We start from the raw sequence: 234046 nt of genomic DNA on the forward strand, positions 1-234046 counted from the left end.
TAAATGGTTACTGTCCAGACTTTGACTCATCTCTCTAGTCCCTCAACTCAACTATAATGAAACATAAGTGCATTTACCAACTATTTCAGCAGTTGTTGAATTGGCAGTTGAATTGCAGTTGTTTTTTAGCTTATATATGAAGGGGTCCAGGAAACACGGCCAAGAATAACCCCACATCTGACATAACTTCTAAGAGTTGCCATGGCAATGAGACACTGTTAATTTAGGCCACCATTTCAGGTGGAGGTTCACATGAAAGGATATTTCTCTCAGATATATTTCTGCTCAAAAGAAAAATGCTAGGAATTCTAAGATTTCTGCTTTTATTCTTTGTAATAATTAAATAAAAATAAAATGTTCCTGAGGTAGTTACAAACTAGTCAGTTTGCCTTATTTTTTCTATAAAGCAAACCTACTCAAGACAAGCACTCATTTCAAGGTACATGGCACAGAGAAGTGTAAAACTATTCTAAGTTGTGAGAATTCACAATGAAATACCTGGATTTCCTTTGGAATTTATATCCCTGAGGAAGTCTAGGAAGTAATTTTACAAGTTTCAAATCCCTCAAGCAGAGATGAAAATTAGTACTATTCACCCTTTCAACTTCATTAGCCACATTTCGGATGATGCAGACAGCCTGTCCCGTGCCCGGTCAAATGAGCTGTCCTAAGTTTGGAAGTCTCAGACAGGCTTCCTCAGGTATCCTAAGTGGGAGAATACTTACACCTTTGAGTAAAGCTGTCCATGGTACCAACCTGACCTTCATCCATGTTATGCCGCAGATCAAGGAAGGGTAGCCATTCTCTTGATATAAGTGAGAAATTGGCGGTGATTAAAACAGCAATCCCATAAGGGACTTTTGAGAAGTTGATGGGGAATTCTAAGAGTTGAAGTCCATATATTTTCAGGCTGCCAAGATTGTGAAACAGTACTTTAGAGTACCAAACTCTTCGTGGACAGAGGTATCCAAAACAGCTTCTAATCAACCTCAGATATAATTCCATCACATGAGGTAATTACTTGCATGTAATGAAGGCTTACCAGCAAAGAAACTTATCACATTACAATCTGATGTAAGCAACTCAGGCTCAGTTGTGGCTCCTGAAACATAATTCACATATTAAGTTTCAAATTTGCAAAATGGGCAAGTCAAGGACTATCATTTTCCAATTCCCATTCTAAATTATCTTTTAGAAAAGTACTCCATCCCTTTTCTAGCTTGATGCTCTCATGATACGTGGGTCTATCATTAATCCAATCAGCACAGAAAAGTCTGTTCTACGCATCTGCTCCCAATCCTTGCCCAACTCCCCATCCCAGAAATGGCAGAAACACATGTGTAATGTAACAATGTCAAAATATTTTAATACGTGTCACACACGCTGTTACATTTCCATACAAAACACAACCAGAGAAAAGAGCTCACTCTACAAAACACCCATTAAGACCCACTTTTCCTTCAAGGGCCTTTGTATAACAAAGACCAGGAGCAATAGAAGTCCCGGAGAAACTCCCAACCATAGATTTGTTCACAGGTCTCAACACCACCCCTCATCAAGACAGCCCTTACAGCTCTCCCCTTGGGGTCCCAAATATCGTTTGAAGACTTGCAACTCACAGAACATGCTTGGCACGGTAGGATGACAAGTGGTCTATTCTAACCTTCCCAAAAGCTTGGAGATGGAGGGATAGAGAAAGAGGGAGAAAGGGAAGTTCTGGGCAGGTGGAAACAAGCTGAAATACTTTCATGCAGAGTGAGACACTGGGGCCAGCCAAGGGCGTCCAGACAAGAAATGGGAAGGGCAGCTGAGGGGGTTTGCTCTAATTGAGTCCCATCACCACGTCCCCGGCCTCCAGCCTCTCCTTAAGGAGAACAGAGCCTGGGACGACGAGTCCCCCATTCCTATCCGATTGGGGCTCCAGACGCCTGAATCCAAGCTGTCCCATATTGTGTCGCCGCGATCAGTTTGAGGAGGAAGGAGAAGTTCAGAAAGCCACAATCGCCGTACTCCAAGGGTTGAGGTTCCGCAGCACCGATTCATCGCAACAGATCTGCCCGGGCTCTGCATCAGCCCCTCCGGCCGCCGCCGCCGCCTCTTTCTCTTGCCGTCTTCCCCGCTGATTGCTGCCCTCCCTCTCGCCCCCGCAGGGCTTTTTGCTGAGTAGTCCCGAGAAACTGGAGCCGAAGATGCTGACGAGGTTGGCCACATTGCCCGTCTCCATCTCCTCCTCCTCCTCCTCTTCTTCTTCCTCCTCCTCCTCCCTGCAGACCTTTTTCAGAGGAGGGCTGCCCGGAGACGTTTCTGCCTCTGTCCCGCCATCGGGATGCACAGCAGCGGTCCGCTTTCTGGAACAGTAAAGGGCAGGAGGAGCCTCGGCCGGCCGTTTGCAAGCTTCGCTCACGAAAGAGCAGCAGCAGCAGCAGCGTGGCAACCGCGGGACTTCCCAGTCCGACGACGGGAGCTTCCGACACCACGGAGAAGTCCGGGGATCCGACGGCGGCATCATCGCCCGGGCCGGCGGCAGAAAGGCGCGAGGAGGAGGAGAGGAGAAGAAGGGCAGCGGCGGGCGCCCTCCTTCCTCCCCACCGTCCCGGAGGGGGTTCAGCGCAGCGGCTGCCGGCGAGGGAGCAGCAGCGAGAGGCGTCGCAAGGGAGCCATCGAGTTCACTCAGGCAGACTTGCCGGGCGCTGCGCAGGACGAGCGACACCAGAAGATTTTTGTGCAATTTCACGCCGCCGCGTTGCCCTCGCGCGCTGTACATCTTGCCGAGCGAGATGCTGACGATACGGTGAGCTTCCAGCTTGCACTCCATGCCGATTTTTCTGCCCGGGGGTGCGTGGCAGGCAACTTTCCCGCGGGAAATCGCCCGCCGGCGGACACCCACTTTTCAACGGACAGGCGAAGGAAGCCTTCCTTAAAAAACAAAAAACACCCCGTCGTGCTCGTGCATACACGCACGAAACTCGGGAGGTGTTTAAATTAGCTGGAGCAAATCACGGCGACATCGCGGCACAGAACCAAACCCGCCTGCGTTCCGCCGCCGAATGCAAGCCTGTTCGGGACGCGCGCTTTTTATAGCGCCCCTCTGCGTTCCGACCAATCAGAACCCCCGGACGTACCCGCCGCGCTTGAATCGTCTTTCCGCCAACCCCAAGCGAACCGCCGGCGCGCGCCTCCTTTTTGCGCGCGCCTATCCCCGACCCTCGGCCAATGAGGAAGGTTGTCAAAGGAGCGCTTGTTGTGGCTGCCTTTAAAAGAGCAACGCTCAAAACCCTCGTGGGTTCTTGAGGGGGCTTTCCGGTTCGCTTCCCTGAGGAATGGTGGCGAAGCCGGGGTTTATCTGGACACGAGGGTTGGGTTCCGACCTTTATTTTGGCGACAAAGCCCAAAATATGCGTAAATCCCGAGGCCGTCAGCCTTATAGTTCTCTAATTGAGATTTGAGGCATTGATTTGCACGTGTCTTTTTCAATTAGGCGTAAGCACGCTGACCGTGATCCAGAGTTTGTTTACCAATAAAGCGGCATGGACGGACAAGTTTAGGACAAAACTGTGATAATTGCAGAATGACTATTGAAGGGTTTGCTATGAAGCTGGCGGAATATTCCTTTATTTCAGATACGCAGCGCTGGTTACTTCTTTTTCTTGTTAGTCCAACCGTCAACGGCTTCCCTCGCCTCTCCCAAGTTTTCGCTCTAAAGCCGCCTTGTGAATATGGAAGTGGCAAGTTAACCCTTTACTCTCACTAACACAAGAATAAAAATGCCTTTCCACAGAAATTATTCAGAGGAGTAATACTGGTTTGGCATCATTCTAGGAAGGGCTTATTTAAAAAGATTTGAGCGGATTTTGTTACCTAGTTAGGGTAATGAAACCTGCAAGAAAACAAGCTCAGAGAGCACCAAGGAGCCCTCATTTGTAATAATTGGACAAGCAAAATATGAATAATACATACAGTTGGTTATATTTAACAATACATTCTCAATACATCTACTAAAGGGTCAAGAATATTTGGAAATCAATAGATTCCTGATTACTTCTTGCTTGGTTTCTTTTTGGATTGCCTCACTTAAGCTTGGGAGGTTCTAGAATGCTTGTCCCACTACTAGAAGCTTAGTAGCAGAGCACACTGGATGACCATTTTCTTCCTAATGCTATTCTAATTTCTATGGAGCCTCTAAAACAGATTTGGACCACTTTGTGATGATAATACAGATAGTCCTCGACTTACAACAGTTCAGTGACTGTTCAAAATTAGAACAGCACTGAAGAAAATGGCATGACCATTTTTCACACTTATGACCCATGCAGCATTCCCATAGTTACGTGAACAAAATTCAGATACTTCGCAACTGACACATGAGATGTCCTGGGATCATGTGATCATCACCTTTTGCAATCTTCTGACAAGCAAAGTCAATGGGGAAGCCAGATTCACCTGAAGCCATGTTACTAACTCTACAACTGCAGTGATTCACTTAACAACTGTGGCAATAAAGGTCGTAAGATGAGGAAAAACTCATTAACTGTCTCGCTTAGCAACAGAAATTTTGGGCTCAATTGTGGTCATAAGTCAAGGACTACCTGTACTGTGCCCAATCTTTTCCAGTACATTTAGGAAAAGTTGTGCACTCCTAGACTAGTTTCTGAATGCAGTTGCAAGGGGTGGGCCTGTAGGATGTTAGTTCCAAGGACCAAGAAATCAGAGCTTTAACTTGTATTTGACTGCAATCCTCTTTAAAAGAGAAGCGTGGAATTTGAAGATTATTGTCCCTAAAGAACCAAGTGCCATAGTGATAAAGAACATACTTTACTAGGTTCAGCTGAATCACTAAGACAAGAATAGCTTAACTCAAGGATCCTAGACAGTGATAACATCATGCCTCTATTATTGTGTATACTGTATGATGCTATCCTTATATTTGGTCTGCAAAGCAGTTAGTGCAAAATGCAGCATCAATATACTGAAGCAATATGATGAAACTGAATTTCATATCAATTTTTTATATTGTCCAGGGATGTACTTCATGATCAAATTATACACACATACTCAAACAACATTGATAAAGTTTTCCTGTTTCAGTAATAAAGCAAATAATTTGCCAATGACTTAATGGACTTTACACCCAAACTGCCTCACAAAAGCCAGATCTTAATCTGTTTTTAAAAAGTGGTCTTAAGCAGAATGGAGCTGTGTTCCATTGAAATCATACAACTATTTTTTTCTTATTAAATATTTCAATGCCATCTATAAAGTGCAGCCTAACTACTTGCTATCCAGATAATTCATTGCAAAAACCTATATGTATTTACCCAGAGGTTCAGTGGCAATTAAATCCAAATATGTGAACAGAGAATTACATTCTAAATGGATTTTAGTATTTGTCTTGCTGACCAATACCACATTTCCTCACACATCTTGGTTTTTTAGCCACAACATTGATTTATTTTTCTAGGCAGATTTTATTTCTGATTTGACAAATGTACATAAACAATAGTAGTGAAGCTGGACATAACTTGAAAATAAGAACATAACTGAACTTACTTCTGAGAAGAAATGTCACCTTAAGTTATTTATAAAAATAATACAGTTTCATTTTAAAGCTTTTATTTAAATCCCTTCAGTAACTCACGCTCAGAAGAAGAAGAATAAAAGGATACCAGGCCAGAAAGCAGGAGACTGTAAGTTCTGGTAATGAAAGCTGGCTGAGTGAATCCTGCCAGGGGTGGGATTCAACCAGCGTTTACTACCGTTCGGTGATTACATTATTATAAATCACATATATTGATTTTAGCAAATGTAGATATTCTGATTAGCAAAATAGTTAAGTCCAGTAGGTTGATTTGCATGTCTAGGTGAGTTTAGAACTGATTGGAAATTCATATTCAAAGACAAAAGTGGAGTGATATGCCACAGGGTTTGGTTGTGGGCCCAGTGTACATCAACATTTTTATCCATGACTTGGATGAAGAACTATAGGCAATGTTTATCAGATCAGCAGATGAAATGAAACTGTGAAGGATACCAAATATTCTACAAAACAAAAGCACCATTTAAAATAACATTGACAAAAGCACAATTTGAAATACCGGTAACATTGACAGATTTAGAGAATAAGCTAGAACTAACAGACAAATATAAACGTTCTTCATTCAGGTAAAGCAAATAAAAAGCTCAGATATAGCCTAACTGATAATAGTATATGACAAAATGAATGTTGGGACTGAAGTTGATCACAACCAGAATATAATTTAGCAATAATGAACCTGCCAAAAAGGACATGCAATTTCAAGCTGTATTGCTCTAACTAAAATAATTCAATCATGGGAAGTAATATTTCACTTAATTATGTAGTGGTCAGAGTGCATCACAGGTGTTGTGTCTGGTAAGGAGCTCCATATTCTAATAAAGGAGTCAGACAAATTTGAATAGGTGCAAAGAATGACAGTGAAGATGATTAGGGGATTAAAAATGTTTTGCAAGAAGACAGTGAGTTAAGTTGTTAACTTTAGCTTTGAGAAAAGACAGCTCTCACAAGACCTATGATAACTCTTTCAAAGTGCCTGAAAGAATCTGATACAGATGGTGGTCAACATCTGTTCTCTTTCATTCCATTGTGCAGGACTCAAAATAATGGTCTTTAAGTTATAGAAGATGGATATGCTGGTTGAATATTAGGAGCGCTTCTAATTAACAAGAACAGCTAAACAGTCAGTCCAATTACTGAAAAGACAGGTGAGTTCACTGGTTATATTCAAATAGAGAATAGAAAAACATCTGTCAGGGATACTTTAATTTGGATTCCAGTATGCACCAAGATTTAGACAAAAAGACCCAATTACTATGCTCTTCCAGCTTTGCTGTTCTTTTCTTCTCAATAAATATGCCTAAGACTGCATTACAATATAGGGGAGAAATGTTAGTAGTGGAATCCAAAAGTCAAAAACAAAGCAAAATCCAAGAAGTCTGTTGTGATATTATACAATATGCTAGTATATGCAAAGTTCACTAAATCCTATAGAAAGGCTTGGCTGCTTTAAGGAATTACATGCAGGTACTCCCGCAGTCCCCACATATGCAAGTTTCTGCTTCTTGTTCATCCTGTCATTGTAACAGTCAGCCTTTTTTTTTCTAAGACTAAGGGACAATAGGCAAAGAATGATGATGTATGCCAATGCAGCACCTTTCCGATGTGTTAGAACTGAAATTCCCTCTGGAAGGAACTATGCTAAATATCTGACAGACATTAAGTGCTCTGAACAGCCAGGGTTGGAGAAAGCAATAAAAAGAGAAGATAAATATTGCAGAAAACAGGCAGTGACATTACCCTTTTAAGAAGACAAATGTTTTTGTTCTAGATCCTCTCCCTTGTGACTTCATCCTCCTCCTTCCTCCTGCCCCCACCTTCTCAGACTGATGTAATTCTTTAGTAAATTTCAAACAGAGGCAGTCAGCCACATGGCTGCTTGTGAGGCCAACATTAGGTGGCTGCACTGCCTTCCTGCTTTCTTGTCGCTGCTGCATGAGAGAGACAACCTGCTTTGATTTCCAGGGTGTGCATGAAAGGGTTGTGGTTGCAGGCACACATGTGCCAGTGTTGCTCTTACACAGTGGCTATGAATGGTTGTTGGCTATTTTTGTCTCTGTAACATGATTGCTTATGATGGTTTACCACACCGAGACCCTCAGGGGAATGTTGGAGACGAGTAACCAGGCTGCTAATGTTTCTCTTCCTGATTGCTCTTTTTTAATTCTATGGGCTCTCTGGATTTCTGTATTTTCCCATAAAAATGACTCCCACTGCCCTTGCTCAGGTGGGGTCACAGAGGGACATGGGTAGGGGGACTGGCTGTAAGAAAAGATGTATGTGTGTGCTAATCTTGCTGGTCTGGAAAGATTTGAGAAACAATTCTCTCCAGCAGCTCATTTCAAAGACAGCTGCTTGGCAGAGGGAGGAAGACAAATCAAAGCTGACTTAAGAAGTGGCTTTTATATATTCATATATATTCAATTCCATTTGATTGTGGTGGGGGTGACTGCAGAACAGGTGATGATGGAGAAGGGAAAACCTTTTCACAGATAGGCTACATCAAATCTGCAGAGAGCTGTTCCCTGCTAGGAAGGGGAAACAGACAAGCCATGCAAAAAAAACAGGGAACAGGAAACAGCTTGTGAAAGTCATTTACAATTGTCAAAGGTGTGCCTGCTGCTGCATGATTTGCATGAATGATTTGTTGTTCTGAGTTTATATTTATCAGACACTGGGAAAGCTCTGAATGTAACTATTAGGGAGTGGATATGGCTTGGTAGGACTGTGCAGGATCATATCCTGGCTGCTCAATAGCTAATGTTCACGGATAAAGCCTGTGGACAAATGCAAATGGGTAGATGCACACTATAATTCAAAATGGGCAGTTCTAATCAGCAATCTGTTGAGTGCTTTATATACAAAGTGTCCACAATAGCATACCTACACTATTAGGACTAGGTTTAAATTCCCTCACTGATGAGGCCCAACAACACACTGCTCCATCTTACTTACAAATCAAACTTCCGGGTTTATGAAGGTCAAGTTTCTGAGTTGAGGTGGTTGCTTTGGCCATGTAGCTCTCTTGGCAACAAAACATAAATGATTTCACATATCTTCTGGGATATCTAGGCAGGGGGTTGGACTAGAACAGGGGTCACCAATCGGTGGGCCGGGGACCACTGGTGGTCTATGAGAAAATGTTGGTGGTCTGCAGAGAAATGTCACCCCCAAAGCAATTAATCCAGGCTGCACGGGAACACAAGGCTGCACCGCCCACATGGCCTGCGGGAACACAAGGCTTTCATCGCTTGCATTGCGAACAACACGTGGTAGTGAGGGGAGGGGGGGAAGGGCGGGGGGGGGACACTTGCCCCACCGGTCTCACCTGGCCACCGGGCTGCTGCTTTCTGTTTCTTTCTTCTTTGGCTTTTGGCTGCACGCAAGGAAAGCAGCAAAAGTCTTTCTTTCTCTCCCCCAAACTCCACCAGAAATGAGTCTTTGGGACCCTGCTAGGCATCCTGCTCCAAGAGGCTGTGCCGGCGTGACAATCTCACAAAGACTCATTTCTGGCAGAGTTTGGGGGAGAGAAAGAAAGACTTCTGCTGCTTTCCTTGCATGCAGCCAAAACTCTCTCTCTCTCTCCCTCCCCTTGAGAACAGAGCTGGAGACAGTATCCTGCAATCCCAAATAAAGAACGATAGATCGGTAGGAAAATGGGATGGGGAATTTTCCTGCAGACTTTTTTTTTTAATTTTCTCAGGGTCTCGGGTCCGCAGGATTTAAAATGATGAGTTTGGTGGTCCCTGAGGTCCAAAAGGTTGGTGAACCCTGAAGATCTCGAAGAATCTGTTTTTCTATTCTATTTTATTATCTCTTTCCAATTTCTCTGTCTAGCTCATAATGTTGGTATTTCTTAGTATTTCTCTCTCTTTCACAGGTCCTTTTACCTATATTCAATTTAGTGGGCTCAAGGTTGGCCATGTCCTGGGCAACCTGCTCTCTCATACTTTTCAGATTAGACCCTAATCCATCTTGATCAATCAAAGTTGGCTAAGTGCTGCCATGAAGATAAAAAAGGGTGATTATAAGAGTCTTATAAGAACAATTTTTAAGTAACCCTCCCAATGAGAGTGAGGGTAGAGAAGAGGACTATCACTGGCCAAAATAGATTAGAATCCTAGGGTCTTGCATGGAACTTCCTTAATCTTGCATGGAGGGCTGTTTCCTTAATCTAAATTGGCCCCTCCCAAATATTTCTTCCTTTGCAGACATACATGCATATATCTGTCATCGGAAAGTCCCAGTTACTTATTCATTTCTACTTAAATGGAGTCAAGTAAATGTTTTGCAATATCAACAATGCTCTGCCTACAGTTTAAAAAGCAGCTTTGGGATGGATAAAATGCAGCTCCATTGTATCCAGTCTTTTTGAATGTGGTTGAATGATTTTCGGTGGGCCCACGGGTATTTTGGGATGCAGATGTCCTCATTCTCATTTGTCTGAATTTTAAACCTTTGTGTTGTGGCTACCAATGCCACACATCTAGGAAAAGCTTGTTTGCAGACAGGACAAAGCCCTAGCACATCAAAGACAGTTGGCTGGACTTATGAATGCGCAGTATGATTTGGGATGGTCCAATATTAATTATGAGACATCTCAGATACAGCACTTCATCTATACAGAAAACAAAGTAATATGATCTTCCACAAGATACAGTGTGAAACTCATTGTTAATGTAAGTTGCTTTTCAAAATGGATTAGTTTGGATTTGCCATAGTTATTTTGCATGGATGAATGTCAGATTTCCATGTATTCTTAAATCCATTTCACCTTGTTTCCACCTCGATCTTCAAAGTTTCATTTTTAAAAAAGATACTCAAAGAAGTCTGCATTAAAATACAAAACATAGGACATATTTTATACTAAAACCAATGTTTTTTATGATGGTGATCCTTAAACATGGATTTTTGTATTCCATTTTGCATTCTCTTCCATATATCAGCCAAAGAAACACAAATCAGATCAATCTACTTAACAATGAGTCCTAAATGAATTATTGAAATTTTGCGCTCATAATAGCAACATGGAACATGGAAAGAACAGTATTCTTTCACTGTTTACTAAAGCTGGGAGCAACATCGATTCTTGCTTTTTTGCATTTTTCAGAGGCCTCTTCTTGGCTGCTGTTGATGACAGAATATTATACTAGAGCACCTAACAGTTGAGCACAATGAAAATTTTATATCTGCAGGGGTTCACTCTTGCACTAAGGCATCATGTTCTATCAGGACTAGCGCTACAACTGAAATATTGTATCTAAGGGGTGTCAGTGATGTATTGATGCCCACAAGGCCCAGAACAAAATCTTCTTATCAATCTTCCCTCAAGGCTTGCATCACAGGTTTTATGGTTATTTGGTCAGTGGTTTTGAAGTTTCAATTTATTGATGTTGCTGCAAAAATAGATCCCCCATTTCTCCCTATAAAAGCCACTAGAATCAACCAGAAATTAAACATGTCTTAAAAGCAGCATGAACTGCATAACACCACAGTGTTAGTAGTCTAGATCTATTGAATTTCAATTCCTGTAATTGCTGTCCTACAGACTTGTGGTTATTAAAAAATGAACCATGATTTATTGTATTTGTTGTTGATATGTTGAGCTAATGTGGATCAAGTCGAAATTTTGAGCATTTGGAATCTTAACAAAAGTCTCAGGGGAGCTATCAACAAATGGTTCTCTTAGGAGCTGATTTCACAAATTCACTGTTGCAAACCCCAAAGCCTGCATTCACTTCTCTGAGCCCATGGTTCTTTTTCCTCTTACATGCAAAGCACACAAGACTTGTTCAAAAAGATTGCTGGTAGTTAAAATCCTTGTCAATCTGAGGAACTTTGGTCTACCTAAAAAAATAATAATGAATCCCTAGTTTCCACGGCTAGGTAGGAAGCGTTTAGAAGCACCTGACCTAATCCTGATTTATTAACTTCCTTATTCTGCAACTGGCATAGTGACTCTGATGCTGCCCTAGTGTTATTAATATTAATTTTTCTCCATTTTGTCTCTGATAGTAATAAACTCTGGGTTTGTAAATAGAAGGGCAGAATCAGCATGAAAGGCACCCATCAGCAAAGTAGTATGATAAATATGGGCAAGGTGAAATCTTTATCCCTATGCTGGGACAATTCTCTTTTTCCAGAAAGGCAAAGAAAATATTTGCTGCCTGAAGCAACCTTGCAAAGAGAAGAGTCTGCCCCAGGGCTCAATGCAAAAAAATCTATGCCCAACCAGTTTTATTCAGCTGATAGAAGCTATTGCTTTGCAGGTCAAAAGCCTTCTAACAAGCATCTTTGGTTGATCAAGTCTGATTGCATGAGCTTGTGTGGTCTCCCATGGTGTTTGTACATCTGTGAGAAGATGAAAGAATTATCTCTGGCAATATGTCAACAACCAAGATCCTTCCTACCAAGTCCTTTCTGTAATGGAAAAAAAAAAGTTTTAGAACCAGATCAGAGCAGCGAACCCCATGCTCTTCTTGAACTGCTGCTGGGTTTTGTTGTCACTCTCTCTCTCTCTCTCTCATGAATGAGAAGAATCCTATCGCTCTGCAGTTTTACAGTCTTGTCATCCCTTGAAAATGTATTGCAGTAATAAGCAGAAGCCCAAACAGAAGAGACGGTTTTTGGAAGATAAAGAGAGGAAGGAGGCAAATAGTCCCACTCTCTTTCAACTTCACTTGGGAGGAAAAAGCCTTAGTAACAGATTTTCTACTGCTAATAACTTACTCCTGGGTGATAATGGAATACCTGAGGGAAAGGACAGTGGGGCCCAAGCCTTGGGAATTCCGCTTCAATTCACACCAAAAGCAAATAGGTCAGGCAAAAATGTAACAAAAGAAGCTAACAGAATAGACAGTGCCCTGTAAAACGGAGGAAGGTCCAGCAAATTTTTGACCATTTTTGCTTTTGTTTTTTTAAAAAAAGGCACAAAGAGACCATTTTTGTTTTATGTCTCAAAATGCAATGACAGTGTAGCCTCCTAGTAAAACTAGGAACCTCATTCAAAAATCCAAGCTGCTTAATGGGGGGGTGGCGACAGAACAGAGAAGAAAGTGAGAGAGGGGATCTTGGGAACTTCTCCTTGGTATTAACAAGAAACTGGGGCAGCCTTGGTGCTGCATGGTGGAACTGCTCCCTGTTGCAAGTTTAATGAATGAACAGTGCCTCTGATATCAAGAGACAGTATATCTGTGCATTGGTAAAAGATGGACATACAATCCAGGTTGTATACTGACCTCCTTGATGAATGAAAGTAACAACATCTAGCAAGATACGTCCCACTGTGTAACAGTTTGGTCCTCAGTTTTTATTGATAAGAGAGATTGTAATATTAATTTTAACAGACTAGATGTATTTTGTCAGTGGAAAAGAGATACGAAGCCTGAGGCAGATTGCATTGTGCCACTGGGTTGGAGTGGATTCAGTATGGAGATACAATCAGATAAGGCAGATTTTTATAATTTTATAGGGAGAGCAGTCGATCTTCCTTTTTCTTGAAGTGCATTTTATTTAGAGAGCAAGTCTGGTATACTGGTAAAGGCACCAGGCTAGAAATCAGGAGACACTGAGTTCTACTCCAATCAACTACAAAATCAGCTAAAAGACCTTGGGCCGGTCACTCTTTCTCAGCCCTGGGAAGAAGGCAATGGTAAGCCACTTCTGAAATGTTGCCAAGAAAACTGCAGGAATGAGCCATCAACAGAAGCTGAAAACAGACTCAAAAGTGTGTGTGTGGACACACACACACACACACACACACACGGAATTAGGATGGCTTACCATGAAGAGTGAACTGTAGTATCTTGATGGTATGAACTAGCTCAAGAGGCATTATTGATAAGATGAATGTAGGAAATGGTTGTCTGATTCTGAATTGGCTCCACCCTTGGCTCCAAAAAGCAATAGAGATGGTTCAGCTTGGAGGTTTCCTGGTCTTCATTTTTGTCTCAATGTCCAAGTAGCATTGGAGTGCATTTGGCTAGCTGTAATTTGCCTGCTACCTCTCTAGGGTAAGATTGAACAGGCTAAAAAAAAATCCATGTTCTGGTTCATTCAATTGCTGCAGTTGCTGCAATGTGCTCTGTATTTGTTCCTAAATAAAAGGAATTACCTTAGCCTTACTTTAAATAGCTCTTTGGATAGTTTACCTACTTGGACCTTTTAAACCACAGATAATACCACATAAATGTTGGTGTTAATATGATACTAATATGTCCTTTAGCAGTTCTTTGACCTGGCACCCTCCACCTATTTTCACTATTCTCAGTATAGTTATGCTGGTTGATGATGATTAGCATAATGGTCAACCATCTCTGGAGGGTGCCAGATTGGAGAAAGTTTGTGTATATAGACCTAGAGACTGCGCTTGTATCTTCTAACTGTTGCTCACACCAGTTTATACCAGAATCTCTCCAGGATGAGGTTCTGGAATAGCTGAGGAATTTTTGAAGAACAGATAATCTCCCAGCAACTGTGTTGCAGTTCATAAGTAAAGATTACACAGATTGTACTATTAATCTTCAAATAGTGAATTGAGAAGAGCCGTAACCAGCACATATTAGGGACATCCCTGTGGGGGCTTCCTAAAATTAAAATGGCAGTCACAGTTGTGTGAGTGAAGCCCTATCCTAGTAATGTATTGCATGAAGGGGCAAGACATAAATTATATGGACACCATCCTGACTTTTGGAATCCAGCCTCCTAATGTTTCAATCCAAATCCTAACACTATCCAGTGCACCACACCAGATGAACAAAAAACTTTTTTTTTTTTGTATCTGAGGCCCAGCAAGTATTATTAAATTTGTCTCCCAAGAGACTGAAATATTTGTATAGATGCATTTGGACATATTTTTCATCTGTTTAACACTTGCACATTTCACAATCTGAATTTGCTCGTAGACTTATGCTTTTATCTGCAGAGTAATATGCAACTATTCAGCAGGCTGTCCTCTTTGCTTAGCCTACAGCAAGGAAAATGTCGTTTATAATAGCCAGGTTCACATGTTGTGCCAGGTTTAATATAGCTTAGTTGGGCTTATTATAATGTTGAACCAGACCACTATATTTCTAAACCATAATTTATAACTTCATATGTTAAGCGAATCCATCCAATTTAGCAAACCTTTGCTAAACAAACCACAGCTTAGTGAAACAAACATGTAGAAACAATGTATGATCAAAATAGGAAATTCTTCGTTAATATTAGAACAAAATTTGAAGCCAGAATAGCTGCTGAGGAAGTAAAATATAAATGGGGAGAAGCATTCTGTTGCAATGATAAAAGGCTTTTTAAAATGCAGGGACAGGAAAATATTCACAAATAAAATTATAATTATTAGATGAAATCAAAAGGAGGGAGGGATTGCTCATTTTGTTATTTTGATCTCTGTATATTTTCTTAGTTCTCATTTAATGGTCCACAAATGCAGCTAAGTATGAGAAACACCTATCCTTTTTCTCAGAAGCATCATCCTTAGTGGGTAAATATCCAATACATATATCCTCTGGTTGGATGAGAGGTGATAATGACACAGCTCTTTAAAAAACAGCAGTTGGGGATGATATATTGGCTAAGTTTGCATAATATTCTAAGTCAAAATATGTTGGAGTGTATCATGTGAGCTTGGCCATTGCAGTTTGTAAAGTGAAGTTTATTGTTTAATAGTATGAATCAGCTGGTTGTGATTTATTCAATAAACCATACTTACATATACCATGGCTTTATCTATCAGAAAAGAGAGACATTATAGTACAAAGGATAAAACTTGCAAGAAACCCCCCCCACAAAAAAAAAAGATTATTAAAATGCCTATAAAGATACCATATCTGAGCAACAAAAATGAAAAGAGACACTTTTAAGTCCCTGCTGTCAACTAGTATTTCAGAATTTTGCAAGTACAGTATGGTAGCCTTATGGTAGGGCTTGCCAATTAACTTTCCGTTTTGCGATACAGTTTTGTATTTGGCTAGGACACAGGAAACCCAGATTCAAACTCACATGTAGTCATGGAAACTCACTAGGTGATTCTTAGTCCATACAAGGATGTTGTCCTTCTGACCATAAAACTGGAATAAATGTTTTATTAAATTATAAGAGAAATAGTACTTGCGTGCATTCCCACAACAACTGGAACATCACTTGAACACCATCAGTCAACTGCAGAAGGCGGCTTTCCTTGAAACAGCTTCCATCCTGCAACAATATCTGTAACACTGTCAAACATCCAGATCTGCCTATCCCAGGTCCTTGGTAAGGACTCAATAGGTAGACAAAAATGCCAAACCCAGTCTAAACATCTGGCTGACGATGATGATGATGATGAAGTATCATCATCTGTTTTATTCATTAAACATGAAACTCAGTCTGGTCTCCTGGTAGAGCAATATCAATAAATTGTACAATTCGATTTTCAACAACCATAATATCTGGCGTATTGTGTTCCAAATGGCGATCCGTCTGTATTCAAAAGTCCCACAAGATCTTCACCATCTCATTTTTAACAACTTTTCAAATATGTTCCCATGACTTTTCGGATACAGGTAGGGTGTATTTTTTACGTAATGACCAGTGGATTAATTTAGCAACTTGGTCATGTCTAGCTTTGTAATCAGTTTGGGCAATTTTGCCGCAGTCACATATTAAATGTGAAACAGTTTCAACTTTGTCATTGCAAAGTTGGCACTTTGGATTGTCAGTGGTTTTTTGTATGCTCACTTTCATGCCATTAAGTTTGTTAGTGCTTGTTTTTGAGCAGCAAGTATTAAACCTTCCGCTTCTTTCTTGATGGTTCCCATGCCCATGTCAAGTTATCATATTTTCTTTCAATATTTTTCAAGTGCTGTCCATGCAAAGCTTTGGTTTTCCAGCCATTTACTCTGTTGTCCAGCTTATAGTCTGCCTTTTTTCCTGTTGTTTTTATAATGTTCTCCATTTTCACTATTATTACTGTTATTGTTGTTATTATTGTTGTTGTGGGTGGTGGTTAATCTTTGATTAGATTTATAGCCTTTGGGGCTGGTTGGTAGCTCAACAGCTTGAGTCCTAACCAAGGACCTAGGAACTGTTAAGGTTAGCATTGGAAGATATAAACTGTTCCAAGTAGGGTGGGTTTTTTTGTAGAATCAGGGTATTCAAATCTGATAAATTCAGAATTTCCAAATACCGAGGTAGTCCTTTAGGTATTGCACCAAGGGCTCCAATTACAATTGGGATAACACACGATTTATTTTTCCAAAGTCACTTAACTTCAATTTGTAAGTCCCGGTACTTTGTGATTTTTTCTTGCTGCTTGTCTTCAATTCGTGCATCACGAGATACTGCAGTGTCAATGAACCAAACCTTATTATTGTTGTTGTTATCAGAGTCAACCAGTTGTTCAGACTTGATTTGGCATTTTCGTGTACCTATCGAGTCCTTACCAAGGACCTGGGATAGGCAGATCTCGATGTTCGATTGTTTATTATTCGGCTTTGAGCACCTAAACATTCTTTTGGAAAGAAAACTTTCAAAAGCCTGTCTTCGTGCCACAGAAACCCCATAAATTGAGATTAAAGCAAACACTCCTTCTCCTCATTGACAAAGCCCCTCCCTTCCCAGGCGCATTTGATTCGGCCGCACGCTCAGGGAGGAAGGCGGGGCCTCCCGTGTTACCTCGTCACGTGGGGCAAAGTGGACGTCCTTCTGCTCCAATGGGGAGTGTCGCTTTTCCCTTCTCACGTGAAGGGGGGCTCCTCCGGCCAAGGGCGCTGAAACCCGCTGAGTGGAGAGAAGAGCGAGCGGGGCGAAGAGGCGTTGTTGGTGCCGCTGCCGCCGCCGTTGCTTCAGCCCCGTAGGGGGAAGGAAAGGGCGAGCGGAGGGTTGCAAGCCTCGGAAGCAAACGGGCGGCCCAGCCTGGGAAGCTCTCGGCACGGCGTGGGGGACCAACTTGGAGCCCAGCCCGCACGGCGACGGGCGCCAGGCGTCATGTCCATGGAGGACCCCTTCTTTGTGGTGAAAGGGTGGGTGGACAGCCCGCAAGGAGGAGGTGGCGGTGAAGGAGGAGGAGGAAGAGGAGGCCTTGCCAGGGTGTGGGTGGTATTCCCGGCCTAGTCCTCCGTGAGATGGTCAGCCCGTCTCTGGGTCGAAGAAAGACCGGTCCTCTCCTTTGAAAGGGTGCCGCTTTGGGACCTGAACCCATTGTCTTTATTTCTCGGAAGGTTTTCCTTCTTTCCCCTCCCTGCTCGTTCTTGAACGGGATAATCTTCCTTGTTGTGTGCTGGGGTTTCTTCCCCCCACCTTTCCATTGTTGCAGTGTAATGTGCGGTTGGTTGAAAGGGGTAGGGGAAATGTTGCAAAAATGGCACACGCTGAGGTTGTGAGGTGGCGCTTTCCCTTCGGTGGATCCGCTTCCCTAGCAGAAGCAAATCTTGGTCCTGTCTAAGCCAACTTTCCCTGCCTACCTGGCAAACACCTTGGTAAAGTTAACAGGCACAAACTTGTCTGCAGCAGTGGTAGCTGAAATCCTAAGGGGAGCTGGAGGGGAGGGGGTTGGCTCTGTTTTCCTTGAGTGTTTAGTCTGCATATGTGAAGCGTGGAGGTGTGTGTACAGGTACTCCCTTAATGTGAGATTTAAACAATAAAAAAGGGTGGAAACTGGGGGAGGGGGAATCTTAAGTGGGTGAGTTCTCTCAGTTAAACTGGATAATATTGTTGATTCAGGATATACCAAGTTGTTTTATTCGATTTGATGTAGCAGTTTATTTTCCTAAAGAAAGCAGCTGGATGTATGCAAGAAAGTTTTAGCAAATATCTATTGGGGTAATAGTTACATGACCGTGCTATACCTGGAGACAATATTTCAGAATGCCACACTATGGAATAGGGTGGTGCCAGGACTTGGCCCTCTTACTCCCTATGCCCTCTTACTCCCTATTTTGTACCACTCAGCCTTCTCCTTAAGGTTGCCAAAAATTAAACAATTTCCTAACATTATGATGTGTAATATATATAAATATAATGTAACTCCCAAATTGATTTAAGGGGATTAAAAACAGCCATTACACCTCCCAAATCTCCCTTAACTCTGTATCATCATTCCACTAATGACTCTTGTTCTCATCCTACAACATTGTTTGGCTTCTGTTCATTGTTACTGTTCATTGTGCTACAAATAGTGTCTAGGCCAGGATTATGAGCTTTCCACGATCATTTTCAATAGTATGTATATAAACAACTTTAAAGCATATATATTTAAATATACATCTAAATATTTTTGCCTTAGAATGCTGTTATAGCTGAAGCGTTCATACAAGCTACTGTAAGAAAGAAATATAAGTATATTTAGAATGCCTTAAATAGAGAAGTACAATATGTGCACACGTGGGTAGACAGGAAGATTGCATATTGTTCAGTTTTAATCAACCTTTCAAATATTCCTGTTTTCTGTTACTATATTAAGCTTTCTTGACCTGATCCTCCAGATGTGTTGGATAGCAGCCATCACCATCCCCAGCCAACATTAGGGTGTTAGTTGGAAATAATAAACATTATAATCTCACACGTCTGAAAGACATTAAGTTGAGGGAAAACTAATCAAAAGCTTATGTGCAAGAATATATTAAGAGAAATAACAATATTTGGTAGCATGATTGTCATGTGTCTTCTAAGTACCACGATCTGCCCTCTCATGAAGTAAAGCAGCTATTGTGCCGAAGTAGAGGATGTGCTTCACATATAGGTTGACATGCAGCACGTTCTTTGAAATTAAAATAGTCATAAATATACAGTTAAAATGTTTTTAATTGCCTCTTCAAATTAAAGTTAGCAAATGCTACTTTCTCTGTCCATATTTTGAAATGACGTATTGATTTTCAATAGAATAATATTTTTTTCAGATGGAACTTTCTATGGTATAGTAGAATATAGTAATTAGTGATTTGTTTGTGTGTTCAGTTTGTATCTTTTGCTCAAGTTATAATTGGTTGTGAAATTTCCCACACTGAATGCACTATTATTTTGTTGCTAAAAGATACTGTATTTTGTTTACTTATTTTACATGCTGAATTCATTACAGTATGTGCATAGCAGCCATAGCCTACTGTGTAAGTGGCATTCTCGGAACATTTTGCTAATTTTGAATGAGTCCTTGTGGAACTAAAGGCCCTGTGTTTGAAGAAGCCTTTTTTCTAATTTGTTACCAAGGTCTCTAGTCAAAGATATAAAGAAGGGGGGTGGGGGGATAAGAAAAGTCTATTATGTTGATTGGGGGGGGGGGAGACCTCCTTTACTGTTACTTTCTTTTTCCTGCAACCAAGATAATTGAGACTGATGAGAGTATTTAACAGTGCCAATGAGCCCTCTCTTGGGTCTTCCTTGTCAGAATTTCTTCCATAGGATTGGATTGATGTAAAAGTCCTTTCTTGGCATTCCTCTAGATTGTTGCATTATTTCTAAGAAGGGACTTCCGTCAGACCCCTCCAACATACTGATGGCGACTGAAAAAGTATAAGATTTAAGTTTTTAAAGGTGTTCAGTGAAATCTTACACAAAAAATGTTCAACAAAATCTTATACAATAAAACAAGTACTGGAAATTTTCACCATGTAAAGTTTTGCTTCTGTAGATAAACCATCACTTAGAAGATCAATGAAAATGAATCATTACTTGCAGAACAGGGTTGGATATTTTTTGAAAGATACCTCAAAAGTTTAAGACAGATTCAATTGAACATTTTTCAATAAATGAACACTTAATACAGTAGATGTCATTAAATGCTGGAACTAGATGAGATGGCAAAATTGACTGCTTTCCTTAAAGACAATAACCTGACTAAATTGCTTGTTACTGGGAGACCACTGTTAAATTTCATATAACATGAGAAAAATCAACTTTGGGGTTTGAGGATTACATCTGATTTGACTAGATGAAGTGTTTTTTTAAAAAATATATGGTTATTCCTATTTATTATGCATTAGATCAAAATTAAGAGGATATGATCTGAATATTGATTTTTAGAGTGTTTATTATTTAAAACAGTTTAAATATTGTTTAAATTCCAGTTGTTGAATTGTATTATCTGTGTACTAAAATAAGTTAGAGGTCACTTTTGTTATATATTTGGGGGGGAGGGGTGTCATTTTTTAATGTGTCCTGTTAGTCTCCTCTCTTTTTTACTCTTTTTGTTATTTCCTATTTTAATGTTTGTTTTTTAAACTTAATAAAGATGTTTGTAAATAAAAAAAGAAAGGAGGTGAATGGGAAATTCATCATATAGAGGAATGGGTATAATTAAAGCATCCTCTGAAGCGCCCCTTTCCCTTTCTTTGCCCTTTCTGGAGAAGTGAAGAAATGGAATTTGCCCTAAATCCAGTTTGGATGCTTCAGCTGCTGTGTTATGGAAATTTAACAGGGTACAGTCTGATTTAACTGCATAAAACACTGTGCACCATTTGAGTTTTCTGACACAAATTTGTCTAAAATTGGCCCTTACAGTATTGAATCACCAACTTGTCAGATCAATCTTTATTACTGTCAGAGATCAGCATAATTACCAACATGTTATTTGCAATCAGAAATGTTCAGTGTGCTCCTTGGACTGCCATAGCTTAGTTTACCTGATATCAATGCATTCCTAACCCCTCCACCCCATCCCTTCCTTACAACAGATATTTAAGTTACTACTGATCTGGTTTTCAAACAATATTTTTAAAGCCACTTTAGAAACTTCAGTAGCATTATAGGAGTTTAAAATAGTGAATGATAAATTCTTCAAATCATTTCCATCCACCAAAAAGATCATGGGGATAATTTGTACCCACTCAGCATTATCTTGTCTAGTAGAAAGACAGAAGAGTAAAATATCAATCCTCTCTTATTCTGTGATTTAATCTCACCCTTCATACATAGGAAAAAATATATACAAATTGAACCTGGAAATTCACCATTATATAGATTGAGCTTTTGTAACTCCCATGTATATTATGTATAAGACAAACCGCTTTATGCATGCATTTCACTTTCAGGCTGAATGATGAGGGGTTTTTTGAGAGATATGCTAGTCTATAAGGTGAACTTTCAGTAGAGACATATAGTCCCATACTTACAGTTTATATGACGATAACTTCTATGTGAATACTCATGAGGATTTCCTCCTCCTTTCACTTCCAGGGAAGTTCAGAAGGCAGTGAACACTGCTCAGGGACTGTTCCAGAGATGGACGGAACTCCTACAAGATCCATCAACAGCTACAAGAGAAGAAATCGACTGGACCACAAATGAGCTAAGGAACAACTTAAGGAGTATTGAATGGGATCTTGAAGATCTGGATGAAACAATCAATATCCTTTTTGTTCCTGAGACGAACAGTTAAATAAACTCACATAGTATTTAGGCAAGTAACCAAATGGTTTTTCCATAAAATTATTCAATATAATAAATAAAAGTTCTCAACCAACATATTTTGGAGCAGTTGATGAATCCAGAAATATATAAATACTGTCCTTTATAAAAGTATCAGACATACACTCTATAACTGGACAGCTTTGTACATTTACAGCGTAGAAAGTTGTTATATACATGTTTGCTTTCCTTTACACAGTCTGTAGTCACAAATGGAACATTGTTATGTGTAACTCCTAATAGCGTAACTCCTAAGAAGCACTTAGCCAGCAAAAGACAATCGGAATTGAATTCTGTAGCATTAATAATGGTTTTAGCTCTGGATCTCAAAAAACAGGAAACAAGAAAGCAAGTCATAAGAGCATAGCAGTTCTAAAAATGCTGATAGAATAGTTTTTCCTTGTGTATTAGCTTTAAAAGTTTCATGAAAATATATAAGTAAAAATTGCATTTGAAATGTAATCCCTTAACTAATTATTTTCAACGCATTGTTGAAGCAAATCCTCGGAAATTCAACCTTGATGCCACAGAACTAGGTGTGAGAAAAGCCTTCATCACAAGCACTCGGCAAGTGGTCAGGGTAAGACGTTTGAGTTTTTTGAGGAGGCAAGACTATGATATAGCTCAAGAAATTTTACCTATTTATTTGAGCAGGGGTGTCAAACTCGTGGCCCATGGGCTGGATGCATCACATGCTGGCCACGCCTACCCCCGTTTTAACAAAGGGGGGGGGAAGTCACAATATGTCACGTTACAGTGAGATGATGCAAGTCTGACACTGCTGTATTAGATCATAAACAGTTTCTAATTCACCATGAAATTAAGCAGAAAAAGAAGATACCTCAACATTGCTATTCATGAACAAAAACATAATTCTGGTCATGCAGTGCAATGTTGCTAAAGAAAAGTCATAAAAATACCTTACAATACTTATCTCTATTTTAATAAAACAGAGGATTTTGTTTTACTAGTGTAGAAATATAGAAAATTGTAGAAAATTGATTTTCTACAATTTGACACTGATGTGCAGTGCATTCCAAGTTACCAATTCCTACATTGTCAGTATTCAGTCTTAACTTTGCTCTGACAGTATCAAGTTTAGTTTGACTATAAACCTGGCAACATTTCATAAGCCAGTGATATACATATCTTTGCAGCATCAAACTTATTGGCACATCAGCAACTTGGCATTCTTTCAGCTTTAATCCAGCCACATCATAAACCCTGGCGTTCCATGAACTTATCCTCTGCTGGTCTGCAGTGCTTGTTAAGCAGTTTCCTAGCTGAAGGGCCCATCTTCCAATATCATGTTGACACTGTCCAGTTTGTGATTGTCCATTTGGTTTTCTTGGCAAAATAGTGGGATTGCATCACCATTTCCTTTTTCAGTGGATTATTTTTAGTCTGACTCATGAAATAAATATGCATATGAATATCTGCTTTGTGGCCCTTACAAGGTTTTTGTTACTGAAGCATTCCAAAGAAAACAAAGCAAGAAAAAGCCAATGGAGTTGGGTTATATTTTGTCATATAAATTATTTTATGGTAAATGAACTACTATATCAGTCAATTATGCTAACTTTTTTTAATAGGATATGAAGGATCAAATGTCAAATACTTCTGTTCAAGCACTGGCTGAAAAGAAAAACAGGCAGGTCAGTATTACCTTGTATCTTGGATGCCAACTTGGTCAGTTATGACTAGAGTGTTTGTATTAAGTGTTTAGTTATAACATTAGCCACTCACCTAAAAGGGAACTTCCCTTAGTTCAGGAAGCATACCAGACTTGGTTCAGGCTTTCCCCCTAAATTAATGGAAATGATGGAACTATTGTTATGCTCACATTGATAATCCATCAGGAAGTGAATGTTGGGATGCTGAAGACAGAAACCCTGAATTTCCAAATATAAACACAGCTTTGGTGGAAGATGAACGTGTGGGGAAGCAACACCTTTGTCTTGCTATGGAGAAGAGATTCTGGTAAGCCAGTCAGTTCCCCGAGCCTCTCCTGGACATGTTTAGAGCTCAAGGCTTACTGGACTTCAAGTGAACAGACAACTATTTGTGTGCCCTTTAAAGAGTACACGATACTGTTCTTAAGTATTGCCTGTTCAGGTTAAACTGTGCAGACACAAGCTTTTCTGAAAATTAATAGCTAAATCTTGCAGGTTCATATTGTTCTGTGTCTGACATAGCTGTGATAAAGCAAAGTTAAGATCTAAATGTAGATTAAAATAAGCAGAGCTTTCTTTTTGGTTATTTGTCATCACTATAGTTCAGTTTCTCTTTAACTACTTAGTTTCAAACTAGTACATTTTTTTTCTGTTGACACTGTTCCTTTTATATAGGAAGAAGGAGATTGTTCCTTAATAACTTGCTTGGAAACTGAGCTGCAGCAGCAGCATTGAAAATGGAAAATTACTGAATCTTAAAAATCTGATTTTGGAAATGTGATGAGATCAGTCTGAGTCATGAGATTTATATGTTGTATTTGTCCATTTGCTTTACAGTTCTTGCATGTCACCATAATCAAGTATACATTCTGGAGGTTTCTGAATTAAAAATCATACAATCAAAATAGCTAATAAACAATTTACAATACAGTGGGTTTGTTTATTGGTTTGTTTACAGCATTAATAGTCCATGCCCCTTAGAAGAGCTGAATGGAATACAACAGTAAAACAACAACAAAACACCCCACACAATTGGGGAATGATTAAAAAGTGACAGTAAACCAGCAAACAGCACTCCCCACTGATACCCAGTGCCACTGATACCCAGATACCCAGTCATAAGCCAAAATTTCTGTTAAACAATGTTGTTTTAATGGCTTTCTAAAAGAAAGCTAGGTGGATGCCAACTAAGTATTTTCTGGAAAATGTTATTCCAAAGGAAAGGGACCGCACAGAGAAATACTGTTTCTGTTTCCACAGTCTCTTCCCCCTTCTCCCACCCCAATTTCTTAGATGGGGAGAACGTTAAAAATTCCTTCTTGGAATATGTGGATGATATTCCTTGAAGGAGAAACTCCTATAGATACCAGAGAGGTATATTATGTTTTATGTTATGCTTCATGTTATTAGAAGCAGCACTTTGAATTATACCAAGAAGCCAATTGAAAGCCAGCGCAGTTTCTGTTCTGCAGCTATAGTAGGTATTATTCTCACTTGCCAATATGTGGGCCACCACTTTTTGCACCAGTTGCAGATTATATATAGATACTATTCAAAAGCATCCCCATTAAAACATGTTGCAGTATAACCTAGAGGTGGTGAGAGCATGAATTACTGTCGCCAAGACCTCCCACTCAAGATTAGATTGCAACCAGCACATCAGTCAAAACCAAGCAAAGATCCCCTCACTTTAGTCTCTTCCTGCAAATCCAGCAGTAGCTGTGAATTCAGGAGAACCCTCAAATATCACATCCATTCAAGCAAGTATCAGCCCATCTAGAATCAAACCAGGAGATGACAAAACAGCATCTACATCTTGCAAGGGTTCCATTTCAACAACATGCAATAACTGACCATGTATTTCCTATTCTTATGCAGGTGCTTCTGGGAGAAAGTGGAACTCACAGCTGGAGCTCCAGGGCGGATAAATACAGCCGCTTGGATCGAGAACTGCAGTCTGCAAATTCACACTTCATTGAAGATCAGCAGGCACAGCAGCAGGTAGTCTGGATCTGTCTGTGCAAAGATTCCAACTAGCCACTAATAGAATGGGATTTCTAGATGAGGCTTTCACCCACAAATCTCACAGACTCTTAATATAATAGGTGAGATTCATATGCAACCTCAGGATACATTCACATTTGTATTTCAGATTGGGGGATTCAGGAGGCGACAGTGAGCATCATGCCTCCAAGGTGATGAGCATTTCTTTCTCAAAGAGTGTCTGGGAGTGGCCAATTTTTTATTCATCCCACATTCATAACCTGACACAGTACCCAAATGAAGAACAAGAGAAATCCAGGGAGACGCATATATTTGGTATCGATAGCAAGTATGAATGAACCTTTTCTACTTTATACTAAGACCCAGAAATCGGGATGCTCCTCTCCCACACATAGATACACATTCTCAGAATTAAAGATACTCATGAATCAGGCTTTGAGTCAAGGAAGCCCCTTCTCTAAATGTTGGCACGTCATTCTCCAGTTCATCAATAACTCATACCCACTTAAATTAAAAAGTATTGAGAGTCTAGCTAGACAAATCATGGTTGAAGGAATTCAGTTTTCCTTTTCGGATCTGGGCAGGCATATAAGCTGGAATTTTTTTCTTTAGAAAAAAAGAAGAGTTTCAGAGGGGGGATTTATGGATAACTTTTGTTTTGTTTTAATGGCAAGATGAACTTTTTCTTCAAAGCAATTTCTGGATCTCAAGAAGCTAAAACATTTTGCAGTCCGTTGTCAATGGTCTTTTCAATGCATAATTTGAACTATAGAATTCTTTCATCTCTTCCTGTCCCCTCATCCAACTCTATTCTGTGCTCTAGTTAATCATTGATCAGCAAGATGAACAGTTGGAGCTGGTCTCTGGCAGCATTGGAGTACTAAAGAATATGTCCCAACGCATTGGAGGGGAATTGGATGAACAAGCTGTGTGAGTATTAAGCAAATTGAATCTCTGTGCATAATATAAACTTATTAGTAGTAGCTTTCTTGGCAGCTAAATCCCACTACCATATTGACTTCTTCATGAACAATCATCCCTAGGATGTGTAAGAGTCAGAAAGTTACTGAGTATGTGCATGATAGTATCTTTGGTGCAATTTATAAATATTATTTTTTCACCCAGCAGCAAAAATACTTGGTCTAGCTTAACTTGGCTTGGTTTGGTTTTGCTTGGTTCAGCAATGGTTGAAGGAGTGAAATGGAGTTTGAGCTAAAAAAAAATTGCCTCAGAAATGGTTAGCTTCCTTATCTAAAATGGAATGCTACAAATTATTTGGCACTTTCTAGAAATGCTAAGTATTTAATCTCATTTACTTTGTGGGTTTATGAAATGGAAACACCAGCATTCATCCTCATCTGTACAAACCAAAAAATAAAAGCAAAGTCATTTTGGCTTAACTTTCATCAATAAAACACATTTTGGAATGAACAAATAGAACTCAAAGAAACTATTTGTTCATTGTGGTGGGCATTGACAGAAAAGTAGTAATTCAGACAAAGGGGGAATTTACTAATAGAATCTTCCATTTAGACTGATAAATTATTTGAAAAGAGGACTTCCGGTGACGAGATATGGACGAATGGAGGTGCTGAAGCTCACTCTGCGTTTCACACTATCTCCTCTTGCTGTTGGAGTGACCCTTGGTGCACGCATCTTGTAGAGAAGCATGCCGGTGTGGGGAGACTCGAGTCGCGGTGTGGAGAAGGTGATTCTCATCGCAACGCATAGAGACCCTGTAGAGACCGAAATCAACAGACCGTCAGTAATGGCGGTCCTGAAGTCTGGATCGTTACATACAAGAGGAAGCGAGTGAGTGACAGACTGTGGTGAACGAAGAGTGTGAGTGAAAGAATTTGCAATCCTGATTGAGCGTTGACTATTGGAGAACCTTAGAGCGAAGCCTGAAAACAGCAGCCAAAGCAGATACGAGTGAAAGTGAAAGGGCTCATAAGACAAAAGAGGGTAAGGACGCGAGCAATCGGATGGAGAAGATAAGAGAATCGGAGTGACTGACAATAATTGGGGAAAAAAGAAAGAACGAGTTTAATTTAAGGGAACTTCGAGAGATTTGAACTGTGGATTTTGGGAAAATTGGAAGGACGACCTTGAGATCGGGGGAGATCTGAAGTAAGGCATTAAATAGCCTTATTACAACTTTAAATATTCCACGGAGGAAACTGAATAATTTACTGGACTCTTTTTGGATTATTGGACTGGAGCTGTAGTAGGTGGAGGAGATTTATTAAAGGAAGAGACTATATGAATTTAAAGATTAACTTACAAGACTTTTAAACGAAAGGAGAAATGGCCACAGCGGAAAGTGCGGTGAGACGGTGAAACCGGAGACATTACTCAGCAAGTTTGTGCTTCCGGTGCGCTTGGTGAAGGAATTTTGATTTAGAGACGAAGAACTGAACAACTACATTAAGACACTTTAAGCCAGGCTTGTCCAACCCGCGGCCCACGGGCCGCATGCGGCCCAGGTCGCCTCGTAATGCGGCCCAATGCCCACCCCAACCATCGTGCCACAGCCAGCGAGAAGGAGGAGGAGAGGCAGGCGCGAGGCGGGGCGAGGCGAGCGCCAGGCCAAGCAGCAAGAGAAAAGGCGGGCAGCGTCAGAGCACCACCTCCTGCTGTAACCGCCGCCACTTCTGCCCCTGCCACCGCTGTTACTTCTGCCCCCGCCGCCGCTGCTGCCCCCGCCGCTGCCGCTTCTTCTCCCGCCGTTACCCCCACCACTTCTGCCCCGCCGCCACCCCTGCTGCTTCTGCCCCCACCGCTGCTGCTGCCCCCGCCGCTTCTTCTCCCGCCGCCACCGCTTCTTCTCCCGCCACCGCTGCTGCTTCTGCCCCCACCGCTGCTGCTGCCCCCGCCGCTTCTTCTCCCGCCGCCACCGCTTCTTCTCCCGCCACCGCTGCTGCTTCTGCCCCCGCCGCCGCTGCCCCCGCCACGGGGGAAGAAGCGGCGGCAGCGGGGGTGGTGGCCGGGGCAGAAACGGCGGTGGCAGAAGCAGCAACGGTGGCGGGGGAAGAAGCGGCGGCGGCGGGGTGGTGGGGGGGCGCGGCAAGCAGCAGCGGGGCGGGAAGAGCGGCGGGGTGGTGCTGGGCAGAAAGCGGCGGCAGAAGCAGCAGCAGTGGCGGGGAAGAAGCGGCGGTGGGGGTGGTGGCCGGGCAGAAACGGCGGCGGCAGAAGCAGCAGCGGGGCGGGGAAGAAGCGGGGGGGCAGGGCGGCGGGGGCGGGGGAAAAGGCAGCGGCGGGGTGGTGGAGGGGGCAGAAACGGCGGCGGCAGAAGCAGCAGCGGCGGCGGGGGCAGAAGCCTTCCCCCGCTGCTGCTTCTGCCCCGCCGCTGCTGCTGCTGCTTCTGCCTTCCAGTCCTGCCTCATCCAGCCGGGCTATTTGCAGGAGGAGGTAGGCGTGAGGCAGGCGAGCTTTGCCCCCCGCCCCAAAATTTGGCCAGAAAATAAACTGATAAAAAAACTGTGATAAAAAACCGTGATAAAAATAAATAATTTTAAATAAATAATAAATAATAAAAACATCTCACTAACTTTATTTCCAAATAAATTTAATATGTTAACTATGTTTTCTATGGTTTTTTGGGATGATCGGGTATCGTTACTGTTATTTTATTTTATGTGCGGCCCAAATCAGATTTTCATCTTCTAATGTGGCCCAGGGAAGGTGAAAGGTTGGACACCCCTGCTTTAAGCCTTTAAACTTTGCTGATTGTAATAATTATTTCTTGACACCAACTCAACTGATTTTCAAATGTGGTAAATGTGATTTATATATGATTTAATTGATACATTAGTAAATATTGAAATTTATATTTGGTTATAGCACCAAAAAAAGGAGATGATAATTAATTATTTAGGTATTGATATTTGATTATATTGAATTAAATAATTAATTGTGACTAATTGTGATTACTACAAATTAACTAATTATTGTATAGCAAGGTTGGTATATTTTCATTTAGATTTGTAAGTATTTGAAATATTATAACACTGTTTTAAGATTAGGGATTTTATAGCATTCATAGATAAACAGATTAATAGTACTTAAATTTAGAGGAATTTGATATATTATTAAGATCTATAAATCCAGGTATATGATTTAGAAAATAGCTCTAAAATTGTTCTGGAGAATATATATTTTGACAAGAGAGGTTAACACTGTAACATATCATATTAATTAGAGTAGCTGATATATAGCTGATACTTCTCAATAGCGAATGCTAATTTGGGACAACATATTAAGTATAATACAAAAACAAAAACAAATTTTACAGGAAATGACCTCTATGACTAACACAACATTTAAAACTGGGAGGAAGACTTCTTCAATACAAACAACTGCGATGCCATCGCCCTCAGTGATGGGACAAAAGACAATTGAAGAAACTCTACCTGGAGAGAAACAACCTGTCATCACAAATGCTAATATCCAATCAACCCTTCTCGCTTTACAAGAATCCATGCTGAAACTTCAGGAAATAATGGTGAAAAATCATACAGAAACAAGAGCTGACATAAATGAATTAAAAGAGATGGAGAACTTAAAGGCAGAAATGAAATTAAACATCTTAAAGCTGGATCAAAAAATTGAAACAATACAGCAAGCACTAGAAAGGAATGAATCAACAATAAAGGAGGTTGAGAAAAAGACAGAACAAATGGAAAATAAGCTGGAAATGGCTGGTGAGCAATTAAGAAACATGATTAAAGAAATGGACGATTCCTTGGTATATCTGGAAATGGAGAAGGCCGCAGCATATTTTAGATTCAAAAACATAAAGGAATCTAAAGAAGAGGATTTGGAACAAGTGATGGCAGGAATATTAGCAGACCTGTTGGAAAAAGATAAGGATGATATCCTGAAAGAGCTAGACGAAGTATACAGAGTGAGCACAAATTACACAAGATGACATAAATATCCAAAAGAGGTCCACGTGAGATTTGCCAGAAGAAAAGTTCGGGATGTTATATATAAAATTTCTGGAGAAGAAACAATTACATATAAAGGAAAAGAAATCTTGGTGCTTAAACAAATCCCAAGAAGAGTGAGAGAGCAGAGGCGCGATTATAAATTCTTGGTGAACCAATTAAACCCAAAAGGCATCATATTCAGATGGCTAATTCCAGAGGGAATGCTAATCACATGGGAAGAAAGGAAAATGAAAGTAGACTCTGTGGAAAAAGCCCAAGAATTCTATGAACGATTGGTAGGCGCTGAAGAATCGAGTAGTAGAGACGAATTAGAAACAAATTCACAAGACGATCAAGACTATCAAAAGAATAGAGATGGGAATTATAGGAACTCAAAAAAAATATACAACATCAAGAGAGAGAAGAACCGAAGACGCACAATCAGCCACAAAGAGAGACAGGAGTAACTACAAGACTAAGAGCAAGAGTCAATTAGATGATGGACGAAGAAAAGAAAATATTATCAATTAACATAAATGGTCTAAACTCTAGGATAAAAAGGGAAAGAATACTAACCAAACTAATTAAACAAAATGCAGACATAATACTTTTTTGTTGTTGTTTTTTTAAGTCTTAATTTCTCCTTTCTCTTTCCCCTCTTTTCCTTTTCTTCCCCAATTAGAATTGCTTGTTCATTAAAGATGGCTTCTTCTTCATCCCAATCTCTTTGTTCTTGAAGTTTCTGATAGGTAGAAATCGCCATTTCTAAGAAATAAAAAACAGATCCAGAAGAGCCCTTCCCTTCTTGTTCCTCTTCTTTTAGCTTTTTAAATTCCATTTTCAAATCATCAACAAGTAATACCATTGTGAAAAAATTTTAAAACAACCCAAATGTTTTTAGTCTTTCAAATAATAATTTCCAAAGTCCCAAAGTCACCAAGCAATCCAAATACACTCAAACTGTTTCATTTAAACACTTTCCATCTGCTATCACCGTAAGGAAGGAGAGTGAGAAAAAACAAACTTTCCCTTTTACTTTCATTCACCGCTTTTTCCATCTTCTTTGGGAGTGATGTATCTTTAGTAAAATTTAAATTCCAGGGTATTTAGAAGTTCCTTATTGTCCCGGGTCAGCCAGTAACTTTCACTTCAAACTTCCTCCTGCACAATTCTTATCCGGCTGAAGGCTTCTTTGTGGTGGTCATTGCTGACCGCCGCTCCACCGCCTTCGGAGAAGGGAGTTAAGCCGGCTGAGGAGGGGGGTTGCGATTCCCCCGGACCCCTGCCTGGTTCTCCCCTATCTTCAGCTACCCCTACAGGGCAACTATAGCCTCCAAATCCGACTGGATCGAGAGCACTCCAGCAGCAAGTGCGGCAGAAACCACGCACGATCGCGGATTCCTGTCGCCGCCGAAGCCTTGCAAACCGGAAGTCAGACAGATATTCTTTGAACAGGCCAATAAACCAGGAAGGTGGTTGGCCTATAAACTTAAAAAAGAAAAACAAAAAAGATTGATCTACCAACTAATAGATGAAAACGGGGATGCCCAACAAGGAATAGAACAGAAAAAAGAAATTGCATGTAAATTTTTTGAAGATCTTTATAAAAAGAAGGAGGTAAACGAGGACATGATAAGAAACTATTTGGGTACTACTATAAATAAAATAATCGAGGAGGAGATGAAGGAAATGTTAACCAGAGACATTACGTGGCCTGAGTTAAAAACAGCAATAGAAAACCAAAAGAACAATAAAACCCCAGGACCTGATGGGATACCAGGGGAACTGTATAAGAAAATAGGAGAACAAATAGGACCTCTCATGGTGGAAGTATATAATGAGGTCCTACTTGCAGCAAGAATGCCGGATTCATGGAAGGAGACACTGATATCGTTGATCCCGAAAGAAGATTCAGAGTTACGACTTATACAAAATTACAGACCAATTTCCCCATTAAATACTGATTATAAAATTTTTACCACAACTATAGCAAATAGATTTAAAAAATATTGAATGAATATATACATAAAGATCAAAACGGATTCCTTCCCAATAGACAAATTAGGAATAATTTAAGAATAGTGCTAAATGTTTTGGAATACTACAAAGTCCATCCGGAAAAACAAATAGCCCTTGATTCTTAGATGCACAGAAGGCCTTTGACAACCTAAATTGGCAATTCCTAATCCAACAAATTTACAATATGAATTTAGGCACTAAATTTGAAAACATTGTGACTACAATTTACGATTCACAAAAGGCGAATATTATAATTAATGGAGAGTACACGCGCTCAATAAAAATAAAGGAGTTAGGCAGGGATGTCCACTATCTCCCCTTCATATTTATCGTTGGAAACATTGCTTACACGAATTAGACCGAACCCAGGAATAAAAGGACTAAAAATTAAGAAAGAAGAATATAAACTCCAGTCATTTGCGGTTGATATGGTTTTTTTCATAGAGGAACCAATTGAAACAGGTCAAGAACTATTGAAAGAGTTAGATCAATTTGGGAAAGTTGCAGGACTTAAAATTAATAGGCAAAAAATGAAATTAATAACTAAAAATTTAACAGAAAAACAGAAATTAAAATTGGAAAGGATAAAGGGATTACAAATAGTAAAAAAAGTTAAATACTTAGGAATTTGGTTGACGGCTCAATGCAAAACCCTAATGGAAAATAATTATAATAAACTATTACAGCAAGTCAAAAAAGATTTAGAGATATGGGTCAAATTGCAAATCTCCTTACTAGGGAGGATTGTCACTATAAAAATGAACATTCTGCCCAAATTTATTTACTTATTCCAAACAATACCAATAAAAATACATAAAAATTACTTTGTGGAACTTAACAAGATAACCACCAAATTTATTTGGCCAGGGAAAAAACCGAGGATAAACCTAAAGGCAATGTAAGATATGAAGAGCAGGAGAGGTATGACACTCCCAAATTGGGAAATATACTATAGTGCAGCTTCCTTACTTTGGCTGAAAGAGTGGGTAAACCTGTCAAATAAAAGAATCTTATTTCGAGAAGGCCACAACTTTCAGAGGGGGTGGCACGCATTTTTATGGGACACTGGAAAAATCAAACATAATTATTTCCACAGACATGTAATTAGAGACTCCTTATTGGCTAATTGGAATAAAAAAAAACACTATTTAAAAATCCCAATCTGGATCTCAATGATGGAGGCGATGATACATCCAAATAATTTAGATCTTAACAAAATGATAAAATGCAAAGACCTTCTTGATGTGCGAGGAACTTTAAAATCATGGCAAGATCTCCAAGAACACGGGCTACAAGCAGACTGGTGGGCTTACCTGCAAATTCAAAATAGATATAGTCAGGATAAGAAATAATTTTGAATTTATGCTAAGCCACAACAATTAGATAAAATCCTATTAGGCCCAGATAAAAAAATATATAACTAAATTTTATAATTATTTATTAGAGATAGAATTAGAAGAAGAAGTAGTCAAAGGCAACATGATAGCTTGGAGTAGAAACATAGGACGTAGCATTACATTATTAGAATGGGAAAAGGTCTGGACAAGGAATAATAAAATTACAAAATCAGCAACATATAAAGAAAATGCCTATAAAATGTTTTAGAGATGGCACCTCCTGCCCTCGAGAATAGCGAAGATGTCTCCTAACATGAATCCGAATTGCTGGAAATGTAAAAAGAAACACAGAACATTCTTTCACATGTGGTGGTCCTGCACTGAAGCCCAAAGATACTGACACAGAATTTAAAAATGGTTAGAGGAAATAACGGCAGAGCAAATTGAATTAAAACCAGAATTCTTCTTACTGGGGATATTTAATAGACAAATTTCTAAAAAAGTCAAATATATAATACTGCACATTCTTACTGCAGCCAGAAGAACCTTTGCACAGTGTTGGAAACAAGCAGATATTCCAACAGAGGAAATGGTCATTCAGAAAATAACAGCCTGTGCAGAGATGGATAAATTAACCTTAGCACTTAAGAAAAAAGAAACATCAGAATATTATAGAAGCTAGGAATGCTGGTATGACTGGATAGAACAAAAATAGAAAATATATTAGTAAACACCGTAAAATGTAAAAGAGGTAGTAATTATATACTCACAATAAGATGTATTTGTAAATATGTCACCAATATTGATAACAAACAAGGAACCATAGACTGTTAATAGAATTGCTAGTTTTTTAATCGTTTTTTTTCTTTTTCTTTCTGTGTGTTGTGTATGTGTTTATTTGACATTTTAGTTGTATAATCAATAAAGTTTATTTTTTAAAAAAAAAGAATGATAAATTATTTTATTTCTGAGATACTGTTTCTCACAAATACACTCAAGCAATCAGCTTGTTTGCTTCTTAAAGGATTTCAATAGTTCATTATTGCGATTCCCCAATGCTGTCCAGTTAACTTTAAGCTTAAAAAACAAGATTGCTGCTTTTCTATTTCATCTGAAAAAATGTTTGAAAACTAACATTTATACTACTCCTCAATTTGTATCTTTGTAATGCCAGTTATTTTCCAAATTAGGTATTAAGTATATAAAGCATTTTTAGAAAATAAAAATAGTTATGGGATAGGATGATGCCAGTATAAACTAAGAAATTATTTCCAATCTGAAATTATCCCTACCCTGTTGCTCTTTTATTCATTAGGAAGACAGAATATTTCTGAACACAGCTTACCACACAGTAATGAACAGATAGATGGCTGAAATCCTTACCATTACTAATACTGTTAGGAGACAATGACAAATGTCTTGTGTAACTTCTAGTTAGGCCTTTTTGAAATAATTGATTTGGAAGGCTGTGGTATAAGAAAATTTATAAGTAAGTGAAAGATTGTATGAGCTTTGTGTGAGAGAAATAAAATGAAAAAATGAAAAAGGGAAAATTGTGGGGAAGGTAATGACTGAAAGAGAGAAAAGAGAAATGATAGCTACAACCAAGCCTCATGAGGAAGTAGACTCCAAGACTCTTCCAAACTATACCTACTTCTCTGTTAGGTAAAACTTTTTGTGACAAATTCTTGCCTAACTTTTCTTATGTGAAATTTCAACGCATAGGGCATTGCATCATAGGGACCTTAGAGTCAGTCCGTGTTTATGCTGCTATATCAGTAACAGTATTACACAGGAACAGTGTTAGGCGATGCTATAAAATGCTAGTGAAGAAAAACAATCGTCCAGAGCATAATCAATGCCCTGTTCCTATGCTTGCAGCATGTTGGACGACTTTTCTCATGAAGTGGACAGCACCCAGTCCCGACTAGATAATGTTATGAAGAAACTTGCAAAAGTATCCCATATGACTAGTGGTAAGTAGCCTGAAATCTAACAAAAATGTAACAAAATATCTTTTTTTTTTCCTCATGAAAGCAAGACAGTCTTCAGCAGCTGTAGCCTCTGCATCAGTAGACTGTCTCAGACCTCTTGTTTCAGGTCTGCTAGGTCTGCACTGTTTGAGAAAACAAAAGTGCAAATTCTTAAAGTCAGAAGATAGAAAATTAGAATAATAATAAAAAGATTAATTTGGCACACGACACTTTTGCAAAGCATGGAAGACCTGTATATCCTTCAGAGCACAGGGGTCCTAGGTTTAGGTGGTCCAACCCTTGCCTGTTGACTTTAGATTTATTCTTGATATCCATTAGAAGTTTTTAGGTTTTGTCGATAATGTTTTTATTGTTTTTAATGTGTTGACAGCTGCCCAGTTGCATTTGTGAGATGGGTGGCCATATGAAATATGTAATAAAGTACAATTAATAAAATGCTGGTAAAAAAATAATATGCTGTCACTGATTCAGGGAATTGAACTGATACGTCAAGGAGTGAGTTGCTTGTGGTGCATACCATATTGATTGATGTGCCCCAATATCTAAGTGAATTGTTCTGTAAAAGGTCTCCCTTAACACCATGGTTTTTCTTATTGCTGTCTCCCCCCCAACCCCCATCCCTGACTTAACTCTAGCATTGTTCTCAGTGAAAACAGCGAGCATCTCTGGAAAGTATACAGCTAATTTCTCTTCCTCTTGATTTTGTTTTTACTGGCAGATCGAAGACAGTGGTGTGCAATTATCATCCTCCTTGTTATCCTTGTGGTGGTGCTTATTCTGTTTTTTGTGCTGTGATAATTTGGGGCTCGGATTCTTTTATGGACTTCTTTTGTGCAGACATCTTAGCACTGTTCCTGTCCACCAGAGAAAACTGTTATGGAACATACCTAGGAGATTTTGATCCTGTGTTCTGTGGATGGCTATCAGTGACATAACTCTCTGTCCTCATGGTTCTTCTTCTCATGATCCTCATTATCTTGCTCAAGGAAGAAATGGACCATTCGTATGCACAAATCCTGCTGACACTGGAAGTTGTTCCCCTGGGCTGAAACATTGGAGTCTGCCAATGCTCTACTATGGGTCAGGTGGTTTAGACTGGAAGAAACCACTGTATGATCATTTCCATCGTGTCTCAGATATGAGCCACCAGATGCCTTTGTTGGCCTATCATAACAGTACTCTTGCCAATGTTAAAAACAAGCATACATATATATGTGGATTCACACACAAGCAGATTTTGCAGAAATTATTCCATCACCCACAAGATTCCTTTCACAGGTCTTTTACACAGCCAGGCCTGCCTAATGATCATGGATCTTTAAGGGAGGAAAACAGCCAGTAAGAGCTGCCACTGAATTCACAGTTTGAATATTTGTTTTCCTCCAGAACAGAATTGTGCACTTGAAAATGTCAAGGGTACGTAGTTCTGTACCCACTGTTGTAAAGCCTAACTAATGTTCAATAGAACAATAGGACACTACATAGAGAAAGCTGCAGGCCTGAATCTAAACTAAAGTCAGTCTCAGTGCTCCTGAAAGTAGGGAGAATGGCAGATAGAGTCCTAGCAAGTCTGGGCATTGGACTGGAATTCAGTTTTGCTTCAGGGAAGCAGACTGGCCCTAGCAAGCTAATACAGGCCATAAGTAAAATAGGTGCATGTTTGTGTTGTACATCAGCCAGCTATAGTGGCTCTACTTTTCAGACTTGTAATCTTAGGTTTACTGCAGTGTAGACAAAGCCAGTAGGCATACTGTGGTTGCTAAAATCTTGTGATTTTATGGCTTTGATTATCGGTTTTCTGAAAAGAGAAGCTTATATTTGAGTTCTGCTAATTTAAGAGATGCTTCTGCTGGATAGATGTCAAGATACACATGCAGCAATGGGGGGAAATGGCAATCTGCCTCTTCCTTCTGTCTTGGACTCCCCAAGAGGCACAAGCACTCAAGGAAACAAAATTGCACAACTCCTTTAATGTTTTCAGAACTTAAAAATGTGTAGCAAAATGCACTCCAAAAGATTATGGAAGCATTCCAGTCCTTTTATTATAAAATATGTTTGCCATTATTTTACTATTTTGATAGTTTGGTGGAATTAACTGCAAACTAATAAATAGATAGGCTCATGATTGCTCCTGGATCTTAACATCTGCACATGTCCCCACTAAGGCCTGGTAACAGAGGAAGCTGCATTTCCCTTGATTCAAAAGGTGGTTTACTTGAAGTCTACAAGATAATCACTTTCTTTCTAAAATGTACCTGGTATGAAATTTGGGATGTTCTGTCTAGACATCATGGTGACAGAAAAGGGAATATTTTGGACGGTAATGTGTATTTGCTAACGTCGTACTTATTCTGCTGGGAGTAGAGATTTTGGATTTCCACCAAAGTTTCTTTAAGCGTTCTTTGATATCTCATTTGGACTCCTTTGCCATTAAGTAGCCCATTAAGGCCCAGCACAATGATTTGCTGTCAGAAGCTCAGTATCATTTGCACCCAGTTCCCTACCACCAATGAGATTCAGATATTGCATTTCTATTATTACATCTGTAAAATCTTAATCATTTGAAGATTTTTATCAGAGCACATAGATCCTGCAGGCTCTTGTTTTTCTGTTCTGATCTGTTGTTGTGTTAGGCTAATTACGATGTTTTGCTGATTACATTTCTAACAGAACTTCAGTATTGCGATTGCTAAACTGACTTTGGGTGGGGATACGTGGATTGAAAATATGTTTCTTCCAGCATGTGAGTGGGAGAGGTGTCTGATCTCCTATGTATTTCACAATATGAAAGCCTTCAAATCATGATGTACGTTGGTTTTCAGCATTGTAGGCCCCGTTTTCCATCTGTTATTGACCTGCTGTTCAGAAGCATGTGAAGAAGTCCAGCATCTGTGAAGTTTAGTTAATGTACATATTCTGATGAGATAATTGGGGCTAATCTCAGAGTAGCTGCCTCATCTTCTCTGCTCCTAGAAAATGATTAGTAAAAACAACAAAACGTTCTGAGCAGAGAGTTCAAATCATTGTTTCTCAACTTTACCAGTTTTAAGGCATGAATTCAGTTCACAGAATTCAAGTTCATTGGGGAGTTATGTCTTAAGATTGCTAATGTTGAAAAGCATTGTTTTAATCTCTAGCCAGATGAGATAGCATTTTCAGCTTGAAAAAACAAAACAAAATAATTTGAAAGCCAATTGAGACATTTAAATGCAAAGTTCTCTTATCAATAGAGAAATAAAATCAAAGAGTATCTATGATACTGTTCAATGCTCTGTATGCTCCAGAATCTTTTGGCAGCATGTTGAAAGAGTATACTATAGCTGGATACAAAAACCCAAATTAAGTGATGGCAACAGTTGAAAAAAATCCCCCTTCATTGCCAACTGAGAATCATATGGATTCTTGCAGGACCAAAGTAGCACACCTATTGTCAGGCTTCCCTAACAGCCATGGAGAGTTTTCCCATTTAAGGAAACTTTTTAGAGAGAGCTTCCTAAAGAGAGGAAGTCTGAGATTTTATTTATGTTCCATAATTTCCCCTTCACTCACGTCATTTTATTTCCTTACTCTGTGTTGCAGTAAACCTGTCTGGAAAATGATGCTTTTAGACATGATCTCTTGTCTAAGGGATTGGTGTAAAATCCAAGAGTACTTTCTTAACCATTACTTAAAGATGTACAGCTAGTCCTCGACTTACAGCCACAATTGGGACCAGAATTTTGGTCGTAAGCCATTGCAACCATAAGTCGACACACCAAATTGGCAAAAAAAAACCCAAAACACCCATTTCAAATTGTGATCACATGACCATGGCATTCTGCAACTGGTGGCAAATGTGAACCAGTTGCCAAGTGTCCAAAATGTGGTCATGTGACCACAGGGAGGCATTGCACCATTTCATGATGGCCGGAAATTCTTGACAAGCTGTTTGACATCGTTTCCAAGGCCATTGTAACCTTGAACGGTTGTTACGTGACTGGCCATATGTTGAGGACTATCTGTGTGTTTACACACTCGCTTTTAGTCAGTATAAGAATTGAACCTGGTTCAAAACTCTGTCTTTAACATTCTGCAGCATGTGTCATCAGAATATCTTAATGCTTTTTAAAAAAAAAAAAAACCTGTAATGCGTAAGTTCTTAATATTTCCCGGGGAGTGCTGACACTCCATCATTCTGCAATGCTGTGTTTGTGTGAATTATGTGGGTTTTGACTTGAAATCATGCTTGTACTTAATCTCTCTTCTTCCCCACTCCCTTACAATTCTCTAAAGAGGGAAAGCATTGAGCTAACAAAAGTCTCTGTGAATGTCCTCCTTTGAATGGCTACGCTACCTTTTCAGTATCGCCATAACAAAGGATATCTTTGTAAATCTGGACAATTCTGGCGGCGGCTGCTACTTCAGAACAAGCTGGGTTTTTGTTTTGAACTAAATTCCATGAAATGACTATTTTGAGATATGAGACTAGAAGTGCTGCCTTGAGGAATAAAAAGAAGCGTCTTCACCCCATGCCACCTCTACAGGCGGACAAAGCTTCCTTGCTCCAGGTACTTCCAGGCAGGGGATGCAACTGGTCATCCAGTCTAAAAGATGACAGTATACATGGACCCACTCCGAAGAAAGCGATTGTTTTAATTTTCTATGTTTGGAGTTGAACAATGGATTCTACAGGGGAAAAAGACAATGTGCTTCAAAAAGAAGTACTCATTTCCAGGTTGTGTGCCAGGTCATTTAAAGATAACTTGCAATAAGCACTACTAAATTGGAAGAATGACATCATTCCAGGCTTTGTGTGTGTGCTGGCCTCTTTCATATCGACTCCCTAGTGACAGATTTTTCAGGATTTTTACTCCAGGTGTGATTGTATCATTCAGCTCTTTTCATTGCAGAGATGTTGCAGACTATTTGCAAAGGTAGCTGCCATCTTCATACCTGCTGAAGGATCTGCTAGGGAAATGCCCTTTTCTATTAAAAATAAGCCATATGAGTGGCCTCTAACCCTGAAATGGTGACTGCTTGATAGCTTAAACATGTGAATCCTTAAGAGTTATATCATGCAATAGAACTTAGGGACAAGCAGGAACATCCCAACGGCTTAATAAAGGTTTTCCAAAAATGGTATGGCACATTTGGTGTATTAAGCAGTCACTGGATGAGTGGTTGCTTATTTATATTGTTTTCCACCCTCCCCTTTTCCATGCTCTCATTCATTTAGAACATTGCACCATTGTTTCATTTATATGTCAAAGGACTCTACTAGCAGTAGTAGACAGCAGCTGCTCATTCTTGTGTGCGAGGCCTTTATGCGATATTCTTGATTATAACAAGAAGCTTGTCCCTAGTGCTATAAGGTTGAATTGTGACTATGGGGTCCTCTTGCAAGGTGAAAGGTGTACAAAGCTGCTTAAACATATTTACTATCCTGTTTGACTTTAATTGGTAATTATGGTAAGCAAATTCATTACTGCCTTTGAGGATCCCACAGAGGAGAGCAGATTTTCCTTCTCATTCAGTTGGATTCAAGAAAAATTGACTAGATGCCAGGAACAGCTATAGAAGTGATGGGGATGTCTTTTCTCTCAGTTGCCATGTGCTAGGTGTCTCTCCACCTGGCTGGATGGAAGATGTAAATAGAGCAGAGAAAAGATCTCATGAAATGTTCAAGAATTGTTGACAAGTGTGATTCCTTCAGTTTGCCATATGGGAAACAGAGCCCTGACAAAATTACCTTAAGAGCTGGTGAAGCACAGCAGGTAAAAGTTTGAAATGCCAGTTGGTCAAGTGTGCAATCAGATAAGGGTTGCGAGCTGTTCCTAAAAGTAAAAGTCAAGATTAAGTTTATTTGCCAGTGTCTTCTTCCAAGATGTTTGCAACCATTCAGATTGTCCTGCAACCCTGGTATTTCTTCCCATCCAAGTATTTTAACAAGCTTTTCCTTGGAGGGGAGGATAGGTCAAGGGTGACAAGGGTAATACGACTTGTATAAGAGGCTGTCAGCAAAAAAAAGCCACCCCTTTCTTTTATATACATACACCTCCCTGACAAAAATCAGTTCAATGGGTCCTCAAAAGTTACCTAGATTGACCCCATGCTTAGCACAAGATATATTAAAAACATTTTGAACAGATGGCTGTCTAGGCTCTGAATACCTCTAGTGAATAGCATATCACTTCATTAGGCACTCTGTTCTACTGACTGGTCACTCTTGGTATTCAGGAAATTCTTCCTAGATGTCTTAATCTGAATCCTCTGTTGTTCTAGCACATCAAGTCTTACCCTCCCCGCAAGAGTATTAGGAGAATAAGTCCCCTGGTTCTGTATGAAAATCATTTATATAACCCTAACACAGCTATTGCATCTCTTCTGCAGCTCCTCCATTTTGGGGGAATTGGTTTTAGCTCCTTCACCATCTTCACGGCCTTCCTCTAAACTTGCTCTAATTTGTCCATGTCCTGCAGTACTCAGACCTGGACTTAGTATTCTAAATTGGCCCTGGTTAAAGAGGAGAAGAAAGAGACGTGTGACTTGAGTACCATGCTCCTCTTCGTACTACAGGTAGTCTTTGACTTATGATCACAACTGGGATGGAATTACTCCAGGTTTCCTGGAATTTTCACAGATGATAGCTATCCTAAGATCTCCTACACTACTTTTTTGATGAACTCAAATGGAAGGTGGGTCGGATTCATCTGGTCTTGGGAGACCCTAATTTAAACTAGTGAAGTATTTTTTTTTTCATCTAGTCAGAATTGAAGCTCCTTTCTTTCACAAGTGACACACTGATGGCCGGCTGGAATTTTGTTTCCTGAGAGAAGATCAATGTAAAATGCAAGATGAGATATTCTGCTTTCTCATTATCACTCACTTCTAGTTCACCCCATTGACTTTACAAAAACCTATAGCCTGAATGCCTTTTGTTTCTGAGCATCTGAAAACGTCTGTTACTTTTATCAATGGCATTTCTCACAAGCTTAGCTTAGATTCAGTTTCAGCTTTTCTAGCTCAATCCCTGTAGTTTGCTTCTGTTCCTTTATGCAACTGCCTTATATCGTCTTTAGGTTACATGCCCCTCTTCTACTTTCCTATACAAATCCCCTTTTCTTTCAGCATGTTAGAAAACATTATGTGACCTCACTGGTTTTCCACTTTTCCTTCTTGTAGGAATTGTGCATGATTGCATTTTCCATAGCTTGTTTTTCAGAATTTCCCATCTTTTCTGGACACTTCTCTTTCAGGATTTCCAACCATTTAGTCCGACCCACCTTCCATCTGAGTTCATCAAAATCTGCTTTTCTGAAATCCAATACACGGAACTGACTTTACCACTCCTTCCCTTGTAATTGTGAAACTCAATGAAACATTCTTCCAAAGTTTCATTTACTTTCCTTCCTGTTGGTTACATGCATGAATACATACATTTATTTTTAATTTTTGATGCCATCAATCTCCAACTCTGTTCTTTGTTTTCACAATGAGGTTGTTGCCAAAAAGAGGATAGGAATTTGTTGGACATAATTCATGACATGGATTTCTAGCAAGTCCACCTGAACTCTATCATTCCTATGCCTCTTTGAAAATTTTATCAACTGGCTCAGAAAACCTTTATCCATATCTTCTGGTTTTCTATCTGGATAGTTTACAATAAGCTATTCATTTGTAATTTTTACAACCCACCTTAATCCAAAGACACTGGGTTGAAACAGCATACAAATATAAACCAACCCCGCTGGCCACAAAAAAACACCAAGGAATCAACTTAAAGAAGGCTCAGTGAAATAATTCTGGCATGGCAGTGCTTGAACTAGCCTGTTGCCATGCTATTTAAAGCTTTGTAAGTTGTATTCAGCCCTTTTATTTGGGCCCAAAGCTGATTGGTAATCAAATCAGTAACTTCAAAAAGAAGTTACAGCAATTTCATCACTGTTCTGGACCAATCAAGGTACATTCAAAAATTGTTCCACGTACAGTATACAATAATAATGCAACCAAGCTGTGATGAAAGCATGAATTATTACTGTCAAAGGTCAAAATTGGCACTCCAATCAAAGCTTAGCAAAAGCTACTTGGGCCACAAGCTGCACCTTGAGTTTAACTCTTTTTTTTCTTCTTATTCAAACATTCTCAACAGGATTTCTATATTTTGGTTCATGGATTTCTGTGCTTCCTATGTATTGAGCCTGTTCCTTTTGAATAAGTTGTCTTTTTCCAGATTCTTCCAATCACATGACATCCCATCAAGTTTCACCATTCCATACCAGCTTCACATTTGTAGTTTCCTGCCAATTTCTAAGTCTCCCGCTCCAGTCTTACACTTTTTCCTTCCTCTCCTGTGGTTGTTGGCCATGGATGTAACAGTATAGTAGCTTCTGGGTTGCTTCCATCCTCTTCCATTTGCTGTTATTTAACACCCATATGGTGCCTGTTGAATACATCCTTGTCAGTCTTTATGAGATGAAACCTGATCTTGTCAGAAGTCTGTGATCTAATAGCACCATCTGTGGTCATGGAACCCAAACTCAGTCATATTACCTATGTAGCCAGTTGTTCAAAGCAAGATCCTGTTTTTCTTTTTACATCTTGATCTTCAACCGGAGGAATTCACAAAAACACTTATCTGCTCCCAGTCTTCTTTTTTTTAATTTTTTTATTGGTTTTTAAAAACAAACATAAACAAACAAAACATAAAAACATCAAGCTATCTTCCATATGTGTACATACAGTGTGCCGGTTGGTTTACAAATTGTTTTGTGCTTCCATTTTGTAGTCTTCAATTACAATTACATTGTATATGATCTCATATTTTCAATCAAAAATTAAATACCTTAGTACCATTATTAATCAATCATTTGACTATACTTTTATTCATTCATGTTTTACAAGATAATCATAATTTACTTAGTTTATTTTATCCCAAATCTATCCTAAAATCATTTTGTAGATATAATAAGAAAGAAGTACATCTTTATATATTTATTATTTTCTAAAAGTCTACATATTTCATTACTGTATTTTATTGTCTAACCATTGATAGAAAAGATCCCAAATTTTATAAAATTGTTTATCCTCTTGTTCTCTAATTTCAAATATCAATCTACTCATTTCAGCACATTCCAATATTTTCTGAATGATTTCCTCCTGTGATGGTATTTTCTCGTTTTTCCAGTTTTTATCAAATACAATCCTAGCCGCTGTTAATACATTTACAATCAGGTATTTCAAGTCTTTACTATATATTTCAGGTAAAATTCTCAATAAAAATATCTCTGGTTTCAAGTCTATATGTTTTTTTGTCATTTTTTCCAACCACATGTGGATTTTAGTCCAGCATTTTTTAGCATCCGCACAAGTCCACCACATATGGTAATATGAGCCAGGTGTCTGATGACATTTCCAACATTTTTTGGATTTATTCTTGAACATTCTTGCTATTCATGTCGGGGGGAAATGCCACCTGTAAAACATCTTATACAAATTTTCTTTATATGCTGTTGACATTGTCATTTTATAATTTTGAGACCACAATTTTTGCCATTTCTCTAAATCAATCCCATATCCAAAATTCTTCCTCCAAGCAATCATAGTTTCTTTAACTTGTTCTTCTTCTAGTTTAATTTCTAATAAATATCCATACAATTTTTTAATCACCTTTTCATCAGTACCTGTCAAAATCTTATCTAAGTCAGTCAGTTTATCATAGAAACCTTCCATTTTAGAATCTTTATCATACCTTGAATGTATTTGCGCATATGAACACCAATTCATCTTTATACCTTGTTCCTCTAGTTTTTGTATAGATTTGAGTTCACCCTTTTCATTCACTATTTCACCATATCTGTTTGTTCCTTTTTGTATATTATAAGAAAATGCTTCAATAGTCGATAACCAGACTGGAATTTTCAAATAACATTGTCTTTTAATCTTCTCCCAATTTAATCCCAGAGACGCCTGTATATAATGTCTTCTAAAATAGCCCTGTGTTTTAGTTCCTTTATACCATAAAAAAGCATGCCACCCCAACAACAGATCATGTCCTTCTTGTGTCAACAATCTAGTATTTCTTAGTGTTATCCATTCCTTAACCCACATCAGATTTGTAGCTTGACGGTACAACTCCCAATTAGGCAAACCAAATCTTCCTTTAATTCTAGCATCTTGCAAAAGTTTTAACTTTATTCTCGCTTTCTTACCTTGCCATATATATTTCAACACAATTTTATTTAAATCTTCAAGCCTAATTGGAATTGTTTGAAACAAATATAAAATTCTGGGTAATATATTCATCTTGATTGTTGAAATTCTCCCTATAGTGACAGTTGTAAATTTTCCCATTTCGCCAGATCTAGCGCTATCTGCTGTTTAAGTTTGATATAATTATTCTCTTTTAATGTACTACAACTTGCTGTAAAATATATCCCCAAGTACTTGATCTTATTCGTGACCTGAATTTTCAATAGGTCTGCCAGTTCTTCCTTTTGTCTTAATAGCATATTCTTTGTCAAGATCTTTGTCTTATCTTTATTTATTCTCAAACCAGCCACCTTTCCATATGTCTCTATCTTTTCTATCAATTTTGATGCTGTTTCCAAAGGGTCTTCTAAGATGAAAACCAGATCATCTGCAAATGCTTGCAGCTTAAATTCTTCCTTTTTCATTTTCATTCCTTTTATATTCTTTTCATCTCTAATATTTCTGTTTAGCATTTCCAAAGTTAACACAAGCAACAAAGGTGATAGTGGGCACCCTTGTCTTGTTCCTTTTCTTATGTCAATAGAGTCTGTCAGTTCTCCCTCTATCATTACCTTTGCCGTTTGCTTATAGTATATGGCTTCTATTGCTTGAATAAATTTTCTAGCAAAACTCATCTGTTCCAACAGTAGTAACATGAATCACCAGTTCACCTTATCAAATGCCTTCTGTGCATCTAGAAATATCAGAGCCATTTGTTTTTCAGGATGTGCCTCATAATTTTCCAAGGTGTCCAAGATTACTCTCATATTGTCTTTAATTTGTCTCTGGCAGAAATCCATTTTGATCAGGATGAATAAAATTATTTAAATATTTTTTAAATCTTTCTGCCAATATTGAAGCAAAGATTTTATAATCTGCATTTAGTAGAGAAATGGGTCTATAGTTCTTAATTTGTAATGGATCGGCCTCCTCTTTTGGAATAAGTGTAATATAGGCTTCTGACTATGATTTAGGTATCTTCTTTAACATAACTTCATTCATAACTTCTAGCAATGGAAGATTCAACGATTCTTGTAATGTTTTGTAAAATTCTGCCGGAAGTCCATCTGGGCCTGGTGCCTTTGCATTATTTTGCTTCTTGAGTGCTTCAGTTAACTCCATCATCGTTATATTGCTTTCTAACATTGTTTCAGTCTCTTTAGGTATCTGAGGTAAATTAGCATTCTGTAAGTACTGTTTAACTCTTTCCTCATCAATATTCTCTTGCTTATATAATTTCCCATAAAAATCTCGAATGATTTCCTTCTTCTCTTTACTGCCATGGCAAACTTGGCCTTGATCATCTATTAACTGCAATATTTTCCTTGATTCTTTCTCCTTTCTCAATTTGTATGCTAACCATCTACCTGGTTTGTTTGCGTCTTCAAAGTAGTTCTGTTTAGCACCTCTAATTTTCCATGCTAATTCTTCTTTTTCTATTTGACCCATTTTATGTTTAATTATATCCATTTTTAGCTTGAGGTCCTTTTTCTGTGGCATTTTCTGTAGCTCTTTTTCAAGTCTTTTATGCTCATCCTCTAAGGCCTTAGAGGCTAGTCTTTTCATAGTATTCCTTTTCCTTGTATAGTCTATTATCAAGCCTCTAACATATGCCTTCATTGTATCCCATACATTCTGAATTGATGTATCTTCTTTTTTGTTTTCTCTAAAGAAAAAAGCCAATTCTTTCTCCATCCACTGTGTGAAGTCTTTTTCCTTTAAAATAGTATTATTTAACGTCCATCTAGATCTTCTTTTTTGTCCTTTCCATTTAACTCTTATTGGATTGTGATCTGTCCAAGTACTTGTTTCAATATTTATTTCTTGAATATTAGTTATTAATTCCGTTGACATCCATATCATATCTATTCTGGACCATGATTGTTAGGGATATACCCCTAGCAAGATCTGCAGGGCAGTCAGGCAGGCAGGCAAAATATGTGAGATAAGTGTTTTGTAGCTTACACACAGTAAAACAGAGGGCACAGTGCTAATTAAATAGTTTTATTCCGGCAAGAGTTAAAGCATAGTCAAAACAGTCCATATTTCATTCACTTAGTTCAGTCCGTCCAGGGATTATTCAGTTGCAAATTCCAGTGTCGAAAAAGAGAGGTCAGTACACTTACAAATGTCAGTCCGGTGATATATCTTCTCGCAGAGAGAGATATGCAAAAACTCAGAAACTCCTCTCTTCTTATCAGCAAACTCAGCAGTAGAGAAACACGAAGCTACCAAACATCAACGTAATCCAATCCAGTAATTGTCAGTAATTGCCAGCAATCAATCAGGTCCTCTTGCTGCCTCTTATGGTGGTTTCACACCACACCCAAAATTACATGTTTTGCAGTTAAAGTGACACACACTTAAACTAACAATCATAGCTTATATATATTATTTTACCCAAACTAGTTAGGTGACCTATGTTATACCTAACATTCTCCCCTTTGGGATAATATAATAATATATATCTATTTACAACCTTAACCCATAGTTATCACAACTCTCTTTGTGTTTGACTGCGCCTTGGGCTTTTGTGAACTGATCAGCAATATTTTGCTCAGTCATACAATATTCCAATCTTATTAAACCATCCTTTACAGATTGTCTTACATTCAGATATCTAAGATCTGTATGCTTAGATCTCGTTTTTACAGCAATATTTGTAGCCATCTGTATGGCTGCTTGATTGTCCTCATACACAACAATGGAATTATTAACAGTTAATCCCATATCCAACAACAGCTGTTTATACAGAATTAAATCAGTACATAATAAAGATAGACATGAAAATTCTGCTTCCATTGTGGACATACTTATGCGTTGCTGTCTAATTGACCTCCAACCAATCAATGCTTTTCCTAGTAATATAGCCATTCCTGAAGTTGATTTCCTAGTGTTTATATCTGTTGCAAAACTTGCATCAGCATATGCACTTAAAATCAAATCATCTATAAAAGAGAGAAAAACAAAAAACAAAAAAACAAAGAGACGGAAGAAAAAAGAAAATACGTTAAAACCAGACAAATATTCTTTTTGACAGTCTACAAGATCCAATTCTCCTACCTTACTTTAAATATACACATCTTATCGCTATTTATGGATATTTATGCTTATTTATGCTCATTAAACAGTTTATCTCTGATATAACCAATTATACCATGCATTCCAATTATTATCAAATGCTGAAGACTCTTTATTTTTAAGAGCTATGGTTAAATTGTCCATTTCTGCGCAGTCACATATTTTCTGAATGACCAATTGATCTGTAGGTAAACGGGATGATTTCCAGCACTGGGCAAATGCTAATCTGGCCGCAGTTAGAATATGAATTATTATGTATTTCGTCTTTTTAGGAAAATGTTTATCAGAGATCCCTAGTAGGAAGAACTCTGGTTTGTATTCAATTTGATCTTTGGTTATCTCCTCCAGCCATTTTCTAATTTTTTGCCAGTATTTCTGGGCTTCTTTACAGGTCCACCACATATGAAAGTAGGTTCCTCTATGTTTTTACATTTCCAACATTTTGGACTAGAGTTTGGGTTCATTTTCGCTAACCTCGAAGGGGTAAGTGCCATCTATATAACATTTTATACATATTTTCTTTTGTATGCCGCAGATTTCGTAATCTTAATGATTCTATTCCAGATCTTTTCCCATTCTGTTAATGTAATGCTTCTTCCAATATTCCTACTCCACATTATCATGTTCCCTTTCACTATCTCTTGCTCTAATTCTACCTCCAATAAATATTTATAAAATTTAGAAATATTCTTTTTATTTGATCCTAATAAGATTTTATCTAAGTGTTGTAATTTGCTATAAATTCCAAACTCTTTGATATCTTGTTTGTATCTACTATGGATTTGTATATATAACCACTGATCAATTTTAAATCCCTGTTCCTGTAAGTCCTGTCGAGTTCTTAGTTTCCTAAAGGATCTAATAAATCTTTATATTTAGTCATTTTTGTTATATCCAAATTGTTGGGATGAACCATTGCCTCCATTGTTGAAAGCCAAATCGAATTTTTAAATAATGTTTTTACATATTTTTTTCCAATTAGTTAATAGTGAATCTCTAATAAGATGTCTATGAAAGTACGCCTGTTTAGTTTTCCCACATCCCATAGAAATGCGTGCCATCCTCTCTGAAGGTCGTGCCCTTCCAAGGCTAGAGTTCTTTTATTCCGTAAATTGACCCAGTCTTTTAACCATAGTAAGTTGGCTGCCCAATAATATAATTCCCAGTTTGGAAGCGCTAGCCCACCTCTACTTTTGCATCTTGTAAGGCCTTAATACTGATTCTAGCTTTTTTCCCTTGCCAAATAAATTTAAGAGTTACCTTATTTATATCATCAAAAAAATTTTTGGTAATTTTATTGGGATTGTCTGGAATAAGTAAAGGAGTTTTGGTAAAATGTTCATTTTGATTGTGGCAATCCTGCCCAGTAAAGAAAGCTGCAACTTATTCCAGGATTCTAGATCTTTCTTAATTTGCTGTAACAGTTTATCATAATTATTCTCTTTGAGTGATTTACTATGTGGTGTTAACCATATGCCTAAATATTTGACCTTTTTTGTTACCTGTATCCCCATGGTTTTTTCTAACTTGCATCAGCATATGCACTTAAAATCAAATCATCTTTTGGCTCCAAATACAATGCATAGTGCATTGTTCTTTTAAGATATCTTAAGATACGTTTTGCTGCTTGCCAGTGTCGTTCAGCGGGTTCAGCGTTGAATCGAGCCAATTGATTAACGCCATAGGCAATATCTGGCCTTGACCAATTACTAATGTACGATAGACTGCCAATTAACGACTGATAGATAGTCTTATCGAATTTTGAACTCTGAGCATCAGTCCGGCAAAATTCCTGACTCATTGGAGTTTTTGCTGGTTTACAAAGTTCCATCTTATATGTTTTTAGTAATTGATAAATCTTATCCTCTTGAGATATCTTATAGCCATCACTGGTTTTATTTATTGTCAATCCTAGATACTGTTTTATCTCTCCTAATTGCTTTAATTTTATCCTCTTACCTAATAATAATATTATTTCAGTAGCTTCATTATTAGTTTTTGTAATTAAAGCAATATCATCTGTAAACAACAATAATAATGACACTATTCCATTTGTCTCTCTTTTAAATAAACATGGATCAGCTAAACCTGCTTTAAACCCTATATTGTTTAACTCCTTAACAATATATTGGTTCCATTCATAACCAGATTGTTTTAATCCATAGAGACTCTTTTTAAGTTTCCAACAGTCATTATTAGTTTTATCATCCTTAATCCCTACAGGTTTCTTTAGGTATATAGTGTGCTGCAATGGCGCATGCAGATAGGCAGTTTCTACATCTAAATGATTTATTATATAGTTTTTCTTAGCTGCCCACACTAAAGCTGCTCTCAAGGTTGTTGCTTTTAGACTTGGTGCAAACACTTCATCATAATCACATGCAGTTTGATTAAATCCTTGAGCTACCAACCTAGCCTTGTGGGTAACAGTCCCATTTGTACCTGTTTTTAATTTAAATATCCATTTACAGCCAATGGACTTTTCCCCTGGAGGTAATCTAGCATTCTCATAGACTCCCATCTGTTTTAATGAATTCAGTTCCTTTTGCATTGCTGTATGCCAGTTCTCCTGATCCTTCGCAGGATACAATTTTAGTTCTTCCACAGTGGCTGGAATTTTACTAATCTGGCACACCACACTTGCCTGATACCTATCAGGTGGTCTACTCTCTCGTGTTGACCGTCTAGGTAGAACAGGACTCACAGGTGGACTCTTATCTATCACCTGTTCCTGGTTATCTATTTCTTCTTCACTTATTTCTTCTTTAATTGGTTCTATTTTCACTTCCTTTACTTTCTCTTTAATTGGACTTTTCTTATTACTAGTATGGTGGCTCGGGCCCCTGTAGGTTTCTATAATTACACTTTTATTCGAATCTTGTTCCAGTTTGTGCCATCCTACATGTTCCAGGAATTGAGCACTAGCACTACAATAAATTTTAGTTGTGCCCTCTTCCCAGAACCTGTAAGATCTATGGTTAGATTCGTAACCTACAAAATACAATCTTTTAGCCCTATGCTGTCCCTTATGTCTCTGTTGTGTGGGAATATGCACCCATGCTGGTGCTCCAAATGTGTGCATGTAGCTTAGGTCAGGTTTTCTACCATGCCACCGTGTGAATGGTAATTCACCTGTTGTTGAGTTAACAACATTATTCAATATATGATTGCCACACATTGTTGCTTCTCCCCACAAATTATCAGGTAATCCTGAAACTGACAACATAGTACGAGCCATTGCCTGCAGTGTTTGGCCTCGTCTTTCTATAAAGGAATTATGTTGTGGCCTATATGGTGCAGACCTTTTATGTTCTACACCTGCCATCTTCAGTCTATTTTGGAATTTATTATTTATAAATTCCGTACCATTATCAGTTACAAGAGTTACTAGTTTCCTTTTAGTTTTCCTCTCTGCAAACTTCAACCAATTAAAGAAATTTTGATATGTTTCCGTTTTACTCTTCATTAAATAACAGAAACCATATCTAGAATAATGATCCATTATACTTAATATATAACGAGCACCTCCCACACTTGGTTTTTTAGGACCTATAATATCAGCAAATACGACCTCTAGAGGCTCCTTAGTCTTAAATCCATTAATTCTATTTGCTGGTATTACCTTGCTTTTTTCTTGACTGCAAGCATTGCAGTGCAAATACTTACTGCAAGGCTTCAGTTTTATACCTTTAGATAGTTCAACTGTTTGCTTGAGCATTTTAAAATTTATATGCCCTAAACGTCTGTGTAACAAATGTATGCATTCATCATGAGGTTTAACGTTATTATACACTGTGTTAGCCACCTCTAATTGATTATCATTTAACACATACAATTCACCTTTTAAAGTTGCAGTCACTTTTTTACCTTCCTTTTCTATTATGCAGTTTTCTCCCCTAAAGGTAACTACATAACCTAGTTTAATCAAAACTCTAACCGAAAGCAAATTAAACTTAAGTTGTGGTACATATAACATTTTTACATTTTCTTTTATGCAAGAACAATATGCTGTACCTTCAGCTTTTGCTTTCAGTTTCCAACCATTAGGTAATGATATCTGCTGTGAACTCGTGGACATCTTAATAAATCTTTTCTTATCTTTTGTTATGCAGTGCGATGCTCCACTATCTACCACCCAAAAATTATTATTGTTCACAGTTTGGTTGCTATACATGGCTAACTCTAAGCATTTTTTATCCTTTTGATGCCTTTTAGCATTCTGGCTGGCATTTTGGCGTTTTTCTTTCTTGCAGAATCTGGCCAAATGTCCTTTTCTTCCACAATTAAAACATTTTCTAATTGTGTAGGCTGACGAAGATAATTCCTCTTCTTGTGGTTGTTCCCTTCTGAGTTGATCCCTTTCAAGCCTTCTCCTGGCTTCTTCAATTAATCTGCCAGTAATGTCAGTTAATGTGAGGTTATCCTTTGGCAGCACTTCCAATGAAGTTACATAATCGTCATAGCTCTGATCTAATGAAGACAAAATTATATAAACTTGATGCAGTTCAGTGAAGATAAGCTCTTTTTCATGCAGCTCCTGAAAAATCCTCTTCATAGTGTTTATATGAGTTAACATGTCTCCATTCTTTTGAAGATGTGTTCTGAACAGCTTCCGTGTAAGATTTATATGAGCTCCTACACTGTCTCGAACATAAATCTTCTTTAAATTCTCCCAGCACTTAGCAGCTGTTTCTTCTCCACGAATATGGACAAGCTGCTGGTCACAGAGTGTCAGTCCTATTATACAGAGAGCTTGTTCATTTTTTAGTTTATATTCTTGTATTTTCTGGGCATCATTTTCATCCTCTGGATCCCAAACATCTACCTCTGGTGGGTTTTGAATTATATTCCACAGACCTTCTCTGCATAGAAGTAGGCTGCATTTCATAGACCATGAAACATAGTTTGTTCCATCCAGTTTGGATATTAGAGACAAACTTGATAAATTGACTTGTGCCATCTTTCTCTGGATATTAAACTATAATTAATAAAACACAGCTGTCTGTTTACAGTATTGTGTAACTACACTAACTCTCACTTTATATAAGCCTGTTATATCCTGGTTAGACTGACTGTGCAGCTGGGCCCATAACCAGTGTTAGGGATATACCCCTAGCAAGATCTGCAGGGCAGTCAGGCAGGCAGGCAAAATATGTGAGATAAGTGTTTTGTAGCTTACACACAGTAAAACAGAGGGCACAGTGCTAATTAAATAGTTTTATTCCGGCAAGAGTTAAAGCATAGTCAAAACAGTCCATATTTCATTCACTTAGTTCAGTCCGTCCAGGGATTATTCAGTTGCAAATTCCAGTGTCGAAAAAGAGAGTTCAGTACACTTACAAATGTCAGTCCGGTGATATATCTTCTCGCAGAGAGAGATATGCAAAAACTCAGAAACTCCTCTCTTCTTATCAGCAAACTCAGCAGTAGAGAAACACGAAGCTACCAAACATCAACGTAATCCAATCCAGTAATTGTCAGTAATTGCCAGCAATCAATCAGGGTCTCGTCAGCAATCAATCAGGTCCTCTTGCTGCCTCTTATGGTGGTTTCACACCACACCCAAAATTACATGTTTTGCAGTTAAAGTGACACACACTTAAACTAACAATCATAGCTTATGTATATTATTTTACCCAAACTAGTTAGGTGACCTATGTTATACCTAACAATGATAAGTGTCGATTTGAATAGAAGGTGTATTGTTTAGTTTTAGCATTTCTTTCTCTCCATGTATCTTTTAAGTTTATTTCATCTACCATTTAAAAAAAAGATTTAAGGAGAGTCTTTCTGTTTTGCTTTATTGTTTTCTGTGCTGTATAGTCCAATTTATTGTCTACAATTCCATTAAAATCTCCCATCATAACTATATTAGCATAGTCCAGTTCAATTATTTTCATATGTAATTTTTTGTAGAAATCTTCTTGTTTGTCATTCGGAGCATAGATTGCAATCAGGTGTGTTTTCGTATTATTGCCCATTATTTCCACCATTAGTATTTTTCCATCATCATCGATATAAATCAATTTTGCTGGGGTGGTCTCTTTAATATATAAAACCACTCCTCTTTTCTTACATTGTGTCAAGGAAGTAAATATTTTCCCTAATTTTGGCTGTATCAACAATTGTTCCTATTGTTTTTTAATATGTACTTCTTGTAGACAAATTATATCAAATTTTAATTTCTCTAATTTATGAAAGGTTTTCCTTCTTTTAACGACTGAGTTAAGTCCATTTATATTAATTGTAATCAATTTTTTCTCTTTCATGGTTATATTTTGTAGTTAAATTCAGCAGCTCTCGTAGATCTTAGTTCATGTTGTTCTTTGGCTTCCACCTTTCCACCTACTGCACCTTCTTCTTTTTCAGTCGCCATTTGGCAGTCCTCTTGGAATTCAATTAGTGAGATCTCTTTTTCTGCCTCTTCCTCTTTCCCTCCAAAAAATTCTGTATAAAATAATTCCGCTTTCTCAATTGAATCAATTCTGTGTCTGTTCTTGCCATGTGAACATTAAACCTTCTGGAATCAGCCATCTATAATTCACTTCTTTTTTAAGTAGAATTTTAGTCAGGAACCGGTATTCTCTTCTCATCTCTCTCACTCTTCTGGGTATTTGTTTCAAGACAACAATCTCCTTGTCTTTATAGTTCAATGTTTTCTCTTTTGCCACTTGCAATATTTGCATTTTAATGGCTTTCTTTGTAAATCTAATGTGAACTTCTCTTGGTAAGCTACTTCTCATCACATATCTTGTGAAAACTCGTTAAACCTCATCTATTCCATCCATCATCTTCTCTTGAGTTATTTCCAAAGCTTCAGCCAGTATTTCTATCATTATCTCAGCTAAGTTTTGTCCTTTTTCTTCCTCTACGTTTTGGAATCTAAGATAGAATTCTGATCTATCCATCTCCCATCTCAACATACCACTTTTATCTTGTTCAACCACTGTTAATCTATTATCAACATCTCCAATCTTCTTGTCTCTTTGTTTATCTTCTTCAATTTTTTGGAATCTCTCATCATACTTCAACATCATTTGTTGGATGTTCTCCACTTTTTCATCAGTTTTCCCTGTTCTTTGTTCAATGTTCTCTGTTCTTTGTTCAATGGTCTCTGTTCTTTGTTCAATGGTCTCTGTTCTTTGTTCAATGTTATCTATTCTCTTTTCAATATTCTCTGATCTTGCTTGAATATTTTGAATTCCTTGCATAATCATCTGCAGAATCACTTTTTCTTGTTCTTTTTCTTGCTTTAACATTGTCTGTATTGAACGTTGTCCTCCAGATGGTGGAGAGGAAGAAGTAGAAGTTGAAGAACCAGGAGCTGTAAATTTCCTACTCATTTTAAGCAATTCAAAATCTTCAGATTCTTCTAAACCTTAATCCAACTGTGAAGTAACCAATTATAGTTCAAAATAAAAATAGTAGAAAAAAGAAGCGCAATAATAATGATTTTAAAAAAGAAAAAAAGGGAGGACAAAATTTCTTCAGGTTCTTGTATACCTTAATCCAATCAATAGTTAGATGAAGAAAAAGGCTTGAAAAAAAAGGGAAGAAAAGGAAAAAGAAAAATTCTTCAGGTTCTTCAACACCTTAATCCAATTGAAAGGTCTCAAATAGAAAAGAGTGCATAAGAATAAACCAGAAAGGTAGATGAAAAAACAAAATACCAGGAAAGGGGTGGGCGGTGGGGAAGCTATTCCCTTAAAAAAAAAAACATTAATACTTAAAGGCTTTCCCTTTAAAATAAAAAGCAAACGTAGAGATTGGACTTCCAAAGAAAAAAAGAAAAACAAAGACAAGCTCCAACAAAGCCAAAAACCCAAATAGTTATTACAAGAAAAAAAAAAGATAAAATAAAAACTAAAGCTGGTGAGGAGGGATAGCACAACTTAGAAAAAGTAAAAAGAGCACACTGCACTTTGTTTAATCATCCAAGGCTCTTATTATAGCTCTCTTCTCCAAAAACTTATCACCCCTTTTTCCCCTAGGTTTCAACCAGTCTTTCTTCTTTTTTTTTAAACAAATTTTATTAATTTTTAAAGACATACAAAAGCACAAAACATAGAAACATAAAAACCTCTTTTCTGAAGGTTGCTTAGTCCCGGGTTAAAACTCTTCGTACAGACACAAATTCAAATTCATATTCATTTTATATACCATTCCATATATTATTAACATTTTCAATTTTCTATATAGCTTCTCCTCTCTTTTAAATTTTCTTTATTTTATTTTATTTATTTATCTCATCTCAGTTCGAATCATAATATTATTCTTTGTCCGTCCTACTTCCAGCTATCCATTTATCTTTCTTCTTTAAAGAAAACTTCTCCTGTACACTAATTGGAGTATGACACCTTTATCTCTTTCCCCTACATTTATGATATTTAATATAGAATACATAGCTTACATTGGGATTCCGTTTGGTACATTCTAAAATTATACAATATTATCAATACCAATACAAATCTATTCATTAATATTAAGGTTCATTTATATCTTAAACACTTAGCACATTACTTTTCAATTAAATCACATACTTTTATGGGAGCACCTACTTTCCAAAATTATTCCCACCCCACATCACATATTTTGAATCATTATTTCATTAGGATGTTCCCCCTTCTCCTACTCCAAATCTCTCATTTCAAAACAAATTCCACTAGAACAACATAGTCTAATCATTAATATTAACAATCTTAAACATTTTACCCATTTCAGTTAAATATCATGCCTTTATGGGAACACTTATGCTTTCCATGATTATTTCCCCTCCATATCACATATCTTAAGTCATTGTTTCATTAAAGTGTTCCCCTTTTCTTGACAAAAAATTCACTAAGTTATACTAAATATATCATCACATTTTAAATTGCATATTATTTCCAATTTTCTATAATTATTTCTAAGTACAAATATGAAAATACAATAATACAATCTTGTGTACCTTTCCAGAATCCCTTTTTCAGTAAATTTTACCCATTATCTCTAAAAAACTTTTGTTTCTTTGCATCTTGCTCCCCTCCATTGAGGCTTCTCATCCCTTCCTTCCTCCCTTGCTTATTCTTCTCCTCGTCCTCTTTACCCCCTTGTCTCTCCACCTCCCTTTTATTCTGCTTTCCTCTTTTCTGTTGTTTTCCAACATAGTGTCCCCTTTTCATCTTATTCTTCTCTTTTTTGGTTATTTTTCCAAGTCTTAAAGTCTTCTTTTCCTTTTTCTCTTTCTTCTTTCCTTCCCCAGCCAAAGTCACTTGTTCATCAAAAATGGCTTCTTCTTTGTCCCAGTCATCCTGTTGCACATTCAGCTTTACATAAATACAAACCGCCATTTCTAAAAATTGAAAGAGAGTGCCCAAAGAATCCTTCCCTTGTTGCTTTTCTTTTTCATATTTTTGATATACAAGTTTCAGTCCATCCACAAGTGATGCCAGTATAAAGAGAAAAAGTTTTTCCAAACAACAACCCAAGAGCTTTAATCAGAGGTCATTCTCAGAAGTTCCAAAGTCACCAAACAATCCAAACAAGCTGTTTCTTTTAAATACTTTCTCCTTCACTTTCTCTTTCTGGGGTTAAAGTTTAATCACAAAGTTCCATTTAAGGTATATCTTTTAGAAGTCTTATTAATATTTAATAACTCTTTAAAGTTATAGGCAATCTCCTTATTTTCAAATTCTGCTCCAATTTTTTTCCCCTCCCTTCCCACTCACAGCAAAAAAGATTATTTTTTAAACGTTCAGAAATCCTTATCCCTTCAGCCTTTAAATACCTCCAATGCAGGTTTTCTGATTTCTTTTATAGTTCCATCCGCTGTCACGTTAGGAAGGAGAGTGAAAAGAAAAAAAAAAATCTTTCCCTTTTAGAGTTCCATTTGCTGCTTGTAACTCTCTCTGGAAACAATGTATTTTTAGCAACTTTCAAAATTCCAGGGTACTTTCTCTTGCTTTGCTCTGTCCTGGTCAAAAACAACTTTCACAGCTCTTCCAACTTTCTCCCTCCTGCACAATCTTGTCTGGCTGTAAGTTTCTTCGTGGCGGCCATTACAAACCGCCGCTCCTCCACCTTGGGAAAAGGGGGTTTTGCCGGCTGGGGAGGGGGTCTGTGACACTCCCAAACCCCTATCCGGATCCCCCCTGTCTTCAGTTGCCTCTACAGGGCAGCTATATCCCCCAGATCCAAATGGATCGGGGGAACCTTGGCGGCGAGCGCAGCAGGGATTGCGCAGTATTGCGAATCCCTGCCACTGCCGAAGCCTTGCAAACCGGAAAAAAAACAAAGAAAAAGAAAAACAAAGACAAGCTCCAACAAAGCCAAAAACCCAAATAGTTATTACAAGAAAAAAAAAAGATAAAATAAAAACTAAAGCTGGTGAGGAGGGATAGCACAACTTAGAAAAAGTAAAAAGAGCACACTGCACTTTGTTTAATTATCCAAGGCTCTTATTATAGCTCTCTTCTCCAAAAACTTATCACCCTTTTTTCCCCTAGGTTTCAACCAGTCTTTCTTCTTAATGCCCATAAAATCATAGCCTCTGGAAATTGATACAAGATCTCTTCTGACGGGGTCATTTATCCCCCATCCCAAGGATCGTAAAAAAGGGATAGTTATCCATGGCTTGAGTTTCACCAGCCTATCGCATCATGAATACAGGCACTTGGAAGACAATACACATCAGCCTGAGCTATCTTAAATTCCTTGTAAAGAAGATGAAGTTAGCTAAAATTTGGGACTGAAATCTTCCTTCCTCCCTTTCAAATTGATCGATATGTTTGTGATCGCATTGCGATCTTCCGCTGCGTGCTCTTTGCTGGAAGTATTATAGATCACACTGTTGTATCTATTCGTTATAAGGCAAGCTAATCAGGTATGCTGATTATGGCTTTGATGGTGCAACTTGCAGCATGTGTTGACTCGTATATATTAGCTTGAATTTGCTTTACCACACAGGGAACACATTTGTTCTTTTAATTTCTACTTAAGATTCACCCAAAAGAAATTGAATTGTCCGCTTTACATTCTAAATTTCTTAGTAGTGAATTCAAACATGGCAGAAGAAATATTTGCAGAGTTAAACTGTAGCCAACATTTCCAGTGGGAAAAACTGGGTGAGAGATAATTGCACACTGCCTGGTTATCTTTGGTGAAGACGGAATACAGCATAGTTTCACCTGATTTTTTAGGTGAAAGCATCCTGACACGAAGGCAAAGAAGCTGCTCCATAAATAGCACAATTCTGAAAGGTCAAAGCCTGATTCCTAGCCTCCCTGCGTAGTAGGGTCATGGCTGTATTAAAACCAAAAAAATGTTGTTCCAGCATTTAAATTATTGATTGACTTCTTGTGATTTCAACTGGCAGGTGTGTTGCAGCTGGTTGGAAAATATGCTAGGGGCAGGTTTGCTCTTTTCATTTGCGCCAAGCACTTCAGGGGATGGACAATAAATAATAATAAATCCTGACATTGTCACATCATTTCAGAAATTAATATGGCTCTGTATTATTACTTTTAGAGGACTGGCCATCAATTTCATGTTTCAAAAAATATTCTTGACTCCCATGGGATGAGTTTCTGTGCCTCTTCATCATCTAATAAGGATTTGAATCTTCAGTTTACCAGGATATTTATTATACCATGAAATGGATTCTCTTCAGATCTGGTCCCAAATGCAATTTATGCCAACCAACATCCACTCATTTGACACAAGGCGATATATTAGTTACCTGAAAGAATTACAGTCCTAAATTCAAGATAGCCACCTGCCCAAAGCAGACAAGAAAAACAATGCAAACAAAAATTGTGGGCAACATTCCACCTTCCCCTTCTTGTCAATTTTGGGTTGTTAGCTACAAAGAAAATCAATCCCAGGGGCTTCCTCACAATCAAAGGTGTGTGTGTAGGACACATTTTTAATGTGTACCCATATACTTGTCAGGGATCCCATTCCAAAAGCATGTACAGCCAGGCCAAAATTTAAAAAGCATTACTGATTAAAATTGATTCCTGAAAAATAAAGTACATGGCAGAAATACAGAAAAGAGCTGGGCAGCTGCCCTGCGAAGAGAACATAAAATGCGGAGCAAAAGTGAATGGAGATGAGAAAAGAATAACTGGATTAGGAAGGGGGGAAAGGGGACTGTATTTGTGTCTTACAGAAAGGCTGAACATTCAACATCAAGTCAAAGTCAACCACCCAAAGTTCCCAGGCTTTTCGGAAGCAGAGTCTGCATTCATTTGGCCTTCCCGCCTATTTGTCATTTTTCCTCAGGAGTCCCTACCCTCACCATTCATATGTAATTATTTTGTGGTAAAATAACCAAATAAAGCCACCTTTCCCAAAGTTCCATTGTATTGTTTTCATTGTTCATTTGTGTTGTTTTGATTTTTAAGGAGGTGTATTCAATGGGGAGAGCGATGACAAAAAGCTCAGGAACTACTTCCCTAAATGGACCAATCTGGCCTTTGTGCCAGTTCACCACCATCATCCATGGATCTAAACCTTATAAATAATTTCATTTACATATTCACCCTCCAAAGAAACAAGACAACAAAAAGGTTTTATTAAACTTGTCTAACTAGCAAAAAAAGAAAATCTAGGTGCAACATGCAGGGCAACATCTGGCCATGGCTGATCTCAAAGAAACATAAGCAACATTAGATGGGAATGGGCCAACTCACCACAGCCAACTTGTGGTGGGCGAACTTGCCATGGCCAACTCGTTGCAGGACAATTTAACAATTCTATTTATTTAAAATAAAAACTATTTCAATTTTTGCCATTCACACTTGATTCTGTCCCTCCTTTTGCTTCCTTTCTTTCATGATTCTATTCCACCATTTCTTTGATATTAGCGTAACTCTTGTCCCTCAGCAAGTTGTCCTGTAGCAAGTTGGCTGTGGCAAGTTGACCATGGCAGGCTGGTCATGGCGAGCTGGCTGCAGCGAATTGTCATAGACCCACATTAGACTGGGTTCCTACTTTGATGCGACACCACCAGGGATTCCAGTCTGTAAAGTAGACTGAAAAATTGAACAACCCAGCTTACTGATGGCAGTGGCAATCTGATTCCACATTGCCAAAAGACCCGCATGACTACAAGTGAAGGGCTCTAGAATGTGTGGGGAAACCAAAACAGGTCTATCACTTTTGATTGGGTCCAGTGGTGGGAATTCAAAAAAATTTGCTACCGGTTCTGTGGGCGTGGCTTGGTGGGCATGGCGTGGCTTGATGGGCGTGGCAGGGGAAGGATACTGTAAACTCTCCAGTCAGAGGTGGTATTTGCCAGTTGTCCGAACTACTCAAAATTTCCGCTACCGGTTCTCCAGAACTGGTCAGAACCTGCTGAATCCCACCTCTGATTGGGTCACAGGCCAGAAGACAAAAATCCCCTTTGCTGGCATCACCCACTGAAAGATGACAATCATGTGCTTTGCAAATTAGCAAAGTGAGCGGAACGTTGCTTGGGCTGCTGAGTTGTTTCCATAACGCAAATGATCTAGCAGGGACCTGTGGAGAAATCTCAAGGGGAACGCCCACCCAGAAACAAAAGAGCCATTGTAAAAAGAGCAACGTTGGAAAGATTGTTGTGAGGAGATCAGGCAGGGGGAGTGGGTGAGACGACAGTTTTTGTGGACAGGAAGAAATTATACTGGGAAAAAAATATTTTGAAACTCATCAGATTATAGACTAATGTGGGGGGGAGCATGTGTCTCAAAAGACCCTCAACCATTCATTTTGCAGTTCTTATTTCTTTTTCTGCCTCACATTTCCTAAGTCCCCTGCATGTCTGAGCAACCCGTGCAAAGCATCTGAAGGAGGTGCTTCACAAAAATGCGAGGAGAACAGTGCTTCTCGTTTTAAATAAAACAGACCAGTTCTGGAAGGCTCGCGTGTCTGGAACTGCGAGCAAAGCCCTCGAGGAGAGCCAAAACTGTCTTTGAAACAGCCAAACAGGTTTTCAAAGGTCAGGGCTGTTTTATTGATTCAAGGAGAACTGCTTCTCTTCTCATGCACACAAGTACTTTGCAAAGCTTTCTTTCAAATTACTTGCACAGCCTTAATCTATATTTACGGAGGTCTCTGCAAAGTTAAGGGGCTTTTCAAAAAACACTCTTGTCGCTGCTGAATTTTGGTAGTGTGATCTTGGAGCCCTTTGGAGGGCCATGGATGCGAGGCACAAGGCAACATGAAGTCCACTCCACAGGATAACCAGCCTATCCTGAATAGGTGATAAAGGGGAACATTACTGTATTTGCATTGATCCAGGGTCTTCCTAGCAAAACCTGGCTTACTTTTGCTTTTGTTGTTCAACGCCAACAGATCTGAAATGCTAGACAAAGAGGCAGGGCATCTCATTTGAGATGGCATGCATTTTCCTCTCTCCCTAGGTGTCCGTATGAGTCAGTCAATCCTCCCCTTTCTATCTGTTCATCCAAGAAGAAAGAGAATTTGAGGGGGAGACGGCTGCTGGAGAGCGAGGGAGAAATAACCCATCTTTTGTGAAATTAGCAATCGCTGGAAAGGAAACCGGGTTTTTAAGAGCAGTTCGGGATTGGGGATTTTGTTTCTCACCTTCGCCTGACCCATCAAGTCTTTGGACAAGTTATTTAGCCTTCAGCCTGCCAATGTACCTTCTCTGAGGTGGAAATAGGATAGCCAAGTCCGCCACAGTAGCCTCTAATACAATCTAAAATGGCAACCCTGCCCCCAGCCCACTCTTTCTTCAAAGGTAGTTACAGGGCTTCAGTTCTATGCCCTCCCGAGGGCTTTGCTTGGCAAAAGCCAAATGTCATTCAAGGGAAAAGTGGGAAGCAATTATGTGCCACTTCACAAGCTCTGCTCCGAGAAGAAAAGCTCCACGAGAAGCCAGAGGCGGTCCCGCGCAGAGCTTCCCCTCCACGCACTTTGCAGGCAATCGGTCCAGACACACCGAAGTAATTAGCATTGGAGGAACAAAAGCTAAAGTTACTCGTCCAGGGAACAGGAACCTTACTGATGGGCTGGTGGGGGGGGTGAGGCAGCTGGAAGAACTAAAGCACAACTGGGGCTGGGCAGGTGGCTTCTTGGCTTGGCTGCCAGCCCAGAATTCTTGGCTGCGTCACAACTCTCGTTTGTATTATTGGAAGCCTCTGGCAATTGCAGCAAGATGCTCGCCTGCCGTTGGGCCCTGCTGGGTGATGGAAGAGCTTTGAAAACAGCCAGCCAAACTAAGCAAGGTGGGGGCAAGAAGAGAGAGAAGACGTACGCAAGAAACGGCAGCTCAAATGGTGCTGCCGGAGGGGGCAATGAGAGAGGGGGGAAGGGAGGGAGGGAGAGAGGACACTATCTAAGGATCTTCCTAGCTAGTGGGGTGAGACTGTAGAATCCAGAGATCCCCTGCAGGCATTGGGTACAATTCATTCACAAGGGAAGTCATCAGGCCATCTCAGAAGCTGTTGCCAAGACAGCGCCACAATCAATGCAAAGAGAAGTGTTGCAACAAGTTTCTCCAGAAATGCTGGGGAAAATGGAGAAGATGCTCCAACAGGTTCCAAGAGGTGATAGGATGTGTAGCATACTTAATCAGCACTGACTGAGATCTGATCACTTTTTGGGAACCCTGAATAGCATTAAATGTACTATAAAAGACTATGGACAGAATACAAAATAGGAACCCTTTATATTTCAATTTGTAAAAAAAGAAAAAACCTATTCAAGCAGCTTTTTGTACTGGTACTTCTAGTACATTTCATTTTGCCTGGTATACCTTAAAGGCAATTGTATATGTGCCTTTGAGTCAATGTTGACTCCTAAAAATGAACTTTGAGAGCAAGGAAGCTTGTTGCAGTCTTTGCTGTGATAGTAAAAAACTTTGGTTTGAACAGGGTGGATATATGAGATTCAATGGACCTCACATTGCATCAGGGGTGGGGTTCTACCAGTTCACACCTATTCACTAGAACCAGTTGTTAACATTCTAAGCAGTTTGGAGAACCGGTTGTTAGAAGAAATTACTGGCCTAATCCTGTAAGGAAGGCAGGAAGGAAAATTCTGGTGTTGCTTACAGAAACTGCCTCTCCATTAACCCTTATTACATTCTTGGCAGGACTAGACTTCCTGTCTCAGGAAGTTCTCTGGAGTTTTTTCCCCTCCTTTGCTGGTACTTTTCTTGTATGGAGTGACCATTCGAAGTTACAATGGCACTGTAAAAAGTGATTTATGACCATTTTTCACGCTTATGACTGTTGCAGCATCCCCACAGTCATGAGAGGCCAGGTAAGGAGATGTGTGCCTCAATGTGAGTGATACTGAGTTGGCCACATCCACCCAGTCACATGACCACCAAGCCATGCCCAACAACTAAGCCATGCCCACAGAACCGGTTGATAAAAAATTTGAATCCCACCCATGATGTCCACCCTTTAAACCTTCCCCATGCAAGGTTTAAAGCCATGGTGGGGCACTACCCCTTTCCATCATCCCTTCCTCCTGGATGGGGCTTGCCCTCTTGCTGGACCTTCTTCCAGTCCTTGTTGGTGCTGGTTATGCCTCAGTCACCTGGGGAGACGCACAACCTGCTCTTTGTCCCAAGATACTGGCCCGACCAGCCGCTAACATGAGGGCTGGCAGGGTGGGAATGGAATCAGGAGGAGGGGATGATGAAAAGGGACAGGTCCACAGCACCCAGCTGTGGCTTTAAATCTTGCACGGGGGACTTCCCCACCTGGAGGATGCTTTTCAAGGAAAACCGCTGGTGGCACCACTCCATTGGAGAAGTAAAGAAGCTCAGGGCAGCGGGAAAAGGGGGTTGGCCCTGGCAAACCTTGCGCATACACCCCAGGGATCAAGCTTAGAGATAGAGTGCCCTCGCCAAAGACGCTCACACATCAGCCGGTCAATCTGCCCATTCTGTGTGCCTTCGCTGCACTTTGGGGCCAAGCCTGGCTGCTTGCTTGAGGAGGGTATCCTTGCTCGTGCCCACCCTCATGGCCACACAACAGCTGGCCAGGGGGGCACATAAGAAGCAGGAGGAGGGTTGTCTTCAGGGAAGCCACCGCTGTGGCTCATGCTTGCTCCTCAACTGTGGGCCTTCCCCCTTTCTGTCATTCCCACCTCACAGATCTCATTCCCACTCCACCATCCCTCGTGTTGGCAAGGTTGGCATCAGCCTGGCTGGGTTTGGACAGTGCCTTGGGGCAGAGAGCATGTCTCATGACCTGGTTGGCAGGGAGCCACAGGAGAGGGATCAAAATACTGCATGCGGCTCCAGAGCCATGGGTGGCTGACACCTAGTTTAACCTGACATTTCTGCAAATTCTGCTAATGCCATCCTAAGACATATTGCTGAATTGCTGGAATTTGAAAAAGGAAATATATTGTCTGTAAGTGTATTCTTAATAAATGCTAAGCAGCTAAGAACTCGTCTTTTGTAGCTATTGAGGGGCTATTGACTTGAGGTTTCAACATGCTTCGGATGGCCTAGATGCGTAATGGTGAACTATGGCATGGGTGCCACAGATGGCACACAGAGCCATTTGTGCAGGTATGTGAGCACCAGCCAAACTTACCTGCACTGCGCATGTGCACGTCTCCCAGCTGATTTTTGGCCAGTTTGAGGCCTTTTTCGGAAATACTGGAAGTGATGAAACAGGCCTGTTTTTCAGCCTCCAAAGGCTGCAGAGGCTTCACTCAGGAGGGCAAAAACGGCCTCTCCAGGCTCCCAGAGGCCCTCCGGAGGCTGAAAACGGGCACTTCTGGTATTTCCGGAAGACCCGTTTTTCAGCCTCCCAAAGCTGCAGAGGCTTCCCTCAAGCCTCAGGGAGGCCGAAAAAGGCCTCAAACAGACCGAAAATCAGCTGGGAGGCGTGCACATGCACAGTGCAGGTAAGGGGGTGGGGGATGTTGTGTGAGCATGTTCAGAGAGCGGGGCACATTGCCTTCTGGGTGCTGGCACGCGAACATGCGCACATGAGCGCGCACACAGTTTTCGGCATGGGAGCCCCAAAAGGTTAGCCACCACTGCCCTAGACCTCTCCAGATTGACTACCGGATAGTGGTTATATTTCTCCATTAAAAGAAAAGTATTTTCTTAGGAAAATATCAGATGAAAGGCAATGAAATATTGTTCTGGTTGGAAAGGTAGATATAGTTGACAGAATCTAACAGATTTCAGGAGGAAAAAAAATCTGGCTTTAAAGCACAACCCCTCTTTTAGAAACTTTCCTTCTCATTCCAGGAAGTATCATCAGCTAAGTGTTAGAAGTATAACATAAAGATTGTTCCTTCCTTCTTGATAAAATGAAAAATTACAGGTACACTTAAAAATCACACTCTCTATCGAAGAATTCTTCACTATGACCTCTTACTACAGACCCTGTCTTTGCCTGTTTAAATGCATAAATAATATTTCAGGTCCAGGACATGTTTATGCAATGTTCCTGTTTGCCAGGCCCCCAAATTGTGATAACATCAGAATGAAAAGATCCAACAGAGGGAAAGGTCATAATTATCAAGAATTCACAATTATGTAGCTGCAGTAGCATCTCTGATGATCCCATTAATTACCTACTCAGGTAATTAAGTGAAACATTTTGGTGATTTAGACCACTCACTGTCTCAGTGTTTATACCAAGTTGCTCAACATTGAGTGAGTTCAACAGTAAATTGAACAATTTCACTAATATGCCCATTTTCTATTTATCCCCCTGAGTTATATTGGATATGACAAGGACTGTATTCTTGTTCAAAAGAATCCCTAGTGTTAGATCTGGGAGGATGGTTCAAGAACGGAGGCAAGACTCAGATAACAACAACAGCTCTTTATTAGTGACTTCAGATCTGAGCAAAGAATCCCAACCGCAGCAGCCCCTTATATAGGGCTGGCTGCAGCTAGGCAGCCAATGAAGGCGATTTGAGTTTGCCGCTCTTGGCTGGGCCAATTGCGGCAGCCCGTTTACTAGCCAATCGGATCAGTCTGCGGTGACCAATCACGATCTGCTATTCGCGGGCCAATCAGAGGCTTTTGAGCCTGCTAGTCCGGAACACCTAGTCAACTCACAATAGAGCAAGAGCTGTAATATAATTAACAGCATCAGTACTTGGCTTTTTTTATAGTTGTAAGGTTAATCACCCCACACAATTTGAAAAACTGAACTATTTCTACTGACTATAAAAGTTAGAATGAATCTGTAATTTTAAAATAAACATACAATCTCACTGAACTTGATGAAATCTGCATAAGAGTAAACCCTTCTGAAAGGACAATCTTGGCAAATTTCAGGTAAATGTACATGCAGGGCTCCTTTCTTTGTAACTATTTATTGTCAACTGTTAGAATTGGATAAAATCTGCATCGTTGATGGCTATAGAATAAAGATTGTAAGTACTCCTCTACAAACAAGAGCTAGGTTTATAGTTTAGGGATGGCTAAAAAAAAAGGTTAACAAATCCCTCCCTCTAGTGTTTGAAGAATAATTTCTGTCAAAGCCCTGTACATTTTATTCACCAAATCACAAGGGGAGTGCAGAGCTTTAGAGTTAGGCATGTAAGTTGGTTTTGCGGCAGGAAGCCAAAAAAGGACTTAATGTTCATTCACATCACTTTGTTCTGTAATGGAGGGCGTGCAGCCAGGTTGCGTGACAACGTGGAACTTGAGACAGTTGAACAAATACCAGTAGGAATAAACTTCTAGAAAACAAATTAAGAAGGGCCGTGAATGAATGGACTAGAACAGAAAAGGAAGTTAGGGAAAGGATTGGTGGGAACAGGGTAGTAATAATTTAGGGCTTAAGAGTTGTACTGCTGTGTAGCACTCCCAGAAGTAAATGGGCAGGCTCAGAACTAAACAACAATTCAGTCGTAGTGGATTGATTACGTGCCATCAAGTTGTTGACAACTCTTAGCAACAACACAGATTTTCTCCATGAAGATCTTAAAGAATCTTTTATTTCAAGTCTCTCCACCACTGCAACTGAGTCCACCTGTCTTGCTTCTGGTCATCCTCTTCTCTTTCCTTCCACCTTTCCCAGCATTGGAGCTTTTCCCAGTCTTTTTCCAGCATACTGTGTCCAAAAGTGTCTGAATTGCAATGGATTAAATATCTGAATAAATATTTATATTGACTCTTATCATGACTACCCAGGAGCCTTCCAAAAGATCCTGAAGGACATAAAAGTCCTTGCAGACAGCATAGGTTACCGACAGTATGTACATATGTATGTATGTGCATACACAATGCACAACATGGCTTATACTATCCAAGAATTGAAGGTGCACTGTTCAGAAATACACATACAAGATTTTGGGAGGGGCACTTGAAAGGCAAGAGAGATCTGATTTAAAATTCATGCTGTCTTGTAATTATCACTTTTGAAACCTAGCTCCAAATATTATATTTTTCGCTAACAAATTAAGAGAGTTCTTAATTTAATTTAAAGCTGGGGGAGGACTTTTTAAAGGAGAGAATATACGATGCATATCTCCTTACCCATTTAGATGACTATTATAAAAATGTCTTGTGCGACATGCATATGATGGATAAGTCCGTACATTCCCTTCCCCTTTCTCCCATTGTTATAGGATCACCAAGAGAGATAGAAGTGATCGGGACCTTTCCATGTTGTACAGAGACAGGTCATTAGCTGCTGCTGTGTGGGATATCTTTCATAATCAGCATTGTTCTTCTTTGGATTAGCCAGTCTGGGTAAAAGCCTGCAGCTAGTCTCAAAGGTGCTTTTTTTTTTTCCTTTAAAAGGCAGCTGGAGTTTTTTTTTCCTTGAGGAAGTAAAAACAGTCCAGTTTTTGCCAGTAGCTGATTCATCTGTGGCACTGGTGTTCAAGTTCTGCCGTTAATATTTTTTAGCCAATAGGTATGGATCATGTCCTTACCAAGTGCTGTCCAGATTTTCATGTTTTTGACCTGCTGGTCTGCTATAGATGGTCTGCTACAGAGAGTCCTTACTTTATAACCAGTGATTTTACAACCATTTGAAGCTATCATGGCCTGGAAAGGGTATGAAGGCCTTCTGTCTAGGAATCTGTGTGATGGTTGTAACCCTCAGGGAGCCAAGCATACCCAATATTGGGGTGCTACTATACTTCAAGATTTGTAATCAACAGTCTTCCCACTATGACCACAGTGTTTCAATTCTTTTTCAGTGAGTTTGATTTTGTTCCCACTGAAGTTTGCTTTATTGGAAATACATATAGGAAGAATATTTTAAAAATGTGTTTTTTAGGTTTTCTGCTCAAACACAATATTTTGAGTTTGCCTGCCCATCAGCAATTCCTTCTTATTCCTTCCTTCCTTTTCTTGGCTAATACTGTAGAAAAGGCCATGGTTGAAAGTTCTTATCCCCCTTGGGAAGAATACAGAAATACCCTGGTTTCCTTTAAATTGTGCTGAAGACCATGTGATGTGAATTAATCTGACGGGGAAGACACGTCCTAGGTGGACATGAAGTAAGCAATGGGCTGAGGCCAAAGCTAAATGGATTAAGCCACCACCTGATTGTTTACAGGGCACTCTTGAAATTAGTTGGGGTGGAAACCACCTAAAATCACACCATCCTGTTTTTATATAACCTTACATGATTCAATCACTTCAAAAGTCAGCTACCCCATCATAGATTCAAGCCAAGAGTCCATAACTCTTTTTAATAAATAATTTAATCAGAGAAATACAGTGAAACAAGGTAGAGAGGCTTTCCAGTGTTGTCAAAAGCAGCCCAGGGTTGTGGGTTGGGGCTGAATACAAATAGTCATCAAAAAGAGAAGCCTCTCCGGTCACAATCATATTTTGGGTACAAAGCTCATAAGATAACCTGGTCTTTGCTCCTATAGAGACTAGCAGATGGCGCTAAGAGAGACACAAAAGATGATCAGTGGTGACAAACCTGGCTGTGAACTACCATTTTAGATTGCAACTAGAAATTGATTAACCAAATATTCCTACAAAGAACCAAAACAAAGATCATTTCATCTTGTGACCTCCACGTGCATTCTACAGTGGTACATTCCAGGCCCATGATTACCACTTCATGAGAAACAAGTTTTGAAAAGAACTGAACATTAGAGATACAGGAATATGAAGTTCAGACTGACTTGTAAAACTGCAAATTGGAGGGTTTCTCTGGTAGAAACAGAGAAAACTTTCTCCAAAGATTCAGTTCAGTATTTTTAAGAAGCTATGGGAATCTGCAAACATCAGGAATTCTCAGCTCTGGCCTGCTGAAAGAGCAAAAACTCCAAGGTCAAATAGCTTTCACGGCAAACATAAAACACCTAAATAGAATGATTAGACAGAATTGTCTACTAACACTGTGGCATGAGTGAGTTTGGCCATATATACTGTAGCACATAAACTGATCCAGAATGGATATTTTTGTGGATGCCTGTAAAGACTCTTTAGGTTTGTAAAGGAACTGTAGATTTTCTGGTAAAGAAATCTAACTTCTTTAAAGACTCCCAAATCATAGAATATTTCCTTATAAATAAAGGGTGTGGGAGGGGGAGAGATAAGATTTCCACAGTAGGGAGCACTTAATGCTTTAGCATCTCTCCAATGTAGTAAACAACCTCCGCATTTCTAGAAAAAGTATTAGCTGGAATGTTTTAATGAAATTTATGAACAAACCCAACTTGTTATGGGTATTTTAATACAAATTAAAGAATTTAAGATGATCCAGCACCCTCCAATTTTTAGATAACAATTTGTGGGGATGTTGCTGGTCAAAAGATAAGTCTTTATCCACAAATTGTTACCTGATGCTTCCTTCCCTCTCTCTCCCCCACCCCCCAATTATTTGTACAGGGAGGTGCCAGATAACTAATTCCTATTCCTTGATGATGGACAGAGTCCACATTGCATGACTAATCTTTGCATAAATTAAATATTCAGTAGATACAAGCTTCCATTACAGAATAACCCATGGGGTTGGTTTGTGCCTCCATCCACATCCAAGTCATAAAAACACTGAGACAAGGATGCAAACTCCAAGTCTCAAGTCGGCTTAATAAGCACCAGAACTGCTTTGCCCTGTTCATAGGGCAAAGCTGCCCATTCAGGTTTCCCTCACAACGATCTCCTCTTCTGCTACTGCCGGACAGGTCTCTGCTTCAGCACTCGAAGGGAGAGTGTCTCTGCCCACAAGAGCAGCTCATTGATCCGGGCTAGGCCCAGCCCAGCAACCTTGGCACCATTTACTTCAAGTATCTCATCCCCAACTTCTAGCAGTCCAGCATAGAGTTTAGCTGTACTAGTGTCTGCCATCTCCTGGACATAGATACCTGTTAAAGAAAGAAAATAAGGTACAATTACATTTAGTGTTTTATTGAAATGTTGCCGCTATGGAATGGGGAAAATGTTCCTCCTGCAAAATCAGAAAAGAGTTTGGGGAAAAACATATCACGCTTCTTCACTGAACCTAAGCTTATTAGACCTTCATTAATCATTCAGAACTTGTTATAAAAAGACACAGGTCTCCTGCTTTGTATGAATCCACTTTTATGCATTTGAGCCTTTTCATTCAAGAATCTGCTGGATTTCGTTGCAACAAAAAACCCCAAAACTGCCGCTAAGTTTGTGTCAGCATAATCAACTTGTGCCAAAAATCTGGAAGCATGCCAAAACTTTTTGCCATCAAAACCACTTGGATGTTTTTCCATCAAAATCTTTTCTGCCTTCATGCATTTATCATTGTACTGTGCAATTACTGTTACTATTTCTATTGCCATGATGTATTCCACCCTGTGCATTAGAAATTCAACAATAGGAAAAAAAATGGAAAAAATGATTTCACCATACACTCACATACAAAATTCACATAAAAAAACATGTTGGAATAATGTATTGCTTAACAAATAAACCTCTAAATTAGCACATTTCACATACTGCATCCTGCAATTCTCCATTTTTATCCACTGGTTCAATGCCTCACCTTATATGAGGTTTTTGAAGAATATAAACCCAGTTTAAAACAAGGGGAACCTGTATATTATGCTAGTACTGACCAAATCTACTGTGTGTTTTTTCATACTGTTGCCACATTAAATGGGTTTTTCAAAGGCAAAATTTCAAATCCCATTCATGCTAAAAGGTCAAATGATGCACACTAACCATAATGCTATGGATTCTATAAACATCAGCCAAAACTGGGATTACTTATATATATTTCATCTGAAAAACTGTACACTTCTGTATCTTTATTCAGAAATATTTTTCATTTTACTTTCAAGGTGCCCAGACTTCAATTTGGATTAAAATTCCTCGAAGTCTGGAGGTTCCCATTATAGAAGATGGACAGAAATACATACCTTTTAAATAAATAAATAAAAATACTTCTGCAATGATGAGCCCTTTTTTTAATAATGCAGGATTGTCCACAGTATTTTAACTTAGGAATTCAAAAAAGTTTATAACTCTAGATCTAAAATACAGCAGAACATAAAGGAATTATATTTTGCTCTCTTAACATGGAAATTTCCAAGTTATTAAAATCAGCTCCACATTTGTCAGTACATCAATATACATCTTATGTTTTTATTTGTGCTGAAAGCTATTTTATAGCTAGTTACAGGCAATTTGTAAATGAGGACTCAAGTGTACTAGCGCAAGCAAAAAGAAAAAAAAATCCACCCAGAAAAGCAGCACAATGACTACGAAAAAAATCATCTAAATCAATTTGTTAAATCTAGTTATTAGTTATTCAAGGCTTCCTGGGAAGGGATACCTCAGAACAAGAAATGGTTTAATTGAGATGGATCTGAATTTATTTTGAAATATTTTTACGGTGGAAGTGTAATGGAAACAATGCATTCCTTGAATCAGAGTGTTTAACGCTAGGACAAACATCTGTCAACCCTATCACAAACAATGCAACATTCCCAGGAGCTTGCCTGGGGAAAAAACCCCTAAGAACACATGTTCCAAATTATTCCTGCCATTTGACCTACTTTAAACAGCCCTTCTCTTAAAAAAATAAAATAAAAAAAACAGAAAACATAAAAAACACCACAATGAGATTCTACCACAATCAAATATTTGGTTGTGATTCGGAGCCTATTTTCAACTAGTACTGTACAGCAGAATATCAAAGTATGTTTGTAGCCTAATGGAGGAGCACATATGTGGCTGAATATTTCAAATGTATTTCTTCAGAAGCAAAGAATAGCAGGGAAATGATTGCGGTGAAGAAAGCAATAACATACATGCACCAAACAGTATAACTCAGTGGTCATCGACTGGTGGTCCATGGACCCCTTCGGGGCCACGATGTCATTACAGGAGATCCACAAAGCCTTGAAGAAAAGTTATGATTTAAATCTTGAGTTAAGTCTTGGGAGGTCCATGCCCAAGGTCCAGACCACAAAAGATATTTAAAGGGGGTCCATGTTGAAGAAAAGGTTGAGAATCACTGGTATAACTGAAACAAGCAACCCTGGTTTTGAACAACAGGGCTGCTTTTACCTTCCATTTGTGTAGCATTCCTACTTTTTGATATGGCTGTAGGGCTCCCTGAGCATACATATGGTTTGTCAATTTCTATATTACACCAAATCATAATAAGCAAGGATTGCAGCCATGTCAGTGCAGATGATGCCACTTTAACAAATGATATGTTTTTGAGAGGGTGCTTTTCGATGTTCTGGAATTTAAAAAAAAAAGAATTAGGTTTGCTGAGTGTTGTGGCACATCTGTTTTATTTGAAAGAGCTGTGTTTTGTTGCTGTAACTCAGACAAATTATCTAAGGATAATCTGGGCATTACAAAAACAGTGCTTGGGTGCAGATATCCCGTGGCTAGCTTGTGATGAGGAAGTTACCATCCTTGGCTTTGAGGGCAAAGCATTTGTAAAAGAAGCAACAATATCATAATTGGCATAAGACCTAGCTGGAGAAGTCCATGAGCAAAATGAAATAACTTCCAGGTCCAGAAGAAAGTTTTAAGTCTAAATTAACTTAGGATGTACAGATCAGTGAAGAGGCCAGATAGAAACTGGTTATTTAAGAATGCTTCTGAGAAATGTCCCTTCTTGTTTATCTATTTGTAATATAAAAATGAAGAAGGCAAGGCAAAAGGCAAGAGAATCTATCACAAGGAGGAGCAGCCCTTTTCTGCTCAGAAACCTGAGAAAATCGCCCTCTGGAAGATGTTATAGGGAGCAGGGAATGATATATAGGACCTGCTTTAGCAAATGAGCTTCCAGAGACAATTGACAGTCCTTGTAGATTGGTTCTTTGGCTTGTAGTTATGATGAGACATAGAATTCCTCTTTCAAAGACCTATATTCAGGACGTGGAAGAAAAATAGGCAATTCTTACTCTGTGGGGTCATAACATGTTCACAAATGTCATGAGAATATGCCAGAGAAGAGGAGTTAAAGTCATGCAGAAGAATTTCAGTAACGCCTTATAATTCCAAGAATGCACTTTCATAATGACATTCACTGGCATTTATGATTTAGGAATCATAGCATCTCTGAACCTGTCAGGGTATATATAAAGAACTTTTTGTGATGTTATTACACCCCTACAGTTTCTCTGTTGCATCCCATAGGCTTTCCTTCTCTCAAATCATGACTTTGTTTTGCATGTGTGAATGGCTGTAATGCCATTGGCTTTATCTTTTACAGCAAGGGGTTCTATAATAGGAATAGGTAATGCCTGATGAATCTTCTTTATCTATCCCCAAACTTTCTTTCATCTCTTGTTCTACCTCCACATGAACTTTTCCTTGCATTTCCTATTTATATAATTGGACAGAATCATGCACTAGTACTTTTGTGTACAACTTTAAGAATAAAAAGGAAAGAATGAGTTTTTAATACAGTAAACATACATAGCAGGTCTACCAATGTTGTGCTAATATGCTTTTATGATACAATTAAGATACAATATATTTTCAGGAGTTATTTTATATGTGACCTGCAATTATAATTTCATTCCTAATTGATTGTAGATTGTCAAAATGTCGAGGACAATAAATACTAATGTGGAAGAATAAGAGTTCCCTTCTATCATGCAAACCAGCTGAAAGCCAAATATAGATGAAGTATTATATAGCTGCTTCCTTTCCTTTATCTGGAAAGCTACAGTGGATAAAGACAAAATATTTTGACTATTCCTACAGTTAAATATATGTACTCTTTATACTAAAAATATATAAAGCTAGTTTTTAAGTTCGTAATGTTAAGTCTGTTTTTGTTTCTCAACTGAAAAATTAAGGGTACAAATTGTAAAATAAAGCAAATGTAAGCTAGCATTCTCCCGCCTCCCCCAGCAAAGAAAAAAGTATACAATGTTAAAAACCATAGAGATATTCCAAGATCGTAATTTTAAAAAGTTAAGTCGGGGGTCCACTTATTCAAGATTTCAGGCCATTGGTTACCAAACTCGTACCTGTATCAGGACGACCATTCCCTGAAGAAACACGAAACCCAAAGTTTCCTTGCTGGGACCGCTGCAATTCTAATTGACTAGTTCCATCTGGAAAAACTGCTACCACCCGCCCAACGTTTCTCGCTAAATTAGGAGACCCAATGTCTTCCACACTGAGGGATCTTCTATGCTGAGTCCTTGTATCCCTAAGAATAGGGAAAATATCGTCATATTCAGAAAGACATATAATCAAAGAACAGGGTGGTTGTTTCATTTATTGTCTAACCTAACTTTGTTATAACATCTTGGCTTTTAGTGAATAGATTTACAGCTGACATTATTATGGGAACTTTGTGAAAAAGTGAAGCTGACTCTTACAAGCATAAAGTAGTTTGGAGACTATCTTACTTGGCTTTGGAGACCAAGCCTATGCTTCTCCCATTTGTACAAGGAAACTTTATACAAAGGAAACATGCTAACTTTACAGCATTATTCATTAGTAACTTTTCAACTCTGCAAATATACTTTTTGCTAATCCTTCATTTAAAAATTCTGAGCACATCATCCACCTATATCAGGACATTTTTTAATTGCTTAAAGTCAATTCTAGAAGCATTTGATTGCAAAAAGCAAAATATGTATGTTGTTCTAGCAATTGTGTTTTCTGCTGAAGGATCTCTGAGAGTCCATCTTTTTGAATTCTCAATATAATTTCATTTCAGTTGCATAACCAGGAACAGCAAGCAAATCAGACCTTAATTACCAGGCTTCACATTCTCCAATACTCTGATACATATTTCAAGAATGAGAAAATGTATATTAAAACAACCTTTTCAGACATATTTGTATGTATTTGTTTAGACCAGGGGTGGGCAAACTTTTTGGCTCGGGGGCCTCATTGACTTTTAAAATTTGACAGACGGGCTGCCACCTGGTGTCGAAATGCCTGTCATTACAAGTCAAAATCAAATGAATGCAATCATTCAATCATTCACATCAAACCTTAATTCTGTACCAATCGTCGGCGGGCCGGATTAAAAAGACCAACGGGCCGGATGTGGCCCGCGGGCCGCAGTTTGCCCACCCCTGGTTTAGACATACAGTGGGGGGGGGAGTATTTGATCCCCTGCTGATTTTGTATGTTTGCCCACTGACAAAGAAATAATCAGCCTGTAATTTCAATGGTAGGTTTATTTTAACAGTGAGAGACAGAATAACAACAACAAAAATCCAGAAAAATGCATTTCAAAAAAGTTATAAATTGATTTGCATTTTAATGAGCGAAATAAGTATTTGATCCCCTATCAATCAGCAAAATTTCTGGCTCCCAGGAGTCTTTTATACAGGTAAAGAGTGCAGATTAGGAGCACTTTCTTAAAGGGGGTGCTCCTAATCTCAGCTTGTATTAAGACACCTGTCCACAGAAGCAAACAAGCAATCAGATTCCAAAGTCTCCATCATGGCTAAGACCAAAGAGCTGTCCAAGGATGTCATGGACAAGACTGTAGACCTACACAAGGCTGGAATGGGCTACAAGACTATCACCAAGCAGCTTGGTGAGAAGGTGACAACAGCTGGTGCAGGGTGGGATTCAAAAATTTTTTTCTGTGGGCATGGCTTTTTTTTTTTTTTTGCAGCACCCCCAATCCATCTTTTGGGCCTTCCTGGCCTCAGGGGAGCCTCTGGGGTGGGCGTTTTTGCTCCCAGAAGGCTGCCCTGGGACTCAGAAAGAAAAAGAACGGAGCAAAGGAGGGGTGAAGCTCCATTTGGGGGGCTGCCTGGCCTCAGGAGAGCCTCCTGAGCACAGGAGAGCAATCTCATAGGAACAGCTGATTGTTGGGAGGTGAAAAAGAAATACCTTAAGGAGTGACTGGGCAGCGAGCATTGGGCGGATGAGGTGAGCGGGCATTAGGCACCAGGCGGGTGGGACAAGCGAGCGAGTAATGACCAGGCAACCAGGTTGGGGGCGTGGCCAGCCAGAAGTTACTATCGGTTTGGCGACCCACATCAAATCCTTGTTTGAACCGGTGAGAACCGACTGAATATCACAACTGAGCTGGTGCAATTCCATATGGAAGAAACACAAAATAACTGTCAATCTCCCTCGGTCTCAGGTTCCATGCAAGATCTCACCTCATGGAGGTTCAATGATCATGAGAATGTTGAGGAATCAGCCCAGAACTACATGGGAGGATCTTGTCAATGCTCTCAAGGCAGCTGGGACCATAGTTACCAAGAAAACAATTGGTAACACACTACACCTTGAAAGACTGAAATCCTGCAGCACCCACAAGGTCCTCTTGCTCAAGAAAGCATATGCACAGGCCCATCTGTACAGACGTTCAAATGTTCATTTGCCAATGAACATCTAAATGATTCAGAGGAGAACTGGGTGAAAGTCTTGTGGTCAGGTGTGACCATAATCGAGCTCTTTGGCATCAACTCAACTTGCCGTGTTTGGAGGAGGAGGAGGAATGCTGGCTATGACCCCAAGAACACCATCTCCACCATCAAACATGGAGGTGGAAACATTATGCTTTGCGAGTGTTTTTCTACTAAGGGGATAGGACAAATTCACCGCATCAAAGGGACGATGGATGGGGCCATGTATCATCATACCTTGGGTGAGAACCTCCTTCCATCAGCCAGGGCATTGAAAATGGGTTTTTATTATAGAGAATGAGATAAATGGTTAATTGGAAAAGAATGGACAAAAGATAGAAGATGAAATAAATAAAATAGAATTAAGAAGAGTGAAAAGCGGGGAGAAGTTATATAGAAGATATAGAATGGTAAATAAGATAGGTAACGGTATATAAGATGAGCAAGAATTTAATTGAAGTCCGTACAAAGAGAGGTAATCTGGGGCCAAGCCACTTTCTAAAAAGAAGTTTTATGTTTTTGTGTTTTGTGTGTTTATGTTTGATTGAGAATTAATAAAACCTTGGAGGAATGTCAGATGAGAATAATTGCAAACAAGTCAGAGGGAAACATAAATATGATGATTATAAAATAGATAAATATAGAAAAGAAATGTAATTGAATAAGGGTAAAGAGAAATAATGAGATATTTGTTAAAAGATATTCATGTGTCCATATGGAAATGGGATAAATTAGAATTATGCGGTATAAAATAATGTTTTATCTGCCCTGTAAAGATTTATAATGGAAAGAGGTTTTATGTTTTCAGTGTTTAATGATGTTTTGTTTGTCTTTAAAATCAATAAAATTTGTTTCAAAAAAAAGAAAGAAAGAAAATGGGTCATGGGTGGGTATTCCAGCATGTCAATGACCCACAACACACGGCCAAAGCAACAAACAAAGGAGTGTCTCAACAAGAAGCACATTAAGGTCCTGGAGTGGCATGGCCCGTCTCCAGACCTTAATCCCACAGAAAATCTGTGGAGGGAGCTGCAGGTTCGAGCTGCCAAAAGTCAGCTGCAAAACCTTCGTGACTTGGAGAGCATCTGCAAAGAGGACTGGGACAAAATCCCTCCTGAGATGTGTGCAAACCTGGTGGCCAACTACAAGAAATGTCTGGGCTTCCGTGATTGCCAACAAGGGTTTTGCCACCAAATTCTAAGTCATGTTTTTGCAAAGGGGTCAAATACTTATTTCCCTCATTAAAATGCACATCAATTTATAATGTTTTTGAAATGCGTTTTTCTGGATTTCTTTTGTTGTTATTCTGTCTCTCACTGTTAAAATAAACCTACCATTAAAATTACAGACTGATCATTTCATCAGTCTGTATCAGTGGGCATACATACAAAATCAGCAGGGGATCAAATACATCCCCCACCCCCCACTGCACTGTATGTTCACATTGAATTACGTTGGCATTATACCTTTTCTTCTTCCCAGGAAGGTATCATGAAGCAATCTTAATGTCTGATGTGGTTGCTATAATTATGACAGAGCAAAATAAAGCAATTTCATCTGTTTATGAAAACAGATGATTTCCTATAAATCAAAACTGGTATTAATAATTCAAGGTTCACTTTGAATTCACAAAGTTACTATTAAATAGCACAATATTACTATTAAAATGTCAGATTTAGATGTAACTCTAAATGTGACCTTGAACTTGAAAACTAAACAGCTTCCATAACCTATTTGTATCTGCATCGGAATACTCTATGCATAGAACACTAGACCATAGGTTAGCATTATAGCTGAACCTGGAAAATACAAGTGTCCATGTATGGATTAGTTCTGTGCATTAAGTGAAAACAAGATGAAGCTGACTTTATGACAAATCACATACAACAGAAACATGGGGGAAAAAACAGAATGATGCAACTGTAGCTATTTAACTATTGTATTTAAAAACTCTGTATTTCTCCTGAGAAACAGCAGTTAGGGACAGGATTGGATCTGGATTTGTGTCTCCTGCAGAAAAGCTAGCCACTCTTCAGGATACTGTGAATTGAATATATGAAGATTCTGCAGGATGCAGACAGAGGTGTGTTGCTGCAATCAGTGTCTAAAAACAGACTGATTATCCACCATCCATCCAGCACATAAAAAGAACCATTTAGGATATGGTCACAATAGTCACCTAAAATATCCCAACTCTCACCTGTTAGAAGAAGCTTCCTCATCCTTAGGTTCCCCCACCAGGTAAACATTGGACCGATTATTCTTGCCCAAAAAAGAATGCAGATTTTGAACAGATGAGGCTTTTCTCGGTTGGCAGAAAGGTGACACCTAGTGGGAGGAAATACTGCAAATCAGAAAGAATATTGAAGAATCAAACTGCAGATATCTTGAACAAAGTGGAATAAAGTTTTCTGACTGCAAGCTTAAATTATCTTGATCCTTCTGAAAACCAGAAGAAATAAAAACAAAACAAAAAAGAGCGGGGCAATGCTACTGGATTAGCTTTCATTAAGATGGTTCAAGAATATTGCATTGTCACAACTTCCCCCTTTGTGCCAGCATATACAAACAATTTTAGCAACTTATCAACATCTCTTAAAATAGAACCCTGTTTTCATCCCATATCTCACCTCATTCTTTATAAACAAATCTTTAAAACTTCATTACCCATCCTAATCAGCAAATATCTATTGAGGGTTACCAAAAATAATATTATATCTATTATACACTTAACAGTGGGATTCAAAAATTTTAACAACTGGTTCTGTGGGCGTGGCTTAAGTGGTGGCCGTGGCTTGGTGGTCATGTGACTGGGTGGACATGGCTTGGTGGTCATGTTATTGGCTGGGCGTGGCCAACTCAATATCACTCACATCGAGGCATGCATCTCCTTGCCTGGCCTCTCATGACTGTGGGGATGCTGCAACAGTCGTAAGTCACTTTTTTCAGTGCCATTGTAACTTTTTTTTTAATATAAAAATTTTATTTGGGTTTTCTTAACATAATACAAGTAAAATTTCTTTTTTTGAGAATAGCATGGTCCCGGATTATCACTTCTCCATACAGACGCAAATTCAATTTCATATTCATCTTTGTGTTCTATTCTTATTACTATTTTAACATATTCTCAATAATTTTTCCCCTCCCTTAGTTTTCTCAATCTCACTTTTAATTATCTCATTCCTTTCTAAATTCAATTATATATATCTTTTTCTAAGTTTCAATACCTTTCTAGTCATCATATTTATACTTTTGTCTGTCCTGTTTCAATTTCATATTTTCTTTTCTCATTCAACAAAATTTTTCCCTGTAGTTACTAATTGGAGTATGACACCTTTGTATCTTTTAATTTTTATCCATTCAACTCTTATTTAAACTTCAGTTTATGCCTTTACAATTATAACATTCAATATAACACATAACTTCCAGTCGAATTCTGCTTGGTTCTTAAAATAAGCACTAAGTTCTTAAAGAGAAAATATATATATAACAATAATAAATAAAATACTTATTCTATTACAATTCAGCACTATCATTAAAGTTAGTTATAATCTTTGACATCTTTAACATTCCTTTTCAATAGGATATGATACTTCTAGGAACACTTATAATATTTCCATAATTTTTTCATGTTTCTTTCATATTCCTCTTTACTTAACTTTTTATAACACATTTATAATAATTAAAATGTTCCCCTCCTTTCCTAATTTCATTCTCTCATTCTATTTATTTCATTTATTTATTAAACATTCCATTACATTACAATGAGTATTTTATCTTTCATTTTAAACACACTTGTTTCATATTTTCAAAGTTCATTTCTATTTCTAATATAACAATACTACCTTATGTACCCTTGCAGAATCCCCCTTTCAATTAAGTTTTCACCCATTATCTCTGTGACTTGTACGTTTTCCCTGTTTCTCTATGTCCTGATTCTTTCCTTTATAATTTCTTTTCCTTTCCCTATTCTCCCTCTTCTTCTCCCTTCCCTTTTTGACCCCTTCTCTCTCTAATTCTGATTCCCTCTTCTGTAATCCTCTCTTCTGTTTCTTCCTAATGTTATAATTACTTTTCAAACTATTCTTTTTGGGGTTTTTTTGTGGATCTTAAAATTTTTCACTCTCTTTCTCCCCTTTCCTTTCTGTTCCCCACATAGAAATACTTGGTCATTGAAGATGGCTTCTTCTTTGTCCCGCCCTTCTTGTTCTACAGGCATTTCTTGTTGTTTCTCATAGTTCAGGATCTCCATTTCTAAAAATTGAAATACGAAGCCAAAAACACCTCTTCCTTCTTGTGCATCTTCTTTCTGTTTTTTAAGTTCCATTCTCAGTTCTTCCAAGAATGATACCATTTTTAAAAAATTTAAACAATCACCCAATTAATCCAATAGCCAAAAATCTAGATCCAATAGGCAAAAATCCAAAAATCACCAAGTAATCCAAATAATCCAAAATTGTTTCTTCTTGCTTCTTTTTTCCACTTTCTCTTCCTGGGGTTCTCTTATCTTGTTACAAAGTTTCAGTTAAAATGTATCTTTTAGGAATCTTGTTAAAGTTTCACTGTTAATTCCTTTCACTTCCAGGTGGTCTCCTCCCTTTTCCCAGATCCCACCCTTTTGTTTTTTTCCCTTCTTTTAAAAGTTTTTGAGAATCCAGAAATCTTTATTATCCCTTTGACATTTTTAGTTTAAATATCTGTTACTGTCAAAGTGGATTTTTGCCGATTTCTTGCTTAAATCTCTTAGTTGTCAATATAGGGAAGAAAAGAAAAAAAAACCCAAACCTTTCCCTTCCCTCTCTTATTCGCAGCTTCAAAGTCTTCTTTGGGAACAATGTTGTTCTTTATAATTCAAATTCCAGGGTACCTTGTATTGTTGTTTTTCCAGTTCGACCCGGTCAGCCAAAAGCTTTCTCTTCTTATCTTCCTCCTGCACATTCTTTTCCGGTCGAGTTCTTCTTTGAGGTGGCGGTTTCTGACCACTGCTGCAACCACCTTCGGGAAAGGGAATAATGGCCAGCTGGGGAGGAGAGATGCGGCTCTCAACGACCCTGCTGGCAGTCTCCCCCCTGTTCACCACCTCTACGGGGTGGCTTAGCCCCAAAAACAGCCGGCTCAGGGTGCTCCAGCGGCAAGCACAGATCGAAACTGCGCACAATCGCAGATTTCGGTCTGTCACTGAAGAAGCTCAAACCGGATCTCCAGTGCCATTGTAACTTTGAATGGTCACTCCACAGAAGCAACGTACCAACAAAGGAGGGGAAAAAAACTCCAGAGACGTTTCTGAGACAGGAAGTCTAGTCCTGCCAAGAATGTAATAAGGGTTAATGGAAAGGCAGTTTCTGTAAGCAACACCAGAATGTTTCCTTCCTGACTTCCTTACAGGATTAGGCCAGTAATTTCTTCTAACAACTGGTTCTCTGAACTGCTTAGAATGTTAACAACCGGTTCTAGCGAATAGGTGTGAACTGGTAGAATCCCACCCCTGACACTTAATCAAATAAATCTTCTTGAACTTCATCCTTTTAAAGTATATCTCATTTTCTATAATAATTCAAATCCCCCAATCTCATTATTCAAATCTAGAACACACTAAAGGTACTAGAATAACACAACTGTTTTAATCTTACTCAGATATATTTAAAATACATCCAATAATATTTTCCATATAACTTTTAATTATAAACAAAACCTTAAAATATCATTATGCAGTCCTGGTCAGAAAATAAAATTCCATTAAAATTTCCAGAAATAGCAACCAATCTATTTTAAACTTGGTCAGATAAACTAGTTTTATATTTTACAGTGCGGCTAGAACATCCTAACAAATTACATCAGTGTCATCCAGAAAACAACCATATATTTGTTTGTTCTTCCCTTCTCATTTGCCAACTGAGGAAAAGTATGTCCCCCCCCCCCCACTCTTGGAAACTCTGAGTATTATTATCACTGTTTTGATATACAAAACTTCAGCAGCACTTTCATAATCCTTAGAAATGATCTTGTAAAAACTTGTCTATGGAGTGGATTTTTGCTGTGCCTTATATTCATTCATGGAAAGCTAGGCTTGGAAAATGGAATGAGCTTGTTTTCTGTAAAATTCCTTTGATTTGTTAGAAAAAAATAATTGAATCCCTGTGTTTGAAATTTGAAAAGCAGGAACTACAGAAAAGTAGAAAACTAGGACTGTTGGACTTTGTCACTGTCTCAAAGAACTGGGAGCATTACAAACTAAGATGGTCTAAGATGGATTTCAATGCCGTCATTATATTGTAAAACATGAAACAGATTTCTCGATGCACACTGGGCTTACAGGTGGAGTTCAGGGCTTAAACTGTTTAAACATTCGTGATGCTGTTTAATGTAAAATGCATTGGATATCAAAAAATGTTTTATTGATAATATGTCATCATTGTAAGGCTAATATTTCTCTGGAAAATAATTTTAAAATTGTACCACAAAAACTAAGCTAGTTTACTGCAACCTTCTCATAAAACAGGAATGGGCAATTAATTTTCCCAGGGAGTCACATGCAAAACTGAGATTGCTGTGGATGACCACCACCTCCAGCACCCTGCCCTCCACTGAAGCCACCCTGCCCCCTCCAGTGACGCTGCCCAAAGCACCAACCCCTACCACCAATGTACTGCCACTGATGCTGCCAATGCCAAGGGCTGGATTGGGACCACTCGCAGGCTGGATGTGGCCCGTGAGCTGTAAAATACCCAGGTCTATCATAAAAATCTAATAAAAACACAATTTCAACATAGGACGTAAAATACCCAGATCTGTCATAAAATTTAATAAAAACACAATTTCAACTCACCCTCTGCAAGGATTGCAAGGAAGGTACTTTCTTCATTTTTGGAGAACAAATGGTATCTGGACCAGCTTCCAAATTGGGCTTGGCAGCTCCTGATTCTAGCATAGAAATCTGTTCCATGCTATAACATCGGAATCTGCCCAATCGTTGTTTGGTGCTCTGACTCAGAGTGGTGAAGAATTTTTTTAAACCTGATGTAGAAGAGACTTCTTTCTTGCTGGATTGCTGTTTCTTTGGCTGAGGGTAGACTTCTAAGTGTTTGCTGGAGGGCAAAACAAACCAGCCAAGAAAATTACAAACTAAAAAGCAAGAAAGTACCTTCGACTTTATTTACAATTTGGAGTGCCCCAATGAACCTCTTTGGTGTAGTGGTTAGTAGGCATCACCCTAGAAACGAGGAGAGATTTTGAAGTTGCAGCTCTGCCTTAGGAGCCTTTGGTCCAGTCACTCTCCTCAGCCTTAGGAAGAAGGCAACTGCCAATAACTGCCAAAAATCTTGCCTGACTTGAAGGCGCACAAAAAAAACCGAGGACAGTAAATGGTAAAAGGATTTTAAAAGGATTTACAAATATTAAATAAACAATGGACAAAGTCAACACATTTACCTATACTTTCAAATTAACCCCATTAATATCCAAGAAACAGGAACTATTATTACTATTGTTATATATTGCAGAATTCTAACCTAAAAAAACCCCTTTCTCAGCTAATATTAATTTATTTTTATTTATGCACAACTTTTGCTTTGTGTTTGTGTTAAAAACCATAGAGAAAAATTCTATAAATGGAGAAGAGTAGCTTATTTTTCTATGAAGTTCATTCTTTGCATAATTAAGTTTTTCATTTTACTATGACTAGGATTTTTCCATTTCAAACTGCAGACCTAGAATTGCATATATGAGGTATTGAAAAGTATAAGAGGATTGGCCTCTAATCTTATCACTATTTTGACTAAGTAAAAGAGAGCAGCTGTACTCTACTGTATCTCTAGTAAACATGCTTCATAGACAGCTATAAATGGCGTGGTTATTGTCGAAGAGGGTGCTGTCAAAAAAGGGAATACTAAAAATATATTGCAGTAAGTGGGCTTTTGATCAGAACATTGCTTAACAAAATCAGCCTTTTTGACTAGGAATTATGGGAAATGAAATCCAACACTGTTGTGAACACTAGGTTGGGAAAGGTTGACATATATCACGTAGTATCATAAATATGTAGGAAATCTCACATTGGTCAAATCTCACATTGGGGTAGAGGTGTACCCCAAAGAGCATATAAATAGCTTGAAAATGGGAGGAAGACAAAGGAAGGAAGAAAACAAGGCATTATCAGTAGGAATACATTCATATGCCTCAGTCAGAAATTTAAAAATAGAGAGACAGAAAAAGGGGTTACAACATTTAACTGGGGCTCTTTCTTATACAAGCGGTTTACCATTTATTCCGGTACATCACTGTAATTTTTTAAGTAGGAAGGGAAGCCCACTTGGCCAAGGAAGGTTAGGCTTTGTGAGCTTTAATGTGCTGTTCTTTCCATTTGCTTCTATTATAGCAATCTGCCCCCTTTCTTATAATTCAGTGTCGTGTTTAATTCAATTAGAGCCGAAAACTGAGTAGAGCCAAAACTGAGTAGAGCCAGTGGCAGTAGCCATGTGCCACTGCTACATGGAGCTGTTAGTTGCACAAGAAATGACTTGCAAATGCAACAAATAAATGAATAAATAATAATAAATGCATGTCTTTACATCACCCTGCCTGAGTTGTGTTTCTTTAACTCTTGGAAACCAAGACTTGATAACTCCCCTCTATGTACATTTCTCAGATCTGTAAATCAGTCCTTACAAAAGATTTCCTAAATAGATACTTCTATCAAGGCAGGTGACACTATGTCATGGATGAACAGAGCAACACTGTCCCCAAGGGCAACAGTTTATTCTCTTGAGCTCTGTAAGACCAAATTATAGACATTTAGCCGCCAGAATGACAACACTTAAGAGTTATCACTAGAGTAAGAGATGCCATTGCAAATCAAACTTCACCCTTTCATCCCTGGTATTAAAGAAATAACTGTTCAACCAAATAGTACAAACGCTGGCCAGAAAGAAATAAGTGCATTATATTAAATTATGCTTTTTAATTAAAAGTATAGAATGTTATGCCCTTTGTGTACAAAATAATTTCTGTCAGGCACAAAGCCATCTGGAACTTGTCAGGCAATTGCCAGGAGTTAATCCTGACTTGAAGGCTCTCTTTCTTTCACATAGAGAGAGAGAGAGAGAGAGAGAGAGAGAGAGAGAGAGAGAGAGGGAGGGAGAGAGGGAGGGAGAGAGGGAGGGAGAATCTGAAACAAAAAAGGCTTTTAAAGTCAAGAGTTCTTACTTTCCTTATTTGTACTTTCCAAATGTATCTCCTGCCTACTTTCTTCAGCCCCATCCCTTTCAAATGCGTTCTGAGAATCATCTCAGCTTGAGTATCTCTATTCTCAACCTATTTTTCTCTACCAAGCTTGTGCTGGCTTAGATTAATTTGTTACTGACAATGCTGCACAGAATTTCCTCAGACCAAATTATTTTATTTATCTGGTTAACTTATCAGATAGCAGTGGAATCCACATTAAACACATTGTTGATATTGCTGAACAATGCAGCTGGATTTTAGATGCATTGAAGAAACCAATAATATGCCATTTTAGCATTTTAGATATAATTCCTGGATTAGAAAGAAGAGGCTTAATTTCTGCGAACTGAGGTATCTAGCCATAAGAAGAATTTTCTGGGGATTGGGACAGGAAGGGAGAAGTAGGTCAAAGCAGATTTCAGCGCTAAGAGGGAGGGGAAAACAGCAGGGGAGGCAACAGGGGCTCTAAGCCTGCTGGCAGCACCAACAAGGCAGTACTTGCCTGCTGTGAGAGTGAAAAGCCAAGCCTCAAAAAGCAGAAAGCACCCCTGGGGAGAACTGCAGCAGACCTCAGGGGAGTTCAGCAGAGGAAAGATTATATCACCGAGAGGTGCAAGTAGACACGCAGGAAGCATTTGTTGCTAACAAACTGAAAGAGATATTCAGTCTGTGCTGCCTGCTTTCCCTGGGAGAAAAAGGGCTTTAAGAAGAGACTGGATTGCCATTTGTCCAGAATGATATCGGGTCTCCTGCTTGTGCAGGGTTGGACTAGAAGACCTCCAAGGTCCCTTCCAACTCTGTTATTCTGTTAAAACTAACACAATGAATTATGGGACACAGCTTGGGAGCCTTACCTGAGTGAACTTGAGGTTCACTCTTACTGACCACATAAATAGATCTTCTCCAGGAAAATGTGTCCCCAAAAGAGCCCTTCAATGATGCATCCATCACCCTTGTAATCAACTTTATCCATCTTGACACTGATAACTCTTCCCTTTCTTTCAATTTTTCTCCTCCCACCAAATGGGACAGCATAGCAGAATACAGGGAGGTTCAACTCTACCAGTTAACGGAAAATGTCCAGATTCTTTTAGACGGCAAATGTGTATCCTGCATATATCTTTCACAAATAACGTTCAGATTCTATGTGGTCTTAGAGAAGTACCTCACATCCTAAATCTACTTTGCAAAATTGTTCCAAAGATAAAAACTGGGAAAACACAAATTAAAAAGCATTTGGTTAAGCTTGCTAGCCACACCAAATATTAGAATTACTTTCCTCCTGGCAACCTTTTCCACTTCCAACTGGTTGGTACTCTGGAGGCCTTTCCTTTACAAAATACAAGATACTATGAGGATGAGATGAGTTGAGAAGCTGTAAATTAATTAGCTGCTCCTTATTTTCTTTAGTATATTTCTTATATATTTCCTCAGTTTAATTGTGTCTGATTCTTGAAGTCCGCATGGAGAAATCCCTCCAGTTTTCTTAGCAAGTTTTTTCGTAAGTGGTTTGCTGTTGTTTTCTTCCTAGGGCTGAGATTGATTCACCATGATCACCCAGCCAGCTTTCTGCCTAATGCAGGATTAGAACTCACAGTCCCCTGGTGTCTTAATCATTATGGCAATCTGGCTCTTCTTTAGTATATGCCCATGATCGTGAACCTACGGCATGCGTGCGGGAAATGGCACACAGAGCCACTTCTACCGGCAACGCGAGAGGTCACCCGGAAGAGCCTCACTGCACATGTGTGCACACCTCCCGCCTGACAGCTGATTGTCGGGTATCTGGCGCATATGTGCAGGGGGGCACAGAAGATGCGCATGCATGCGTAGACGCATGGGGGGCAGGCGCATTGCCTTCTGGGTGTTGTCACATGAGCACGAGCACAATTTTCGGCACAGGAGCCGAAAAAGGTTAGCCACCACTGGTCTATGCCATTGCAAAGAAAGAGCTCATGGTAGGAAAAAAGCAAAAACATTTTTACTTAAACTGTGTCTTGGTCATCAAAAACCAGTTTTGGTTAACCTTCAACAGAAGAAAAGATTAAATGGCAGTAACAACTCCCACATTTGCTGGACTGGTGAGGGATTATGGGAAATGAAGTTCAGTTAATTTAGAGAATATCAAGTTAGGAAGGCTGATGGACAGGGTCTCTCAGTAGCAGATCATCTGGCCATGCTGGTTGAGAAGTTCCAACATGTGAAGAGGGATTAATTTGGGAATTAATTGATTTGCTTTAGCTTTAGAAAAATGAGGTTACAAACAGCCCTGCTCTATGACATCCCCACCTCAACTTCCTAACAACATGATATATTTCTACTCACCACTGAATAATATTTGCTTGCCCAGGTTTTATCTTCTGCATATCTGCTACTGGAGCTTCTCTGCTGATTGACTGAGTGGAGTTTGTCAAGTTGGTCTCTTCAGTTGTCAGGGAGAGGTTAATAGCAGTGGAACTGATGATATTGGGAGCAACAGGGGGAACATCACATGTGGAGGATGATGGACCTACTGCAACGATACAGATACGTCCAATTGCTGTTCTTAGAACACCTTTGGGGTGGACTTCCACCTTCAGCTAGTATGACAGGACATAACAAGTAATTGTGGCTTAGCACATAATGTCTGATATACATCCTTTTATCAAAGAAAATGTTAACATATATCAGATGCCACCCTGTACAGTGGCACAATCCAAATTGGAGAATCATAGGAGAGATCTTACATACTGTATCTCTTTCCCCCAATACAAAATAATGCTATGAAATAAGAGTTCTTTGAAGATACTGAGAATTTCATTAGATCTTTCTGAATTCTCTACAATCTTTAGAAATATAGTAATAATTCATCCAATTTGACAATAATATAGGCATAGCATTAAATTGTCACAAAAACTTTCTGGCTTTTTGATTTCCAGATTGCTCTAGAAACAAGCTTAAAATGGACTTGTTATATAGAAGGCCAGAAGAAGTAAAATAAGTCAGAGTGGGCTGGTACTGATGACATTACTTCATTTGATAATGACATCTGCAAGAAAACAGCCAAGGTCAGAGAGCACTAAGGACCCCACAGTTCAATCCTGAGCTATAAATATTGTCTTCTACTGGTAAAAGAAGTCATTTTATTGTAACATATTCTTAATTTTCACCAACAGCTCCCACTTTTAAGACATAATGCTAGTTTTCATATCTGAAGACAGCAACTTAACTAGGGTATTACAAGAGTTTAAAAACTCTTCTGCTTATAACTACATAACCAGCAGTATCATCACAATACACATAACGCATTGTGACTTTCAGGATGATAACACAAATAACCTACAGCTTGTAGAGAAATTCTTGACAGCTAATTCTAAGTATTCTCTTCCATGCAATAGAGGAGTAATAAGCCTGAAGAAAAAGTACTGGTACTTGCCAAAAGAAATCCCATAAAAATGTTTTCAGCTGAAGTTTCTTTTAAAAATTCTTTGAAAAAGTTGAGAAATAAATAAGTCCATCCTGATTCAAGATTGCAGATTGAGGGTTGCACAAATGCAAGAAATTTATGACTGAAGCAAATTGGACAATTAATTTTACAATTTGGCAAGTGTAAAAAATTATATAAAAAATATTAGTATACAAAATTTCATTGATTTCTTTAAAAAATGAGATTATGTTCTGCATCTGTTTAGCATAAGGAGAAGAATGGGGAAGTCCCATTACCATTTGTGGGGCCTCATATACTATCCTGGGGGCTGGTGTTCTGTGGGATCTTTTCTCTTGAATTAGAAGTCAGATAATCCAATTTTGAATATATGTGTAATTCCTACACACTTATGTAGAAAAGGTTTTGCTTTGCAAAAATTCAACCCAAACAAATGGAATAAGCAGAAATAGCAGGATGGCTTATTGATTGATTCAATTTCCATCTACATCTAGTGACACTGGGCAGCAAAGAATAATAAAACTGATAAATTAAACATGGATTGAACTGAAACATAATTAAATGTAGGCATGGGAAGTAAATACAAGCAGTCTCAATTTATGACCACAATTGGGTCTGGAATTTTGGTTCTAATCATTGGGGATAAGCGAGATGCCCAGGTGAGAGCTTCACAATCCTGGCTCTCTTAGTTGCAGTCATTAAGTGGGTAGAACAAAGGAGCTACCTGCCCAAAAGGCACAGAAGGGAATTCTTGCACCGAACTGTAGAAAAGAAGCTCAGATCTTTGTGATCTAAATTTTGTTTCTCCAATCCAGTGCTGAATTTTCTGTCCTTTCTATGCACAGAAGGGAATTCCAGCACTGGCCTGGAAAAAAGAAAGTTGGGTCTTTTTGTTGGAAAGTTGGACTTTTCCTCTGTGTGCAGAAAGGACCTGCTCCACTGGGCTGGAGAAAGGAAGCTCAGATCTTCAGAAGCCAAGCTTCCTTTCTCTGACCCGCTCCAGGGGTCCCCCTCTCCTCTGTGTGCTATGCCCTTCAAAAATATCACTTTCGTTCATTTTCTAGCTGGAAAGCTAGGAAGGCAATGTTTCGAAGGATAGAAAGGCTTTTCTAGGCTTCACAAAAATTGTGTTCATTGGCTGTTTTGTTAGCAGATGCACAAAAAGGCAAAGGTATGAGGACCTGGGCATGACTGGGGCATGGAGAAGGCCAGGGCCTTCCAAATGTGGTGGGATAGAGAGAAATAGACAAGGGGGCAGGCTGAAACCTCCAGGGTGGCAGCAACTTTGTGTGTGCTGGTGGCCCAGGTGGGTAGCTGAGATGTGGGACAGAGATGGGTAGGGAAGAGTTAAGGCACCCCTAAGTCATAAGGACCACCATGCTGCCAAGCACCCAAATCTTGATCATGTGGCTGCAGGAGAATTGCAATGGCTGTAATTTCGGTCAGGGGTCATACTTCTCTTTGTTCAATGCTGTCATAATTTTGAATGGTCGCTGAACGAATAGTCATAAATTGAGGACTACTGGTATTTGAATATTTCTATTATTTTTCATTTTGAGGAAAACATAACATTGATTGAATTATTGCATAACTGCAAATTAGGGTTATTGCTTTGTGGTGGTGGTGGTGGTGGTGGTGGAGAGAGAGGGGGGGAGGGAGGGAGGCCATAGGTAAGAAGGTAAGATAAGATCAACATAATATTTATTTACTTACTTACTTACTTTACTTACTTATTTTTAGCCAGTGCCTTCCCTTTTATTTTTGCCTAAGATTATCAATTCTTTCCCTTCAGCAAATAATTTTCCTAAGCAATTTCAATCATGGCATTGTGAAGATCTTTCCACTGGATTGGGACTGACTTAGCTTATCAGTGATTTGCTGTTCCTTAATGGTTCCAGTCTTACATTTTCCATGATACATTTTCATTTAAGTAAAGAATCTTTGCTATCAACTCTTCCCTTCATTTGACGGTGTTTTTCATGGTTCAGTTTGTATAATTTGTCACTAGGTTTTTTTTGTCTTTTTTCTCAATAACTAAAAATAATTATCATATGTATTCCAATAATAACTAAGTGTATTGTTCTGCTCCAGTCCAGGATGATGCGTGATAGTTTTCCCTCTACAACTGCTTTACTCAGATTTCCAGATGGACATATTCCTCCAGTCTTAAATTACATTTTGAGAAAACCAAACTATTGGTTTTCTTCCCAATTGACATTCTTTTTCTTTTCCTCCTTTTTTTATTTTCAGAATTGTCAATTGTAGACACCTTCTGTGGGAAAATACCTGGAAGTTCTTGTTAATGGGAAACTTAAAGTTGATAAAACTACAAAGGTTCTTTTTTTATGTACAGCTTCTGAATTCATTTATTTCTTACTATTGAAAAGGCTGAGAATACTGAAGTACATAGCTTTTTGACAGCTGTTCATGAAGTTGCTCCACATCCTCTGGATGGGTCTGGAATAGTCCGTATAGTTTATGGACCTCTCTTAAGTGTAGCTGGTTAGACTGGCTAGGACCTCAGAAACACTATCAGTTTAAATTGCTTAGATTGACAAGAACATCCAATTCTTGAATAACCTAATATGAAATAATGATTCTGTGTGTTCAGTTCACACATGTAATCAAGGCTGTTCAATTATTCTCTGCCTTAGAATAACTGTCTCATGTTTCTGAGCTTTTTCCCATCTAGCTCCTCCTACTTGGAAGTTATTCCCCCTTGAACTACATTAGGATCTGATTTTTCAGGGCTTACAAATACTTCAAAAAAATTTCAGGACCTTTATGAAATTGAAAGAACTTTCCAATATTAATACATGTTATCAATTAAAGTATGATAGTGTTGGGATTCTATGTTTTAAATTGATTACATTGTTTTGTTGTTTACATTATAAAGCATTGCAAACTATACCCTTCTTTGTACTATGCTAAATACCATTACTACCATTTGCATTTATAATCCATGGAAAGATAATCTTTTATTAGATTAATAATCAGTTAATCTTTAAGGACCTACAATATTCTTTCTTTTTGCTACATGAGACTGATGCTACTAACTTCTCCTCTCAAAATTTAATTATCTTCCATAGTCTGAAAGATATGCAATTTGTATGTTAGCTCTTATTCTTTGATTAGTGATGATCAGCTTTCTAATAATTTTGATTGTAATAGTAAAATTGGAAAACTATCAAGATACATATTAAAACTGCATTGTTTAATGTACTTGCATAGCGCATAATAGAGTATGCTGTGATAAGAGTTAGCAAATTGCACAAATTAGTGGAGGAGATGACTATACAATAGTCATTGTAATATCTTTAGAATCCAGCTGCATGCCTCAGCATCTTGGAAATCAACAGAAAGAAATAGTTACGGCCCTCACGTCTTCCTTTGGACATTCTTTAGCTTTTGTTTATTTACTTTGGAAAGTCGATGCTAATGAAATATGGGTTTACATTCTTTTAGATATTCTTCCAACTACTCTAAATATGTCCTCTTAACTTTGTTTTCTCACTGTTGCTTACCTCTTATATACCCTCACTATTTCTTCTTATTCAAATTTGTGTAAATATCCCAAATATTCATGTTCAGACCAAATAGCTATCTTTCAATAAAACAATGTTAACTGGGCACACATTTTTAATATCCTTATTGGAGAGATTCTCTTTTTTACAGCCAAGTCAACATGATTTCTTACCTTGATTTTTTCTCATCTTCTCACTCTCCTCAAGTTGCTCATCTCTGCCCGTTATTATGGTTTGGGGCTCTGGCTTGGTAGATATGTTGCTGTGATTATTGGAGGACAAAGCCAAGTGTTTGGAGAACATCCCTGGATTCTGCTGGCCATTATGCTCCTCTAGCCCAGATACACCCACATCCTGGAAATCAGAATAGGCGGCTGAAACTGATAGTTCGTTAGTTTTATTTATATGCCCAGGATCCTGTTTGATCAATTTGTGGCTACCCGTTAAAACAGCTCTCCTGTAAGACATTGGGGAGGAGTGAACTTTCCCAGTAGCAGGGGGTGCTGGTATTAGATTCATTAAACTGTTGGTCGTGGCCACCTGCTTTGTATGCTGCTTGGTTTGGCATAAATGTTTGACTGGTCTATTCACAGGAACTTTAATACCATCTTGAAAAACTAACTGCTGAGAATAGATGGGAGATATGGGTTCTCTCAGTTGGGCACCAGGTACCTTTGTTTGTGCTTTGTCTTTGTCTTCCTTCTCTATTTGACACAGATTCATTTGCTGTTTGTTTCCTGGAATGGCTACCTGAGCATCCTGATCTTTTACCTCAGAGCCTCCTTGCAAGCTACAAATTTGTGCTTCATCAGTACCTGACCCAATTTCCGATCTGCTTACGTTAGGAATGTTACACCGGGTAATTTCTTTACTAGTTTTGCAGCTGCCGTTTCCCCATTTCCCGTCCCTGGTAACAGTGTTGGCTTTCTTCTCTGAAGAACACAATGATCTAGGGACACCATGACAGTTTTTGATTGCAAATTGCAGACTGTTGATGCCAGCTTCTTCACTGTCTGTCCTGTAGCTGTCTGATGTGTCAGTGGTGCTGCCTAAAGCTGAGTCCATATCTTCACTGCTAGTAACTTCGCCAATATACGTCTCCCTGGTGCATTCTGCAAAAACACGCTGCCGAGAAGGAAGGATCCACAATGGAGTCCTTTTGGGACCTAGAGGCTTTGTCCGTGAGTTCTCCTGGAAAGCACCAAGCTCCTTGTTTCCATTAGTGTGAACAGTATCACTACCTCCAGGAAGGACATTGGCAATTTCAGGTTTGCCATTCCCAGTTTGGTTGACTCTAGTGTCTGCTGAATTGTTGATATAAGATCCACAGGCATTACACTTGCTTTCTTTATTGAATTGAGGAGGCTTCCCTTTTTCAGAGCTTCCTTCATTGCTTTGGTGAATATGCATTTTGGCTCCTTGTCCCACGCTTTGATGTTCCCAGCTAGGTTTGTTGATGCTACTCTCTTTACGCTGGAGGTCGCCATTTATATAGTCAGCAAGATATGGTTTGGAGAGCAGAGGGCCCTGGCCAAGAGATAACAGAATTGAATCTAAGGGCCGTTTCTGACGTTGCTGTAGACGTTCCAAATAGCGAACTTCAGCATCCCTTGCAGATTCATCCTCAAAACGCACCCGAGAAGAAGATGGTCCTTGCTTCCTCTGCTGCCCATAGCTGGAGTCACCACTAGAAGAATCACTCTGGTTTCCACTGATGTGGCTGTTTCCATCCTTCAAAACAAAGTCTTTTGTGTCTGCAACAGAAGATCTACAGGTACCCCTATGAACCAAAGAAAAGATTATTTTTATTACTTGGTGAAACTATCCACTTTGATACTCATTTCATCTATCTACAAACCTTTAGCAGAAGGGACTGTTTGTCTTAATGTCTTAATGGCTACCTATTACAGCCTAATGAAGAACCAAGCCTTCTAGTATTCCTCAAGTCTTTGCTACCTAACCTCATTTTGTCAATGAGTAAAAATAAAACGTAATATGTGTCTAGCTCCTTGTACAATCATCAGATCAACAAGAGATCTAGCATTTTGTTACAGTCCTAGCATACAACGAATCAGCAAGCTGAATGTATACTTCTAAATGAAGAATAACTTAGGACTGGAAAATGGCTGGGATATGCTGTGGAAAGTTGAAATTGCTTGGAATAATATACGATATAATACAAGACATAATCAGATAATATCTGAAGACAAAAATTAGTTTCAAGTAGGGCTCACATTCAACTGCAAACCAAATTCAGACCTATTTACTTTTATAGGCAAAAGTAAATAATTATCAGACTCTGGTTATATATATGTTACATGTTACAATGGTGAAAGGGCAATGCTTGTGAATGCATTTAAAGAAGCGTACTTTACAACTATATGTTGATTTATTTTTCACAATTAGCTGTGCTCCAAAATATTTCTTCCAGGAATTGAAGTGTTCTATTTTTAAAGAAGGGGAAAAGGGAAAAAACCATTGAACTATTTTTTTCACTAGCTGCCTTGTCATTGTAGAATATACTATCTCCTGAAATCCATATAGTCTCCCCCTTCTGTAAATGTTTTTAAGAATTAGCATTTGGAGTTGTTAAAATATGCAACAAGGATTATCTCTAATATTTGTTTTTGCCAATTCCTTATCTTTATATTATTGCCATAATTATGTCACAATGTTTATTTTATGAGATTACTTGGATATTTATGAGATTACTTGGATATTAGCTCCCCAGAGTCTCTGGAACTGAATGAGATATAAGTATTAGCAAATAAATATTTATTTTGTTTGTGTTTATAATAATTTTTGATGCATTTGGTATATGAAAAAGTTTGTGCAGAAAGAAAATTGAAGCACTAAAGATGCGATTCACAATAGAAATAGCAATTTTTATAAAGTTTAAACTGTCCACTATTTTTGAAAAACTGCATTTTATAAAATTACTGTGATGTCAGAAAACATTTAAGTCTTATGCATCCTCATAATTAATATTTTATTGCAAAGGACAGCTAGACACATGACAAATAATTTGAATCTCAAATTATCAATCTCAATAATTTGAATCTCATTTGAATCTCATTCTTTTACATAGCATTATTTGAATAAAATGTTTATGTTTACTTTCATGGTTTCCTTCAGGTAGATAATATTTAGGCTCTGAATCAACATACATACATTTATTTAATCTATCATTTTTATTCTTGTACAGCATTTTATTTGTAAGATGAAAACTTTAAATGATTACAGATGTGAACAACAGAGAGCCTGGAAAGCAACTACAACTGAATGGCATATACTGGAAAAATAACCCACAGAGTCTTCTTGACTAGAGTTCCTCCCTTCTCATGCCAATCCAGTCCAGATCCTCAAGGCTACCAAATGGAAATGACCAAGCTTACCTCTTGTCTGCGGGGGCAGTAAGCAGGATGTTATGGCTAGCTCGGAGCGGGTTTGTCCTGGCCTTCATGCGAGCTCTCTGTAGCAGCTGCTTGGCCTGTTCATGCCTGGGGCTCAGCTCCAGCTTTTGGTTAGGAACAAAGACCCTGCAGGCAAGGCAACAGAGAACAAACAATGGTGGATTAGTGAGGAGGGGGTGGGGAATACAGATTAAGAGTGGTTTAGGGTGGCAGTATAGTGGAGAGACACCGTAGTTGTAGAGGTTGAATTGAGGCTTCCACTGTAGTCTGACTTAAAACAGAGGGTATTTTTCATGGCCAATCTATTCTCAAGCAGACTAATGATCAGACATCAGGCTAGCCAGAATATCAACAGTAAGAAGACAGTAGCAATGCTAAAGTGTTCAAGAAAGATATACGCTTAACATTTATAAAATACATGTAAAGGCAGGCATTTGTTCATGTAAGAGTAAAAGGATGCATGATAGTAAAGAGCTATTTACAGTGTTCTATGTAAAATAAAGTAGAGGTAAAGATGGCCTAAACTTGGCTTTGATTCCTTGTGGAAGCTTTGGTTCAGCTTTCCTGGCACTGGTTGCAGGCATGGTCTGGCTTCTTCCCCATCCCCCCCACACTTTTCTTTTTCAATCCCAGTTCTCCCACCCAAAGACAAATCACACTAGCCTGCTTTTCCCCTGAAATCAGGCAGAAGCAAGGAGAATAATCAGGCTGTACCAATTTTTGTGAAGATGGGACTTCCAGAATTCAGCTAATGGAGTATGATTATACACTGCTTCAGATTTTTATGAGAAATATCACACACACACACACACACACTCCTTGACTTATAATCAGTCATTTAGTGACTATTTGTAGTAACCACAGGATCCAAAAATGAGTTATGACCCAGTTTCAAAGTTCCAATATTTGGGCTCCTCTTGAAGTCATGTGCACTTGGCCTGCATTTATATTTATGGCTGTTTACAGCCCCCACAGCAATGTGACTGCAATTTACAACATATTTACTGGAAACCACTGTTTACTTCCAGTTTCCTGCAAAAATTGTCACATAGCAAACAATGGATTAGTTTAAAAGCTGTGGTGTTAAGGCCACAAAAAGACCTTAAAACCAGTCTGGTCACATGGTGAGCCACTTTATGGCAGTCACGACTTACGACCATTATTGCAGGCTCAATTATGCATAGAAATATTTTTAGCAGGTATTTTGCAGATAATACTATAAATGCCCCACAACAGTCAGACAACAAAAAGAATATGCAATTTTTAGATCTCTTAAGAAAATAAATATAAAATAGTGGATACAATTGAAAAACAAATGATTTTCTCAGAGATAAAATATAAAAGAGAAGATCTGAATATTGACCATTTGTACATTTTGAAATGTATGGTTTGTCTAACAAGCAAAATACTGTATAAGCAACATAGTACACTGTTTTCATTTAGACAAATTACAATGTCTTTTTATAATTATAAATTTATTATATTATCCTTCTTTCTTCAGGGAATTAATTCCTCCCCTATTAATATTACCTCAGCTTTTCATTATTCCTAAAACATATAGAAGCTGATATTGCTGCTTCTTTAAACATTTGCCATATTGCGGTTTGCCATCTTATCATGTGACCCATTTTCTCCCCTACAGAGCTTACCAACACACTCAGACATTTCCTATTTGTCTTGATCATAATCTTTACAATTACTTTAATCAGCTTAGTGAGTCACTTTGGCTGACCCAAGTTTAACTCTTTCAGCCTAGAATGTGATTGCACATAGAGGCTAGTAATAAGCATACAACTTGTTTTCACAGGTCTCTTTCAGACATGAAGAGATAAAGCATGTCTCCAATGATGTTTGACGACCTATTTGAAATATCATACTTCCTTTAAAATTTTTCAGACACTGATTTAAAGAAACCCCTCCAATGAGATACATTATGCTTCCAGGAGCGCCTGCTTATCTATGTATATTTATTTAATATTTAGCCTTTCATTAAGCAGCTCAAGGTAGAATAGATACATCTCCTAGGATATAGGTCATGTTGAGGGAAAGAATGGCCCAAAGACATGTAATGCTGTCGGTGGGAGCCTTATCATCCCAAATAACACTATTCTGATAAAGTAAATTCTTTAGAAAATAAAACATATGACACATTTTCTGCAAAACACTTTGTTTCAAGCGCCTGTATCTCTCTCTCTCTCACACACACACACACACATAGAAACAAAAAAAGTATACAGTACAAGAGGCTTCAGATCATATTATGACTTGATTTCTAGCCTCATTTGTATTTGTGTTCCAGTCTGTCAAGCTCCATCTGGATTTTGAGCCTATCTTTTGGGTGTTGGCTATTCCTGCCAGTTAGTATCATCTGCAAATTTGGTAAGTTCCCCTTCTATTCCCTCATCTAAGTCATTTATGAAGATATTGAAGAGTACTGGGTCTACGAGAGAACCTTGTGGTACCCCAATGCTTACTTCCCTCCATATAGATGTAGTACCATCAAGGACTACTCATTGAGTACGATTTGTCAGCCAGTTACAAATCCATCTGATGGTGATACTATCTATCCCACTTTTTTCTAGCTTACCAAAAAGGTGATTTACTTATGCTAGTCACCAGGAGGCAGCACATGACAACTGTTGTCCTTATTTGGGACTCCTCAGGCATATGTAGCCATGGATATATCTCTGCCAGGAATTGAACTCATGGTGCACTGTAGATAACCATATTTTTCAGAGTAGATGCTCCGAAGTATAAGATGCACCTAGCTTTGGGGTGAGGAAAACAAGAAAAAAATTCTGCCTCTGCCTTCCAGCAATTTGCATACTTGCAGCACACAGCAAAAAGCTTGGTCAGCTTCATCACAGCCTGATTAGCACAAGCAGCTGATTGTCGGTTGGATCGGCCTCCTGACGATCAGGTGTTTCAGGCCCCCATTTTCAGCTTCCGCACACCCCATTTTCCACCCATTCCAATACCCTTCACTCAGAATGGGCCCAAAATGGGGTGCACGGAGGCCAAAAACGGTATGTACAGAGGCTGAAAATGGGATGCTGAGGCCGAAAATGGGGTGCGCGGAGGCGACACTAGGCCATGGCAATCCCTGCAACCTGAAACAGCTGATCGTCGGGAGGCCGATCCAACCGACGATCAGAAGCTGACCAGGCTGTTTGCAGCAAGGAGGCAAATTGCTGGGAGGCAGAGACTGAAGGGTGGGAGCCGGCAGGTGGGTGGGGCTTTGGCAACATTCACTGTATAAGACCACACAGACATTTCCATCCACTTTTGGAGGGGAGTGCATCTTACACATTGAAAAATATGATACTTCCTTGTAGGGAATCACAAAGAGAAGAAACAAACAAACATCTCTCAAAAGAGGCACCCAATCTCTTCAGTATTGCACTGTTGCTATGTATGCCCTATTAACTTTGAGTTAGGTGTTTGGTTTAGAGATAAGAGGAGGAACAAGCAATTTAATCAAATGTTTGGAATTGTTCTCTATATGAAATTAATCTCCAGGCCTCTTTTCCCTCTCCTTCTTTTAAAAATATATTTAGATATTATTTTATTAGCTCTGCTTCTCTCTCTTTATTTGGTTTGGCACAATAAAATTCTTTTCAAAGTTTATATCTACTAAGCATCTGGTACATGCCTTTGAGTCAGCATTGACTCCTGACAATTGCCTGATCTAATCCTTGCTGTTTACTTGGTTTTCTTTTTTTCAGCAGTGGTTTGCCATTGTCTGCTTCCTAGGGCTGAGAGAAAATGACTGGCTTAAGGCTCACTTCATACGTAAGCAGGAACAGAACTCAGTTTCTCAATTTCTAACCTGTTGCCTTAACCAGTACACCAAACTAATCCCGATTAAACATTTAGGATGAACTTAACATAAATCAAATTTCAGAAATATTTTCGAGCTGATCTTTCTGCTTTTTAAGTTGGACATTTTCATTTTTTTCAAATGCCCTATTTGATGACAAGTATAAAGTTTGATTTGTATTTTGAATATATATTGCAGTTTCAATTATATGTAATACTTACATTACATACATTAATATATGGAAACATGCTGATCTCTGTACCAAGAATTTTATGCATTTTTCTGGATGATTTGGGAGCATCAAAAATAATTAATGTTTATGTTTATTATAATTTTCGAATTCTACTCTTTGCCTTAATGTTTTTCCCTTCTACCCCAGCTCTGCCCTGGTAATTTTTGAATAGGGCCTATGGCATGCTATGCAAAATAGAACACAACCAGTGACTAGTGATCACAGAATGTGACTATCATTAGCATTACAGGAATGGGGCAAGTGATTAAATCTATTCTGCAATGTTACAACACAAGTGCAAAAGGGCGAAGCTTGAGTTGTAATAACATGACAAAGATCTTGTTATTCCGGCATCATTGTGTTTACGAATAGACAACTATGCATGACTCTTCACACAAAAAAATTGCTTCCTTTAGACCTACGAAATGATTTATCTTTAGAGTTGATGGAGCATAATAATTCAAGAAGTCTTGATTGAAATTTTGCTTTGGCCATAAACCAGCTATTGTGGCATTTGGCAAACCACTGCTTCTAGCCTCAGCTCTCCACAGCAATAAATGCTGACCTAGAGCGATATACAATATTACATACTGAAAAGATCTGCACCAGCAAACTTACATGATTATCAGAGGCGATTTAAAGACTAAAATGGGCCTCTCAAATGAGGTCATTTATGCATTTTCAAACTTGGTCCGCAGAGCTGGAACACGAAATAGATCTGTGTAAAGGTCCTCCTAGCTACAACTGCCAGTTGGTCTGAACTGATCCAGAAATTTAGGAAAACTTCCAAATTGTGCACAAGCGCTACTATCTGGGGTAGTCAGCCTATACAAAATTAATTGGGGAAATCTTTGGAGCTGGGCAGCGTCCAAAACCATACCACTTGATCTTCTTTGAATTGAATTTAAGCCAATTCATCCCCATTTAGACCTTAGTATAAGATGATAGAACACTGATGGCATCACCTGATCAACCCAGAGTTGAGATGTAAACTGGGTATCATCAACATACTGATAATACCTAACCCTGTGTCTTCAGATTATCTTACCTAACAGCTTCATATAGATGTTAATAGAACTGGAGAGAGAAGATTAAACTCAGAGTATCAGTACACTGCAAGGATTTAGGGATGGATCCCTTCCCCTCACCATGATCAGGCTGAAGAGGGAGAAGAATCACCTCAACCATTGTGCCTCTCCCCTCAAAATTCCTTGAGCTGGTCCAGAAGGACACCATGATCAATAGTTATGAAAGCTACCAAAAGATAAAGAACTGCATGTAAAATGTGCCATGTAAAATTACATAAAACATGATAAAATCTAAGACCACACTTCTATGTTGAAGGAACTTGGCACAGCAGATTCCATGCTCTGTAATAAAATATTTCTATCAGGAGCATCTGGACAAAGGTCAAGTGTGAATGACCAGGATATCTGATGATTAAAGGGAGGATAAATCTGGTACACATGTCTCTGTAAAAGGAGCAATGAGGAAGAACATGTTAAGTGGCTTCCACCCTTGCAGAATCACAGGAACAAAGCCTTTTAGCTCTGCATTAAAATACAGAGTTTTGCTATCCACCCCCACTATGATTAGGTAAACCATCAAAAGCAACAAGGAGGAGTGGAACATTAGAAAACAATTAAATTGTGTCCTTTGGACCAACAATTGTTCTGTTTTTCAGAATCCCTAATATGGCCTGAACGAAGTTAAACATTTTTTTCCTGCATGTATTTTGATAAATGTATATTTAGAGCAGATGCCAAACTGAAAGAGTTTTAAGATATTGCAGGATTCAATCTGGGTCAGTCACCTGGATCAGAGGTTTAGTCTTCTGAGCTTTCAGACTCCTGGTGACCACACATCCTGGTGAGATTGAAGTTCCCGAAGGATTGGATTGGATCCTGTAATATTATCCTGGGATACATATATTTGCCTTCACTCATGAGTTTTAACATATGTTGTAGTAATGGCCATTGTCATTTAGAAGGACTCTTTTTTCCCCTTAACAGAGGACTGAAAACCCCATAACACCCTAGCTTAGTTGGAAGTTGGACTTTGAAGAAGCAGGACAGAAAGAACATTGATGCTTTTGAACGTTGTATTGGAAAAGGCTCCTGAGAATATTGTGGACAGCCAAAAACAAAACAAAAGGCCAAATAAATTGATCATTGAACACATCAAGCCAGATTTCTCACTCAAGACATAAATGTCCAGGATCAAATTATCCTACTCTGGCTATATTATGTAAAGACTGGAAAAGGATATAATGCTGGGGAAGGTGGAAGAAACAAAACAAAAAGGGTAATCAGCAGTAGGAAGGAGACTTAATTACAAAGGCAATAGATGCACTATTGCAGAGATGTCAAACTTGCAGGGTCATGTTGTCATCATGTGATGTTTTGTGAGTTTTTTCCCTTTGCAGAGCTGGGGTGAGTGTGGCCTGCACATGATGCATCCAGTCCGCAGGCTGCCATTTTGGCACTCCTGCTTATTGGAAGACCTGAAAGACCATGTTAGATACAGATCTTCATAGAAAAAATTTACATGGTCAGTAGGAGTCAAAAATGACTTGATGGCATATAATCAAACAAACAACATTAGTTTAGTAGCTCTGTAATCTTACCGATAGCCTTCAGAATCCTGTAAGGAGACATTACAATCCCAGGCTCCATCATTTGGCATAATCTCTGTAACATGTGATAAAAGAAGTATTTAAGTAATTTTGTTCATTTTAGTCCCAAGAAACAGAAGTACATTAAAATGATACCCTTTCAGTGCTGATTTTATCCATTTTTTCATGTAAATGTGGACCTAGTGATCTTTTTGGTCATCCACGCTCAATAATTTCCCTACAAAGGAGGTATTTGCCACCAGCAATAATTATTTAAACCATTTACTTATTTACATTAAGATTTTTAAAGATGAGAAAAAAGTGGGGGAGAAAAATGTACAAAGTAGACAAACAGGGAATGTCTACACTTCCTAGGATTAGGTTATCCATGTCCATATTTCATTAATTAAAGTTGTTAAAATGAGATACTATAAGAATACCAATAGTATAATCAATATAATACAAATGCAAAATGCAAGAGTCATTTTTTTCTGAAAAAAAGATTTTAGGATAAAGACAAATTTAAATTTCATGTGTTCAAACTGATATATAACATTATAACCCAAATATATGTTCAATTTTAGTTAAAGTCTATATCAGATTTACTTCTGAAATACAAATTATTTTAAATATTGAAGGATACTCCCACAGCTTAATTAGTCATTCTTCTGCAGTAGGAATTTAGCATACTTTCCAGTAATAAGAGTACTCTTATAGCACTTACCATATACAGAGCTAATTCAGTATACTTTGTGGGAATGTCAGATTTAGTAATATGCAATAGAAAAACAGAAGATTTGAAATTCAGCTTTTAAAATGTGTGTCAATCTATTATAAATAATTTTCTAAAGATTGTTGAACATTACCATATTGCTATCAAATTGGGGAAAATTATCTAACCCATGCATTACCACTATAAAAATATTTAAAGAACAAAATGTCAATTTCAGCAACCCATGCTGAAGTAACATTACCACCAGTAAAACATCTTGAATCAGTTCTTATTACCTTAGTATAATATTGTATGAGGATTTAGTATTCTTTTTCCACTATGATATCTATTGTGACACATAAGTTACTATACCTAAATTCTGCTCCCATTTAATCATATACTCTAAGAGCCACTGTGGCGCAGTGGTTAGAATGCAGTACTGCAGGCTACTTCTGCTGATCACCCACTGCCAGCAGTTTGGCAGTTCGGGTCTCACCAGCTCAAGGTTGACTCAGCCTTCTGTCCTTCCAAGGTTGAGGACCAGACTGATGGGAGCAAAATGCTGACTCTGTAAACCGCTTAGAGAGGGCTGTAAAGCACTGTGAAGTGGTATATAAATCTAAGTGCTACTGCTATCTTGTACAGTTCACTGCATCAAATGCACAGTGATATCTTTTAATTTAATGAATTATAAAATGAGGTACAGAAAATGATCTGTCCATTAAATGAGAATAGCTATATCTTTCGTTTATCTTTTTTTTTCTTTTTGCAATCCCGTAATCCCTTTCTTCAAGGTGGAGTCAGGGCAACTGAATGGAGAAGAGCATTAACTGGCTGGATGCCCTTCCTGACACCTACGCAGAGTTTGCAGCAGATATTTTCTTTGTGCCCTGATTTGTGCCGATTATGACTCTCAATCTTCTAAGAGTCTTCACCTCTAGGCTACCATGCCACTTAGCTTTAGACTACAAATATGCCCATGGAAATTGTTATTGGAGCTGTTGATACTTCAAAAATTATTCAGAAATGCTTCAGATCTTTCAGAATTTTCACTGTAATATTTAAAGCAGATCATTTAATTTTTTAGGCTACTGTATGCTTTCTTTAAGTCTTGCATCCTGGAAAATATTGGGCTGTTTGAATGAATAGGAGATGCTGTTCTCATGCTTGGACATGGGCAGAAACAATTATTTTGATTAATTTTTGAAAAGTGCACAGTGTTAAATGGTATAAAGTGTCATGCAAGTATCAAATTAAATAGATTATATGTTAGTTGTCAAGCCAATAAATCAAAACTTAAATTGTACTTTACACTTTTATTCACCTGTTTTCAATATCTGATGTAAAAGTTTTACTCAAATTATTTCAACTAACTTCACAGTTATACTTCCTTATCTCATCATCCTATTTGAAGGATGTTAAAAACTCTCTCACATACTTACATATACATATGACACCATGTCCATTAGAAAGAACAGAAATGTACTATTGTCAACATTTCCAAGTATTCCCTAAATAACATGAGAAAAACTCACAGGGAAATATCAGGATACAAGTTCATAATGTGTATATGTTGCTCTTTCCTTTCCCTACCTATTGATTTTAAAACCAATCATTTTTTCATTTTGAGTCTCTTTTTTAAATGGAGGGATTGATCAGAACCACAATTAAAATGTAATTAGTTTCACATTTTCTTCTTTGTTACAATCACACAAGAAAATCAATGACCATTATTAATAGATGTAAGGATTGAATATAAAACACACAAGAAAAGATCAAATCCAAAGTAAAATGAATTTTGGATTTATCATCAGATTTTACTTCTGTTGGAGATCCAGGCAAAGAGGTTAAAAAAATACAAGTTTAGATCAAAGCCCAATGGTGGGATAACCTAAAAGATGAACTATGCAAAATAAATGGAGAAGGAGCTACAGAAATCTGGTTGTGTTACAGATTCTCTAACGTAATAGTTTCTGAGACATTTTATCACCTATCCAAATTGCAAAGATATTTCAATTTTGATGACCCAGTTTTCATCACATCAACCTACCATTATTAGGCCCAAGTTGTTGGATTTCCTTCTGGTAAGTATCCAAAGTATGCGGTTCATGCGAATAACTTCTGTTCAACTGTGATGTGCTCAGCATCTCTTGCAACTTAGTCCGGTTTCTTTCCACTCTCTCTGCTAAAGACAAAGTACTGACATTGCTGCTGCTACTGCCAAGACTGTCCCAGCTCTCCGTTCTCCAAATCCTCCCAATTGATGCCATCTCAGAGGTGTCATTCTTTTTCATAGAATTGCTGTCAAACTCCTTAGGCCAAGTTAGATGGTCTTCTCTACCATTTGTTTCTTCAAAAGATGTTGGGATAAAGGAAAGGTCCTTTAAAGAGCCAGTTCCAGAGATGGCACTTAAGGGTACCTTTTTCGTGGAGCTTCCTAAAGAATTATTTTTATCTGGTATGTTTCTTCCTGGGAGCCTCCTGAATTCCTTTGGTGGGCTTATGCCTGTGGACTCTCCTGTTACCATAGATTGTGTTTCAAAATCATTGATGTATGGATCTGGAAGGCTTGTTTCCTGAAATTCCTTCTGCATCTGATGTGGATACTCAGTGCTATCCAGCAGCACATCTGTCAAGTAAGTGCGGATTTGAGCTTGTGGCTCCACTACTGCATTCTGAAGAACAGGGTCTCTTGGTGGTTTTCCCTTCCATTCTTTAAGCTTCCTTAGAGAAGCCTCTTCCTGGGATGTTGCTTCAGTTCGCTTGTTTATGAGGTTCCTTTTCTCTTTAAGAGCTTTAACCTTGGACTGCAAAACAGAGGTGGACTTACTTACAGACCCTTTCTGTCCCACTGGAATCCAAGTTGGTCCACTAAGAGAAAAATTATTTACATGTTCAAAGCACTTGTCAGGCTGCTTGGGTCTAGAAGTATTTTTAGCACACTGCTTTATGCTGCCTATACTTTTTTCAGTAGAGAAATTTTCCTCCATGGTCTCGTGTTCAGCTGGTAACAAACCTTCTGGGGGAAAACAAAAATTGTTTGAGCAAATCTGCTTGCTTAGCTCGGGAACATTTTCCAAAGTTAATATCTTCTAGAATGGGCTGACACCTTCTGTCTGGGGAAGGACCTTTGTACAGAGCTACATACTAAAAATACTAGTACTCCATAAAGTATGCAAAATTCTGTACAATATAATCTGACCTCCAGCAAATTCACACATTCCATTATTTATGTAGACTGTATTCTAATTTCCTTAGAGGGAAAAAATTCTGGTGCACTAGAGCCCTTTCTCATTACTGCTGACAACAAAGCTTCTATTACATGCTAAAATATTTAAATAACTACATTAACATTACACTATATTTTTGCCAAGAAAATCTGAACTGTATAACCTATACAGCTTATACAAATTAAATTTTTCCAATTTTGTATGTTTATTTTGTATACTAAGATTTTACTTAGTCTGCTCTGGTTCTGCTAATCATTTGGAAAACCAAGAGAGCCCTCTTATTTTTCAGGGCCCTAAACTTTTCCCTTATTCAGTTCCTACACTCCACAACCCAGCAGGCAGGCATGGTTCTAAGTATATATACTTATTGAAACAAATGTGTATCTGAAGTTATTACATCACAAAAGCTTGCTTCTGGCCATTGGACACAATGCCCTGGGCCACTATATTATGAGGTTACTATAAGGTAATTAAAAATAGATTCCTTCAAAGGTAGAGTGGCTTGGAAGTCAGACATTTGAGATATCTTGGAATGAAACATATTTTACCAGCTTAACAAGGGATGTTACTGGAAAAAACGTTAAACGAAGTGTGCTGTCAAGCATATTTTTAGGAGCAAGTTGTTAAAAGTGAGGAATTGAAGCTGAGGAGCAATGCAAAACAGAGGACCATTCTACCTCCTGATTAGAATTAAGGGCCAAACTCTTGTAAATATTGGACATGGTCCAGTAATAATTTCAGCAACTCTGTCTCTGGGGCCAGAGACATTATAGAGAAAATTTGCCTACACCCCAAAGTAAGCAAGATGTTAACTCCCTAGCACTAGAAAGACTTCCTCTTCTATAGAGGACTGCAAAAATTCTTGCTTTAACACTCAACACCTTTTGATTAGGGACCTCACTGAACTCAAATCCTCAAATTTATAAAACCTACGGGGCATTCTCCTTCCAATCCTTGCCCAGATTGTAAACTAAGGGAAAACTTTTTCCATGCACTTAGCAAAAAAAGAGAGCAGCAGATAAAAAGTTTCCGCGGAAGAGCAACAACGTTGCCATCTCCTAAGGAGACCGACCAACAGGGATACTCACCCAGCTTTGGGAAGTTCCTTCTTGGGAGGGGAAGGGGAAGGAGAAGGGAGGACATCAGTACCTGTTCCTAAAACTCACCTTCTTGAGAAGACGTTTCTCCTAAGTCCATCCAAGCCATAAGGATTTGTGAGAATGGCAGCCCATTTCTCAGAGAACCGGCTACCGAAGAAAGGAGGCACTAAATTAACTCTTCAAAAAACGAAAAGAAAAAAAAAAGCTTGTTCTTTCCGGTTCTCCGTGGTGGGGATAATCTTTTCAAATGAATATTGCCGATGTTTTCTCCTCCTTTCTGACGGCCCAAGCTCGGGCTGTTCATTAGGGTGGGAGAAAGGGCTTATTAGGACCCTGGCAAGAGGCCTCAGAGCGGCATTTGGAGCCGAGAACAAGCGAGAGAGCAGAGCAGCTTAAGGCTCCACTCCTCCTCGGTTATTTGGGGGGTTGGGGTGGTATATCTACGGCTCTGCTAAAGTTCAGCTGAAGTGAACCAGGAGAGCCCCCTTAGGCCTCAGCCCGTCTGGAGGAGCAGAAAGGCCGCTTCCGGCGGGGGCTTTCGGCGCCTCACCTCCCTCAAGGCAAGCGAGATGCGAAGACAGGCGAAGGAGTGGGGGGGAGGACCGCCTCCTCGGCTGGAGTTGGAGTAACTCTTCTCAGCAGCGCTATGACCTCTCCTCCCGCTCTCTCCCCCCCCCTCCTCCTCCTCCTCCTGCACGCCCCCCCTCTGCTTCTTCCAGCCAGCCAGCTGCGTACGAGAAAAGCCTTCGCCTTGGGAGCCAGGACGGGCTTTTTTGGCTGCTGGAAGCTGCATACCAGGGAATCCAACCAACAATCATTCCCGCTAACCGCAAGAACGGGCTGCTCCCAAAGCCTTGCCTGTTTAGCAGGGCTCTTGAGTTGCCATGGCGACGGCTCAGTGGAGCCGTCCAGCGGGAGGAGGGCCGGGCGGCGTGGAGAAAGGTGCCCAATGTGGCCCAGGGAATTTCATTCAAATATTATTCCCCTTGACGGGCCAAAGACTGTTCTTAACACATTTACAATCTGTAACTCTACACTTCAAGGCCAGATCTTTTTCCTTAAGTCTACTGAAGAGCATTTTGAGGCAGCAGACAGGAGGAGGGTGAGGGGAAGTTAGGCCATTTCTGGGTGCTATTCAGGAATGTCCTTTAATTTAGCTTCCTTATTATTCTTTTTTACCTGGGTAGAATTTTAAATTTTTCAAAATTCAAAGATTTAGAAAAACAACAAGACATAGAGGCAGTTTTGCAGGGAAGAAAGTGAATCTAATATATATAAGTCACCTAATACATTTGTTTAATTAATATGCGATATATATCTTGAGACATAGTACGGTATATGAGAAGTAGAAGAAATTGAAATAAAAATTGCTGAGAGAAATCCAGATATGCCGAAGAAAAGAACCTCTTCTGGAAGGTAAAAGAATAGAGGCAAAAGCCAGTCTGTTCATTAACATAAATAAATATCTAAGGCAATGTCAATAGGCAATGCCAACCCAGTATAAATGGGAGTAGTAGTTGAAGTGGTAACACATTTATTTGTTGAGGCCCAAAGGTTCCGGTTTGCCAGGCTTCGGTGACAGCAGGGATTTGCATTTCTCCGCGATCCCTGCTGTGCTAGCCGTCTTGGTGCCTCCGATCCTGACGGATCTGGAGGATAAGGCTGCCCTGTTGGGGTAGCTGAAGATAGGGGGGATCCGGACAGGGGTTGAGGGGTATCGCAGACCCCCTCCCCAGCCGGCAATAACCCCCTTTTCTCAAGGCGGTGGAGCGGCGGTCTTAATGGCCTCCACGAAGAAGCCGGCAAGTGGATTAAGAATGTGCAGGAGGAAGAAGAAGGAAGTTTTAAAATGAAAGTTTTTCTTGGCTGAACCGGGACTTTACGGACATATCTAATACCTGGAAAATTACTATTCTTTTTGGACGCTACAATGTTCCCAATGGAGGTTTTCAGCGGCGAAGGAAAGTGTTGAAAGGGAAAGTTACTCTCCCTCCCTTATGGAACTAACAAATGGACATGGAAAATCTGCTGTCTAACAGAAGGTAAAAACTTAAAGCCCTTTGTTACAAGTGGGAAGGGAGAGGCTTGGGAAAAAAAATTATTTTAAGACTTTGTTGGAGGAGATGCTTTGAAGATAAAGAGATTAGAAGCTAACTGCAAAAAAGATTTAAAATACAGATTGGGTTTTTCTCCCTAATTGACTTTACCCCAGGAAGAGAAACTATAAAAGGAAGAAGTTTGTGCTTTGCCTGGACTGTTTGATGACTTTGGGACTGTGGGGAATTGTTTTAAGTTTGGAAATATTTGATTGGCTTAATAACAAGAAGAGGATACAGAAAAAGAAGAAGAAAAAGCTTATAATGGCTCTGTCTCTCGATGAACTAAAAGAACAATATCTAAAAATAAGGAAAGAAGGCAAGGACGCTATGGGAGAAGCCCTTTGTTCTCTAGATATGGCGCTTGCTATGTGTCAGCAAATTAAACAACAGTTGGAAGAAGCGGAGGAAGAAGAAGCCATTTTTAATGAATTAAATAGTGTGATTAAGAAAGAAAGGAGAAAGAGAGGAGGGAAAAGGAAGGACTTAAGACAAAAAAAAAATCTATGAAAGAGAAAAATAACATGCAAAAACAATATAATGCCAGAAAGCAAAAGGAAAGAAGAATGCAACAAAAAGGGGAAGCCAAGAAGGCAGAGGTTTGGAGAGGAGTGGGTAAAAAGTCTAGGTGGGCCAAGAAAGAAAGGGAAAAGGGGGAAAAAAGTTATAAAGGTATAAAACAAGATGGGAAAAAGAAAATCTTTTTTAGGGACAAAGGGTAATGTATGATTTTTTTTAAAAAAAAAAGGGATTCTGCAAAGTACACATGATAGTATTGTAGCAGTTGTATTTGTATTAAAAATAGAAAATTAGAATTTTATAAGATTTAATAAAAGATTAAAATATTAAGGTACAATGTTAAAATGTTTAATAATGAATGATTTTAAGTTTTAATAAAATATTAAAGGAAATGTTTAAAATATTAGTTTAATTATAGAGTTTAATGGGCTAATGTGTTGATTATTATAGATTTATTATTGTAATATTTGTTTTTGAAATAGTAGAATGTACTAAGCAGAATCAGACTGGGACTTAGGTGTTATTTCAAACTTCAATTTAGGGGAATGATAGAAAGGCATCATACTCTGATTAGTGATTTCAGGAGAAATTATCCTTTTTTTATATTGGGAATGAGATAGATGTAAATGGAAAAATGGACAAAAGATATAAAAATATTGTCTTAAAGCAAGATGAAATATATAAAATAGAATTAAGAAGAGGGAAAAGTCGGGAGGAGTTATATAGAAGATATAGAATGGTAAACAAGATAGGTAATGGTATATAAGAAGAGCATGAATTTAATTGAAGTCCATACAAAAAGAGGTAATCTGGGGCCAAGTTACTTTCTAAAAGGAAGTTTTATGTTTTTTGTGTTTTATGTGTGTGTGTTTAATTGAGAATTAATAAAATCTCGGAGGAAGGCCAGATGAGAACAATTGTAAACAAGCCAGAGGAAAATATAAATGTGATGATTGAATAGCAGATAAATTAGAAAAGAAATGTGATTGAATAAGAGTAAAGAGAAATAATGTGAAATTTGTTAAAGGGAATTTACGTGTCTACATGGAAAGGGGATAAATTAGAAGTATGTGATATAAAATAATGTGTTACCTGCCTTGTAAAGATTTATAATGGAAAGAGGTTTTATGTTTTTAATGTCTAATGATGTTTTGTTTTGTTTGTTTGTTTTTAAAATCAATAAAATTTGCTTTAAAAAAAAGGTTCACAGGGATGATGACTCTGGTCAGAAAATGAATGAATGTCTATTATTTGTGAACATAGCTATGGCAGGTCTAGACAAATATCTACATGGAAGGAAGTTTGCACTGGAGTCCCCCAAGGCTCTGTCTTAGGCCCGGTGCTCTTCAATATCTTCATCAATGATTTAGATGAGAGGATAGAAGGGGAACTCATCAAATTTGCAGATGACACCAAGCTGGCAGGAATAGCCAACATTCCAGAAGATAGGCTCAAGATATAGAAGGCTCTTGACAAACTTGAACATTGGGCACTATCTAACAAAATGAAACTCAGTGGTGAAAAAAAATAAGGTTCTACATTTAGGCAAAAAAAACCAAATGCACAAGTATAGTATAGGTGATACCTGGCTCAATAATAGTAATTGTGAGAGGGACCTTGGAGTCCTAGTGGACAATCCCTTAAATATGACTGTGCTGCAACTGCCAAAAATGTCAACACAGTCCTAGGCTGCATTAACAGAGGGATAGAATCAAGATCACGTGAAGTGTTAATACCATTTTATAATGCCTCGGTAAGGCCACACTTGGAATATTGCATCCAGTTTTGGTCACCACTAAAAAAAAAAGTTGAGACTAAAAAAAAATGTAGAGAAGAGCAACAAATATGATTAGGTGACTGGAGGCTAAAGCATACGAAGAATGGTTACAGGAATTGGATGTGTCTAGTTTAATGAAACGAAGGTCTAGATGTGGCATGATAGCAGTGTTCCAATATTTGAGGAGCTGCCACAAAGAAGAGGGAGTCAAGCTATTCTCCAGCACAGGCAGGACAGGAAGCAATGGAGGGAAACTAAGGAGAACAAGGAGAACACAATCTAGAACTAAGGAGGAATTCCCTGACAGAACAATCAGTGGAATGACTTGCCTCCAGAGGTTGTGGATGCTCCAACACTGGACAACGATTTATCTGAAATGGTAAAAGGTTCCCTGCTTGAACATAGAGTTGCACTAGAAAACCTCCAACACCCTTTCAACTCTGCTCTTCTGTTATTCTGTTAAGTATAAAGTGCAGAAATATCACAGCAACAAAGATACATAAGATGGTCCTTGACTTACAACCAGTAGCTTAGTGACCAAACGTATGACAGATCCCCCCCCCCCCCGAAAGCTACTTACGACCTGGTTTCAAAGATATGGCCACTTTCTTGAAGTCTTGGTTGAAGTGATTTGGATCTGTTGGGAGAGGAGGCATGGTGGTGGTTTCTCCCCACAGTGCACTGTCTTTATTTCTCACCTTGGGGAATGACACTTACTTGCAGAAGAACCTGTTTCTGCCCAAACCATTGTTGGAACCTTTATGGACACAAATTTGTATATTTCCTTTGATAATCATTTTAAAAATTGCTTGTTAATTGATTTTCAGATATTGGGAATCTTCAGAAAGGTAAGTTTCTTAAAATATCAGATGAGTTCCTTTTCATCCTTAGTGAAAGAAGATTTAAAGACAAATTTAAAGACTAAAAAAAATCATATTTAGAATAAACAGCAAATAATGATAAGAACTTTGATTTTGGAAAAGATTTTGGTTGTTTTGATTTCCTGAAAAGGTAATAGAATGGGACTTTGAAGGTTGGATAGTAACAGGAACCAAAAGAAACTAAATATTACATTTAAAGAAGTACACTTATATTTGACTTACTAATACAGAATGGAGCAAAACATTTTCATGTTGGAAGATACTTGTAAACAATGGACTTAGCAGTTAATTTTAAGAATCTCTGCCAATGTAGGAAGATTGTGTTTTAAAAATTATACGGAAGAAGAGCAAGTTTTACCAGTCAAGACAGAGACTGATTTTAATGTGGATTTAAAAATAATAGCCAACAAGAATGATATGGAAAAAATGCTGCACAGGATATGCAAATAAAACTGGCTGTTGTTTTCATAATAAGGGATATACAAATAACAAACCAAAAGAGTGACCTGAATAACTTTGCCATACTGGATTTACAGGGGTATGAAGATAGTTCACCTCCTCTTAGTGCACCCTGGATACAGGGACATCCAGAACTGAACAAACCAGCAACTGCTGGCAGCCAGATTACTCTATAGGCTTGGCTTTCAAAATACATGGCAACAAAAGCCATATACTAAATAACCTGGATTTACAATATTTGTTAAAAAAAACCTTATTAAAGTTTTGAAAAATTTTGTAAGAAGGAACAAAAACATGAAAGTAAATCAACTTCTAGGGAATCATCGGAAGGGATTTGTCAGCATAAGGAATCAGGACCATCCATGTAGATCATAGCATAAGCAATTTATTGAAGCCTATACACAAATATCTGGCCAACTAATGGTCATCACTAAATTGCGCTAGAAAAGGGTCAATGGAATTCAAAGGGGGACTGGACTTGGATCTGTTTTAGCAACACAAGAACTCTAAACTGATGAAGCGTTTTACTCTGGCCCCCAACTCTGCCTGCTCTTCTCTTACAGGATTAAAAATTAAGATTGTTAAAAGGTAAAGGAAGGAATATACAGTAAATTTGGTTTATTTGATCAAGGTTAAAATTGAGGTGTTATCTTTGCCAAGCCTTATTGGACTTTTGCAGACTAGGATTAAATAATGGGGCTTTATAGTTTATAGATAAAATATGAGATGGGGAAGAAGAGGTCATTTTTTTATATTTTAAGAGAAGGTGATAAGTTACCAAACTGTTCACACTTGTGTGATGTACAGTATATATAACCATATTCTTATTTTTTAGTTTCTTTTACTTTTTTGCATTTTCTATTTAGGTTTTTTTCAGTTTGTAGTAGTTTTAATCTTTTTAATCTTTAATACAATTTTCTATAAAAAAAAGAGAATGATGAAAAAGTGGTACTTAAAACAATTTTTTTTGACAAATACCATGTGCTGCAAGAAGGACAAATCATTTAGTACTAGTGATACGGTATTAAAACAGATTTCTCCAAAGATGCACTTCTAAATGAAGCTAAAGCTCTGACATCTGCAATGCAAATACAAGAGAAGATTTTGATCTGGGGAAAATAGAGGGCAATTGAAAGTGTCTGACAGAAGAAAAGGTTTCTAGGCTCTACATTTGATGACATAAGCATAAACTTAGAAAATTTCAGAAAGTTACTAACAGAAAATTCTGATGAAATTATTTCCATATTGGGTCCTGAAAAAATAGGAAGAAACTAAATGACAATACACACAACTCTGAGACTTTGTTTCAAATTAAAAATGTTGTAACAACTAAGGCTTGTTTATATAATACAAAATCTTAAGTAACTGCATTTTTCTAAAACAAATAAAGGAGCAGGCATTTATAACATTTTTTTTTTTGGTTTCTCTTAGCAAAGAAAACCTGTTAAGAACTGTTTATTTTGAGAGCAATATGGTTGTTACGCAAATGACTTCTAGTGAAACCACAACAGAGATAAGATTCAGACCAAGTCTTTATGATTGATACTGAGCTTCTTCTCCATGTCTAGATATATAAAATAAATAGATGAACAAAATATTAGTCTGAGTTGAGTGTGTGTGTGTGTGCCTCAGAAAGAATAAGGTAAGTTTGAGAGCGCTCCTTGAGAATCCACTATCTGTGGATAGGAAGGTAGCAGTTACAGCAAGGGATGCATTTGCATAAACTGTAACCCTTCTTCAATGAGTCAGACTCAGCAATAGGCACCCATGCCTTGGTTGCAAGCTATCTTGACTACAGCACTATACCTTACTTTGGTCTATCCTTGAAAGGAGTCTAGAAATTGTATTTGGTACAAACTGCAGTAAGAGCACAGAGCTAACAGTTGCCTTCACTGAAAGATCTCTGCTGGCTATTGCTTGCTTGTAAGATGCCTGTGTTAATTTTCAAAACACAAATAATTTAGGGCTTAATGTCTAGATTATTCCTAACAAGTATATTTATATAGCCCTCATGTTTTGATAAATTACTTATTATTTAGACTTGGTATATAAATATTTTGCTTGTATCAGTGGGTTCTTAAGCTTTGACATAACGGATAACCTGACATAAAAAAAATCACTCTTCATGGAATGGTTTAGGGGATTTCCTAAATACAAAATGCAAAACAATTCTGCAAGCAACATTCATTCCTTGCCTTAGCTTTGTTGTAAGCAGAACAATGTAATAATTTAAAGAAATGTCTTACCTGGATATCATCAGCTATCTCAATTAAATCCAGCAACCCTCAAACTGTTATGAATTCAAAAGAAGATTCTCACTAAATAAAATGAAAAGTAGCTTTTCATTCTTGCCCTACTGGTAGCTTTGTCTCCTGCACTCATCACTACAAGGCATATGTCCCAAGAGGATGGTTTAAGCTGTGGCTTTTGATATTCATGATTGGTTTCATAATCCTGATAAAAAAGAAAATCACTAGGATTATGAAATTGTTTTAATCCACTCCTGACCCTTCCATGACTGTTGACTTTAGTGTGTAGGGAATGCTACAATAAATGCTTTAAATCAGTTTTGCTTTCTAAAAACAGGCCTGCCTGATAACCTGTTAAATTGTGCTAAATGTGAGCTCTTTTCTCCCATTCATTAATTCTAAAAAAATGTTTCAATTCCCAGTATTATCCCCATTTCCAAATATTATCAACTCTAAGTGGGGATGAAATAGCATCAATTGCAGAGTTTTGTCCACATGCTTATAATGTTGGACATTTGTGACAGAATAGGAGAATTTATAATATTGTTTTGAATTTCTAATATATAAAGATGGCAGAAGAAATGCATACTTTGTCATCCAGTGTGTACCTGTTTATAAGATAAAATATTCATTTCTGACTGCAAAGTTTTTAATATGAATTTTTGCAACTATCATTTTTACTGAATGAAAAGAAGTTTCACCATAGTCTGTATCCTTTCAAGTTCTTGAAATTTCTGCCTTTAGGGAAAAAACCCCCCAATATAGGTAGTCTTTGACTTACAACCACCACTGGAACCAGAATTTCCATTGCTAAGCAAGGCAGTTGTTAAATGAGTCAAATCCAATTTTATGACTGTTGCCATGGTAGTTAAACAAACCCGCTATATGTTAACTGAATCATGCAGTCATTAAACAAATCTGGGTTCCCCCACTGACTCTGCTGTTTGAAGCCTGCTGAAAAGGTTGAAAATAGTAATCATATTACCCCAGGACACTACAACTATAATAAATATATACCTGTTGCCAAATTTTGATCATGTGATACCATGGAGATACTGTAATGTTCATAAGTGTGAGGACTAGTTGTAAAATACTTTTTTCAGTGCCGTTATAACTTCAAATGTCACTGAATGAGTGGTTGTAAATCGAGGACTATCTGTACAAATAATCAGTTTAAACAATTTAAATTCTGGCCAAAGAGATTATTTAACAGACTGAACAAATGTTTTTAAAGAGGGAGGTGCAAAGATAATGGTTAAAACGACAAAGTCGATGGCTGAGGCTAATTTAGTTTCTGGACCCTTTTGTAGTTGGCATGAAACTAGATTACCTCCAAAGAATGCAAATTTTAAGGTAAAAAGGCTGTCCAGACTTACATGTACAGCTATGTGTGTATTTCATTGTGTACAGTGTCCAAATGCTAAATGATATAGTGTTTTATACTTTAAAACAAACAAGTGACTACATTTCTCCTCTATGAATTAGATTGATCAAAACATGTTTTCCTCTGCTGCTCCAATCTCAGTTGATGGTGCCAGAAACACTACAATAATGGGGCAACAAAAAAAGATATTAATCAATATTACGGTGACAGTATAAGATACAACTGGAGCGCAGTTAAGATGCTGGGCTTGTTGACTTGAAGTTTGGCAGTTCAAGACTCAAGAACTGCATGATGGGGTGAGCTCCCATTGTTGCACTGCTCCCTAAAGTTGGGCACGAATGAACAGGGGAAACCTTTATCTTTTTATAGGAGACAATCCTGAGCCATCACACCTTGATTATTGTTATTTCAATTGAGATTTTGAAACAAAATGGCCATATTGTTCTATTTGGAGGTGAACCGTACTCAATGCCCACTCCATCTGATGGATAGATTAAAAATATAATGAACTCCATTATAACTACAGAAATGCATGAGAATGACCTATATGAATTAGATATGCCATATGCACTCTCTAGTGTGAATATATTGCTGATCTGTCCCTTTATGCTAATCATAAAATTTTACATATTTAACACTGTATAGATGCATGTGTTTTGTTCTTAATGCTTGATACTATTTACCCTTGGTCTATATGCGTCAGTATATTAACAATTAAAAAGTGAGGAAGCCTAATTCCCTTAATTTGGAAAACAAGCATTATATCCCAGCATAGAAATCATTGGATTTAACTAATCTTCCACTTCCTGACTTGCCGTCATTGTCCAAACAGTGCTAAATGCTTTTCATAAATAAAAGCTACTGTATCTGAAAACTACATTTCTTCCTTAGCTTTTGGAAAGACTGTTTTAGATCTGTGTTATACATTAGGTCTGTAAAGCACTTTGGAATTGATTCAGAAAAGGTTCTTTGGAGTGTGTGAAAATACAAACATAGCACCATATATCTTTAAGGTAACCCAGGATTTTTTTTTCTTGTTTTTGCTGCAAAAAAATAACATGGCTACTATCCTTTGGGAAAGTTGAATTTCATGGATGATACACTTGGACAACACTAATATGGGATTTTTTTCTGCAATAGCTGAGGTTCAAATGATATGAGAATTACACAGATGACCTACTGGGGAGCATCAATTATATTACTCAGCTAGTGAAAAACAATATTTGCTGTCTAAAGTTCAATCTCATCAGCTTTTTTTTTTGTTTAAAAAGAAAAGAAACATGGTCTGCATTGATGAAATGTATCCTAATCACAATTATGTACAATTCTGTCCTAAAGGCAGAATAGAAATTTAATCTGTAAGTAATAAATGTGTAAAAGTAGTCTTGTGGATGTCTAGCCAGTTACATAAGCTTGCACAGGTGCGATCTGTGTGCCTGATGTGATCAACATCAAAGTGTAAGAATAAAATCAACCATTAAAGACACATACAACATACAAAACCAAGCAGGCAAGTAGTCATTGGAAAACAAAGCTTGTAATAATGAAAAAGACAGATTAATAAATCAATCACTTATTCCTTTTAAAGCACAAACCACATTAACTCTTTTTATACAACCATCTAAGAACTATGAAACAGTACCACATTGTGCATTTTTTAAACCTACTTATCAAGAAAGTTAATCCCACACTTCAGAAAAGTCTTATATCCATGGGAGGAGAGTAGGGGAGGGAGAAGGAGACAGCTAAAAGCGCAATCACATAAAACATCATTATGAGTCCAAGCAAGCGGCAAGTCTTTTCTTCACCTTTTCCACTGAACCAAAAGAGGAGTGGAGAAGGGGATAGAGAAGGAAGAAAGTAAAGAGAAAAGCACCCACAAGAGGACTATATCACATTCCATAGTTACTTTTGACACCTACAGCTCGGGGCTTTGTAATATATAATTATTATTTAGACCAACACACCAATAAGGTGAAAAATGGGAATGAGATATATCTCAATATAGCAGCAGGGCAAAGTTGGATCTCAAAAGGCAAGTTTGTTGCCATCTCCAATCGCTTTCTGAAGAATTCTTAACAGTATAAGGCTGAAGGCTTAAACATGGTGGAGATAATTTAAAGTTTAGCATGGTAAATGGACTAATCTATTGGCATATACAGATACAAAGACTGCAGTTCATAGCCTAGTTATCAACCTATAGCCCCTTTACCTACTACAGCAGTGTAAAGAAAGGAAAAAATTGATTTTTCGACATCGAGTTAATAAAGATTTGAAAGCAAGATATATCCAAATGCACACCTTCCAATCAGAACTAACAGAACTATTTTGGCAACTTTGTTGGTGTCTCGGGTTAAGTTACATATTGATATAAAGAGCAGAAAAAATATATAGGGGAAGGTATTAAAAGCATAAAAATGGCTACCCTCTCAAAGAAAACTTTCTTCCTTTTTAATAACAAGTTTTCAAAACAAAACAAAAAAAACCACCACCATACCAAGTCAGAACAATTTCTTCTAACACAACTGATTTGCAGAAAGATTTCACAAAAATAATATAGGAGACTAATGTAATTGCCCAACTCAGCATGGTGATTAGAAAAGGAAATAGCTTTGTCTTACCTGACAACTGTATCAGTAAAATTGCATGATTCTGGATCTAACTATAGTAATAGGTTCTAAAATCTAGAATTTGAACTTATGCCTTCTGGCTTTTTTTATGACCCTTAGAGAAAAGTAGGATAGTCAAGAGATCAAATTTGTTATATATTAATAGGAAATCTTCCTAGCCAAGTTACATTTTTCTTCTCTGCTCTTTGCAGATTTGTGATTCTATAAGATTAGAGGCCTTATCAATAATGCTTCCTTGAAAACGAAAATATGAGAACACAATCATGGATTAAAATTTTTCACATGCATCTCTTGAAGAAGCTTAGAAATATCTAGAAGCTGAAGGCATTGCTTAATTTAGACACAGCATTTCTCCACAGAAAATAAATACACTGGACACATTTTTGTCCAATGAAGGGTTTTTTTTGTGGGTAGGGGGAAAGACGGACTTCCTTAATGATGAAATTGTCTTGATGTTTTTAAAACATTTTAAAATAAAATGATCTATACAAAGCTGCTTCTACTACTACTTCCCTATAGGCTTGTGATCAATTTCAAGCCAAAGTCCAGAATAACACAATGGAATTTGCTACAGGAATGATAGCACAGCATTTCCTCCTTAGACACCAGAATTATATACTTTTTCCAGAACACATTTCAACTTCCAATATGTGAACTTTTGTTTGTTTTCCTACAAAGCACACTTGCTTGTGTCAATCAAAAAGATAAAGAAATCAGGTAATAAAAAGCAAAGCATGAAAACAAAGGAGGGTTTTTTTAAATGCTCAGAATAAAGCCTGACTCCATCATTGCAAGATTCCTACTCTCCACAATTCTGTAACCTTTATAGAAAATGGACAAAGAGCAGGGGAGTTATTTTAATTCAAATATAACAAATTCATCTTCTCCTTTGAAAGAGGAAACCAAAAAGTAGCAAAGTGCTTCTGCATATCCTCACAAAGATGCTTCTACAGTCTTCTTGGCAGTGTCAATTCCATTCCATTTCCAAAACAACTAACCGCTTAAGGAAGCCATTAATTCCCATGAGGTTCATATAGCTTTCTCTTATCCCCCTGTCAAAGAAAACCTAACCATTATGTAACGCAACATTAAATCTATTTGCCAGACATGGAAAAGGCTGAGTGCAAAAGTTAAAAGCATCAACCCTTCTTTCAGGTCTTTAACTCACTGAGGAAAAAAAAATCTGAATATTTGTTGAGAGTCACATTTCTCTACACTCCAGGAAAATTGAAATGGTATCCTAACTATCCCAATATTCCATTTTAGTTATTCTAAAAGTTTTCTACATAAGAAATTCAGATAGACTGGTTTTAATAAACAATTCTGCACTAACTACCCACAGGAAAATAGAGTGAACTCTGGAGATGAATCTCCACATTAGGAAGAGGCAGATCTCAATTTCTTAAGTTAGGCTACCAAGCACGAATTCTTCAGGACACACATTTCTTCCAAATATACAATTCAATTCAATGTAGGGCTTTTTGATGACAGAACCCGGTGGGGAGGGGCTTAGTTAATTAACTTGGCTAATCATTACAGATTCAAAAAAAAACCAAACCTCAACATACAATTTATGAAGGTTAGTCAAGTACTCTAAATATAAATTTAAATCTGGAACTTCACTTAATACTTCCATGTAAAATGTTGTGTTATGCACAAGGCAGTGATCTTTTTCAGTCAGATGATGGTGGTATGAAAAAAATTGTTCATTATGGCATATATAATCTTCCTAATCTCATAGGCAAATTATTTCAAATTGCTGGTATTTCTAAATTTCTACCATCAGGTTACTCCTTCTGCTTCATCCTTAAATGTCAGTATCCTTCGGTATATCCTGAATAAATCTTTCCCTGTTATGTGTCTTTGGCAGGAAGAATTTAGGGGACCCATGATTTATTCAGATTAACATTCCTTAGGTAGAATGAACTCTCATATTTGTTTAACTGAATGTATAAGTAGTTGCCATTATTCACATAAAGTTCGGTAGTAGTCTATTATTATAATATGTAAAAAAAACCACCTCTCATTGAATTGCAGACTCATCTTGTTACAAAACAGCTTAGTTGGGACTCCAAATCCAACTTTTCTACTAGAACAGCCTGGTACTAGAATACCAAGCAATAACTGCTACACAGCAGAAGCACAAATAATGTACAACTCCAAAATCTACTTGCATTACGACCACAATGTCCTAAATTTTCTACCAAGTTAAAGCACAATAAAAAATAACTGTGATTTAAAGTTTCATTCTACAGCGCTCTTGCCTGTCAAGGAGTCCTGATTTTGTAGTTAATTTGTTTTGCCAGAAATTTGTTTTCTAATTCCTTATGGCTACAGCACATTATGCATACTATTTTTAAGTCACAGTTGCTTTACAAAGTAAGTCTTGTGAATGGCTTGAAAGATAAAATAAGGAAATAAATTATTATAGACAAGGTTATTAACTAAGGAAAAAAAGGATAAAAGAGGAATCCTCTTTGCTTAAAAGTATGCTTTCAAACCAAAGGAGATTGTACAGGAGAAAGGAACTAACACCATCTAAAAACCTAAACAAGAACAACACAGTCTTTGCTGTGAAATCCTATATCAATATCAGACTTAAGAAAATCTGAAATAGCTTCTCCCATCATAGGGTGGTGATCTCACAAATGCACACATTGTGTAACAGAGCACAATAAGCTTTCATTTGCTAATATGAAGTACAAATGCTTGGCATACACAACACAGGCTTTCTACTACAAGGAGAGGGAGTGGTCATCTTAAGCATTCATGCTGCTCTATCCTATGGATGCTGGAGGCCAATATGGAATTAAAAGAAATAATCAACTGATAACTTTTTTTAAAGAATTTACTAAAGTGTATGACCATCTACCATAAGTCCAATTAGCAGTGCTACTCATAATGCTTGTAAAAGTTTAGCCTAGCACCACATTGGAAATCTAGGACTTGGGGCAGGTAGGTTTAAAAAATGAAACAAAAGTTAACCTGAGGATGTTCTTGGACAGTGATTGTCAGACAAGTTTTTGCCAAAGTATGGCAAAATATTTTATTTATTGAAAAAAATTAAAGAGCCCTTTCTATAGCAATACCAACTTTCTCAATACAGACTACGCAACCTCTGGATGACATAAATGACAAGCTGTTGAGTGTCTGCCTGAATCCAGTATATACTGCTGAATGAGTAGTCCTATATCCACAAGACAGACCTTTGTCTCAATCAGTTTTATTTTTCTCTATTTTTTAAGCTGGAATGAATGAATCATACAAACAGGAACTCCCTATTTAAAAATGGGATGATGTCCTGGAGACTCAGCTCACTAAAATGAAAACCATTCTTAAATGTATAAACTAAGGCTTTCTTGCATGGATATCTGACGGACTACATCTAGCTCTAGATTCTTTTTTCCAACAGAAATTTGGAGATCATGTTATTATTTCTGTGGAGGCACATGTACAAAGAAGATCCAGCTAAGGAAGGTGACAAGATTTCTGCGGGACCAGCAGCAGCAAGTAAAATTCAACAGAGCAACTTTGGCTTAAAATCAATCAGTCAATAATAAGGAGAAAAATAATCAGGTTAAGCTGGTGCAAGTTCTCTCAAAGAGGTATTTTAAAGGGCTTAACCTTGCAGCAAGAGAGATCAAGGATCTACATCCCCTTCTCCCCAACCACTTGCCTTTTTTTCCTTTTTTAAAAGAGTTACCAACTTCATTGCACAGGACTCAAAAACCATTCTCATAAGGTTAACTATCATAAATAATATGAAAACTATGTGCAACAAATACATCATATTTCAAAAAAAAAAGAAAAAAGAAAGTTACACCAAATTAAAAAGTAGCTTCGTGAATGAAGGTACTGCTCTAAGTGCACTTTCCCGGCAAGTGCAGCTAGTGCCTTGGCGCTGGATATGAAAGAAAACACCAAAAATCAGAGCGCGAGCCAGAGTTAAAAACGCTGGTCCAGTTTCAACCAGTCAAAACTGGACTGAGCAGAGACCGAATGATTTTTCAGTAAAGTCCCATTAGGGAGTCCAAATGATGCTTCTTCATCCAGATTGTATGTCCTTGAAGAGATTGTAAACAATCTTTAAGACTGCTCCTTCCTTAAATGTCCCTCTGATTGGCAAAACAAAGTTAGATTTATATTTCATAAACAAGAAATCAAATTAAAACCAGAAGAAAAGAAAAGAAAACACAGTGAGCTTGTTGGAGTCCATAGGAACCGGTCCGGAAGAGCTCAAAAATGTGTTCAGATTTTTCTCCTGTTTTTAGCTGGAACTATACCAGAGGATAGACTGGGTGGCAGTTGGGGTTGGGAAGGTAATAAAGCAAGAGAACATGAGGGACGTGGAACTCGACTCTGTGGGCATTTCATGTGTTTGCTTCATCATCTGTGTCTTCTATTAATACTTTGGTGTCATGAATCTTTGACCTGAGAAAACAGGAAATTAAACTTTCATTAACAATTTGTCAATCTATCAATTAATCAATCTTTATTTGGTCATAGATCAACAGTTAAGACACAAAAGTCACAATTAGGACAAAAGAGGAAAAATATAATTGCTCTAAAATATCTAAAAAGGATTAATCTAATTTTGTTTCTTTGACCACAGCTAAGTACTGTTGTGCAATTTGTACAATATGCCCTAGTATTTCCATTAAACCCTTTTAGGTATTTTAGAACAATTAAATTTTAATTATTTATTTATCCTAGCAACATAAACGATTAACCCCACTGACTATTATTATTAGCAGAGTTCATCTACCCCCCTGACCCAAACATCTGGGGAAATAGCTTTCTATGCATTTAAAACACAATCTAGGCAGAAGAACGTTGGTTAGACATATTAATGTTCATTGAACTAAATAAATATTATATATCAACAGCTCCCTCTGCTGAGTACTTGCTAGTATGAAAGGAACTTAGAAGAAAAAGCATTTCTACTGAAATGGGCATTCATTGTAATCATTGTTGGCACAGAATAAGCAGTGATGCTCTATGATCAGAATATTTTTTGCTCCTGTTGCAAACTTCTTGCCATTAATATCTTTATTCTGTAAACAATTCAGATCAAAGGAGGCTTGCATGAGTTGAGCTCTGCATGTGTGTATGCCAGCCCAGTTGAAAATAAGTCACAGTCTGGTAGTGGGCCGTGGCCCAAAGGTTGGGGACCCCTGTGCTAAATAGAATCAAAATGGCAGGCTCCTAAAGTTCATCTTTCCCTATTATCATGAAGAATGAATGAACATACATACATACATACATACATACATACATGTATATGCATATATATATTCTTCATGATGATACACACACATATACATATACAAACACACACACATATATATGCAAATTTGAAAAAATAAAATGGCATTTTGCTTTTGTTGTGTTCACGTGAGAGCATTTAAATCTACGTGTTAATTGGGATCCAAAATCAGGAAATGACGGGGATTTTAAATGTAGCCTCAAAACTCCCTCCCCCAATCGGCATCCTCAATATTCAAGCTCACATGAGCATTTGCTAGCACAATGAACATATCTTCTAGTTGTGATATGCATTAGGTAGAATGTTGCCCTGCAAAGTAATCTTTACATTCTAGAATCTGGTTAGATTCTAAGTTTGTATACAAAAGCGGTAGGTTCAGGTTAATTCTAATCTGGAAAGGAAAAAAACTACTCGAAGGAGAAAAAAACTGCTAGAAGGAGAAAAAAAATCTGTTACATGTTATGAGCACATGAGCTTGAACAAAGTGCAAAATAACTGAAAAAGTTATAAGCCTTTAGAGACCCAAGAAAGAATGAGAATGGTGACTTGAGAATAGCTACTAAGAAAGAAGTCTGTTATTAATGTTTTATAGCAATGGCATGAATATAAATATAAAACCAAGACTGTTTATGATGAAAGATTGACAGGAAACAATTAGTGAAGGGTACAAGATGAAAAGTTTTGAATGTGAGACAGACCATTTTTTAAAACTATCAAAAATGGATCGGGGGAGGAGGGGAATGGACAAGGAAGAGCAGGAAAAAAGTGAAATGCCTGAAACGAGAATGACTTCGGGAAGATACAAGTTCGTTATGAAAAAATAATTAAAAATGTATTAATAGAAGGAATTAAAGAGGATGGGGAACCTTCATGGAAGAGAGTAAAAACAATTGTTACAAATTGCTATATAAATATGAAGGCAAATAGGGGAGTACAAAAAAGTAAGCTTGTTGAAATAATAAAGTGTAGGAGTATGAGAAAATTTATATAAAATGATTGCTGTGAAAAATGAGAATACCCAAACCCAGAGACAAACATATAAAATCAGTAAATAAGAAGAATTTCAAAGAATAAAAATTAAAAGTGACAGAGAACATGAACAATGTTTTGATGGAAATAAAAAAAGTTCTAGAAGTAGAAGAGGGCGAGTCAAGTAACAGAGCTCTTAAATATACCAAGCTCAGGTCCAGATACACAGCCAAGTTTTGAAAGCTTTGGAAAAGGCCAATAGGGTTGGGGCCATTCCAATCTCTGAGGGGAGAATATTTCATAAGGAAGGGAGAGAAAGCTTATCTTTTAGTTCTTGCCAGTCAACACTCTTTGGCTGATGAGATCTGCAGCAGGCCCAATCAATTGGATCAATTTGAATGGGAAACTCTTGGGAAAATTTGATCCCTCTCAAGTAACCTGGTCCCAAGCCACGTAGGTGACATAAAGGTGACAACCAGCACCTTGAATTGGACCCAGAAACATACTAGCAGCCTGTACAGCTCACAGAGCAGTGTTGTTACATTGTAGTGTAGCCAGCACCATTTATTAGCCATGCAGCTCAATTTTGCACCAACTGAAGTTTCTGAATGCTTTTCAATGGCAGCCCAATGTAGAGTGGTTGCAGTAATCTAAGTGAGAGGTAACAAGGGCATGGGTATAGGGTTAAAAATAATCAAACAATGTAAGTAGTTCTGGATTTTTGACAATTCCGACCGGAACTTCCATTGCTTAATATGCAATTGTTAAGTGAGTCATCACATAACCACATCTGAATTTATGACCTTTTCAGCCACAGTCATTAAGCAAATCATAAAGTGGTTAAGTGCATCGTCTATTGACTTTGCTTGTTGGAAACTTGAGTGTGAAGGTCACAATTAGCAATCACGGGATCCTGGGATGCTGCAACTGTTGTAATTATATGCTGGCTGCCAATACCAGAATTGCAATCACGTGATCGTGGGGCTGCTGTGATCACTGTAAATTAGTTTTTTCAGTTTTGTCATAACTTTGGTTGCTAAATGAATGATCATAAGTCAAGCACAACTTAAAAATAAAACATAGCCAACCACTAGAACTAAAACCAACATTAAAAGATAATAAAACAGGAAGATGAAAAATTTGAGCAATAAATCACAGCAAACTAAAGAGCAAGAAAAAAATCATTTTTTTTTATACATTTTGAATTTTGAATTTCAGATGAGCTTTAAACAAATTAGACAAGATGATTTGCTGCAGCATAATTATATGACAAGTGCTCTGTATTCCGTTACATTTCATAAATTAAGCTATGCTAGATTGGGAGGTTAAGATAATTTATAATTTGAGAACAAGGAAAGTTAGATACTGGCTGGAATTTAAAGCCAAAAGTTGTTCATTGTTTTCTCAAATAATTATTTCAATCAATAATCAATTAAAAGCTAATAACAAAATAAATGAATTTAAACATCTCTTTGGGAAATATGTGATAAAATTACACTACAAGAAGGGGTATCAAAAGCTAAATCTCCAGAGGGTAGAGGATACAATAACAAGCATTATTCTAAAAAGGTTTGGACAGGACGGCAGCAAATGTAGCACTAATGGAGTCTGAGAAGGGAAAACAGATAATAAGGAAGGATGGCAAAATTCTTCATGCCTGTATGTCACAGTTTCACAAAGAATGATTGCATTATTTTCCTTGCCTAAGCACACATGATTAAAAAGAGTGGCAACTTCCATATTTTCTAACAGGATAATGTTGTTGTGAATGAAATGCATAATAGAAAAACTATTATCCATTCTCTTACCCACCTGCTGTAATTCAAGCAAACTGAGAGATATTATGTGGCTCCCAAGTTACCATGGCTATGACAAAAATTATATTAAATTTAATACTGTAAACTGCCTTTGATGTATGAGAATAAAAAGATTTTTTTATTGAGGTGATTTCAAATTATTCCTGGATGGGTTTTAAAAGATGACTGCATTTGATCTTTACTGAAATGCAGAAATCAATTTACGGCTGTAGGAATATAAGGTTATAACACGAAATCATCTGGTCCTAACACATGGCCATTCAATTACTCTCAAGGTGAAATTATGTTGTATACAACTTCTCTGAGAGAACGGGGAGGCGGAAATGATTAAGAATTGCAACTTAAATGCAACAAAAATATAATGTAATCCTTTCAAATTTCCTCCCTAAATCATGTTGTGTTGATACTGGCGCTATTGAAAAATATACTTGTAAGAGCTGTTTCTGCTACAAAATAATTTAAATTTTTTAGCATCACCATATTTTCTTTCTATTTGCACTATTTTTACTTATTCTTTTATTTCTATTGTTTATTTTCACTCCATATAATTTTATGTTTACTTTTTACTTATGTGAAAATCTTTAATAGAAAGTATGTATGTATGTATGTATGTAAACTTTAACATCACCATAAAGAGAAAAGCAACAAAAACACCAAATAAAAATGGATCAATATGGGGACAGGTCAAGGTCCCTACAGATAAAAAGGAGGTATGACAATCCAGTACTAAATGGGGAAAGAAGGGAAAACTCAATGATGAACATGACACGAGTATAGCTTGCCTAAAATGAAATACACATTCATTTAGGGGAGGAGCTGTCCCTACCTTTTATAAATCTGACAGTACATCCAATTGGTATTTGTGTATAAATGATAACAATCCTATAACTAAAACCAAATAATATGCTTTCATCCACAAGACAGCAAGCTATTGGAGGACATGACTGAAAATCATTTGGGGAATATCTTTTAGCTGGCTTGATATTTAGTCAGTATGCCCAGGTTACCAGTGATGGCAGTAGGAACAATGGAAGATGGTAGCTTCAATAGATTGTCAGAAGACCGAGTTACACTTTGAATCTATGCAATAGGCTATGATCTCAACCAAAAGACTTATGCAAGAAACCAGTGAAGGTGCTTTGTTATAAGAGTTATAGCCCTGAGGGAACTGGAATCACAGCAACTGTTTAATACTTCCCCTGGGTATTACTGAGCTAGATTCATTACTTATTAGTAGTGAGTCACACCAACTGTTATGCATGTAAAATTATGCAGATTTGGTGTACAGGCTTCAGCTCAATATACTTAGAAATATTAAAACAATCTTAATTACATGCTATATACAGTATAAGTGCTATATGTATACGTAGAAAATCTGTGTGCAACTGAGCAGGGCAATAGATTTAAACTAGAATTGGGTTTGGACAAAAAATGGATAAATACTGCATATAATTTGATAAATTATATTAATCTCTTTGTGCTAGACATCTTAATAGTTGAATTTAATTAGATACTCAATGATCACAAAAATATAAGAATACAAGAACTATGGCACATCCTTATCATAAATTCTAGCCTTCCCACAGTTAGGAAAGCTAGGTACATTCTGCTCTTGCCAATAGGCAGTGACTTAGCAGTATCTAATATAATGTCAACTTTACATAGTATCTTAATGTAACTCTAAGTATTTTTATACCAACCACAGATTTCTTCTCCTAGAAAGAATGCCTTCTGCCCTGAATGAAAAAAGCTGCCCATGAACAAAGTTCAATCTACCAAAAATTCTCAATTTCCTGGAACTTGTAGGGCTCCAAGAAAAATGGGGCCTTCTGAGTCGGTAATCTAGGACACAACTACTTCAAAGAACAGATAGCACCTTGACATACTGCATTCTCAAGGTTAATTTTCCCCATCTTCCCAAATGCTGACTTTCTCCTGGCAAATACCGCACAGAGGGTGAGAATGATCTATCCCAACAAAAGAATAGCATCTTGTGAGGAGATGAAAGATTTATAGGCACTACACAAGATTTAGAGAAAAAGATTTAGGACTCTCTGAAACACCAACATCTAATGCTTGCCAACAACCCTCTGGGTAAGGGGATGCATACATGAGAGAAAATCCAGTTTATCAGTTTTATTTCCACTAACTTCTGGCTACATGAAGAGTGTATGCATTAATTAAATTAAATATTACATATATTAATTAAAATGCATTAAGAATTCGTAACCTTAGGAAAGTTGGGTATCAGAAAGCAATGTAAACTGGCTTCTTATGGGATGGAAATCAATAGAAAAAAATGGCCAGCTTTCTTTTACTTCTCCCTTATTAGATTTATTTATTAAATCTAATTTGGCCTGTTCCAATTGTATGCCCTTCAGAAATTTCAGCACTCTTTTTGGTCATTTCAGCTGTGATTTCTGCAAATTGCAGTCCCAAGAATATTGAAGGGAAACACATGGAGAAAAAGGTCTTCTAATCAAATAAGAAACTCATTGGGCTATTGTGTAACACGTACTGTGAAGCAAGACGTGGTCTGGGCAAGGACACACTCTGGCTACGCTTCCAAGCTCTGTTTTTCTGGCGGTTTCGGACACCATCCTCCTGGTCCATCATCTGTTCAAGCAGGGTCTGATCGTCTGCATTCAGAGGTGCCACTGAAATATCGCGGACAGCTCGGAACTCACCACAGTTATTCAGATGTTCATTCTCTAATCGGAAGAAATTCCACACAAACCGCCTGAAAAGTGGAAGATAAGAAGCAACTACAAGATTTGAAGATATTAACATATGCATAAATATACTATATTTTATAAGGAAAATCAATTTTCCACTTTTCCCCAAAGGAATGACAAAGAAGAAAACTAAAGCCAGAGCATTTGCATTAATTTTCCAATTGACTAATCAATACATGTAAATTGATTGACAGTCTTTTTCAAAATTATTATTATTATTAAATTTATTTGCCATCTAGCTCACCATGGGGCTACACTAGGCAGTTCACAAAGAAATAAAAAGGAAGTGTAAACAAAGTGAAAGTAAAATAATAGAATAAATAAGGAAAAAATCCAAGAAATACATTGATATGACTACCAAAAAGTAAATAATATTATCATAACAGGTCAAATACTGGAGGGAAAAAAAGATCAAAATTTCAGTTTAATGAGTTGATGCGAGCATATGCTAAACTTGGATACCGAAGCCTAGTCCCCTTACTCAAACGTTAAATCTAGGTTTGATTCCCAACAGATAAACCCAAATACTCAAACTGTGATAAAATGTAAATCACGCTTTCATAGATATTTTATAATCCCTCTTAAAAATAATATGAAATTGTATTAATTAGCTTCTGGGATATTTCTAATAGTTATAAAAGTAGATGTTTCAAATCCTGAATGTTAGAGACCATATCCAAGGTCTCTTTTGATTTGTGGTTTCTGTCTGCATTTTTAAATGCTACATAATACTGTTTTTTAATGGTGCAAGTATTGTTTGTTTGAGTGGGCTGATTTAGAGCTGTAGAGAGAGAATAAAATATTTTTAATTACAGAAGATAAATGCACTCATAATTATTTACAAATAGGCCCTCCAAAGCTCAGTAACTATGCTGTTAGTACAGTGCATCTTACCGGAAAACCTCTAGTGGTGCAAATACAGTCGCAATGATGTCACCAGCAAAAGGGTGAATTTCCATGGTAGTCAGAGAAATCTGGATAGTCCATGCAAAACGGAGAATCACATCCTCTACAATGGCACAGTAGTAATAGGCCTGTTAAACAGATAAAATAGGCAGTTGTAGTATCAAGGAATAATATCCACCAAATAAACCTCCAAATAAAGATATATATAAGTAGAGATATCCAGTTCTTCATTTGCAGACTCTACCTTTGCAATCATTTTTATGGTTATAAGTACAGTATCATCAGAGGTGAGCTAAATTTCTAGCTATCAACTTGCTGAAAGACAAATATTACATATCTAAAAGGGCGGCAACAGTTTTGTTTCTGATAGTAAATGAATTTTATATTGTTTTCTAAACATAGGTAGTCTTTGACTTACAACCACAACTAAGCCCCAAATTTCCATTGCTCAGCAAGATAATGGTTAAGTGAGTTTTGCCCCATTTTATGACCTTTCTTGCCATAGCTGTTATGTGAATCACTGCAAGTTGTTAAGCTAGTAATATGACTATTAAGTGAATCTGGCTTTCCCACTGACTCTGCTTGTCAAAAGGTTGCAAAAGGTAACCATATGACCCGAGGTCAATGGAACCATCATGAGTATGAGTCAGTTGCCAAATGTCCAAATTTTGATCTCATGACTGTGGGGATGCTGCAATGGCCGTAAATGTGAAATACAATGATAAGTTACTTTTTAAAATACTGTTGTAACTTCAAATGGTCACTAAATGAATGGCTGTAAGTCAAGGACTATTTATATTCTGTTGTCAAGGAACTACAGATCTTTCAAACCATAACATACCATACTTTACTTGTACTTTACAATCTATTACTACAGTACTCACAATAAAAATCTATTAACCAAAAACAACAATAATTTTCGGTTTTTGGTTCTATTGTGTGTTCTTCTGCTAGACAGTAATATAACTGCAAGAAATATAGCATACTTTCATGTTATGTTGGTGCCTGACATAAACATCTTGATGCCTTGAAAGACTTGCTGTCTCTTGCACGTAAGAACTTCTGCATAGTATACATCATTTTTTTTCTTTTTCTTTTTGGCCAAACTACAACTTAACCTATTATTAAATTCCAGACATGCTCCCATCAGTTCAAACAAACCTAGGGTCATCTGTGGTAGCACAGTGGTTAGAATGCAGTACTGCAGGTTACTTTTGTTGACTGCTGGTTGCCTGCAATTTGGCAGTTCAAATCTCACCAGGCTTATTGTTGACTCAGCCTTCCATCATTCTGAGGTTGGTAGAATGAGACCCAGATTGTTGGGAGCAATATGCTGACTCTGTAAACCACTTAGAGAGGGCTGTAAAGCACTGTAAAGCGGTATATAAGTTTAAGTGCTATTGCTATCTCTAGAGCACTTGGTTATTGCTTTATACCAGTAAGATGTGGGGATGGGAGATGAGACCAGGGAAAATGTATGGATGCTTGAGAAACAGAAACAGAGAAAATGAAAGAAAAAATAATTAGCTGCTAAGGTGATGGAAGAAAAACTGAAAGAAATATTTTGCTCTTTCTGAACTAATTCTTCATGTGAATACCTACTTATTTTTGATCCTTCAACTATGTTTCAGCTTAATCAGTTCTCTCTTTCAAAACACATTTTTAAAGATAGTATCTATCTACAATCAAGATAATGCTCAGTTTAAACAGAAATTAATAGAAGAAGCCCTCTTCAGCATGCATACTGATAAGCATTTCCAAATAAACACTGTCTATATACACACTTTTTGTGGGTATACAATCTCTTCCCGGAGGAAAGTATTTTCACCGGCGTTCTTGTCAAAAAGACCCCAGTCCATCTTCAAGTCCCAGATAAGAGTATAACAGGAACTAATGAAGTAGAAGACAATCCACAAATAGAAGAATACTTGGTAATCATTGTGTTTTTGAACTGCAAGAAAGAAAAACAGTAATGTTAAATAAGACTATATAGTACAGACTTCACTACATAAAATGGAATTCAGTTAAACATATCTCAGATTCCTTTTGGCAGTGGATGGTATTTAATATAAGTAGGATCCCATGTAACGCTGCATTTAAAGAAATACTAGTATCTGCTTTCCACTTCTATAAAAAGACTTGATTATTCACATCTGAATAACCACTTAGAATCTTATGAAAATATAATTGGTTAAAAGGAAGTTACCTTTACCTGCTACAGGGGAGGATTACCAATGCCATTCTGCACCCCACCCCACAAAGGTGATAAACACTCATCTTTGTACAGTGTAAGGATATATGTTTATTTTTCTTTAAAGGATTGAGGTTACTAAGAGTTTGAGTATAGCTCTGCAATTCAGTGTTGTGTTCAACAGGCTGCAATGTGTGTGTGTTTCATGATAACAAGATGGTGGGGTTATATATGCGAGTATCTGATTACAACTGTAGAGCATAAGCAAGTTTGTATTGTAATGAATCAGTATAGCAATGAGTACATAAGGACCAATTAAGAGTTTAAAATTACATGCAGATCATATTTTTAAGGTGGCAAGAAGAAAGGCAGTACTCTCCAAAAAATGAACTTTATTGCCTATCTACACTTTGAGAAAGATCACATGAATAAGCCAAAAGGTTATTGGAAGAGTGGATGGCTGAGACTAAAATAGCACTTTTGATCCTGAGTAAACAAAAAATATGTTATGTTTGGGGAAAGCTATTCCAGTAAAAGAACCTTATTCCAATTCCATCTGTGAAATGTGGTGATGGTGACTTGCTTTACTATCTCTGGACCAGGACAGCTTGCCATCATTAATGGAACTATGTATTTTGAATTTTGCTAGCAAATTGTACAGATTTTTTTTAGAGTATCTGCTTGTAAATTGAAGCTAAAGAGAAAGTAGGCCACAACTCAAAAAACACAAGTCCTATGACCAAAGTACAGTTAAAACAGGAGAAAATGTTTTAAAACAGCCAAGTCAAAATCCTGATATAAATTTTAAGAAATGTTGTGAAAGGAGAAGTGGGATAATTCAAGGAAGCTCAACCAACCTCCCTCAGTTGATGTTTGATTTTTAAAGAGGAATGGGTTAAAATTCCCCCAAGCTGGTATGTAGGAGTGATCAACAGATACCAGAAACATTTAATGACATCATGAAAGTTAATGAAAGCAAAGGTTCACATACTTTCAAGGAGTGATCAACAGATACCAGAAACATTTAATGACATCATGAAAGTTAATGAAAGCAAAGGTTCACATACTGTCAAATATATGAAAATATTTAGCTGTTCAAATCTATGTGTTTTTAAAAAACATTTTTAAAAATGTGTGTTTGACATGTTTATTTTTTAATATATTTTTTGCTCCACATTGCCCAGACTCACTTCTTATGAGATGGGCAGCTACATAAATGTGATTAAATAAATGAATGAATAAATGAATGAATGAATGAATGAATGAATATTCTTTTGTTCTTTCATTTTATGGAGTAGGCCAAGGAAAAAATAACCCCAAGAGGAATATTGGAAACAACAAAAGGAAAACAAAATATAAATAATCCCATAAATTATTTTGTAAAAATATTCCATAAGGATATATTTAAAAGGAAAATATGTAAGATTTCACATGCAACATAGAGATGCAAGCTCTGATTTTTAGAATGAAGCACTTAGGTAAAATCTAGCATGACTTTTGAATTGTTTGGTAAACCTATGAAACAATATTTGTTTGTTTGTTTAGTTTATTTGCCGGTTATGTTGCCGTGGGGCTACCCTAAGTGGCTTACAATAATAAAAAGAAAATGAAAGACATGTAAACTGTATACAATGAGAATACATCAATACGATATCCAAAAAGATGAACAGGTGAAGAGCAGAGCAAAGGGGGGGGGGAGGGGGTGTCTGCCATCAATCCAACAGTCACTTGTAGCATGGACCTCCCCCATTTGATCCCTAAGCCAACCAGCAGAACTTCAGGCTCTTGCAGAAGGATAGGAGGCTTGTGATCGGTCTTATCTTAGAGAGTAAAATGTATGGGAAACCTGATTTCATACCCTTAGTGTGAAATAATTTATCTGACAAAAGAGTATTTATCTGAGACAGCCAGATACTTTCCAAGAATATCTTGATAAGAAGAAATTTGTATGTGAAATAGTTAAGCTCTTAGAGAAACTATTGCATAAATGCAGATTGCTTTTGTTATTGTAACCAATAAGGATGCCATTCAAATTTTCTCCAGTAGATGGAAATGAATGCTTCTGCATACAAAACATGGAACTTAATGTTTCATGCAAAAAATTCAATTAAATAATAAGAATGTCATCATTCCACTCCACAGCTATCTACCAGGATATTTTACAACAAAGAGTGAATAGAGATGCTATCCCTGGGGAAAAAGGGGAGCTTGATCCATTTTTTTAAAAAAAAGAATAAATTCATGAAAATCATTCAGACTTAGTCAGGATTACTTAAATTCTACATATAGTGTACTAAACAAATACGGTATACTTTTTACACTAAAATATATATTAAATCTGGATACAATATTGTTTCATCTAATTTTACATATGCATTTACATTTTATACACTAAACTCTCCTCTATAATGGATTTTGGGTACATGTTTTCATATAATTAGATAAAACTGAATAGAGTTGCTTGACCATGAGATAAGTGGCAGATGTATGTATGTATGTATGTATGTATGTATGTATGTATGTATGTATGTATGTAAATAAACAACCTCAAATTATACGTACTGATTAACTAAGTTTGTAAACTCAGGACCAAGTCTAGGGTGGTTAAAAGGTTCTTTACTCTAGTCAAAGGGAGAAACAGCAGTCACTTTTTAAAAATAGGTGATAGTTAAGTTGGTAAAGATGCACAAGACTATGTCAACAAAGGCATTCAAATATTGCTGAAATAGGGAGATCTAATGCAAAAATTTATATAGGTAGAAAATAGCAAGTTTTTCTCAAGCTTCAATTGCTAGGCTCTTCACAAAAATTCTGCCACACAAATGCCAGTCTTTAAACACATTATTCCCTTTTTGTGAACATTTAAACACTGAATAAATGAATATTCAAGTGCATTTTGTAGAACATGTAGGATAAATATTTATAATTCAGTTGATATCAACTGAAAAAAAAAATCATTATTTTGCATCAATTGTTTTTGTGATTACAATAAAGTCCAGTTAAAACAGGGTCTGCAATTTTATACAATCCAGGACAGATTTAGTTTCTGAGTAGAATGCACAGGATTGTACATGAAAAAGGATAAAGAATAAGGATAAAGAAATGTGCCAGGACAAAAACTAAATGTATTTAATCCTCCCCACATATTAAAACAATATCTTTCTAATTCATTCAGAATTACTTTTCAGTATCAACTTTTGGAAGTGTTCTGATGACTACAGGTTGTCTAATCCTAAAGCAAAATTACCCATAATAATAATTGGGGACTTATGATAGAATTTTATGTGTAAAATATATTTGTTTTTGATTTTGTAATCATAAATTTCAAGTAACAAATGTGCCTGTTCCATTGAAACAGACCAAGATACTGTATTAAATCTTGCAGCATTTTTCATAAATTGGCATATTTACTGTCTTGATAATTTATAATAATTTATTCATTATTTATCTGCTCAACATGTAAGTTTTACTACCAGAATGTTTCTAGCCATAATGTAACAACCTTAAACTTTAAAGATGAATGCTAATAGCTGCAATCACACTTAATGATCAACTATAATATATGGTTATGTGCTCAATGGAGTGATCCAATGCAGAGTGCCAGAATTTCAAAATAGCTTTTCTTCTCTATATGTATATACAGAGCAATAAAAGCTTCACTGAAATATATTGTTTTTTAAAAAGCAGTCAGAAGCTAGTTTAAAATAAAACTAGCTTTGCTAAACCACTAAAACAATGCTAGCATGAAGTAGAATTATTTAGAAACTATCTAAAACTAATTTTAAGCCACAATATCTGGTTTATACATTATGCTAAACCATCATACAGTGTGTCTATTCTGAAAGGGGCAGAACATAATTAGCATGGAACACACCCACTATTACCTACCACTATTATGAATATAAACATAATTATACTTATTCCTGCTTTATTGCTATTATTGGCTGTATTTTTTTTCTTTCAGAGAAGAAAATTGAAGGGTGGATGCTTGCACTGCATACATTCTTGGTCATACAGCTAAATTTAAAATATAGCTTACGTTTATATGCAAGCCCTGCACACATCTTTTCATTTTCTTCCTTTGAAGGTGACAAAATATAGATCAATTATAAAAGAATAGTTTAGCAGTAATGAACAGATTTAATTAGATGCAACTAGAAACTAAAACAAAGCAAACTAATTTGTCCTATGGATCTTAGACCCTGTCTTTTGGGGAAATGTCAAAAATGAAAGCTGAAAAATAAGGTGAGCTTCACTTGGTCACTGTATTACATATTTAATATTGGGTTTCCATTCTAGAACTCTTATGTAAAAGTAAATAATTCTGGAACCATGTGCTGTAAGAAAGAATCTGTATCGATCACTGATAATACCCTAGTCCTCATGGAATGCAACCTATTTGCCTTACAATCAAATGTGTCTGAAGTGCTCACAGGAAAATTTGTCAAATATAGAACGAAGCATCTAAAAAGGGATTTAATAAGAAGAGCTAGACAAATATGAACTTAAAGGCAAGATCATAGGAGCACTCCTTGTAACTTTTACAAAATACGTTTATAAATGTTATCACAAATTTTGTCGATTTCCCAGAGAGCCAACATTTTTCTGTCTTCCAAAAACTTTTGAATGTGTAAAGGATCCATTCTCCACACATATTTAAATTATTTTCAAAAATGAGTAAGTTACATTGAGAAAGAATAAGGAGACACAGCGGTTTAATTATTCTGGCAGAATCAACATTTTATTCTACTGGATCCTTAGGCCACAACTATCTTCAGTAGCGATTAGAAGATTCCCAAGAAAAATCTTATAAAAGGTATCCATTCCTGAACCATTTAGCCTCACCTTCTGAATGTTTGCCTACTATACCCTTAACCCCTCTCAATATTCATGTTTCTAGGATTCAGTTATCACCTTTATTCCCTATTGTTTTTTCTCATTGGTATTCAGGAGATGTACCAAAATGATGTTGCTTTAGGCAAGCAATTATATCTCAATTTCTACTAGCAAATCCTAACACTTCTTTTCAATGCTGTTCAGAAAATCAGAACATTGGTATTCCAAATAGAACCCTCAAGCACTACAATTCTTTTTTATTGGTTGAAATAAGTCATGGTACATGCACTTTTTATGTCTGTATTAAAAAAAAAACCAGAATTTCTACTTGAAGACTTCCATGTACAAAGACATTTGAAATTAAATCAACATTCTGAATAAAATACAGTAGATGTAGGAAAAGCTGTTACGTTTAATTCCCGTCAACCAGTTTAAAATGCCACAAGATAAGGAATTTTTAAAATGCCACAGGATAAGGAATCTTATCTATGGGATTTCTGTATGAAATTTGGGGGATTTCATTCTATTCCAATGGTATAATAAATTTTTACTGAAATGTTTCTAGCTATGATTTGCATATTTAATTCATTTTATATGGTTATTATTCATGTTTCACAAAATATTTTAAATAAAAGAAGATAAAATTGTTTGACATTTTAAAAATGTGTTCTTAACAACTTTGTGTGCTGCAATGGGCTAGTTTAATGGACTAGTTTTGTCTGCTGCAATGGACCTGAAAACTAATAACGTAATATTTAGTAATTAAACAAGTAACTGATATAATAGAGATGCCCTGCGATTAGAATTCTGGGAACCAGAGGTAGTCCTTGAGTTACAACTGTAATGGAGCCTGCCCATTATGGTTGTATGTCATAATGACTATAATTTTCATTGTTTTTTGTAATGGTTGTTTTAACAACCTTAGCAATTGTTAGACAAATGTTGCAGTTGTTAAGCAAACCATTGGTGGCTATGGGTGTGATTTTGCCAAACACTGGAAGTAACTATTGGTTTTTAGAAACAGTTGTAAAATCTGGTCACCCAACCTTAGGACACAGCCAATAGCCATAAATGCAACTGTGTTGCTGTGCTGTTTTCTTCTTGTTATCTTACTTGCTAATGGTTTTAATGGTAGTAGAAATAAGGAAAGATTTCTTTACTGAACACAGGATTTAGCAGCCATATCAGGAGTTGACATTCCCTGAGAAGGCAGTAGAGATGTTTGCATACATTTATGCTTCCTTTAATTCCTTCATCTTTTTTATGGTAGAAATGGGATCATTTCCATGAAGAAAAATCTTCAACTTTCTTTTCTCATTCTTCCCTTCCTTTCTATTGGAACTTGAATTTTTATTTTTGCAGCATTTTTGCCTTCCTTCCTAGGTAATTCTCCCAAATTAGGCAGAAATCTTTGTATATTAACAAATGGTTAACTGATATTAACTTCATGAAAATGAGAAACAGTTTTATAGGAAATTGCATCTGAGTGTACTTTTTTGTACAGGTTTATATGCTGCCATTGCTTAGCAATTATTTTGGAGGACTGGATTTGTCAGAAGGTTGTTGCAATAAAAATTTCACTCTTCTATACTGAACAATCACACAAAATGTGTTAATTTTCTGAAATATGTAAAAGACAAAAAAGATGCAAAAATGGAGGTATTCCTCAAGCTAACAATTGTCTCTCAAGTGTAATAGAATACATGTATAGTTTACATTGGCTATTTTAACATGGTAAAAAGGTAGCACAAGTCAGCATCACAAATTCTAATGTTCCCTCTACAAAGTATAACGTGATTTTTTCTTCTAATTCTCATCATAAGTAGACCTTGCTTACCAACAACTGCCTTGTTTGGTGGCCATTTGAAGTTATTATCTCATATTTATGACCATACAGTATCCCCACCATCATGTGATTGCCATTCGGACACTTCACCAACAGGAATTTACAGCCATTGCAGCATCCCATAGTTGTTTGATTGCCATTTGTATGCTACACAATGGGCTCATACCAAACAGAATCAATTGGAGAAGGCAGCAGTGAAATTCCGAAGTTACGGCCATGTGATATCTTGCATTGCAACCATGCCTGATTTGCTTACAACCCATGGCAGAAGTGAGGTCATAAACCTATTGTGGTCATGTGATGTTTCAGTTGTACGATTTAGTGATAGAACTGTCAGTCCCAATTGTGGTCATTAAGCAAAGACTACCTTATACACATTGTATAAAATAGCTTCAATGCATAGAGAATCATTTCTATACTACATACTGTTAACATTGGATTTACTGCCAATGAATGTTTACTGTTAAATTATCTAGGAAAGGCAAACAATATATTCTGCTCAGTGTAACTGAGAGGAAAATAATCAATGCTGTGTGCTATCAAAAACTGGCACAGAACACAATGGCTATGATAAGCTTTCTGGGAGGGTCAGCCACTGTGGTTTCTGTTAAATGTTGAACCATGATAAGTGAGACCAAGAAACTGAGAGGTTATCAAAACTTGCCTTAATTTTAAAATTAAGTGCTACAGGTTGCCCGAATCAACAATTATACTGTAGAAACTGTCACCTACAAGTCAGAAACTTTATATATCCAAGATATATCCAATTTAATTTCAGATTAGGCTATCATATTCTCAGAGTTAAACTGGGAAGTAAAGCATGCATAAAAGATCTAAGAACAGGAATGGTAGAGCTGTCAATTTTGACTCACTCATAAAGAAATAGGCAAAAATTTGGTAAATTCTTATTGAAAATGAAAGGAAAGTCATTCTTATCTATTTCTGTTTTGGGAACCCTGGATTAACGCAGGTGGAGTATGGATTATTTCTTTATTTCATCCCACAGATTTCCACACCTACTTAATTGCTGGCTCTCTTTGTCCCCTAGGGATTCTGTCTTTGGAATACAGCAAGAAATTTCAACATTAAAAAATCAATGAAGGAAAACAAACCCATTAAAAAAGTTGGAATATGTTGAAGCAGCATCCACACAAAGTAGTATTCATTTCCAGAGTCTAAGCTTAGTGCCCTCACTTCTTCCTGAAATCAGCAACTGGCATATAAGAGCCTAGGAGAGGCAAGGCCAGTAATGGGGATTGTTTTAAAAAATAATGAATACTTCAGTTACCATGACAACCATGACACCTCTCTACTTTGGCAGAATTCCGACAGTAAGTGAACTGCTTCCTCCCCCATCCCCATCCCTCTTTGCCTTCCAGTGAATATCCTGCAGAAACACACCTCAATTCTAAATTCCAAAGAAGTAGCATCCTGTCATTTTATGCTCCCCTCCACCCCCCGTTATTTATATATCAATGCCTTGGAATATTTGTTTAATCTGGCATGTTTTAATCTCTAAACTAGTTTTAACATTTAAGTTTTGCTTAAACAAAAGACGAAAAATAAAAATAAAATTAAAACTCATTTTTGAAAGATGCGTTTTAAGAAAAAGAATTTCAGTTATAACAAAATCAAATTGTTCCTTAACAGATAGCAATAGTCATTCCTAAAGAAGAAAGTTTCCTAAGATTTAATACTATCTGACAGGGATTTAATCCTTTTGAGTTGTAACTGATTCCAAATCTATTTAAATTGTAAGCTTAACCTCACAATGAATAGAAAGAAACATAAATGATATAATCTCCTGATTACTATAATATTGTTCACATATAGCCACATGCTTAACTAATTCTCATAACATCTTTGGGTATGCTGATTTTACACCAAGCCTTTTATACAAGTTTTTTGAAAGCCCAAATTAAAAATTACAGAGTGGAAGCTAAAATTTACAAAAGACTTTATCAAACTAATTGTGTTCGTTTTAGGCAATAATTCAAATATTTTTTTAATAAAAAGCAGCCTTGGTGATATTGCAATGGTGAGGAAATGGCAATGTAAAGATCCAAAATATCAGCCAAACTCACCACAATGCAGTAATAAGAGAAATGCACAAGCACTATTTTTTAGCCAGAATAATAAAAAAATAAAGAATTATGAGTTACCAGGTTACATAAAATGGGAATGTACCAGGCCTTCTCTGAGGCAGCATGTCAACTAATGAGATATGCCTCCTTTGCTGCTGTCATTGCCCTTTGAAATGAGTCTCCCTCCCACAATTCTGTTGAGATGTCCCGACTCGATTAGCCTTTCATAGAGGCATGAAGACTTGACTTTCCTTCTGAGCATTGAGATAATTGAGAATTCTGCTGAGAAAATGTCTATCATGCTCAACTATGTGGATATGTATAATCATGTTTTGATTTCTATTAGTGTTGACTCTGACTTATGGATGCAACCAAGAGTCATCTGATCAGTTGGGTGTTCTTCAAATTTCTTTAAATAAATGAATTCTGATACCATAATTATTTACCACTTATATTTGTTTTATATTGGAATATAAATATTTCTTTTGAAGATGATGTAGACTATAATAGAGAAATGTGGCCATCTAGAAAAATCAGACTACTTATTTTCTTGAGCTCTGATAACATCCAAGCATATGAAGAGTAAATATTGGGCACTTGCTTGTACAAAGAGAAGTGAAAATTCTATTTCACAGAAAAAATATTTCACATGCTGTATCCTTGCCATTTATTATCGTATGTTAAACAATTTCTAATTCATGTTCACTTTTGCTGACTATAATTTTATCATGTCTTGAAAACATTTCCTCTATTTCTTTTTATTAGAATGTTCAAGTATTATATAACCATTTATACAACTCTGGAATTAGATTTCTTTGCTCTGGGTTGTCTCCAGAAGTCCAAATAATTCTAACTATATAAAATCTTCTCAGGATCTCATAAACAGGCCAGGCAAAGAAAGAAAAAAGCAAAGAAGGTGATGCAGATATTTGAAACTGTATTCTTTATCTAATCATATAATTTTTTCTAATCATTTTTCATGCTTTACTTTGGTATTTATTTACCCCCAAAGTAAAGTTTTACTAAAACAAATGAAACTTACTTCTGTGTAGGCCTCTATAAAAATGTATTGCCTATGAATTTGATAGAAGATGGCCGAAAATAGTTTTTTTAAAGTCTCAAATACTATTCAATAATAATCTGCAATACCAGAAATCACTCTTTCTCTATTGACATACTATACATATTATTTTAATTGATACAAACTCTTTCCCTACATTTCTCCAATAATCTTTCTGAAGACCAGGGTTCTTCTGAGTGTGCTGCATTAGGCACCAGTATTTTATGTTTCTGGAAGTAAGGAAAAAGTAGGGTATTTCCTCTTAAAACTTCATATATGCCTTCAAGCAGCGGCATCCACCATTTCCTTTCACCCTGGCTTTTCCTGAAGGAAAACGTCTTTTCAATATTGTTAATTTTGATGCAAATGTAATACTAATACCCTCAAACTTGCATGCAAACATTTGGATTTTACTATGATTTTTCAAGTGTTGATTCTTCTTCATTACCATCAAATTGGGAGGAAGATCTAGGGTTCCATATGAAGCCTGTTGTTTATCTTAAAAATTATAAAAAATATAAATCAACTGAAGAAAATTAGTTTACTGGGGGGAATAATTTTCCTATTATTTAATAGAAAAATAGATTTTTTTTCTATTCTTACATATAAATGAAACATGTGCAAAAGTGAATAAATCAGCATATATTTTAGAATAGTATTAAACCTCTTGACTGGCATAACAGTTGAAACAGGTGGGGTGGGGGGAAGATAACGATGCTGTAACTGCCTAAAGGACTAAGTGCTTTATTCTTCTGTAAAAGGAAATCACTGTGGTTTCCACATAGATGTGGGAACACAATGATTCAGATATCTCAATCTGTAGATTAATAATTTAAAAGCAATTTCCTATCATTTTGCATATATTTCTTTTTCGGGCTCTGTGTGTTTGTGTGCCTGTGTATGTGTGATCAATAGGTACTTTTCTAGAACTGGTTGTTTTTCTTCACGTTCATCAGACAATGATATATTTCAGTTTCATGCAGCAGGTTAGTGTACTGGTATCAGAAGGGTAGTAATTACTACATACTTCTTGAAATATTACAGATTCTATGAACTAAACTGTCTTTGTTTATAATAAAAATACATTTGCATAAATCTTAAGAGGCATTAAAAATGGCACTGACTGCATAAACAGAGCAATTGATTTAATTGGAAACAATTAGAATCAATTTACAGGCCTAACAGATTTAAAACAAATTTTATAACTCCTCTTGTATGTATATTTATGGTACTTGCATTCTTATTTCACATTATGGAACCAAGGATGCATGTCTTCTCTGTCACATTCCTGTCCTCTGAAATAGCATCTACTCCATGACAGGTATGGCACTCACTCTCTTAGGATTCCAGAAGGCTCTTTAAAACCTGGCTCTGTTCCTAAGACTGGGATTTGATTGTTTGTGAAGTTCCTATTGTGTTCTTCTATTCTTGTAGCTGGGTTGTTTTTGGTCCAAGCTCTCACTCTGTTAAACAAATAATTCCCTCAACACTGTTCAACTATTTACAAAGTCTGCACTACTATTACTGTTAATCTTCTCATCACTCCTTATCACCCATCCCCTCCCACTTGTGACTGTATGATTGTAACTTTGTCACTTGTATCCTTACAATTTATATTGACTGTTTCCTAGTGTGATTTGATTGCTTATTGTACCCTATGACTATTATTAAGTGTTGTACATTATGATTCTTGACGAATGTATCTTTTCTTTTATGCGTACTGAGAGCATATGCACCAAAGACAAATTTGTTATGTGTCCAATCACACTTGGCCAATAAAGAATTCTATTCTATTCTATTATGTTTGAAGTTCTGTTTTTAACTGTTTTAATTTTGATATGTTATAAGCCACCCAGATTCTTTTGGACTAAGCAAACAATAAATTTAATAAATGAAGTAGATGATGATGATGATGATATCCTTCCTATCATTACAAATTTGGCAAACTCCTGTGGGAATAGAAATGTGCCTTTTTATGTGTGTGGATGTATTAGTGCATGTGCATGTTTATGCATATGCACTGATAAGTACTATACAAAACTTATGCACTAATCTGGAAGATAGGAACTGAAATGATATGATTGCCTAGAATTATAACAAAAATACAATTGTTTTAATACCCGAGAACAGAGGATTCACTTATTTCTGCTGCTCAGTTCATTAAGTTCCATAGCAGAATGGGAAAAAAAATAACTAAATTTTTTTTACTCAATTTATTCAGTAGAAATTCACCATAAATATCTTAGATAGTTCTCAGCCAATGACTATTTGTTCAGCAATACTTTGAAGTTACAATAGAGCTGAACAAGTAGACTTACTACCAATCTTAGAAGCTGCATTCCTTACAGTACCCCTGTGGTCACATGATCATAATTAGGGGGCTCACAATTATGATGGTCACAGCATCTCACAATTACTGGATCACCATTTGTGTCCTCCACTATCAGCTTCTGACAAGCAGTCATTGGGAAAGCCAGCAGGAAATCACAAATGGCAATCACATGATGTTTTGCCTAACAACCAAAACTGAAACTGCTGGAACTGCTGTCATAAGTTGGTGTAGTCATTTAGCCTTGCTGAGCAATGGAGTTCACGATTCCAACTGCTATCATTAACCAAGGAGTACTTGAGACTCATAAACACACTGTCAACAATTCTTTGAAATTTTGTGCTGGATAATGACCCCAATAAAGTTAAGTAAGTAATTCTGAGAAATCTCAAATAAGCTGGCACTTAAAAACAGAGACCCTGAACTTATCAGCAAAGACTCCAAAATAATACCTTTGTGGGTGCTGTAAAGGGCTGCAAATGTCACCATAAAAAATGTGGTGGAGTATTTCCCAGCATTAACCAGATGGGGAAAGGCCCGTTTAGTATCACGGTATCGGCGCAGGCACTGGACAAATCTCAGCCAAGCAGGAATGCACTGAACAACCGCACGCACACCGTAAGCATAGGTGTTGCAAATATGAAGGCCTATAAAAAAAAACTTTCAAAAGGTAAGAAATCTCTAGGAAAATGATATTGTGAATTACAAATAAACAATTCCAGTTAACATTCAACAATACCTTAAAGTACACAGGCACATATAACATATATGTGTTCAGAGATAAGAGAATATTGGAAAATGAAAACTTAGCAAACAAATTCTTTATTTCCATCCTATTCCATCCCCAGTAAAAGAGATATTGAATATCTATATACTAAATATTACTAAAACTCTCTTGACATGATCTTTAACTAAGTAAAAGAGAGTATCATAAATTAACCATTTTTTAACTAAGATACCTCAAAAATAGGTTAATTTACAGAATCCATAATCCAGGATCCATTACTCCGAAGGGAATGAAATATGGGAAAGTTACGTTGCTGAAGGTTGCTTCAGTGGTACTGGCTGTTGCTGCACCACTGGACTGCTACTGAGGTCACATAATTTTCATTTCCAATGTTTTGTGGCAATTTTCTAGCTAATCTCAAAATCCCCCATTCCCTCCCTCATTGAGGAGCAGGAGAGAAAAGGAGAGACGAAAGAAGAATTCTGATGCTCCCTGCCTGATTCCCATAAGGAAACTCAGTGGGGAAACTGGCAGGAACTCAGAAGTCATTCCTGCTCCCACTACATTGTTGCCAGCCCTGGATCATTCTGTTTCTCCATTTAGGTAAGGAAATATATCTAAAACAATTCATTATACACTAGACTAGACAATGGTTGCATGTGACTGTATGGTTGCATTGGAAAAATAAAGCTCAATTTTGCCTCAAACACACAGTACACAACAATTTATATAGCAGCTGCCAAATTTCTTCTCATTGACATACCTGGATCTTCCAGCAATGCATCTTTAGCTTTCCACTGGAGCTCAAAACTATAGAAACAGATCATGTATTCAAGGTCCATAAGTATTACAGCTAGACTATTAAGCTGGTCAGCGAGCCAAAAATCTGCAAAGCCCACCTTATGGAAGGGAGCAGTAAATACCCGGAACTACAAAAAAAAAAAAAAATCAAATATAACATTGTAAAACTCAGACCACAAACGTTGAAACATTTTCTCTTAAATGGCACAACTGCATTACAGAAATTATTCTATCATTTAATTTTACAAGGCAGATGTAGAACCTAAAGGACTTCTCAGTGCAATAGAATGTAAATAGAATGTCTAATTATTATGACCTCGGTTTGTCCTAATGCACAGAATGAAACAATCCGATGTCCTAGCTTTTTGAATGTAAAATTCCCCCTGGTTTAATATGTATGACCAAAGACAGTGGACTAAGGGAAGTGATGTATCTAACTTTTAAAGTGCTTTGGTCATCTTGACTAATTTACTATTTAAAAAAAACAACAGAAAGTTTGAAGATAATATTGGAATGGGAATTTGTATTCTAATCTTCTTTTACATTCATTATAATAGGCATTCAAATTAAAACTGTATTATAATTGAGAGTTTTGTAATTAATTTCAATAGGGAAACAGTTTAGTAATACTACAGTATTAATTGACATTAACAATTTTATAGAATTCTTTAATGGATTATAAAATACTTTTAAGTTATCTCCAAACATCAAGCTTAGGAAAACTATTAAAGATGACAGCGGTGGAAATGTTTGCTTTCGCACACTATTGCAAATGTGGAAGAAATAGTAAAAACAGATGTTTTTACATCGCAGTCCATTCTGCCTTCAGCTATGTGTTTCTCAAACTAAGCCATTTCATGCTCCATTTATCTTAGATTATAATTCTTCCTGCATGTTTAGTTAGAACATCAACAGCTAAAATGGCAACACCAAGATCTACACAATACAAACAAGCAGAGGATAGATGATTATTTATTGGATTTTTATCCTACCTCTTTACTTTGTAAGCAACTCAAGGTAACAAAAATACATTATTTCTTCCTCCTATTTTTTCCACAACAACCCTGTGAGGTGGGTTGGGTTGACAGAGAGTGACTAGCCCAAAGTCACCCAGCCAGTTTTCATGTCTGAAGTGGGATTTGCTGCTGATATTTTAGATACCTCACATATCTTTTAGATTCCTCCAGTCATAAACTACACATTTTGCCAAAACATAATTACAATGAATTTTATTCAGAAACTCTGGCATTTATGCTATTTGGTAGCAATCATTCTTTTCAAAGTATATACAGGTTTAACAACTATGGAAATATTATAGAAAGAACAGAGAGTTGATTTACATATAAACCACATAAAATGAGGCAACAACAGTATAAAATAGCCTAATGCGTGGATTGTGCTATCAAACATAGTTGTGGGACTTCAGTCCCAAATTTTCTAACTCTGTCAACTTACCCTTTGCTGTTCATAATAAAGATATCACTGACTAAATTTAATGTACAAATTACCTATAGATAAGCAATGGAGCCAGGCCATTTAACAAAATCTGAGAATATTTAATTGTAATATTTTTGATAGGAAGAGTGGTGGGGTTGTCATTTGCTGATGGATTTTAGCTAGATCTTGACTTACCAAGAGTTTAAGCAGCCAAAATCGAGACTTGTAGTAAAAGGTTTTTGTAGGATTGATAAGGAACAGCAGCATAAATCCATACAAGATAAGTGGGTTTGCATGCATAGGAAATACAGTGCTATCTCCATATATGCATGCTAGCAGACTCAGACACCATAGCATTCCAAGGAATCCAGCAATCTAGAAAGATTATATTGTTAAAAAATGCAAATTTAGCAATTACGTGCAGATAAGGCAGGACACAATATATATGAGGACAATATTACTTCAGTATTACATATTAATTTATTTCAGCTCCAACTCAAATTCTAAGTTTAAGTTTTAAACTCTTATATCATTTAGAGCCAAATTATATTTATTTATTTTATTTATTAAATGTATATGTTGCCCATCTCACTGTTGCTACCTATCTCACCTCTACAGTTGGTTCTCGACTTATAACTGATCTTTTAGTGACTGTTCAAAGTTACAGCAAGCATCTCCAGAATTACTTACAACATGGTTTTGAAGTTCCAATGGTTCTTCCCCCGCACCCTCCAAGCCACAGTCCCATGATCAAATATTGGACACTTGGCAACTGCTCACATTTATGACCCTTTGTAGTGTACCACAATTTTCAGAATTTTTTGCCAGAAAGTGATGTTTAATTCTGGTTTCTGGCAAAAAAAAAAAAACCTTCTGGCTAAAATGGGTTTATTTAACAAGCATAGGGTTTGCTTAATGGCCACTACAAAAAAGTTTGTAAAATTGGGCACTCACATGGAGACTCATTTAATGACTGCCATGATTTACTACCATAATTTCAGGCTCAATTACAGTGGTAAATTGAGGACTACCTGCGTATAGAAAATATTAATACAACACTTCGTATAACAATTCTCACTCTTCCATTTAAATTTCAGTAAATTAGTGCAGGATATTTTAGATTATAATAGTAAGTGTACCTATAGAATGCCTTTTCAGTTAAAGTATTAGCTCATTTCACTTCTGCTGATATAAAGCCTTTTTTAAAAAAGAATTTTAATGGGAATCCATTAAAATATTTAATACTTCCAAAACAGAAAGGGAGGACAGTAATAACATTTCTATTATTATTATACTGTAAGCCATCCAATGTCATTGGATATGATATGGCCAACAAATAAATTTTAACATATCAGTAAATAAATAATTTTAAGTCATAGCCAATATTTAAATTATAGCATTATCTAACACAAAAACTTCTATGGGTAGAATTTTGTGGTCAGATGCTGAATTATCTAGTCAGTAAGGCCACTGATGTGAGATGTTTTCATTTTAAAGAAAAAACTTAGAAAAAAAATTCCAATAATTAAAACAATATACGTATTTAGCTATTATCTGTACAATTGAATTTATGAAGCCCTGCTGTTCAAAATAATACAGGAACATGTAAAACTCCTTGAATTATAGACCTTACCTCAAAAAGATGCTGATGGGACAAATTACTACGTGGATTGAGCTCAAAGATGAGAACATGATTCACTCCAGCTTGCCTCCAACCATATGTGTTAATGCCAAGGAGAAAAAGGAATTCTATCAGAAGAAAACCCCCTCGATAGATTCTTATCAGTGGCCACACGTTTGATCCTTTCATTTTAAACACACCTATCAAGTAAAAGATGAAACTCAAACATATACAAAACGAACAACTTAGTAGAGTTAACTAAGCAACTTTTCTTTATAATAAAAGACGTATCATTTTCTCTGTATTTAAAATTCTGCAATAAATTACATTTAAAAGGCACACTTGCTTAATTTCAGCAATTATGTTCCCTTAATGATCAGGACAGAGAGTCAGCTGACTCTCCATATTTGCTGAACTACACTTCCCAGCAGGCTGACCCAACCTGTGAAACTGTGATGAATGCTGGGAATTGTTTTTCAGTAATATATGGAAAGTTTCAGCAGGTAGAAACACTTGGCTGATCTTGTCTGAATTTAGAAGGTAAAGAGGAGCATCACCAGGGAACATCAGGGTAACAGTAATAGGAAACAATTCCCATATTGTTGGAAAAAAATGGCATAGTTGTGTCCGTGATTGTGCTTGAAGTCCTATTTATCTTGTGATGCAAAGACCACAGCTTCTTTACCTAGGTGTACATAGAGCAAGTATCATTACCCTGATAGAAACTTAGAGACTCAGACATGACTCTTCCTTTTTTCCATTTTACTACAAAATATATATAGTACTCCTAGCTGCCATGCATAAACAAAATGCTTTATATGGGCATTTCAATGTAACTGCAAGCACCAGCACAAGGATATAAAAGTTCTTTCCCTTTGATGTTCCCTCGCAGTTGATACTGAGAAGCATGCAACTTTTGAAGACATACATTCCATACAATCCACATCATTAGTTGCTATGGATATAGTCTATCCACTTTTCAAGCCAATCATGATAATTCCTATTACTATCATATGACAGTAAATCAAAGCTTGTTTATTTATATTCCACCTTTATTATTTTTATAAATAACTCAAGGCAGCAAACATACCTAATACTCATTCCTCCTCCCATTTTCCTCACAACAACAAACCTGTGAGGTAGATTAGGCTGAGTGACTGGTCCGAAATCATCCCGCTGACTGTCATGCCTAAGGTGGGACTAGAATTCACAGTCTCCCAGGATCTAACCCAGGATATAACTTTAAGACCTGTGGACTTCAACTCCCAGAATTGCCTAGCCAGCATGACTAGCTGAGGAATTCTGGGAGTTGAAGTCCACAAATCCTAAACTTGCCAAGTTTGGAGACCCCTGATCTAACCTGATATCTTAACCAGTAAACCAAATTGGCTCTCATTATGCATTTCTATCTAATCACCTCTTTTCTTTGATGACTTCAAGTTGAGGCATTATGAGAGAGAAAACTGTTTGTTCCCTTTCTTCATACCATTTATGTATTTACTTATTTATCTATCACCACATCCTATATGGACTCATTGCCATCAATAACAGCAACTACATTATTTAAAAATAATACACATGTTGAGGTTCATATCTAAATGTCCCTAATTTATTTAATTAACATATCAATAATTTAATTACAAAACGTATACCATACAAAGTGATGGCATATGTTTTCAAAGTTTTCAAAGAAGCAGCACATAGCTTAGCAAGTAAAAGAAGGCAAAATATTTGGGATAATAGTTAAACATGCTATGCTGGTGAGAGAATGTTCTGCTTTTGTCAGCTGGCAAATAAAGCTACTATTGGAACTTTGTTTTTTTAATGTATTTAAACTCTAATTATTCTACATCAGGGGTGTCAAACTTGTGGCCCGCAGCCAGATGTGTCATGCACTGGCCACGCCCACCCGCATTTTAGCAAGGAGGGAAAAAGTCATGATACGTCACGTAACAATGGGATGCTGCAAGTTTGACACCCCGTTCTAGATTCATTTAAACTATTTTATTTTCCTTTTTCTATCTCCTCTTTGTAATAGAGCTTATCCAAAACTTACTTCTGAACAAGCACTCACATCATTGCTATCTAAATGGTAAGAACCGCAGAGATTTTGTTCAGAACTAAATCATGCAAGACAACTTCCCGTATTTCCTTATTTGGTTTCCAAGAGGAAGTAGAAGAAAGTCTTCTGTTATTTCTCTTTATAAGCTTTTATTTCTCTACGAGCCCCTGAAAAACAGTCTTTATACGCTTCTCAGTTTTTAAAAAGCAGGTATAAGTGAGAAGATTGCTAAACAGCTGAATTAATTAATGGCATTGTAGATTTCTCATGACTGGCATAAGCTATCCCTTGAACCATTTATTACTACTGGTACTTCAGTCAGAAAAAGTTAACAGTAGTAAAAAATAACTGATCTTCTATATATTTTTAGATCTACATTGCCAACTAAATTAAGACTCCATGAAAGGTAAATAAACATAATTCCAGCCTTGGAAAGGTAAGGAATATTTAGAATATGCAGCAAGGGCATTGAACGTATGGTGATGATTATAAATTAGAAAAAACAAAAGAGCTGAGAACACTTCAAATTCTCTTCTAATCACTCTCTTCCAGCTTTTCAAATACAGTGGCAGACATAAGTAGAATTTGGCAGTAGAAATACACTATCTTCTTTCAATTCTACCAAAATATGGAAGGTAATCTTATGATAGAAAAATAAATCAAGAGGCTAAAAAAGGCAAAGTATAAAATAGGTAATTTCAAATATTTTTAAATGAGTGCCAAGTTGTGGCACAGACTAAATTCTTATATATCTTATGTGATTATGATTTAGAACAGATGATCAAAAATAAAAAGGAAAGCAATTCTGTCCCAAATCCTACATGGTGACATCAAAATCTAATGCCAAGTACAAATATTCTTAAAATGAATGGAAACAAATGACCACACACAAAAGAAATGGGAAACAAAGGGGAAATTTCCAAAGATACATAACATAGTCACATTTGATTTCAAAATGGGAACAAAATTCCTATGAGATTAATAATGAGGCAGTCAAATAAAGCCAAATGATTTGTATTCATTTGAAACTGTTAGAATGTGCATCACTGTAATGGGGTGGGTGGGTGGGGGTGGGGAATCAGTCCCAGAGGAGCCAGCATACTTAATAAGCAGAACCAAAAAAGCTATAAAGACCCAGAAGTATTGTTTTGTAAAATGACATCTTTCTAAAATGAAGAGAGAGAAGTGGAATGTATTATCCAGTCAATAACAAAACAAGACGTGAATAAAGGAAAAGAATATGCATGTTTCAAAAATGATTCAGAAGAAATGCTTCAAGATTTTAGGCAATCTATTATTCATTAAAACATCCCATTTCCAGGTTTCTGCATTAGCTTGGGAAAAAAGTTGTGATTTTTTTAAGATATTAATTTTAATGAGTAGATCCCTTAAAGGAGTAGCATCTTATCAACCCCTGAATAACAGAGAAGTCATGGGTTTACCAATGATTCGAAATACTTCTCCAGAAACATTTTCAAGGCATGCATAACCCTTGAAAAGTTTTTGCTAAATATCAGATGCAGGAAACTAGCAACTACTTTGACAAGTTAAAGAATGAAAATCTATTGTAGAGAACATGTTTCAGATGGGTTCAGCAGATTTTAAACCAGAACAAATAACCTATAATAACTCCTCCCACCCACCCAACAGATCTATCCACTTCTCTTTTATCATTGCCTTGGCCCCTCTATGCCCCAGATACCAAAACAGTACTTAAAACATACAGTATTTGGGGTCATAGTAAACATTAATGATTTTAAACCATCCAGCCCATTCTGGATTTATAGGCAATTTGTAGATAAAAATCAGGAGGCAGAAACAAGAACCAGAACAGCCTTTGCTAAGCATTGGCTGATACAGTAGCTTTGCCCTGTTCTGGATTATGAAATTGACATATATACTCTTTTCTATCTTTTGGGTAGTTTCAAACTAATGGGACTGCCCTAAAAAAGTATTTGCTGAAAAATGCAGTTGATCACTTGCTAATCAACAAGATCAGTTATAGCTGGATAACACATATAGTACATTGAGGGATATCTCCATTGGTCTTCAAGTTCAATTCAAGATCTGGTTATTACCTATAATAACCTTTATTGGTTGGCCCTTGCTACTTCTGGGACCTTCTGTTTAAAGCCAAATCTGCCTGTTCAATATACTGTAGGTTGATCAAGGAAAGCATGTTGTGAATCCTTCCATGAGAAATTAAGGGGTGTAGAGGCAAGTAATGTCAGCTCCCAAGGACAGGAGAGTTCCCACCTGGTTAGCATCAAGAAAGATGGTCGTTTGTAGAGAAGTGGGTGCCCTATAATTGGGAGTAGCTGTCTAGGACAAGTACCAGGTGGTGGTCTATTCGCAATCAGGATGTGTGAGCAGTAGGCTGGCACCCACGCAACTGCATGCGCAGCCATATTTGTGCGAGGGGTGGGCACATGCATTTGTCACTCACACAAATAAAGGTGTGTGCACACTCGTTCCTTCCCCTCACACAAAACCATCTTCTCTTCCCCCCTCTTGCCCATGCCCTGCCAGCCCAGAAAGGTTGGGACATGCTGGTCCAGTTTTAACACCGTTCATGAACGAGTGATGATTTTATACTTTCCTAATGCTATATGTGGATACTAAATTTTAATATATTGTTTTAGCTTTGTTTTAAGTTTTTATTGTTTTTTTTATAAGCTATCTACAGTATGTCAGAAAGTGTCATATAAATAGATTTATTATGGGGTATCTTTTAGGTGAAAAATCTCAAGGACTGGAGTCTTTTCTGATGAATTCATTACTTTATAATTTTATAAGCAGGGTAAAATCAATAGTATTTTAGGAGGGAAAGTCTTTTCCATTTCTAACTACCTTCCGTCTCCTATTCGTTTGTTACTAAGGTTTATATTCCAGGAAGTCTTACAAATAAGTCCTAACAACAGTTTCCAATTAGATGATAAGATTCCTGGCTGTTTGCCAAATTCAGTCTGCTGGAGAAAGACAGGACAGTCTTCCCCTCCTCTCAATTCAGAGAAACATTTACATTTTTCCTTTGCCTGCCTATTTTTGTTCTCTGTTAAAGATGAGTTTGCTCACTTTTCACTGAAACTCTGTTAAAGGTAACTCAACTTAGCTTACACTTCTTCAATGGATCCTTACAAATTCTTTTCATTATCGGGATGAACTATTTAAAAGTGAGCCCAGTCAGATTGGTCTAAGTGCTTCCCTCCTCACTGCTTTCTATCACCCTCTGTTATTGCTAGGCACTTTTTTTGAAAATACTAGTTTGTCCACAGAAATGCTACTATTTCCATCTGTGAAATTTTATATAGTACATCAAAACAATAAAATAACAGAGAAATATCTTAAGAACTGTAGGCTGTCCTGTTATCTACTTTGATTTGCAAAGTTGCTAAAGTAAATGCTTTCACAGTATGAATTCAAACATCTGAATGCAAATATTCTCCTTCGGTTAACAATGTTAGCGTCTAAGATATTGCTGAAGATCTGATTCAGGGAGATTCACATTACTGAAGGAACGTTTTATTCCATTGCTTCATAACTAAGTTTTGTAAAAAAATTATATATCGATGTCTCCTGGATTTGGAGACATATGAAAAACGGATAATTGTGGAATCTTACATAAATTATGTCCATTTATTTCAATACTAGTTTTTTTGTTTTGTGTTGTTTTTATAATAAGTCTATGACTGTAGCCTTGATTTTGTGGATCTTAGCCCTATAGATTTTAAATAGAACAAACAAAATTTGGCAACAGACTTTACCCCCAGCTTTAGCTTAGTGTTTGGCAAATCTGTGTGGATAACGTTCACTAACTTTACACATATTGTCTATATATAACATATTTTACATGCATTTTATATATGGCCAAAATATCAATCATATTTTAACATTATTTGATCCTAATCAATATTACTCTCCACCTTTATTCCATTGAATTGAGAGTTTACTGTACCATTACACTGGATTGACCCAAAGCCCACTCCCAATGCACTATTTACAACCAAATTTTACAAAGCTGTTTACGAATGAGATTGTGCTACAACATTGCAACCCTCATTTATACTACAATATGCTTTCAGCCATCAAAAGACTTGTGTTTTTCCACTTTCAAATTAGCAATTGAATACAAACACACAGATGGTTCTAACGACATCCAGAATTGAAATAAGCAAATGATGCAAGTTTGAAAAGATAAATTAAAAAACATTTTAAAAGCCCATTTGCAGAGAGGAAATTGAAGATCTGGTATTCGAAAAACTGAATTATTACTTTAGGAAAACTATACTGAACATCCAATTCCTTTACTTTTTTGAATATTAGTTTTTTAATTATTCTATAATGCTAAAAATTTTATATACTGCATTAAAAACTATTCCACAATTCAATGGCATCAGAAAACTTTACCCCTCGTATTTTTGAGAGAAAAAAATTCTTTTTTTATACAATTCAATTTAATACTTTGCATAAGTGATTGATAGTGGCAGGAATTTCTTACTCTACAGGAAAAAAAATACTCATATACTCTTTCTTTTTTCCTTTTTCCTTGCCTGTTCCTTCTTCTCTCCTTATGGCAGAGAAATACACGATTTCTGTATTGATTCCTTTATCTGCATCCTTTACACAGGACTGCTGCTAACCTGGGCAAAAAGTGTTCTGCCCCCTCTCAGCAGCCCTGACTCCTCTATTGCCTGGGCTATATAGCCTGTGCAGGAGGCCCTATCCACCATTCCATCTTTTTTGCTGCCTCTTAATGATGTCAAAGAAGATATTGCAAAGCATGTGGAAAACCTAGGAAGGGGCAGAGGAACATGGGTTACTCTTTTGTCATCTCTTCCCCCCCACCCCCGCAAAGTTGTGGTTTCCAGCCTATTTCTACTCAGGAAGTACAAGTTGAATTAATCCGCTTCCCGCCTCCTCTTTTCATTAATATAACTTCTACAACATCTATCTGTCACCCACCTGTCATGTCTTTGGCAATGCACAAGTTACACACCTGCTTGGAGTGGCCCTGCCTATATCCTATCTCTTCCCCTGTTTGTTTCTGCCTCCTTTACCTCTGTGACTGCTTTCTTAGGAGGCTTGCCAGTTTAATGTAAAAATAATGACACTTCCAGAGGGCATTTTTAAAAGCACATTATGTTTTCTTTTCAAAGGAGAAGTAATCATGCCTGGAGGGTGCTAGACTTCTATGCAAAGCTCTAACCATCTGACATGATGAAGAGAGGTAATGGGAAGGGAGAATGAGTGCTGATTTATTTTATTGTGGCTGCCATAGGAGAAACAGCACCAAAAGCAACCTTCAGTCTGCAGTGTTTTGCATGCTCTTTGCTGTAGCATTTAAGAACATTGAAGAAAAGCTGATTTTAAAGCAAGGATAACTTTTTCTGTCCCCCCACCCCCAACTCTAGTAAATAAAAACAGCTATCTTCAAAATAAAATAAACAGATATTTCAGGAATTCTGCAAAAATCAATTCATATGAAAAACTATGATTTTAAAGTTGTTATACATTTATAAATTTATAAGGTGGTTTAAATTGACATATTATTTAATTATTAATTGTTACAACTACATTCTATATTTATTTTCTAAATGCAACCCTAATCCCAACGATAGCATTTACTTTAGTCATGGAGGGTTGTGACATTCACTGTAAAAAGTTACAATATTGCAAGTTTTGAGATTTCCTGGCTTAAGACTAGTTTACATTTGAGGTTTTAAAAGCTGCTGAATGTTATAATAGGACTCAGTTTCATTGTTTCTACAGGATCAATAATTCTGACCGAAAAAAGGGTAATTCAAAATATCATTGTGAGTTTAATACCTTTATTTAGATTTTATTTGAAGTGACTTAAAACTCATCCTATGGTACCGTTAAAACTATACATACATACACACACACACACACACACACACACATACACACACACACTATCCTGAAACCAAGTAAAGTTTACTTATTGAAAACTAACCTGAAAGTATGAGGGTGATATTCAGCACAATAAATATTCCACAGAACAACCCGACCCTGAAAGTAGTCCATGCTGGTGCAGGCTGTAGGGAGAACAGAACAGTTTTTATTTTAAATATCTAAGATCTTAAAAGACTGTGCTGATATTATCGAACTTACTGATATATCAGGTTGCAGGCAAACCAATGATTCCTTTCTGCCAACTGAATTCATTTATATACCTGCTGTGCTTATTAATGAAAGTTAATCTTAGACCTAAACTATGTATGGTGAAGACATGTGACTAAATCTCCTGAATCTTACTTTTACTCAAAAGGATGACTATCCTGCTGGCAAAGCAATATTGAGGAATAAGATGTAAGAGGTTAATGCTTTCCTTCCACTGTAATTTTCTCTAAGGTTTGTATCTGAGCTGATGCTTGTCCCAGTGAGAAAAAAATGCAATTATCGAAACAAATGGCAACATTTTTATGGATGAAAATAAGTCCAATTTATGGAGACGTACTGAAGCCTTACAAATACTTTTTACCTTTTTATACTTTTAGAGCAAACTGTTTACTTGCTCTAGAATTACAAATAAATTTTGAGAAGATTGAGTTATAATTTTGCTTTTACTGCACAACTGTTATAAATTGTAAAATAGTGCACAACTATTATACATGGACATAAGCAACAATACATTAAAAGTGGTCAAAAGGGTTTTTTTAAAACACCAGGGAGGGAATTAAATAGTTCAAGACATTGCCAGGTTATGTGGGCCTTAGCACAGTATTAGTTACACCCCAATTTTACTAATAATAAGAATATAATTACTGCTCATTCCTAGTTATTTATATCCTGCCTTTACCTTTTTAAATAAATAACTTATGGTGGCAAACATATCTAATACTCCATCCACCTCCTACTTTAGGGTACAATAACACTATGAAGTGACTTGGGCTGAGAAAGAGTGACAGGCCCAAAGTCACCCAGTCAGGTTTCATTTCTAAGATGGGACTAGAACTCACAGCCTCCGGGTTTTTAGCCTGGTTCCTTAATCTACTAGACCAGGGGTGTCAAACTGGCGGCCCGTGGACCAGATGCGCCATGCGCAGGCCACACTCACCCCAGCTTCGCGAAGGGGGGAAATGTTGCGCTACATCACATGATGGTAATGTGATGCCTCGAGTTTGACATATGTGCACGAGACCAAGTGGGGAAACTGTAATCAACAGTCATTTCTTCTGTGGCGAGCTTATCCACCGAATCTGTGTTGAATGGAATAAGCATTAAGTAATTGCTCAGTTCTGATTGGCTTGAGGCAGGTATTATTATTTTTTTAGTTCAGACACTGCTGTACACAGCATTTGATGCCAAGTATTGGTGATGATAAAGTATGACAACGATATAATGTCAAGAAACTATTTAGCTCTCATGACATGATTGTGTCAATGCTACTACTGAAAAGGCTTTCTGGAATGGAGAAGCTGTCTTGCAGCTGTAAAGCTGCTAGGGCCAGGGTCTAATCAAAATCAAAGCAGCAATTAGGTGATTAAGACAATGCTGACTGGAAAAAGGAAGCAGTGTTGGAAAGGGAATGACAGTCAATTGGCCTCAGCAGTCAAAAAAAAAAAAAAAGATCCCTGGACTAAAAGAATATTTTGCTTCAAATGAATGACTAAAATCTCTAAGAATGACAGCTACATCAAACCTTCTGTTTTTCTCTTACTGTTGCTGTTTTACAGAGCTCTTTGCCTATGACTTTTCATAGGAATAAACAGCAGAGGAAATCAACAAAATAATTAATTGGAAGTACACATGAACTTTTTTATTCTAGCATCCTTTCAATTCTGCCATTACATATTAACGCACTGTCTACTTCCAAGATTTTTGAAGTGAAAATCCCAAAGAAAAAAGCAAAAGATAACTCAAGACGTGAACTTGATGCCAACTCTTAAATGATGTCCATTTATCCAAGGAAATATAATGAAGTTCTTCGATTTCCATCACCTGTGCTGCTCCTAGTGGTGGGACACGTAATCGTTTCATGGCTTTCTGTCGGTCTCCATCTTCCAATTCATTGGTTACCACTGTCTAAAAAAAAAATAGATAAAAAGTTATAACTAATAAGTTTTTTTTAAAAAAAAAATGAAATAGATACTAAAAGTTCAACTGCTTGTTTTAAAATATACAGGCAGTCTTTGACATACAATCATAGCTGGGATTGGAATTTCCTTCACTAAGGTAAAGTGCAATGTCACATGACATGGGCTGCCTAGCTCCACATACACAGGGCAGGAAGCAGTGTTCCCAAATAAAGAGTATGGGGGTTGTCACAAGGGTAGGGGAGACATTAAAAGGTCTGGCATAGGCCACACACATGTTGGAGAGTGATTTCTGCAATGTGTTGCAAGCTCAGGAGGCCAGGGATAGACGGTACAGATTACATGCATGCATATGTAGGAATGCTGGGGAAAGAATATACTGGAGCTCAGAGGCTTTTTCGCATGCACCACAGCTCTGGGCTTGCAAGAAGCCCAGCTACAGCCCAGTCCAACTGTGTGGTTCAAATGGGTTTCTTACTGTTCTGCAGCTCTGGGGTTGGAAGAAGGCCAGGCCACAGTGCAGCATGAAACCCAGCTTCAGTCCAATCATGCAAAAGGGTTTTGTGGGGTCCTCCGACCCTGGGGCTGCAAGAAGCACAAAGCCCAGTTCCACCAGCATAGCACAAAGGGTCTCTTGTCCCAGGAAAGTTGCAGCCATCCTAGCCCAGTCTCAGTAACTGACAACCTCCCCCATTACCCTGCGCTCCAATGCCCTAGCTTATCTTTTGGCCATGGAGGCCAAAAACAAGCCACATTGGGGCCACGCGGACGCTCCGTGTGACCCATTTTCAGCTGGGAGAGGCCATGGAAGCCAAAAATGGGCTGGGGAGCTGCCTGCAGCCCCCCTGTGGCCCATTTTGGCCAGCAGAGGCTCCGCAGGCTGGTCCTTTGATATTTCCAGGCAGGCCCTGTGGACCAAATCTAAGCAACCCCCCCCCCCCCCAGGCTGGATCTGGCCCATAGGCCTTGAGTTTGACATCCCTGCCTTACATAGTAACTATACCTCTGTTTCAGAGATGAGCTGGTTAATTTTCTTGCAAGTATAGAAAGGAGCCACTTCAACATGAGCCACTCTCCAATCAGCACCTCGTGGTGTCTCCAGGATCTTATCATGTTTCTTCAAAATCTTACGGAACCCTGTGAAATTTAGATTCTAAAGATAAAGATAAAACACAACCGTGTTATTTGCTTAGTTTCTGCACATATTACCCTTTCATTTGATATCAGGGAATTGGGAAGGGAAATAAACCACTTGAAGGAAGAAACTATAAAATCCTTTCTGTCTTTAAAAGAAACATATTTTACATTTTTTTATTCATAAATAAAGCTAATCTTTTTTTTCTTTAAAATTAACAAAAGAATTAACAAAGCCAGCTTTGAAAAATCATATATTCCCTCATAAAATATTGCTGCTACAGGAGTAACCTTTTGTAAATTGCATGTTTAAATTAAAATGCCAGAGCTGAAGTCTGCTTGTAATCCACATTGTTGTCCTTTAGTTTTATACATAATAATGCATAAAATTGATTGTAATCACTAATAGCAACTCCATACTTCATACAGACAAAACTGGAGGATTAGAAACAAGTCAACATTCCCAATTCACTGACTGCTGAACACATTTTTGAACACCTGGTATATAAACTGTTTACTGAAAATAATAGAATATTTAAAGAAGTTGTTGGGTTATCAAAAAAAGCAAATAAAGAATTAAAAATTAAGGATATGGAAATCTTCACTTGTTTTTAACACATTGTACCTTGTACATGGGACTTAAGTAAAACACTTGCTATTTTAAGCCTATGGTGCATTATATTACATTTAATAATGAGGTACACAAAAAAGTGTGATTTATTTTAAAGGTGTAACTTATTTTAAAGATAACACTGAGTATATGTATGTGTATTGATATTTATTTAATTTTAAAAAACAGTGCAATTGAATTTAAGAAAAACTCAATAGTTTGAGGCATTATATATAATAACAGTAAAACTATATCACTATATCATTATTATAGGCTAATGTATAAGTTGAAAAAGAAACCTAACCTGTTACAGAAACAAAATTACATAGTAAAGTAAAATATATATTCAAAATCAACCTAGTTCTTTTAAAAAAGAAAAAGGGGAAAATCATATAAAATAAGAGGGAAAAATTTCCTTATAAACTAAACATCCAAAAGATAATATTATTTGGAAAATGATCTCATTTAGGCTAGGTTTCATTTTCAAATCTGAAACAAAACAAAGAACAGAACCGAAATATAGTGCCCATGGGAAGAGTTACAGCAGCTCTACTGAAATTATTTTCAATTAAATCATGCCTGGAGTGATTTCATAATGGAGCTCAGTAGGATAGAAAAGCAAGGAAACAATCTGAAGATGGGAAGAGGAAACTAATATATTAATGATATATATTATCTTTAATAAGAAATTTTAATTATTTTCTCTTGAAGAAACCCAGCAATCTCCCTTGAGAGCTATACCTTGTTCACAAGCTAAATGAAAAAAAAAAGAAGTCACAATTTCAGGCTTAAGTTCTTATTTCTGGGTTGAATAACTTTGATTGCTCTGGGAATAATTACAACTTCTGACAAATCTCAGTGACACGAAGTGTTTGACAACTCTAATACCACATCACACTGTTAAATTCTTGCCAGAATCTTTCTATTCCAGCTGCATATTTTGAGCAATAAAGAGTTAATAATAAAGGATATTAAACTATAGGAAGTCAGTGAGAAGTGAAATGAAAAAGGCAACTGCTTCCCAAACATTCCATGTGGTATGGAATATTACCAGAAATAAAAGATCACAGAGCTCCTCAACCCTCTGTCTCCCCAGAATATTTATTTGGACACTGATGATTTCTCCTCCACCCTTTTGTCAAATAAAGATGTGGCAACTAACTATAGGCAGTCCTCAATTTACGACCACAACTGAGCCCCAAATTTCTGTTGCTAAATGAAACATTTGTTAAGTAAATTTTGCCTCTTTTTACAACCTATCTTGACACAGTTGTTAAGTGAATTGCTGCAGTTGTTAAATTAGTATTATGGTTGTTAAGTGAATCTGGCTTCCCCATTGACTTTCCTTGTCAGAAGGTCATAAAAGGTGATCACATGACCCCAGGACAGTGTGGGGCACTGAAAATATCATAAATATGAACCAGTTGTCAAGCGTCTGAATTTTGATCATATGATCAAGGGATGCTGCAATGGTCGTAAGTGTGAAAAATGGTCATAAGCCACTTTTTTCAGTGCCATTGTAACTTCAAATGGTCACTGAATGAACTGTTGTAAGTCAAGGACTATCTGTAGTGCTAGAGAATAAAGGACAAATTAACTAGTTATATAAATGATGATCTATTGAGAGCAAGCCAATCTTTTTAGTTCAAAGAAATGTTTAGCATGCACTAGGGACCATATGTACCATGGATAGGAAGAGGTATTCCATTTTCTGCAAGATGATAATTTTCATATGCATTATAACCCAGCTCAATATTTTTGTGTCAATGCAGATGTTTCTGTATCTACACCAGAATGTGGCAACCTGTGGCCAATAAGATGCATCTACTCTTAACAAGTTTCATATTACTCCAGTTATCAACTGCAAATTTAGCCTAATACCTTCCCACGAACATTTTCAAATGTTTGTGGGAAGCAAGAAGATTTTGCTTGTCATAGGTAAATTTAAACAGAAAAGTGAAAATGTTTCTGAACTGATATAAAGGGTGAAATGGTATCTTGGAAATTAATTGTGGACCCAAGCACTTCATATAAAACTGTATCTCATTCATAACCATACAAGTCATATAAGTATCTACACTAATTGAATCTTAATCAATAGCTATATGATGAACTGGATAAAAGGCAATCTGGTTGCAAAAATTCCAGCAAACCTCACTTTAATCAAGATTAATCCCATCTGAATCACCGGAAACATTCTTTAATGATATGATCAATACCTGATAATTCTGCAGTAAGATGAGGCTGAGGTAGAACTCACTGAAGGCCAGTTTCAGGTCTTTGATGTTCCTATGATGAACACGTTCCTCATGAGACAGATGGAAGACTGGCTTTTTACGTTGCCGCAGGGTAGTAACACCACTGGTTTCCTTTTGTGCATCCAAAGTTGATTGCAATTCATTCTGTAGTGTAGCAAATCTGCGCTGCGCCTCTGCCAGTTTTTCTATGGAATTAAAATACAGAATATGTTTATATATTATATTAAATAACACAGATCATGTTGCTCTTCCCCCAAAGGAGCAAGTCAACAGACAGTATTTTATAGCACAGATGGATGCTGAAATAAAGAAAATCCAGTTGTCATTTGAGGGGTTTTTTTTTCCCTACAAGAGGATGTTTGTGGGGGGGGGCAGTGTGGTTCATCTGACTACAATGGGGATGGGGATAATTAATGCATAATGAATAATGCAAGTGTGTCCAGTTAAAATTTTTGTAAACATACAACTTTAAATGATGATATAATTAAAATGTGTCTGTCTGATACTTCAATAACTCCTGATTATTTGACGTTTCTCTTTGAAAAGGGTTGAGAAAATAAAAAATCACTTTCACCCCTTATCATCCAAAGCCTAGTTCACAGAAGAAATTTATTTTCCTGATAGTGAAATATAACACTGCAATCCATATATAAGCATTTCTTTATATCAAAACCCTGCCAACTGACTGCTATATGCACTTAAGATTTTTTTCCCCATCAATAAAAGTTAACTTTTTATGATCTACAACTAAGCCCTATGAAATAAATTAACAAAATTAACAGGATAACAGAACTTCTAGACTTCTAGATAAGAGACTTCTAGTCCAACGGCCTGCTTAAGCAGAACATCCTATACCATTGCAGACAAGTGGCTGTCCAGTCTCTTCTTAAAAGCCTCCTGTGACAGAGCACCCCAACTTCTGAAGGCAAGCCATTCCATTGGTTAATTGTTTTCACTGTTAGGAAATTTCTCTTTAGTTCTAGGTTTCTTCTCTTCTTGACTGGTTTCCATCCATTGTTTCTTGTTTTGCCTTCCTTCTCTTGCTTTGGGGAATAGTTTGACTCCCTCTTCTTTGTGGCAGCCCCACAAATATTGGAATACTGCTATCATGTCACCCCTAGTTCTTCTTTTCACTAGACTAAACATACCCAGTTCCAGGAAGCATTCTTCATATGTTTTAGCCTCCAGCCCCCAATCATCTTTGTTGCTCTTTTCTGCGCTTCCAGAGTTTCAGTAGACTACAAATAAATCTGACCTACAATTCATTCCAGACAATGAAAATTGTTTTTTATAAAAGCTGGATGATAGATTCCTATGTCCTTAACAGGTAATTCCCAAACTATTACAGCTATTTGCAAAGAGAAAACCCAGAGGTACATACTGTAGTTACAAGATACTAACTTTTGGTCTATATTTCTTTTTTAACAAAACTGTGTCATGACTTAATAACGTTATGTGCAAACTCAGGAATGCATACACTTTTTAAACTGTTATATGAAGTGGAGGGATTCAATTTTTTTTACTACCGGTTCTGTGGGCGTGGCTTGGTGGGTGTGGCAAGGGAAGGATACTGTGAAATCTCCAGTCAGAGGTGGTATTTGCCAGTTTTCCTAACTATTCAATTTTTCTGCTACCGGTTCTGGTCAGAACCTGCTGAATACCACCTCTGGTTATATGCCATTGTTTATTAATGCACCAACAATGGTCTACTGCAATTCTTCATTAACAAATAGATCATAAAAAACATCAGAAACAGCACTGCTGAAAAATTATTTCCCCATTTAGTCAAAAGTGCTAATATCTGAGGCCTCAGAGCTATAGTTTATTGAGAGTTTCAATGCTGTCTTTTGACCATTGGGTTAAACAAGGTTTATTATATGTAAGAATATATTATTTATTATATGTAAGAATAATATCACTATATTTTTCCATTTCCTTTGATTTCATTGTTTATATTTACACCATCTCATCATCCTGAATGACTGTAACTTAATCACGACTGTAACTTAAGGGAAACTTTATGACTTTGAGTCAGTCACTGTCTCTCAGCCCAACTCACAGGATTGTTGCTGTGAGGAAAATAGGAGGAGGAAGAAGATATGCTCTCCACCTTGAATAATTTATAAAAATAATAAAAGAAGGATAGAGAGAGAGAGAGAGAGAGAGAAACAGACAGATCATTCTGACAGACAGAACTGATAAAAAGGATTGTAATTCAATATTGTGTTTGCCATAAAAATAACTTTAGGCACATTATAATTATTTCACATAATGGGCATCCAGTAGTACTCAGTATAGCATCTTTTAAGATATAACAAAAACAATTTAGGATAAGAAACATAATCCTTGAGGTTCACATCCATTCCTCATCCTCTTTTTACAGTGCTGACAGCTAATCAGAAATTCAGTTTTATACTAAAAACATTATAATATTCCACTTTAGGAAAATTCTGGCTAATTTAAAATCTGCTTTGGTTAAATAAGTTAGGATTAGGAGCTTAGTTTCTTCTACTGACCAAAGCTATATATTCTTGTCTTATTCCTGGCAGAGTAAAAGGAGCTTTCTAAATAGGGTAAGATAAGAACTACTGAAGAACATGGTATAGCCTTGATATGGCAATTGCCCCTTAGGAATCTGATGGAACAAAAGATGCCTTACCTGAATAAAATGTGTTGATTTTGGCAAGCTCTTTCTCACAAGTTTGGAAAAACTTTTCTTCAAACTTGGCAAAATATCTCTTTACAGTATCTTCATCTGTGACTGAGGAAATAAAGATAAAATAACAAAATTTGTAAAAAGATTCTTTAAATCCATTCTGATATTAATCTTAGTTTTCTCAATTAATATCTATATAATCTTTTATCTGAAGGTAAGCCATTTCTTGGAGTCAGCAACATCGTCAAGAAAATAAAATCATTAGACTCCTTGAAGAAGAAAAAAATCCCTTGAAATTTTAATGGGTATTTCTTTTAGTTTTTTTAAATTACAATCATTTAACAGTACCCATTATAAATCCAGGACCTGGAAATAAATTACTGAAGGAGAATTTTCTCCTTTATTTGTTTTAATAATAAAGACCAGAATATCTGTCAATAGAGAAACAAATTACAATTTATAACTGAGATAACCACACTAATGGATGAACACTGTATTCCTTTTCTTTTTATCCTACAAATTATTCAAGGTTTTTTCTATTATCATAACTATACAATTCCAAACTATGGCAGACTCAATAAGCATATCTTCTTGTTTAAACTTACAAAGCCTTCATCGTTTAAACATTTTTTACAGGGTTATTTCCATATCAATGCATAATATAACACACACACACACACACACACAGATGTATGTATATCTGTATGTATACACAGAGAGAGAGAGAGAGATTTCAAGGCTATGTTAAACTACTTAGGATGTGTTTATACAATGTATTTTTTGAGGAAAACTTAAAAACTACACAAATCTGATCAAGTTATTGCAAAGATCTCATACAGCAGGAAACAAGATGTGGTCAAGCTAAGTTTATATCATTTTTGTGATAGAGGTGTAAAATGTATTCACAGAAGAAAAACAAACTTGATATATATTGAAATGCCTTAGACATTTTGATAAAATGGATACTATACTACCGTGTTTCTCATATAATAAGGCCAGGTCTTATTTTTTTTTGAACCCTGAAAAAATGGCTAGGCCGTCTTTTCAGGGGTGACTTAATTTCCCCTCCCCCTTGCATCTTCAGGTGGGCAGGCGGTGACAGTTTGGATGTTGACCTCGGCATTGGTGGAGCACTTCGTATCGGGGTCAATGCAGGCAGCACCATATCCGGGTGTGCAACAAAAGTACTTCTTAACGGCAAGCCCCCCCACCATTCCCTCCCATTTTGCATGTTTTAATATAGGCCTTAATTTAGGGGGAGGGGCTTAATTTCATTTCATATCTATAAAACATGCTGGGACTTCCGTATTGTTGGAGAAACAGGGTATTTAAAATTTAACTAGGACACCTTAACTAGCAAGATACAAATTTTCCTTTCTTGTAATTGAAAACAAATCTCTAAACCATGACCTCTGATTTATTGCTACTGGATCTGCCACTGGAGCAATTTACAATTTACCTAATATGATTGATGTCTACTCAGGAGTACATTCTACTGAATTTAAAGGAACCTATTCCCAGACAAATAGTTTATAATGCTGCTGCCTAATGAATGCATAAACAATATTTCAAGGAACGATTATGCTTCCTTCTCAAGAAAATGCAGAGTATTTCAATTAATCATAAAACATAATAGACACCGTCAATTTATGTCATATTATACATACCTTTAAAAGATAACAGTAAAAATTATCAGAGCAATTAGTAAGAAGCACTGTGAAATAAATAGGTAAATGTATATCTGAAATTTTCAAAGCAACAGCTCTTTAATTTTGAGTGGAGAAGGCAGTCTATGACTATAAAACAGCCTTGCAAATCTCTCTTTATCAATGGGTCAAAGGGCAGGACTTCATGTATTAATTATAAAGCCAAGGCTGACTCTAATGGATGCAGGCAATCCTTCTGATAAACTAGTCTCAAAACATTCAGGGTCTAAAGGTCAATACCCACACCAGCTTTCCCCCAAACCAGAAAGAATGGACTTCAAAGGTCAGAATTGCTAGCCACCATACTGATTGCTGGGAAGCGTAAGAAATTTCTATAGGCACCCTGATTGTGGAAACACTGATGGATAGTTTAAATTACACTAAGAAAAAGACAAGGGGAGTAACATAAACAGAAAATGAACAGTATTTCCATATATAAAATCTCTAACATTGTTCCTGGTGTAATATTCTGCATCATCTGAAGTACTTTAACCCATCTTTAAATTTCCCTTAAACATTTAATTTTTTTCCTGCATTATCATTAATGAAAAAGGGGAGATGCATAGTATATAATTCTTTTTAAAAGATCCATTAGCATTTGCAACACCACAAATGATTTCACAGAAAGAAAGCTAAAAACAGGAAGACATATGGGCAATTTCTGTAATTTTAAAATTAAACAAACTACCTGTAGGCAAGAACCCTAAACTAGTCCTTCAAGAATTTATGGAAATGGAAGCTTTTGTTCAAAGAGCGAAGGATGGAGGAACAGGATGGTAACAAATAATTGATAAAAGTTGAGGAAAGGAAAAAAGAAACCTTGCCCTTTAAGGAATAGGCAAAGTTCTTTCCTTTTGTGGATTCAAATTTCTAGGCTGGGAGAAATGCAAAATGATTTGGTCAGCTGCGCTGAAAGTCAGAATCAGTTTATTAATATAGGAAGGCAGGTAAGAAATCTCACAGCGTTCCTAGGATTAATCTAGTAAGTGAGTAGAAAAACCTCTCTTTTATACACTTCAGCTTCTTTGATTTGTAGGTGTGAATCTTTGAAGACTTTGATTTGTGTGTGTTGAATTCCTATCTCTTTGGGATCTCTTCCTGGGATCTTGGTTTTATGGTCCTGATCCTTTGTAGTTGCTTGTTTGCTATCATGTTTCCTTCCTGCCATGCCTTTTGGTTTGCTTTTCACAAGTTTTTATAACTTGCCATCTATTTGATTTCTATGGGAAAGGATCTTAGCTAGTTTGTAGGGTTTTTTTTCCTCTGTATCTCATGCCTGTAAATTTCTCCTTCCTTTGTTGTGAAAAGAAAGCTGGCTCCAACTATTTTAATAGCCCTACTTGATAAAGGATGGGGGCTGTTTCCCTAGAAGAGGAGGGTAACTTCCAACAAGTAACAAAACTGGTATCCAAGAATAATCTCCAAACTATCAAAATAAAACAGAACATTTATACCAAATATCTATAAAGTCCAGTTGCCTTTTGAAAAGGCACCTTTCAGACATTTATGATTTAGATTCCTAATTTGTTTTACTTGTCATCTATGGTTCCCAACTAAAGCTACTGAACTATACCATCACTGAGCTACAATTCATTCCAAACAGTAACTGTCTCTCATAAAATCTGGATGACAGATCCCTATATTTTTAACAGATCGTTCCCAAACTATTACAGCTATTTACAAAACAAAAACAAAAAAAACCCTGCATAAAAATAATGGACACTAGCAAACTCCCTTGCAGCTTCCGATTCTCAGTTAAGCTCTGAAATGCAACTGGGCAAATCTAAAGGATCTTCCAATTCCAAAAGATGAGGAAAGACTGTTGTTTTAAGACATCTGGGATAATATCACCCTGGATAAAGCTGATCTGTTCTAACCTGAGTTTTGGAGGGTACTCCTGGTTAATTGGCCAACAAAATCTATCCATTTGTTTTTAATGATCATGCAAAATTATAACACAGAATTAAACAGGAGCTTGCAGATAATTTTTTGAGGGGTGAGCCCGCCAGATTCTCCAGCATTTTATTAAAATGGCCTTATCCAACAGATGTTAAAGGACAAAGCAAGGCAAAACTGGACAGCAACATAGAAAGAATAAGTCACTTTTAAAAACAGAACTATCTGGAGTTTCTGCATGTCCTGAATTATAGCTACAACCATGTTATGACTCAATTAATTCTAAAAGAATTCTAACATTTTTAAATGAAGGCTCCATGGAGCCATAAAATTACATAAATACATAGATCAAGATGTGTGTGTGTGTGTGTGTGTGTAAAATTACATAAATACATAGGTGTGTGTGTGTGTGTGTGTGTGTGTAAAATCCATTCATGAGTCAGAGATAAGAGATAAACTGTTATCTGCCAGTTGGCTAAGAAACAAGTCTTTCTCAATCCAAAAACTACTATTAGACCATGTTTCAGATGTTCGCTGATCACAAATAGTTCCACATTCCAGGAGCCTGGCTGAAGAAACAAGACTTTTTAGAAAATCAGGAATCCCACACTTGGAGCACTGCCAGAGTACATTTTGTACCATTTTTGTTCTGGCTGGAACCAAAGTTCATATAAATGGTTCTCACTATACTGATTGGGGTGGGGATGTGTGGGCAGGAAATAACAATGGTGCAGAAGCCAACTCTAAATGGAATGGCATGTGATCTGTCATGAGGTAGTACTTCAGACGGTTATACTTGAATAGATCATAGACTACTAAATCAATGGAATTCACAACAACATTTTGGGATATATTAAGAAACACCATTCTTTCCCTGGCAATGGTCTTGTATACATGTCTACTGGTATCACCTGCCAGCTTCCATCTAGTTTGAATCTGAAACCTCTCTTTCCACTTATCTGTGAACTGGGAATACTGCCTCTGCTCCCATGCTACAACCGGCAAGAAGACAGCATATGAGCCTTTGGTGTAGAAGAGTTTCACCAATTCATATAGTCTAATGTGGATCAAAGGAAAACTCATCTCAGGCCCAGCCACTGAGCATCTATCAAAGTCTTGAGCCCTCTTCTTATCACCATATTTGCTTGAACCCTAACCCTTACTTGTGCTATATCAAAAAGGGAAGCAAATAAGATCACAATTCATAGGGCAAACAAACTCCTTCACAGGAATGTGCTGACAACACAAGGGAAAGGTTACAAATATTTTTACCCTTGCTCCAGTGCCACCCTTCCAAATAACAAACTCTGGGGAAACTGTGAGAAAATGAATTAGCTCAGTCATAAAACAATTTTTTTTGTTTCACATTATATTTGGTTTGTGCATAACCACACTATGGGAAGTATACGCTTACTATACTTTACTTGTTAAATCTTTACTTTTCTATTGTATATATCTTACATCTATTTCTGTTGCTATCAAAATTCATAATAATCCTACTAAAATTAAAAAATACTAAAATATATCAAGAGAAATAAAGAAGGCATGTCACAGCACAGTCACGTATAGATCAACTTCTCAATATCCCACAGTATGCTGTTACTTTCTACCATTAATTCTAGTTTGTCTGCTAAACTGACTCATTCAAATTTGCATAATAAGGTAATATTCTACCACATCAAGCCTTTTAGTGGCTTATTATGCATGTTGAATAACATTATGCATGTCCTAATAGCTAGGCAAGAAAAAAGATAACCAAGTTATCTTAGTGGTACTTTAACAGAGCTTTTAGTTGCATATTCCTGTTTACAAGTAATTGTATTACTATATAATCAATTATTTAATGACACCCTACAAAAGCATGCAAAACAAGTAAACAGCAAGCATGATGCAGTAATGTCTTATGTCAATTCTTCAAATTTCATGAGAGTCAAGTATATGACAAAACTTGAAACTGTTCTCTTAGTCGATAATGCTAAACGCCTCACTGAAATTTGATGTAGCCCATTTGCATTTAACCCAATTGCTATTAAGAAAACTGTATGACAGAGTTTTGGTAAAATCTGTTTTCTCAAATATTCATCAATCATTTCTAGGGAGACTTCCTGTCTTTTATACAAAGTTGAATAAAAATCCAAAACCTCAGAAACAAATAACGAATAGCCCCATAATAACTTTTGAATATCAGAATCTATAAAAACATTAAATTAGGGAATGCACCATGTCCTGATAGACTACCAAGTTCATATTGTAAGCATTTTAAAAACCAACTTTTGCAATGACTTAAAATGTGATGAACATCCATTCTAAAGGAACTGCAATGCCAAATTCCTGGAAAGAGGCCAATATTGCCTTATTAGAAAGGATGGACAAGACTCAAGCTCTACTAAATTATAGACCAATTTCTCTGTTGAATAGTGATTATGAAATATTTACATCAATATTGGTTGATAGACTAAAGAAGATTCTATAGGACCTTATCTAAATGTGGGTTTTACATAAAAGATGACTAAGAGACAACATGAGAATTGTATTGTATATAGTAGTAGGGTGTGTCAAATTTTTCGATGTTCAATTTCCAAACATTAGGGGTACTCAAAAATGGTGACATGCCTTGGGGATTGTAAAAATATTTTGGTTACTTTAGTATAATTTAGATGTGCTTTGGTAAATAACTACATAAATATTATTACTTTTCAGACCAGCAATTCCCCAGAAAACAATTCAGACCAGCAATTCCCCAGTACCATCAAAGAAGTACATTATTCTGTGTGCAATGAGTTGGGTGGAACATATCTTTATCATTCACTCCAGAGAAAGGCTCAAAAACAGGAAAACCTGCTCAAGTGTTTACAGATAAATTGGTGTATTTCATGAAGAAGAAAGGCATTGACAAAAGCTTGAAGACCATTGGAGGAGATTCTACAAATGTTAATACAAGCTGTGAAGGTGATGCCATGCACTGGGTAGAGGTCAAGCCAGATCATCCACTCTGTTACAGATAATTGACTGATCTGAAGAAGTTGTATATGTGTTGTGGTCCGCTGGTGGCTGGCAGAGCTGGCAGCAGAGTCGGACAGTAGAGAGGAGGTTGGGGAGGAACCTGGACCAGGTCTGGAGGCTGAGGAAGATCTGGAGGAGGGCGCTGAATCAGGGGCAGAAATGGGGCCAGGGCAGGCTGGCCGTCAAAAACTGCCTTCAGACTCAGATGGCAGTGATGCGGGGGAACTTATGGAACCAGTTCCCAGCCTGCGCATGCGCAGAGCTAGCAGAAGACAAAAACAATTGAGAAAGCAGGGTTGACTCAGGAGTAAGGCCACACCTCGGAGATGATGGCCCCTCCCATAGGACATAAAAGAGGAGTGAATGGGAGGTGAGCTTTTGCAGTAAGCAATTAATTTGTTTGCTCAGAAAACCAGCTTTGAAAAATCCTGTTTGACTCTATGTCTCAAGTTTGGCTTTGCCCTGCGTTACGCATTCCAAGTGTGATAAGGTGGGTGTTGATCAACATTCTCCTGAAAGACTGTTCCTGAAAGACTGTTTTTGAAGCCTGGCCAGCTGTGAATGAATGTAATTCACAGCTGTGGAAATAAAAGAGGTTTTGCCGAGATTAAGATTGTGTGCTATGCTTTTTAAGGAACTCTAGATCAGAACAATATGAGCCACCTTTGACGTGCAAACTGACTACAGCAGATGAACCAATGCAAATACCAGTATCACAGTAGCCCTGTCATGCCCAATCAATAGAGAGATGTGTCAAACAGGTCAGTCAGAGGCAGCAAGTGGAGTGTATACATATGAGAAATGTGAAATTTATATCAGAGGCCAAGAAGCAAGTTGGTGGCTAATGTCGAAGAATGAATCAAAACAAGACTTGATGAAACTCGCTTAAACATTTTTGAAACTCTTAGTTTATGAGTGCATGAATTAGTTTTTGCTTAGCTAGATAAGATTCATGCAGAAAAAAACTTTTTGTAGTACAAGGTGTAATTTTGAGAAAATAAAGTTAACAGTATTTGTGGGGTATACGATCAGACATGTATTTACCATACCAAACTAAACGTTGTGCAATTGCAAAAATAATAGATTTGAATTCTTGGTGTAAAAACACATATTTTTAGAACCCCTCACTGAAAAAAATTGCAAAAAGGGCATTGGTACTTACCTGATACACCCGTTCTCTGTGAGCTGTGAAGAGCATCCAGAAGTGGGAGGTGCTTCAGTCTCTTCTGGAAAGGCTGGGCTTAAAACTCCGGGATGCTCCTCCTCCTCCACGGGATACCTCCTCAGCGTCCCGCAGTTTTGCGAAGACTGAGTGCCAAAGTCCAGGACTCATCACCTAATCTAGATCCCTGACCGGAACAGAACCCCACCAGATGGAAAGAAATGGGTGGGGCTGGATGCTCTTAAACAGCTCACAGAGAACAGGCATATCAGATAAGTACCAACGCCCTTTCTCCCATGAGCTGTTCAGAGCATCCAGAAGTGGGACATACCAAAGCTTGGCCTGTCCTGTGGGAGGGACTCCCTCTGGATTGAAATCCACTCCTAAACTCTATGGACTCTCTGTAGGACTCTTCTGCCAAATGAAGCGTCCGCTGAGGTGTAGACATTAATTTTATAATTTCTGACAAAGGGCGATGGTGAAGCCCAAGTCGCTGCTCTGCAGATTTTGTCTATGGAAGTCCGAGTGGCCGATGCTGCTGATCTTGCCGCACTCCTTGTCGAGTGGGCTGTAATGCCCTTAGGAACTGACATGGACAGGCATTCATAACTTTTAGCTATGGTGGCTCTCAACCATCTACCAATGGTCATTGATGACACCGTGTCCTAAAGTGGATGGGTTGAAGGATAGGAATAGAGCCTCAGATTTTCGAAATGCCGCCGTGCGGTCTAGATAGATGCTTAATGCCCTTCGAACGTCAAGTCGATGCCATTGATGCTCCAGTCTATGAGATGGTTTCGGACAAAAATTTGGAAGCACCAACTCCTGCGCTCTGTGGAAGGCTGAATTTACTTTAGGGATGAACGATGGATCCAATCTGAGAACCACTCTGTCTGCATGAAACATGCACAGGTCCTTTCTCATCAACAATGCTGCCAACTCGGAAATCCTCCTTGCTGATGTGATCGCAATTAAGAAGACCACCTTATATGTCAGGAATTTGAGACTAGCGGTTCTTAAAGGCTTGAACAGGCCAGTTTTAAGTGCAGTTAACTACCTTGTTGAGCTCCCAAGTGTGATAGCAGTGAATTACAGGAGGTCGTAAGTTTGCAGCACCCTTAAGAAAGCTGCGGATATGTGGATGGTGCGCTATGGAACGAAGGTCACCCCAGGATATCACCGAGGCTAAGGCTGCCACCTGTCTGCGTAAAGTATTTGGAGATAGGCCCTTGGTCAACCCCTCCTGTAAAAAGTCCAATAATTGTCCTATTGATGGGGCCGTTGGGTCAATCTTAGGCCCCCAGCACCAGCGACAGAAAGCGGACCACGTGGCCTTGTATATATGATTTGTAGGGGACCGTCTGGATGCTTGTATGATGGCAATGGCATCCTCTGAAATCTGTTGGGTCCTTAAATGGCCCTTGCAAGAGGGAAACCCTTGACGGTGGAATTTTCCAAGGTTGTTCTCTCGACAGGTCCTGTAAGTCCACGGACCACGTTCACCTGGGCCAGTAAGGGGCGACCAATATCAGTTCTGCTCATTCCTCCAATAACTTCTGGATCAACCTGGGTATTACAGGGAGTGGAGGAAACGCATATAGAAGTCCGGGAGGCCACTGACATCGCAGAGTGTTGACGGCCTCTGCCCCCTGAGTCAAGTACCTTGAAATATAGCGGGGCAATTGGGCATTGCGGGGAGAGAAAAATAGATCGATCACCGGTTGCCCAAACCTCCACACTGCTTCCTGGAAGAGAGACGGGTGTAGGCGCCACTCTGCCTGATCTATCGAGGCCCTGCTGAGCCGGTCCGCTTGTGTGTTTAAGGCCCCTGCTATGTGCTCTGCCTTGAGCAACAACAGATTGGCCTCGGCCCACTTGAACAACCTGGCCGTCTCCCGCATCAGAAGTTTGGAGTGGGTACCCTGTCTGTTTACATGGGCCTTGGTTGTGATATTGTCTGTCAAGACCAGAACGTGACGTGATTGGAAAAGGAGTAGAAAACTGTGTAACGCCAGATGAACTGCTCGCAGCTCCAACAGGTTGATGCTTTGTAATTTTTCGGAAATAGTCCAAATTCCCTGTGCAGTGTGGGATTGGAAGTAAGTTCCCCATCCTACCAGCCTGGCGTCAGTTGTGATCGTTGCCCTGCAAGGTTCCTTGAAAGGACACCCGTTGTTTATCGTGTTTTCCAACCACCAGCAGAGTGATCGGAGAACATTGTGCGGTACCTTTATCCGGACATTGGAAGTGGCTCTTCCAGATCGCTGGAAAGGTAGGAGGAGCCATTGCAGATCTCTAGAATGGAATCGAGCCCAAGGCACAATGGAAATACAAGAAATCAGTTTCCCTAACAGTTGAGACAGAACTGCCAGGGAAACCCTCTTTAAGACTCTGATCTCTCTGGCCAAAGACTGGATACTATTCAACCTGTCCTGAGAGAGAAAAACCTTGCCCTCCACGGTATCTATCACTGCCGCTAAATGAACTAATCTAGTTGAAGGGATCAAATGGCTTTTATCCCAATTTATGGAAAAGCCGTGACCTTGAAGGGTCTCCAGAGTAAACTTGGTATCCAAATTTGCTTGCTGTCTAGAAGATGACAAAATTAAAATAGCATCCAGATAACATTGTAAATGAATAGATTTGATCCTGAGGGAGGCAGCCAAAGCCACTAGGACCTTGGTAAAAGTCCTAGGGGCCGAAGCCAGACCGAATGGTAGGGCGATATATTCATAATGCCAATCACAATAGCAAAATCCAAGGTATTTGTAGTGAGCAGATCTAATTGGTATATGTAGATAAGCCTCTGTCAGATCTATAGAGGTCAAGGACATCATTCTCTCTGATGCTGAACAGAATGAATTGGAGAGTCATTTTGAATTTTCGATAAACCAATGATCTCTTCAGACGTTTGAGGTCCAGAATTGCCCTCCAGCCCCCCAAACTCTTTGGGACCACAAACAATAGAGTAACAGCCTTGACCCCATTTTTCAGATGGGACCTCTCTAATGGCCAGAATATGCAGAAGATGATTGATAGCCTCCTGCATCAACGCTCTCTTAATGGGGTCCGTGAACCTAGGGCTCCTAATGAAAAAGTTCAGAGAGGAGGATTGAAACTCTAGCACCAAACCAAACCTAACAGAGTCCCTGACCCACGCATCAGAGGTGGAGCTGTCCCATTGATCAGCAAACAATTTTAGCCGCCCTCCAATGGGAGCTGCTATCAAGGACTCACTTGGGGCAACGAAAAAATCGGCCTCCAGTACCTCTGGGGTTTCTTCTGTTTTGGCCTCCCCACTGACCTCTGTTGGAAGATTCCGACCTATCCTGTCTAAAACTGGGTCTGTAGCCTGATGTTCTTTGTGATCTGGGAACGTATGGGCCTTGATAGTAGGTCCGAAAGGAACCCCTTCGAAACAACTGGGATGTTCTGTTTTCAGACCTCTGAAAAAGAGGGGGAAGCACTTCTTTCTTGTTTCTATTCTCAATAAGCAAGGGCTCCAAGACACTGCCAAATAATTTATCCCCCGATATTGGGGCTGATGCCAGCTTGCATTTATGCTTGGTATCCGCCTGCCAATGTCTGAGCCATACCAGTCTCCGTGCTGATACGTGAGATGCTATGGCTTTAGATGAGAATTTGACTGCATTAAATATGGCGTCGGCGGAAAATTCTGCCGCTGCAATAATCTTAGCAATGTCCTGGTGGGCTCTGACATTTGACACCAGCAATATATCCCTCAAGTGGAAGAGCCATCGTAGGGAGGACCGTGTAAAAAAGGGCGCAGCTGTAGCTGCCCTAATGGCCTAGGCATCAGAAACATGCGCCCTACGGAGTGCCAACTCTGCTTTCTTTTCCTCCGGTCTCAGGGCTTCCTCGGCCTCATTGGGAAAGGTTGAAGAAGAGGCCAGTGCCACAATCCACCTCCGGCGTTTTGAGAAAATTTGAAAACTCTGGTACCAAATTATAATATCATTTATTGTACCCTGTTGGGGCTGGGTAGGATGCTGCTGATGCCCATTGATTTTGTACTAATTCAGAAAACATACAAAGGACAGGAATAGTTTCTGCCTCATTAGCCGGTTGTGAGAATATTGGATCCTCGGATTCGTCCTGAGACCCTGTTGACAATGGATGAGGGCTTGATGTGCCTAGTTTAGCGGTGTTCTTTGCTTTGAACAGTAAAGATTTAAAGAGGTGCAGATGAAAAAGGCCAGAAAAGGTACGTTGGTCCGGAATGAGGCCTTCGTCATCCAACATTCCTCGTTCTAGTGGGTCAGCCTCTGACAACCTGATGGATCGACCCTACCTCCATGGGAACATCCTGGTCATCTAATTTCACCTCCTCCCGAAGACCCTGGGCTGGTATGTCAGGGATATTGGGAAATACCTGAATGTGATGATGTCCCATATGCGCAAAGGATCGAGCAGACAGGGATCCTGCTTCCGAAGTAGCCGAAAAGTGTCTGGTCCGGATGGATTGCTGAACTCCAGGCACAATGCCCTTTTGTATGGCCATCTCCATCCATTGCCTCATTTCGATGGGAATAGTCTCAGGTAATCCCTTCTCCTGTCTTAAACCGGCGGCCATAGGGGTGAAGGTTGCCTCTGGGATTTTCCGGGCAGTGCTCATTGGAGGAGATATGCCTATTGGAGGCTGTCCAGAAATAGCCTCTCTGGGCTGGGTGGATAAGTCCAAGGGCCCCAACAATGTACTTGGGCCCTGATCCGATTGTTGTGTCATAGCCATCTTGTCCGCCTCCCTGGCCCATTTCTGCCACTGCCTTTCCAAGGCTTGATGCCATCTATGGGCATCCTTATCCGCTGCCTTAGAGGCCTTTTGGGGGCCCACTAACTTATCTCGGGACTTATTTGTCTTGGAACGGAAGACGTTGTCACCTTCCACTGTGGAGGACTGAATCTTGTGTCTCTAACTTTAATTTAATTTTTTAAATAATAATAATAATAATAATGATAATTATTATTAATATTATTATTATTTGTACTTAGGGGTGGTGCCTACCCCTGTGGTTGAAAGTAGGGCGCTTCTCCAGGAGTGTAAGTCTATATATATATATCTGTATACAAACACACATATATATACATATGCCTATATCTATATGTAAGCCTGTATATATGGGAGACAGTGTCTAAGCGTCCCCAGCAAGGGAAACCCCCCAAGCGCTCCAAGCAAGAAATATTCAGGATCCCTGGGCCCCAACAAGGGAAATCAGCTATACAGGTCCTGGATGGATCCTTTCCTGTCAAAAACGTCCCACTGTTTGAAACGGCACTTGAGGCTTTGCTCCAATGTAATGATCCAAAAGCAATTGCGAGAGGGGAAAAAAAGAAAAAAATCCTGCTTAAGGACTAGCCTGCTTATCCAACGCCACCAGGCTAAGAGAGAAATAATCCCAGGAAAGTGGAGTGGGAAAGTACTTGCCCTGGTCCCCAAGAAGGGAAACCAGCAGGGAATGGCACCTGTAATATTTAGGTGTGAACTTGAAGCCAGCCATTTAAAAAGGTGGGAAGGCAGAAACTCCGATGTTAAATGCCTAAGCAGTTTAACGAGCCGCTGCTGCTGACTCTCCAAAATGTCAGACAAATGATCCTGTAAGGAGAAGTGAGCCGCGGCTTTAAGCGTTCCAGCAAGATCGCAAAGATAAGACGATCGGAGAATTAGATAGGTTAATTGCCTGAAGCGGCCGTCTCAGACTGCCTGCGAAGTGGCAGGCTCTGCCAGTCACAAAGAGCTGCTCTCAACTGATCAGGGTGATAACCTAATAGAGTCATAAGCCTTGAAATCGCCAGATTAATAGGGGGAAAAATTTGCAAGCCGAATTAACCCAAGAGCAAACCTGAATCTTGACTAGCTGAATCAGAAACTGTTCCAGTCAGGGAGTGCACAACCTCTTACCACGAAGGCTGAGCTAAAACTTGGGGACGCTGAGGAGGTGTCCCGTGGAGGAGGAGGAGCGTCCCGGAGTTTTAAGCCGAGCCTTTCCAGAAGAGACTGAAGCACCTCCCACTTCTGGATGCTCTGAACAGCTCATGGGAGAAATTAATTTTCACCCAGTTAAATGGCAGCCCTAATATAGTAGAGTACTTACAACAAAATAATGAAAAGTAAGCTGTATTGATTTTGTTGGATGCAGGGAAAGCTTTTGACAATTTGAATTGGTCATTTGTGTTTAAAGTTTTGGAATATGTAGATTTCGGAAGAATTTTATTCCAGGGATTAAGTCAATATATACAATTCAGAAGGCACATATTATTGTTAATGGTGATTTAATTAAAGCATGTCAGATACAAAAAGGAACAAGAAAAGGATGTCCTTTGTCACCATTGCTTTTATCCTGGTGTCAGAACAAAATATTAGACAGGGTGAGAAAATCATGAGATCGGAAATTAAAAGCAGAGGCTTATGAATTGAGGGCTTTTGCTAATAGTTTATTTTTGATTTTACAAGAGCCTCAGAAAGGCACTGAACACTTAATGAAGAAATCAAAGGACTTTCAAACACTAGCTGGTTTTAAAGTAAATCAACAAAAAACAAAAATGTTGGTTTGATTAAGAGACTGATAAAAAAGACAGTTTTTAAAACCGAGAAGTTAAATATTTAGGGGTTATAATGACTAATATGAATCACATGCTGTTTCAGAATAAATATAGTAAATTATGCAATCGCATCAAAAAAGATTTATTGAAGTGGGACAAATTACAACTACTGTCTTTGTGTAAAACTTTATAATGAAGATGAATATTTTATCTAGGTTGTTATTTCAGTATTTCAGGGAAATACTGCCGTCCCCTTCTTCTTTTGCCCTCAATCTTTCCCAGCATTAGGCTCTTCTCCAATGAGTCCTTCAGGTGGCCATTTAACCATTTAAATGTACCATTTAAACAGTGGCAAAAAGATATTTCCAAGTTTATATGGCAAGGTAAAAAGCCAAGAATTAAAAATAAGAATTAAATATAAATTTAATTTAATATAATTTAATTGTCACAATATTAAATAATAGAATAAAACAAGCAAACCAAACTCATACCACCACCACATATTTCAAGTACAGTGCCACAACATCACATGACTCCCATACTCTTACATTTGCTGGATTCACTTCTAGCCTAGCTCGAAGTCTAGAGAAAGAGCCAGATCTTCACAGTTCTCTGAAAGGTTAATAGGGTGGGGGCCCTCTTGAGAAGGCTGTGCCATATTTTACAGTATACATAGTAAGATCTGATGACTTCACTGTGTTAAAAATACCAAGTCCTTATCCCAAGAAACTAACTATCAAAAGAGATGGGGTTTCCATTTAATTATCTAGATAGAATTTCTTCTTGTGACCAGCTGCTACTGTTTATATTATTCCAATGTTAACATATTTTTTTAAAAAAATCAAATACTGTTCTGGAGCTCTTAAGAAGAAAAAGTTCAAGTATTTCATTTGTGTTTTAGACAAAAAAAAAATCTTTAGTATTCCTTCCCTTTTCCATAATATAGCAGAAAACATCTTTTCCAAGTCGAGTATAAGCCTTCACATCATTCAAAAATAAGGAATGCTGATCTTTGCGCTCTCTCTCCCTCTGAGTGTGTGTATTTTTGTGTGTGCACGCACACACATGGGCATGAGAAAGAGATAATGCTATAGGTATACAGCACTGTATATTCATAGCACTAAAATCACACCTTTCCTATTTTTATCTCACCTTGGTATTAGGTTCATACTACTCAGCATGCAAAATATGTACTGTGTGCAATAAGTACATATGTAAATGGTGTTATAGTCAGATGTAATATTGTGAACCCTTTTCATATCCTGTTAAACAATTCAAATGTTATTTCATATTTTTTAAACATTAACTTAAAGTCAGAGTTTTGAGATTTTGCTTCAGGAGACTGCTAAACATATTTGTACAACTCTTTCACCTAGTAGAAATCTTGTATTATTTTATTCAATGCAAGTTATGTGACAATTAAATAATCTCTCTAAGATGTTAAGTATTAAGATACAGATTAAGTAGACAGTGAAAATATATTAAAATATAATTAAGAAGTAAATTATAAAGCTTAAATTAGTTAATTGTTAAGATGGCATATTTCTGTAACCAAAGTGATATTTACTCTTACAATAAAGTTAAGCCTATTTAACCACTAAATTATTATAATATGTAACTGACTTTTTCAAATCATAATTGTGTTAAAACAGGGCATGGTACAAATTATTTGCTTAAGCTCTTGTCTATCACTGTATCTCATAAGACATGTCAAGATAGATACAACTGTGTGCAACCTGTCCCAATAAAACTTCAGACTTGTGCAATGTTCCACAGCATACTTAGAATCTGAGGGGGTTTCTTTTTCTTTTTTTTAACAGGTGAATCCCAGCCAGAGGCACTATTATGGGCAACAGTAAAAAAAGTAAGATCAGAAAGACAGAGCACAGTACAGAGACTTGTTGATCTTAACAATGAAACTTTTATATTAAAACTTGTTTAGACACTTGATAAATTATTAGAGACTTCTGCATTTGGACTTATTCTACAACATTTTTCAGAAACAACTCAGTTTACAGCAAAGAAGTCTAATAACTTATGAAAAGGTATTGTATCTTGATATGGTCACATTAACATTAGCTTAAGTAAACAAATACTGAGTAATGACTGGACTATTTAATGCAATAGCATGTTCAAAAATCATAAGCTAATGGGACTCAGACTGCTCTACATTCTATATTCTCTCTTTCTCACTTTGCCTAGAACTTTCAAGGCAAATTGGAACCTTTGCACATAATATTTAAGGCCCAGTTTATATAAAAAGAGGGCGTGTGTAGAAACACAAGGCACACAAACAGGTAAGATAGATAAAAGCAATTTATTCCAGTATCTTGAAGTTTTAAATTCCCAGACAATATATCTATAGTTAGGATTTAGAGAAGCAGAAATTCTAAACATCTGGAGAAGAGCATCTTGAGAAGCACTCTGAAAAGAGTATTGTGAAGGAAAAAAACTTAAGTATTACACAAAATAAGGTCAATTGGACCACAAAAGAGCTGCTAGACAAGCTGCTTTAAGATATGAGCTTAAAAGAGCAATTGACAGTGGTTATTTGCATATCAAAAAACAAAACCAGTGCTTTGTTGAATCAGCATTTATATTTATGTACAAACTCACCACTCCTGTTACAAGTTAGTATACACTTCTCTCACAATGTTAAGTATCTATTAATGATATTTTTCAACTAGAAATCCTTACTAAATCTTATGTTAAAAAATAGAGACACCAATATTTATTATTCTGTTCAAAATACTAATAACTTAACTTAAATAGTGACATACAATTGTACTTACTAAATGTCTTACTAGAGCAAGTCCAATATGACTTTTTGCTACTATTTTTTAAAATTATAAGTCCAAAATATAAAAGCTAAACATTTATTCTAAAAATGTATATTTGTTAACAGTCTGGCAGTGATAGGAATACATTGCACTTACTTAAATTAAATTGGCAATATGGGCAGAATAGTTCTTTATTTTATCCCTGAAACAACTTACTATAATTAACATGAATAAGGAACAGTCAAATATAGAGAGGATTCACTACACTCTATCAATTAAGGTACTTAAATTACTAGTTAGAAAATTTTAGATAGACAAACTGGGCAGCTAAGTTTTGAAGTTGGCGCCAGAAATCATAACACTCCAAGCCAAAAAAGCCAACACTACAGTAAACATGTCAGGTATGATCTATGTCAGGCACTTACTCACCTGATTTGGAATTTCGGCAACAATGATGCAAACTAAATGAAGGGGTTTTCTGGAGTAGTTTATACTGAGCAGGTGAGTTATAATTAAGAATATGCTGGGGGGGGGGGTTTAGTCCAGAATTTTAAGAAAAACAATACAAATGCATTCTCCAAACAATACAGAAAAAAAGTGGGGAAAGGCAATTCTCAAGATGGCAAGTGACTGAGATTTGGGGAGGTTTTCCAAAAGAATGTTCATTTACCCTTTTTAAAAAAATAATCACAACTCTTTTTATTTACATCCTATTCAGCAGCTATTTCTTAACATCTATACTGGAATAAAATAATTAAGAAACATGAAAATTCACACTTGCAGAAGTAACCTTTACTTGATAGCTACATATATTCATACCTTCAATATGATAGCTCTCAGGTGCAAAACAGAGTAGTTGATGAAGAGACAGCTAACAGCAAATCTTGCACAAAGCATAAAGAATTATTATAGATGACAAAAATATGTAGAAAATATTCTGTTCTAACCTTACAATTGCAGCAGTGAATACATGTTTTCCAATAGTGAGAAGTCACACAATTGTACACAATAAACATGAACACAAATGAATAAGCCCTTCAGCATCACCTGAAATATTATTTTTTCTCTTAATGAATGAGCACGAATTTAAGAAAAAATTCAAATAGGATTGACAAGCAGTGTGACTGCCTCCATTATGAAAATTATACATTTCTGTTTGATGAGCAAGCTTAAGAATAATGGCAACTGTAACAAAAAATTTGTGGTATGACACCAAAGAGATTTATCTTCAGTGAGTGCATGTAACAAATTTCCAGACCACCTGACACATATCCCTTAAAAGTGTGTGTGTGTGTGTAAAGATGTTTAATGTTTATTAATGTCTGTAGACATGATGCAAATTCATCTCCAATTGTCTTCCAAAAATAGATAAGTTTCTCAAGTCAAGTTTATATCTACTGTTTTAAGCAATGTATTAAGAAAACTTAAGCACCCATTCTGGAAGAAAGCAATTGCAAATCACTTCTGCATTGTTGCCAAAAAAATCAACCTTACTGAAATGTTTATCTATGAAACTTGACTTGAAGGAGACTTTACCTTTAGTACGAAAGTATTGACGCAGTATGCTTTTCAAAGGCATTTATGTTATCAAAAGAAATCACACTTCAATTAGTATTAGACTTTTTTAATTGGCCTCGTAATTCTGAAATTTCCTCTGAGTGGGACTACTGTATGATAATGCCTGCAAACACGTAATACACTGGAACATGCTGTTCTGATTGCTCCCTTCGGATCTTTTTATAGATAAGCACAGCTAACAAATTGGGAATCCTCTCTTGTTCTGAAGAAATTATGGATTGTCCTTGGGTTGCTTTCAGGAGATGGGAGTTCTGAGATAAATCTATCATAGTCTCTAACTAATAAAATGCACATGGACTATTTCACCATTCTCTATTTGCATCTGTTTCCAGAAGGTGTCCATAGAAGCACTTGAGAGGAGCATGTTTCACTGCTGGCTTTACAAAAGAAAGATCCAGAGCAGCACATACCATCATGTTGTTATCACATTTATAAGGATAAGATAGAACAGCCCAATCAGTACTATAAGGCCTTCTTTTCAAAAATATTGATATCTGCTCAATTGCAACATTTATTTTATCTGCAGAAAGAATTCCAAATCGGTGTAAGCTTCAATTGGAGAATCTTAGGTATCTTATTTTTAATAATCTAATCTATCAATAAAAATGGAATTAATTCAATGTCATTTTAACAGATCAAATATTTTATGAATAAATCAAACCACAAATATTTGCCACGGTGACACAGTGGTCAGAATGCAGTATTGCAGGCTAGTTCTGCTGACTGCCGGCTGCCGGAAGTTTAGCAGTTCGAGTCTCATCAGCTTCAGGTTGAGAGAGAGCACTGCAAAGCACTGTGAAGTGGTATAGAAGTGCCATTGTTATTGCTATTTACAATAGCTAGGATTCCAAATCTTTTTGCCTCAGGTGGGAAGGAGATCATCCTACAGTGTAGAAATAAATCGAAAATCTAGTGACTTTGCCTTTACATATGTGTGTGTCTGGCTAGCCAATGAACATGTGATGTTAGTTGCTGGGGCTACCATTGCCACAGTGGCTATGGGGAAAATCTGTGTTTACTTCCATGGATGGAATGATTTTCAGTATAAATCCATATCCATGTAATACATTGCCAACTGAAAACAGGAAGTATTGGAAACTTAGATTAACACAATGGGCACAGTGGGCAAAATGTTGTGAGTAGTTATAGATAAAACTTATTTTTCTACATGATGGGATTTGCTTTCTGACCCTGAGATGAACAACTAATAAACTGCAACATGTTTGGGGAATATAATACCGTATATTATAACTGCTAGCCCTTGGGGTTTTTTTTTCAAAGTATTCAGGAGAAGAATGCTCAGTTCTGCATTGTGGACTTTTAGCTATAGAAAAACTCATTCAGAGAGATTAGTGTCTACAAGTTTACACAGCTACCTATACAAAGTTCCAGCTGGTTGCACAGATAAATGTACTGTCTTCAATACTGTTAGGGGAAAAAACACCTCATTCAGAAGGAGCTATCCAAGGTCCTGTTTCATGCTGTCCTTTTTACTGGGTCTTTGTGCAGATTTTTGTTTACTGCTCTTTCCTCCTGAAGTACATGTACTTTACCTGCTATAATAAATATGGCCTACTGTTTTAGGGCGCTGCAGTGGTTGCGCTATTGGCTTTTTTTTTTTTCACAGCTCGTGCTTATATTATGCTTCATCAGTGTGCCTTGCTTCAGCAGTGTGTCTCTACCCAGCAGAGAGTTGGGTATGTGCTCATCTGGCATATGAGTAACATGAACTGTCCACCAGGTCTGTGCTCTCATCAGTAGGGTGTGAAATGATAGTAGGCATGCTCTGATGCCTAATACCCAGCAAAAACAAAGTCAACTGTAAATCCTCTTCTAAAAGCTGGCAAACAGCAAAATCATGTCAAGACTCCAACCACCTTTGCAGAAAGTGCATTGTGATTCTGGCACCAGGCCCAGCTCCAAACTATTACCAAACAATTTAGCAGGACATTTACAAGGTTATTTCCTGCAATGGAGAGTAGCAAGATTCCTCAGTCATATACTTGTTGATTGCCCTTCCTCACATAGAGATAAATGATACATGCATTTTTAAGTTCTAGATTTAAAGATGCATCTTTAAGTTACAGACTATATAAGTATAAAGTAATAACAACAGAGCACTAGAATCCCAAATAAGGTGGATCCTGTGCATGCTAGGATAAATATTTTGAAGAATATAGTTATAACCTCCCCCCATTTATGGGAAAAGGAGAAGAGGCACCTTTTTAGAATGCAACCAGAGCTAGCCTCAAACTGAAGGATAACTCTTAAATATTTAATATTCAGAAAGTTGGGTAAACCCAAGAAAAATTTAAATAATTTGCATGAGGAATATGAACTGTTAAGCTGAAAGTACAGCAATTTAGTACAGAAGCCAAACAGTAAATATTTTGTATTTTATAAATACCAACTCTATCCAAATAAATTTAGATGAGTAAAATGTCATAAAAATATTAGCTTTCCTTGTTAGTGAATAGGAAAATGATTTTTGGACAAATATGGCCATATCATAAGTCTCTGGCTGCAAGCTGCCCCACAGTCGAGGATACTCCACCAAGTGATATGCCACCACTTAATGGATGGGACAGTTTGTCCTCTCAACCTTTTCTGTATTCCCGACAATTTCAAAACTAGTATTTTATTCTAAAAAAGTGTATAACTTCCTCTTTCCCAAGGTCTTCCTCATTATTGCATCAAGATTATTATCTCATCCTCTGGCTGGCATTCCAAATATTATCCTGAAATTCAGGATTGCACACAATAACCAACTGGTACACTTTGTCCCTATATAATTAATTGACCCATTTCTGTTATGAAGTGGACAACTTCCGCAGAAATCACAACTGTTATATGTCTTATATACCCATTTCAATTCAACTTCAATTATTTTGCTCTGCAACTCCCAGAAACCCTAAACAGCAAGGTCAATTGTCAATTATTATGAGGAATTCAATCCCAAACATTTTAAAGTCAAGTTGTTTACACATACATAATAATGAAAACACCTAAAAGAAGAAAATAGTGTTGGTATAAAGATATTGATGGTTTTCAAGATGAGCTTCACAAGTACTACCTGCTTCAATACAGCATCCTGCTGATCCTGAACAACTGGGGCATTACATATAAAAATTAGGCATAAGTCTTTTGTTCTGCTATGAGGAATTCAGTGTCAGAAATGCAGGCCTCCTTATTTGAACCTAGGAGCTGTAGAATGCCAGTCTGCTTCTTACACAGAAATTGATGCTGTGATTGTAGCAATCTGCAGCATTAAATTTTGTGGAAAAAAGGTTCAGGAGTTGCACTGCATTTAAAACTCAGAACATTTTTCATAATAAGATGAAAATTTTGGACCTTGCAATTAATATTCATAATTCTATTTCTTTGCACTCTCTTGAACTCTCCCAAACTCTCAATTGTTAAATATCCAACCATGAGTAAAATGATGACTGGCCACACCCCTTTTATTTCTAACACTAGCCAATGATAAAGGACAGCCCACTGTCTCCTCACTTCAAGCCCAAATCTACTAACTACACTACTACAAGAATTTTGTATGGAACAAACCCAATTAAACTAGGGTTTAGATTACTGATGATGTTGACTGCTCTAGAAAAGCCATCATCATTATCATCATCATCATCATTATTAACAACAACAATAATAATAATAGAATATTGCTGTCCAAAGCATCCTGAAATTAAATTTACTGATTATTAGGCTTATGTTGCTTCCTTTATTGCCTAGATAACCAGTATGTATTCCACAGTAGAAGTCATTAGTGTAGCTTTATTATTTGCTAAAAAATAAGATTCTTTTGTTGAAACACATGGATTTTATTGATTTATGCCAAAGGATATGGCTTCAAACAGTGAAGGGGGATAAGCTGCCTATCAAATAAGCTTAAGAAGTTTTGACTTTTAAAATGCAATATTAATATTTCAAGGTTTTTTTCTAGTCTGTTCAAGTATATTTCTTTAGTCATGTATACTTGGAGACCAGAAAAAAAGTTGTTGATGGGAAATAATTACACTATATGAGATGCAATTATCATGTTTTCAGTTAAATGCTTTATTGGCTTGATATAGGACATTTATGTGACCTGTTTTTAACTCACTGCCAATGCCCATAAATATCTCGTCCTTCTGAAAAGGATTCTGGAAAAGATGTTAGTGCTGGCGAACAAAAATATATTTAATGCACTTAATTTTTCAAGTTTTAACTACATTTTAAAGAATGTAATCAAATAGAACAATTAATGGTTAAATAGTTAATATGATTTCAATAGTTGGTGTACTTCTCCCAAAGCCAAGAAGATCCTAGCCAGAATTATTCATCAGTTTCAACAATGAGCATTTTGAATTGTCAATCAGCATGATAAGCAAGTGAAGTTACTATAAAGGGAAAAAATGTATTTGAAATAGCCAGTAATCTGATGCCATTTCATACACCCTTATTGAAATAGTGTGGTTTTTGATCTTCACTCAGATTGGTCAACAGCTATTTTTATCCTCAGCTAAAAATGATTAACGAATTGAAAAATATTTTTAGAATTATGCATTTGTTTCAATTCTGGAGCAAATTGCTGTCTTAACTATGATTAATTAATTTACCAGCATTACTACAGCAATTAACATAAATTCTATTTTATATAAAGCATCTTAAACTTCAATAATTTGTTTAGTTTTTAAAATATATTTGAATACTGATTTAGCAACCATTTTGTGTTTGAACTATTATAAGCAGAGATTTATTATATTTAAACTTGACTTAAGTTTTCTGAATTTAAACTATTAAATAAAATATTGAGATCAGGGTTTTTTTAGACTTGTTCTTTACATTGTGTTCTGTCAAGGAACTACAAAACTTCAGACTGTGCCAGTTTCCAATGAAAGTTAAACAACTTGCTTCCTCTGTTGCAAGTCGGCTGTTATCTATCTTGTCATATTTCTGTCAGAATAATTCAAGGAGAATGTCTATTCAATACTGCTTTTGTTTTAAAAGTATTGCAGATATTATTAGCAAGTGATATTTTCTTGCATCACATCGCTTAACTTGATTTTTCAGACTTTTATAATTTGCACATTGATATGGAATTATGGCCTAGTGCTTATGTCACACTGCCTTTCCCTTGGTCACGTGATCAGAAACTGAGTACTTGGCAACTGTTTGCACTCACAAATTATTGCCCAGGGCTCCACAATCATGTGATCACCATTTGCAATTTTCTCTGCTGGCTTCCGCAAACCAGTTGTCTGCCAAGGGCAGCTGAACTCCTTCAACAAGATGGAGAAATGGAACTCAGAGCCTGATGACCTGAGCTCTATTTTTGCATACAGCTCATTTTTGGGTGTGAAGGAGCGCTGATTTCCTTCAAGCAGCATATAGAAGTGGACCTCTGCTTCTGCACCAAAGGCATTTTCTTCTGCACTCAGAGAGAAACTGACATCCTTAAACCAGCCCCTAAAGACTAGATGGAGCTAAAACCCAAACAAAACATGGAGAGGCAGCACAATAAGGAGTGCAGCATCCTTTAGGAAGGTGAGGGAAACCCTGGGATGTCTGGCCCACGTTATGCGCGAGTCTGAAAATCCTGCTTGGATTTTGACAGGAGGGATTTTCCGCTCATGAGTGGAGCCTCCCAGGGACCTCTCCCCCGAGGCACCTCTGTCTGCTTAATAGCCCATGCAACTGCTTAATGACCAAAAGCAGGAGTGATGGGATTGTAGCTGTTGAGCAAAGCTTAATGACTGCTTCACTCGATGACCAAGATTCCAGGGTCAATTGTCATCATAAGTCAAGGACTTCCTGTGGGTGTACACTTTTCCTATTTTGACAAATGCTAGCTACATCTTCAACTACAGATGTAAAGGACCACAATACTGCATTAAATTATGACCTGCCTAAATACTGTTAACAGAGTAAACTGCATCATGCAGGGTCCATATTGCAAGCTAAGCCATAAATGTGGAATGAATAAATGAGGAATGAATAACCTTTTTTTCTTAACCTGTTTCATCTTAAACAACATCTGAAAAAAAAGAGTAAGCGGTCCAAAGCCCAAACTCCAGTATCTCTCCAATGTCACTTTCTTTTTTCCTTCCTCCAAGTTTCAAGGATAGAATAATCAACTTTTACTAGATAACTCATCTCTTTCCAAAGTCATATTTTGAAAGTACAATGACTAACTTCATACCACACTGTTAACCAAAACAAGCCATATTATGACCTAGTTTGATGTCTGAGAGAACCAATTTGGTATAATGGTTAAATTATCAGTCTGGAAGTCAAGTGGATGACTTTGGGCTAGTTGCTCTTTCTCAGCCCTAGAAGCCAGTCACTTCTGAAAATCATGCGAACAAAGCTTCAGGCCCTGTCAGGAGTCCAAACTCACTCAAAGGCATTACCCTCCCAAAATTTCAGAACCTGGTTAGTATGAAAGTTTATTTATTTTTTGTCAAATATAATTTAACAAATTGAAGTTGTTATATTCAAACATGCCTCACATAAACAGAGATTATTAAGGAGTTATAACCCAGCAACAACAGCTGCAGTTGGACAAGCCTGGGCAAGACAGAGGTTTTAACACATCTACATGTCAACACACATCTTCACAGTCTTCCCTTCAAACTAAAATGTGAACCAAGAGCTATAAGCAAGGACACATTTAATATTTTTAAGTTGCTTTGCATCCAAAGGTAAATAAAAAGGAACATTCTGACCACCTATTGCAAAACACAACCAACAGACTAAATTTCACTGTGAAGTATGATAGCAAAATAAAAATAAAATATGTGCAGCACTGACTTGTTTTTTAACTACTGGACTTCAGACTTCCTTGAAAAATTCAAGTATATATGAAACTATAACCTTATTTCCCCGGTTACTTTATCCTTTATTTTTCATGTTGTTGCAAGATTAAGGACAGAGAGTCTAGTGGTTTATCACCAAAATGCATGCTTTATTATTCACATACTGCTAACATTAGCAGAATTCTAATATGCATGCCTTCAATACATAACTTCAATCTCCCTTCCCAATCTATGTCGCATACATTAAAAAACTTGATTTATACCAAGGAAAAAAAATACTTATGGCCAGAGCAAATGTTACTGAAATATAAATCCAAGTACTGTCATCTCAGTGTAGTTAACTGCACGATGGAGAGATAAAGTCACATGTACTAAAATTAAAATTCAACCAACTTTATTGCAATCATTTAACATATGCACATGCACACACACATTAAAAAGCATCATTCTTAATAGTTAAAACTAATCTAAAATGTAGAATTAGAGAGTCCCTGACAAATCTGAAGAAGGTACAATACAGCAGCTCACATAAGAAAAATGACCAGTGGGTAATGCTGTGGCAGAACTGTTCCTTGCTCAAACAAGTTCAATTACTCTTAATTATTCTTTCTATAATTTTGTCTGCCACTGCACAGAACCTGGCAATCTTATAAATTATTTCAGGATTAATATAATAAAATAAGAATTGCTTGTATTGCTGGCCATTATACCCTGTTTTACTAACCAGCAGTGGGGCAATTAGAGCATTTTGTGATGCTCTGTAAAACTGGCAAAAGAAATATTCAGTTGCTTCTAGATGTTCTGAGTCACAAGAACATACTTATAAAGAGTATGGTATCATTTTGTATCTTCCAACTAGGAGTGCTGAAAATAGTACATTACATCAGGCTAAGGTAAAGGCCCTTCTCTGGTTGGAAGTATTGAGATGTGTGAGATACGTAGCTGGCGCCAAAATGTATCCCTGAATGTCCATCATAAGAAGCTAAGTATATTTCCTGCATCCAGTTTGTTGGTCTATATTAGGTAGATGTTGTCTGAGTGTGGTTCTTGCCTGCTCATAGCTCAGAGATAATACTGTAGACAACTGGGAGAGAGTCCTAGTTGGGAAAACTTGTAAATATGCTAAAAATATATGGTGCATATCCCATCTTTCATATGTACAAACTGCTGGCATTAATGTGTTATTTCTAATTTATAAATCAAACTGCACTTGTTGTTCTATACTTCAACATTAAAAACCCGTAGCATTCCTAATAACCCAATGGAATGTTTAATGTATAGTTTCCACTATTAAATACCACATTTGAAGTCCTAATATGTCAATTTTGGCCACAAAAATATTAATATTCCTCTTTTATGTAAATGTCATTGTATACTCTTGTACATATACTTATATACCCTTGTAGATTCTGAATACAGGGTTGCAAACTAATCAAATATTGTCACAATTTAGTACTGGGCATGTTCACCTGGGGGACAAAGATTAATTTGAGTTTAATTGTAAAATGTTCAAGCCTGAAAAATATGGAGACAAGGAAGTAGTTGACCTATTCTGTAGGTTTTTACTTTATTTATTGACTTTAAAATCAATGAATCATAAAGACAGTTACCTAATGATCTCCTGGGCATTCTTCCTACAATAAACACTACGCTGCAACATCAAAGCAAATCAATAAAATTAAACTATCATTTCTGTCATGAATTACATCACAGGACAGTAAAGTTCCTTTGGAAGGTTTTCATATTGTTATAAGAATTCTAATTTTTTTAAATTTAAATTCTAAATTTTCTTGATTTTTATTATGAGGGCTCTTAATTTCACAGAATTCTGGTAAGCTATAGTCTGATTATTTAAAATACTATTAAAATATATCCAACCTCCTCAGTAGAAAGTAGTGGGTCTTTAAATCTCAGAAACAAATGAAGTGTGAATTGATTAAACAATGTGACAAAGTGTATTTTTACAGCCAAGCACTAATAACTCATTAACAAAATATTATTTGCAAAAGTGCCCATAGCAATTGTCCATGCTAAAATCAGAAGTGATAGTATAAATGTTTATTGACAAACTGCATCCTCATGGTACAGGGTTATAACATCCACCAAACAATGTAATGGAAAGTGTGAACAGTTATTTCAAGTTGTAACAAGCATAGGCAGTTAAGTACAAGCACAGGATTAACATAAAAATGTTAATTCTAAAGTGGCAAATTACTGAAATAACAGCAATCTCAAAATGCCTTACCAGTAAATTCTATTGCTTACATATGTACATTTGGTGGATGGAGTAGGAAGCTGTGAACATTTCTCTCTTTTTTAATCAATTTTACAAGTATATATAGGGACCATATTCCTATCTGAGCATTAAGCCGTCCACAAAACTTCCTTTTCTTACATTTCTGAAGTCCAGATTTATAAATTCCTTGGTTGTTAGACTTTCTTTTCATTTCCAAGGAGCATCCTTCTTTAGCCTCAGCTTGTCAGCAAGCTACCTTTTCAATCCCCCTGGGTCCATTAAATGCATTCTGGTTTTCTTCCCACATTAGTGTTGTTTGAAATGGTATTCTTCAAGTTTTTTTTCCAGATATCCCAGCTGGTTGAAATACTTTTGCCTTTAAATTTTTTCCCATTACATCTTCATCATTTCTTTTAATGTACTAAAATCAGCCTTTTAAAAATGCGTGGTTTATAATTTTGTTATTTTTTTAATTAAGCTTTTTATTCTAACAAAGCATGGCCACTTGTAATCAAAGTTCCCATCACTTTAATATTGTCAGTCAACCTCTATCTGTTATTTAGGCCCTGTCCCTTAAAATAACAAAAATTCTAAGAAATTTCTTAAGTATTAAGAATTAGAATGTACAATATACAGCTATGCTGAAAACTGCACTAATACTGAGAAGAGTTGTATTCTAACCAAATAAAGATGTCTTTACAGAAAGGGGGAAAAAACAGTCCAAATTCAAAACAGTTTCAAAAAGAGCACCACAAAAAAAAAAAGATTCGGAACACAAGTTAAAATAGGAAAGGAAATGGTAAGTGAGCATCTGTCTACGCTGGACGAGTTCAAATCACCAGGACCAGATGGATCATATCCCAAAGTTCTGAAAGAACTGGCAGATGTGATCTCAGAACCACTGAACTATATCTTTCAAAGATCCTGGAGCACCGGGGAATTGCCAGAGGATTGGAAAAGAGCTGGTGTGGTTCCGATATTCAAAAAAGGAAAGAAAATAGATCCAGAAAACTACAGACCCATCAGCCTGACCTCAATACCAGGGAAGATTCTGGAAAAGATAATCAAGCAACGAATCAATGAACTCCTAGAAGCAAACAAAGTGATAACCAAAAACCAACATGGGTTTGTCAAAAACAGATCATGCCAGACTAACCTTATTGCATTCTTTGACAAATTGACAAAATTAGTGGACCAAAGGAATGCTGTCGATATAATTTACTTGGACTTCAGTACGGCATTTGACAAAGTAGACCATAACCTACTACTTGATAAAATAGAAAAATGTGAGTTAGACAGCATCATCACCAGATGGATTCGTAACTGGCTGACCAACCGCACTTAACATGTAGTTCTCAATGGAACTGCATCTACATGGATGCATGACACCAAGCTAGCAAAAATAGCCAACACTCCAGAAGATAGGCTTAAGATACAGAAGGATCTTGACAGACTTGAACATTGGGTGCTAACTAACAAAATGAAATTCAATGGTGAAAGAAGGTAGGTTCTACATTTAGGCAAGAAAAACAAAATGCACAGGTATAGTATATGTGGTACCTTGTTCAACAGTGGTGACTGAGAGGGATCTTGGAGTCCTAGTGGACAATCCCTTAAATATGTGACAGCAGTGTGTTGCAGCTGCCAATAAAGCCAACACAGTTCTAGATTGCATAAAGAGAGGGATAGAATCAAGATCACGTGACATATTAATACCACTTTATAATGCCTTGGTAAGGCCACACTTGGAATACTGGATCCAATTTTGGTCGCCGCAATGTAAAAAAGATGTTGAGACTCTAGAAAGAATACAGAGAAGAACAACAAAGATGATTAGGGGACTGGAGGCTAAAACATATAAAGAACCGTTACTGGAACTGGATATGTCGAGTCTTATGAAAAGAAGGACTAGCGGTGACATGATAGCAGTGTTCCGATATCTCTGAGACTGCCACAAAGAAGGAGTCAAGCTATTCTCCAAAGCACCTGAGAATAGAACAAGAAGCAATGGGGGGAAACTAATCCCTTTCCTAAGAGGTCTGTAGGGGGCGTGCATAAGCGCACCAATGTGCCTACCATCCTTGTCCTATTGTTTCTTTTATTTTTCTTATATGTACCCATTTCATGTATTCATAACGATGTATATACTTATACCTTCCGTGTTTCTCACAAAATAAGGCCAGGCCTTATTTTTTTTGACCCCCCCAAAAATGGCTAGGCCGTCTTTTCAGGGGTGACTTAATTCCCCCCCTCTTGCATCCTCGGGTGGGCGGCGACGGATTGGATGTGGACCTCGGCGTTGGTGGGGCAGTTCGTATTGGGAAACCTTCCGCCACCGTTGCTTTTCCTTCTCCCCGTGCTGCCGCGGCGTTTAAAGCAACGCCGCGGTGTTTGGCATAGCCATGCGTGGCCAGCCAGGGCTCCTCCATGCAACCAGAGCCCGGCGGAGACACTCAGCTTCAGGCGCTCCTGTTGCTGCCCTCCCTTCACCTTCGAAGGGAAAGCCAATTCTTTTAAAAATGACGCCCTACTACCGGTATGACAAAGGCTCCCCTGCCCGAGAGGGCAGCCCAACCCGTAGGGAGGCAAATCTCTCGGGGCCTCAGTGCAGGATCGGCTCACCCCGGGAGAAGCGCCCAGCCACCATCCCTGCCTGGCGCCAGGCAGAGCACGAAGAGCTTTGCCTGGGGTGCCCAACGCAGCTGACAGGCAGGCCCTCTTGCCCGGCAGCAGAGCTCTCGCCAAGGCAGCAAGCGCCTCCACACTGGACCCTCCGCTCATCCTGCCAGAGCCGTGCGGGCTCGGAAGGGCCAGGAAAGCGAGCCGCGGGTGCGCGCCCGCCTGCCAAGCAAAAGAGCCGGGTCGACCCGAGTTTGGCTTCCTTCCCAGGTGCCTCCAGCCCGAACCCAAAGGGGCCACCGGGAGAGGCCGCCCGAGGCAGTGATAGCACCCACCCATCCGTGGACAGGGAGGCAAGGTGACGGCCTGTGCCGCGTCCTCCTCCAAGCTGAGGCCCGACGAGTGAGCGCCTCTGCCCAATGCCCATGCCGCTGCAGCGTTTGGAGCTGCCGGTGCGTTTGGAGATGCGTGGGGATGGGGACGGGCTGGGCGAGAGATGGAAAGGACGGGCGGCTTCGGGCTCTCTCCGCCGGACCCGCTGGCCAGGGAAGCAGTGCTGCCATCGCCTCGCCTCCCTGTCCGCGGATGGGTGGGTGCTATCACTGCCTCAGGCAGCCTCTCCCGGTGGCCCCTTCAGGTTCAGGCTGGAGGGACTTGGAAAGGAAGCCAAGCTCTGGTCGGTCTGGCTCTTTCGGTTGGCAGGCAGGCGCGTACCCGCAGCTCGCTTTCCCGGCTCTGCCCAGCCCGCACGGCTCCAGTGCGGCCCTGGCGGGATAAGCGGAGGGCCCAATGGGGAGGCACTCGCTGCCTTGGCAAGAGCTCTGCTGCTGGGCAGAAGGGCATGCCTGTCAGCTGCGCTGGGCGCCCTGGGTGAAGCTCTTCGACTCTGCCCAGCACCAGGCAGGGATGGGCGGCTGGGCGCTTCTCCCGAGGTGGGCCAATCCTGCGCTGCGGCCCCGGGAGATTCGCCTCCCCACATGGGGTTGGGCTGCCCTCTCGGGCAGGGGAGGCTTTGTCGTACTGGTAGTAGAGCATTGTTTTTAAAAGAATTGGCTTTGCCTTCGAAGGTGAAGGGAAGGTGGTGACAGGAGGGCCTGAAGCCGAGTGTCTCCGCCAGGCTCCAGTTGCAGGGAGGAGCCCTGGCTGGCCCCACGTGGCTGCGCCAAACGCCACAGCATTGCTTTAAACGCTGCAGCAGCACGGGGAGAAGGGAAAGCAATGGTGGCGGAAGGTTTCCCGATACGAAGTGCCCCACCAACACCAAGGTCAACGCAGGTAGCACCATATCCGGGTATGCAACAAAAGTACTTCCTAATGGCCAGCCCCCCCACCATTCCCCCCATTTTGTATGTTTAATATAGGCCCCATTTTGTATGTTTAATATAATTTGGGGGGAGGGGCTTAATTTGATTGTATGCCTATAAAGCATGCTGGGACTTCCTATTGGGGGAGGCTGTATTGTTGGAGAAACACGGTATTATCTTGTAAGCGATTGACAGATTAAAATAAATAAAATAACATAAATAAATAATCAAGGAAAGAAGCAACCTAGAACTAAGGAGAAATTTCCTGACAGTTAAAATACAGTGGAACAACTTACCTCCAGAAGTTGTAAATGCTAAGTTTTTAAGAAGAGGTGGTGTAGGGTTTCCTGCCTAAGCAGGGGTTTGGACTAGAAAACCTCCAAGGTCCCTTTCAACTCTGTTACTCTGAAGATAATCGGGGCCCAGAAATCATCTAACATAAAAGCATTTGCAAGGATAGAATTTGATTCCATGCTCCTACCACTTTTTTCTCAGTGAGAACTTATTCTCATCAAAGGCAAATCAGAGCTTACTAATAGCTTTCTCAAAGCAAGATGGAATCATTTGATTTAGAAAAATTACTAAATCAGTCAAATCTACAAGTTTCCAAAATCCAGTTCATACTGAATTACATTTATTTAATCTGATGGCAAATATTTCTGAATTTATGTTAATACTGTATATTGGGTTGTGGTAGCAAAGCAGTTAAGATGCTTGGCTTGTCAGCTGGAATGCAGCAGCCCAGGTTTGAGACCTGAACGCCATGCAATGGGGTGAGCTCCTGCCAACCTAGCAGTTGAAAAGTTTAATGCAAGTAGATAAATAGGTACCACTTCAGTGGAAAGATAACAGAGCTCCATGATGTCATACTGGCCACATGACTGTGGAAATCTCTTTGGACAGCACTGGCTCAATGGCCTTGAAATGGAGATGAGCACCCCCCCCCCTTTGGTGGCAATGACTAGCAGTATAAAATCTGCAGAGACACCTTTACCTTTAACATTATTATAGTCAAAAGATCTATTTACATAAGTTTGATAATATTTGGCAATGAGATAGTTATGCTTTTTCTAGTCTACTCGGTTAAAATGCTGGTTGCTCTTATACATAATTATTTTAGATAGATACCACTGACTCAGGCTGGAAGCATGGTGATTGTATAGACAAACATTCTTTACCTTGACTTGTCTCTAACCTTAATTTACAGCTCTTTCAAGGACACCCCAGCAATTTCCTTGTTTTTGTTCATCAATTTTATCAGTTGCTTTATCCTTCTTTCTACTTCCCATAAACTTGCCAAACAGAATCCTCTTCAAGCCCACCTTCTGCTTGTATCATCTGTTCAACATATGTGAATTACATTACCTCAAATAATCAGTCTTTATTTAGTTCAGAATTAATGGATATGCTTTTTGCAATCAATGATACTAAATACTGGTATCTGCCTCTATATTCATACTTCAAGGACACCTGCTTCTTTTTGGATTATCAATCTTCAGTTCTCAAAACAGTCACCAATGGAAACACATTGCTTTAACATTTCCAATCTTCTTTGTCACAGAAATGACCTTGTCCTTCATAATCTTGCCTAAATCTGCCATTAAAACAAAGAAAGCAAAACCACCTATCACTTCTTTACTGTCAATTTCAAATTCATTTAGCATGTGGGATCATGTTTTCTTTTAACATTTAATATTAATTCATAGTTATTATTTTCTATTTCCATAAAAAGCTGTTCTAAAGCTTCTAACCTAATTGCATATCTGCATGTTTCACTGTTTTGACTCTCAATTTTGATTCTAGCTGTCACCCCCATTCTTTTATAGAATGTATTTATTGTACAGGTTAAACAGTATGGGGGCAATAATCATTCTCTTCCTTATATAAACTTACATAGTTTTTCAAATTCAGTTGGTTCCAATACTAGTTCTACATTCAGATGCCTCAGATTGTAAGGCCATCTATGTCAAATCCATAGGGCAGATTGTTCCCATTAGAGCCATTAATTCAATCAGTTCTGCACAAGCAATACTGATACATATCCAAAGTTATATAAAGTAAATTGAAATAATAATTTGTGTAACTAGTTTATGACAAATTTTACTATATTGAAACAAATCCTCCAAATCCAAAAAAATCCAGTATCTGATTTTTTCCCCATCTAAGCAACCCAATGAGTGGGGATGCGGTGGCTCAGTGGCTAAGACCCTGAGCTTGTCAATCAGAAAGGTCGGCAGTTCAGCAGTCTGAATCCCTAGCACCATGTAATGGAGTGAGCTCCCGTTACTTGTCCCAGCTTCTGCCAACCTAGCAGTTTAAAAGCATGTAAAAATGCAAGTAGAAAAATAGGGACTACTTCGATGGGAAGGTAACAGTGTTCTGTGTATCTGTGGCATTTAGACATGCCAGCCACGACTACGGAGATGTCTTCGGACAGTGCTGGCTCTTCGGCTTTGTAACAGAGATGAACACCACCCCCTAGAACCAGAAACGACTAGCACATATGTGTGAGGGGAACCTTTACCTTTATCTTGAGCAGCCCAATAATTAATGTCTTCTGCAGACATTAGATTGCTAAAAAATCAAAATTCCAGAAAATCCAAGGGGAGAGCTAGTTTGATCCAAGGCACTGGCTTAGAAAGCAGGAAACCATGAAGTCAAGTCCTGCCTTAGCCATGAAAGACAACTCGGTGATCTTAGATCAAACACTCTTTCTCAGTCCAACTCCAACTCACTTCACAGGTTATGGGAAAAAATAGGAGAAGGAAGGAATGTTTGATATGTTCATTGTTTGGGTTATTGATAAAAATAATAAAGGTGGGATATAAAAATGAATTTAATAAATAAAAAACATAAAACATATAAAAGATAGACTAGTAACTATTTGTATTTATACAAGCATTTAACCAATTTCTTTGTACATTGGTTTTAAAATGAAATTGTAAGAACACAATATGATTAGTACAAATTTAATTTAATATTAAATTTGTACTAATCATATTGTGTTCTTACAATTTCATTTTAATGCAACATTGCCATCTGACCAAATAGCAAGATATCCTTGTGCAGTTTAGAAACAACATTTTGAAAGCAAGGACAGATAAATGCCTATTTCTCAGTTTCCCACGACTGCATATAAATTAAATAATTTTTGCTACTTGGGGGGTGTTTTCTTAGCTTTATATTTTATGTAAGATGTTGGGAATCTTTTGATTGTAGTGGGTTAGAAATGTGAAAAATAAACAGAGAGACCACAAGATTTAAAGAGGCATATAACTGCAGTGAATAATTTTGATTGCCATATGCAACTGGTCTTATTTAAAAAAAAAAACCAAACACCATATTAGTCTATTTCCATGATACTTATTATTTTCTCCTCTTCCTCCTGTGTACCAGAAAATAGTTAAAACTGAGCAGATTGCTCAATTTTTGTTCTGTGAATTACAATGAATTGAAAATAATTATATTTAATTTCTACAAACATATTTTAAATGCTGTGCTGTTTTATGCCCATGATCAAGAAGCAAAATGAAACCTCTAGCACCTACTTTTGGAAAAATGTAGAAAATGGTACAAACGAGAAGTTTTAAATTGATTTTTGAGAATACTGTAGTAAAAATTGAGAGTTAAGGAAGAACATATTACATTACAATACAGATTGTGGTTTGTAACATTACTAACAGTGTACAAAACATTTCTAACTCAAGCCACTGCAAGTTTAAAACACTCCACTTAATATAGAAACAGTTGTTTTGTGCTTGAAATGTATCACTTTGATCATTTTTGTAAGTTGTTTTCAGCTCAAAAACAAATTGGTGAAATGATTTCTTTTTACCCCATTTTTTGGCTATATATAGAAAGTGGTATCTGGATTCTCATAGGGAACTATTGAACATTAATATAATTAATCAATATAATTAAAATAATTATAGCTTGCATTATACCTTCTATAGAAGGGGCCTGGTCCTGAGCAGCATACAGCATCTCTTTGAAAGCCTATCAGGAAAGAAGGAAAAATAAATTTGTCAGCACTAGCATATTAAGTCATTTGATCTGCATAATTTAAATCAATTAGCAATTAAATCCCATCACCCCTTAAGGCTAACAAACAAAACCAAGGAATGTAAATTTAATGTTATTTCACTTATTTCCAATGTCAAATGAGATGAATTCTACACACTGACCACAAACATTTAGCACAAGGAAGACACTGATTAGCAAAGCAAAGCTCTGCTATATTTTTAAGGGTCTCCATTTTCTGTTATCATTCACATTAAGTCTTGTAATGTTAGTTGGGAATTGGAGAAGAGGAAGAAGCAGATTATATTAGCAGCATGAATGACCACAAGAGTAGTCTATAGTATGCATTAAACAGGTAGTCCTTGATTTACAACAGTTCCTTTAGTGACTGTTCAAAGTTACAATAGCATTGAAAAAAGTGACTTATGACCATTTTTCACATTTAATGACTACTGCAGTATCCCCACAATCAAAATTCACAAGTTGGCAACTGACTCATATTTATGACAGTTGCAATGTCCTGGAGTCATGTACCACCTTTTGCGACATTTTGAGAAGGAAAGTCAATGGGGAAGCCAGGTTCACTTAACAACCTTGTTACTAATTTAACAACTGTAGAGAATCACTTAACAACTGTGTCAAGAAAGGTCGTAAAATGGGGGGAAATTCACATAACAATTGTCTCATTTAGGAATAGAAATTTGGGGTTCAGTTGTGTTATAAGTCGAGGACCCCTTTTAATAATTATGCTGTTTCTATCATTAGCAACAGAAACTGTTGTTTCTTTTATCTGTACAAATTTCAGTAGGAACCCTTGAAATTGGGGTCCCGCATTGGGGTCCCTAATTAATTACGATGACATTATTAGATAAAAATGTGGAAAACTCAGAGAAACTGATTAGGAAAACATTAACCTCCATGGGTTAATGTTAAATATTAAGACCCAAGTATTCAGTAATGTCAATCAGCAGAAGTTGAGTTCAACTCATGTGGCATCTATCTGTTGAACTATGGATTTAACTTAGCAAACCAAACTTTAAGGCCTCAGTCTTTCATCTAAAAGTAAGCAATGAGTGATGAGCAGTCACAGTTTAGAAGAAAGTAAACAGAAATATCAAAACACCTCTGAAGAATTACTAGCTGAAATGTATGACTTTGCAATACAGATACAAAGTCTAAAAGGACAACCTGGAAATGAAAATGGAAAAATAGAAAAACAAATTGCTTTCAAAACTTCATCAACTGACCTCCATGTTGCAACAAATTAACTGCATGCTGATCTATGTCATAACAGTTTCATACAAGTTTTAGAATTATGCTTTATTGAATAAAAATGTCATACAATTACGAGAGCCAATGCCAATCTCCCCATCAGCTGGAACATTTCTGACACTTCAAGTTACTATTATTATTTGGTTAATTAAGTTACATCAAGAAAAGAGACCAGAGTAAAATTGGTATCATCATTTTTCTTTACCATTATTAACTCAGTGCCTTGCAATATTAATTTATACTATGTTTCAACAAGCAGTTTATTTGCACCAGAGGCGTCACAGTTTTACTAAAGGCTCAAAACATGTTCATTTTAAAGATATAGAAGTTACTAGGCAAGGACAGATTGGGGCTCAGCCTCAAATCTATTTCCAGGACTTGAAACTTCTATTTGTGCCAATGGAAGTATTTTTCACCGAGTTAATTGCTATAGGCAGGGCAGGGCTGCTTTTATTAAGGGTGGAAAGGATTTTGTTTCCATACTTCAGTTTGAATAGCTCTTGTCAATTCTGTGTCCTTCAGAAAAGGACACTGCCAATGTAACCAACACTTCAAATAATCTACCTTTGTTTCTGTACAAATTGTACATGTAAGCTTAACTTCAAGACTAGACATAATCTGTTTTCCATATAACCAATGTGATTGTCTTTCTTTTTAAAGTTATACCATGCATTAGTTCTACAGTATACCTGAAACTTAACTTGATAAACTACAAAACCAATTAAAACACTCTGATATTTAAAATTCAGTTTGTAATCTGACATATGTTGAATGCAAGATTGAACTTGCAGACATCTGATGACATATCATCTTCTTTTTTTCCCAGAAATTGCTTTCACTAAGTGACATGTCATGCAGCATGTCATGTGACCATGTCACTTAGTGATGGCAATTGATACTCCTATGTGCTGTTATTAAGCAAATCATTGAGAAAATCAGCAAGAATGTTACATGGTCACCATTTGCAACTTCCTACAGATTCCCCATTGATTTTGCCTGTTGGAAGCTGGCAAAGGTTGCAAATGGAAATTGTGTGACTATGGGATGCTGCCACCATCATAATCATAAGTTAGCCACCAACCACCCAGATCTCAATCATGTGAAAAGGGGGACATTGAAACAACTGGAACTCCAAGGACTAGTCATAACTACCACCATTCAGCACCATTACATGTTTGAACAGTAGCTGAATGAATGGTCATTAAGCAAGGACTACCTGTATATTTTACCCCAATTTTTAAATATTAATGAGCTAGAACTAAGTCTTACAAATGAAACCTTCTCGGATTCTCATTAAACTCAAAATATCTTTCTCTTCTTTCACAGCCTGCTTTCACCATATGAACTGTCAAGATCATGAACATTTAGATACATTCTTGTCTAATCAAATTCAAGAAAAAAATGTAAAATCCAAACTCTGCAATAATCTTAACCAGACCACTTTCAGCCATGACTGTTATATAAATAACTAGTCTACAGTACATTTCTGGCATATTTAGTAATAAACAGTAGTATATCTACAATAATCACAATTAAACCATAATGCAGTAAGACCTAGACACACTGTCTTCAGATTATCACATTGAAATGTTCCACAATTATAAATCTAGGGCAAAATCTTCATGTTTCAATATAAGTGAACTATGTGCAATATTTTAATTTGTGATTGTTTGAAGCTATACTTCAAAATGCAGTTATCACCTTTAAAGTCTTTAACCCACAAGGTTGGATTATTTGAGAGACCACCTGTCATTGATCAGTTTTGCCCATCCAATAAAATTCAATAGGGATAAACATGCTCTGAGTTTCATCTTTTAAACAATACTATAGTAAACATATCTTTCCTGTCACTGTATCTGGGAGTTAGCCCGAATATACATACTGACCCTGATCCTACCAATTTGTACTAAAGTCTTAAAGACCTAGCTTTTCTCCAGACATTGTGTCAGGTGGATTTGTGACACTGTCTGATATGATTCTTTGTTGGATTTGCAGAGTTTTTGTATTAGTTTTATATTTAGCAGGATTCTTGTATTAGTTTTATTATATTTCATATACCTTAATAGTTTAATTTTGTTGTACTTGTTTGGCACCTATACCAATCAACCAACCTTGTCCTACATTTTATTCACAGCCTTTTGCTGTACTTCATTCTGGAATATGAACCCATTTCCAGCCAAGTGTGAAGCAATGTTTCAAACATTGTTTTGCAATGCATTTTGTTAATTAGCTGGATCTAATTGGGACTGCTTTCCACTCCAAGACAGAATATCTCTGTCCACATAATACAATAAACTACAAAATAACCATATTTATAATCTAATGTACTATTCACATCTAATTCATTATTACTCAGTGCATCTTGTGAACCCATAAAAAGTGAGCTAACGGTAGTTAACTGAACTTTGATAAAGTATGGCATAACAAGCATAACCACCAGCAAAATATGTCATATGCTTAAATGGAGCAATGGGAAGGTTTGACAAAAGATATCCTGATTAGTTATAACCAGATATAATTAGACCATAATTTGTCTACTGATTTTTTCAGGTAGTTGACCTTCTTTCAGTTGACTTATTAGAAACTATGCTAATATTCACTAGTGATCAGTGTAATGACTGAGAAAAGTGTGGACAGCTATCTAAGATTTCAATGACACAGAAGACAGATTGTTTCATAGCTACAACTACCCGCTCTGGCTTGTATTTGATATAGCTTTATGAAGTTTGTGCCATCAAAATTCAGATTACAATCCATCTATTTCATGAATTCAGTTCTGCAGCAATTGAGAATTATCAGACCTATGGATCTCTCTACTTAAGTCATGGCTTTAACTGGAATATCAAAGAGCATCCAGAAATTTCTAGGATTTGTTAAATGTCCAGGATGAATTATCCCTGTTGAAGAGTATATGGTCAATAAAAAGGTTGCTAGGAAATGTTATGATCATAATAGGCTCATGAAGAACATTAGTATTTCTTGATTTAAAATACTAGGCTAACAGCAAGGCCTGAATTATGCATTAGACTGATCACATATTTATCTCATGGATGCCAAAAGCAGTATCAAAATTTTCCAGAACCACCTATAGGTTTTTTTTTAAATACCTCACCTGGGATATCTTAAGACAGCTCTTGCATGCTTAACAGATCAATAAAATACTTTCTCTCTAGACAAATATACAAATCCATTTTGGACTGTATAATGTTGAAAATTTCATCGAATCTAACGAAATTGATCTTCCTTGGCAAAACTGTATTCATTATCAACATATGATCTTTGCTTTAGATATGTGGAAATGTGTCATGGCTTGAACAAAGGAGATTTTTTAGGATCCCCCCAAAACAGTTGTTTATGCTCCCCAGGACAGAAACTTTGTTCAAGCCATGACACATAGAAATAGTTACAAAATCATTTCCAAAGAGTTTGGATTTCACCAGTCCACTCTCAGGCAGAATGGGTACGAATGGAGACAATTCAATATCACTGTTATTTTCCTCAGGAGTGGTTGAGCAGCAAAGAGGTGCATGATATTCTGGGAGATGTGAAACAATCCCAGAATAATGTCTAAGAAATTAAAGAACTTTCTTGCATTAGTGAACATTCAGTGTTCATGGAACCACTGGTTCATGGAACCAGTTTGGAGAACAAAAATAAATAAAAATAGTGTGCATATCAGGATTGCAAGGAGAAAATTACTACTTTTCAAAAAGAACATTGCCTCCGGTCTACAGTTTGCAAAAGACCAGGTGGATAAGCCAGAAAGCTATTAGAAGAATGCTCTGTGGATGGATGAGACCAAAATGTAACTATTAGCTTGAATGAAAAACATTAAACTTATCTCTCTGAAACATGGTGATGGCAGTATCATAGTTTGAATTTGTTTTGCTGCCTCTGGACCTGGACAGTTTGCCATCATTGATGGAGCTATGAATTCTGAATTGTACTAGAATCTCTACAAGAAAATATTTGGGTATCTGTCTATGAACTGAAGTTCATGAGAAAGTGAGCCATGCAGCAAGACAATGATCCAAAATATCCAAGTCATACAATCAAAGAACGATTAAAGGAGAAGGAAGTTAATGCTTTGAAACAGCCAAATTAAAGTCCTGACTGCAATCCTATAGAAATGTTGTAGAATGATCTGAAGTGGAAAGGTTATACAAAGAAGCACACAACATCTCCAAGTTGCAACTGTTTTCTAAGGGGGAATGGATTAAAAATCCTCCAACACAATCTGCAAGCTAATTAAGTTATTGGAAACATTTAGTTGCAATTATTGGAAAAGGGGTGGCTCACCAGTTACTGAAAGCAAAGATTCACATTCTTTTGACACACAGAAATATGTAGATTTGAATCATTTTCTTTAATAAACATGTATAGTGTTTTTGTTTAATTGGATTCTCTTTAAATTTAAGATTTATGTGAAGAATAAATCATGTTTTAGGTCATGTTTATACAGAAATGAAAATTCAAAGGAACCCACAAACTTTCAAATACTATCATACATATAAGGGATCCATTTCATTCCTTAACCCTCCAACACATCTAGAACCAATTTCTCACTATTAGTTAAGAGGCTAATGATTCTAATAGGAAAAGGACTTATAGTCCTTTTCCTATTAGAATCATAATAAAACAACCAGTAAAACTCTAAACAGAGGATTCAACCCCCAAACAAAAAACCCTACACAGATTGCTTGTGTTAAGAAAAAGCATTACAGAGATAAAATAAACAGAAATGTTTAATTATTGAAAGCTTCAAAAGCTTCAAATACAATGAACAAAAATGCAATAAAAACTGGGCTAAAGCAACTGATGTAAGCCTTGAACCTGATGCCCAATCCATCTCACACAGACAAAATATGAAAAATTGAAACTATGAGTTATGCAAGCTTGGTTCTAGAAGTACAGTATTTCTAGGAATTACCACACCCACAAGAACACCATTGATCAGGCTCAAGAGACTATAACTTCAAGTCCAAAAAAAGTAAAGTGTAAAGTTTTAACTCTCAGAATTGTATCAACATATACCAATTCAGTGACTAATTAAGGATAATTGTTAGTAGGTAGTGGAGAAAACCTCAAGTGTCAAAAGTGGAGACTAAATAATCCTAGGATACAGTGCCATCTAGTTTCCTTCAAAAGCAGTTCACAGACAGCCTTTCAGGTGCCTTCCCCTCCCACCTTGTCTTCTTTGGAAACAGCAATATCCCAACAGAAGAGCCACTAAACGCTGAATCTTCTGACCTTCCACAAAAGAAAGGCTGCTTAGCAAAAGCTCCCCAATTCCCTTGAATGTTATTCCTTTCCACCTCGATTAAATAGCCCGGTGTGGAAGAGCATCAAAGCCCAAGGAAATCTGTGGCAAAAGGAAGCTGAAATGGGGGACAAGTTAAAAGAAAACACGGCCATCCCTGCAAGGCTAGGGGGTTAAAAAAAAAAACAACAATGCACGCGAACTGAAGCAACGGGCCCCCAAAAGCAGAGCAAGCAGACTGCAGCTTGGAGCAAGGGAAGAGTATGGAATTCTACCAGGGGAGAAAAAACAGGCAGGCCCGAACTGGAGGATCAGCGAAGCATCTGCGATGCCGCTACGCCCAACCGCGGGGTGGGGGCGGCTCCGAGCGACTACATCAAATGGAGACCCTACTTGAAAGCCTTGGTACCAGACACCCCACCCCCCCCGCACACACACACACACACACCCGCCGCCTATCGAAATCGCAAGACTTGGTATTTTCATTCAACTCTTTCGGCTCGAGGCGCGTCGTCAAGCCTTTTTCTTTGCACCAGGTGAGCGCCCCCCATATACACACACACATACATACAAACGCTCTCAAGCGCGCATCTTTAATTCACGTTTTCTTCCACGACCACCACCCCCCACACCCGCAAACGCAAAGAGCTTTTAGGCTCTCCGATGCTAGCCGCTCCTCTCCCTCCCAAGGCTGCTTCTCCCCGGCTTTTTAATTTTCCCTTCTTTTCCCACCCCCGAAGAGCTCAGGTACCTCATACTGGATGTATTGCTTCCGCCACTCCGGAGTGATGTGTGCGGAAAGGTGCTCGGCGAACTTCATGCTGCTGCCGCTGCCGCTGCCTCCCCCTTTGGCTTCTTAGCCTTGCCTGCTGGAGGCACTGCTTTACTTTTCGGCTTCGCTCGAGCGCCTCAGAGCCTGCTCAAAAGAAGCCGGAGCCGGCTGGGATGTCTCCTGTCGGCGCTTGAGCTGCGGACGCCTGCGACCTCCGCCGCACATGAGCCCCGCCCCTTGAATCTCCTTTTTTTTTTTACACACAGCGCGCTTTCCCGCTTCCCCCTTCAGGAATGCCCTGGCGCGGCTGCCGCCGTCGTTGCCCGCTGCGGCCCCGCAGCCTCCTCTGGCGCTCCTGAAGCAGCGGCAGCCTCCGCCGCCATCTTTCCTCTCCTCCGTTGGCCTGGGCCCGCCTTTCCACACTGAGGGAGCTGACGTCATCACCCCAGGAACCGCCTTCCTCCCGAAGAGCAGACGTAAGGCGAAAACAAAGGGGAGGGGGGGAGAACGAACACTGCTATCGGCCACGCCCACTTCATCTCCCCGCCGCCTTTCCTCCTATCCCACACAAACGGAGCGAGAGGGGTGTGAGGAGCTCGAAAGGGGCGGGGCCATCGTTCAAAAAACGCCCACGGCACGCCCTGAGTGGTAGCGGATTTTCAAACAAAACGGGATCTCAGGGTTGGGACGCCCCCCTTTTTCTGCCCTGCGGCAGCGCCTTGCGGGGCGGCCGGAAATATTCCGGCTAACATTGAGGCAAAAAAAGGGGTTGACTTATTTAAGGTCCCCTTTGCTTTATCCTAGGGTTACTTTGCCCGAAAACCTCGTTTGAAGGGAGGGGAACGCTGCATTTTGTTAAAATAATGTTATTAACATGCTGATTCGAGAAAGTGATTTTTACATGGATAATTAGCCCACCAGACCTTTCGTTTTATTTCTTTCTGATGACATTATATATAATGTATATAACGCATGTACGTGCACAGATGTGTCATTCTATGATAAGTATATCCACTGACTCCCACATAAATTTTCCTTGTGTGGCATCAAGTTTTTTGATCACATAGATTGGAGGACATGAAAATTGTTTGTTTAATTAATATACCGTCAAGTTTCTTCATGACAATGAAGAACAGTAACATGTCCTTTCATGTCTTCTAACCTGCACACATAGCAAATGTAACCTGCTGTTAGTGGTCCATTTATCTTTCTTTCCAACTTTCCTAGCATTAGAGTTTTTTCCAGAGAGATGGGTTTTCACATAGTGTGTCTGAAGTAGTATAATTTGAACCTTGTCCTTTGGGCCTCATGTGACAACTCTGGGGTGAGAAAACAAAAAGAGCAAGTTTATATTTACATGTGGATGCTTACAGGATGTCAAGCCACTGTGCTTGGCAAAAATAACCTACTTGAAAGTTCCTAGACAATAGGAGTTCAAAGGCATTTAGTCCCAGGATCAGAAATCTTAAAATATTCCATACATCAACATATTCTGACAGATTCTTAGCTATTTTATTGCTCAAAACAATGCATAGAACTCTTAAACTGATACTTTACGCCTGTGTTAGATTAGATAAGTGTGAACAGCATTCAGATTTTGCCCTCTTATGCCCACATAGGGATTCCAGACTAATTCCCTGTTTGACTCCTCCCACTGGCTCAGACAGTCTGTCTCCAATATGGAGATGGATGGGTGAATTGTTTCATGTATGCTGTGTTCATTTTTCATTCACAAAAGAACAGTCTGATGTAGAAATCTATGGAAACACTGCAAAAATAGTGTGGCCTCACACACATGCTCCTAAACTCCACTTAATAGGACAAATAAATAAGCATGAAAAGGAAGATCCAGTATGAACTGCAACTAATAGTTCAAGGAAATTTTGCATTTTGTCCCAGTTTTCTTAAGTTAACTTAAATACTGCCCAAGAACTGAAGAGAAAGGCATGTGCCCACAGTAGCTTAAAGTGGGCAAAGTAGTTGGGTAGATCAACCACTGATGTATCATCAAGGAAGCATTCCAGGTCATGTTCACTACAATAACTGTTTCAGAAGAGGCAATATTTTAAAGGTGGAACAGCTAAAGATGATTTAAAGCTGCTTTAACTGTGGGCTAGGGATGAGACAAAATGACAGCAATATGTTATAAAAACAATTAGCAGAGCATGTCTGAGCTGTGATTAGATGAGCCCCAGGAGAAAAACTTTGCTCATTCCTACTCAAATAACCAGAGCTTCCTGAATCAGATCAAGCAGTGTGTTGGACCAACCCTGAATCCCCAATAACCTCTCAATTGCTAATACAAGCACTACATAAGGACAATATAACTTTCCTGCTAATTTCTCTCAACTACTGTCATTGAGAGGCAAAGTATTTCTTGTAAATAACTATCATGTCTAGTCGCCATAGACAGCCATGATTTAACCATTTAACAAAGTTAATGCCCTGCTTTGAATAGTATAGAGTTATGGTCTCATAATTAGCTTTTATATGATCGAGAAGGAAAAACAGCTTTTAGGCCAAGCTGGCTCAGTGAAGTTTTCTTGCCAACAATATGAAGAGGTTTGATATTAACTTTGGGGAAAAAATTCTGGCTTCTGAGTCAAGCCTACAAGTCTGGAACTTTCCTGGTGGTCTCCTATCCAAGGAGTAATACCTGATTTTGCTTAACTTTTTCCAAGATCAGTCATGACTACCTAGGTGTTTATGTCTAGTTGATCTGAAGATTATCGTCACTTAGTATAGTCCTAATTTGTGCAAGGAAACCTACCGGTAAATAATTCACATTTATGTGAAATACTGGGGAAGAAGGAACAAGGTTACACTGTAGCCTTTCTCAGTTTCTTTTCTCTTGATGGGCTGGACATCATTCAATTTCCAGCCAATAAACTGTAGGTATTGACATACATGGGGGTGTGGAGGTGGGTTTGGTGGAAACAAAGCTGAAGAAGGAGATTTACTGGTTACATAGAGCACAATTTATGTTAAGGACCTTACAGCTCTCATAACACAAGAGATGTTCTGAGTGGATTAACATTTTTATAATCCTTCTGAAATGGTCTGAATGTAAAAGAACTCTAAAGAAGCATAAAAAAGATAAATTAAGCCATCTAAATCTTTTATTTTTTTTTCTATATTAAAGCCACTCATTTATCCAAAAGAGGAGAGGGTGTTTGTATTTGCAAAGCAATCAAAATCTTCCCTAGCAGCAAAAGAAGAGCATGAAGGAAATTTAGGGCACAATTGTTTTAATCTAAGGTACTCTAGCTAGTTTACGTGGGTGAAAAAGTATCAGCCCTTTTATGTTGATATACTTCTGTGGATATGTTAGTACAATTCTAAAATGATTTATTTGCATGGCTACAAAAATTTCACGGTTGAGGACTGAAAACAGGGCAGGAGCAGGAGAGGAATCATCATACAGTAAATCCTATCATATTAAATTCTTATTTAATGAAGCCTCATTGTCAAGCTTCACACCAGGAATCAATAGTAAATCAGCTTCCCCTTTGTTCAGTGCCAAACTTGATATGGCAAAAGACTAGTAAGAATCAGACTATCATGCATAGCATACTTAGACAAACTGATTGCCATCGCAGAGCAAAAATTTCATTTTTATCTTGCCTTGCTGTGTTAACCTGTACTTGGTGAGTCACTTAGTGGTCTTGAGCAATCATGATGTGTTTACATAACAGTTCTTTCTAGCCTGGGAACCACTGGTTTCACTTCACCTGCTTCAGCCCTTATATCAATGTTATTTGCACTGTTACACCAACTTCAGAAGTGATTGTTAAGGGAAAAATTATTTCCATCCTTCTCTGCCTAATTACACTGACTGTATTTACAAAACACTCTTAATTCATGGCTATCTGAACAATGAATTATTAAGTTCACTTGATTGCATGACTCCACTCAATGAATTGAAACAAACCCCATGGTAAGTACTCGTCAAGCATATTTTACCTTAGCATGTGCTAATCCAGCTATTAACAGAATAAAATATAAGATCTAGACTAATTCAGACAAACTGTATCCATCCAAGCATGTCATCACCAGCAGACAAACTTGTGATATATGGGAAATTAATCCATGCAAAAAATTGCAAAGAGACCAGTAAATAGCCTGAACCAAATCTTCAAGCTCTTTGACATCTAAATCAGAACAGTTGCAAATGATTGTTATCTTTGTAAAGAAGTCACTGCTGCCAAAGTTTCTATGAGTTGCCTTAGGGTATAGATTAATAAGAACTCTAAGTGGCTAGGACAGGCTTGCTGCATGGTACTATGTAAATGATGTAAATGATTGGCAGTACAGAACTTCAACTGGAAAACAACAGTATAGTTGGCAGTACAGGTTTTTTCAACTGGAATCAACTGTTTTCCAGTTGTACCAAGCCATAATGTGGTTTGTTTGGCTTAGTGTATTAGATGAATGCCATGACCATGTTTGAACAGACTATGGCTTAACATAACAAAGTTTCTCAAAACTACAACCATCACCACCACAGAAAAAGATCTATGATTACATTTTGGTGCAGAAGTTGAAGTTAAAACCTGATAAAATTAAGTGTTGTCAATCAATCGGAAATAGTTCTGGGACTGATATCCTGATTATGGAGAATGCAGTTATAGTCCTTGTAAAAGAAGGGGGCAGAAGTTTGGGAGTGCTGACAATAGATTCACAGATGGTGGAAATGGTAAATAGTGCATAGAAAATATTATTTGAGACTTAATATCAACTTGTTTCACATTTGAAACTGTTTGATGACTTCTTAAAATTGTTCTTTTTAAAATTCTTCTCCCAAAAGCCACTGTGGAACCTGGCTTTTGAAGTTGCCTTAGGCTAGGGAAACAGAGGTTCAAGTCCATGCTCATAGTAGGAGCTTGTTATGTGACTTTGGGCCACCCTTTTTACTTCGGGAAATCCCAATGTAAACTGGTCTGAACTCCTGCAGAAAGGTAGAATAGATAATTTTTCTGATTTTGGTTTATCCCACTTTATTAGTTTTGTAAATAATTCACAGTAGCAAATATACCTAGTATTCTTCCATCCCCCTAAAAAAACTGAAATCAGGTGAGGCATGGCACTTGGTAAATCCTCATACTTCCTTTGTTGAAGGTATAATATTACAGATCTGCCAGGAGCAAGATCACTCTGTATGAGTAATATTTTCCACTGATTCCAATTTGTCTTTCTACCCAGTGGAGTTCTCTCATCTAGTGAAAAAAATCTTATCAATGCATAAGAGTTGTGCTAATAGTAGGTTCTGGGAAGCAGGATGGAGAAAGTTCAGCAGTAGAATTATTATTGTAATGGTTTCATGTTTTGGGACAGTGTCACTTCGTATTTAATCAAATAACTTAATAACAATTCTTTTCTAGGATAAATCAAGGACAAGCCATTCAGCTGGTCAGGCATTCAGCTCTGAGTCAAAATGTAGGCACATACTATACTAGGGATTTTTCCCTCGACGCTTCTTCTCTGGGTATTGTTGATTCACTATGGAAAATACTGTGGAATTATGTGCCCTGGGAAATTGTAAGCAACCCTTTGCACTTTCTTAAATTTATAAGGCAGAATAATCATTTGAATTATTAGTCATAAAATGTATAAGAAAGTTACTTATAAATCATACATCATAAGCACACAATTGAATATAACTCAGCAAATCTGTATGCTGTTGTAATAAATAAATGATCTGGAAGAAATTCTATTTTACCTTCCTTATATCTTTCTTGTACTGTATTGGGGTTTCCTTGCATATCATATTGCTAATGGAAGACAGGCTGAAACTGAAACTGTTGCATTCTCTCTTTACTGAGAAAACCTGATAATTATTCCTTCTATGCTCATCCCAATTTCTTGCTTAAACAGCAGACAGGACATATTGCATAATTGTAAAACTGTTTTTTAATCAGGTCTGTTCAACATTCTTTCTTGAAAAACTTCTGATATGGTAAATGTGAGAAGAATGCTTTGCAAGCTCTTCCCTTGTCAAATGTCACTCAACTATCATTTTTACTATGATGTGCTGATTTTTGTGATCTATTAATAATACATAGCATACTAGCCTTAAATCATGAGGTAAGGTTAGCATCTTAGCCACAATTCGTACAATTACTAAATTATCCTGATGGCGGGATATTTCCTTAGGGGATGTCAAATCTCAAAACAATTGGGAATCAGGAGCTTTGGGGGCTGCAGAGGCACTTAACTCCCCTTGCCACATCTCCAACAAATCTGGCTGATAGTGGCACTGGCAGGAGCCTTAAGCCTTTAGACTTGTCCACAACTGTGTGTAGGCATTGACACATGCCCTATACTGCAAAGGGGTAAGCATAGGTTGCAGATGGGCTGACGCGCACACCTCCCCAATTTCAACCATGTGTTGTGTGGAGATGCATGTATATCCTGCAGGCTGAATGGCTGGTCTGACTGTGTCTAACTTAGGCTTTAGTGGAAAGCAATGCATAAGAAAGAGAGAAAAAAGAGTTACAGTTATTGCTAGTGCCATTAGCTACCCTCTCCTGCAGTAGTGCTGATTCAGCTGCTTCCTCAATAGCACCGTGCCCCATCTCCTTTGTCTCCCCTTATCAGTCAGAACATGTAGAAATGGAGTGAGGAGAGGCTGCACCATCTTGTGGAATTGGCACACTTAGCGGTCCTGGTAACTTCCCCAATGCTTGCTGACTACTTTCTTCTCCTTCCTGCTTGTAATGGTATGTGGGAATGATCTTGAGAGACAGGAGCAAGAGTAGCAGACTAGATAATGGTCAGGTAAATGGCAGCTGAATCTGCAAAGGGAGCGGGGACATGGCAAACACTTCAGAAGGGACCCTCCCTGGTTTCTTAGACTGTAAAGGCAAGCGGGGCAAAGGATGCACTTTCAGACTTGCAAGCTTCTGTTAATATAACCTTGCAATACAGTTAGGGCTAGTACTTGTGGGCATGCTTCTTGTTTGAACTACCTTGAGTAGGGTGATCCCACTTGATAAAAGAAAAGAAAAAGAAAAGAAAAAAAAGATTTTGAAGTGAGTGAACAGAGGGGTGAAAATGTGAACACACACCTGCAAGGCTGTATTTTGCATAAGAGGAGAAGTGACACTTGAATTCTCTCATGGAGAGTGAGGCTCAGAGAGCTGTTTTTTTTCTTCAGGCTTCTCAAGGGAAAAAATAGGGCCACTCAACTCACAGTATCTGAGCTGCTTCCTGTTCTTTTATTCCTCTCCTCACAAGGGTTTTAAAGGATGGAGTTAAATAAATGATTTTTTTAAAAAAAACGTTTGGATATTCCGCATTCCTCCACACCATCCACACTGATTCAAATCCTAGTGGAACAACCGGTTTTTATATCTTCTATTACAACTGTCCCAAAGGTGCTTTTTTCAAGAGGCAACTGGACTTTCTGGTTTTTCTTTGAAGATGTTCCACTTCTTATCCAAGAAGCTTTTTCACTAAATGTCTATGGAGATTCTCAGTCATCCAGGTCATGGTTGTCCCAAAGGTCTTCTTTCAAGAGGCAACTGGACTTTCTGGATTTTCTGTGAAGGTCTGAAGAAGCTTCTTGGATGAGAAGTGAAACATCTTCAAAGAAAAACCAGAAAATCCAGTTGCCTCTTGAAAAAAAAAGCACTTTTGAGACAACCATGACTTGGATGACTGAGAATTTCCATAGGCTTCTATTACAATGCTTTTAAATGTTCAGGTAATGTCAACTGGTTAGCCATCTCAAAAGTGACTGGATTACTGGCTGTTTCATTCTGTCCTAGAATAAAATGCTGAAAGCCTTTACTCTATTGCTTCAGTGTTTAGGAGAAGGGGGTTGTTGTGCTAGAGAACAGTGGCTCTCAATCTTTTCTTCACCATGGACCCACTTTATCTTTTGTGACCAGAGATCATAGCCACAGACCCCCAAGACTTAACCAGAGATTTAAATCATAACTTTTCTTCAAGCCTGTGACAACATCGCGATCTCTCAGGAGTCCACGGACCACAGGTTGAGAACCACTGTTATGTAATGTTGGTATTAATCAAAGTTCTCAGGCCAAAAAGAAAGAGACCTAGACAGTTGGTTGTCATTTCCTTCCTAACACCACCCTTCCATCTGAAGTAGAACAGCTCAGACTTCTACCATGTTTCGCATCATATGTACATCAGTTTATGTGCAGACATATAAGCTTGTTTATAGGAAAATAGGATGGACAAGAAGAAACTTAAGGGGGAAAGGATTTGTGGAGGTCAGAGACAATGGAGTCCAATATGAAATGAGGCACCATCTGTAGTTTTATCAGCTATAATGCAGTGGATCTAATGAAGAGAAAGATAATATTCATATTCTCTCTTAAAAGTTCTTGAAACTGCTGGTTGATAACCTTGAAATGGAAAATTGCAATGCAAATTTCAGAAATTACTGTATTATTAAAGCTACTGCTATTAGAATATATTAGCTATATAGGCAGGACATGCTTACCCATATATAAATTAACCTCAGTTTAATCAGCCCTATGTTTTGATTTTATATGATCCTTGAAGTTTAAATAACCGCTGGCTGTACTCCCATAAGATGCTAGGGTAAAATGTGGTTAGCTGGTTTGTACGTCAGTGTATCATGTGAGAAAAACTGCTATCAAATATAGTATTTCTGTTCCTACTGATTCCAAATATTGGCCAGAGGCAGAGAAACAAGATTTACCCATGCAAATCTTTTTCAGAAGTATTCCAAAGCTTCCTTTACTTTTCCTTATAATCTATGAGCAAACAACCTGCTTTTTCTGAGGCTGATCCAACTGCAACAGCAGATTATCTTGTGCTGCATTATCTTTAGCTTAGACTTGTAGAAGTATTTTAATAAGTTACATTTAGTGATCTTCAACAGAAGCTTTAGTGTTCACAGTTGAAAAAATGCTGACCTTACACAAAGCCAAAATCTTATCGCTACTTGATACTCATTTCCTGAACAAGTTGTACTTTAATATATTACTTTTTATAAATAGAAATGTGGGTTAGGAAAATCAACAGCATCGTCTCACTGAAGTTTCATGGGTCAAACTGACTTGTTTGAAAATACAATGATGCTGATATTACAACAGTGTATCAGGTTTCCCCTAAAGAAGGGCATCGAAAATAAGGGCATAGAAATAACTAGCTAAAATTTGAGCCTGTACCATCTCCCCTGCTCTTAGTACAGGTAGTCCTTGAGTTACGGCCAGGGGTGGGATATGACAGGATTAACTACTGATTCGGGATTTATGAGCTTCCCTGCAGGCTGGGAGCCACACGCCTGTAAATCATCATTAGCAGCTGTCTGCGGAGAAGCAGCCTTTGAAACAGCCCTCTCGTCTTGCTTTTCTAACTGCAGCTGTGCCTCATTCGGCAGCTGAAGTTGAAAAAAATCAGGAAATAAAGGTCAGGTAAGAGCCCGGGCAGGCAGGTGGGCAAAAACATCAGCAGACATAGAACCATAGAAGAACCATAGTTCTATGTCTGCTGCTCTTCAGAGCTACTGGTTCTACAGAGGTGGACAGAACCAGTAGAAACCCCACCCCTGGTTACGGCTACAACTAAGTCCATAATCTATGTTGCTAAGTGAAACATTTATTAAGTGAGTTTTGCCCCATTTTATGACTTCTTGCCATGGTTGTTAAGTGAATCATTTCATTTGTTAAGTTAGTGACATAGTTGTTAAGTGAATCTGGCTTCCCCATTGACTTTGCTTGTCAGAAGGCTGCCATGTGACCCCGGGACCCTGCAGCTGTCATAAATATGGACCAGTTGCTAAGCATCTGAATTTTGATCATGTGACCATGGAGATGCTGCAATGATTACAAGTATGAAATATGGTCATAAGTCACTTTTTTCAGTGCCATTGAATGGTCACTAAATGAACTGTTGCAAGTATTCAATTATCTATATTTCATGCATACTGATATACACAGGCACTATAGAACCTGGCAAAATTAGGGCATTTTTAAAAGCTGTCTTCACACAATACGCGGTGTGAAAAAGAGATCCAATATATCATATTTTCCCCCAAATTCAATGGTAAAATGCCAATATAGCAGTTTCAGGATGCTCAGACTGAAATGTTAAGAAGTCTGCAAATAATCTAATATTATTACAGTAGGGACTTTGTGTACGTTTATGGAACCAGATGGTGCTGGATGGATGGTGTCATAATCTGCAGCAACTAAGCTAAATCAACATTTTGCCCCACAACAGTAGATTGGCTGCTGCAGTGCAAAGTCAAGGATTTTATGTTTATCTCATGGGTTTAAATTCCAGACCTTTTCCTCCCATCCTGTTAAATTAACAGATAAATGGCTAAGCGCTTGATGGCCTTAAAGCAGTAGTTGGGATTCAAATTTTTTTACTATTGGTTCTGTGGGTGTGGCTTGGTGGGCATGGCTTGGTGGGCGGGTATACTGCAAAATCTCCGTTCCCACCCCACTCATGAGGGAAGGTTACTGCAAAATCCCATTCCCTCCCCATCTCACTAACCTGCTTTCCAGCTCCGTTCTCCTGTGCAGGGCAACCAAAGGAGACCCAGCCAATCAGCTGGAACTCGGGAGGCCAAGAATAGATGGGGGTGGGGCCAGTCGGAGGTGGTATTTGCCGGTTTTCCGAACTACTCAAAATTTCCACTACCGGTTCTCTAGAACTGGTCAGAACCGTCTGAATACCACCTCTGCCTTAAAGGTGGTATGTTTATCAGCATTAGTTTGCCAAGCTCAATTCTTATACGAGTTCTGATTTTTCCTCGAATGGAGGAGATGTAGGATTACATCCTCGTGACTGGCCTTTATTTCAAAATAGGTAAAATAGAATAAATGTGAATATTATATTTTATTATTTATTTATTTATTTAATATTGCCGCCTATTTGCCCAAATATATGGTAACTGCAGCAAGATTATTATATGCAAAAAAGTTAGAAAGGCAATGAAATGCCTATAGTGAGTTATAAAAATTGGATTATAAAATCAACTGAACTTGCAGAAATGATGAAGCTAATTAGTTTGGTGCAGAGGTGGTATTCAGCAAATTCTGACCAGTTCTGGAGAAGCCATAGCTGAAATTTTGAGTAGTTCGGAGAACTGGCCAATACCACCTCTGGTTGGCCCTGCCCCCATCTATTTGCTGCCTCCTGAGTCTCAGCTGATCGGAGTCCCAGCTGATTGGCTGGGTCTCCTTTTGTTGCCCTTCACAGGAGAACGAGGCTGGAAATCAGGTTAGTGGGGTGGGGTGGAAATGGGGATTTTAAAGTATCCTTCCTCTGCCATGCCCACCAAGCCACACCACACCCATCAACCACACCCACAGAACTGATAGTAAAAAAAAATTGAATACCACCACTGGTTTGGTGGGAGATTAAAAATGGCACACTATCTTGAAAGACCAGAACCTTATATAAACTGGAAAAAAATGATGATTTGGGGGTTAAAATGAGACAGGGATGTTGGGGTAGTGTTTAAGATAATAATTACTTGATAGAAAGAAAGGCTGAAGGCACTTATAGGTGTTTTTTTCCTCAATTTCTTTCCTGTTTCTCTATGGCTTATTTTCTACCTTTGTTCTTTGTTTTGCATATTTTACTACACTTTTAAATTTCTATTAAAAATAAGAAATACTATAAATTATGTAACTCAGAACTGTACTTCTATCCAACATATGACTCTTCAGTATCTCCTAATATAATCTTTTAAAGACTAGGGCTTATTTCACTGCTACAAACCTGGCATAGAATCACTTATGATTGTGGCAGAACACAAATACAACAAATGAATCGGTTAAGAGATGAGTTTTTCCCTTGAGAAGGGGGTTGGATGCAACTATCCTTTCAACCTTTACATTCTAGAATTTTCTGAAATGAGAGGAATTGGTTAGTAAAGTTCTGTCATGCACCTTTTCATTGTAATACTGGTGAAAAAAATGGCTCTCTGCTATAGCACAGAGACATATCCTTATTATGGCCTTCCCATCTTTAATAATGCTAGTTTTTATGGCTTTCTTCCCTACAAATATGCTCTGTGTTTTTAAGATGTAGATGAAGAACTGTGAGAAATCTGTTTTCCGCTCCTGTCTTGCACCTGCTTTGTGAAATTAACATAGAATCCTTTATAAATAGAACAAGTCTTTTGAGTAATTACACTTTTAGAGTGTAATTTAGAGAAGAAAGGGAAAAACACATTTTTCTCACGTGAAAAAGGTTAGATTCATATATGGATTATAAAGATAAGTGTGTATATGTATAATGACATTCTAGTTGCTCCCCCTTTGATTACCTTCATAAAATTATTTAAGACCAAGTTCATTTGCAAAGTGTTTGTAAATGGAGATGATACTGTCTGGCTACATTGTGTTACAGTATTGACAAAATGAAAGTGTTGATTCAGTAAGGATATGTATTTGTTTTAATTTTATTTTAATTATTAGTCTAAATTTACCACAGATGTTTTATATGTGGTTTAAAAAATACTGGTATACGAATGAATGAATGAATGAATGAATGAATGAATGAATAAAACATTTTTAAAAGGAACCCATGATTATCTTCACATCAACCAATCTTTATACACAGAGAGAAGGTACAGAATGTGAGCCAATTAGTACTCATCCAGGTTCCTTCCAGTGAAGCAGAAAAAATGTTACCCAACAATTTCCTGACCACCAAGTTATTACCACTCATAGAATAACATTAATTTTATTACCCCCACCACAGCACTAAAATAAATAATCACTTTGTTGCACATTTTTCCTATATGCATTTGTCTTCATTCATTGGCATGTTAAAAGGAAGTCTGCATTCTAACGGAATTCTGTACATGTGTAGGTAATTAAAAGTAAGTAATAGTAAAAATGCAAATAACAATGCTGAAATTCAATATAGGTTTCCCAGTATAATTTTTGTCATTTTTTTTTGCTTTTATAAACTCTCTGTATTATGAAAGTAAAATAATACAATTTTATAGCCAATTTCTCAGTTTGCAATTTTTCCATTAGCCTTGAGCATGGCTGCAAGTTGAATTAGATTGGAAGGAGAAAAATACGTTCTTCATTATGCATGTACACACACACACACACACACACACACACACACACAATCTTGTATATATTAACCTTTACACTCCCCTGCACTTATCTAATGGTCCTATCCCTTCTTTTAGATTCTTTTAGACCCTTGATTTTTTAAAATACATATATTTGTTTATATTATTTAGCTAATCATGATTTTTTTAAAGACTCTAATGTATGTTCCATAATTTTTAATTGATGATACTTCACCCTCCTTATGGTGGTCCATGATCGTAATAAAAGTCTGATTTGATTTGGTTGGGATTAGGGCAATATTGCAACAACTGAGTTTGCACTGTCAGTGGCAAATGGCCTACATTTTGGCTGCCTGATTTTAGTCAGCTTGGCAGACTTGGGAATAATGTTAATTTTGGGAATGAGCAATCTCCTGCTTTTATTGTCATTTTCAAGAAAGCAACACACACACACATACATGCACCCATTGGAGATTGTGGCTTCCAATCTATCAAATGCTGCCAACTCCTAGAGTAGCATTATGCTTTAAGCCTATTGGGTTTCATGGACAAACAAGGATACATGGCTTCCACTGGTATCTGATCTGGTATCTGGTATTTGTTTCAAAAATATGCAATATTGTGATGCTGAACATCTGATCCCCATACCTACTGGCTTGAAAGCAAACAGGAATATCCAGATGCACCTCCTTGCACTCTGGCACTGCTAGGAAACTTTTGTCTTCATTTTGGAAGATGACTTGAGCAACTGGTAAAGTGGAAAAGTAGAGATTCCAGTTCTGCGTTGGAGGAATTTGAGCTCCTTAGTTCATGAATAAAGGCAAGTATCAAGTTGTTCTCCTCTAGCTACAGAATGCTTTCCATGAGGTTTAACTGTAGGTCAGCTTGAGGTTTACGCAATCTCCAACACAGACTATTGCCAAGGTAACTGGGAATTGGGGCATCCTGAATAGCTGTCTTAGGGCTAGCACAAGGCCAAAAGAGAGCCAAATCTTTGCTTCATAGGAATAATTAACTATCTCTGATATCCTATGTTATTTTCTCTTCAGTAAGCACTTAAGTTATTTTTGAAAAAGAAATTGTTTCAAAAATCCAGATCCAGATTTTTGCTGTTACTATACAGTTAAAAAATTACAAAAGGGAACAAAAGCAAAGCTTAAGCTCAAATTAAAAAGAAATATTCCTGAACAATTGTATCCCTTCATAGGGATCATAGACCATGCCACCCATGTAGCTCCTGATCTCACTCAGGAAAAAAGGTATTTTTCCAATGAAATTAACACCAAGATCCAAAAGAAAATAGACCTGCAGTGCTTTTTCCAGGTGCCTGCCTACAGAGATGTTTCAACCTGTTGAGTAAAAATAGTTTGGCTTAAAAACAGTAATGGGGGTTCTGGGAACAAAGAGGTTCTGAAAGCAACTCAGTGTAATAATAATGGTGATAATGGTTTTTAAAAGCTAGTTATGTGAGCCAAGATTTACTACAGGAATTAGTGAGATACACCACCAAGGAACTACCTGAACTAAACAGAAAAGGATGAAAAGGACATTTTTATTAACTCTATCCTTCCACTTATCCATTGCCTCCAGAAGATAAGTGATAATAGTAGGTGAGTTGTTTTGACACACTCAACTGTGCTAACAAGATTTAGTCAATTTACGTTGCTTTTGTAATTTTTTATGCTATTCCCATTGTTGAAAGGAATATCCTTCTGGGTTCAGTTCCAAGTGCGGAAAAAGACACTGGAAACATTGAGGCTGTTTGGAAAAATGGTTTAATGGTGGACAGAAGGACCACATGGCTTGAAGCTCCGAAGTGAAAAGGATGGATGATTACATGCTTCAAGGTGAGAAGAGAAGGTCAAGAAGGGCTGAGATGCTGAGAGTGCCTGGGTTTTATAACCTTTGTTGGGATTTGAATTGGAGCTTGTATTCTGATTGGTTGACAGACTCCCATGGGGCCATGCAGGGGCAACTCTGTAGCTTGTCCTGAGTTCCAGGCTTGGTTGAGCCTTGCTGGATGATGATGCACTGAAAGGGCTTTGGGCAATTGCTATAGTTTTACCTGGAGATCTTTGTTATGTAAAGTATTCTGGCCCAGGTCTTAATGGCCCACCCATTAAGAAAGGTGGGGGTGAGCTTCTACTTCTGAGGTGAGTTTCTGCTTATGAGTTTCTATTCTTTTTAGAGGAAATATTCTGCCTTTTTAATATTTCCCAGGATATTTCATTTTTCTAGGAGAGGGGTGGGTGCTAACTTCCTACACCACCATAAACTGATCACACTGGGTTGAATTTGCATAATATCCTAGCCTAAAATATGGTTGGCTGGACTGTGATTCAACAGATTCTGCAGATGGGGTAACTGTGAAGAGAGACATGTCTACACAAAGCTCGGATAGAGCATTAAAACCACTGAGTCTCCTCATCTTTGTTTCACTGCCTATCACACTTATTTTCAAGTTTACTTCCCCCCCGCCTCGCTTTCTGAAAACTGTTCTTTCAGTGTGCCTTTTCAAATTCCCTATATTCTTAGCTCCTTATAAATGCCTCCCTGTTTTTCCTGGTCTCTTTTTTTCTAGACCTTCCTACCTGACCTGCTTGAATCTGGATTCAGATCAGTTGAGCCAAAGATTAACCAGCCAGTTGCATCCTTGGGCAATCCCGCAATGATCTTTGGGGCCCTATCTAAATTAGCTCTGCTTTCCTATAACTGGATAACATTGTGGGCGTTCTGGCTCAGCCAAAATGCAGCTCAATCCTTTGTGATGTATTATTTATTTAAATGTGTTACAGCTGTCCCCTGATAGATTTAGGGCAGCTTCCAGAGCCCAAAACAAACAAGTTCATTAAAAAAAAAACATGCAACGAAGGCAGCCTGAACTAAAACAAGCACCATAATAATGAAGAATCACAACAGGGGTCCGACAACACATTAACCCCAGACCTGAGATCAAAGTCAGGTCTTGAGTGCCTTCAGAACCCAAGGAGGAAGGGTGTCATCCATATCTCTGGGGAGATGCTGTTCCAAAGGGTGGAGGAGGTGACAGAGAAGGCATGTTTCTTTGGTGTTGTAAGATGACCACATTTAATAGAAAGGACCTTGAGTGTTCCCACTCTGCCAGAAGATACTGGGAAGGCAGAGATGAATGGGGAGAGATGGTTCCTTCCTTCCCCCACCTCCCATCCAAGTCTTATGCAGTAGTGGGATTCAACATTTTTTACTACCGGTTCTGTGGGCGTGGCTTTGTGGGCATGGCAGGGGAAGGACTCTGTAAAATCTCCATCCCCTCCCTACTGCTGGGGGAAGGTTACTGCAAAATCCCCATTCCCTCCCCACCCCACTAAGCGGCTTTCCAGCTCCGTTCTCCTGTGCAGGGCAATAAAAGAAGACCCAGCTGTTCAGCTGGGACTCAGGAGGCCAAGAATAGATGGGGGCGGGGCCAGTCAGCGATGGTATTTGCCGGTTCTCTGAACTACTCAAAATTTCTGCTATTGGTTCTCCAGAACTGGTCAGAACCTGCTTACACCGTGTTTGTAGCGGAGTTCAGGAGAACCTGGGCCTGGGCATTACATTGGCAGGTGTTATAATTGACTATTGTCAATCTTCAGTCCCTAGCTCTTGTCCCTTCACCTAGTTGTGGCATGTGATGTCCTTGCACCAAGCTATATTGTATCCTGATGCATTTTTAAAATATATTTTGATTGCCACTTATCTCTTTCCTCCCACCCCCAATACATGCTCCCCAAAGATTACCAAGGCTCATCAAAATGACTGATTGGCAACCAGTCCTGCTAATCTATTTGGAGAAAATGACACCTCTAGAAACAGGATTAATATTTAGATTACAACCACCCATAAAGCCTTGGGTAAGATGGTGAAGGAACACAACTGTCTCTTTTTAAGGGATAAGGCAAAGCAGCATTAATATCTGGCTACCAAGTGAGGAATGATTTGGATTTGTTTGACTGCAACCTCTGTCACCAATGTAAGGAGGGAAAAACATGTATAGCAACCTCACCAGAGGTGGCATTCAGTAGGTTCTGATGGGTTCTGGAGAACCGGTAGCAGAAATTTTGAGTAATTCAGAGAACTGGCAAATACTATCTCTGACTGGCCCCTCCCCAACTATTCTCTACCACCTGAGTCCCAGCTGATCGGCTGGGTCTTCTTTTGTTGCCCTGGAAAGCAGGTTAGCGGGGTGGGGAGGGAATGGGGATTTTACAGTATCCTTACCCTGCCACACCCACCGAGCCACGCCCACAGAACTGGTAGTAAAAAAAATTGAATCCCACCACTGAACCTCATGATGAGGGCTTTAAATTATAGCAGGGAGACAGAGGTACAGATTCACAGAATCACTGGCACTAGACCTACATCTGTAAATGATAATGGAGATAGTACAAGGCTGGAGAAGATTCTCAGAAAATAAATACAGTGAGTAGTAAACAGGAGTTTACAAATATATGCAAGAACGGCTAGACTAATTCTGTTGAAACTGAAAACAGGACAAGGAATGAAATGAAAAGAAAATAAAAGAAAAGAAGGTAGAACATGCTGTTCTAACGACAGCTGAAGCAACTGTTTTTCTTTACCTCAGTTTGACCTTGTGGATAATATCATTTCCGTGGGTTGTTTATGCCTGTTCTCTGAAGTTTACTTTGTTAGAATAAGGTCATATTTTAATGACTAAAAGTCCGGAAACGTGTAGTGAAGAAAAGAATTCTGCCTTCTTTCCACTCCAGACAAAGAGTGCTTCTCCAATAGAAAGAGAGATAGACAAGGCTGGGGATGATGGACAAATAGTAACTGCATTTGGCTGAGTCTTCAGTAAAAGATGGTTGCTGCCATCTCTGCTCAATCTCCTGAAATGAAGCAACCTTAAGTCCTGATTTATCTGTTTGTTTATCTGGGGAAGAAAAAATAACATGTTAAGATTAGGGTTAAACTGTAATCGATACGAAGACTCTGAGAAGAAATTTATGGGTTTCCAAATTGCCATAAAAGGTTTTCATGAAGATCTGTTTTATTTATTGATTGCTATACAGTTCAATTTTCCTGCCACAAGACTGGACAAAATTTTCAGGAAAGGGGTTTGGAGACTTAAATTAAAACCAAGACAATGAAACGCTGTTTAAAAATACAGTAGTTCTATAAAAATTGTTGTGGTCCTGGCATAGGTTATTATTTATAAATACCTAAGTAAATGGACATGTGTTTAATTGTTTTCTGAAATAAGCCAGGAATTGAGCTATCCAAGCACATAACTGGAGCATGTCCTTGGATAGCCATGCTCCTAGTCCACTCACTACGTGCGGAATCCATGAGTAAGAGCACTAATAGGGTGTCTCCAGCTCTGGATTGTATATACATAACAACTATGGTTCTTAAACTGTGATTTCTGGCTCAGGATAATGCGTGAGACTTCAATTTTTTACTACCTCCAATCAAATATGGTAAAAAATACCATAATATAGTTGAGTGAAGGGATAGGCAACCTCTTGGTTTCTAGAACTGCTAAAACATTGTCACGACAAGTAAATCCATTAAATTGTGGAAAACTTTTGATATTGGTACTTTTCCAGATGATTGGTACTAAAAGTATATTCAGTTTTTGTACAGATTTACAGTGACGCCTTTGCAAACAAATTTCTGCCTTTTAATTTTAACGAGGCAAATATTGCATGTATTTCTCAAGCTGCCAGGGATATTACTCACAGTGCTAACTATAGATACCTTTTCTTGATGTGGATGCTAAGATTTTAACAGCTACTTTGGCTTGTAGATTACAGGGTATTTTTCCAACTATAGTGTATCACTACAGGCTAGACTTATACAGAGCAGTCAAGATTCTGACAATATCAAAATTTTAATTGTTGTTCTTGGTTTAACCCAAAATAGACAAGGCCCAACAGCTATAATTTCTTGGATGATGAGAAAGTGTTTGATATAGTTCCTTGGCATTTTTGATATATATATATATATTTGTTTTCTTAAGTTAAATATTTCTTAAGTTAAATATATTTATTTATTTATTTTAGAGTTTTCCCAAACTTCTATATTTTGAATTGCTATGATCTATTCAATTCCCAAATGATTATTAATAGCATGCCTTCTTCTTGGTTAAGGTTATGTCAGGGCACATACCAAAGATGTTATCTTTTTTTTTCATTTGGCCTTTGAAATTTTTGCCTATATAATTAGATATTCAAAGAACAATCAATGGAGGAGGGGGATAAAATGTTATTATATGCTGATGAATCTACAGGTAACTATAACGTTAGGAAATTGGTAACACATGCATCATGATGTTACCTTGCAAACCCTGTCTTTATGTGCTCTTATTCCAATGTCTTTTTAAAATTAGTTTATAATATAAAATACAAAAGAAAATAGTAGGAAAATAAGGGAGGGAGCAGGGAAGTGAAAGTGTAGGGAAAGGGGCGAAAAGAAAGAAAAGGCGTTGATTTTTTACTCCCTTTGATGCAGTAAAATAAGATACTAGGACCAAACTTCAATGTTTTACTTTTACAAAATAATATAAACTAGACATTTCTATAATAACAAACCTGTCTAATTGATAAAACCCCAAATCAAAGTTTCATTTTTGTCCACCTCAAGCACTAAGTCCAAAAGGGGTTTCCAAGTAGAAACAAAAGTAATTGTGGTTTTTTTCCATTGTGGGAATCAAAGTGTCCAATATCTGACAAGAGTACATAAAGTCATGGTGTCTATTTTATAACTTGTTCTCCTATCTCCATGTAGATTCCTATGGAAATTGCATGTTGTACATGGAGACCAGGAAATAATATTTGTAAATTTATTTCATTAGAACATGAGTTTGGGAATCTGTCTGGCTACCCTACAAACTGAATATATCAAATCAAATATTTATTATGATCAGAGCCAATATAAGCAGAGTGGGGCACAGTCAAGTGAAAAGCATAGAAAATATATTAGAGTCTTTAAAAATTCAAATTAAACTTTCCTGAGATCTTGAAAATATAAGGATTGGATTTTTAGGTTATGTTCAGACTCCTTTGTTTATCTTGTTACAAGAATCTTCAGAAACTTTTCTCAACTGGATGATTTGAACTTTTATTCTGTTTTGAGACAAATAAAAGAAGATCTAGATATATGGGCTAAAATTCCTTTGAGTATTTGAGTAAGATAAATGTTATTAGGATGGACCTCATTCCAAGATGAATAAAAAAAATAGAAAATGAATCAGCCCAGATATACCACCCCTTGCTTCAATATTAAATATTTTATTTCACAAAGGTGAATATACAAAATAATCTGATAAAATATGAAATAATATTTTGTATAGACTCTAAGATCTAATTTTTAATAAAACAAAGACAATCCTTTATTTGGAATAGTCAGAATTGCCTTAGTGGTTTCAGTATCTCAAACAATAAAAAAAGATCAAAAGGAATCTCAAAAACAGGGCAAAATACTCAGAAACCTGGCTGGATTTAGATAAAAAAAGATTGTAATGCAAAACTGAGAATGTTTGCTGGAGATTATTTAAAGGTTGTTATGGAAATAAGATTCAGAAACCAAACAAGTTAATGCTATGTGATTGAACAGATGCTCAATTTAAACAGCAAAGTTGACAGGTGACAAGGGCAGTATGAATACAAAATAATATTAACATCAACTTATAAAAACTGGAACAAGATGATTTACCACTGGTGTTATTTCTCCAGTGCTGATTGCCAAAATAGATAATTCTTTTTCTAATAACTATTGGAGATAAAATAATTGGGTCAAGTCACTCTTTCATATTTGACAGCAATTCTGCACCATTTTGGAAGATGAAACAAATTTTAAAGCTTAAATTCTTTCTCTATCAGCTATTTTTCTGTTAACTTTACTGACCCTGATAGTCCAGCAACGTATAACAAGTCAGCTTTGTCAATAATAACAGGTGCCAATGATAACATTACACTTTTTATTGGAAATGCCATGTAATTCCCTCTTTACAACAATATTTCTTAACTTTGAAAAGTTTTAAGATCCATGGACTTCAAATCCCAGAATTCCCCAGATAGCATGCTGTCTGGGGAATTCTGGCAGATGAAATCCACACATCTTGTAGTTCCCAAGGTTGAAAAACACTGCATCAGAAGAAAGGAAAACTAAGGTATGGAACTATGCATCAATGTAAAAAGAAATAAAAATACTTCCATAACTTTTTTTTGGGGGGGGGGTGGGGTTTCCAAATAAAAGATCACTGCATATGAACTCCACAATGGTTAAACATTCTGGAAGAATTACCTGTGGGTCTGTTATTGGTGGACTAGTTATTAGTTATTTATGTGACCTTAGGAATAACAAGATTGAATCTCCTATCATAGCTTACCAAT

The 234046-nt window shown here is 37.6% G+C and overlaps 4 protein-coding genes across 8 annotated transcripts; 1 reads left to right on the forward strand and 3 right to left on the reverse strand.

Annotated features, from left to right (window-relative positions):
- Positions 1–1344: 1344 nt before the first annotated feature.
- On the reverse strand, positions 1345–4516 carry IER5 (immediate early response 5). Its single transcript, XM_026703291.2, has one exon. The coding sequence runs from the start codon at positions 2813–2815 to the stop codon at positions 1988–1990; it is 828 nt and encodes a 275-aa protein (XP_026559076.2). The 5' UTR covers positions 2816–4516; the 3' UTR covers positions 1345–1987.
- Positions 4517–17352: 12836 nt separating this feature from the next.
- On the forward strand, positions 17353–40707 carry STX6 (syntaxin 6). Of its 2 annotated transcripts, XM_026703292.2 has the most exons (8): positions 17353–17592; positions 21740–21909; positions 22456–22550; positions 23563–23625; positions 25522–25644; positions 26471–26577; positions 35816–35910; positions 36647–40707. In XM_026703292.2, exons 1-8 carry the CDS (start codon positions 17558–17560, stop codon positions 36721–36723), a joined length of 765 nt encoding a protein of 254 aa, XP_026559077.1. In that variant the 5' UTR covers positions 17353–17557; the 3' UTR covers positions 36724–40707. The 2 variants fall into 2 exon arrangements, with proteins under 2 accessions (XP_026559077.1, XP_087786574.1); XM_087930448.1 differs by lacking the exons at positions 35816–35910; positions 36647–40707 and adding an exon at positions 27181–28221.
- Positions 40708–70859: 30152 nt separating this feature from the next.
- KIAA1614 (KIAA1614 ortholog) lies at positions 70860–118303 on the reverse strand. Of its 4 annotated transcripts, XM_026703293.2 has the most exons (11): positions 118233–118302; positions 110321–110401; positions 107975–108943; positions 105225–105288; positions 98529–98672; positions 95307–96913; positions 90511–90697; positions 85793–86051; positions 81167–81294; positions 76606–76790; positions 70860–72495 (listed from the first exon to the last, which is right to left on the reverse strand). In XM_026703293.2, the coding sequence occupies exons 2-11, from the start codon at positions 110358–110360 to the stop codon at positions 72302–72304; spliced, it is 3777 nt and encodes a 1258-aa protein (XP_026559078.2). In that variant the 5' UTR covers positions 110361–110401; positions 118233–118302; the 3' UTR covers positions 70860–72301. The 4 variants fall into 4 exon arrangements, with proteins under 4 accessions (XP_026559078.2, XP_087786572.1, XP_087786573.1 ...); XM_087930446.1 differs by lacking the exon at positions 110321–110401 and having other exon boundaries at positions 118233–118303; XM_087930447.1 differs by lacking the exon at positions 110321–110401 and having other exon boundaries at positions 107975–108940; positions 118233–118272.
- Positions 118304–121137: 2834 nt separating this feature from the next.
- Positions 121138–213053, reverse strand: XPR1 (xenotropic and polytropic retrovirus receptor 1). The gene is made up of 15 exons (XM_026703295.2): positions 212609–213053; positions 205250–205301; positions 169655–169756; positions 166957–167180; positions 163997–164146; positions 162899–162982; positions 160911–160992; positions 152887–153074; positions 151449–151628; positions 149779–149944; positions 148741–148935; positions 135727–135893; positions 133931–134070; positions 132820–133041; positions 121138–126680 (listed from the first exon to the last, which is right to left on the reverse strand). Exons 1-15 carry the CDS (start codon positions 212675–212677, stop codon positions 126620–126622), a joined length of 2082 nt encoding a protein of 693 aa, XP_026559080.1. The 5' UTR covers positions 212678–213053; the 3' UTR covers positions 121138–126619.
- Between the last annotated feature and the right edge of the window lie 20993 nt (positions 213054–234046).

This window comes from Pseudonaja textilis, chromosome 3 (assembly GCF_049901715.1).
Source record: "Pseudonaja textilis isolate UNSWEBS1 chromosome 3, rPseTex1.2, whole genome shotgun sequence".
Taxonomy (NCBI): Eukaryota; Metazoa; Chordata; class Lepidosauria; order Squamata; family Elapidae; genus Pseudonaja; species Pseudonaja textilis.

Excerpts from the sequence above, each read along its gene's own strand:
- IER5 (XM_026703291.2), bottom strand. The coding sequence starts at position 2,815 with ATGGAGTGCAAGCTGGAAGCTCACCGTATCGTCAGCATCTCGCTCGGC.
- STX6 (XM_026703292.2), top strand. The coding sequence starts at position 17,558 with ATGTCCATGGAGGACCCCTTCTTTGTGGTGAAAGG. Across the intron at positions 25,645-26,470 it reads ATCAGCAGGCACAGCAGCAG|TTAATCATTGATCAGCAAGA; the intron begins GTAGTCTGGATC and ends TCTGTGCTCTAG. Across the intron at positions 35,911-36,646 it reads AGTATCCCATATGACTAGTG|ATCGAAGACAGTGGTGTGCA; the intron begins GTAAGTAGCCTG and ends TTTTACTGGCAG.
- KIAA1614 (XM_026703293.2), bottom strand. The coding sequence starts at position 110,360 with ATGGCTTGGATGGACTTAGGAGAAACGTCTTCTCAAGAAG. Across the intron at positions 90,698-95,306 it reads GAAGATGAGAAAAAATCAAG|TAGGTCCATCATCCTCCACA; the intron begins GTAAGAAATCAT and ends GTATCGTTGCAG. Across the intron at positions 86,052-90,510 it reads CAAGCAAATATTATTCAGTG|CAAACACTTAGAAGTCTACC; the intron begins GTGAGTAGAAAT and ends TTTGCCCTCCAG.
- XPR1 (XM_026703295.2), bottom strand. The coding sequence starts at position 212,677 with ATGAAGTTCGCCGAGCACCTTTCCGCACACATCACTCCGGAGTGGCGG. Across the intron at positions 162,983-163,996 it reads AGCTCATCTCTGAAACAGAG|ACAGTGGTAACCAATGAATT; the intron begins GTATAGTTACTA and ends TTTTTTTTTTAG. Across the intron at positions 134,071-135,726 it reads AGATTGTATACCCACAAAAA|GCCTATTACTACTGTGCCAT; the intron begins GTGTGTATATAG and ends TCTGTTTAACAG.